A 209,433-nucleotide genomic window follows, 5' to 3' on the forward strand; every position below is an offset into this window, starting at 1 on the left:
GTTCTTACTTTTCATCTCGGTCAGAGTCGAGCTAAGACATTTACAATATTGATGAAGAGATCTACTCACACACCTTATGAGGAATATTTCCTGAAGCAATATTTTTGTTTCGAAATTGCGAGAATAGTATGCTTACTTTATTTGGGAATATTTTTATAACGTTCATCTTCTCTTCAGATTTGATGAGAAGATATAACTTGAAAATAGTTAAAAGGTTCATTATGTGTGAACCTAAGCGATAAACTGTGGAGCAATTTAAATCTTTTTTCAAACAAGAGTCCAGTGCAAAAAAAGATCTCGTATTTTGTACACTATGAGATATAGAAGTACTGCATGATATACAGACCCCAAAAGCTGTTAATGCAATGGGATTATTCACAGATCACATTATACAAAATCTCTTCAAAGTGAGTTGTTTATCCAAAATAAACCGATAGTAAAAGGATTAAAACACAATAGGTGCCTTCACAAAAGTGCAGACTTCACTTCAGGAAAGTACTTGGGTTGACAAAAGCAGCCCTCCCAGGAATATGAACGTGTTGTGGGATAAGTGGAGGGGATCGCTCCTATTGGCTCTTTGATGCTGCTGCTGCTGCGTTCACACATCTCTCACGTTGGAATCGTTTCTCTCGTCAGTGCTTTGCTTCAGTCTGGCTGCGCTCCTCAGCCGGTGAATATTGTTGCGGTATATTGTCGGTAATAAACATGTGCTCACCGAAGGTATTCGCGCGCGATGTTTTTCTGTGCTTAGCCATCTTCAATATTTTGCCACCGCTTTTGAGTAAGTCGATTTTCATCTAATCAATTCTAGGAAACTAACCCTAAACTATTTTATTAGCTACTAAACCTCAAGTACTAACCCTAAACCCTACATATTTCATAATGTATTTGAATACAAAAATGTAAATATTTATTATGTTACAGTATTGAGATGTATATTATTATAGTAGGTACCATAACACGGTATGTGCTCTAACCTCTTACATGTTCTATATAGAATGCTCAGTTGTCTTGGAATATTAAAGAATATAGAATCAGAATAATTTTGTTAATCGTATATTATACTGGACAAAAGTTGTGCTGTGATAATATGACATTGTTATGATTTTGATCATTGTTTCTTATCGACGATCAGTGTTTTGGATCAGGTTTATAAAAAACTAATAACTTTCCACATCGACGATATTATTTGTATTGGATTTTCTATTTATTTATCAACTAGATTCATTTTTTGATTTTATTGGCTTAATTTTTGTTTTTTCACATTCCATTTTAATGAAAATCACTCACTTTGACAAGAATAGCAATCGCTTTTGCAACTTATCTATTCACGTTCCAATATTACGGTATCTATCACGATTCCCTAGAATATAAGTTACAATGTAGAGTTTTAAAAATCACAATCTGAAAAAATTATCCAAAACAGTGTTCATTCAATCCATTGACTTAATTTGTTCATTGGCTAGATGAAATTCATCGCATCTATTATTCTTTATTATATTCTATGGAATGTGTAAGGCAATGGGAAGCTGGTATATTAGAGAGCCAAGAATTTAGCTGAGACGGCAAGAACTAACAATAAGTCTGAGATAACGACTTGTAAAGAATCAACTCTCGTTTTTGCTTAGATCAATGTTTTGTGAAATGAAGGAACAATATTTTGAGTGAGAATATTTGAAATGAGCTTGTGGCTAAGAAAGGGAGTCGTAAGTGGGCACACATGATAAATGTATTAATAAAGGAAGTAGTTTTATATATAATTAAGGTAGTTTTTTACTAGTGTGGTTTTATATTGAACCTCTAAATTTTTGCTAATTAAACAATAAATACTTGCATTAACAAGTAGCAGAAGTCTTCGGGGTGATTTACAGCACTAAATTCTAATTTAATTAGGATTTCCGTTTATTAATAATTAAGAAGGATGCTGGAAAGAGAGATTGTGCGACGAAGAAGTTTCAAAAAGAGAAAACAAAGTGATTGGGGAATATCCAGCAGAGAAAAATTGTGGATAGAATTTGGTATAGAATAGCAGAGGGCCCAGAGGCATGATAAGATTCGACATTGTTGACAGATGACCAAAGATGAACTCACGAGGAGTCAAGGAGTGACAGCAACCAGATTTCATGGCAACTGGAAATGTTTGTTTTGACACCAGTCTATATGGGCACTTTTTCAGTAGGCCTATACCACTGTGCCATACCACTATACTCGTCTCTTTTCTGTTTAGGGCTACTTGTAATATAAATAGAAATACAAATCTCGGTACCCTTTTTTGAATTATTTTATCACTGGAAAATAAAATAATATAATTCAAAAAGGGTACTGAGATTTGTATTTCTATTTACACTAAACACTCGTATTATGAAAGATTATAGACTTCTGGAGTAAAATGTTCTGGAGGTTTATAAAGGAGGTATATAAATTATTAATAAAATATTATTTTATTTCATAAATAAATAAAATGACAATTAACGACCATTTTTGCGAGGCTAACAATTTATGGGGGTGACAGAAACTGAATTTTTCCCAAGTCTGGGATGTGGGTACGTCATTGAGCTTGGACCCTAGAGCTACACCCCTGTTGTAGTTTTCTTGAAATTAGACGTTTTTTCAGATCAATCATGATACCCAAATATCTTTGCTGATTAAACAATCAAAACATAACAATAAATCGCGAAAAATCACGAGAATACATTGAATGGAAATAGCAGTTGTAATAACAGTGTGTAACAGTTTATTGAAGATCAACAATCTACAGATTGAGTCTAGAAATTGAAGTCTCAATCTGTAATAAAATCTGGACTAATATTTTATCGCGGGATTCAAATGAGGAATTTTACGATATAACATACCAATCAAGGCCTCTGTTATAGAGAACATTTTAATTCGAAGACATAATTATTACTGCATGATGGAAGATTGGTTCGTTTATACCGCCATAGTAGCCTATGCTACAAGTACTTGTCAAGCAATGAGGGCTCCAACTCAAGGCACTAAACTTCAAAGAAAAAGGCATTGAGTACCTGAGTATATTAGCTTTACGAGCTATTTACCGCGCCTAGTCTCCAATATTGTATTAATGTTGGAGGAAGATGTAATGATTCCCATCAAGCTATATTTATAGCTTCCAAACGCCCATTAAAACAAGACCTCGTATTTAATTTTCTTGATGGTTGTAATTTGGAAGCGATCATACTGCTATATCCTGTAAACATCTACTACCATATTTTACGAGTACAAACACTTGTGGAATTATCATACAATTTTGAGCGGCTGGTTTGAGACCTGTTTTTCTCTTTGATGAGCGACTGGAGGATTCTGCGTGCGCCCTAAACAGTGATTTTAAACTGCGTGCGCCTTAAAACTGAATCTGGCTTTAATTTGGGTTAGTATAAACTACAAATTAGTTTGAACGAATCTGTTCGAATTTCACAAACTTCAAACAATTGATTGAAAATTAGAATAATACATTTAAATCTAGATTTGAACTCAATATAAACCCCGTTAAAGGCTCAATGTGATAAAAGAAATACTATTTTCACGTAAACTGAACTGCAAAAACTCAAAATTAGATCAACTATAGAGAATCAATTTTCTTCTTCAGAAACATATTTCTTTCACCAGCCTACGCATATAAGTCACAGCTTTCAGTTCTCTTGTCCCAAGTTTACGTCCTTGGACTTGGACCAATCCTTTCCTAAGATTACGTTGAGGAGTTGGAATAGACATAAAGAATTTCCAAAATTATCTAAAATTTCGAATTTACAACCAATTTTCTTGTGAATTTTAGCTTTGTATCGGTAGTTTAGTATAGTTTTCGAATCAATACAAGGCTATCAGGATTGATGGACTAATAAAAGTCCCCAATGTTAAAATATACTATCCCACTTTTAGATAGCCATAAAAATAACTTTTTATTGAGCCTTGTTGAGTTCGTTCTAAGGATTGTAACTTAATCTGACCGAATTAGGCTGTCACATTTGTATTCGTTTTTAATGGATACAATCTGACGACCATAAACCAATGAAGACTTGCTTCGGACAAGTTGTTGTTTAAACGTGATAAAGACATCACAGATCGCACCTCTATCTCTGTCTTCAACAAAACCACGACAAATCAGAACAATATGCGTCAATGCTGATTCCTATTTATGCCCGATTCCCTGACCAAATCTTAAATCTGCGACAAACTTCTAAAATCGATAATGGGATTTCTCGAGTTTATAGATGTTGCAAACTGTCAAGTTTATCTGGTCATTGTTGTCGGAAAATCCCTGTCCAAACCTTTCCCAAATTTTATTTCCATCTTTAGGTGTTTCAAGAGCAATGCTATAAAATATTGTGGTTTCTAAGATGAAAAACACTTTAAAGTTCCTCTTCTTTATTTATATCTTTCGAATTCACACATTTTATCTTGCCAAAGACCATTCCAGAGGGACTATCTGTTCAAGAGGCAGTTCCTCTCAAAATGCATGAACTGAAGCATTATCTTTATCTACCATATGGATCCCAACCACAGATTATTTAAGTCCTCTACTTTTTTTGAGAACCAACTCAGTCCAAAATTCTCGTTCAAGTAAGAATTTAGCCATATTTTGATTAAATTTTGCTGATAAAGGGTGATGGAAGACGTATAATATGTTATTGTAAAATTTATTTTAAAGGGTGTCACGTTATTCTTTATATTTAAATAACGATTAGCCTCCTGCTTGGCATCAGTCGGTAAAGCATGAGATATTTGATATAATCATATATTTAGGTCGTGGTTTTTTAATAGGATTCAGTCTCATAAAAATCTTTCTAGGCCTAGGTATGGGCCTCTCCTATAACTCTTGTAATTAAATAAAAATAATATATATAAATATGATACTTATACTATAGTGTTGAGGAATAAAAATAAATTGCACACCATAAACATTTCATACATATATTAAACAATAATGCAAAAAAAATAGATCGAGGCAAAAAATATATAAAGAGCGATAAAAAATATAATATAAAAATAGAACAATAATTGAAATCAGTAAATATCACAGGCTAAACTTTATATTCTAGATTTATGGCACGAATCATTACCATGTGCCTTTATCTTAAAATCATATGCATTCTTTTGCATGTAGCTGCGATATACGCTTGTTAATACTTGTTGACTTGGACATTCAATTAAAAAATATGTCTTTAAGATCAGCTTGATAAATTAGCCACTAATAATCCAAATATATATATATATTAAAATCTCTAGTACTTAGTAGATTTCTTTGTATCAAATATATATTTTATCTCAGGGTGCAAGATTCGGCACCTGACGGAATAGGTAGAGCCATTCATCTAGTGAATTAGAGCTATAACAAACTATCGCAAATTATATTGCAAAAATTAAATATCATATGCATATTTTTAATAGCCTAGATTTTGTACTTCTTTGATTCATAGAATTTTCTGAAATGTATTGATCTATCTTTTTCTTTCAATAAAATACCTTTAATACTAATTTTACTTGCGCAAGTATTACTCTTATTAATTTCTTAATTTATAATAAAAACCCTTTCGACGAGCTAGCTTTGATTATTAGATTAATTCGAAGCACTAGGGCGCCCATCACTAATTCAATATTTATCACTCACGTGTCGAAATCTTCTTGTAAGCCGCCGATGTCGATCCAACTCCATGTGGTCCGGGAATAAGGTAGCCGGAATCGTCTCTTCCAAGGGGTTATAAATTTATTTAAAAAATGAAAATGACTTCTGCTTTACAATAGCATCACGAAGTCTTTTAAGAAATTTAATAATGTGATTTTTTACTTTAACTTTTACAAATTATTAGCAAGGTACTACGCTCTAAAATATTTGGGGTCCTCTCCTGGTGGCATTTGGTTGGCGAGTGCTGGTTCTCCTTTCTCAAGTTTTACAAATCTCATTTCCGACTTTCAAATTAACATAAAATTTGAATATCTTAGTCCTCCGCCATTTAGGTTCAAATAGATCGTACAAAAAATATCAAATTATTACTTAGGTTGTGCGATTAATAATTTCTTTGCCTTCGAGCCATATCGATAACATAGACTATACAATGTGTTAACACAAATCCAGTACATTTATATAAATATTGTGAGAAATTTGGATTTTGACCTAAGGGTCCCTTTTACTAGTTTTCCATAAGGAACGGACTCACCGGTTTTAGTTTAAGTATCGTCCCCAGACAGCAATCCTCCGGTAGAGCATTAGGTGGTAGTCTTCCGTCCGCCAGCCTTCTTTCACACGCGTACTCACTAAACCACTAAATCACTTCGATTCTCCGCACACCTTTACGTTTGCAAGTCCCGAGGAGTCTAGGAGAAGAGTGACGAAAACACAGGCGGAGTTCCTTCTCAGTTGCCGGGAGAGAGTAAACAATAATTATTAAAAATATAACTTGACAAACATTTATAATATCACAGTATTGGAATGAATTTTTATTATAATTAAAGCTGTATGAACCGAAGAAATAGCAGGCTGGCATCTTATCTTATCGATATTGATGCTCGCTACTATCAATTTCAACTATGCCAGCCTACTTATGAAATGTGATGTCACATAAAAGCCCCAATTTGCAAGAGGAATTCTCTCCACAATAATTACAATAATTAGTGAAGTGGGCAACAAGCCCCACTCACCTAAAAAAAAAAGAAAAGAAAATCCCAAATAATAATCTGGCCCGGAGGACCAAAGAAGATGTAATACTAAGTTTGCTGGCCCGCCATACTCCAATATCTCCAACATGACAACATCTGTGATGCCACATAAGTTTCCAAATAGCAATTCCCACAAACTGAATACAATTAGAGCATTATGTCACATTTCTGACTCACTTAATTTGTCTTTGATTTCTCTAATTTCAATTAAAATTAAATTTGCAAATTGTATATCTGTGTTCATTATTCATTCCATAGACAACCTTGTCTTTTCAATTGATTATTTTCCTCTCTTGGATGTGTTCATTTTGTGTTGGGCTCTATTCTTTCATTTCTATCTCATGTTTAATCTCTCTAATTTGATTATCTCATTGGCCGGCTGTGCGTTCACTCTTTCAACCTGATTCTGTTTATTGGCTGTGTGTATCTTCCAATCGTTTCACTTTCTCATTTTCCTTACAGTGGGGCATGCTGATAATAACAAATAATATACATTTAAATAACATCTAACAAATATAATAATAATCTTAACAATGATACTAATCTTAATGCTAATAACAATAATAATACTGAGTTAGTTTATGATATATCACAGACATTTTCCTTTGGTTAATTTTTATTTTATTTTATTTTTTTTTTTGCTTTGTTCTGTTATTTCATTTTATTACTTGATGCTTTTGTTCATTTAAGTAATTTTCTTCAATATGTTTTTTTTTATTCATTTTGTTTTTGTTTTGTCTGTGTTGATAACATTTTCAGTTTATATAAATATAAGATCAATGAGTATCATTGTTCGTTCATGCAACCATGTGCATTGCATGTTAGTTCAACGTTTTGTGCAGTTATCCAATGCAAAAAACTGTATAGTTTAATTTGAAAATTCAAGTTCCAAATTTGGAATATAGCTTCAAAATATTTCGTCTTGAAGACCAGAAGGGCTACTCCTAACAGTGGAGCGCACTTAAGGTGCTGATAACTGCACTGGCACATAAAGAGACATAATATTCTTACATTTAACACAAAATTTATCACATTGTCCTGCTGCACCATCACATAACATCAAGTGAACACAAAACTCAAGAATAGAGTACATTAAATAGGCTCTGCTTGAATTAAGAAAAATATTCTCGAATAGTGAATATTATGATATTCAAGTTCATGAAAAATATATTGAAAAATAAATCACAATTAATTAACGTGTTATACATTTAAATGGGCAGCAGGAGACACAACACACAACTTGACAATTCTCAAGTTGTGACACATAATATAACATTAATTCGCCTTTGGGATACAAATAATACAATATGATATAGATAAATATTTTAATTATAGGAATGATAATATACGACATTAATTGGGAAATATAACCAAAATATTATTGAATTATTTTTTATCACTTGCATTTCATTTGGGTCGTAAATTGACGATCCCTGAAGTGAAGAGACTCCAACGACAGTGATGACATCAGGTGACGTAAAATTCCAACAAAGAGTGTGACGATGTGAGGCTTTTGTAGTAGGGTGGCATCTTCTTCTAGTTCTCTCCTTGATACAAATCTTTGTAAGCTGATGGATCGGCATAAGCATCTTGAAGCAAGAGTTATCATCCACTGATGGAGAAAGAGCCTCATGAGAAGAGTCCAACCGCTCAGAGACAGCTTGGCTCGGCATACATCACCCTGGCTTGAGATTTGATGAACAGTGTATGGCCCAGTACAGAGATGAAAGAACCCCTTTGTGAATCTTTGAAGAGCAGCAGAGGCATGATGAAATTCCATCCAAATACTCTGTCCAAGCTGAAATCCTCGATGAAATATCAAAGTTCTCCCTCTCAATTGATTCAAGTTCAGCTGACACACATTCCAACCTTGAGTCGTGGGCTCCAACCTTGTAGATGTAGTAGAATCATTGTGTTTGAGCAGCTCAGCTTCCTCAAATTCCTTATCATCTTCTTCAGCAGTGAGGAGCCATGTTGTTTTTATTTCTTCCAGCTTCGAATCAATGACAAGTACATGATCAGCTACAGTGGGAATCAGTTTACTCTCTACAGTATCACTAAGGGCGGAGTAGTTCTTTCCAGCATGTTCTGAAACGTGTAGCTCTATTTTCGCTTGAGTCACTACCACTGAGTCACTAAGTGCCACCTCATCATCGGTATGTTTCTCGATTTCTGCATTTTCCTCCATCACTACCTCCTCTCGTGAATAATCACCTTGGTTTAAAATTTGTGATGAAAAGCTCTCCTGCATTTTATCCATCTCAAATTCATGCTCAGGTGTGCTTCCTCTAATATTCCTATCAGGCTTTTTTCGAGATTCTTTTGATGCGCTCTCCTTTCCTCACGAAGTTGTTTGAGAAAATCCAGCATAGTATCTTCCATGACCGGTGAAGGTGGTGTTTGATTAAACTGTCGACCTCCTATATCGGCGACTTTGGTAAGAGAAGGCGGGTTTCCATCATCTCCACTGCTTGGCTGTGTTGAAATGGCTCCCCGTGTGATGTACCCGTGATGAGCAACGGATTCTGAAGTCGTTGGTCTGGCGGGCGACGCTCCTCCATTAAGTCCTACTGCCGCGTCAAGAGTTGTGGACGAACAGAAATTTTGAATATCTTGGGTAGACGTCAGACTGCTAGACAGTGGATAACCGCCGGGTGAGTCGTCCGCAGCTGAGCTGACGTCAGTGGTCAAGCCGTTTCCCATATTCAACGTCAATGAAGGTCGGGAGAAGTGTAGCTCAAATGAAGCATGATTGAGGAATACAACGATGAAATTTCCAAGTCTAAAGGAGTTTAATATATGACAACGAATAACCACGATACGATAACAACGAGTAGTTGATAAGATAGCGATGAAACCAATTATGATCTATGGATCATGATGGAAAAATCGGAAATCACCTGGTCATTGCTCATTAATTATGAAAGCTTGAATCAAAAAGCAGATATCGCAAAGTCTTCTGCCCGCATGAAATGCAAGTAATATTCCCTACTTATAAAAAAATTAAACATAAACATTCAAGAAAAAATTATCAATTATTCTGATAATGCATGGTATTTCATCTTATGCCAATAATATTATCATTAAGGAACATGACCACAATTATTCACAATCTTTGGCTACTCAAAAAATTTTAAGCTTGGAGTATACTCTTCGAAATAGCAGTGAACAATAAAGCATTCGATGTATTATCGTAAAGCATTCAATTTATTAAGGCATTCAAAATATTATCATTAACCTTGATAATATACGGTATAATGCTTTATAGTATGCTAATGGAATTGGCATTGATAAACATTACCTGAATTATAATATTTATTTATTCAATAAATAATTTTTGAATTGTTAAAGTGTGCATGACAAGTCATTTAATTGCAGGCTATTAAAATAAATCAATAAATAATTTTTTAATGATAGAAGTATGCACAATAATTCATGATTGTTCATTAATGGACGATCATTGATTATCAAGACAAGGTCTATAATCATATTGCAATTAATAAATATTAGCATTAATCTCGATAACATATAGTTAATAATCTATTATATGTCAATAATACTAGCATCAATTGACAATAGAAATAATACCTCAATTTGTAATATTGTTCGTTCAAATAAATAATCTTATTTAATTGTTCGAGTATGCTAAAGTCATTATAGCGATTAGCTACTACGGCAATCAATATAATATTATATTGTATTATAGATTCTATAATACCATGATAAAATTCATTACTAATAACGCAAGTAAAGTCGGCATATAAGTCTCTAATAGCTCTCTAATAAATTATTCGAATAAACTCTGCTTATAATTATTCTATTTGATATGCCTATCATGAATCCTTGTGATGACCTTTAACTATCATAATCATATTGCATGCCTTTGCATGTAAAGCCTGCTATGATCATTCATGTCTTTCCACAGAACTATAAAATTGATGAAAAATTAATAAAATCTTCCTTAAAATTTCAATTCTAATTCAGTATGATTATTAAAATTTATGAACGTTTTTAAAATCTTCATTTATTGCAGGCTTTTGTAGAACTTGGCCTGTGGTAACTTAATAATTTATTAATTGTAAAGTTCTGCTAAATGATATCATAATACAACTATTTCTTAGAATCACAATCATTTCTTGTTCAAATTACATATGACTACTACATAAATAGCCTACCACATTTATCCCAAAGGCGACTTCTCTCTCGGTAAGGTGTGCTCTTTGATTTTTTCTTGGTAACTTTAATGAGTTACGTATGGTAAAATCAATCTCGTGTACATTGATACCGATTGATTCAAAACTAATATTGAGTCAGTAATATTCGAGATACGGTATTTATAATATTTTTCTAAACGAAAAATTCACTAAGAAAAAAGGCTGATAGCTTTTCAACAGGAAATTATTCTTCATTAAAAATTATTCACAGTGAGCCTCCTCCTAAAGTCCATGTTCGCGGGTCGCCATTTTGTGAGAATTTTGTAATTGACCTAAAGGTCCTTTTTACTAGTTTTCCATAAGGAAGATTCAGTTTTGTTACGATATCATTCACTAAATTTAGTACCAATGTATTGAACCTGTGAATTGAGATAGTTTGTTTCAACATAGTGTAAAGATCCCTTTAAATAGGCTATTAATACTTGTATTATTTGTCTCTGGTTTCAGTTAGGATTGAAATAAATTTGTTGTTAATTCTGGAATATTCTCATAATAGCTTAAGTTATAAAGTGTTCAATAAGTTAGTGGCGGTTGACTCACTTTTGCGTGAAATTGAAATTTGGCCATCAATAGAGAGAGAGAGAGAGAGTGCTTTCCACATTTTGAAAAATACTAAAATCTTAATTGCTAAAGAAAATGACATAATAGTTTTTTAGAAGTGTTCCCACGATATCAACGTCCAGTTTTTAAAATAAGAATTTTTTTTGCATTGAGTCGACATCCACTTGATAATTATAATAGTTTTAAATCAAGTGAGCTGTACAACGTTTTCTGGTTGGATTCTCAGGACTGAAAGACTTATTGAATCACATGACACTAATCTACATATTCAAGTAACAATGTGAAGTGGAAAATAAAATTACTGTTAAACCGATTTATCAAGCCTGCAAAAAATGAACCATTGAGTTCTAGTGGAGAAAATTACCTACTTTGTAAAATTTACGATTATGGACCAATGATGATGGTTGTAGCTCAAGTTGGAGTGTTATTGTTTGGAAAGTTTCCAATAAAATACGAGAAGTCTTCATAATATGCTTGTTATTGATTGTAAGCTGCAGACGCCCATATCAGTTGAATAAAGATTTATGAATAGATGTTTGATGGAGTTTTAAGTTAGAGTAGAATGAAAAATGAGTTGAAGAACATAAATATTCAACTGGATTCAAATTTCTTAGACTTTTATCTTAGATTCTGAGATTAATGTAGGCCTCCTTTGGTACTCACTAGTACAATTTAATGGGACAATGTATTTGTTCCTACAATTTATCTATTCATTCATACAATGAAGTATAATAGGGAGAGAACTACAGGCTTAGCCCAAAAGATGTTCTCCCAATGAATTTTATAGATAGTACATACTATAGCTTTTTCGCCACACTGCACAGAAAGCAGCTGTTTTCCAGTCCCTACGTAGATCTGAAAGACATTGTTTGCAGACGACTCTCGTCTGACGTCAGAACAGAAAAGAGTACCCTTTCCGGCCGCTTACATGCAACTAAGAAAGGTGAATAATTGAACATAATCTTTTAGGTTATTTAGACAAATCAGAATAAAAAATAAAAATACTTGGACAATTTCCTGATATTCAGATTACCTTAGATTTGCTAGAGCTATGACCTTCCACTTTTTCTTTCGGAAGTGCTTAATGAACAATTATTCTCATAAATAAATAAATAAATAAATATATTATATATATATATATATATATATATATATATTATATATATATATATATATATATATATATTGTTAATTTTTCTGTGTGGCGAAAAATAGCGTTCGCACCACACGGGCAAAAATGTTTTTCCGGCTCTCAATCTTTTATAGTCCTCGGCCTACGGCCTCGGACTTGAAAACCGATTTCGAGCCGGAAAAGTCTCATTTTCGGCCCTAGCTGCGAAATATACTATAAAGTATTTTATAATCTAGTTCAAAGTTTGGACTTCTGTTGAATCATGAAAATTTAACGAATCTAATTCCAACCAACCCCACCTTTATGCTTGGTAATAATACTAAAAACAAAATTAGTTGTCGATTGAGGATCACGAAACACCAATTATGGAGAGACATCCAAAAAATGACCGAATGAATGGTGTGAGAACTGCGTGAATTCCATTCCAAATATTTAATCATTTCATATGGAAAACAACATACACCGCATTCAATTTATATTTGAAGGTGAACAGGTCTTGAATAGAGTTGTATAAACGATGCAATATTAGTTTTATCAGTAGGCTAAACAAAATTTGAATATATGATGGATAGTATCTTCCTTTCTACTAAGTTATGATTTGAAGCCCCAGCGTGATCACACAATAAAGAATACGACAGTTAGAGACTGTTGAATACGATTGCAGAAAAACTCGAGCTGGACAAATATTCAGGAACCAGACTTTTTTTAAATTTGTGTGCTGGGCTTGATTTATGATCGACACCATGTACTTTTCTCGATTAAGTTGTTGAATATAATTTTCTCATGAACAGGGAATAGAGAATAAGTTATTAAAATATCTGTCATGATAGGTTTCCCTTTTCCTGTAAAGAATAAACCTATTTGAAGATTTTAGAAAACAATCTCGAAATATTTTTGCGTTGAAAATCAGTCATGTACTATGATATGAAACTATTTCATAGAAAGATCATTTTGAGTCCTGTAAAATTGGACTGGTAAGCGCATTTGTGAATAATTTGGGTTACCGAAAGAATTTTTCCTCGAATCAAATTTCTCGCCCAATTTATAAAAATAGAACTGAATCAGAACAGATGGAGTTCATTCTATAATTGAACTATTTTTGTTTTTTCGGGTCAACAATATTACTTACAGTTGAGGAAATTTCTCCAAAAAAGCTTTTGAGGTGATTCAGTTATCGAGGTGATGTGATGTGCCCAGAGATTACCAGATCAAGAAAAGATCCTAATTGGCATCTCTAAAATATAATGGTAGGCTGAATTGGAGAAGAATGTTCTATTTTTGTATTTTCATTTGATATTGTTGTAATGACTATTTATTCTAACAATGATATTGAGTATTAGCGAAATAAATGTGATTAAAATGTAATAGCAAAAAGTGATTAAATATTAATGGTAGGCTGAATTGGAGAAGAATGTTCTATTTTTTAATTTTCAATTGATATTGTTGTAATGAGTATCTATTCTAACAATGATATTGTTGATATTGAGTATTAGCGAAATAAATGTGATTAAATGTAATAGCAAAAAGTGATTAAATAAATGTGGTTATTGCTTGTTGTCTTCAAAATATCAGAGACAGAATAGATTATAACAAGTATTAATTTTTGTGGAATATAATCGCTTTTAGCGAGGGTCTCTGTCCTCCTACTCTAGTGGCTCAAAAACATCAGTAGCTTGTAACTCCAAGCAGGGTGACCCTCCCCTAAAAATATTGATGGCCTTTTTAGACCCCCCCCCTCAGAAAATTGGTTTTTCAACACCCCCTCTCCCCTCTCGAGAATAACCGCCCTCCCCACAATACTCCCCTGCTGGAATAATGTTAAATAGTCACTTAAGAGCACGGAACATGGACAGACATGGAACACTCGAAGATTGATTTCATTGAACACAAGGGCCAAGCCACATGAGTCGTTTTCCAGAAGAGTCGGCAGGGCAGGAATCTCTCCGATTGGCGTTCGGGAATCAGCTGATAATGATAATCAGCCAAACGGAGAATAGCTTCCTGCCCTGCCGACTCTTCTGTAAAACGCCTAATGTGGCTTGGCCCTAACACTGCTTCCCATTCTTCGGTAAACTTGCTGACGAGCTTAACGATGATGGAGTTCCACCTTCTAACTGGTAAACTTGTCACTAAATCTGTAGCAATACAGATGACAGATCTATAAAAACAAAACAAGATTAGGCCTAAATTCGAAAAAAATGCCTTCATAATCAGATGTAGGCCTACTGTCAAACAACATACTTTCCCAATAGTCCAGAAGTCCAGTATTTTGTTGAGTCGAAGAAGCTGGATTTTTCGTGTTCTACAACATGCTACAGTGAAGTTTATGAGCTTGATCAGTGACAGGTGGTAGTGCGTGGTGCGTGTAAAGAGACAGTTCGAGTTGCTTTTTTTTTGTGCGGCGAACACCATCTTGTGATTTAAGCTACTGTAAAACAATATAAATTATTGCCCAAGTCGGCGTATAGTTCCAAGTTTAGTGGCACCAATAATTTTCAAGAAACTTTAACGGTATATTGTTAGTTTGAAGCTCGAAACAAGTATTTTGGCGTGTTATGTTTAGCTCACGTATTGGACATGCTGTCACATTTTCACATTTTAAAGAAGAAGTTGCTGTATCCAAATTGATGAAATAATGTATAGGTATTCTACTTTTTGTAGTTTTGACAGCGAAACAGTATGTTTTCGACAGTGATAATTTGTAAATTAATTCTAAGGCTAGCAACACACACACATTCAGTTCGTACGATTTTTTGCTGTCCTTATAAATTCTATTAGATTGAACGAAACTTGACAATCATCATCTGTTTAATCTAGTAGAATTCATAAAGACGGTAAAAAATCGTACGTCCAAAAATCGATGTGTGTGCAACTGGAAACGTATTCTACGTTTGTTGATATTCGTACTATGTTTATTCCGTCCATTGATGAACTGTGCTCATTATAATGCCGTGTCCACACTGAACAAATGTTCGACATACATGTTTGCTGAGGAGCTCAGGGACAAACTTTTTGGACAATCATTGTTTGTCAAACATAATAAAATTTGACCGAATATTTGTTCAGGGTGGACACGGCTTTACTAACATGATGGATTCCTTGATGGGCTCTAAAATTAATTTAATTCAACGGGAAAATTTGTTTCCAGGATTGATATCGGTCACTTAATCATGTGTTTGACGCTTATCAGATCAATAATGCATATTTTTATGCAACATGCAATAAGACTAACTCAGTTATCTTGTCTTGTCATACTAATTGGATTGAATACTAGACTTCAGCTCTCAGTGAGCCCAACGTGCGTTGAATAGATAATAAATTAATTAATTTTTTTGAACTGCCGATGTACAGGTAGTTAGAATGAGTTATTTATTGCAACTCGTGATTCACCGAATCAAAATGACCATGGATGTGGTAAAATGAATGAAAGCATTGGAGAGTATAAAAGAAGAAGGCCTGTGAAAGAAGAAGCTTTCTTCCAGTTTTTTTTAAATACAGTACAGGAGTTTGTTCGGAACATCTGAACCTCTGAACATCGTGATTGTCCACATTCAAAAGCACTAAATATACATTACAATACGAGAATATTACTACTGTATTTCCAAAGAAACAATTCAATGCATTTGAAAAAAACTGGAAGATTGCAGAGAATGGTAGACTGGCGATTGTGTCTGGAGAGCAAAATCGAATTTCATTTGTAACAGCAAATTTTCGTGAGTTAGATCGTGACGAGTGGCTCATTCTTTTATTCTATTGTCCCTTCTTCTACATAACAAGCAGTACAGAATTTCCATAACAATAAATAATTCTCATATTCCTGTTAGTCTTTTTCTGTTTTGTGCTTGACTCTAATCTTTTACCTGATTATATAACATGCGATAGTCCATTCAACAACATATAAGCGCCATCTATTTCGTTGGCGCTTCAATGATTTAATATATAGTAATTATAAAACTAGTAATGGATCAACTTTACCCAGCTATGGGATTATGATCAGAGAGTATACAATGTAATATAGATATAGAATGCAATGATTAGAGAGTATAGACATAGAGTATAGAATTACATTCTATATGCTGTACCGGTATACTCTCTGATTAAGATCAATTTCATACTGTATGGAATAGAAGAAGAAATTGAAAAAGTTATACTCCGTGCAAATTTTCTTCAGATTTGTAGGAATTTGCAGCGCAGAGAAATGGAGGGAGTAGATCAGTTTTGAAGTAGATCAGCCAATTGCAGTGATGGATTGAGTCATAGGTGGAAGCGTAGTTGTCGATTTGTCAAATAGAGTCAGTCGAGTCTGTGATAGCAGAGAGGAAACTTCCTAAGTTAAACATGAGCGCTTGAATACTAGTGGAAATTAGAGAACGCTGGCCGGTACACAACGGAAACATAGCCGCCGTTGTATCCCTGCCGCTGTCTGCCTTCTCTGCTGCGCATATCCATTCCAAGTCCGAAGTTAATTTGAACGGAGTATAGTATAAATATATATAAAAGTAGTATAGTATAAAAATCATAACTATCGCTGAAGTAATTTTCTAATATCATCATAGAGAAACGATAGCATAAGTAGATATCCCATGGTATAGGGAATTTATGTTGAAACTTTTACTGTTATCCCAAGCCGATAGTTCACGTAGTTCTTTCCTATGCAGCTGTGTGACGCTGGTAGTCTCTCAAATTGTGCCGTTCATACACTATCACCCCAACAAAGCAGTAAAAATTGACAATAATCGACAGTTATCGGCTTGTGATAACAGTAAAAGTTGCGACATAAATTCCCTATACCATGGGATATCTACTTACGCTATTGTTTCTCTATGATATCATCTAGTGGTACTGAGAGAGTCAAACCTTCATCATTCATGAATAACTTCTATCACAGAATACAATATGTATTATACAATATGTTTACAGAATACAATGCTGTATTCCGTTTTTCTACAGAATGAGTGGCCACTGATATTTCATTGATTCCCATCATTAGTTCTTCGTATTGATTCTATTACTATTGTACATTATTCAGTTTGTAGAGTACATATAGCTGTGTAGAGAAGTATTATTTAAGAGTGTAGAGTAGTGTCAAAAATGAATGACCGATAGGAATACTAAAGCTCGAAGTTATCAGCTCAATAGTAATGAACTCCTAAAAAGATGAATACCGCATATTTATTGCAATCCATGTTTTGGCAAGAGTATGATGGATTGCCGAAAAAATTATTATTGCAGACACGTTGAGAATTCTCAATCATGCGCTCACGTAGTCTTTCTCTCTCAAGTTCACTGCTTCTCCTTGACAGTAACACCAACTCTAGAAAGTATGTTTTATTAATAAAGATGAGTTAAGAAGCATTATCGACTTGAGTAACGATTTCTATCGCATCAGTAGGAGGGATGAGCAAACATTTTCAAGGATGTTCTAGAATATTAAATAGCAATCCTCCACGAGGTTTTATGAGCATAATCGTCTATGATAATGTGGGTTCACCTATTCAATGTATGACACAATACGAATTGCATATTCCAAATAATAATATTATTATTGTTCTAGTCGATTCTTCCTACTAAATTTGAGAGCATGAGTTAAAAGTTATTTTTGTGCTGAAGAAGGGTATTCTAAGATTTTTTGGAAAATGGTTGTGAACCAACCATAATTATGGAAAGAATCAAGGAGGTCGAAGAGAGTTTGGATTTTCCACTGAATAACATTTATTTGCCATCATTAAAGATGCAATGTACTATAGACGCATTCTGTGATTCTGTATGCTTAGTCAAAAGAATCCATGGAGAACAGTAAAAAGGTTGTTTATTCTGGAATGATATTTGATCTTGTCAGAAAACAAAGTATTGTTTGAAAATCATTGAGTGTTGCCCTTGAAAATTATACTATTGATAAGAACGTACAGCGTCAAAAATGTATTTCTGTTCTGTACTCTATTATAGCCTAATAATAAATAAATTCCTATAAATTTAGATATGTATAATTTTTATATTTGAAAGGTAAGACCTGAAGGACATAACCTTATTTCGGACTTTGTTATCTTATTCAAATTTGAGAGAGAAATGGTGCTTTTAGTATCCTTATTTGCTCTCTTCCGATCATTCTAGTGATGTGCTGCTTCTTTGTAGAATGAAGAATGAAATAAAAACAATATTAAATAATATCAAATAGCTGTCCTATTGGAGTTATTAAGCTGAGTTAAATTATTACAAAATGAAAAGCCTACTCTACAAGGATCATTTGAACCCTTCTCATATTGTTTATCAGGCTCCATGATCAAAACAGCCTGGCAGATTACATTCTATTTTCGTAAAATGTTTAAAAATAACTCCAGTAGGAAAACTCCAGCATAATTTACACATATCGATTGCGAACATTCACTCAAAATGTAGTCATCTGTCAGGGTCATCAACAAGATCATAACTTTTTGTACAATTGACTTCTCTGGTCTTCACACTTCTCAGCAGCTCTTAACCGGTCATCATACATCAGCACCCGTATGCTCACTTGTGTAAGATTAACCGACTTGTCAATCCTGGTGATAATCTCGGCTCTGACAGTGTTATCGATTCGGCCGAACTGGTTGGTCTTTCCGAACAAGCTGAACGAGAAATTTACTGTCCTTATCAACTGGGAGCGTTGACAGAGTGGTTACGTGGACTTACTTACAGTGGACTTTAAATACGAGCGTCTACTCTCATAAAAAGTGAAATTCAACCGTGGACTTTTTACTACGATGATCTGACACCTGAATCTGCAACTTTTATCAGCTGATACTGTATAAGTCTATTTTCACACACATCGATTTTGAACATCCGATTTTTTGCGGTCCTTATTATAAATTCCATTAGACTATTTATTGATTCATACAAGTACATCATCAAAAATGATAGGGAGAGAAAAAAATAAGGTAAGCTTGTGCTATTCCTCTCCCAAATTTAGATAAGGTTACACATAGTCCGAAATAGGTTAAGTCTTGTAGTTGTCCACTTCACAAAATGTTCAGTTCTTAATTATTTTCACGAAGTAGATTTTTAAATTTAGATGCTTCAAAACCAAACTTAGAAGAAAAAATCACATTATTATCACTAAAATATGAAATATTAACATATTAAAGAAATAATTTTGAAGGACCAAACAAAACTTAATTCTAAAAGCATAACATAACTTAAGCACAGATTGAACATAACTTGAGCACAGATTGAACATAACTTGGCATACACATAATGTGTTATCTATACACATGCTTAATGGGTTCGTATTAAAGTCCACGCTAAGGATAATGTCGAGTCTCTACTGATTTACACCCTTACCATTCTGGAGATATTGGGTTAACACAGTCATTTGTAGTCAAAAGGTTTCCGCCAGTCTCTAGTCAGAATCAAGCTGAGATTGGTTTCTTATTTATCCTCTATAATTTGACAGCTAATTGATTTCAACTTTCGAGATCATTTTGAATTTCTAAGACCTCGATAGTGTTGAGTCTCAGCCTAATCCTCATTTTTCTGGTCAATTTAGAAGCGGTTGTAGAATTATTTTGTGCGAAATCTTGGAATTATTACATTCTCGAAGTTCTTCGATTTATATAAGTTCATTCATCAACTTATCGAAAAAATCAATCATCCAATATGAAATGTAAGCTGCTCTATCCAACTCTCCCAGGAAGTAAACAGAAACAATCCTATTGTTTGATAACTATTTCTTATTCATGTCTCCTGAATAGAAAACTACTAACTAATAGAAAACTGATGATTTGATTCATTTTGGATTTGACACTTCCTGAGAGAGAATACTGTTTTCTCAGTACGTCATATAAAGTGAAATAGATGAGGAAATATCGTCAATTAAGTGAGATGTGGAACTGAAAATAGATTATGAGACTCACAAGTGTTTGTCACAACCATTATATCTTCAATCTGAATAAGATATATCAAGGTATTTCAAGATCTTGAAACATCATACAAATGTAAATGAAACAAAAATATAGACCAGCTTAATAGTAGGTCTATAAATTTCCTAACAGTGTGACACAAAATCATGAGATATTTAGGGATTTTCAACGTTGTCCGTACTTTCGGACCAAAGTCCGAAATCTTTGTTGGTGGCCTGTTTTCCTGATATATAGCTTCTGCTTAGCCGAACAATATACAGAGTTGTATATTGGTTAATAAAACACAGCTCATTATACTAGTTTTTGTCAAAAGGAGAAGTTTTGATATTTTTCTAGAATGGAGAAACTCATCTCACCCAGAAAAAATCGATGAGAATGAATAGGAAGGAGGATTAGGGAAATACGACTGTGATGCTCTTGAATCCAAATAAAACAGATGAATTCTAACAAATGGTTAAAGAAAAAACTCTGGAACTTGACTTTCAAGTTAGTTGGAACGACACTTTTATGCATGATTACAAGCAATCATGACTTTGATACAATTCAGAAACTGTTAAATATAATTTATTTTAATCCAAAGTCTTGAAATGTTTCCTTTCAAGATGTAAGATTCGAGTAAGAAGTAGTGCTTTTTGATAGCTGGCTTAAGATTGGCGCTTAGGAATTCAGCATGGTCCAATGTGACAGCACAAGGTTGATTGAACTCAGATGGCTGGCAAGCATCTTTGATTTTGTTGTGTTGAGAATCGTCTGTGACACTCGATACTATTGTTGGAGTAGTGGTTGTGTTGAAGAGCGAGGACAATGCGACAACTGAGAAGAGCTTGTCGGATGTTGTGTTGCGTGGGCCCAATCATATGCTGGACAATTCCCAAAATCGTGTTGAGGGAAGGAATCGAATCGCTAGGCCGGAAGCAGCCCCGACTGCCTGATTAACAAAGGTGGTAATGAGGAACAAAGATGCTCAACAAAAGTCTCTTAACACGTTCCAGTTAGTAGAGAAATGAGTATACAGAAATAGAGATAGTCTGACGCTATTTACATATTCGTAGCTCACTAATCCTGGTGGTCGTCGCTTTTACCAGGACGTTGAGAATGAACTGGAAAAACATTTCAGTTCAAGATCAAAGGTGACAAAAGATTCTATCAACTTTGTTTGTTTTGAGTTATGGATAGTGGAAACATTACGAAGGTGAGAAGAAACATAATTGAATAATGAGTGAGCAGTCTTAGTTTTTAAAACATACGTTCAGGTCCAAGTTCAAGTTTCCTAATTTTTCAAGTGGTTTTACAGATGAGGGTTGTATAATACTTGTTTCTCCAAAACATCCTAGAGCTGTCTGGTTATTTTAAAACAGTAAAATATCTAATACTCCTAGGTACATCAATAGAGGAAGATTTAGCAATGAGTGTTTCTAGCAAAGCCTTCTAATGCTGTTTTCATCTTCAATTCAACCAAAATCCGTCTCGTATATCACAAACTTATATACTAACTTTTATCATGAACAAACCTAGACGAAAAATCTATATTAGCCTCATTTAGAAAGATGAAAACTGAAATGACGCTCGTGTTTCAATTGGGCATATTTTAAGAGGAAGGGTGATTGTATAATCCTTTCCTTTTAAACTCACAATCATCTATCAGAAGATTAGTAGAGTCATGTACTCTAGTCCATGGGTTTTCCATAGTTGAGTAGGTTAATTTCCAATAGAATAGTTTATAGCTAAAATAGAAGTTCAAGAGCTTCCAGTGGACAGTATTTCAAATAGAGCAAGTGTGGAACTGAAACTTCAAACTTTGGAAAAAGATATCAGCTTAGTTTGAATGATAAATGAGTTATCTGGAGATAAAGAGAGGATTCCATCTGACGTTTCTGTCCCGAGTAAACACCGTAATTCCTGACTTACCGTATTGAACTTCTAAAATGTAAACTTTCTACGTTTGACGTCATTGTAAATAATATTTTCTCATTCTATTCCGATCTATAGAAGCCAGTTACAGTTCTTCATCCTTAACTTGAAAATATAATCTACGCCGTAATAATAATAAAATTTTCTTATTCTATTCCGTTCTATTAAAGCCCATAGTAAGCAGTTACAGTTCTCTATCATCGACTCAAAACTATAACCCATTTATCATTCAATTTGTGTGACTTCAACAGAATATGGCATTAGATAAGCAAAATTTATATTAATCTTTTCTGACAAATCAGCCCAGATGCTCAGTTGGCCTTGGAAGATGGAAACGGGAGTGACTGAGAGAAGAATCAATCACACCATTCTTTTCTCTGCCCTTGTCGCCTCAGAAACTAATTTATCACTATATCAACAATGGGGTGCTGGAAGATGTTTGACATTTCCTTCTCAAAGTTCGGCTTAATGAATTATTGTCGCCTCCTCCCAATATTTTTCCCCACATGGTAGGTCATGTAGCTACTATGACAAGGCAGAAGCATATTCTGCGGGCTACACCCAAGTGATGTGAGGAGTTGACTGGCAGAACCAAGAAAATTTTGTGACAAAATATTCACTGACAAGGATTTTTATATTATAGTTTTATATATATAGTGTTATATATATATATATATATATAATATATATATATATATATTATATATATATATATATATATATACATATAATGTAAATTAAAACAGGAGACACAAGACATAAATAGATTGAAAACACTTAGAAACTTACATTAGAAACGGAAATTTTCGGAAACTGAGTTTCCTTCCTTCATTATCTATATATAGGCTAGATAATGATACTTAGTTTTTGTTTGTATATCATGTGATGTTACTTAATCACATGATAACTGTTTGATAAAATAATAAGTTGTTTACTGAGTTTAGTTTGTTATCTACGTGAATAAAGATGGTTGCTTCAAATGGCTAAGAATTTATTAAGATATTTAAACATGGCGCAGTCAAGGAATTGAACAGAAAAGGAGAATAATTGAGTGAGTGAACAACGACAGGATTGAGTGAGTAATAAGATTGGGTAATTATCGTATTATTATATTTTTTCTTAAAAGACGAACATGGAATTCAACAAGCCAGAACCGTTACTATGCAACGGGGAAAATATTTCACAAAATTTCGAATTATTCAAGAAAAATATCGTAAATTATTTTATAGCGACTGAAACAAATAAAAAATCCAACCAAATTCAAGTTGCAAGATTTAAAAACTTGTTAGGCAATGAAGCTTTGATTTTATATGAATCGTTACAAGATGTGGATGAGCCTGAAACGGTAGAATCATATTAAAAATATTAGAGAGCTATTGTTTACCAAAAAAGAATGAGATCATGAATGTATACAATTTTATAGCTTGCAAACAAGAGGAAGGTCAATCATTTAATTCATTCTATGCAACTTTGAAGGGGCTAGTGACAAGATGCGACTTGTACCCCGTACATTTGAACAAGTACATTGTAAGAGAAAGAGTTACAATCCCAACAATACAGGATATTCATCCTCGTCTAGCAAATAAAGAGTACTACAGCGTTCTTGACATAAAAGATGGATTTTATCACATACTCCTTGATGAACAATCTGCTAAATATTGCAATTTTAGCACTATATTTGGAACTTATAGATTTTTACGTTCTCTTTTGGCTTATGTAATTTACCAGAATTGTTTCACAAATGTGTTTCAAAGTATTTGAAGATATTCCAGGTGTAGTGGTTTATTTCGATGATATTTGCATTGCTTCAAACAGCAAAGAAAAACATGACGAGACAGTGAAACAGGTCTTGGAACGAGCGAGGAAATTAAACATCAAATTTAATTTCAAGAAATTTCAATATTGCGTACCTGAAGTGAAGTATTTAGGAATGCTGTTTAATAAATCAGGAATGCTTCCTGATCCAGGAAAAATAAAGGTTATTAATGATCTCCCCGACCCAACAAATAAAGCTGAACTACAACGTCTGTTGGGGATGGTCAACTATTTGAGAATGTTCATCCCAATATGTCACAAATAGTGTCACCATTGAGAGATTATTGAAGAAAGACGTCTCTTGGTGTTGGACAGAGATTCATGTAAATGCAATCAATAACATTAAAAGGTTCTTACAAGTGACAAGGTAATTGCTCCCTTTGATTATAAGATTCCAGTTTTAATCCATGTGATGCATCACAAGACGCTTTAGGATGCTGTTTACTACAGAACAACAAGCCAATTTATTTCTCATCACGATCTATGAACTCTTCTGAATGTGAATATGCCCAAATTGAGAAGGAACTCCTTGCTATTGTATTTGCTTGTGATAAATTTCACACCTATATCTACGGTCATGATGACTTGACTATATATACTGATCATATGCCATTAGTTTCAATAATGAAGAAACCATTAAACAACATACAGAATAACAGAATTCGTCGATTGAGACTAAAACTAATGCCTTATTGCTTTAGCCTCCAGTACTTACCTGGGAAAAACATGTATATTGCTGATTATTTGTCAAGGTGCGGTGTAAGAACTAAAGAAAAAGTTGATTTGAGCATGGCGGATATGGTTCATTGTGTTACTGAGAATGGCGAAGTTGAATTTTCAGAGAAACGCTTGAATGAATTTGTAACAGAAACACAGAATGATGATGTTCTTCGGAAAGTTATAGATTATTGTGAAATGGCTGGCTTAATAACATTGTTGATGGAGGAGAACTAAGGCATTTTTTCAAAATAAGAAATGAAATACAATTAGCAAGGGTCTATTGTATTATAATTCAAGAATTATTATACCCAAGAATTTGAGAGATTTTATCTTGAATAGGCTCCATGAAACGCACTTAGGAGAAACAAAAATGAACAGCATTGCCTCAAAATTTTATTATTGGCCAGGAATAAGAGCAAACATAAAAAATCTGGCTGAATCCTGCACGCTTTGCCAAAAATATAGAAGGTCCAATGTAAGAAGTCCGATGCTTTCTCATGAAATACCCGATTTTCCATTTTTAAAATTGGAGTGGATATAGCTGAAGTAAAAGGAATAGCTTATCTCATAGTTGTGGATTATTATTCAAGGTGGCTTGAAATAACAAAAATGAACAGTAAGACAAGTTCGGCTGTTAAATCTATTTTATCCCAGTTATTTGGCAGGTTTGGAATTCCGCAGATTATAATAGCTGATAATAATCCGTTTGGCTCCCAAGAAATGATACAGTTCGCAAAGGAGTGGGATTTTAAAATTATTACAATAAGTCCTCGTTATTCTCAGTCTAACGGCTTAGCTGAAAAGGGGGTGAACATAGCAAAGACTATGATAAGAAAGTGTGCTGAAAGCAAAACCGATTTAACTTGAGTTTGCTTAACTATCGGAATAGTTGTGTTGCGGGTCTCAATTATTCTCCTGCTCAGTTAATGTTTGGTCGAATGATAAGAACAAAGTTCCCTTATCCTCAAGATAGTTTGAAACTTCATCAACTTCCTCGGGAAGAAATAGCAGTGCAAATGAAGAACCATAAATTTCAACAGAAAGAAACATACGATAAGCAGTCACGGAAACATGTATCTTATTTCAAAGAAAATCAGCCCATTTATATCCAAGATTGGAGAACAAATTATGGGAGCCTGGAGTAGTTATTAATGAAGCTGATGCCCCACGGTCCTATGTGGGAAGTCAATAGTGGAAGAATATTAAGAAGAAATGAGAGGTTTTTAAAAGACGATGAAATCAAAGGAAAGGTTGAAAAAGGAAATGTTTGAGAAAGTAAAAGGGGAAGATGTTTGTATATCATGTGATGTTACTTAATCACATGATAACTGTTTGATAAAATAATAAGTTGTTTACTGAGTTTAGTTTGTTATCTACGTGAATAAAGATGGTTGCTTCAAATGGCTAAGAATTTATTAAGATATTTAAACAGTTTTCATGTAACATTATTTCGCATGATACAAGAACTGACTTGTTCGAGAATACAGAGTTCAATCGAATCTTCTTAAGAAAACTGGATTCAACTATCACATACGAATTGAGATATGTACCGCGGTAATAAAATAAGTTCATTAATAACGATACATCAAATAAGAACTGGTCTTACAACTTATATACTAGGATTTAGAGTGTTGAACCAAGTAGGCCCTATATAGATAGGTACACTGTAAACACGTATTTCATATACTAAAGTAAACATAATCATGAACAAATTATGATAAGATCTGATCCGGGTCAAACTCTGAGCCTATAATTTCTGAGGTAGAGGGTACTTGAGTTAAAAATAACCTACTATTCCAAGTTTTATGAAAATAACTATTAATGAGTAACAGAGAAATATTATTCATGATTATTGTTGACTTTACAATATTTATACAAAAGTGTTACACGACGTGTGCTCAATTGCTGGAAATTAAGATAGTGGATCGCATCAAAAGATAGTGGATTTAAGTTAAAAGATAGTTTTTTTTCATTTATCACATAGAGAGTCCCTTGAACGACATTCAGTCATGTTGCTCTAAAACTCCGGCTCACTGTTACGATTTTCATTTTTTCCATAGTGCAGATACAACTATTTTCAGATACATTCCTATTGTTCAATTTTTTCGAGTTTTAAAAAATTATCCACTTACATGCAAAACGGATTCAGAACGTTGGTATATGCAACTCAAAATTTTGTAGCAACGGAAAATCCTTTGAAGTTTGAAATTTACGGTAATGGCCTGTCAGACGAGTCTATAAAAAACAGGAAATTTTCTGCTCCATTCACGTTAAACACGAATTTACAGACTCTTCATTCTCATTAGGCCTCAAAATTATACGGAAAATTATGAAGCTGTCCAAGATATGAACAATCTTGGTGGCGGATTTTCAATGCGGTAGGTGGATGAAATCATAATATTATATTGAATTTCAATGTGAAGACAGTTCAAACTGGTATTGCAACTGCAGTTGGTGGATGAGAGTTATATACTGTATCATGAAAGAAAATTGACTCTTAAATTCCACTTCGGGTTTCAATTTCTCCTCAACTTCACAAAAGCGCTCAATGCCCAAATCGGAAGCATCAAGATTTACAGTAGAAGTAATCAAATCATGACTTGAAGGTAGGCGCACACAGATCATCATCGGACGGACCGCATGCATCGGCCGGATCTGACGATTAGATTTGATGCATTGTTTTCAATTGGAGTGCACATACTTATCCGCATCATATAGCACTCCAATTGAAAGCAATGCATCAAATCTAATGCACATACTTATCCGCATCATATAGCACTCCAATTGAAAGCAATGCATCAAATCTAATCGTCCGATCCGTCCGATGCGTGCCGTCCGTCCGATGACGATCTGTGTGCGCTTACCTTTATTATAAGATAACTTTTATCATAGCAACATTCATAATACAGATACGGTAATGCAAACTTTAATTGGACCATTTGACAGCTCATGGAAGTAGTGTAATTTCTCAATTTTATTCTAAGTAATTTTTTTATCGCGGATGATGCCCTTGAGCGAATTGCAATTTCAATTTCGATTTAAGGGCATCTACATCAATGATTATTACAACCCTTATTTGTGAGATATTTCTAAACATACAATCTTTATTGAAGCCTCCTTTCATGGGGTGCCTCTTTAGATTGTATATTGAAGTTTTGATTAAATCATATTTAGATTATCATTATATTGTTATGGTTATGAACTCCGTCCATTAAATCATAGAGAAAAGATACCGTCATTCGTCTATTAAATTCTGCTATCTGTTGATGAACTGAATTGAATGAATAAACTTTTCACACACAAGTAGAATTCAAAGAAAGCAGAAATATCGTTATGATTGAGAGATCAATATTATAGGGTGTAGCATCTCCTTCTTCTGGATTTGATTATTTAATAAGAAGGTATAATTAGGCAGGATCTGATTGTAAGAGCAGAAGCTGAAAAATATTTTTTCCTACAGTTACGTTGAAAAGTGGCCATTGCTGCACTGATTACAGAACGCAAAGAATCACTTTTCCGCTCTAGTGCGGGAAAAATTTTTCTGCACTCCAGATTTGCAACATGGCAACGCAAAATACTTAGTAGGTTATATGGAGCAACAGTGCAGCAAAATCAAATTGAAGTTGGTAACAGTGACTGCTGTGGCTGCTATAGTGAGCAGAGGTGCAACCAAGCACAACGCGCTAATTATTATTCATTATATATATAACCAAGGACAACGAGGACTTTGGGATTTTAGGATTAAGGCTTTTATCAATAATAAAATTACACAGAAAAACATTTGATGCATTTCAGGCAATTTTACCCATATTACCCACTTTTCATATTCAATGGTAACTGTAGGAAAAACTTAATGTGAAATACGTGCGCAAAGTTTCTCTGCTGCACTCAAGAAACCATTCCGCCCTCGCCTACGGCTCGGGCGTAAACGTTTCTTTCGGTGCAGCAAACTGTCACTTTGCGCACTAGTTGCACAAATATATATCAAGTAAGTTTATTCTTAATTATAATGTTTAACATAATGGAAAATCTCCAGATATTCTCTATTAATAACTGGTACTCATGCTAAAAGATTGAATACGTATTGATCATAGGAGAGACATCAAGTGAAGCTGTATGATTCAATCATAGATTGTCCTGATCAGGCAAAAATATTAGCATGCTCGTGAAAATCTTTCAAAGTAAACAGCACTTCTCAATATAATTGGTGTAGTAGATTAACTGAACCTGTTGCACTTATCAGCAGTTCAATCATTACCATTCTTCATTGAGCCGATCAGCACAATCAAATAAAGTCCATAACTCGTGTTAAGTAGGGAAATTAGCATAACATTGTAAGAACGACAAGCTGTATTGCAATTTTTACGCTGGAACCTGGTTTTTATCTTGAGCGACCAGAGTTCGCGATAAGCAGAAACGTAAATCCTTCATTAGCATATAAATGTATTAATTGCATTTACGACTTTGTTTTGAGGCAGGCCATTATACGGCGCTCTCGTGCCTTCAACTTAGTCGAGCAGATTGATTGATCCTTGATTATTTACGACAACGGAAACCAATAAACATTAAGTTCGAATCTATAGCAATAATTCAATTCGTTCCATTTGGCGGGGTGCGATTTTTCTACGGGCCTATACTAATTATCATCTTCCATTTGAATAATCCTCTACGAGGACACAATAAAACAACATTGAAGGCGCCACGTTAGTGGACACAGGCTGGCGTCCATTATATCGCATACGTATCTCTTCAAATAAACCTTTTCACCACCACTCCTCTATTTGTCCTGTGAAGAGTGCCCAAAGAGTGGCTACCATTTCTTTGTTATCTTGTGTCCACATATATCAATTACTTCCTATTGTACCTGACAATAGTCATGCTGTTTCATATAGCTTCTTCTTTTGAAATCCAAATCCATAGTGACATTACTCCACACTAATTCAATTCGTTCTGAAACTGATGAGGTGATGTAAATCAATTTTATTTCTATTCAGTTTTGGTTCGATCGTCTTCTGAAATCTGAAGTAGTACCAACTACCTATGAAGTTCTGAAATTCATATTAGGGGACCTACGAAGACCAGGAAATAAAAAAGGTTAATTTTCTGTAGAATCGTAAACCAGGTTTTTGTGTGATGAATATGTTTGCGAGAATTTCACAAGCACTTGAATAGAACTTTTGATAAAAAGAAAAAGGTGAAACCAAGTAATAAGATTATATTTGATAAACAGGCTATGATAGGATTTGTATGAATCGTATCTTGTATGTTATGAAATGAATACACAATCGAATCACAGTAGCTAAATATACCATAGTAATATATTATTACCACATTACACACACAAAATAGCCTACAATTTATTACTGTAAAACTTACACAGTAAATAATAACTGGAACACTCAAGGTTTCTAATAATCTAATAAAGTATCCTCACCTACTGTACTTAAATGCACCTTACTGTAACCGTAAATGTACTGTACCTTACTGTACCTGCATGTGAGTATAAATTTAATAACTATTATTTATAATACCTATCATGAAAAATTATATCATTTCGTTATTATATCTAAAAAATGAATTACCATTTCCTTAATTTGTATGTATGTATGTATATATGTATTTGTATGCATATATGTATGTATCTTAGTTTAAGTGCAGTAGCATATACTTATATATTTATTTTTGTAAAGCTTTTTTGTACTTTGTTTTGGCAAATAAATTCATTCATTCAATGGAAGTTGAGTTTTAATCAGAATAAGTTTAAGGAAAGAAGCGAAAAAAAGATTGGGTGGATTTTGAGAAGTAGATTTTATCTAAAGTGATCTCCACGAGGAAAGAAGGGGAAAAGAGAATTTGAAATAACTGAAAGAAAAAGAGATTGGAGAAGACTGAAGTTTTAGAAGAAAAAAGTTTTGAAAAGTATACAATAGTACTATACTATGAGTATAGCTGTAGGTATAGGTCTAAAATCGAATTCAAATTTGAATTCATGCATGGTAAAAGGATATTTTGGGGTCTACAAACCCCCTCAAGAAACGAATTTATTTTTCAGTCACTTGAAGTTTGGACTTGACGTCAATGTACTACCAGTACTCCGGTATGGTCTAGTGGCTAGGATATCTGGCTCTCACCCAGAAGGCCCGGGTTCGATTCCCGGTACCGGAATAATCTTTTTGTAAGATTGAATTTTGCACTCTCCTCCAGTTCAATCCATGATAACGAATCATATCCATTACAGATTAGTAAACAGGTTATGGATCCTATTCCTCCCTGGGAGATATAATTGTAAATTATGCATGAATTTAATTTAATGGAGTTGAATTTGAATTTTTGTTTTTTAAATATTTGTAATGCTTCTACATACATAGATGGAATCATCACACATAAAATAAAATTTGAAATATTGTAAGTTATTTAATGTTTCAATTACTTAAACTGCATTACAAACTCGTTTCATTAGTTCATTTATTGAACAAATAAAAACATCCATTTAAAGAATTATAATGAAATATTTTTGAATCAGTTGAATCTTAGATGATAATATGTAAATATTGTATATTGTTGAAAATGATTGTATTGTGTGAAGGAGGTAAAATAGGTTTTACCTGTTGTCTCCATGAATAAATAAATAAATGGATGCAAAAAAAATCAAGTTGGATAGAATCCTGATATATACTGATAAAATCACAATGTTAATACGATGTTGTTTATCCTCCTCGCTCCTCAACTAAATTGCTTGCGGTTCTGTCGTAGAAATCAGCCGATAAAATTCAACATGTGATTGTGATTAAAGCAGATTGAATGTAGGTTCACGTAAAATTTTTCTATGGAAGATTGTTTTGAAACTTGTTTATCAGATGTTGTGAAATTTTCAATATTTTGGCTGGTAAGTGGCCATGATTCATTAATTTTCATCTAACGTTAATTTAAAAGTTTCTACATAAATGAAGATTTCCCAGTAACAAAATGAGCGGTTTTCGTAGATTGAAATCAGTTTTCAACGGCCTCGAAACAATTCGCAAACAGCTTGCTGGCCGTAGCTATGCGAAGGCTTGCGACATGATTCCCTACGTGAACCTTTTCGAGAACACTCCCGACAACTGTGTAAACATCCACGATTTCTGTTTCCAGAGAAAAGTGATAATTTTCGGAGTGCCTGGTGCATTCACTCCGACCTGTTCCGCAAGGCACCTGCCAGGATTCATTTCCAAGGCGGACGATTTCAAGAAAATGGGTGTTGACGAAATTTGTTGTGTGTCAGTGAATGATCCGTTTGTGATGAGCGCGTGGGGAAAACACTTCAACGCCCAGGGAAAAGTGCGGATGCTGGCTGACACTCGTGGAGAACTCACTGAAGCTCTTGGCGTCTGTATTGACCTGCCGAATCTGGGCGGAATGCGGTCTATGCGCTACTCAATGGTGGTCCAGAACGGCATCATTCAGTCGATGAACGTGGAGAGTGATGGTGTAGGGTTAACAGTCTCGGATGCATCACAACTTAAGGTATAGCATCATAATAATTGATTGGAGGAAACTTTAAAATGCTATGAAGACTTTGGGACCTTTATGTGTTTATGTTTATTTTATTAAACATTATGGTTTACCCTACTTGTCATCCTTAAATTTTCCACTCTATCAGTCATTGTGATGTTCTAATGAAAACTTGCTTTTGCAAGATTAAATATAAAGATAAATGCATATTCATGTCTTTGAATCTGATAAATTTCATAAATGAGAATTTCATTTGTATGAAGAGACACAGGAGAGGTGTGAATTATCTATTTCATATTTCAAGAGGGAAATTATTATAGAGAAATTTTGTGTATATTAATATAAATAATATATGAATAGAAATGATAGCATCATTTGATTGTTTGTAAAAAAAGTGGAGTAAGGAAATACAGAATAGGCCTACTCAAGTTTAGTTGGGAGCCATAAAGATTATAAACAGTATAATCAGTAAACTAAACAGTAAACTAAAATTTTAAATGTTTGTATAAGGACCGTAGATATTGTGTGTGATGTGAAGATGTAATGACAATGTGATATTATTAATTGAAAAACATTAAATTCTAAATTGTCAACAAATATATTATGTTTTATTTGCCTTGAGTTAGGAATCTATTCAGAGGAAGATAGGAAACATTCCGTACAATACAATTGATTTCAGTATTAATAAAACAAATCGAATAGCAAAGTGACTCTTCCAAAATTTATTATTAAACCTCTTTTACTACGTAAAATTGAGACATTCTATTATAAAGTTGTTAAATGAATTAAGTGGTATATCTGGTATATCGTGAATACTATAATACTATAAGCCTATAAAATAATGATGCGTACTGTTGTAATATTTTGTGTGTTACACAGTTTTTATTATTAGTGCGTGGGTGCAGCCAATTTACTGAGTAGAGGCAGCGGTTAAATGAATTAGACCTATTTGTTATAAATTGAAAAGCTTCAATTAAAAAATTAGGGTTTTACGTACCACCATGAGTGGACTTGATACTTTTAAAAGCACGTAGTGCAACGCTGTAAATAAAATCTTGTTCTTTCGGAGTGTGGCAGCAATAACAACATTTTTTTGAGTAAGTTGATGAATAATGTAATGAATAAATCCACTCTGCTATCGTGAGACTTTCTGATTGGTAATTAATCGATGACTTCAATGAAGATATGATGCTATCGATACAATTAACTGCAGATATTATTATGTCGATGATGATTGATGTTGAGGCAGCCTCATTAGATAGATCAAACGGACTCGTTTAATGTTGCGGTTACCGGTTGAGCGAAACAGGATTAGAAAAAAGCATTCTCTCTCCCTTTTGCTCTCACAGGAACACCACATCATTTTCCTCCTGTGACTGAGAAATTAATTTATATTCCGACGCCACCAATCCTGAAGGTGAAGCCATCTCTTGTTGATCTTCTTATCAACAGCCTATGTTGAAATATGTTTTCGTGTTGGGAATGTGTTTCCATGATTGTTTTATTCTGTTAGAAATAGTTTGAACTTTAGTTTAACTTAATTCGGAGGAATTTTGATGGAATGTAGTTTGGAGAAATGCATTGAATTTCTACAGTGTCAAATTTCAAGGTAGGCCTATTTATTTACCTGAGACGAGCACAGACTTGGGACACTCAATTGAAAAAAGAAAATTATTTGCTTCGCGGTTCCTAATTTTTTTCACAGTCTGATAAAATACAACGAACGAATTAGTAGTAGTTTTGAGGATCTCTGGAATGAAAAATATTCTGGTATCGCTCATAAAGAGACACTGTATACTTTTGAGCTCTCAGCTGTAACACGATGCTCCGGAAAATACTGTGAATGATTAAGTTTTTTTATGCTTTTCTATTGGGGGTTGTCCTTTGAGCCAAAACAGTCCTTATTACCACCTCATTGGACGTTGCGATAACTCCACACAACCACAATAATTATCCTCCTGCTAATTTCAGTGCTGAGGGCATGTCTACTCATGACTACCAGTTTTAGGAATAAATTTACCACGGTTACTTCCCCATGGGTCGTAATCTTCAACAAACCATGCTCTACTCTTACAGCTTATTCAAATCAACAGCTATTATAGCACGTCAAGTGTTGAGATATAAAATTATTAGCAGGTATAAAATTGTTTCAAAGGCGTAGAGCTTGTTGTAAATATGGGCATTATTAAGTTATTATATTTAATTACTGTTTGGAACATTCTTAATAATATTATTGGATCACGATAATAGAGTGTGACGAAATGAAGGTTGGAAATTATTTTATCAAGGAAATTCACCGCGAAAAAAATGCTACGGAAGAAACGAGCACTTGTAATTTGTGTGATGTGGAAATTTGCATGCACTTATGAATTTGCAATGCAGAGGATATTAGACACTTGAAACTCGTGTTTAAAATTTTATACCTGAAAATTATCGTAGTATGATTTAATGAGGCTTAGGCTACATTTTTAACAAATTCATTATACGTTCGGCACATCAAATCTTTCTGAACTACTAATACTACTATATGGGCTACTCTCCACTCAACTAAAAATTGGGAAAGCTTGGTGATGAATGTACTTCCTCTTTTGTTTTATCAACTGTTGATTTACATAGAGGGTGTTCTGAAAAAAGGTGCCCATAATCCAGGGGGTGATTCCTCACATCAAAAGAAGAAAAAAAGTTCTAATTAACATAGGTCCGAAAATGCTTTCTTTCATCCTGTGCATTTTAACTGAGCATTTTCGGACCTATGTTAATTAGAACTTTTTTCTTCTTTTGATGTGAGGAATCACCCCCTGGCTTATGGGCACCTTTTATCAGATCACCCTGTAGGCTATATTGTACAGTAGTGTAGCATATGGTTCAAGTCATGTAAACACACCAGTGCGAGAATATCTTCCTTAAGATTATGTATTACAAGAGAAAAGCTTGTTGGAATAATATACCTTTCAAAGAATACGAAATAATATCAATTCTGAGAATGTAACGAATTTCCAATTTTCAGAAGTAGCCATATTTCTTAATATTTTGTGCCAATTTTATAGAGTTGCACAATGGTTATCTCACATTTCAATCATCAATGTTATGGAGTGTTCTGAGATGTTTCATCACTTTAACATTTTCTTCATAAGCTCATATATTCATTATTTTCTCAAAGAAGGATGAATAGTCATTTTATCGAATTCCAAATTGATTAACTTATTTTGAAGCTCCCCTATCCAATCTCAAGGCTCACTAACCTTTCAAAAATGTTTATCTTTCCAAATCCATTCACACATCAAAAACTGCTTACCAATGACATTCTCTAAAAATGTAGAACTCATTTGAACCCCTCATGGTGTCCTTTGTCACTGTCGAGTAGAGCTTCCATAAATTTACTCGAAAATCAAGAGCGAATAAATAAATAAGAAGCACACCGTGAGTTGAATGATCGTTAACATAGGGCAAAAGGAAATGAGAGCTTGAAGAAAAAACTTTTACAAATTGCTCATTAAGAACAGTGAGATGTGGCTGAGATTTGCATGGGCCACAGCCAAATTGACTGTCAATTAGTGGAATGCCAACCTGTTTGTTTGAGTCAGATTCAATCTGTTTTCAAATAAATAAATTTAATTGAGAGAAAATCATCACATCTTGAATATTATTAATTCAAAAAGAACGCAAATTTATTGAAAATGAAAAATTCTCAAGGAAAAAATAATTTGATAGAGAGCCAGGATGCTTTTATTCAAGCAATACCCGAATAGAACTGTTCTTCATCTTTAAATACAGTAGAGCTTCATCTTTAAAATTATAGCATATTAAAAGAAAGATTCAATATTATAGTATGTTTATAACAGTTTTGACACAATTGTTTCAACCTTTTGGTGAAAAATTGTTCAAGTAATTAAGTTACAATAATACTTTCTACTAGCACTGTTCTTCATCTTTAAACACAGAGATGCTATATAGCATATTCAAAGAAAGATTTTAGTATATTTGTGACAGTTCGACATAATTGTTTTCAACTTCTTGGTATAAAATTGCACAAGTAATTGAGTTTGAGTTACAGTAATACTTTCTGAATTAAAACACAAATTTAAATTGTCAACCACTTTTTAAATTTGTGTTTTCATTATGGAAAAGTACCACAACATCAACTGTAAGGTAATACTTTCTACCTGATAAAGGGGGATATACTGTTCAAACTTGCCAGTGAACTTGGAAACAATAAGATTGAAAGGATGGTGGCAATGCATCTAGATAACATGGAGTACCTGTGCTCTAGGTACATTGGATGGCGATAAAAGTCAAATTGGGAAAAAATTAAGATAATTTTGATTTCGAGGAGGATTTGTTCTATCAATTTTCTGCAACCTTGGTAGGTAGAGTGGGCCCAAGTAACGAAATTTTAGAAACTATTTTTTTTTATATGACATTTCGTTCATTTATCATTAATAATTTTTGATCTTACAAAATTCTGTGCTTACTACAGAATAATGAGAATCGCCTTGTTAAGCTACTCCAAAACTACAGAGCTTAACAAACGAGACACAAAATAAATTTTCTTAATAAAACTACTCTTTCTCAAATGAGAATCTGATGTTGTATAATAGCGTCGTGAAGAATTGAGATATTTCAATAATTGATTTCACCTCTGATGTGTTTATCAACAAGAAAGTGATGAATGCTATTTTAAAGAATGAGAAAATTGTGCACAGGTTAGTCGGTTGAGCTCGTGTGTTTACTTCGGCCCACGTATTTTGAACTGATTCCAACAACTCCAACACAAGCCGTAAATTAAACAAATCAAGTTGAGCTCAGACCGAGAGACCGTGTCCACCAAACATACACACAAATGAGCCAGTGATGGTGAACATTCTATTCGAGGAATTTCACTTAATCCCGGAAACCACTTCCTGGTTGAGAACGCAGATGATAATAATAATTGTTTAATTCTCATGGGGTTGTGAAATTTTGTCCAATTAATATGTTGTAGTAATCGATCCAGAGAGTGTTGTATAGAGAATTCATCGATACATAAGTTGGGGATGGTATTAAGAGAATGAGAGGATGAGAATTGAGAACCATAATCAAGTAAAAGCCCAGCTATCTCTGTATCACTAGCTACAATAGCCGACATTATATTGGTTGTTGTAATAAGAATTAAAATTAATAAATGAAGGAATGAGGAAACCAACAAGAAAATGAGAGAGATAACATGATTCTTGAGAAATCAACAAATCATGAGTTGTAATTGGTATCGACATCGAGTGGGTTTTGTCTTTTGTACTTCCATCACAATAGGAATGAAACTGAATCAATAAGGACTGGTGTAGTGTTTTTATTTTACTCGCATCTATTTGACAAGGAAACGAAGAAATCAAATAGATATTAGGCCTACTTGGTTATTGAATATTGCTCAAAATTATAAAAATAATATCAAGGAAATAGATTATGGGAATAGAAAGGAAATTGAAGGGAAATTGGGAATTCTCTTGCTGAGCGGAACTCACAGTTCCTGCAAAAAAGCGTATTATGATTCTCACAGTGAACTCAAACTTGATAGGAAATGATGTATGAGGTCTGAGGTGAGGAGGGAGTTAACCTATAGCATAGAGAAACAATAGCGTAAGTAGATATCCCATGGTATAGGGGATTTATGTCGCAACTTTTACTGTTATCTCAAGCCGATTACTGTCGATTATTGTCAATTTTTACTGTTTTGTTGGGATGAGAGTGTAGGAACGGCACAATTTGAGAGACTACCAGCGTCACACAGCTGCATGGGAAAGAACTACGTGAACTATCGGCTTGGGATAACAGTAAAAGTTGCGACATAAACGCCCCATATCATGGGATATCTACTTACGCTATCGTTTCTCTATGCCTATAGTCACCTGCCAGTTATAGCAACATTAAACCAGTGTCGCCTTATTTTGATATTATAATAGAGAAGAGGTAGTATAAGTACCATGAATATCTCATGGTATAGGTCGTTTATGTTTCAAATTTCAAGCCGATTTTTGTTAACTCTGTCTTTTGTTAACTTTTGATAACTGTCGACCACTGTCTATTATTACTATTATGTACGATTTGCACAGTATGAGAGACCACCAGTGTCACATAGCTTCACGAAAAAGAAGTATTATGACTATCAGCTTGAGCTACAATTGGAAGTTGGAACATAAACACCCTATACCATAGTATATTTTCTTGTGCTATCTTTTCTCTATGATAGTATACAGTAATTCATGCTTTAACTGTGACAAACTCTTTCAATCTTATAAAATTCGGAGTAGCTGAATCACTTTTGGAACGGATGGAGTTTCTAAATAAGTTTTGTTTTTCATTGTCGAGAAAAAAAGGCAAACATTTTTCTGAAAATTAGATGATTTTTGAGCTTGGCACTTGGACGAAGTTAAAGTTGTAGGTTTCCAAGTATACAATGATTTTTTTTTCTTTTTTGAGTATTCACAGAAACAACACACACGTAACGACCAACTTGAAAGATTTAATTTAACAGCGGAATTCTCAATTTTATGCCAGCTTTTACCGTTCTTCTGAATGAAAAATGTTATGTTGGCATATCTCACAAAGCTGTGACCACTCTCCAAAAGTGATTATTCTCTTCCAATAATACTTTAGTTCCGGACCGCGTTTCGTTTCTAGAATTGTTTCATTTATTCAATAAGAATACGAAACTCGCAGTTCAGAAACAACAATGCTATTAGAGAAAGAGTTATTTCAGTCTCGCATTTTCAAAAGTTTTTCTAAACTCACGCATCAGAGCTTTAAACTCTTGAGAACGTCAAATTTGAAGAGCTTCGATTTAATTAATTTGGCTCGTTCCAGTTCTAGCGAGGAGGTTTGTGTGCATGGTTATTAGTCAAATAGCCCATGATTTCTAAAATTTGATAATAATCACCTTTATTCGGTTGATAATAATCATACAGTGACGGATTTGGAAATCGAAACGATTAAAGATGGATTAAAGAGCACGAAACAATTTGCAATTTTTTCTTGAATCTCAATTTCAGTTAAAAATGGATGGGATGAGTAAAAGTTTAGTCAAAATATACTGATGTGCAATAGATCGATCAATCAATCAATAGATTGACTTGATGCTCTTGTTTCACTTCAATGTCCAAATATAAATCTCTCAATATATATATGCAATGATTATGATAATCGGAAACATTCAACATAGAATGAACTCCATTAATTCAAAAACCCAAAAGTTTCGATTAGTTCTCTCTTCCCATTAGTGTTACATTAATGTATTGAAGTAAGAATACTGATAGGAGTTGAAAGTAATTTGAAAAAGCTAAGGAACCTTTGCAGCAATACTTAATTAAGGTTTCAACAAATACTTCAATCCGTGATCAATATTTAATACGACGGTCTGTTCGGTCTCATATTATAATATCATATTATTAATATCGAGCTAATGTATTATAGTACATATTCAAGTATTTATGGGATAAATTTGAAAAACAAATGAGTAATAAAAATGCTATTTCAAGCGATAGCCTTGACTAAATGAAGATTATATTATTGAAATTTAAATAAATATGAGAACCTTATCTTAATCTTCCACTGCCTTTTTAATGGATACATTGCAAATTTAATTGAAGTGAAAGGTTATTTGGTGGAGTACATAAAACAGTACAATCAAGTATTGACACTGATCTACCATAAATTATTTTGCTTTTAGTCAGATTGAAATGATCAACTATCTCAGTGTTGTTTTGAATTTTAATATCTTTGCACAATAATTTTACACTTTCCTGTATTACAAATATCCTTGAAACTTTTTAAGAGCAATATAATGAATACGTTATTAGGTTTCGTCGAACTATAATGCCATCCAAATCCTTTCCTTGAAGATAAGGCCAGATCGGGAAGCACTTAGAGTAATTATAGCAAATAAATCCTTAATCTGAAAGCAATTTCTGTGATTTATTCAGATGCAAATAAAGAGGCAAGATTTGTGAAGGGTTCAGAAAAATGTTAACGGAGGCTAAGGCTACAAATGAAAAAAATAACTGTTCTGAAAGTCAAGTACTAAAGCTGCGTTTACACCAATGTATTATTAACAAAATGTTAATAACTTAATCCTTATAAAGATTCTATTAGATTGAACATAACTTATCATACACATGATGATCATATGTGCTTGTCTAGTCTCGTTCAATCTAATAGAATCTATAAGGATTAAGTTATTAACATTTTGTTAATAACTTTGGTGTAAGCGCGGCTTAAGAGTAATTTCCTATTGGATGGTGAAGCATAAAATCTCAGCCTATATAAATATTAACAAATGTATAAGAATCTGTATTAGAAGAATATTGGTGTGATAGTATGGATGTAAACTATGAACTGTATAGTTTCCATTTTCAAGTATTTTTAGAATGACATTTGATTTTTCATTTACTTTGATCTTGTGGAATAGATTGCATTACTTAAATTTGTGCAGCCTGAAGTAGCTCTCATCTTCCAAGTCTGACTTTTATGGATAGAGTGCTTGCGTAGCAACCTAGAGATCCCGGTTCAAACCCTCACAGAGCCAAAAGTTTTTGAACAGGTCACTCCCGTGTTATCGGATGGGCACGTTAATTGTCGGTCCCGGCTGAAGTATGACAGTCGTAAGGCCCATTGACGGCTCAAATGATATATTCAGGCGAGGTGGAACTTCCGTCAGGAGTTCCCCACCAATAAAAGCCATACGAATATTATTATTATGGATAGAAACTTAGACTAAGTAAACAGGGTTAGATCTGTGGTAGAAGATACATTATTTAATTTTAGAAATACATGTGTTTTCTGGAGTATCATAAGGTGAATACTAATATTTCTGTTCCTTCCGGTATCGACTAATTCGCAAAGGCTCCATTTGGTTTAAATTATGTATTTCAAAGACTTTCATCTTCCTCCTTTTTGTGAAAGTGCACATTCATGAATGTGTTTCGATAAAAAGCTACATACAAGCTAGATGCAGTTGTGATCATCTCTGCAGAACCTTTTGCCAAAATTTCATTTTCGATTATTCAATTACAAAACACGTATTTCCCTCGAGCATCAAAGGCGAAATTTACGACTGAAATAAATTTAAGATGCATCTATTTAGAAGTAGTCAAGTGTATGCATCTTCCATGAAAAGCGGTGACGTTACCTTCAAGAAATGCAACAATTTTCAATTAATTACAAAATAAATCACGTGAAGTGAAAAGCGCCAGTGTTGCTGGGGATGTTTAATTTCAAAGTACTGGACCGTGTTATACTGGTGCCAATAGGCTTCTCCGCTGCTCTATCCGTTTCTGGTCTGTCATCTGGCCAGATTCCAACTTTGAATACGTAGGTACTAATATTTTAGAGGAATATTGATGTACGGTCGGTCAGTTACCGGTGAGTGAAGCAACGAAAACATTTGCGTTCCCTATCTCTACTCTTCCAACCAAAAGATCATGTTCCTACCCTTTCATAAACATCTGGTCAATTTTGTTTGGTTTGAGATACTCACTGACAAGCGGGCTGCTTCTTGCACTGTTCTTGTTGAAATTGATGCTTCCTGGAATTCTAGTGCATCAAATCTTTTTTGTGCTCCCTAAAATAACAAAAATCTACGAAAATACACAATCTCTTGTAGTGTTATCGTGAAATGCAACTGCAGCACAACGAATGTTTGGGAGCCAAATTCAACGAAAACAGGGTTCTCTCAATTTCCGGACATCAATGAATATGGCTTATGAATTATATTTAAGTACAAGTTCGATTGAGGATATTTTTGTCCACTGAGAATAATAAAGTTTAAAAATTATTTGAGTTCTATTTGATCACAGTAAATTGAGATTAATTCCTAGAGGAATGCAAAAATTTCCCTCACAAAGGCCCAGTTGTAAAAAAGCCGGTTAAATTTTAATCTCGATTAACTTCACGTGAACCAAATCAGAGAAGACATTACAAAAAGATGGATCTACTGGAATTTATCAGGATTGAAAATAATCCGGCTTTTTTGTAACCGGCCCTAAGTACCTGATTCAATGATTACAAAAGTTCAACAGCTGAGTCATAACTTTGACACAGTCCCACACTCATAACTCGCTCACTCACTTCCATCACCAACAGACGACGAAATAATTATTATCAGCTGTTTTCCCAAAGATAATTATCCTTTTAATGTCATTCAGTGAGTTTTCCCAGGGATGAGACCTAGTGCAATTGAATCTTTATTATAAACCTACTTTGTTCTGAATTTCGTGAGAATCGTTAGAGCCGTTTTCGAGATCCGGTGAAATACAAACATATAAACATCCAAACATCTAAACATATGAACAGAAGTTGCTCGTTTAATAGTATAGGATATTGAATTTTAGAAATACATGTGTTTTCTGTGAGTATCAAAAGGTGAATACTGATATTTCTGTTCCTTCCGGTATCGTTTAATTCGCAATGTTGCTCCTTTTGGTTCACATTAAGTAAGTATTTCAAAGACTCTCATCTTCTTCCTTTTTGTGAAAGTGCACATTCATGAATGTGTTTCGATAAAAAGCTACATACAAGTTAGATGCAGTTGTGAATTCTACAGAAACTTTTGCCAAATTTCATTTTCGATTATTCAATTACAAAGCACGTATTTCCCTCGAGCATCAAAGGCGAAATTTACGACTGAAATAAATTTAAGATGCATCTATTTAGAAGTAGTCAAGTGTATACATCTTCCATGAAAAGCGGTGACGTTACCTTCAAGAAATGCAACAATTTTCAATTAATTACAAAATAAATCACGTGAAGTGAAAAGCGCCAGTGTTGCTGGGGATGTTTAATTTCAAAGTACTGGACCGTGTTACTGGTGCCAATAGGCTGCTCTATCCGTTTCTGGTCTGTCATCTGGCCAGATTCCAACTTTGAATACGTAGGTACTAATATTTTAGAGGAATATTGATGTACGGTCGGTCAGTTACCGGTGAGTGAAGCAACGAAAACATTTGCGTTCCCTATCTCTACTCTTCCAACCAAAAGATCATGTTCCTACCCTTTCATAAACATCTGGTCAATTTTGTTTGGTTTGAGATACTCACTGACAAGCGGGCTGCTTCTTGCACTGTTCTTGTTGAAACTGGTGCTTCCTGGAATTCTAGTGCATCAAATCTTTTTTCTGCTTCCTAAAATAACAAAAATCTACGAAAATACACAATCTCTTGTAGTGTTATCGTGAAATGCAACTGCAGCACAAGGAATGTTTGGGAGCCAAATTCAACGAAAACAGGATTCTCTCAATTTCCGGACATCAATGAATATGACTCATCGATGTTATTCAAGTACAAGTTCGATTGAGGATATTTTTGTCCACTGAGAAAAATAAAGCTTAAAAATTATTTGAGTTCTATTTGATGATTTGTATTCATTGAAATCGAAATTTTCACTGAATGATCCTAATACTTCTCTAGCCCTTCTACTACCAACGTTTTTCACATACACGAAATACCAAGTGAGGTAACTGGGTTACCCCAACAAGATTTATGTCTTATATAATTATGTTATATTTTTCCCATTAATTTATCGATCAAATGCATTACAAAAGCTATTAGTATAATTAAAAATGAATTTCTTTTGTTGATAAATATGTTTTCAATCAAAAACTGACAGGACAACATAATTGAGCATTCTATCATATTGTTGTAGGAGAAATGTTGTCAAATAATTAAATTATGGTTATAGAGAAGCAAATTCTCTTAATTTGGATTTTTAATGATCATTATAAATCAGGTTTGGCAAATAAAATAAAAATTAAACATTAAATTGATATCTCATGTATTCCGATGATGAATGAAATATACCAACAAATTGCATGACATTGAATACCAAGTGGGGTATTAGAGTTACCCCCAGGATAAATCTGCTAATAATTTCAAAAAATAAGAGGAATTAAATGATTTTATGAGATGTAATAACTAAAGTGATATGTTTTTTCAAGGACTCAAAGTTTCAATGAAATACATTAAAATTATCTACAAAAATAGCCGTCGGTCCCGGCTGCCTAAAAAGCAGTCGTTAGGTCATGTCTGAGGCCCTGAAATTGATCAGTTGCGACCTGAAAACTCTGACGCCAGACCTGAGCCAGCCAGGTCACTCGATATTATTATCTACAAAAAAATAGAGAAAAAGGTGGGTTGGGGTAGTCCAATTACTCCGCTTGGTAGTAGAAGGGCTAGTGCTGAGTTTGTTTTTTGGTAATTCTTCAAAATTATATCTTCAATATGTGAATATTTCCTATTTTAGTTATAATAATGTGGAATATTTCTCCTTGTTTAGTTTTGAAGCATCTAAATTTGAAAATCTACTTTGTAAAAATACTTGAGGACTGGAAATTTTGTGAATTGAAGAACTACAAGACTTGACCTATTTCGGACTATATGTAGCCTTATCTAAATTTGGGAGAGGAAAAGCATAATGTTACCTTATTTTTCCTCTCGTCCCTATCATTTTGATAATGTACTTATTGTATGAATGAATAAAGAATGAATGGGCCTACTGCTAGCTTTTCAATGAATGAATTACTCCATATCAACCTCATTCACTTTAGAATAAATTAGAGGCTTATGATTACCTCCTCCATTTTTGATTTTGAGTTGATAGCACTGACACAAAAGTGTAGATCCAGCTGAACATAAAAACACAAAATCCATGAAACACTGGATCCATTGAATTTCTGATTGCAGTAGATTAAGAAAAATGTTGATAAAATTCACCTTTCAATTGATCACAAGTGTTTTCTCTCTTTTAATTAATTTTTTTGGCAAAATAATAATTATAATCTTCTCTTAACTACTTCCCGCATAAAGGGGTTTCATATCATCCTCCTTCACATGTTCCTAAAGCTGCTACCTTGACTGGATAATTTTAGCTCATGAAATATACCTGAGAAACATTCACTATATTGGGAGAGTGATTGAAAAAGAGGGAGACAGAAAGTCGGAGAGCGAGAGAACTGAGTGAGAGGAGAGAAATTGGTGAGTGAGCGAGAGAGAAACATGAGAGTTGGAAGGAGAGAATGAGTAGCCGACTGACAGTTAGCTCAGCTAGATTAATATTCATATGGATTATATTCGATAACAAATGATAATCCGTACATAATTGAATAACCTGGAGACGTATAAATTAGAGGCTTCAGCTCAACCGCGATACAAGATCTGCCGTTGTCTGTATGGAAGTGTTAATATATTACATTGATAAACATCTTGGCGCCTTCCTCCTACTATAACAATATGAATGCAGTTTTTGCAACGCTTCTTATCTCCGAATCTTATAGCTGGGTGAATAAAATCAAATACCTCTTCCAGCTTATATTAATGCAAACAAAAAAGTGTGGTGCGCGAAGTTACTTTGAAGATTGGAGTGTGCTTAAGAGTGTCTGTTTTTATTTTAATAAGAGAGATTTAAATCCAATAATTCTAATTGGCAACACGTCCGGCGGTGATTTCATGCTTTAAAATTTGATAATGATAACGACCTTACTTCGGAGGTGGTCTTTGGAAGTTGTTGTAGAAAGACCTGGGTACCTTAACAGGTTATCGGATTCAATGATTGTGAAGTTGTTGGTTGTTATCACTTATCACTAGAACAAATAAGGCACGAAAGAGTTCATTTCCAAGTCGTTATAAATCTTTCTGGATGATATTGGTAGATAAGTTTTCAAATTTAAGTAACACTTGATAGAGATCAGTGCGAATGCGTATAAACTCGATAATCCGAGGTAATTGATGATCGTATGGGAACTCAAATTACCAAAAATTCCAATTTCACAAATGAAATCATAGAAATGATTATCAAATTCAATTGTGTATTATTGTATATTACAAAAAAATGAATACTTCCTCGGAATAATTCAATTTTGTACTACTGTAGTCTATGTTACAAAAAGATGAAGTTCATCGGAACTATCTTGATATGCTTTGTCAGTCAACCGAAGACAGACATCTTACAGCTTATACGCTAGTTATGAACAAAATAGAATGAAGTATCGGTAACAATATCAGAAATCATTCAATTTTTGAGAAACATTTCTCACACTATCCTAGATCTCAATTGGATTCAATTAAAACAATTGATTGCATGGTATAATCATAAAATTATGAATTAAGACCTTTTTCCACAAGTCTATAATAATTCTAAATCCTAAAAAAAGATATATAACCTGTATGCTTCAAGCAGGCTCTAATTTCCCAAATTGAAGATAGATTCGCATGAACAAAAGTTTCGCCATAAACTCTCAAGAAGAACGCCAAATCTATTTCTGTCAAGAATTCAGTTTATATTTAGATTTCAAACAAGTAAGTTCAATTCAATTAGAGCGCCCACTCCTGTTGATACTGTACAGATTTAGATCAACACAAACATGATAGTAATATTTCAATGGGAAAGTATCTGCTGTCTGCTGTACCAAAATTATGAACTGCGTTTCGGCTGTAGCCTGTCTCTAAAGTTGTTAGAAAAGCTGAATGGAGAGGATTTTGGAGTGATTCCTAAACAAACACCAGAAGCAGGCATCTCTCTGACAGTGTTGATAAGGACGAGCACAAAAATATTTTGAAGAATCTCGTGTTGATTAGCATCTTCACCAGTTATTCTATTCAACAACCCCATTCTACATGCTACCTATTATTTTAAAATAGTTAAGACTTCCATTAGTGAATAATAAGTAGAGGGTGTTGTCATGAGTGATACAAAAACTAAAATTCATCAGAATTGATTTTTTCTTCAAATTTCACTCATTTTTGAAAAATCATAACTCAGTACTCATTGAAGATAGACAGTTCCGAATGATCTCATTTTATTGAGAATTTTATAATCTAAAGAAAGTCGAGAGAAAATTTTTCTGTTCGATTACTGGAATTGGCAGAAATAGCTGAAAACCGGAAAATGAACCGAAAATACGAGATTTTTGGGCCACTCTGTATCTAGCACAAGGAAATTTTGCATGAAGAAATTGATTCTGGAGTTCTCTCATGTATCTAAATTTAATAATATTTTGAAAAATCAGAACTACAATATAAATTTCAAGCACCAATGTATATAGTGATTGGACTATTGGGGGAATGTTTTGAGGTAATATTAATATCAACTGTTAATGGATTTACAAACCATTGATAACAAATAACTTTTTTGACTGCTGTTAAACTGATGTAGAATGAAGCCCTTCCTATCAGGAATATGGTAGACAAGAATAATAATTGAATTCAAGCTCTGTTCAAGCTCATAGTGCTCAGTCCAAAACGAAACATCAATATGCTAGGAACTTCGCTAGTTAAATTAGACTCCGAAATATGATATACTGTATATGGAAAGCATCTGCCTCTTATCAATACAGATTAACACATCAACAGACTGAAAACTAATTTTCTATTTATGTGTGGCTTCCTTACTATAATACTTACTTAATATACTTGAATTACTTACTATAATACTTCCTTACTATAAGTTGAACGATAAAAGAAGGTAGGGAGACTACTGAACAAGAATAGTGTATAGATCATCTATAAATATACTATACTATATACCATCCTTGACTACTAAGAAGATAATCTTTTAAGAATAATAAATTATCATAGAAGATAATTTATCATAGAAGATAATCTACTAAGAATCTTGATAATCTTTTTTTATCTTCTTATCCAGTCATTATACTGAATGAATTCACACTTCATCAATGGAAACAGCATACTTATTTGAATGTCGAATTTGATTATAAGATAGCCAGAATAAGAATCATTGTTTTATTATTGGATAGAATTGTGATTGAAAATAGAAATTTTTTATCACTCTTTTTTCTATGTATTTAAACACGACATACAGTCAAATATTTAAGTAAATAATTAAAAACGTTTAGGGACTTCACTAGCGATCGCTAGCCGGTCGAAAGTACTTCAGTAAAAGATTTTAATTATTTACTTGAATATTTGACTGCATGTCGTGTTTAAATAGTGTTAATACATCGCAGCTCGGAATGGATCAAGAAGTCATCACCTTTAATTATGTTATGTATTGTGGATGCATTCCACCAAAGTTTCAATGAGAGATCTCATTGTTACTGTGGTCAACTCAATTACAAATAATTGAGACATTATAATGTGTATAAGCAGCTTCTAGTAGCTTGTCTGTTCCTAATAAATTCTGAATAAATGGGGGAGATAATTCAAAGAAGGCCATAGAGTTTAAAACTCTGTAAGATCGAAAACTGGAATCATTGACGGAAATATCCCATATGGAACATCATGCTAATTACAGCTAAATACTTTACTGTACTTTCCAAGGATGACAAACGAGCCTTTTATCCTATGTAATCTCCTTCTTTTTCTAAGGGCCGTTTGCACAGTGACAGTTTAAACTAAATTTCATTTTAAACTGGAATAAATCCGTATCAAGTCTAAGTTTGTTATAATGTGTTTCATTTTGGGTTTAAGCCACTGGCTGATTGAATTGAGTTTGAGCTCTGATTGTGCAAACGGCCCTAAGATGAATATACAAAACAAGTTCCTAGAGCAAACAAATTATTTAAATACACATTAGTCTTTGTTCCATTTTCCATAACTCAAGAACAAAAAGAATATTTCTCCAGGTGTAGCTGAAATTTAAAAACAAACATTGTACTCTACTGAACAATAGGTTAATAGATGGGTTCTTGGAGATAGTTCAAGCGCATTCTTGAACACCTTCTGTCAGAGTATTCTGATTAGCACCATTTCCTAAATAATTTCTAAAACCAAAGTGAACTCTCCTTCTTTTGAGTTCAAACTGTAGATGAGTTCTTTGATATGGTTGAGAGTTCTAAAGTGAATAACACGTTATAGAGTGGGTAGGTGCAAATTGAGTAGATTAATATTACAAGCTCACTCAAACTTGAGTAGTGGAGAGCTAAGCATTTGACCATTAGCGAATAGCTAACCGCATAGTTCTCACAATACAAATTTATCACAAAGAATGCTTTTCAAAAGTTAGAACATCCGCTCAAGTTAGCGGTTAATTTTCTGCATTTAAACAGTAATCTACTACGGTACTTTAAAATGAAAAACAATAGATTGTTGTAGCTTTTCTAAGCCACCCACATCCAATTAGCTATAGCAAAATGCTTTCTCAAACAAGAATTTGACGATGACTCACTCGCTTTTCAAAAGGATGCTTTTAGAACTGTTCAAGTACTACTCAATTTTTCATTAGATGTCCAACGCGTGATAGCCCAAGTACTGTAGGCTAACCTAGCACTCATGAATAATAAATAATACCGAGTTTTGAGGAGGGGTTTCTTTCCGTGTAAAATAAATAAAAGATGGAATCCTGAAATTTTTATTTTTTCAAAAATCCCTTCCAAACCCTGTTTTTCTAATAAAATTCCACTTGGAGATGAGTGCAATGAATTAATATGTTAATAATTAAGAATAAAATTTATTGAATTATTACGAATGCATATTGCTGTGTGATCAACTTTTATTATTATCAATTTCAGAAAAATTCAATATTTTCAAAACAGCACCTGATATACTTTCTACATTATTGGCCAAATAAACAGTACCGTATTAAATTCATTATATAGGCCTACTGTAGTGTTTTTAACTTTCAATTTAAAACAGATGCTGGCTTTATGATTCAGAGGCCCGGGTTCAAATCCCGGCCCGGGCCAAGATATTTATCTCGGGCCACTCCCGTGTTTCGGATGGACACGTTAAGCCGTCGGTTCCGGCTGCCTAAAAAGCAGTCGTTAGGTCATGTCAGAGGCCCTGAAATTGATCAGTTGCGACCTGAAAACTCTGACACCAGACCTGAGCCAGCCAGGTCACTCGATATTATTAATATTATTATTATTAATTTAAAACAATAATTACTCTCAGAATAGTCCAAGAAAAATATATTCATCAGGAGATGTTTTCAGTTCATCAAATTTATGATATAGGCCTACTGTAGTCTTTTTAACTTTCAATTTAAAACAATATTTACTCTCAGAATAGCCAACGAAAAATATATCCATTAGGAGATGTTTTTAGTTCATGAACATTATACATTTTATTTTTGAAGATGAAATGTTTGTGAGAGGTGTTATTCTATGTGAAAAAATTCAATAGATTGCTTGTTTTCCACTATGATAGGTGAGAGTCGAGTATCCTATGATCATCAGTATTCTATCACGATTATTACAACAATTTGACCAGTCATCCTTCAAAGTTATGGGCTTGCGTAGGGGTTTAATAGATTCTACGAAAAAATAAGGAGTGATTACACAGCCTACGAGTAATGCAATCGATTTCTAGTACAATCTACATAATCTCATCGATCCTGCGCTCGATTTTGGATGAGTAGATACGATAACAATTGATTGTCTGATGTGTGGAACTCGGACTTGTTTGCTACAATGCTTATCTTTTGATCATCAGTTTTTTTAGTTTGAAATACCAACAAGATTATCTCCAGTAGTATTTTTTGCACGAAAATACAATGGGGTAAGATGGAACATTTGTACACAATTATTGTGAACTTACGGCAAAATAGTATAAGAATACGTTATTCACTACCGTATTATAATCTGCTTTGTATCTGCTTTGAGGGCGTACACGATTCAGTAAAAGGAACTATTCTTTCAAAGTTTTCTTTCTCTGTGTGACGTACTTCTATACACATAGCTGAAGCTTTCAGATTTGGAATGTTTCAATTCCTTCTTACCAGCGAAACCCTACTGATAGATTAGATCTACTCAACTTATAAAGTTGTTCAAATATAAATATTACTGGGAATAATATGATGAGATTGGGGCGAGACTGATAAAATACAATATTATTATGAAATTTATCTTCTTTTTGCTGAGGGTGAAGCCCACATGAGCTTTAGGCTTGTGAGTGGGTAATGAGAAGGATGATAATGAGAGATAAGTGGACCTACAGTTTTAGGTGGGTTCCGAACCACCGGGAAGCGATTTTACAACTCGTCATATGGATCATATTCAGAGAAATTGGCTCAAGTGGTCACCCTTCCAATCGCACCTTCCAAAAATGTAATCATACAAATTCAATTTTTATTTGAAGGTATTCAAGATAAACTATAATATAGAATTCTTCCTCTGAGAGTTTTGTGCGCATATATAAAGGTGCGTACAGATATACGCGCCTCCAACACGCTCCGCACTTGCTCCGCAATCGCTCCACGCACGCTCCGAACTCGCTCCCCAATCGTTCCGATCATGAACGTTACGGGAGATGTTAGCTCTTCTCGCGTTCCACTCTTGCTCCCCGGTCGATCTTCAATCGATCTGCTCGAGTGACGTTCGATTGCAGAGCAGAGCGAAAGTCTGTCCGCACCTTAATACGTTCCAGGCTCAGTGTGGGTATTGGCGGTGGTGAGAGATGAGAAGATCTAACTCACACTGTAAAATGGGGGAGCCCACACCGGGGATTGTTTCAAAGCTCTAAAGTTCAGCTAACAGAGTCTGTGTCACTGACTTGAATTTTCCGCCCACCAAACGAGACTAGCAGGCTCACGTTCATTTTATAATCTGGGCGATCAGATATCAGCGCAACCATAGATCCAAAACCCAATCGTTTCTAGAAGAACTCACTTCTATCAATTTACAGTAGACGTATGAACAGTGAGTTTATCAGAGATTGACAATGGTGTAATAACCGAAACTGGTCTTTCTAAGTTTGCAAACAGTCCCAGTATCAATTAAATTTGAATAAAACTATTAATTAAATATCTCAACTCCACAAAAATGAGTTTTCAAAAAAAAGAACGTTCTAGGGAAATTACCTCTCCAGGAATCGATCAACAAACTTCTTATTCACCTTTCATCTTAAACAAACTCATAACTCATCTTCGATTAAACAAAAAAAAGTGAGACTCACCATGACATTTACAACAAAATTGGAGTGGAAATATAACACTCCTCTTAAAGAATTGATACCGTACTCAAGAGTTTGGCATGACAGTGTGTACCTACCTACTTATACGGCGGTATCAGATTTCCCTTAAAGCTCGTATCAGGTTATCAACAAGAGTTTGAAAGTTCATTACAATAAATACAGTACTATCAAGTAGGCATAAACATATTACATTACACTCTGTTTTACTTATACGTGAGTATATAGGAGTATCAATTGGAAATGGAAATGCTATTCACCACATCACCGCAAAGGTCGGCTAAAGATCACTTCCATAAATGAAGTTCATTATTATTGAATCAAATTAGTCAATGATAGCCCGATTACACTTAGAAAAGTAAATGAATATAAAAAATACATTCTCATTCTATAGAATCCAACAATTTTATAATGAATTTTATCATAAATTAATGTAACCTGTGTGAATCCAAGATAAGAACTTGCGCTACGCGCTCGGCAAGGGGCTTCGCGCCCCCTGCACCCCCGATAGCGTGTATTAGCAGCCTCCGTACTTCACGCTCCCCCCCTCTCATCATATATTTCGATACGGTAGATAGGCCTACTTGAATAGATTCATTGTTTTGAGTCAACAATAATCTATAATCGAGAAGATCGAAATTCCAATTTTCTAAGACCAAGTACCGTACCGTACCGTAATGGAGAGTTTACTTCTAGAGTTCTAGTGAGGAATCATCAACAGAGCTTTTAACAGTACGGTAGCTTGATACATAAATTTAAAACGAACAGAAATCTTCATTATTATGAACTCCATAATTTATCAACTATTTGGTATGTACAGTATTTGTGAATTGCATGTACTGTATCTCTTATTTTTATTTCTTTTAGTAACTTACTTTATTCGATTGTAAATGGTAGTGAAGACTGTTTTGGGCTTAATGCCTGTAGTCTGTAATAGTTGTTCTGTAATAAATAATATATAGCGTTAAATCATTCTATTGGACCTTTTGCGTGAAAACGATCAGTATGAATAAATGAATACCAGAGGAGCTAATACCTACTATATAGAATTACGATGCAAGATTTGGTATCAGGTGCATGATATTGTTTCAATAATCAGTTAGTTACCTGCCTACAAGATGCAACACTCATGAAACCGGTGTCCTGGAGGTTGATATGTTAGGGCACGATAATTGGTTGTTTCTCTACTGCGTGCGTTGGCATATCTGCATAAATATGTTCAACAAGTAAAATTAACCGTGGGTAGATTTCATGTAGACTATTCTCATAATGCAATGTTGCTCAAGTTTCGATATAAAGGGTAGTTTAATTGATGAATAATAAATTTTGTAACTTTCTTGAAACTCTCATCACGATAAATTGATACGATATCAACTACCTATGATATTGTCAATAATTGGATGTAAATAGGATAAGTTCGGCCATTCTCTTGGAACTTTTATGACTATTTATATATTATGAATCTTTCAAGGATCTGAACTATCGGGTGATGAATTTGACATAGAAGTAGAGAATCAATTAAAATCTATATATATAAAAGCGAAATGGCACTCACTCACTGACTGACTCACTCACTCACTCACTCACTCACTCACTCACTCACTCGATCGCATAACTAAAAATCTACCGGACCAAAAACGTTCAAATTTGGTAGGTATGTTCAGTTGACCCTTTAGAGGCGCACTAAGAAATCTTTTGGCGATATTTTAACCCTAAGGGTTTTTAAGGGTTTAAAGTTTGTCTTTTAGCATGTATATTCTTCTTCTCCCAATCTCTTAATTATAATTGAAATTTCCATATCATATGTTACTATAGAACTATAATCTAGATAGAGTACCTCTTCGAAACAGTTGTTAACTGGCAACTAAATTAATAATATTTTGTCAGGTTGGCATTAAGTTGAGTTGACTTTGTTAGGTTGGCACCAAGTTGAAGATTTAAAAGCATTTATCGCGGAAAAATTGATTGGGCACTGCTACTTCAATCCTGGGAATATTATATTACTAGCCGTCAGGCTCGCTTCGCTCGCCATATCCGTTTAGCCAGACGTTTAGTCTGGACCCCCGACTGGATTGTCCTAACATGATAAAAATGCAGGCGAGCGAAGCGAGCCTGCTAATCTCATTCTTGGACGATCCAGTCGGGGGTCCAGGGGGCGGAGCCCCCTGGCTAGACGGATATGGCGAGCGAAGCGAGCCTGACGGCTAGTAATCAATATAATAAAATTTTTAACCAACCAAACTAGCAAAATCAGTATGAAAAATAAACCTAAATAATGATCGATGCTGCAGAAAAAGCTTGAATGATAATTAATGCATGAATGCTGCTTTTTCTGGTGTTGATAGAGAGGCCTATATTGAGGTTCACGTTATAATGGCAGTGGAGAAAGATGGGAGAAAAACGTTGCCGATCCTCGTCAATGTCAATGCCTTCTATAGACGATAGCTGATACAGGTTTATTGTTGTAATATTAACTGTTCATTCTCATTTAAAATAATCAATTATATTTTTCAATAATTTCATAATGAATTTTCATAATTAAGATGAAATATATTGTTAATTTATTATTAATTCTACATTGTTGAAAGACGATCTGGCAACAGAGCAAAGCGAGAAAGAGATAGTGCTATCCGCTTTGTTGAATAATAGACAAGGATAGCAATACCATTGCCATACAAAACTGCCATTATAACGTGGAACTCACTATAGATATGAGAAGTCTATCTCAACTAGAAGGCGAGATTGATTTCCAATGTCAATAAATAGGCACTTGAATCATTAACTTATACAGCATTAGTAACTTGATAAACCTGGTGTTGATCATAAAATTTATAATAATCTTAACACATAAAATCTGTGATATCCATGGAGGAAAGCCATCTACTAAGAAAAACTATAAATAATTCCATTATCTCATTTTTCTAAAAAGCTTGAATATATTGAGAGTCGATCATAAATATACAAAATGTCTATCAGAAGAGAACTAGTGTTCAATCTAGTGTTTGATACAAATGGATATTATATAGGCTATTATCACATCATCACTAAAATGGAATCTCAAGTAGATATTATAGTGTAAATCAGTATTGATATTCAACCACAGAGAGTGAAATATGAAGTGGAGAATTACCCATTTTTGCATAACACATTAGCTTAGCGAAAAATATTCATGAATGGAATTTGTTTCGCATCACAGTAAAACCAGCCGCCAAACCACGACCTCTAGTTAGTTACCTGTCAAATAACTTAATAGTTTCTCATAAATCATTCCTATATTTGAAAAATAATGTCTTCTCAGAAACCAATACATTCGTTCAAGATGAGACCTTATGTACTATGAGGACTTTTTGGAATCTAAAAATAGACTGTTCACAGATCGTTAATCTTGCTATATAGTACCGGTACAGAAGTACCTAGCAACACGTGTTATATTATTGCCTATTAGGTTGTAGTAGTGTAGAAGAGATTAGGCCCAGTGTGGTGTAGTGTATCACACATGAATTCATTCGGATTACGGTGTAGTTAGTAATAGGTGTCTATATTATAATAGGCAATGATAGATTTCTACCTATCCTTTGATCATTAATCATTATTCAAGTAGACTTCTAAGAATGCAAGTTGATTTTTATCATGATTGATCAATTATAATGGAGATAGATAGTGATCAAATAGTAGTTAATTTGGTTACTAATATGGTTACTATAATGAATTAGATTTTTCATCAAACATTCTCTAGCCAAATATTATCATAGTAGGCTTCAATAATTATTTATTTATTTATTCATTTTCATAACATACAAAGGCTCACAGAGATCCATAAAGAGCCTTATTTACACAATTAAATGAAACAACAATTTAACTTATATACATTTTGAAATATAGTAAATAAAGAAAAGAAAGCAAAAAGCATTTACACAGTTGAAATAATCAAATTAATTACATTCATATAAAGAAAAATGTGAAAAGAAAGCAAAAAGCATTTACTCAGAATAATCAAATTAATTTCATTATTATAAAGAAAAATGTGAAAAGAAAGAAGGTAAAACAATCCTTTCCAAAGATTCTAGAGGAAAATACAATTAAAAAAAACGATTTAAAGATTACAGGAAAGAAAATAATAGCTAAAAGTCTTAAACTAGGAGAGTTCCAGCCAGAGTTTACAAAACAATTCATCTTAAAAACGAGAGTCTTATGACAGATTCAGTTCACAATGTTTCTTATATTCATTGAATGAATTCGAAAAAGGATCAATGTGTTCATTCAAGCTATTAAACAGTCGTAAGGTTTTATGAAGAAATGAGTTGTAATGATGGTTTGTTCTAGCAAAGGGAATCTCGAACAATATATTCCTTCTAGGAAAATTATGAGCATATCAAATCTGAATCATCTATTTATAATATATTATTAGGCCTACCTATTTGAAAAACCAAAGCAGAAATGACATTTTCAAATCTAACGAGATCTTAAGATAATATAATAAAGATATTTTTCAAATTCAAGAATAATAGAGTTGTAAGAAAAATCTAATACCATATGAATATCCTATATGCTGCAAGCGTTTGACAATTTCATTCAATCATTATAGCTGGATTGAAAATAAAATTGTTTCAATATTTTGTTTTTGACTGAAACAATATCAATTTGAGAGAATATTAATAAATCAATGTGTTGAAAATTTATAATAATATGAAGGATAGATGATCTTGATAATAAGGTATAATATTTTCCATTTTGGTTTCAGGTGCTGCGCAAAATCACTGGAATAATGGAATAAGGTAACTGGCTTCACAAACTTGCTAAGTTGACTGACTTGCTCAGTTATACATGACTCAAGTCAAATACCATTAGATAATGACTATAGTATATACCAATAAATTTCACAAAATCAATATAACTAGCTTCATGAGTACCGTAGCATGTAAGGTATTACATTTTTCCATCTAAAGTATCAAACTTATGTTCAACCAATGACGAGTTTTCAATTAAATAGGAAAAAGTTTATTGATTGAATTGGTAATTCATGCTAATAATATTCAGTTGGGTAATGCGTCACATTTATATTGTACCAGTACCAAAATGAATGGTCATATAATAAATGCATTCAAAACAACCACATGCTGAGAGCAGAATTGCAGAATGATTCAACATTATCAATCTTCTATTAAAAGACTATATTTAAACTATGAATATCACATTACGATAATCAAACATACTTGTGTTTTGCCAGTCATATGTCATTTCAATATCCACCAATTTGAATTATGATACTGTACAATCTTGAGTAAGGGAATAAGTGAAGTGAGATAAAATAATATTATTTGACTTACTACTGTAGATACAGAGCTAATGAATTTAAGATTCAACTACTACTGTAGATACAGAGCTAATGAATTTAAGATTCAACTCAGCATTGAGTTTTAATTATATATCAGTTATAATTAATATATTATAATTAACATACCAGTTATAATTATCTATCCTATATGAAAGTTTCAAATCTCATATTATGAAGCCATGCAATATATTTATTTATTAATTTGTAGATGTATGGCATAATTATGTGTATGCTTAATATACGTGTGGTGAATAACAGGTATGTAAAACCCTGATAATATATGGCATCTTTCAACGCTATTTACATTATACGTTCGTGAATAAAAAGTATAAATGTAAATAGAACGTATGTAAAATATTGCTAATATTACAAAAGTTTTGAAAAAAAACATTATACACCATACGTTCATAAAAACACTTCATTCACATGGGCTACTTTTTAAATTAATAAAACAATAAAAATATTTTTTTTATAACCTGACGATGGTGTGATCACCGAAACTAGTTGTTGAAATATTTCAAAGTTTTTTTCAAAAATAAAGGGTGCTTTAAGATTTTTATATTGTTTTATTACCATACGTTCACCTTGAAAGAAAAATGCAACCGGTAGTAGGGCTATATGGTAGACCAGTGATAATTATTATTGTTAATTTGCAGACACAATCATGCCAAGTATGGATATCAGGCGCAGGATTACTGGAGCACTAAACCTGACCGGATATATGGGACTGTTCCCAGTGTGCCCACAACAGGAGTCAGGCAGGTCTACCACACTCATCAGAGGGGATCTGTTCGTATCCCTTACGGCGGATCAGCTAGAGTTCACAATAGGGGTCGCAAAAAGGTAGATTTACTAGATAAGGGTGAAAGAATCCACTTTGGGGAAATAAATATCAGACATTTTCAATACAATACACATAGGCTACTCAATTTCATCAGTGTATCATTATCTCTAAATCGAATGCATTTTCTTACTCTAAGCTGGAATTCTGAACTGATAGCTTCATTATTATTATCATCATTGTAATCACTACCGTTGGTATTTGTTTCTGCTGAGGGTGATGCCTACATGAGCTCTAGGCTTGTGCGTGAGTAATGAGAAGAATGATGAGGGATGGGTGGGCCTACAGCTTTAGGTAGACTCCGAACCATCAAGATGCGATTTTTCAACTCAATGATAATTAACGGCGACGTCTCTTCAAGTGGTCACCCGTTCAAATAAGGGAAAGTAGCTAGCGCATGAATCTTCACTTATGTGAGCGATAGTTTATTATCGCGACCACGGCAACCAAAGAGCTTATATACCGCCAACCGCTTCCCAAAGAACCGATAATAATTAAGTGCAACAGCATCCATCTACTGAACGAACATTTCACTAATTGCCACAAAATAATTACTGATAAAATACTATTATTCTATGAAGATTACTCTTGAAATTCCTGCACTTTTCGTTACCTTTTTTCTTCACCTTATCAATAACAATAACTTGTGGAATGAAAAAAATATAGCCGATTTTTAGTAGCAGATTAATTTTCTTTTTAATTGTTCACACAATTTCTCTTGTGTATACCGTACTTATAATAATCGTGGGTCAAGTGGGAGAGGGGGCTCTTATTGCCTCAATTTCACCCACATCACTTTTAAAATTTTAAAGTGTATAAATAAAAGGCATTTATATATCTATCTATATACTTATTGAATTAAGAAGAACTCCTTAACGTTCTATCTTCTTATTATCATTTCTTGTACACAAAGATTCGTACGCGACATCGCGTAATTTCCACGTAAACCATACCATCATATCCTCGGGAGAGCCTATCTCATGGTTTCAAAAGATTCATTCTTCTAAATTATTTTGTAATATTGAACCTATGATATATTGTAAAAGAGGAAAATTGTTATGTATTCATACCGTAATTCATATGTGATCTTTGGTAATTCAATACTAGAAAAAACAACTCATCCCTACCAATTATCGATAAATTCAGTGAGGATCGGAAGAGAAGGTAAATGTAACCACTATTATTCTGAAGCATTCTAACAATTTTTAAAGCTATGAGAGGTAGCTTCCAACAAATTCTAAAGCTCTATTATGCTATGAAGTTTCTATTCCGATCCTCTTTGCTAAAATTAAGAAGCCCGCTAAAATATGGCTCTCATTTTTTCATTTGAATTTAACCGTATCCAAATCAATTTTATTTGTTAACAGTGAGAGGAAAGTAACAAATGATAGCATATCCAAGCACCAAAAGTTGATCATGCAGCTACTTTTACATTCCTTTCAACTTTCAGTAGTCTAATAGCTCTATTTTCTTCTGGAGGACAACTTCATAACTATTATTGAGTTATTTGTATTAACTAGCCAACTTCATGCAGATCACTTCTATTGTCTCTATATTTGCCTATTGTACAACTGACTACTGTGGAAAATTCAAATGAGATATGGTGCCAAACAGCCAATTTGGTTCAATGTGGAGAATGTAGACCACAGATCTCTATTATTCACAGAGATAAGACAGTCGTCGGCACTTCGCAAAGTTGAGCCATTTGGTTCATCAATATTCATGAGTTTTTAAGCTGCTAAAAATATGAGACAGTTTGACAACTTCCTTAATGGGGTATTACCTGGCTGGAATTATGAAGATAGCAATCAACTATTATACTAAGAGGTTATTCTTAGAGGAGTCTCTTCTATTTTCCTCGACAAATATTCCGCAATGTATATCGGGATATTTGTCAAGGGAAATAGAAGAGTCTCCTCTAAGAAGATATTATCTTTCCTCTAATGTGAGTACCGTATCTTCATAATAAAAAATAAATATTGTCATTCAATCCACACTGTTATCAAAGCGAATTTTATACAATTGACGGTAGAGAATGCAAAAATAGTTGCGTCTATTATGTTGTCTATACAACTTATCCATTACTATTTTAATGCAAAAGTAGTAGGTTGTAAAAATGTTATCTATCCATCATATTTAGGGCTCTAATCCCTATATGGATTCTATTTTTCCCAATTTCAAGTTGAAGAACAATAATTTTACTTTATTTATTTTTCAATTGGATAGGCTTTATTAATATTCGAAAATAATAATTCAGAATAGAACATGCCAACTTATCAATTTCTGTTGATCTATTTTTCAGATGTACAGAGGATCTGTAACGACAACGATCCTTGATGGACAAAGGCATTTACAAAACTACCATCCTCATTCGCACAAGTACAAATACAGAGGTAAGCTATATTATAATTTCAAAACCCAGGAAAAAGTTATTCATTTGATGTTTGGAATATTCTAAACCAGTTTTATGATAGATTTCATTCTAAAAATTGAAGGCTTTGTAAAATTTTTGAGATGTTAAAGTGCTGGATATTAGGTACAGAATATAGAGAGAATATTAGGTACCTACATGGATAAAGATGATGGATAAAGATTTAGGAGTTTTTTAATACTTTAAATTATCGATAATACTCTAAAATAAATTAACTAGGTAGGCTACCGGTACATGACATTTTCTTGAAAAATATAGTCTACTGACTACCAAACTTATAGACAGTATTATACACTATTGATTGAATTTTAAGGTGAATCCAAGAACCAGATAATAGGAAAATGAATGAAAAAAGACATTTTCTTGAAAATTGTACTGACTACCAAACTCAGACAGTATTATATTGTATTAGTTAGGCTATTGATTGCATTTAAGCGGGAATCCAAGAACCAGAAATAATAGGAATGAATGGGAATGAGTGAATCACTCACTTTAAAATGGCATTATAAGACGTTGAAACATGTTGTGAATAAAGGGTACTCACATTTTTATTTCCTGATAAATAAAAGTAGCCCTCACCAAAAAGTTGGTAGGGAAAATGTCTATATTAGTTTTAAGAATTAATTGCCTACTGCTCTACAGTTACACATGCTGCTACACATGTCTGCACATGCTGCAGTTACTGCTGTTACACATGTTAAGTGAAAAAATACAAGGCTTATGTGAAATGAAATTGATATTCTCGGGTGTTATATCTGAAATTTCATATATTCTGTTATACTTTTTCTTTCTTAGATCAAGATTGGGAACTGAGTAGAGACGAACCAGTGAGGTCGAATGATGCCTGCGCCAAGTGTCCCCCCGACAGAGCAGTCATTGCTAAGCGAGGCTCCACCACTACTCTCATGGAAAAGCTTCCCATCATACCCTGCTTCCCCTGGTAACAATGTAAATCCGACACAAGCAATGTAATCTACACTGCAAATAAAGCATTTCAATTGAACAAGAAAACTAATTCAACATCTATCAAATATTATATTATCTATTTCTTTATTATACATTCCACAATCACAATATTAAATTAATGATTGGGAGAGAATCATCAAATTAATATTCATTCATTAACAGAGCCACAAACCATAAATAAATATCATAGTTGATTCATTCTATTCGCTACCGTATCTCTTTTATTTCGAGCTATTTTCATCATTACCATTTGAGTAATCTAAATTGAATTTATTATAGCCTAGAATACATTACAGAGTAAAAATGTGGGATGCAGATATTAAACTGGTGGAGAACACTATATAGTGAGTCCGTGGAACCCCACCCCCCGCTGTTCGAATCCTTCCACCCCGAAAAAAGTTTATTTTTTGGAAAGTTTCTTATTGGAAACAATTTGAGAGCTATTTTTTAATATTAATTAGATCTTTAGATTGACAATAAGATTAGACAATTAGATCTATAATGACAATAATAAATTGTTTATTTTTGTACTCACCGACACTGTTAATAATGAATTGCATACGCGCACACGGTTTTATCAGCCGACTGCACTGGTTATTCGGAAAATGTAGATTTTACAGCATAACATACGGCAACACACGACACACGGCAACATGACACGAGACACGACGACCCCCGGCACGAGTTACAAGATACAGCCAGACGGCAACTTGACACGACAACACGGCAGCAATCCACTATTCAATATATTTCCAGTAATGAATGTTAGGCAGATTTTCATAAAAACTTTAGTAATTTACATTTTCAATAATAAGGACACTTTTTCGGAGAAATTCAACACAGTCATCTAACCAGAAACCAAACAATGTCACGTTTATTTAATCCTACTATTAGTATCAGTTTGCAAAAGCACAATTCATTTTACATTTCCCAATGACTGTATAGAAACCTTCCTCCAGAAATAGTTGAGGCTGGGGCGGGACGAGTCACTTGTGTTAAAGCGCAGAATGGTTAATGCATGTTGGATGGCAGGATGCAGAGAATTTAATCAAATCACCTTTGTTTGAAATTTAAATTTAAATTTGTTTTTCTTGCCAAATACATGTTGCAAAAAGCGATTCCGGCTGCTCTGGTGTGATGAGAATAATAATTATTAATAAATTATAAAAGTCGGTATTATTACTAGCCGATTACCAAATTTTTTCCAATGGATCTATCTTTTCTTCCTCCTTAAATTTGAATTGATTTTTTATAAAATTAATACTAAAAATATATTATATATAATCTATTTTTAATTCATTTACCGTATGTATCTTATACTTTTATTGCCCAATATTTTCGATTGTAACACAGCTAATCCTAAGACTGCTCCCACACACGGACGTAATAGTCTATGTGAGTTCTAATATTCATTTTATAATTGTAATTGTGTTGTTAAAATTGTATGATACGTGAATAAATAAATTGAAATTGGAACTTCCGGGCCCCCTTGCTCTGGCAGCAGCACTAACCCATTGTAGAACAATTATTAATCTTTGATAAAAATAGCACATCACTCACATTGAGTGGAAAAATTATTATGTGTAATAAATGAACATTAAACAGTTTTCAATGAAGAAAGAATTACAGTATACATTTGAATAAAATCCCATTATCTTATTGATACCTATACTACATATTGATTGATACATAAGTCTGTGCACATTCATTTAGAATTAAATGACAAAACACTTGAGTTACAATGCCAGAATTAGGAATGACTTGAAGTATTAGTATTATAGGGAACCAAATAATATGATTGAATATGAGTCTCCAACAGAGACAAGAATTTATTTGATTTATATATATATAGCATATGACAATAGAAATATGCATTTCTAAAACAATCGAGTGTGTGATAGTTTTTACATAACTTTTTTATTCATGTCTTTGAATATAACAATTAGATGAGTATTCTCAACTATTTCCACATTGAGTAAAACAATTATTATGTTTAATAATTGAACATTGAAAAGGATTCAATGAAGAGAGAATTAGTATACATTTGAATAAGAAATATAATACTACCTATCTACATTACCACATAATTGAAACATTCTTTCAGAATTAATTGACAAAACACTTGAGTTACAATGCCAGAAATACAAATCAATTGAGATATTAGTATTGAGTTATAGGGAACCAAATAATATAAGTGAATAAGAGTCTCCACTAGAGACAAGAGTTCATTTGATGTATGTACTTCATACATAACCAGCGCTTCCACTTGAATTCAGATCTTAAATTTGATTAAACATTAATTTTTATTAAAATTGTTGAAACTCAGATACTCATTAAAACCCTGTACATCTGAGTAACAGAGAAGAAAAAGTCTCCTATTTTGAGGAATGGATTTTACAGAATTTCAATATTCTAATGCTTCAGGGATTGAATGCTAATCATGGCAATTAATATAGGATCCTCAAGTTGATGAAACAGAAGAACCGGGTTTTTGCGTGTGCTGCGGGGATTTGAAGGACTGGTTGAAGGATTTGAAGGATTGGTTGAAGGACGGTATTAGTTTTGTCTGTTGAGGATGAAAGAAAGAACAATGAGCTTTATCCACTAGAATAAGTTCCACCTCGCCCTAATGGGAACCGGACACTATAAGGTTATAGTGAGCACAATACTTTAAATTTACACTTTCCACTTTGAAATGAAGTTTTTTTATGTTAAAAAGTCCAAAACCGGAATAAAACACAAAACCACTAGGCCAAATTTAGAAAACATTAAACTCAGAGCCGAAAATTTGATGCCTTTGATAAAATTATTCAATAGATGTAGGCTTAGTGATGTTTAGAATGATTTAGCCTTCAGTATTAATAAATTTATTCGGTGTTATTTGATTTGAAAAACATATATAAGATGCGTTTTATTGATTTTACAGGTCAAATATTGCCGATGTGAGGCATGAGATAGTGATGGGACCACAACCAGGTCAACCTATTGGTGAGGGAAGTCATGCTCTAGTTACACGCCTTTATAATTTCGAGAGGCCTGTAGCAACCTGTCATGCCAGATACAACGTGATAGGTATAGAATGATTTATTCAATGTATAGAATAGTAAGTAGGTGAATCATCCAGGTAGACCCACTCCCATGAATATCCCAAATTTAGTACCAGCACCCAAACAAAAAAGGTGACCTATCAGTAAAACTATTCATCCAATATGGAATATAAATATTTATTTAATATGAAGATACATGAGTATAATTTTGTGGATTTGAGTGAATTATTAATATTTTTTGTGATTGTGAAGGAAGATTTTTGTTTTGAATTAAGTTATCATTTACATAACCTTTAGACTGTGTATTCCAAATTAAGGTTTAGAACAGTTTTGGGCGAATGCCTGTTGTTTTTACCTTAATCGTATTTGTTTATGAATAAAATAAATAAATAAATACAGAGTCTGTATAATAAGTAACCGGACTGACCTCAGGAAATTTTTTATGGGCAAAATATGTACAATTTTTCATCAGATATCTTCAAAGTAGTCCCTATTGGAGTCGATAACACGCTGATACCGGATTTTCAAATCCCTGAACGCTCCCTGGAAGTCGGCAACCTCTATGCTGTCTAGAGCCCTCGTCGTAGCACGTTGAACGTTTTCCAGAGTCCCGAACCGCGTCCCGATAAGTTGTCTCTTGATCTTGGGGAACAAAAAGAAGTACGGTGGTCCCATATCCGGGCTGTAAGGAGGATGTGGCAACATTACCCTCGACTGTTTGGCCAACTGCTCGGTGACGAGCAGGCAGGTGTGCGACGGAGCATTGTCGTGATGGAGGATCCACGAATCGGCAATCCCCGGACGGACTCGATGAACCCGGGCGGTTAGTCGATGGAGCACCTCTCTTTCGTACTGGTCGTTTACAGTTCGGGTGGCACAAACTCTTTGTGAACGGCCAGTACTACAGAGAGATAGTGTACCACACGCTATCAGATGAGTTTAATTTTCATGAAATAAATGAGTTCATCGAATTACTTAAAATCTTGTACATCATTTGTCAAGATCTTCAAATATTAAAGAAGTACTTCGATGTTTATTACTTGGGAATCTGACACACAATCAAGAGTTCCATCAAATAAATAAGAATATTTGAAATGTAAATTCATTTGTCAAGACCTTCCAATATTAGAGAAAATTTGATGAGCTTCAAATTTTCTTACCGTATTTTGAATTTGATAGACGTTTTATTTTGAACAAATGGCTCAAATTGCTCAAACCGCAAGAAATCTCACGTTCAGAATAGGGAAGTGAACGTTTCTATCGATGTAAGAAGAGAAGTGATGGTTTACAGTTAATATTTTTACATGAATCTCAAATAAATACAATATATTGTGATCTACTAATGAGTCAAATCGTTTGGAATGAACACAAATTTGAAAATGATTTTCTCCATGGTTACTATTGTACTGAATGATAGCCATTACATTGCAGTGAGGAAATGTGAGCCCCTGGAGTTGCAAGGTGGAGTGACAGCCAACTGCCCGCTGGGTGAGGCGTGGGGAGGAGTGTGTCATTTCTCCTGTCCTGACGGCTATGACCTGATTGGTGCGAACTCCACCGAATGCGACAGCCAATTGGAGTGGAGCAACGATGTTCCACAATGTACAGGTATTTATACGTATAATTTCATGCCGATAAGTAGTGTAATAAGTGATAAATAGGATTTTTCCCATATAGAGTAGAGGATGTGTGTTTGCCGGCTCGGGATCGCAATTTTCAAGTTCGAGGAGTTGGGAACTTGAAACGTTCGAGAGCCGGCAAAATATTATTGCCTGAGTTGCGAAAGTTATGTTTCAAAACACCACAAATACAAACTGAAAACTTGACAAACTGAAAACTTGACTTGAAAACTGAAAGTTTGACGTAGGTACTGATAGCTTGAAGAATTGAAAAGTTGACAAACTGAAATTTAACAAATCAGAAGTTGACAAACTGAGAGCTTGATGTAGCCTACTCAACTTGAAAAATGAAAACTTGAAGTTTTAAAAGCAAGTCATACTGAAAACTTAAGGTATTGAATACTAGACGAACTGAGAACTTGACTAATTCAGAACTTGACTGAATGAAAACCTTACTTAAAATTCTGAAAAAGACAAAATGAGAACTTGACAAACTGAAATAATAAGACGAACTGAAAGATTGATGAAATGAGAACTTGATAAACTGAAATCTTGACGTACTGAAAAGCTGAACTAAAAAGTTGACAAACTTGTTACATTGATGTTCTATTGAAGAAAATAATTTTGGGCCTCCAGCTGATCTCGTCGGAGACTGATCTCTTTCGACCTCCATAAATAAGGTCCGAAAAGAGCTCACGATCTAGGTCATTACGTCCTAGTCAATTCGTTTACGTAAAAATTAATTAATTTTTGTTCGCAGTGACAACATCATGCACTCTACCGGTGACACCGGAGAACGGGCACATCACATGTCGCACCCCGCACCACAAGCCGATTCGCTCGAGCCACATTCTGCCCGATGCCACCCTGTGCCACTACTGGTGTGCACTTGGCTTCAAGATCCCCGCATCGCAGCACCACCTCACCACCGTAAGCTGCATGGCCGGACAATGGAACAGCACGCAAGACCCCACTTGTGTTGGTCAGTTCAAATCAATTATTACCTATAGAAATAACTACAGTGGAACTTGGTTATAAGGTCATTAAAGGGACCACTGAATTAATGACGCTATATCAGAGCACAGAATAGATACAGAATGGAAACTTGTAATCAATCGCCTATCTAACCAATGCTTTTTACATGACCCCAATACTAAACACGTCACGTGACCTTGGGAAGTTCCAATCCTGGTTTTCTGATTGGCTCGTAGCAGTGAATGAGATCAATTGATCCGGATCATTGAAGTGATTCGAACCTGCCATCAATACTATTACAATGCGGCGCTTCCTAACAAGATGACGGATTTTAGCGTCAGGGTACTAGCCAAGTTTCCGTACTGTATGTATACTGTGATCAGAGTGATTCTAAACCAAGGAAAAATTGAAAAACTATGGCCCGGTTGCACAAAAGCCGGTTAAATTTACATCGTGATTAATTTTACGAGAAGCAATCAGAGAAGGCTTTTTTGGAAAGAAGGATTCTCTGATAGGTTCTCGTGATATTAATCACGATTAATATTCAACCGGCTTTTGTGCAACCGGGCCATAGTTTTTACATGGAAAACTCAATTTTAATAAAGGTAATTTAGGAAATACATACTTCAACATATTGTATACCGTAACTGAATCCTATCTAAAAACCCAAGTCTGTTTATGAAAATATCCGTCTGGTTACGTTGCCTTCTCAGTTCTGGGCCCAATCTTATTTGGGTTCTGTATTCTGGGTTTTTTTTATTCTGGTTACTGTATTCTGTATTTTGGGTTCTTTATTCAGTTCTGGGCCCAAGTTATTTGAGAGGTTTTATAACAACCGCTGAATAAACAACTTCAACGTTTATGAACATTACAATTACAACCGAATTTATAGAAATATGACAAGAGGCAAATGCTGAGGTCAATTCAAATTACTTTCCAAGCCATTCAATACGCCAGACTAATTTAATATGACTTGCAATAGTACGGAAATCTTTTATTTTTGAAAGAGGATGAGAACATACTCGTGGTCGATCTTATTTTAAATGTCACTGTAGTTTTTGAATAATAGAAATGAATCTCTTAACAATTTACACGAACAGCCATTACTATCATCAGCAAATCCCCTTTGATAACTCTACTTCTACCTTAGAATCTTGTTCAATACAGTTACCATAATGTGTTTTTATGATGATCATATATAATTATTATATATTCGATATTCCTCATTTAAACGTCTAAAGCCATATAAAATTAAAGTTGAACAATAATTGACTATTGGATTGACTCAGAAATAATCGCTGCACCCTTATTTTCCAGAAACGAATTCACTGCAAGAGTCTTCTAGCAAGGAGTTATCAACTGAGAAACGTCACAGGCTTTCTTCTCCCAGGTATTATATTCAACTCATTTATCCATCTATCATCTTGATCTATAATGTTTACTGTATTTTATAATGTTCACTGTACAGTGTCTATACGATAATTCCAAAGTTAGACAAAACCATTAAATTAGACTAAACACTGTACTGGATTACTCCACGTATATGAAACATGAGATTTGGATGAAATTACACAATCGGTAAATTAATATACAGCGAATTTCGATGACTTTCCATATTTAGTTTCAATATCTTAGATTACGTTTTTACGCCTTGATAGAGCTGTTATACTGTTTTGCTGAAATAGTAGGCTATAGGGAGGTCCACGTTATAATGACAGTGTAGGAAGATAGGAGAAAAGGGATGCCAGATCTCAGCCTTGCCACCCAAACAGCTGATACTGGTATATCTGATCAATTTAACTGTTTATTATTGTTGAAAATAGTCAATCATACTTTATTTGTCAAGAAGATATATTTTTTAAATATGTAATAATAAATTTTATGATTGAGATAAAATATTTTGTCAATTTGTTGAATTTATACATTGTTGATAAACGATGTCGCAACATCGCAAAGCGTGAAAGAGATAGCGCCATCTGCTTTGTTGAACGATAGACAAGGATAGCAACACCATTGCAAATCACACACTGCCATTATAACGTGGACCATAGTTATTTCGTGGACTATAGTTATTTCCTTTTTTGCAACAAACTTTTATAAAAGCAGATTGATGAGCATTAGCTGTCAAATTGAGTTTTTTGAAGGTGAATATCAAATATTTGTAATGCCAGGTGAATAAAAGAATATTCAATGAACGTTAATTTTCTACTTACAGGTTGGGCAGGAAACATTGTCCCAGGTCGAAATGTCAGAACGGTGGAAGGTGCTACGTTATTCTCGGAGAGCAGATCTGCATGTGTAGACAAGGATTTACGGGACCGACATGCTCCGAACAGATGACTGACAATGCAGTCAAATGATTAAAAACATTTCCAATTCAGCAGATTAATGTCTAAACCTTGGTTGAAGAACAAAATATGAACTGTGTTGTTTTAATACGAATTTAAGGTGTAAATACTGTATAGAAACTGATAGATGAATAATACATTTATGTTTTTACCACAAAATAAACTAAAATAAATAAGTTGTTTTAATCGTGAGTTACAATCATTCATCAATCTTGAGGAACCCCTTTACAATAAGAAAAGCCAAAGAAATTGACGAGAAACTTGTGATTTACAAAAAATGTGGGTCAAACTGGTAGAAGTTTCAAAAGTAGAATTAAAGAACACATCAAAGATTGGAATAAACAAAATGGGGAATCTAACTTTGCAGAACATTTGATAACAAATAATCACAAGTTCACAGTTAAGGAGAATGTTGAGTTTCTGCATGTTAATAACAAAGGCAGATCTTTGAATATTCTAGAGGCTTTAGAAATAACAAGAGTACGGTACGGTAATTAAGGAATATTCCCAGTATAGTTTAAATGACCAGATTCATTTCAACCAATACAACACTACGAATTTAGTTTTATCATAAAATTGTAAGCATACATCCATTAGTCAATAGTTTTCCATTTACATATTTGTTATATTATATTATTTCACACTTGTTTTCTTGGTTCTTATTTTGTGCTGAAAGTAAATTTTGTTATCATGGCGATTCTGTTGCTTAAGCCGCCATTTTGTCAAACCGTTGAGTGGGAGGAGACTGTCTAGCAGGGCCAATGGCAGGCGTTCATGCCCTTGACCAATAGCAGTACTCTCCTACTAGTATAAATTCTGCTGCTCTTGTATTTAGTTTTAGTTTATCAGAGATTGACAATGGTGTAATAACCGAAACCGGTCTTTCTAATTATCAATAAATCAGTGGTTTTTTGACAATTTCTCAGTCTTTTTCATTCAATATTTACAAAAAATATTTCAATTTAAAAAACTTATCCACAATCAGTAAATGATTTACAGTATAAGGTAACTTCAAGAAACATTGGAATTGATGAAGTTATACGAAGTCGTTCACACCAAAATGACTGAAATTTCAGTAATTATTTTGAGTATCAAAACAGAAAATTTAAAACCTGCAAGTCACCAATAAAAACTTGATGAACTGATCAGTTGATCTTGCTAGAGATAAGAATAAAAATTGGTACGAATGAATACAATTTGGTATTTCGAGTAAGAAATGTATCAAAATCAAGTCTTTAATGCAATAACAATTGAGTTACAAGAACTAAATGGCAAACTGCTAATTTTGGATTGTAAAATTACTGCTGGTTCTAGTCAGTAGGTCTTAACTTCTTGGAAACTAAGACTATCTTTATGGACTCAATATTTCTCAGACATCCTCCAAAAAATACTATAGAGAGAGTCAACTTGTTCCTCAACTAACTGATCAATATAGAGGTTTTAAGAAGAAGTAAATTTAAGGCTGTGCAAAGGCTAAAAATAATCTTTCTACTGGTGATATTTTTCAAAGTTTTTCGATTTGTATATCATCAAGCTATCAAAATGAAAAAGTTTTCTCAGGAAAACATTTTTTTTCCGATCATTACTTTTTGAGATATGAGCGCCTAAAGTTTAAATTTTTGGAACAGAGCATTTCAAATTCGGTAAGAGATAAATCCATGAGTTTTGGAGGATTGATTCTTCATGGTATTGTAGATCTAGTGAAATGAGAATTTTCTGATAATGTAAATTTTTGATAAAGTTATACAATTTACCAAAAATAACTCAACAAAAAGTTATTTTTGGCCATTTTTAGTGAATTGAATAACTTTTTTACTAGATGTTTTTTTACTAATTTTCATTTTACTAGATCAAAAATACTATGGAGAATCAATCCTTCAAATCACATTGATTTATCTCTTACCGAATTTGAAATGTTCTGTCCCAAAAATTTAAACTTTAGGCGCTCATATCTAAAAAACGTAATGATCGGAAAAAAATGTTTTCCTGACAAAACTTTCTCATTTTGATACCTTGATGATATACAAATCGAAAATCTTTGAAAAATATCACCAGAAGAAAGTTTATTTTTAGCCTTTGCACAGCCTTCAAGTTATTGACCTTGATCTTGATAGTAAGATTGTTATTATACATCGGACAACGTCACATGCCTCAAGTCTTGAATAAGATCTCGCTATGCTTGATGAAAAATGGCTTACTGAACACAAAAATCCCTGATCAGTTTGATTTATGCGGAATTGTCAACTCATAATCTAGTTTCATGAAATACCAGAATTATTGCAAAAATTATGTAAATCTACCCACTCTTTTTCTACTAAAATTTTTGGTTTTAGAAGGGAATCCTCCGCCAATTTTCTTCTTGAACATTCTATCTTTTCTCATACTCCTTTTCATTTTACTTTTGACTATGAGCTTCAGCTCCTGCCTTCTATCGCTGAAGTTTTTACTGGCATCCTGACCACGATTTCGCATGAAGAAATCGGCTCCTTCTGAAATGAAAAGAAGTGAACCCTGTAAAACACCGAGCGACAATCTAGGGTAGGCAAAATAGTTATTTGTATAACTAGAGTGAAAAGTACGGTTTTTTCTCCCTGAGGGAAAAGTTTGAAACCCGATGCGAAGCTTAAAGATCTAGGACTACTAACTGTGCCTGCACTGTACATTTTCGAAGTGATCATGTAAAATTTATGAGTAAACTGCCGTCAGCTTTGAGAGAAAATGAGAATAAGGATATTTTCAAAAAGTTATTGAGAAAATATTTAGCAAACGGGGTTGACTACAGTATTCAAGAATTTATGGATGGAGAATGAGGCTTTTGGGAGGATTAAATTGCAATGTACATTGTGGAATGTGATGTATATAATATATGTTTTATTATGTATTCCTTTATTTTTTTGACAAATAGTCCTTGACGATTTCCCATACTCTTTTATAAAGAGTCTCCAGGGAGAAAATTTAATCAAATCAAGTCGAGGGCAACAATTTTCGTGAGGGAGAAAATACATTTTTCACTCATGATATACACAACATTTTTCCTCCACCTACATTTTTATAAAAACTTCAAATAAAATAATCTTTAAAAACGTGCGTGACCAAACAATATGTTACAACATAATCTAAAAAATAAACAGAAACAGCTGGCTTGTAATCACAGTTCTCCGCCGACAGCACTATCTGTCGGTAAAAGTTGTAACAACAATGGCCGCCACAAATACAGCTATGATGAAGTTCCAGTTTCAAATTTGATTAGTTAATGAAGAATATTCGTTGGCTGGTATTTTGAATAACATGGAATAAAAAAAATTATACATTTTTTTAGTATAGTGATATGAAGTTTGTAACAATTTTAGCATACAAACATAAATTTCATATATTGATCAAATGTCTGGTTGAGGTATTGAATTTAGTTGGTTTAATGACTACTCTATATGCTTCCTCATCTGAGCTTGGACCTTCTAACCTATTACAATGTAAGTTTTTAAAATAGAGATGCTTCCCATGGTATTTAAATGGAGTCACTTTTCCTCCCTAGGGAGTTTTTCTGTTTTTTACTACCGAGAGCGAAAAAGTGACACTATAGTATTATGTTTCAGGGATTAAAGTAAGTACTTTAGACAGTAGTACTTATGAGGACAGTAGTACTTTCCTAGTAGTACTTAGGAGGAAAAAATATGATGAAATATGTTGATGTAAGAGATGAAATAGTCGAGAATAGGAGAAATAAAAAATATGGTTTTTAGGGAAATACATTACAGCTTTGATACAAATCATTTCGATGAATCCGATACAGTGATGAGTAAGTTATAATAATTGTTCTACTGTTCTAGGGAATTTCAAAAAAAAGTTTTTTTGCTGATAAAAAGTTCTGTGAGGGAAATGCTATTAAGTAATCCTATTTACTAAGCTTATTAAGAGCACGAGCACAATATAGTCATTTGAAGCAATAACTCATAACAAAGCATAACCCAAAGCAATAACTCTATGTGAGGATGCCAGTTTTATTTAGAAGAAGAAGAAAAAGAAGAAGAAGAAGAAGAAGAAGAAGAAGAAGAAGAAAAAGGGAACACTGATTAGTTTAGTGGGTATGCCATCAAGTGTTCAGATTGGCTATGCCGGGGACACACGACAATGTCAAACGCCCCTACATGGTTGGGTTCTCAACTCAGGAATCACACAGCCTCACACAAGGTGGGATTAGCTTGCTATGCCCATATCTGTGCGTCAATGCATTCTGCCGAACTTATGAAAAAATATTTTTATTACTGTGTGTTATATACAGTCATTAGGCCTACACACAATTTAGTCAAAGTCACAAACACTTGAATAATTTTGAATTTTTAGGTAAGTATTTTTCAGAGCAATAAAACATCAAGATTATTATTCTGGTAACAGAGGTTTAAAGTCGGTATATTTGATATGATGATAATAGAAGTTATAAGAGAAAGGCCCGGTCGCACAACAGCCGGTTAAATTTCAACCATGATTAAATTCCACGAGAATCCATCTTATCAAAAAGGCCTTCTCTGATTGGTTCTCGTGGAATTAATCACGTTTAAAATTTAACCGGCTGTTGTGCAACCGGCACTTAAAAATCAAGGAAATCCAGGTGAAATATAAAAGAGAAACAAAAACTAGAAAGTGCATAGTAGAACTATAACTGATTCAACGTAACAACTTTAATAAAAAGAACGTATGCTTGGTGGTACTAATAATCTATTGTAAGAAAGAATATGGGGGTAATATATAAAAAGCGTTATTTTCCATGCTACACGAGGTTGAGTAAGAATGGGCTGTCTTTTGAATTGTCAATCCCATCAATAAATTTTGATTAAGAGTTTTCTGCTAAAGTTACTAATTTTGAGATTTGGGTGGCTGTAAAAAGGTATATTATAGTTTTATCGTTATTATCGTACATCGGAGAACGTCACATGCCTCAAGTCTTGAATAAGATCTCGCCAGAAATGGTGGAATGGAAAGCAGGAGAAACGGGATTCCAGTTGATAACCAGAACAATGACAGATTATCAACTGCACACTCTCAACATTTTCGCTACAACATCCAACCAATTTCATATGCACCTTCTGATTTACTTCTTCAGAGCATTTCCTTCAATGTAGAATATCCTTAGACCAGTTATAGAATAGACACGGCCCATTGTATATTCATACTGAAAGTCGATGAAGCCAACATCTACTGACATATCGCCCCATCGTGACGTCAGCATTATATAATATTATAAGTTCTTGATTGTATAATTTTAGTTCTTAAATAATTTAATTCCATCTGAAATAGACGCAATCTGCTATGGAAAACAATGTAAACAAGCTCTACAGAAAAGCTTTCTATACAATGCTGACGTCACGATGGAGCGATATGTCAGTAGATGTTGGCTTCATTGACTTTCAGCATGGGGCGTGTCTATTCTATAACTGGTCTAAGAGAATATCATATCAAAGATTACGAGATTGGGTAAATACCTTTGAGTCTATCATCGTTGTCCTTGAAGAAAAATGACTCCTTCCATAGTTTGGACAAACCGCTTGTTTTATTTTGTGAGGTCGTTTTTTCGCTAACTCTATCGTTGTTCTCCTGAGCACCAACTGATTGCTTATTGCTGATGGAAGCTCCCTCCTTAGATTTATCTCTGGATTGAACCCAATCATCATCCTCAATATCGTTTTTACTTTTGGCATCTGAAAGAAAGTGTAAGAAATGGATTATATTAAACGATTCAATCAATCAATCAATTTTATTAGAAAAACATTTTTACATTGTTGGGACCTGCTTCAGCAGGTGCCAGATCAAAAAAAAAATTATTTACAACGTAATATTAAAATTTTAAATTCGATTTGAAAGTAGTTACTCTCTGTATGTTATACATTAATATCTGTAATAAAAACAATATAATACTTGTAGTACACTTTTATTAAAACATTTTAAAAACTTTAAAACATTTTAACGTTAAAACATCGTTTTAAAGTTTTTAAAATGTTCTAATAAAAGTGTACTACAAGTTTTATATTGTTTTTAATAAACAATTCTCAGCTAGCAGTCATAGAACTCTTCGAGGTTTGAAGTGATAAAGGTTTCTCAATAACAGGTAAATTTGACAGCTTGAATGAGATTTTACATTATTCATCGAAAACTTCGTGGTTCAAGTAAGTTCTATTGAGTAAGTAAGTTCTAGTAAGCAAGTAAGTTCTAGTAAGTATTGGAGAAGAAAGACTCCAACCGTTCATTAGTAATTAATTGAAACATTTTACTTGACACAGATAAAACGTGCAGAAATACAGGGTTTTTCATGAGTTTGACTCGGCAAAAGTGAACTGCTCAATAGAGACCATTAAGAACGATGAATATTCGTCCAAGGAGCCAAACAAATCAAAGAGTATATTCATCAGAGTGCCAACAGACAAAATTTGAGTCAAATAGTATAGGTACAGTATAAATAGGTACAGTATACATAGTATAAATTTCAATTTCAGGCAATTTAGATGATACTCAAAATTAAGAAATGCACCTTCAAATTAAGAAAAATTGGATTCGTTTCAATTAAGGAACAATAGAAAATTAAGATTGAATAGATTAAAATTAATTAGTGGTCGAGTAGTACAATAAAGTACTTTAAAAAGCATTTTTACTCAACAAAAACTTATAGAAAGTCAGCATACCAAATAATATGGTAGACAATTATTTCAGTTTACAAGTTTTAAACCTTCCAAGGAATGAAGAAGAAATCTGTTAAATTAACCCAATCATTTTCAGTGAAATTCTCATCTATACATATAATACAATAGGCTATACTTATTTATTTATACATGGAATTATTGTAAATTGAAAAGATCACTTTCAAGAAATACATTGCAATTTTATTCATCAATACAATTACAAATCATAATAAAGATATGACTGGGCAAGAGCAACATGCCTAGCCCAAAACTGCTCTACTCCCATATTTCATAAATAGTAAACTTTACAAAAGATAGGTTATATTTTCACTTCCAAGAATTTAAGTCCAATTTTAAATAAAGTTTTAGGTATTAATATCATGTGCAATTGAAATATTCATCTACATATATAAAAGCGAAATGGCACTCACTCACTGACTGACTGACTGACTCACGTACTCGCAGAACTAAAAATCTACCGGACCAAAAACGTTCAAATTTGATAGGTATGTTCAGTTGGCCCTTTAGAGGCGCACTAAGAACGGATTTGGAAAAATTTCCAAATATACGCCCAAAATCTGCGTTTTCCAAGTGATTTCTCAGCTTTATCGAGAACAAATGAACAGAAAATGTTAAAATTTAGTACAGAACTCAGCTAGGGTGTAATAATGTTGTGTTAGAAAGAATTTGCAATAATGTCAAAGATACGCCTAAAATTTGCTTTTTTCCTGTGTTTTTTGCTTTTTCTCAGATTTATCGAGAACAAATGAACAGAAATTGTTTAAATTTAGTACAGAAGCTCAGCTAGGGTGTAATAATGTTGAGTTAGAAGGAATTTGCAATAACGTCAAAGTTACGCTCAAAATTAGCGGTATTTTTGCGTTTTCTCAGTTCTTTCATCAAGTAATATACAGAAAATGTTCAAATTTGGTACAGAGGTTTAGCTAGGGTCTAAAATTTTGATGAGGTGACTTTAATATTTCATCAAAGATAGGCCTAAAATCTGCGTTTTTCCAACGTTTTTCTCAGCTTTTCTGCGTTTTCTCAGTACTTAGACTTTCTGATGGAATGAAGCATGCTCAAATGAAAAATGCAGGCGAGCGAAGCAAGCCCGCTGATCTCAGTTTTGGACGATCCAGTCGGGGGTCCAGGGGCGGAGCCCCTGGCTAGACGGATATGGCGAGCGAAGCGAGCCTGACGGCTAGTTATGGAATATAATTAAAAATATGAAAAATCACTTTACCTGAGCTAAATAGTTGGCTCAAACTGAAACCAGTTCCACTGGACTTGAGTCTCTCTTTCAAATCACTGGCGACTTCGTAATAGGTTTCTTTGGAGACTTCAACACTATTGACCGCTGTGCTGGATTCGGCCTCCGATTTATCTACTTCAGGCTCCTTTTCATCACTTTCTTCCGCATTCTTATTCTTTTTCTTCTTCTTACTAACTTTAGTTTCTTCTTCTGATCCAGGCGGTGGAGGCTTGACGATGAACTTTTCATGTTCGGCCATTGTTGGATCGAATCTAACACACAGTTGATTCCGCTTCTTATCAGCTCCACTGAAAATGGAGAGTTCGTGTGTATTTAATCAGATTTTTGCTAAGGAAAATATGAATATTATTAAACAAGATATAACAATTTCAATCATACTAATGAAAGTGAATATACAATTCAACACATGCATTATTCAAATCTCAGCTGAACTCGTGAAAGTTAGAAGTTGTAAAATATAAATTGAACACTATTTTCAGAAATGTAGAATCGCTCACTAATGGGTCGATGACACTTAGCTAGTTTACAAGCTACAAGCCAGCTTTTTCACTATAGTGAGGTCCACGTTATAATGGCAGTGGATAAAGATAGAAGAATAGCGATGCCGATTCTCTGCATTAATTAATTATATTTCTACACTGTCAAAAACATAATTGACATCGTTGTGGACCTAGAAAAGGATAGTACAATCGGCTTTGTCGAATGATAGACAAGCATAGCAAAACCAAAGTTGATCAAATACTGTCATTATAACGTGGACCTCACTATAGCAGCTCGTAAACTAGCCAGTGTTATCGACGCACTCGCTCAAAAGCTGCTTTTAAAAAATCTGGTGTGGCGAATTCACACAACTTTCCTTGCCGTTATGAAAATTGATCACCTGACGCTAGTGTTCACGCGCATCTCAAGTCTACTAATCAAAGATCTGAGCCAGCTGGTGACAGGACAATAACGCTGGAGACACACAAGGTCTGCTATCTCTTCATAGTGAATGATTTCATTGAATCAACATTTGCCAACAGTTTGCAATTGAATAATCACATTTTCTCGAATTTCAAGCTTATTTTCAATTTTAGGTGAAAATGTTACTGAACATTAATTGTAGAGATTTCCATGCTCAATCTTTTCCACTTGACACTTTTTGTTTAAATTGTATCTGAAGCCTGATAATTGGGAATCTAAAATCAAACTTTGCATAGATGGGGTGGAGCTTCTGAAATTTTTACAGATTATGGGACTTATGATAGTTGATAAAGCTTATCAATGACTATTTTAGGTATAAATTTGATCGAAATCGTTGGAACTGTTTTCGAGAAAATCGCGAAAAAACCATGTCTTTGATAACATTTTTGCCATTTTAGCCGCCATCTTGAATTGCATTTGATCGAAATTGTTCGTGTTCCTTATAGTGTAAGGACCTTGAGTTCCAAATTTCAAACCATTCCGTTAATTGGTAGATGAGATATCGTGTACACACACACACACACTCATACACACACACACACATACAGACCAATACCCAAAAACCACTTTTTTGGACTCAGGGGACCTTGAAACGTATAGATATTTAGAAATTGGAGTACCTTAATTTTTTTTGGAAAACAATACTTTCCTTACCTATGGTAATAGGGCAAGGAAAGTAAAAAGCTGTCGAAAAAGTTGACTCCGCCGGCGACTTAACGCCAATTCGCCGGTCTTTTTAGCGAGTTGGATTGTAAACTAGCCATAATAAAATGAAAACACAATATTTTTCTCTATTGTGATACGACCGGCTTCGGCCATTCACGCCATTATCCAGTACAGTCAAAATCAAATATAGTGATTCTTACAAATGAAGTGATTATAAGACCATCAAGTAGCCCTGTAGAAATACATGAACGACACATATCGTGATTCATTTCATTTGTCAAAAACATTTTTTCTTGGTCTGTTAAAAATTATAGGTACTAGCTTTCACATCTCGATAATTTTTATAATGACAGTTCCCCACATTTGTCTTGACAAGTATTTTTTCATTTCGTTGTGTGTTTTCAACAACGTCACTATTTTTGAGCTGTAAAGGATCCTATACCGAAACACAAAAGCGGTTTTTAAACGTTTACATTGTAATCGAAAAATTTTATGACAGTTATCTAATACTTCATAATATTTGGACGATTTGTGACAAATCAGGAAATTGAAGAAGTTTTGTGCATAGCCTGTTTTTTCTTTTCCGACTATTGTATTGTTCGCTCTATCTATTAATAAATAAATAAATCTACTATCCAACTAAGGGTCTCTTCACGCTAAAATACGTTTCCGGAACACGTAGCCGACCTGTCTCCCAAAATTGAAAGCTACGCTACGCTGGTGGAACACTAGAATAACACTGGAGCTACGCTGGTTTAACATTGGTGATAGGACCTATTTCAGGGTAGCGTAGCTATAGTGAGGTCCACGTTATAATGGCAGTGTTTGATTAGCAATGGTATTGTTGCGGGTTTCTACACTAATAAAACACTTGAGGGGATTTATACTTATTGGATTTATTACTTACAACACTATAACACACGGAGGTAAACTAGAAACAACTATGAACTGATCACTATCTAATAAATTACACAGAATTATCACAAGCTCAATATAAATATCTGTTTAAAAAATCTGGTGTTGCGCACTCACACAACTTTCCTTGCCGTTATGAGAATTGATCAACTGACGCTAGTGTTCCCGCGCATCTCAAGTCTACTATTCAAAGATTTGAGCCAGCTGGTGACAGGGCAACAACGCTGGAGACACACATGAGGTCTGCTATCTCTTCATAGTGAATGATTTGATAGAATCAACAATAATTTGCAATTGAATAATCACGTTTTCTCGAATTTAAAACTTATTTTCAATTTTAGGTGAAAATGTTACTGGACATTAATTGTAGAGATTTTCAAGCTCAATCTACTCAATTTGATTTTTTTTGTTTAAATTGTATCTGAAGCCTGATAATTGGGAATCTAAAATCGAACTTTGCATTGATGGGGCGGAGCTCCCGAAATTTTTACAGATATGGGACTTGTGGCAGTTGATAGAGCTTATCGATGACTATTTTAGGTATGAATTTGATCAAAATCGTTGGAACCGTTTCCGAGAAAATCACGAAAAACCCTGTTTTTGACAACATTTTCGCCATTTTAGCCGACATCTTGAATTGAATTTGATCGAAATTGTTCGTGTCGGATCCTTATGGTGAGAGGACCTTAAGTTCCAAATTTCAAGTCATTCCGTTAATTGGGAGATGAGATATCGTGTACACAGACGCACACTCATACACACACACACACACACACACACACACACACACACACATACAGACCAATACCCAAAAACCACTTTTTTGGACTCAGGGGGCGTTGAAACGTATAGAAATTTAGAAATTGAGGTACCTTAATTTTTTTCGGAAAGCTATACTTTCCTTACCTATGTTAATAGGGCAAGGAAAGTAAAATAACTGTCACAAAGAATAATAAACCGTATAAGCAACTACAAAAGTCTGTTATCACTTTAGTCTGTCACGATAAGAGAAGAAACGAGCAATACGACTGTTGTCTGTCTAGTGACTCCCCGACTGCAACTTACACCATTTATAAGGCGGGCAGAACCATCTAGAAAGATCTAGAGATGCGGCAAACGTCCGACCAATCGCAGTGCATGAAAGTAACCAGAAATTTCAAGAGTGCCCTTCCATTGGTCGATGGTTCCCCTCACCAAAACCCGAACACACTAGAACGATCTGGAAGCCCCCCCTGCTTTCCCGCATCAACCATCTGACGGCCCTGCTTCCGCTGTGTAGTTTACCAGATACCCCTCGCCTCCTGCCATCCTTCTAAAGACCGCATCCATAACAGTATTGTTATCCTTGTCTATCATTTAGCTAAGCGCATAGTGCAGATCGTCTTTTAACAATGTAGAATTGATAATTAACAAAATATTTCATTTATTATGAAAATTCATCATAAAATCATTGAAAGCTATTTATGTATTAAGAGCGTAATGCGCGACTTTATCACTGGCGCAAAACAGTTATCACGCGACGCGAAGCGGAGCGTGATAATTTTGCAAGAGCGATAAAGAAGCATTACGCGCGAATTACATACAAAATTTTTTCTACAACTGCCCAAACCTGTTAAATTACTTATATCGGCGGAGTTACAAAATTACCGACTTTTTAGGTTAAGATCTGACTTTTTGGCGAGCTGCTTACCATCAGCTGATAAGCGAGCGTAAAGAAACTCTTCTGCGCATGCGCGAATGATTAGCGAGCGTAAAGAAAATCTACTGCGCATGCGCGGATGGTTAGCGAGCGGAAAAGTAGATTCTCCTCAGAAATAAGCTGTTTTACGAGGAGAATTGAGTATGTAAATTCTTTTTTTACGCGCAGTTGTAGAAAAATATAATTTCTAGCTTAATAAAATATAATCTATTGTTTTAAACGAGAATGAACAGTTGATATTACATCAATAAACCTGTATCAGCTACCGTCTTTAGGAGGCATTGACAAGACAGAGGATCAGCAACGTTTTTCTCCACTGCCATTATAACGTGGACCTCACTATAGATGAGAAGAGACCTTGAGAAGGAAAGTTTGGAAAATGCAGAAAACTATCATCTAAAAACATTTCAAGGTATCATATTTGAATCAAAAGATGTTGACAGACTTGTGTAATAGAGTGCATAAATGAATGTTTACTTGAATGATTATAATTTGCTTCATCCAATAAATCAGACTTACGGTTTTTGTTTTTTGGGTTTTGCGTCGTCTGCCGGTGGTGGTCTGATGATTTGGTGACCAACAACGTTCTGCAGAATTTCCAACTGCCTCTTGACTTCGTCATCATCCCTATCATCCACATGCATCTTACCGCTCTCTTCTTCAGCGTCACTTTTCTTCCTTTTCGCCTTGCTCTCACTCTCACCATCCTCCTCCTTCTCTTCTCCTTCATCCTTGTCTCCATCGTCATCGTCATCGTCCTCACTACTACTACTTTCAGCAAATCGTTGATCGAGAGCAAATCTTGAATCATTTCCGAACCTCGACTGCAGCTTCAACAACTGAAAATTCAAAGCAACTTCAATTTGTGCGTGTCGAGATTTAGAGACAATATACACATTTTATTTACGAAAACAGATACGGTACATACAATAAAAATATATGAAAGTCAATCCCTGATAAGTAATTCGATAATTTGAAGAATATTTCAATAATTGGAGACCAGAATAAAAATAGCTAATCCCGATTCAAGTAACTAGTTCATGAAAATAATTCATATATTTAATTAATAAAAACAATAGCCATACAAATCTTGAAGTACCCATTATTTTTTAAAAACTTTAAAATAGTTCAACAACTAGTTTCGACCCTAACTTAGGTCATTTTCAAGTTAAAATAACTTAATTTGAAATGAGTTAATTAAATGACCCTAACTTAGGTCATTTTCAAGTTAGGTCAAGTTAATGATCGTGTCAGTGTTCTATGTGCTCTCCTTTTGAGGCTCGAACGACAAGTACAAAAAGTAGGGACCATGTTTAATGAAAATGCACATTAACTTATTTTAACTTGAAAATGACCTAAGTTAGGGTCGAAACTAGTTGTTGAACTATTTTAAAGTTTTTAAAAAATAAAGGGTACTTCAAGATTTGTATATTGTTTTTATTAATTTGTTAAAAAGTAGCCCATATGAGTGAAGTGTTTTTATATATTAATTATGATAACCCGAAGTGTTCATAATAATATTTTCAAATTTGATTTCTACAGTTTTGCAGATTTGTGTCAGAATTTTCAGGTCATCCTAAAATAGAATTTAACATAAATAGCAAAACGTTTGGTGGTGAAATACAAGATGCACTCACCTTTTGGCCTTTTTTACCATCGAAATGCTCTTTTACTTCGAACCTTGAAATTGATGTTTCTTCATCAGAATCCCCGGAGTCATCAAACAAATTATGGCGTTCCTTGTTCGATGGGTCTGGAATATCTGGTGCTTTTCCAAGGTTGGTTGTGTGCGTTTTATTCTCTGGTTCGTTGAAATCATTTCCCTCATCATCATCATCATCATCCTCCTCGTCATCATCGTCTTTGAAGATGATCTTATTTTTCCTGTTACCAGCATCCTGAGAATTGAAAAGTAATTTTGAAAATCAAAAGTGTTGATAATGGAGCTGAAAATAATGAAGTGAGTTTTATTGATTTATTTTTTAAAGGCTTTAGTAGAAACTTAATCAAGGTTGAATATTATGAAGATGAAAAATTTTTCAGAAAATTTTGGTACACTTTGAACATTTGAAATCTTATTAAAAGAGGATGACATTTCATTTGAACGTGGATGTGAATATGGATTATTGGCTCAACATTTTTTAAGAAGTTTTAGACAAAAAAGTTTGTATCAAACTTGGTTTGTTATTATACCAGTTTAAACGTTTGCTTGTTCATTTTGGTTTTTTGTTCGTTTATTTTTTGCAATGAAAGTCCGCCAATACAACTGATTTTATTCCTTAGTGAATGATAAAATAGGTAGAGTTAGTTTTAACGTGAGACCAATACGAGTTATTTTTTAACTTATTGTGATAGATAAGACAACTAAAAAACTTATAAACTTACGACAGATGATAATGCAGCTTTCACAGCAAGCTTCCTATCAGAAACCATCTTCATTTTCTCTTCCAAAGATTTCAATCTCCTCTGTTCTGGAGTGAGATTCTCTTGAAAACTGGACGATTTCACAGCCACATCATTCACGCCATTTTCCACCGTTTTTGATTCAGAATATTTCTTCATCTTTTCATTAATTTGTGTGTTGTCACTTTCAAGTTTCCTTTTATTTTTTTGTTTATGTTCCTCTTCGAATTTTTCTCCATTATAATTACGAGCGGAGCTTCCAAACCATTTGCTATTACCGTTCAAAAGAGCTGGAGATACAGATACATCTTTGTTCATCTCTTTAGTAGTATTTTTTGTATTATTTGCAGAAGACAACTCTTTTCTCTCCCTTTCTAATCTACTCAATACACTCTCTTTAGCAAAATCTATTTTAATTAGTTGTCCATCCCATTTTTTTCTTGACAGTTTTTTGAGGCCTGGAAAATAATTAAAAAGATGATTTTTATAGATTCATATAGGCCTAAATTGAGGATAAATTCATCTATTTTTTAATGACTAGAAGACCCATGTCAAGAAGAAGATATTGAAGAAACAGATATTCAAGCCAGTATTGGCGTATGGTAGGCCTATACAACTTTGGGGATTGATTGATTGATTGAGTACTTTATTTATGTAGATTACAATATATACTGGCTTATACACTTATATACAATAGCTTACAATACAGCAAAATTATAGATGAATTTACATAATATAGACTAAGAAAATGATTTTTGAACTGTATATGATATGAAAAAAGCAAACTGTAATAACCGAAGATAATTATATTGTTATGCATCTACATAAATTGGCGGAGCTTTGGACATATCAATGTCCATTCTTCGGAAAGAATATTAAAAATATCCTCCCCACTAACTCTCTACCTAATTGGGGATGTAGGCTACTTGAGACAGCAACATCAATGTCATAGAACGATTCCAAAACAAGGTGCTGAGGAACATTTTGGATGCTCCTCGGTACGTCAGAAACAGCGATCTTTATAGAGACCTGCACGTTGACCTGGTGTCCACCGAGATCCAGAGGCATACGGAGAGGCACGAGGGGCGACTCCACCAACACGACAACGTCAAGGCAATCCAGCTGCTAGACAATGGAGGGTTGGTGCGGAGGCTCAAAAGGAGGAAACCGTTTGAACTAGTGTAGTGCATGTAGTGCAAGGCTCAAAAGGAGGAAACCGTTTAAACTAATGTAGTGCATCCAAAGAAAGAGCAGAGCGGTGATTGAGTGGAATCTAGATTTTATAGTGCAGTCAATGAGTGTACATATCAAATCAACAATAGCAGTAATTGTTTCCAATGAAAATTAGCTTTTTAATTTATCAAGTAGTATGTCAAGACAGAAAAAATAGCTCATTAGTCTTTAGACTAAATAGCTATAGTACTGGCAAAAAACTGACTAGTGTTTAGTTCATATTCATGAACTATTGTACTGATTTTGAAATTAGCACCATGTAATTATACACATAGTGATTTAAAATGAATGCCCCAATTTCAAACAATTGATTTTATTTAAAAAAAAAACAATGTGCAAAACCAATTTTACATCAAATTACTCAGAGAAGCATCAAGTTAATGATCGTGTAAGTGTTCTATGTGCTCTCCTTTTGAGGCTCGAACAACAAGTACAAAAAGTAGGGACCATGGTTGATGAAAATCCACAGAAAACTTTCAGTTGGGCAAATCCCGTGTGTACTAGGTATCTAAGAAAATAATAGAACAGCTTGAAGAACTTACAACTGTCCAGCTTTTCCTTTTTTGCTGATATGTCAATAAATGCAAATGTTGAAAGGATTTCATCCTCCTGGGAACCATCATTTGTCTTTCTCTGCTTCAACTCAACACCAAGAACTTTTCCATATTTTGAAAATCTATTCTTGATTAAATTTTCGTCTACACCAGATGGCAAATTTCCTATGTACAATCTTCGTTCTACCTCCATCTTACTTTCTGAAAAAAAAACATAATTACCACACATCAACTTCAAACATTTTTCAACTAATAATAAAATAATATTGTCAATACAATCTGAATATTTGGATTATTCGACACAAAATTAAGAAGTAGGAGTTTTTATCAATAGCCTGTTATTCATTTCTGAATATTGTATTTGTTTGCATTTAAATGAAAAATTCCCAACAGCCCTAACCAGGAAGTAGCTGATAGTCTTTTAAACCAAGATAATCATATAATTTTAATAAATAAATTTATTGTACTGTTCTTGCGCTACACACAGATGAATAGTATTGTAGGGGGTTTGGGTTTCCTAACATATCAATTTTAATGTGTATCATGTAATAAAATTACATTGTGTATTTTTGTAATTATTTTGGTAAATAAAAAGTTTTTGATTTGATAGTTTGAGCCTTACCGTTCCAATATCTTACCTACACCACCAACTTATTATTTTTTCGGATTATGTAGAAGGCCTAAATAGGGAGGCTACATTTCTTGCAGCAGCAATAAGAGTAAATTTCAAGAAAAAAGTGATTTTTTTAATTCATTAAGAACTTACACATAGTATGGTATATATTATGAATGAGCATCTTACAATAATTAATGAAATTCTGGTACCATTCAGGCTTCAAAGAGTATTATGTCTGAAAAAAATACAAGTAAATGTGGATGAAGGTCCAGTGTTTTGTGTGATTCCAAGACAACATAACGTTAGAATGTGTATATTCATGGTACTGGGAAAGATTCTGATTGTTTTAGCTTCAACTTGTGGATGGGTATGTAAATATGTTTTCTAGAGGAAGTCATCACCTTACAGAAATCACTTTTATTGACATGCGATGCATGCTGTTATAAGTATAACCTAAAAATTAATTTATAACAAACGTCAGTCACCTTAGATCAATAATACAATTCAACCATTTTAGAAAAGTTAATAAAATAGAATGCTTATCAATCACCACTTTATTATTAAATGATTAGACAGGAAAACCTTCTGATTTTTAGATAAAATATCAAATTAGCATGGGCATGGTATATAATAAGAACTTAGCCAAAAACAAACCACTCTCGGTCTCAGACAGCTCCGTTTCGCGCTTGCGTTAGTAACGGTTTTTTCCCGTTCCATTCAGTCAGTTCTTTGAATGTAACGTTCTTTGTGATGATGGTTACCGAGCACCGTAACTGAAGCCATCATTCCATTTTGATGATGATATTATTATCCAATGATTAATTATTATTGAATTCGATATAATATTCAACATATTATCATCATTTCATTTGATAAAAGAAAGAGCACTTTTCAATAATATAATTAATTAAATATAACGGTTGTTATTTAACTAATGTTAAAAAACACTACAACTAAGTCAGCATATTGTTATTTCAAAGCAAAAGCCTAACCCCCTAAACACCCCTTTTATATTTAAAACATTAATAAACATAAATCTTGGTAAAAAGCCGTAATCCCTTCCAGCATATTGCAATTTCAAAGCAAAATCCCAACTCCCCAACCTATCTTTTCACCTTTGAAACAACAAAAAACATAACTCTACCTGAACCCTAACCCCTTCTAGAATATTGCATTTCTAAAGCAAAAACCTAACCTAGCCTCATGAAACATTATTAAATATAACTTGAAAAAAACCTAACCCTTTCATATTCAATACTTTGGATTTCAAAGCAAACTCCTAACCCCCTAACCTATTCTTTCACCTTTGAAACAACAAAAACATAACTCTACCTGGACCATAGCCCCTTCTGGCATATTGCAATTTTAAAGCAAAAACCTAACCTATCCATATGAAACATTATTAAATATAACCTAAATAAAACCTTTAACCCTATTTTGTCAATAAGTTGAATTTCTACATTGTTGATAAACGATGTGGCAACCTTGCAATGCGTGAAAGAGATAGCGCCATCTTTTTTGTTGAATGATATACAAGGATTACAACACCATTGCAAATCACACACTGCCATTATAACGTGGTCCTCACTATAGAAACTCAAAGAATACTTTTGAATAATTATGAGATTACTGTGACCGTTGCTGGCCGTTACTCTGTATCTGAGACAAAGAGAAGCTGCTAGCCAAAACACTAACCAAAACACTGAAGTGAAGAGGAAGACAAAGTTAGACTGAATGTGTTTTGAAGACAAACCACTCTCGGTCTCAGACAGCACCGTATCGCGCTTGCGTTATTAACGGTTTTTTCCCGTTCCATTCAGTCGGATCTTTGAATGTAACGTTCTTTGAGATGATGGTTACCGAGCACCGTAGCTGGAGCAGTCATTCCATTTTGATGATGATGTTATTATCCAATGATGATTTATCATTAGATTCGATATAATAATCAATATATTATCATCATTTCATTCAATAAGAGAAAGAGTAATTTTCAATAATATAAATAATAAAAGATAACGGTTGTTAATTAACCAATATTGAAAAAAACTATAACTAAGTCAGCATGTTGTCATTTCAAAGCAAAAACCTAACTCCCTAACCTCCCTTTTTATATTTGAAACATTAATAAACATAAATCCTTATGAAAACCCGTAATCCCTTCCAGCATATTGCAATTTCAAAGCAAAAACCTAACCTAGCCTTATTAAACATTATTAAATATAACTTGAAATAACCTAACCCCTAACCCTTTCACATTCAATACTTTGGATTTCAAAGAAAAATCTAACCTATCCTTTCACCTTTGAAACAACAAGAAACATAACTCTACCTGGACCATAGCCCCTTCTAGCATATTGCAATTTCAAAGCAAAAACCTAACCTAACCTTATGAAAAATTATTAAATATAATGTAAATAAAACCTAACCCTTAACCCTATTTTGTCAATTAGTTGAATTTCTACATTGTTGATAAACGATGTGGCAACCTTGCATTGCGTGAAAGAGATAGTGCCATCTGCTTTGTTGAATGATACACAAGGAAAGCAAAACCATTGCAAATCACACACTGCAATAATTATAACGTGGACCTCACTATAGATACTCAAAGAATACTATTGAATAACTATGTGATAGCTGTGACCGTTGCTGGCCGTTACTCTGTATCTTAGACAAAGAGAAGCTGCTGTTTTGAAGTGGTCAGCTGGTCAGTCAGCTCTCAGCCACAGAATACATACAGATTGGAAACTATCAATCCAACACAATGCATTTCATATGGCACCAAATTATAGAGTATACCAAGACCGCGCCATGTTTGTAGAAATTAAATTTACCGCTAATTTCAAAACACTCAAATTGAAGCATTGCTACTTTTGTTCTCGTATTTTAAAAAAATACCATGAAATCACTCAAAATGAATCAATTCAAATCAAAACCTCATAAAATCTAATAATATTTGATATTTCATAAAGTGGAAAGAACATAACTATTCTCTGGACTATTTTAATGAAACAAAATTTGAAAGTGATGAATTTAAATTAATCAAAATTTAAAAGCAATGAATTTAAATGAATAATTGAGAGAAAATATTCAAATTTGATGTACAAGTCCAGCTAGGATCTAAAAATGTTGTCTTGAGAGGACTTTAGGATAACGCCAAAGATGATGGTTTTCCTATAATATAGCGTTCCCCAGCGGTGGTAATTTGGTACACAGGCTCAGCTGAGGTAATATTTTGGGGTATGAGTAATGAGAGGGTTTTAAAATAACGCCCAAGATTGGAGGTGTTTGAACGTTTTTAGGCCTTCTCAAGTTGGTACAAATAAAGTTCAATATAATAAAGCCGTGTTAAACAAGTGGGTGCAGACAGTTTATCACAGAGGCAAGAACTCACTACTTGATTCCACATCATAGTCTTCTTCATGCACCATACAAAACAGCGAACAGTCTCAGGTACATCGATCTTGGAGCAGAAACACACAGAAGAGCAACACTTGGATTGAGTTCATCTTGGAGCGGATCAGCACACAACCAACTTGTAGCAGGGATGACAATGAGATAAGTTATTACTCGAGAACGACCATCTTCGAAACAGCTCTGCCAGATCTAGCAGCAGTAGGCCTACATACATCTAGCCCAAGTGAACGTGCACTAGGTCGGTTGAGAGGCGTGGCGCGCAGGAGAGCGGAAAATGGAAGGTCCATGCACTGCAAGCGCTGTTTTGGACTAGTTAGTCGTGATGTAGACTTGTCAATTGCGATTTGAATTAAGACATTGTTGAAGTTAGAGTTCTAATTGAAGTCAGTTCTAATCTGAGATTATTGTGATAAAGTGGCAGATGTGAGTGATGGATGACTCAGATGGAGAAATATTATTTTTGACAGTTGTGGATGAAGCATAGAGAGAGGAACTATCAAGAAAAAAGAGAAAATGTTGTTACATCCCATTAACTTACCGTAATCGTGAGGTAATTGATTAGAATGTGAACTGGAAGACGACAGAACAGCAGGCTGTTTAGGCCCGCCGCAAAGTAGACCCACGCCGTGGGATGTTTTGTAAACCATTGCTAGGCTTCTCCAGACATCTGTGTAATGCATGCAATGAATAATCCACTTGTGAAGTGATTGATTTTGAATAATTCTATAGCAATGGTTTACAAAACATCCCACGATGTGAGTCTACTTTGCGGCGGGTCTTACTAAAAAGCAGGGTCAGAAACAGCCGAGCCCTCAGGAAGTTAACCAAGCGCGGAAAATTTCTGACCTGACCCTCGTGCACTAGGAGCGCGGCGCAACTCGGTTCCGACCCCGAAAAGTCCAGAGACTTTTCGATATCTGCATCGCTCCGCGCTCCCGACCTAGTGCACGGAGGTGCACTTGATCACATGTATTTAATTTCAGGTCGGAAATTCTCCGCCCCGCTCCACCAACCTAGTGCACGCTCTACTTTATGTACCAACTGCGCCGACACAGTATTCAAATTAAATTCCACTTACTGCAAGCAATACTGTAGTCAGGTTTGGCCAAGTATCGATATGGTGATATGTCATCAAAGGAATCATACCCATAGGAAATGACACTCTTTACTGCAACTGGTTGGTGTTAACACTAATTCAAAATCTTTAGCTGCAAATGACAAAAAAAAATCACAGCCAATACAGATTGTTCCCTCGGAATATATTGTGTATTTTTGTGGCCAACATGTGGATGCTACAAAACAATATTTGATTTTGCCCACTTTTCAGTCGTGCCAAGTGGCCATTGATGGATCAATTCAAAGTGGCAAAGTAACTTAGGTAGATGTGACCACTTGTTATAGCCCAATGCCCACAAATGACGACCAGCATCAGAGGTGTGCCGTGGTTTGCCAGCGCTTGTAACAGAGATATTGAGACCATATTCAAGTCTTTATCATAAAGTAGTACAGAAAAATTGAGTTTATACAGGCTGGCCCATGAGCCAGTTGGAGCTAGCAATTTTTAAGGTCAGCTGTTGTTACAAAAGCTTTGTTTACCAAAGAGTTTGAGATTATGTTTGATGGTTGTTTGTGATAGTTTGTTCATTGTTATTCAATAAACAATGAATACCTATAAAGTTAAGAACAGAACAGCGTGTCAACTGACTTATGGGCCAATCTGTAGTTCAGTATTAATGTTAATTACCTAGTTCAGCAATTAGAATGATATCACATAAAAATGTATAACTTCATAACAGAATTAAATGAGATTAAAGGCACTTGGACAGAAGACTAGCTTTTACTGTTCATGAAATACAATGATACTAAAAATTATTTTGATAAACAGAAACACAATAACAACTATTGAAATCATCTACACAATGCAGCTTCAAGCATCAGTTAGACTACTACAACAATGTAAATATTATAATAATTTTTAAAATGGCTTCAGTATTTGAAATTTTGTGAAATTCATCATTGCATATGATTAAAATATGACATAACTTCCACTTGCCATAGACACAGACATACTGTCTATACAATTAGGCAATGAGATGATTGACAGACTTAGGTTAAAAGATTGAGATGGTCAAAGCAGTAGATTTGAGTACAAAAAACGATTTGACTAAAATAAACCAATAATATTATTCATTATCATTCTACATAAACATTGTTCAATATTTTTTTGTAAATACAACCAAGAAATATATTTAATATACATATAAATGAATATATCTAAAAAACTAAGGTCAAAGAAATGTTTCAGGTCATTTTTTGTTGCAAATGTCATGAAGAATCTATGGTCTTCAGCTGTTACACCTTTCGTGGGAGACCTGTATACTGTGAGACCCTGGAAAAATATGCATAGGTGTGCTGACAAAGGCAGTCTGCCTGCCAGACCAACATGGCCTTCACCACAAAGCAATTGCTCTGTATGGAAGCATCCTGCACATTACCCCTCACCTACCACCTTCAAATCACTTCTCATGGCTTCTCAAGTCAAATCACTTCAAATCACTTCTCAAGCTGCACATGGAAAGAAACGTTTTTCAAGATCCATGGGGGTGGGGCAGCCGTTGTATTGTTGGCTAAAGGATTAAAGAGATTTTTTTTTATGATTTGAATGAAATACTCTCTTATATAAAAAATTAGACCTCTAAACAGTCTTATTGGGTAGGGAAGGAATCAGACTAATGAGAGTACAAGTTCTCTACAAGATTTCAAGTTTTCTAGTGTATGACAAATGGAGATTCAAATTACAAGACACAGTGAAGCTCTTTGTACAGACTGTACACTTGTAAGGCTTCTCTTTGCTGTGAGTAAGCAAGTGGACATTTTAATGATACATTAAATGAGAGAAGCTCTTTGTGTAACAGTACAACACTAAGGCTTTTCTTTGGTGTGAGCACGCATGTGGACTTTCAAATAATTACTACGAGAGAAGTGTTTTGTACAGACTGTACACTTGTAAGGCTTCTCTTTGGTGTGAGTACGCATGTGGCTTTTCAAATAACTAGAATGAGAAAAGCTCTTTGTACATACTGAACACTTGTGAGGCTTCTCTTTGGTGTGAGTACGAATGTGGATATTCAATTCATGGGATAGAGAGAAACGACTTTTTGTACAGACGGAACACTGATAAGGCTTTTCTTTGGTGTGAGTTGTTGCAATATTTATTGTTACAATTGTGAGCGATGAGAATTATGCAAATTAGCCTGAGAAGTTAGCCTGTTGTGTTGTGTTGACTCTGTAAGTGTGTGCGTAGAAGCTAGGATCCTAGGAATAACATCAATTTTCCTGGAGCAACAGTCTAGTTCATGAACCTTGCTTTTTGCGTTGTGTAGTGTCGTCTCTATTGGTGTGTGTGTAGAAGTTGTGGGAAGATCAACGATTTTCCTAGAATATAAGTCTGGTTCACAACCTTATAAGGCAAGGAATTTATAGCTGCCTAGGAAAAATAGCTGTCACTTGGTGGGAGAATGTATCTTAAATTGTAGTTGTAACGTCCCTTTCTATTGGTGGAAATTTTTCTAGAGTATAGTAACTGCCAATCACAGTTGGTGTTGGTTAGGTCTATTTAGTATGGACGATCTCACAGCTGTCCACCTCAAGACGAGAAAAGCGAAGTGGCTTCACTCAGCGTCTGTCCTCCGACATAAGCAGTACTAAAATGTAGTCTGATCAGAACTTGGTGTTAATCATGGCTGCCATGCCAGCTTTAGGCTTTTTTTAGTATTTGGCTCTGGAACCTTTTGTTCCAGCAGCATTTTTAGTCTTTTTGCCTCTGTAGTTGCTTTAATTAAGAAGAGAGAGAGAGAGAGTATCAAATTGTAACCTCACAATGGAGATTTTTCTCCTATAACCGCTACTAAAGGTACGTCATAGATTTATAATATTATTAAGGAAAATATCTTCAAAGAAAGCTTCCATCAAAGTATTTATTGTAATGTAAGAAAATTAACGATATATGTTTTGTAGAAATTTAGAATACCTATTAGTAGGAATTAAGATATTTGTTTGATTTAAACTATTTTTGAAGAGGAAGCTATTAACCTAAATTTCAATTACTGTTGTTTACACAGATGTACACAGACTGTGTTGACTGATGTTTACAGTATATTATTCTATCAGTATTTTTTGGTTATAGATTTTATTTGTCTTTTGATGCTTAGGAAAAGCTTTCATGATTATTTAGGAAACATCTATCATGTAATTTATTCTTTTAAATTACACCATAAAGGTGATTTATGTAAGAGAACTGACTAAACTAACAACAATACTCGAAATACCTTATTATGTAGTAATTCAATCAACTTGTGAATTATGTAGGCCTATTATGGAATACTATGTACTCATCGCTTTGTGTATAGGGCGTAACCCTTATTACAAATAAATTCTATTCTTTTAAATCAAGAGATTGAAGTAGGTAATGCCTACTTATGTTTTAAAGTAATTGATGTGAGCTATATAACCTAAAGTAGGTTGTTTTTATTATGTAACTGAAGTTAAGTTAATTGGTTTTATCCTAGTTTATTTTTATTCTAACAGCGGTGTAAGTACGGGGATCAACGTACGAATCCATCATTTCATGGGTTCATGAACGTGTGTCTTTAAGCCGCTGAGACGCCTCTGAATCGATGGCCGTCCTAGCTTGGGGTATGCTGTCTCCTGTCCATCTGGACGTGTAGAGCTCGATCACCGAGCCTAGATTCTATTTGAAGAAACAGCTATGAGGTAACAACTTTTTCCAAATTAAACGAACGTCCCAGGAACTCCGGATGTGACAAAATGGGTTTAGTGACGACAGACTTTCAATCAATTAAAACGTGCGGAATTAGACTTTTGTTAAATCATAATTTTGAGATATTATTGGGGATAGATAGATTATTAATTTTTAATTTGGTTTGAGTAATAGATTTTTGGTTGTATCTTTACATTGAAAAGTGAGGCCATATTTTCTCTGTAAGGATCCAGCTGGGAATTTCAGTTTTCTTTAAATTTATAAATAATTATAATCTTCTAAACTACTAAAAGTTGAATGAGTACATGAATTTTAAATGTCCCTTATTGATTAATTTAATGTTTTAAAATAATTCTCATCTTAAAGTTGTAAAGGATCAAATGAAGTTTCAAGCATCAGTTAGACTACTACAACAATGTAAATATTATAATAATTTTTAAAATGGCTTCAGTATTTGAAATTTTGTGAAATTCATCATTGCATATGATTAAAATATGACATATGACTTCCACTTGCCATAGACACAGACATACTGTCTATACAATTAGGCAATGAGATGATTGACAGACTTAGGTTAAAAGATTGAGATGGTCAAAGCAGTAGATTTGAGTACAAAAAACGATTTGACTAAAATAAACCAATAATATTATTCATTATCATTCTACATTAACATTGTTCAATATTTTTTTTTTGTAAATACAACCAAGAAATATATTTAATATACATATAAATGAATATACCTAAAAAACTAAGGTCAAAGAAATGTTTCAGGTCATTTTTTGTTGCAAATGTCATGAAGAATCTATGGTCTTCAGCTGTTACACCTTTCGTGGGAGACCTGTATACTGTGAGACCCTGGAAAAATATGCATAGGTGTGCTGACAAAGGCAGTCTGCCTGCCAGACCAACATGGCCTTACCACAAAGCAATTGCTCTGTATGGAAGCATCCTGCACATTACCCCTCACCTACCACCTTCATGAAGCTGCACATGGAAAGAAACGTTTTTCAAGATACAAGGGGGTGGGGCAGCCGTTGTATTGTTGGCTAAAGGATTAAAGAGAGATTTTTGTTTTTTTATGATTTGAATGAGATACTCTCTTATATCAACAATTCGACCTCTAAACAGTCTTATTAGGTAGGGAAAGAATCAGACTAATGAGAGTACAAGTTCTCTACAAGATTTCAAGTTTTCTAGTGTATGACAAATGGAGATTCAAATTACAAGACACAGTGAAGCTCTTTGTACAGACTGTACACTTGTAAGGCTTCTCTTTGCTGTGAGTAAGCAAGTGGACATTTAAATGATACATTAAATGAGAGAAGCTCTTTGTGTAACAGTACAACGCTAAGGCTTTTCTTTGGTGTGAGCACGCATGTGGACTTTCAAATAATTACTACGAGAGAAGTGTTTTGTACAGACTGTACACTTGTAAGGCTTCTCTTTGGTGTGAGTACACATGTGGCTTTTCAAATAACTAGAATGAGAAAAGCTCTTTGTACATACTGAACACTTGTGAGGCTTCTCTTTGGTGTGAGTACGAATGTGGATATTCAATTCATGGGATAGAGAGAAACTTTTTGTACAGACGGAACACTGATAAGGCTTTTCTTTGGTGTGAGTACGCATGTGGACTTTCAAATGACTAGACTGTGAGAAGCTCTTTGTACATACTGAACATTGGATCAGATATAAAGAAACTTTTTGTACACAATGAACACTGGTAAGTCTTCTCATTGGTGTGAATAAGCATGTGGACTTTCAAATGACTGGACTGTGAAAAGTGTTTTGTACATACTGAACATTGGTACGGTTTCTCTTTGGTGTGAGTACGCATGTGGACTTTCAAATGACTAGACTGTGAGAAGCTCTTTGTACATACTGAACATTGGTAAGGCTTTTCTTTGGTGTGAGTACGCATGTGGCCATTCAATTTATTTGAAACAGAGAAACATTTCTTACAGACTGTACACTTGTAAGGCTTCTCTTTGGTGTGAGTACGCATGTGGACATTCAAACTACATAAAACAGAGAAACATTTATCACATACTGTACACTTGTAAGGCTTCTCTTTGGTGTGAGTACGCATGTGTACTTTCAAATGGCAACTCAGAGAGAATCTTTTTGTACAGACTGAACATTGATGAGGCTTTGTAATTGTCATTTCGAGTGTTTCATTTCTATTTCCCTGATCTATGACGCCTCGAGTTTGATTAAGTTGTGTTTCTACTATTTCATTGTTTCCATCTTGTGATTCACAGTATTCTTCCCTTTCTTCTTCTCCAGAGGAATCACTACAACTACCAACTGATGGAGACACCTGAAAAAGTCCAATAAATCAATTTGAAATATGATATTCCAGTGCAGGAGAATTTCAAAGACACATTGTTTTCTAGAAAACAAACACTGCATTTGTACTGTAGCTGAATCTGATTCATGAACTAACAAGTGGCAAATCACACAAATTATGTTTGAAAAATATCAATACACCCTCATCAGTCTCTATGTATTCAAATACTTTTGCAAATAGTCGAATAGCCAATAAAATCCTCAATATTTATTGAATCCTTAATTAGGCCAAGTATGTTGTAGTTGAATAAGATCAAACTAAACATAACGTTAGCACAAATGCTATATTTATTTTCTACAAACATTTTATGATAGGATAAAAAGTGACAAATAATATCGAAATACAGGAGGCACACTCTAACAAAGTTCTAGGTTGAGTAGTTGAATACTGCCTGCTAGAATATATTCACTCAAACAAGACCGTTGAGAAATTTTATGATAAATGTCTTTATTGAATGCTGTTCTTATCATTTGAAACTTTCAAAAATTCATGAGGTTCTGGTAAAAACCACTTTACCTATTTTACAAATGAATTTACAAAATAAGTGATGTTGTGCACTGCAGATATCAATCTACTTTCAACTGCTACATTTGTTTGCAGACATTCAATATCATCATCATCTTCATATTTACATATCAAAAATGATATCGTTATAATATTAGAATAATTTTTTCAATTGCTTTTTTTATTTATACAACTAGTATCTTGTTTTGTGATATCAACATAATTATTATGTTTTTTTCAAAACATATAATATTTGTATAATTTACACATTTATTGGAACCTGTAACAGGGTGTCCACTGAATCAGGCTCAAAAAATTCCCGTACAATTCCCGTATATTTCACCTTTTTCCCCGCCGGTTAAAACACATGATTAATATTGTTGTTAATGTGCTTTTGTAATTAACACTTTATTCATTAAAAGTTTACATCGAACAAGATAAAAATAAAATAAAACATCATCTTTGAACGTATCTCATAAAACTCCAACTTAAAACTGAACTAGTTATTTTCTCATAAACAGTTCGTTGCCAACCGTGACAACCGTGCTTGCATGATAGTATCCATGCAGGGCTAGCCTACATCACTATGTAAAAATATATGGGTGGGGGGGGGTTGTTTGGGGCAAGTCAGAAGAGGGGTTCATTAGGAAAAATGTAATATTCTTAAATAACAATTTTAAAAGTGAAGAAGTATGTTTTTCATCAAAATGTAGCAGCATTATACGATGATAACAGAATACTGTATTTTAAATAATATAAAAAATGCCATTTAAAAGAAAAACAGCCCTCCCTAACCAAGCCTTTGACCTTTAAAGCATTATAGTCCAGTCACTACATACATTGGTGTTTGCAATATATAATGTGATTCTGATTTTTCAATATATTGTTTGGATACATGAGAGAAGACTACAATCAATTTTTGTATGCAAAATTTCCTTTGCTAGATACAGAGTGGCTGAAAAACCTTGTGCTTTCGGTTCATATTCCAATTTTCAGCAATTTCTGCCAAATCCAGTCATCGGGCAGAAATATTTGCTGTTATTTTTTTTTTAGATAATAAAACAATTGATAAATTAGAATCACATGGAGCTTCAATCTTCAACGAGTATTGAGTTAAAATTTTTCAAAAATGAGTAAAATTTCAAGAAAAATATGAATTTTAGTTCTGTATCCACAATACCTCTTGATTGTATAACCTGCAAAGTATTGGAGGGGCAAAAAGAAAAACTCAAGAGACCAGAGATGGGTGAAACTCCAGGCACAAATGTGGATAAAGAGGCTGAGTCAAGAGTGACCAGGTGCCCTACAGGCAATTTGGCGACCCCTACCTCAGCAGAAGGACCTACAAAAAGGCTAGGAGTGGTACTCACTTAGGTCACGAGTCTTCAGATGGAGAGACCAAACCTCACCACTGCTCAGGAAAGGGTGGCCATTCAGTCAAAACTTCTTGGGAGAGGTGAGGGTTTTGACCCTGCAAAGTTTCAGATGGGCAAATAGAAAAAACCAAAGAGACCAGAGATGGATGAAACAACAGGCACAAATTTGGGTCAAAAGCTGATTCGAGGGTGGCTGGGCACCAGGCGCTCTAGGGGCAGTTTGGTGACCCCTCCCTCAGCGGAAGGACCTACAAAAGGGCCAGGAGTGGAACACACATAGGTCACGAGTTTGCGGGTGGAGAGACCAAACCTCACCACTGTTCAAGGAAGGGCGGCCATTCAGGCAAAACTCATTGAGACAGGTGAGGCTATCGACCCTGCAGAGTTTCGAGGAGGGGGAGGCAAAATGAAAAAACCCAACAGACCAGAGATGGGTGAAACTCCAGGCACAAATGTGAATCAAGAGGCTGAGTCGAGAGTGACCAGGTGACCTAGAGGCAATTTGGCGACCGCTCCCTTAGCGGAAGGACCTACAAAGAAGGCCATGAAATTCAAACATATTTGCTGGAATAATATCAAGGGTTGATTGTTAAAACTGAATGAAGACTTTTGGGCAACATGCCAGGTCTTTGAATATTAATCACATTACCATTTTTACCGAACACTACCTATTGTTATATTGATTTTAGAATCATTTCGTGCATCAATCAATTTAGTTTATTGCAGTGACATACATAAGAAAGTACAATAATAAATGCCTACTGGAATCATTAAAATGTTAAATGCTACAAACTGTTACTACATTTACATTATAATGAGCAATGTACTCCAACATCTTCCAAGTATGACAATTATTCCTTATAGAATATTAGTAAGTCTAACTCCAATCTCTAGAATATTATCAAATTATATAAATTAATTGATTTGTATACAAAGTATTCATCCATGAAAGTGTAGGTTCATTCCTTAACACAAGGTGGGTCTTTTGTATAAATCTTTACAACTCGTGTTGGTCCATTCAATGAACTGAACTTCAATGGTAAGAATAATACTCAAGTACGGTACGGTATGTTATGTAATCCTATTATATTAAGCGAGCAATTTCTGTACGTATTTATATATCTGGTTATTTTTATATCTGGCTATTATTATATCTGGTTATTCATGTTTAACAGATCTCGAAAATGGCTCTAACGATTTTCACGAAATTTGGAACATAGTGGGTTTATGATATAAAAGATTCGATTGCACTAGGTCTCATCCTTGAAAAAACTTGTTGAATGACATTAAGGGCCGTTTGCACAGTATAGATTTCTAAACTCAATTAAGTTTATCGAGTTTCAGTTAATCCGAAAGTTTAAACTTGAATCAGTTTTCTCAGTGCATTTACTAATCCAGTTTAAGTTAAACTAGTTTAGCATTAAGTTGGTAATAGAGTGTAATTGTTTATAATATCTGGAAGGCTGATTTTTACAGTAAATTTGTTATTTGTTTACAAACCATCAGTAATTTGAGGTTATGTAGCTACTATTTTAGTATTTTCTTGTTCTTGTTCAAAATCCACAGAGCTGTAAGCTGTACAGTTATAAAAGTGAAAAGCGATCAAGAAATTCTTTAAAAACTTATGTTTAGTTGGCACCAGAAAATATATTTTAGAATGTAAGATAAAAAAGTTATTTTGTTTCGCTTGAATCTACTATGGTCTTCCTTGTTTATTAGAAATCTCTCAAAAGCAATATATCTCATTTATGTGTTATTAAAAAAATGTTTTCCAATTGAAGACCACTGTTAAAAACTGTCTTTATTTCTATCAAGTGGTTTATTCAATCAAAATACTAAATTGCCAGTTGCTGAACTCAAGCAGAACTGTTAAAAAAAATTATCTATCCCAGAAATTCAAATTATTTGTTTTTTGCCCAATTTTTTCTCAGTTTCAAAATTTCTTTGCAGTCATCTTTATCAATCGCATTAAAAACTCCTATCAATTCCTCCATTACAATTATTTTTACATTCAAGTAATGATTCACTATAACCTAAATTATAATAATATTATCGTTTACAGAAGCATTAAAAACAACCGTAAAAAAATAATTTACTATAAGCTGTTTCCCCATCAAATCTTTACAGATGTAATAAAGTTAATCTAAATTATTTGGTTTAAACTTTCCCAGAGTTTAAACTCAATACAGAGTTACTGTGCAAACGGAATTTTAGTTTAAACAAAAAAATCCAGATTTGGTTTAAGCTTTAGCTTAAACTTACACTGTGCAAACGGCCCTAAAAGGATAATAATTCATCCTTTGCTGAAACAGCTGTGGATAGTAAAAAAGTGAGTATGTGAAAAATCAAAATATTGCATCCCCGAAATTCATAAGATGACGTATAGCCAGCTGTGAAATATAAACATGATCATTTTAGAGAATTGTGTTCTGTTTATCAATAAAATTTATTGATATATTTAAAATTTATTTAATAAGAATAACGACCGAAGCTCGGTGCCCCGATATTAGAAATGTTAATTACTGTATCATACCTGATTGGATATATCTGTGAAGAAACATGTGAAAAATATGATTCCAAGCTAAGAAATGCATGAAATAATGATCATTTTTTCATAGAATGAAATGAGAACTCAAAGTTCAGCTGAATGTCAGGTAGGGAATACGGATATTACTCTATTTTTATTCTAAACTAGCATCGCATTTGAAAAATGCTTATAACTTTGTTAAATTTGGACACATTGATTTGAAAATTTAGAAGAATCTCAAATATACGAAAAAAACGTGCACGATTTTTTGTAGAATTGTCCCATGACTTCACCTTCCTAAGCCGAAAACACATAATTATTATGGGAGTGTTGTGATGCTGGGCAGAAATTTTCAAAAGTTGCGCTTCGTTCAGCTGTCGCCCGCCAAGGAACTGGATTGGATAACTTTGCCCGCGTAGCAACGCTATTTTGTAGTTGAACTTGAACCAACAAGTTCAAACGATATGCTTTTATTTTATCTCTCTATTAAAGTGGAAGCCGTCGATAACACCCAAGAATAGTGCATAGATCATACCATCATAAAATATCATACCAGGTATATACCATCCTTGGATAACACCATAGATGAAGGATAAGTAAGGACTTATAAGACTATATTATTCTTGTCTCTGATAACACCTACTTTTTTCCAACTCTTCTTCTTCTTTGTCATCTTGTTCTTCTTTTCCTCATCTTCTTTTTATTCTACTCCTTTTTTCTTCTTCCTCCTCCTCTTCTTCTACTTCTTGAACTGCTTCTTCTTTTTCTTTGTCTTCTTCTGCCTTTCATTTTTCTTCTACTCTTCTTTTATTCTTCTCCCACTATTTTTCTTTTTCTGCTTCTCCTTCTTCGTCTGCTTCTTCTTTTATTTTACTTCTGCGTCTTCGTCTTCTTTTTCTTTTCTTTTGGGGAGTATAGAGTGCGAAGGTTAGAGTAATAAAAAAAATAGAATTAGCGCTTTCAGACTGATAAAGCGGCCTTGGCTGCTTCCTCCCCCAGCTATTGTTACTCCTCTATTCCTTGCACTTTATTCTTCTTTCTCTCTCACATCGGGAAGGATAACAGATCATAGCACCCTAGGCTCATGTTTGGTGGTGGGGGTGCGGCAAGCGCCCATGAAAATAGTCAGCAGGATTAGACTTGCACAAAAAGACTTTTGCGAAAAAATTTGTCCAGAAGGGCACTGTGGGGAGGGGGGTTCCCCGAATTCAAGAATTCTTAATATTTGTCCTCTCATATTGAGTGATAGCTCATTTTACTCAGCTCTTCAAGGCGGTTTCAATGCATATTTCGGTTGCCCGACAAAACCTCACTAGTACCTCTAACCTCACCAGATAGGCTATGTGTATTTTAATGAATTGCACTGTTGGCTTGGCTTTATTTTTTATTCTCTATTTTCATGTGAAAGTATTTTTGGAGCAATCCCATTCCAAAAAGTTGAGTTTATAATCATTTCATTAAAATACACATGTCTGGTGAGGTTGGTCGTGGCGAAGGCATGCGTTAGGGTTAGGTAAGTTTCAATCAGGTAACTGATTATATTCATTGAACCCGCCTTGAAGAGCTGAGTAAAATGAGCTATCACTCGAAATGATAAAATAAATATTATTGAGAATTTTTCTCAAATTTGGTACCCCGATTTTTTTTGGACAAAAAAATTAAAAAGCTCAATGGCTACCATACATAACTTGAAGGTTCCGAATAAAAGAGAAAATTCCGATCTACCTGTATAGACAATAGGGTTGTCATAATTATTCAAAGTTCCAAAACAAACGGCAAGTTGCACAAAAGAAAATTTAATTTAATTAACTTAAGATGATGTCATCATACAGAGCTGAACAGGGAAGTGGCTGCACTGGCTCCGTTAAAAGACGGCATCTTATGGTGATTAAATTTAATTTTCTTATATGCAACTAGCTGATAGAATTTAAATTTTTGGTGCTCCGTTCCTCGCGATGTGTGTAAGGATTCTTCCAATAGGCATCATTACAGTATTTTCTTTAGATTAAATTTATTGATGATTCATAATTTTCCAAGCTGATAAATGTAATTGATTTGTTAATACACTTCATAAATTCAATTTATGATTTTTGAAGTGACATTGGATTTTTTTTTCATTGATTTTTATTGTTAGCTCCATTTGAAGCTATTCTTCCAATAAGCTATTTCTTGTTTGAGGATTTGTTTCAATATATTCATAGTTTTTCAAGTTTGATTAATTCACTGTTTCCATCTATTTTAATAAACTATTCTGTCTCGAAGCAAGAGATCATTACACTGTATGACACATTATTTTAATGTAGTCTTTGGAAGAAACTACAGCTGAAATACTTTTTTTGATACGTATCATCGTTTTTCAATTACAGTATTATAAGAATTATTCAAAGTTGCAATTTCAAAAAAAGTTGTTCACAATAAGAAGGTTAGAACCAAAGAAGAGGTAGAGTTTGTAATCTAAAAATATTGTACGTGGTAGAACCCACTACAACGTCCATTTTCCTCAATTGTTTCACATTGTATTTTCATGTGGTATTCTAGAAAGTGAATATGAGATAGCTATTCTCTTTCTATCGAAATTGTTTTTATTGAATATAACAGGAATTATTATAAAATAAGTGAAATAATAAACAGGAATAAATTGTAGAAATAAAAAATATATTGAAATTCAAAAACCCTTTTTAATTTCAAATTATTATGGGGGTTATTCATTCACTCATTCATGTGTAATAAGTAAATTTATTATAAGTAATAAATGTAGAAAGTATTTGTTCAATTCTCTAATTACTTACAAAGATGAAAGAAACTAGAATACAAACAAAAAAGAAATATGAGATCTACTTACAAAAATGAGCAAGCCTTTCTTTTTGTTCACATTCTTGAAACATATATATTTACAGTATAGCCTATATTCTAATAGAATAAGATTCTTGTGCAGATTTATTTTAGTTTGTAAGTTGTAATAGCAATAAAGGAAATTTACGATTTCTAATATTCTTGTTACATTTCATTTATTTATTTCCAATCACTCAATTACACACACTCTGTGTGTAAAAATTTATGCATCCTGTATAGGATCATTTAATGCAAAATTCAGTTGTTCTTTCATCACTCATTCTAATCCTGGGATAATCTTATAGAGTGTCACAAAACCAAGGTCGTTAATACAAACATTGATGAACCAGTCACCCTTTGAGATACTATTCATAATAATAATTGATTAATTTATTTGAGATAATTTTCGAATACCAATTGATTGACAGACATTACTTCAAGTAAATTATTTTCAAGCGAAAAAGAGTGATCTAGTAGTTATTTATAATTTTTGAAGTGACATTGGATTTTTTTTTCATTGATTTTTATTGTTAGCTCCATTTGAAGCTATTCTTCCAATAAGCTATTTCTTGTTTGAGGATTTGTTTCAATATATTCATAGTTTTTCAGGTTTGATTAATTCACTGTTTCCATCTATTTTAATAAACTATTCTGTCTCGAAGCAAGAGATCATTACACTATATGACACATTATTTTAATGTAGTCTTTGGAAGAAACTACAGCTGAAATACTTTTTTTGATACGTATAATCGTTTTTCAATTACAGTATTATAAGAATTGAGTTGTATAAGAAAAAAGTTGTTCACAATAAGAAGGTTAGAACCAAAGAAGAGGTAGAGTTTGTAATCTAAAAATATTGTACGTGGTAGAACCCACTACAACGTCCATTTTCCTCAATTGTTTGAGGAAACAAAGAAAACATACCACATTGTATTTTCATGTGGTATTCTAGAAAGTGAATATAAGATAGCTATTCTCTTTCTATCGAAATTGTTTTTATTGAATATAACAGGAATTATTATAAAATAGGTGAAATAATAAACAGGAATAAATTTTAGAAATAAAAAATAATTATATTGAAATTCAAAAACCCTTTTTAATTTTAAATTATTATGGGGGTTATTCATTCACTCTTTCATGTGTAATAAGTAATTTATTATAAGTAATAAATGTAGAAAGTATTTGGTCAATTCTCTAATTACTTACAAAGATGAAAGAATCTAGAATACAAACAAAAAAGAAATATAAGATCTACTTACAAAAATGAGCAACCCTTCTTTTTGTTCACATTCTTGAAACATATATATTTACAGTATAGCCTATATTCTAACAGAATAAGATTCTTGTGCAGATTTATTTAAGTTTGTAAGTTGTAATAGCAATAAAGGAAATTTACGATTTCTAATATTCTTGTTACATCTCATTTATTTATTTCAAATCACTCAATTACACACACTCTGTGTGAAAATTTATGTATCCTGTATAGGATCATTTAATGCAAAATTCAGTTGTTCTTTCATCACTCATTCTAATCCTGGGATAATCTTATAGAGTGTCACAAAACCAAGGTTGTTAATACAAATATTGATGAACCAGTCACCCTTTGAGATACTATTCATAATAATAATTGATTAATTGATTTGAGATAATTTTCGAATACCAATTGATTGACAGACATTACTTCAAGTAAATTATTTTCAAGCGAAAAAGAGTGATCTAGTAGTTATTTATAATTTTGAAAAACATTTACGAGAGGAAGAAGTATATAAAAGGGGAAAAGACAGAAATTTCAAAAAATCAGTTCAAAAAAATGGAAATCTGTTATGAATATCTTGACAAAGCTCGGTTTGAACTCAACAACATAAAAACGTGGACTTATCATAGTCCAAACAATAAATCTAGTAAAATAACATGGGCTGGGGAAGAACCAAGAATCAGTGTCCAATTTAACTTTGAAATGGACAATTGAGTAAATCCGGTAGTTTGAATTACTTCTCACAAATTTCACCTTATTCAATTGATCTATGTTATTTTATTAATGCAATAATACTGACCAGTTATTAACTATTAGACTTAACATAAAATCTCCTAAAAATAGATATTTTGTGACTGTTTTACCCCTGTGCCCTTCTAATTAATATTTTATAAATCATTTAAAAATTTTTAATAAAACTTCAAATCTTTGAAAGGAGGAAAAAACTCTAAAAGCTGAAGTTTCCAGGCAGTAAGCTCCTAAATTTACTATGCAATTTTACTTTCTTGGTAAAAATATTGTGAATCAATGCATTGACTTGCTGCCATGATCTATCTTTTAAAACTCCATTTTTTCTAATAATTTGTTCGCATAATAGCTTTCCTGGAGTCTTCTTTTGTTCAATAAAGTTGGCAAACTGTTTTATTACCACTTCTTTCCCACAATCCAACCAACGCACTCTCGCTTTCAGTTGCCGACTTTGAAATTTTCCTTTAATTTAAGATTCACTGTAGCTGTCACTGTCAGAAGAATAATTTTTATTATATTCATAAGAAGGATCATTAGAATGTTCCGGTTCTGGTGTTTTGTCCCCGTTATCAGCTTTAGGTTCAGTGATACCATTTTTCTTCTCTATTATTTCACCCCAGGTACCATCCATTTCCGGTTCTGGTGTTTTGTCCCTGTTATCAGCTTCAGTATTACAATTTTTCTTCATTATTTCATCCCAGGTACCATCCAGCTTCAATAGTTTCTGACCAACTTGCCCCCTCTGCATGGCCTGAATAGGAAATCTATAATTTTTCTTATGAATCTCTGATGTATGACCGAGATGCTGACATATTTTTTCTGTGAATTCTGGATTACCAAATACTTGGGATTTTGTAGCAATAAGCCAGTTGCTGTCAAGAAATTGGGTTTCAATAGTTTACATGTAGTCCTAAGTTCTCTTAATATTTTAGAACCATCAAAAGGGTTCAAGGTGTAAACCCTAGCAAACAAAAGTGGGTTTTCAGGAGGTATTTGTAATGTTGAACAACTAATATGAAGATTGATTGAGTTTTCCATTGATTTGGTTAATAATATTGGAACACTGCGCAAAAGTTTCCCGGGTACCATAAAACTGAGACTTCAGGCAATGCCATTCTTTCATCTTCAGTTAGAGAATCCAATACATCAGGTGTTGGACATTCATTCTGAGGTCGATTTAAGAAGTGACTTAATTCTGAACGTGCTACTTCCCCAGGCCTTCGTCTGTTAAGTAGAATGATGTGAGCTATAGTACACTTGCATAACTTTTCATAATTATTAGCATCAACATCTTGAGAGAGTTCATTATAATAATCTACTTCCATTGCTTTTACTGAATCTGTCATATGTTTTATGTCGCAATCATCTGGCATTTTTATTGGGGTTAGTGAGGTTTGTTTCTTCCTTGTTTTTTCTGCATATGTAATATTTCCATTTGTTTTTGAAAAGCTGAAGAAACTCACTGGTTTCAGTTTTTATGGCCTCTTTAGTGGCTCTGGATAATTTATCTGAGAGAATGGCAGTATCTGATTTTAACTTAGCCCCCTCTTGAATAACATATGCCAATCTAGCTGGCATGCCTATTACTTTAACAGCACCAGTTGATTCATCAAACCCACTGAGTTTCTGTGCAGCTTCCATTACTAAGCAAAAGTGTTTTGGTTTAAAGCAATCAATCAAATTCTTTATTGCAGGATCCTTTCGGCAATACAAGAGTAATGCTGATGCATCACGCATTTTCCTACTTGCATTATATTCATCTCTTTTGTCCATATGATTTTTTAAAAACTGGGATCCAATTGATTTGATGAGAGTATCATTCATTGCCACTAAAGAGATCTCGTCTTTTTTCATCATAGAGAATATCTTCTTTACCAACTCTTCATCTTCCACAGAGGATGGGAAAATTGTAGTACTAAATGCCTTCAAAACATGATTCCTACAATCTTTCACATTATTACTAGCCTTTGAAGAGTCAAACAGAGGCAATGAGTTAGTATTTACTTCTGCATCTGCTAAGATCTTCTTAGGACACTTTGACTCATGCCGATAGAAAGTCTTTCTTGAAAATGCTCCCAGGCAATGAACACAATGGACATATTTGTGGTAGGCTACTTCTTTTTTAGTCGTATCAGGTCTTCTTATGGGAAGAATTTCAGATTTTGATTCAATATTTGAGTTGTAGAGATAATTACCACGATTTCTCAATTCATCAAATATTGCTTGACGTTTTCGTTTCCTTTCTTTAAGGTCAGGGTCACATTCAGATAAAAAGTCAATTACTTCTTTTTCCAAAGGATGGTGCCGCAACTGATGTCTCCTAAAATTAGACACAAGTGTTCGGCAGAATATGCAGAAATTTCTCCTGTTCCAGTTTCTTAATGTTCGCTTGGTTTTTACATTCTGAAACACAAAAACAAAGTAACATTTCATTATAGGAGTGATGTATGTTGCATGGTACTTGAGTTCAAAGCTATTTTAGGTTAGTAGTATTAATGACAATACACTATTGTATGGTATGCTGTGTACATGCAAAGCATTTTTTATTTTGTGTACATGAAACATGTCTTGTGTGGGATGCTTAATTCTGCCATTATTTATTAAAATTCAACAGATAGTGGTTTATTTGTTGTTTAAAAAAAAATAACTGGGAGAAAAACTTTAGGCCAAGTAAATCTCTGTTTAACACTGAGTTTGAACTCCAAGTTAACACTAAGGTTAGGCTTAATAATGAGAATCTACTGTGATATTGTAACTTGAAAACATAAAAATGTGTCAAAAAATTTTCAATAGAAATATGATGAATATATAGCTGAGTAAGTATTCATGAATAAACGTATCTTATACATTCGATTGGGAAGCGGTGTCCCAGTGATAGCAGGTGGTCTAATCGTTGAGATTGTATTGGATATGAGACAACGCCTATCACTCCCGTTGTAACGGTGACCACTTGAAGGGCCAGCTTTTCTGAAACAATTTATGAGCTTGAAAAAAATCGCTTCCCGGTGGTTCCTAACTCACCTAAAAATGTAGGTCCTTCCATCTCTCATCATAATAATCCTTCCCATTACCCAAGCACAAGCCTAGAGCTTATGTGGGCATCATACCAAGCAAAAAAAAACAAAAAAAAAAAATGAAGTAGCCCGAGTGCCAACTGAGTAACCTTATTGAGCAGATGTGGTTAGAAAACAAGCGTGTGACACTTACTTTGTGTAAGTATACTGCAACTGTACAAAAAATTATGTCATAGAATAGAAACAGTAGATAAAATGTTGATATAAATACCTAGACTCTATTGAGTGAATTTTCTCCAGCAAAATTCAAACTCTTTCTTGCTCAAGACATGTCGACAACTCTCATGTCGACAAGGAAATTCTCAACTTCTTCAAAGTTTTTATCAACTTCTTCATCTCGGGGATTGTACTAAATCCATTTCCTGCTTTATTCACAATGAATAAAGGGGACCTCTACTCATCACTACATCATCTCGGGGATTGTACTAAATCCATTTCCTGCTTTATTCACGTTGGATAAAGGGGATCTCTACTCATCAAATTCATCATCTTGTGGAGTCTACTTCCAATCCTGTCCTAACGCGGTTAAGGAAGGGTCCTTCTGCTTACCATATTCATGGGAATATTCTACTCTTCGAGGTCTTCTGTCCAAGTCACACGCCGAACGTCTGCCGTAGCCAACTTCACTTCTGAGAAGCATTGAGCTGTATCCACTGTACCAGATACTGGGAAATACCATTCAGGTCAAGTTTTTAATTCTTTTTATTCATGTATTTAAGTCTTTAATAAGGATTCATTCATTCCCTTTTTCAATCACTTGTTCAACCTTTACTATTTATGTTATGTTATGTCCTCCAGTTTGAGATCTTAATCATAACTTGTCAAGTACAGTCTACATACAAGTATTTTTGACTATTGAATGATTTTTTCTATTCCCGGCTTTGTCAACTTTTTCTATTCCTGGCTTTGTCAACTCAATATCATTGATTATCTTGTCTAGTCCATGATAAATGACTAAACATGAACAAATGTATTCTTTAACTCTTGATTGACCTATGTCAAGTTGTTAGGTTGCTTAATATTTTTGTAACCTCACTTTCATTTTATTGTTTTTATTATCTTCAAGTATTCAACTTGAGTTACTTCTTAATAATCAATTCTTAGTTATTTTTCTATATTTTTGGATCTGCACTTGAAGTTTAGGTGTAATTTCAGTTTTGAAATTTCATATCTTTATCCCATTGTTTTACATTTTTAGGCTAGCTATTAACCTAGCTTTTTCTCTTTTTTACTTTCCTTCAAAATCACATTTCTTTAATTACCATTTGGAATATCTGTGTTTCAATAATGAAACTTCAAATTTGTACACTTCATAATTATTATTAATTCACTCCAGATTGTTTTAGGTTCACAGACAAACATTTGTTTAATCCTGGTTATTGATACGGTATACTATTTTCAATAATTTTTCTATTAAATTAATTTATTTTTCTTAGCTTCAACCTTTAAATTTTCCAAATTCCTGTAATAATTTTTTATTTTTCCATTATTTCAATATTTTAAACTTCATTGTTTTCTTGGTCTGACATCAGATATAATAATTGTCAACATTTTAGAAATTGTGGATTCATGTTTCAATTTAATAGCACTCTTAAAATATTTTGCACTTTACCTTTGTTCTCTAGGAAATTCTTATAAAATTTCTATTATTTGTTGTTGGTTATTGTTTTAATTGCAATATCATTCATAGCCTATATATGTTTTTGATCATCTATTGTAATTAATTCCACCTGACTTATATTTTTACCTTTTTCAATAATTATCTTTTGAGCATTAAAATTGCTTATTCAACTACTTTGGTGTTGACAATCTTTTTTCCTTTTATCTACAATCCCCTGAGCTGCCAAAGGTGCCATCTAACCTTTTGCATGGACAAGCCATTGGCCAAGGCAAGTTCATGCACAAGGGTGCACCAGTATTTATTATATTGATTTTTCCTGTCCATCTATTCTAATAATTAGCCTTTCAATCATTTTCTCTATCTTCATTCATTTATACAGTCCACTAGTTTTGGGCAGAAAATTCAATAATGCATTTTTAATGAGAAGTTCATGAATTTCGTTCAAGTACGAAATTGGAATGATGAATATGCAGTATATAACTTTTTATATGATCACCACTTATGAAATTCTAACATGGAATGTGTTATTATTTATATGAATGGGCATAATTAATTGTTATTTTGATGTTATACTTGGGGAAAAGCCCTACCAACAGGAGCCATAAACTGCAATATTGCTTCAGCAATACAGGCCGAATCAGTGAGGGTCTCATACAGAGTGATGCATTGTATGGGAACCATTCAATAAGTTGGAAACTTTTGTAGATTTAATACTGTGACTTTCAAGATATAATAATATAACAAGACTACAGTATGTATGATACAAGACTTTCAAGAGTGAGGCGGCATTGTATGGGAACCCTTTAATAAGTTGGAAACTTTTGTAGATATAATACTGTGACTTTCAAATTATTGATCCAATGTCCAATGCTTCACATTATGACATAAATATGAGTTTTAACCCCTTCGAAGGGGGTGGCTTAGAGGTTGTACTTAGCTTAAATATTTTAGATGTAAACACACCCATTGTGTTTAAGATACATGATACTTGTAACCAAAATGGCGGCTGATTGAAGTTTTATATTTTAAAGAAATGATTGGCAGAGTAGTGGAAATTGGAACAAAATTTTTTGAACTGATAAGGGGATATATTTGAAAAACGTTCTATTTATTTAGTAATAATATATATTTAGTAATGTAATTTAGTAATATATATAACAGAAGACACTTTAAAGTTTGTAATATAAATTAAAACAGGAGACACGATATAAATAGATTGAAAACACTTAAAAACTTACATTAGAAATGGGGGAAATTTTCGGAGACTGTGTCTCCTTTCTCAACCGAGAAGACTGCCTTATATATATATATATATATATACTGCATAGTGATTCATAAGTGAATCTATTATTGAAAGCTATTGTTTCACTTACAAATTTGTGATCTGAGCTCTGGTTCTGGTATTGTCTTCTTGCATTACTGCCCAGTACTTCCAAACGGACCAGTCTGACATAAGCAGTGGGCAAAGTTGTCTCTGAAACATAAGCCAATATCAACATGGCTCTTGAGGTAAGGAAGAGGGCATAAAGCACATAAAATAGTCAGTACAAAGTGAGATAATATTTATCATAAATAGTCCAGTCAATATAGACTTGAAAAAAGGGGGCGTGCTAGCAATTTATATTGTAGTTCTGATTTTTTAATATATTGTTTGGATACATAAGAGAAGTCCAGAACTAATTTTTTCATGCAAAATTTCCTTGTGCTAGATACAGAGTGCCACTCAAAAACCACATATTTTCGGTTTATTTTACAGTTTTCAGCTATTTCTGTCAAATCCTGATATCCGACAGAAGAATTCGCTTTTGCCTTTCTTTAGAGCATGAAATTCTTGATAAATGAGATCATGCGGAACCCTCTATCTTCAATGAGTACTGAGTTAAAATTTTTCAAAAATGAGTGAAATTTTGAGAAATAAAACAATTTTGATGAATCTGAGTTTTTGATCAACCTTACATGATATGTACCACATCACTTTTACAACACAGAAAGTTATATTATTCTAATTAGATGATGCGTTATGTTGATGTACTATGAAGAAAGATGTTGATTCGCCATCGAATTGTCGTTTTTCTTTAGGGATACTTTTGAATATAATTTAAATTAAAAATAGAAATCTGAGTACCCTTTTTAAAATGCTTTAGTTACGACATTATTCGGCTATATAATGCCATTATAAAATATCATACTAAAATAATGATAATTATCCGTGACTAAATAATTTTAAAAAGGGTACTCAGATTTCTATTTTTAATATCATTTATATAAAGAAAGATTATTTATTTGTTTGGAGATAATATTTTATTCGGAGGAGGCAAAGTAGGAGGCAAGATCATAAAATAAGAGTACTGAGTATCTCACAGCTCAAGCAATTTCATTAATTTTTGCTAATTTCAATTTTCACCAATCAGCCTGAATCCTAAATCACCAATTAGAGGTTAATAGGTTGAGTACTGACGATGCAACAGCTTATTTTACAAGAGATGTCGGAAATCTTACACAAACCATACTTTTCCAACTCGAAATACTTCTTCTTCAACTCGAAAAACGTTTTTCTAGACTCAGAAAGGTGGAAAATAGTTATCTAGAGGTGGAAGGTAGTACACCATATAAGGAGAGATAATTACTGACATCAAATAATATGATAATTTTGTTGCACTTTTCACTTGTAAATAAATCAGCTATAATGTATCATTTTTATTATTTGTTCCTCTACCTATAAAGTAAATGTCAAAACTAATTGAATATAATACTTCTATTATCATCAATTATCATCATAAGGAGATTCTTAATGTCAGCACCTAAACTTCTATTCTGGCATATTATTTCTCGGGTTGAGCAACAATCCTTCTCTGACGGTGTTACCAATCCATCAATGGGAGCTGTGATTTCGACTCGTGGCTCTTCCACATTGGGTAATGGGACCCTCTTGAATGAAACTCCTGTCTGCAATGAGGGGGAAAAGGACTTTAACATGACAGGTGACACTGATACAGCTAATACAGCTGCTGAAGAAGCAATGGGACCCTCTTGAATGAAACTCCTGTCTGCAATGAGGGGGAAAAGGACTTTAACATGACAGGTGACACTGATACAGCTAATACAGCTGCAAGAGATACCTTTTTAGTGAGGTGGTTGAAGGGCGGTGTGAAAGCATGATATCGGTTAGGGTTAGTGATTTTCGAAGGTCTCGGAGAAATAAGGATTGTCTAAGACGTGGGGTTGATTTAAACAATATTATTGACATTCCTTATCAGAGGATGAATAGTACTTCTAGGAGGGAAAAACATATTCTCCTACACTTGAATTCTCAGGGATTTGAGAACAAGCTTATGGATTTTGACTTAACTTTAAAAACACTAAATTTGGCTCCCGAGGTAATTAGCATAAGTGAGCACTGGTTGAAGGATATAAATTTTGATTGTGTTGGGGCATTATCTTCTTATACAGTGGCATCGATTTATTGCAGGACAACCAAGATAAGAGGTGGGGTCTGTCTTTTGGTGAGGAGAGGATTGAGGGCAACTGTAAGAGACGATATTAATTTGATGGCCATAGAAAGCTCTTTTGAATGCACTGCCATAGAAGTGAGTTTTTCTGGAGGTGATAGGGAAAATGTATTTTTATTTATAGGTATATATAGATCGCCAAATAGTGACTTTGATGAGTTTATTGGAAAATTTGAGCAGCTCTTGAGTAAGATATCAAAAGAAAAGATGAAGTGGATATTGATAAGTGGGGATTTTAATAAAGACCTATTGAGAAACAACACAAGAACTAGAACATTTCTAGATTCTTTGGTGATAAAAGTATTTGCTCCGATTTTGCAAGAACCTACTCGTTTTTGCGCAACAACAGCCACGGCCATAGACAATATAATTACAAACATGGACGTTGGTCTCTTTAAAGGCAGGGTTATGGAATTAGGTATATCTGATCATACTGCACACATCATTTCCTTGGATAAAGCTCTGGCTTTTGGTAGCAACAAGTCTCATACAGTTGGTAGGAATTTCTGTGAAAGTAATGTTAACGTTTTTGTCAATTCCCTGTCAAAATTATCATGGAATAATTTTTTTCCACCTCATCTTGTAATGATAGTTATAAAGAATTCATCTCCATTGTGAGATCTGCTTTTTTGGAGTCCTTTCCTTTATCAAGTAGGGTGAGTAATTTAAAAAGTAAGAAATCTTGGATGAGCGCTGGTCTTCGTGTTTCCTGTGCTAGAAAGCGAGAACTGATCATAATGGCCAAGGAAATAGATTCTCCCCAGTTTCGTGCGTATGTCAAAAAGTACCTATCAGTTTACAGGAAAACATTAAGAGCAGCAAGGCGTATGTTCACATGCAAACTGGTTGGAGATTCAGATAACCAGATAAAAACAACTTGGAACATTATAAAGAGGGAAAAAATTAAGGAAAACCCAAAGAATTCACCATCCGAAATTATTTTGCAGGGTAATTGCATTACTGATCCGAAACTGATAGGTTCAAGTTTCAACAATTTCTTCAAGTCTGTCCCACTTAATTTGTCCACTGGTGTCTCAGTGAGCTCTGCTATTGTCTCTATGAATAATAATTGTTGTAACTCAATTCATAAACGTTTCAGATTCTCTTCAGTTTCAGAAAACTTTGTTTTCAAGACCATTATGTCACTTAAATCCGGTTCGTCTGCAGGGTGGGATGAGTTGAGTGGTACAGTATTAAAAAGGCTTGCATCTATAATTACTCCGGTACTAACTTATATAATAAATTTATCTCTATCATCTGGTGTTTTTCCTGATTGGCTCAAATTTACAAATGTCACACCGGCACTAAAGAGTGGAGATAATAGAAATATGGCTAATTTCAGACCTATTAATATACCTCCTATTGTGTCAAAAGTTTCCGAGAAAGCAGTGTTTGAACAAGTTAATGCATATTTTGAAAATAATAAGTTATTCTGCAATGAGCAATATGGTTTTAGAAGAGGTAGGTCGACAAAGAATGCCATATTTGAGTGTATTGAGGAGGTTCTAAGGGCCTTGATGGCTCTCAATCTGCATTCAGAATGTTCTGTGATTTGTCAAGAGCCTTCGACTGCATGAATCATTAATTGCTACTGCAGAAGCTTCGTTTTTATGGGTTTGGGGTCACTGAAATAAGTTGATTTGAATCCTACTTGATGTGTAGATATCACCAAGTGCGTATGAATATGGAAACTGGTGTGCATTTTTCGAACTGGGAGAAAGCCCCTCATTGCGGAGTGCCACAGGGATCTGTTCTTGGGCCACTTCTGTTCAATATATTTATTAATGACCTACCGAAAATCATACAGGAGAAATCTATCCTCTATGCAGATGATTTCACAATTATTGTCAGAGAGAAGAATTGTTCCACTGCTCATCTCACATTACAAGGAATTAGGGAGAAATTAAATATTTGGTTTAGAAATAATGTTTTGGTTTTGAACCCTGTGAAAACAAAAATTGTTCACTTTAGGATAAGAAGGAATGATAGCGATGGTGTGCACGCTGGTGGGGGTGATGGGGTGAAAATGTAGACTCAGCTAAGTTTTTTGGCTTGCTTGTGCAACATAATTTGGAATGGGAAGGCTACCTACAGAAATTACAGCAAAGACTCTGTCGTGCTATTTACGCCATTCGCACAGTTTTAACAATTACAAATTTATAGACAGGGCTTTTACTATACCATGGATACTTCCTTTCAATTATAAGGTATGGCATAAATTTTTGGGGCTCCTCCACTGGCGCATTAAACATTTTTAAAATCCAAAAAAGAGTGATTAGGAATTTAACTGGGAGGAGAGACTCCTGCAGGCACATATTTCGCAGACTCAACCTATTAACCCTTCCGGCTTTAGGCTATATATGGTTGACATTTTAATGTACATGAAAAGAAATAGTGAGATAATTGCTGACAACCATCCCATTCACAGGTTTCCTCAGCGTAACAACAATCTTTATTTGCCCAAGCACAGACTTACCGCCTATGAGAAGGGAGCCTTATATTCAGGCATAAAAATATATAACTTTTTGAAAAACGATTTGAAAATGGAGACTAATTTGAAAGTATTCAAAAATAAAATAAGTGATATACTATTAAAGAGTTGTCCCTATAGTGTTGAAGAGGGAATGAGGTCCTTGTCTGGTAGTTTAGACGTATAGGTTTTAAGAAAATTAATTTATTGGAAAATGTATTAAATAAAACCAATCGTGTATGTGAAAAATATATGTAATTGACAGGTGGCATGTTGTGTGAGTTTTAGTGAAGCTCACATATACACAACTAAGCGCCATGAATAACAATAATAATAATAATAATTAACATTGGTTTGCTATGCTTGTCAGTGATCAGGCAAAACTGATAGCTCTATCCTTTTTGAGCAACACACGTTTACCATCACCTCTTCTTCAGAGTAGTTCTCTGCAATTTTTCTAGGATCTCACAGTATATTTCAGAGCTGATCAATTTCGTGAACTGTCCTTTCAATTATCACAATTCACTTTTTTATCAAAATGCAGTAAAAAAACATTGCCTGGAAATCAACTAACCTTTGCTTACTGTCCTTTCGTTTTCTTTATAATTTCCTTCTCTCATACCTTCTTCTTCATTAGAGTGTGCTTCCTCCTTTTTAACAGTTAGTGAACTGCCAGGGTTGGATGAGACCTGCAAATATACAATAGGATAAAATCAGATCATGCACACTTGAAACATACAAACAAACATACATGCACACTGCTACTTACATTAATTAGTTTTTTTGGGTACATGAAAAAGAGTAATCAGTGGTCTTGGACCCAATGGGCCATATGAATAAAGTTGAGCATTTGCTCATACTTCTAAAATATGGAGCATTTGCTTCATTTTCTATGAATAAACTTGAGCAAAACCTTTTGCTCATACTCATCAAAAAATAAGTTTGAGCGTTTGCTCAAAAGTAAAAGCTTTTGCTCAAAATTGTATCAATAAACTAGAGCATTTTCTCAACTTTCGAAGCAAATGTTCCAAAAAAGGTGAGTCTAGTCTAGAGCAGCTTATCACCTTTTGCTCATAGTAAAATGGCTCAACTAATTCGTATGAGGAAGAGGAAACCATACCAGATACTATCACAACCAATAGTGTAGAATTATAAAACTCTTTTTAGATTCAACCATGATATATATCACCATTATTCCTACAAAAGAATAAATACAAAAGCTACCTGTTATAAAGATAGCCATCACAAAATAGGAAATAGGCATTTAAGAATATGAGAGTTTAGACGATTATAAGAAGGCTATTGATATTATAAGAATATGCTGAAGATTATTACAGAGATGACATTTTTTCACGCTATTATTTCAAAATTCTAAACTCAACTAACCTAAAACTGTATTCATAAATAGAAAACAGAGCAGACGACGCAAACACAAGCGGTGCCCCTGCATATTTAGCGCTTCCGTGAGCTATAAATACAAATTAAGGCTACAAAAGCGAATCAGCTGATGAAAAATCTTTAAAATACGTGAGCATTTGCTCCAGAGTTCAGGAGCATAAAGTAAGAGTATAAGGTAGAGCTTATTCATATAAAAATGAGCAAATGCTTTTACTTCTACCTTTTGCTCATGAGCAAAACCTTATGCTCCATGCTCTTGCTCATGAGCATTTGCTTTTGTTTTATTCATATGGGCCATTGTGTCTCAAAGAGATGCATTAATAATTTTTGCTCCAAGCAGAGAAAAAGTCTACTTACAGAAAATTGGTGCTTTGAATTCCTGAATAATAAGCTGCAATACATTTAAATAGCAATGCATACTTCATGGGCTAGCTACTAAGCTCAACATTTTTAGAGACTAGAAAGCAACTTTCTATTTAACAACACTGTCTCCAAATCCATTGACAGTTGTCATGTAGGCTATAAAATCGGAAAAAATATTTGGATAATATAATAGACAACAGACCAATAAAAATTTTGATTATCGTTTCATACCTGAAAAACTTTTTGATTATCGTTTCATACCTGAAAAACTATCACAAAGTTACACGATTATCGAATTGAACAGCTTAATTTTTTCAATTGATCAAAAAATTCTATAGCCTATAATAATGGAATGCAAATTTAATATGCAGTGAGGACACAAAAAGTAATAGTGTGTACAGATTACATCATAAATGAGTACAGTACCTATAAGTTTTGCTTTTGCATAGTTTTAGACAAAGGTTTGGTTTTTCTTAAATATGAAAGCCAAAACAAATGCTTCTGTCATTATGGAAAAATGCTCAATTCAATTCAAAATTCTTTATTCTTTAAAATGCACTATATAATAAAATTTAATAGTATTATTATTACAAGAATACCCCTACAAGACTATACTTATGTATGTAGGGGTGAGTTCCAGGTTACCTACTGGATCTAGATCTATTGTGTTTTATCAATTATGGCCTGAAATGGCCTGCATGATTTTCTAGTACAGAAATAACTACATTTCACTAACTTGATAGCTAAATAAAACACTTCAATAACATATCATAATACCAAAACATATGGTACTGTAAATTATAGTTTTGAATCCATAACAAAGATAAATGAAATTTATCAGACTCTGGGCGTGGAAGGTATGGCATTAAAGTGGATTACAACTTATCTATCTAACAGAAAACAAGCGGTCTCTGTGAGGCATACTAGTATGGGTGGCTTGACTAAACAATATATTTCTAAAACCTTGGATGTTTCAAGTGCAGGAGTCCCTCAAGGTTCGAATTTGGGGCCAGTGCTATTTCTTCTCTATGTAAATGACCTATCATAATCAATTACGGAAGGAAGGATATGGGTGTTTGCTGATGATGTAAGCCACCTGATCCAGGATCAAACTGACGAACAGCTTAGAAATAGAACACAAAGAGGAGTGCAACAAATGCAGGAATGGTGCGCAAGTAATCAATTATTACTAAATAGAGGCAAACAAATATAGTTCAGTTCTACAATCGAAATAAACCTGACCACTCACCACTGCTTAAACTGGACGGCGGTAGTATTCTAGTATATGAATCCACAAAATACCTAGGAATCACAATAAATGGCAACCTTCGATGTCATTAGCATATTGAAAATGTATCAGTTAAATTGACTTCAATTTGCTATATGATTCGTAGAGTTTTACCTATTGTGGACAATGACATCTTGATGAAGGTTTACTACGGATGCTTCAGCAGTATTATGGCATAGCAGTGTGGGGTGGAAGCTCACTGGCCAAAAGAATTTTTCTATTACAAAAGTGTATCGTACGAACAATTTGTAGAGCACCATACCTAGCACATTGTAAACCGCTGTTCCAACAATTAATTAAATATATTGACTTTGCCAGCAACGTTCATTCTGGAATCGGCCATGATGGTGAAAAGGAAACCTGAATTGTTTATGAGGAATGGGGATCAGCATAACACTCGCCAAACACGGATGATCCACATGGAGCAGGTAACATCAACCCTAGCCAGGAACGGACCTAAATACTTACTTACTCCTCGGCTCTACAACCCATTGAGGGTCTTGGCCTCCCGCAGTATGCCTCTCCATTCGTCCCGATTTTGAGCTTTCCTTCTCCATCCTCTGATACCCATCTGCCTCAAGTCATTCTCCACGTCGTCAATCCAACGCATTCTTGGTCTTCCCCTCAGTCTTCTTCCTCCAGGATTCATTCTGTGGACTTTCTTTGCGCTCCTTGAGTCATCCATGCGCTCCACATGTCCTAACCAACCTAGACGTCTCATTTTTATTTCAACTACAATGTCTGGGTTGTTGTAGAGCTCTCGCAACTCTTGGTTAGTGCGGATCTTCCACTCTCCATCACTATAGGTGGGTCCGTAGATTTTTCGGAGGATCTTTCTTTCCCAGACATTGAGTATGGTCTCGTCCCTCTGAGTAAGTACCCAGGTTTCTGCACCATATAGTACGGCTGGTCTTATGACAGTGTTGTAAACTTGCACTTTTAGCCTTCTTGAGATAAGTCGGGAATTGATAAAAGTTTTTAAAGCTTAATAACATCTATTCCCAGCTGATACTTTAGCTTTGATATCTATTGGGACTTCGTTTTTTGTGTTATTACAGCTCCCAGATATTTGAATTCCTCAACCTTCTCAAAACTACTGTCTCCAAACACAAAACGTCTTTCATTCCCTTGGTATTTTTTCTACTATTGTGCATATATTTTGTCTTATTATTATTAATTTTGAGACCTGTTTGCTCAGATCCAGTCTTAAGTTGGTCAAATCCTTCCAGTAGGGCTCTTTTATTTCTTGCTAGTAGGACCACATCATCTGCGTATGCCATGTATTGTAGAGTCCTATCCATGATGGTTCCATTTGGGTTAACTGTCAAACTCCATATAACCTTTTCCAAACTAATATTGAATAGCATGGCCGATAATACATCTCCTTGTCTAAGTCCATTACTTGCCAAGAAACTGTTAGACAGGCTTCCCTGGATCTTTACTCTGTACTTTGTACCTTTCAAAGTCATTCTCACTAATCTTGTAAGTTTGCCAGGTATACCGAATTCAATCATACTTGCTAACAGACTATTCCTTTTCACACTATCAAATGCTTGCTTATAATCTATGTATAATTGGTGCAAATCAATATTATACTCATAGCATTTTTCCAAAATTGTACGGATAGTGAATATATGGTCTGTGCATGATCGGTTTGGTTTGGTTTGCCAACACTCGCCAAACACGGATGATCCACATGGAGCAGGTAACATCAACCCTAGCCAGGAACGGACCTAAATTCCTCATCACAAAAATGTACAACAAAGTTCCGGCTAGCATTAGAAGCATAGAGAGAGAGGACAGATTCAAGAAAGCATTCAAGAGCTATCTGTTAGCCAATCCATACTACTCGGTAGAAGAATATCTACAGAGTGACAACCACGACGCAGCAGCGTTTCCAGTGGGATAACTACAAGTATCAAGTAAGTAAGTATCAAGTGAGTGATTCTAGAGTTCAAAAAAATATTACTCACTGCCTTATTTCATTGCACTGGACGAATTCCAAATACTATTGAATTCCAATAAATAAGTGCTACTGGAATAGATAAACTTCTAAATTTCAAATAATACTTGGAAATATTTAAAAATAGGGAAAAAATTTGGCTTTGTTGTCGCTCTGATAAGCTATCTATAAGTTAAATTACGCCCCACGCGCCTGCTATTTCCTTTGAAAGGGTGACCACTTTAAAAGCTGAACTCCTCTAAATAGCCTACTATTTATGAGTTTGAAAATCGCTTCCCGGTGGTTTGAAACCCACCTAAAGCTGTACGTCCACATATCTCTCATTATTATCACACAAGCATAGAATAATTCATGTGAGCATCAACCTCAGCCAAAAAGTTACCTGTTCATCAACCAAATCTCCCGGCTTTCCAAGCCAGGACATGGTGTAGTCGGTATCAATCTCTTTCTTGATGGCTGACATGTCTACATCCTTGTCTCTTGGCTCACACTTCACCTGCAAAGAATGAGGATACTGGTTTAATGAAGCATAGTAGGCTAACCATCTTCAGGATAGACAATCACCAGGGTGCAGGGTGTGAGTTATGAGCAAGTAAAGAATGCATAGTAGGTACCGGTACAGAAACAACTAAATAAAGCAGTATGATGGCTGCACTTTAGTATATTGGCCGCGGAATCTAGCATTGAGATCTACATAGATCGATAGAGGAGATCAAGACGAGATCAACCATGTATAACATTGTTGTCGATTTCCAAGGATTAGCTGAAAAAACATGGCAGAAAGTTCAAAATTCTTATATCAATTTTTATTTTTAATAATTTTATAATAGCTACAATATGTTTAAAACTAGTGCAATCTTATGTAAAATTTGACGAGGAATCCAATGAAACAAATTTCAGGTTTGTAACTTCAGTAGTTTTTGAGATATTGCAAAAAATGTGGGAAAAAGTGCAATTTTTTTGTTAAAAGAGGTGAACCTGTTTGCATGGTGATTGATAGGTATTTTAAACTATTGGATCTAGTAGAATGATAAATACTAAAGAAAAAATGTCCAGTCACTTGATTGCTTAAACTCAAAATTGTTCGAGATATTTGGGCAAATAAAAATATTGCAACTCCATTTTTTGCTACCTAGGGAGAACTTAGGTTAGAAAAAACTTAGATTGGGTAGAGCTTAGGTTAGAAAAAAGCTTAGGTTAGGAAAAGCTTAGATTAGGAAAAGCTTAGGTTAGGAAAAACTTAGGTTAGGGAAAGCAACGTTTGAGAAAAGCTTGGGTTAGGGGAAGCTTAGGTTGGGAAAGGCTTAGATTAGGGAAAGCTTAGGTTAGGAGAAGCTAGGGTCAGGAAAAGCTTAGGTTAGGGAAATCTTAGTTTAGGAAAAGCTTATATCAGGAAAAAAGCTTAGGTTGGGAAAAGCTTAGATTAGGAAAAGCTGAGGTTAGGAAAAAGCTCAGATTGGGAAAAAGCTAAGGTTGGGAAAAGCTTAGGTTAGGGGGAGCTGGGTCTAAGAAAAGCTTAAGTCAGGGAAAGATGGGTTAGGAAAACTTGCATTAGAAAGAGCTCAACTTAGGAAAAGCTTAGGTTAGGAATAAGCGTAGGTTGGGAAAAGCTTTGATTAGGAAAAGCTAAGGTTAGGAAAAGCATAGGTTAGGTAAGAGCTAAGGTTGGGAAAAGCTTAGGTTAGAGGAAGATGGGTCTGGGGAAAGCTTGGGTTGGGAAAAGTTTGGATTAGAAAAAGCTCAAGTTGGGGGAATCTGGGTCTAAGAAAAGCTTAGGTTGGGGAAAGCTTGGGTTAGGAAAACGTAGATAAGGAAAAGCTTGAGTTAGGTAAAGCTTAGGTTAGGGGAAGCTGGGTTTGGGAAAAGCTTAGGTTGGTGAATGCTTGGGTTAGGAAAAGCTCAGATTAGAAAAAGTTTAGGTTAGGAAAAAATTAGGTTAGAGATAACTGGGTCTGGGATAAACTTAGGTTAGGAAAAGCTTAGGTAAGGTAAAGCTTTGATTAGTAATAGCTTAGGTTCGGGGAAGCTCGGTCTGAGAAAAGCTTAGGTTGGGGGAGCTTGGGTAAGTAAAACTTAGATTAGGAAAAATCGAAGGTTAGGAAAAGCTAAGATTGGGAAAAGCTTAGGTTAGGGGAAGCTACGTTTGAGAAAAGCTTAGGCTAGGGGGAGCTTAGGTTAGCAAAAGCTTAGATTGGGGAAAATCTAAGGTTAGGAAATGCTTAGGTTAGGAAAAAAGGTAAGATTGGGAAAACCTTAGGTTACGAAAAGCTTACATTGGGAAAAGCTTGATTTAATTCAATTATTTTTACAATCTTTTAAAGCTTCTGAATTGCATTGAAAGCTGAAAAAATGTGATCCTAAATATCGGTCTGCACTATGCCTATGCAAACATTGAACTCTTCTAAAGCTAAAATACTACGTTTTCTTGTATTTTTTCCAAATATCTTAATAATCTATAAAATTTTCTAACCTCAAATCTATTTTAATGAATTCCCTGCAAAAATCCCAATGAGATTTAGCCAATTTAGTAGTCACTAAAAGTAGTAAAAAATTAAATATGAGAATTGAAGAGTATTGAGTGTGCAATTTTTTATTTATTTTCCCAAATATCTCGAACAATTTTGAGATTTGGCTATCAAGTTACTAAACATTTTTCCTTTAAAATTTATGATTCTACTAAATCTAATAGTTTAAAATACCTATTGATCGTCAAGAAAACAAGTTAACCTTTTTAAAGCAAAAAATTTGCATTTTTTGCAATATCTCACTACTGAAGTTACGAACCTGAAATTAGTTTCATTGGATTCCTCGTCAAATTTTACATAAGATTGTACTAGTTTAAAACATATTGAAGCCATAAAAAAAATTATTAAAAATAAAAATTGATATAAACATTTTGAACTTTCCGCCATGTTTTTTCAGCTAATCCTTGGAAATTGACAACAATGTTATACATGATTGATCTCGTCTTGACCTCCTCTATCGATCTATGTAGGTCTCAATGCTAGATTCCGCGGCTTATAAACTAAAGTGCCCCACAACTGAAGTGTCATTATTATCACACAAGCATAGAATAATTCATGGGAGCATCAACCTCAGCCAAAAAGTTACCTGCTTATCAACCAAATCTTCCTGCTTTCCAAGCCAGGGCATGATGTAGTCGGTATCAATCTCTTTCTTGATGGCTGACTTGTCTACATCCTTGTCTCTTGGCTCACACTTCACCTGCAAAGAATGAGGATACTGGTTAAATGAATCATAGTAGGCTAATCATCTTCAGTATAGAGAATCACCAGGGTGCAGGGTGTGAGTTATGAGCAAGTAAAGAATGCATAGTAGGTACCGGTACAGAAACAACTAAATAAAGCAGTATGATATGGAGAAGAATACTTTGAGATTGATTTGAATTTTCACTTCATAATCATATATTTTATGAAAACTAAAATTCTCAGGAAACTAGTCTTCGTTTTTAAAATCAACTCAAAAGTTGATAAACTAAAAATTAGGGAAAATTGACCAATGCAAACGTAGTTTAACCTCCAAAGTTCTTCAAAGCTAATTAGAATCAGAAGTTGCTAAAAAAATTGTTTCCTCAAAGATTAAACAGCATAACCTACAACAAGCTGTGTAACGTGAATGTACCTGTTTTTGAATTAGGCCATACTGATTTTTAGGTTATGTAATTTTATTGTAATTCAATGGTTATACCATTCAAGTAGGCTACTTACTGACTTCATTTTAGCGCATATCCTATGCGTACTAAGATTGGAAATTTTATATTCAAATCGGTATAAGACTAAAATAAACCAACAAATTATGATAAATAAACTAAGCAAAGACCTTAAAGAGATGCATCTTCAAGGCCTTTGAAACTAAGTATAAAACAGTTAATTTGTGTTTTCGTAACGGGCAGACGACAGAATTCACTTTAAATTAACATTTGTTCTATGGTAGTGTTCACCCATCGGCAGAAAGTTGAGCAGAAAAAAAGAACTGTTCAAATCAGAGACGAACTGTCGTTCATTTCGCCGTTCATTTTAAGGTCTATCATCACAATGCTATTTTTCTTCGACCGATCACTGCTCGTGAACCGTTTTGTCGAAAAAGAACTAATATCGGGATTCTGTCGACGGGAACAGACAGCTTCGAAATATTTTTCTGCTCTGATCACGTGACACCGGCAGAAGAATCTTTCTCTGGATCAGACGCCATGTTCTTTTTAACCTCAATCTTTAATTTTTGGATGGTTTGTTTTGATATATTATTTTGCTGTTGGTTGTCAGATTTCGGATTGCTACTATTATACTGTGAAATTAATTTGTAGTAGAAAATTGAGGTATAAAATATTTCCATTGGTTTCTTTATTCTTATAATTTCTACAAGAGAAATTGAAAATGGATTTACAACCGAAAGGCGTAAAATTCGTTATAAATTTGATGCGACAGTTCAAAGTTTTGTACTTTCCAGACCTGCACAACGAATTACCTATTTGAAAAATAGAAAATGGTTAAAAATTGCTGATGTGATAGAGGATTCAAGTAAGTAGACTTAAATTTCTCATAATAAAGTAGGCTAGATCTACCGTACACAATTTAATATAATTTTTATAAGTAGCCTACCAGCATGTTTACAATTTTTATTCAGGTAGTCTACTTTAGTAGGCCTTTAATAACCTAGTCTCTAGGTCTAAATTGCTATCTTTTTCGTTTTCAAGAAGTTAGAAGTTGACGAATTTTTATTTATTTATTTGAAGTATAACTTCTAGTATTTAATAATAATGTAAAGCCTAGACTAGCCAGTTTGTGTATGGTAGAGAATTATCACAAGAAAGAGAGAAATCTAATCAACTATTTAGATTTAAACTCATTCAAGCTTGCTTGATTAAATTAACATGAAATGATCAGATTCAAAACATTATTCAACCAAGATAACATTTTGAATTTTACATGATAAGATAAGATAGCATTTCATGCTAACAATCTTTTACACTTTCATTGAGTTGGCCTAATCACAAAATACATTTTTATAATGCAGCTAGTAGTTTTCACAAACCGATTTATTGAAAATAACATCTCATTTTTTAAACTTTATATAGGCGATGTCATTTTATACAGTTTCACATTTTTTTAAAAAGTTTATCCACTTCGATGTTTTATTATCGATCTGATGTTAGTTATTCAATTAGTAAGACATAAAGCTATGGTATGTGACTAAAATAATTAAAAAACTGACTGAATTTTGAAATCATTAATAGCTTACAGTATACAATATTTCAAAACAACGTGAAACCACATGAGATCAAGATGGACAGTTGAGAAGAGTGTTTAAAAAACAATGTATTCACTTATCATTCAGGGAATAGAGCTGTTCATAATATTTGGGATTCCTTCCATAAAGAAATAATTTATGTAACAGAATCTAATAATGTGATAACATTAAATACATAATTTGATGTTAAAATGTTATCACATTATTAGATTTTGTTACATAAATTATTTCTTTATGGAAGGAATCCCAAATATTATGAACAGCTCTATTCCCTGAATGATAAGTGAATACATTGTTTTTAAAACAATCTTCTCAACTGTCCATCTTGATCTTGAGTGAATTTTGAACTTTATGAATGACCATACATTAGAACTATGAATAGATGACTTCAAAAATTCACTCAGCAAGTGCTGGTAGAAAACACTGAATAATAGCTTTAATGACAGTGATTCCACCTTTTAAAATTTATGATTGAATTCATGAAATACCTGCATTATTTTGAGAGATTTATGTATTTACAGTTTGGTATTTATTTTCAAATCACTTAGTTCTACTTATAATGTTGTAGATAATCATCATTTCAGATTAAGCAATTAATTTATTGATTATTCCCATTTGTTTCATTAAACTTGTTTCTCTGAATGTAGAACTAATAATTACTTCATGCAGTACATTTTGGAAGAGTTTAGTAAACCAAACGGTTGAGAAGTAGGCCTACTGACCACAGAAATAAATGAATTGTTCATGGTATCCAAAAATATGTTGTTCACCAACAAGTTCTTTTGACCTTGGGGCACACTGATTAATCCCAATTCCTGCATGGAGATTTATTTATTTATTCAATCAATCATTCAGAATTACACAACTTACAATTGTTCAACCCACCAACATCGTTTGTTAAGTTTTATTTTCGATTTATTATATAAGTCATTAAAATAAAATTATACAGGGGGAGCTGGGTCTAAGAAAAGCTCAAGTCAGGGAAAGATGGGTTAGGAAAACTTGCATTAGAAAAAGCTCAACTTAGGAAAAGCTTAGGTTAGGAATAAGCTTAGGTTGGGAAAAGCTTTGATTAGGAAAAGCTAAGGTTAGGAAAAGCATAGGTTAGGTAAGAGCTAAGGTTAGGAAAAGCTTAGGTTAGGGGAAGATGGGTCTGGGGAAAGCTTGGGTTACGAAAAGTTTGGATAAGAAAAAGCTCAAGTTAGAAGAAGCTTAGGTTAGGGGAAGCTGGGTCTAAGAAAAGCTTAGGTTGGGGAAAGCTTGGGTTAGGAAAACGTAGATAAGGAAAAGCTTAGGTTAAGAAAAAGTTGAGGTTGGGAAAAGCTTGGGTTAGGTAAAGCTTAGGGTAGGGGAAGCTGGGTTTGGGAAAAGCTTAGGTTGGTGAAAGCTTGGGTTAGGAAAAGCTCAGATTAGAAAAAGTTTAGGTTAGGAAAAAATTAGGTTAGAGAAGGTTGGGTCTGGGATAAACTTAGGTTAGGAAAAGCTTAGGTTAGGTAAAGCTTAGATTAGTAATAGCTTAGGTTCGGGGAAGCTGGGTCTGAGAAAAGCTTAGGTTGGGGGAGCTTGGGTTAGTAGAACTTAGATTAGAAAAAGCTTAGATTAGGAAAAATCAAAGGTTAGGAAAAAGCTAAGATTGGGAAAGGCTTAGGTTAGAAAAAACTTAGGTTAGGGGAAGCTATGTTTGAGAAAAGCTTAGGCTAGGGGAAGCTTAGGTTAGGAAAAGCTTAGATTAGGTAAAATCAGAGGTTAGGAAAAGCTTAGGTTAGGAAAAAAGGTAAGATTGGGAGAACCTTAGGTTAGGAAAAGCTTGGGTTACAAAAAGCTTACATTGGGAAAAAGCTTAGGTTAGGAAAAGCTTGATTTGATTCAATTATTTTTACAATCTGTTAAAGCTTCTGAATTGCATTGAAAGCTGAATAAAATGTGATCCTAAATATCGGTCTGCACTATGCCTATGCAAACATATTGAACTCTTCTAAAACTAAAATACTACGTTTTCTTGTATTTTTTCCAAATATCTTAATAATCTATAAAATTTTCTAACCTCAAATTTATTTTAATGAATTCCCTGCAAGAATCCCAATGAGATTTAGCCAATTTAGTAGTCACTAAAAGTAGTAAAAAAATTAAATATGAGAATTGAAGAGTATTGAGAGTGCAATTTTTTTATTTTCCCAAATATCTCGAACAATTTTGAGTTTTGGCTATCAAGTGACTAAACATTTTTCCTTTAAAATTTATGATTCTACTAAACCCAATAGTTTAAAATACCTATTGATCATCATGAAAACAAGTTAACCTTTTTTAAAGCAAAACATTTGCATTTTTCTGCACATTTTTTGCAATATCTCAAAAACTACTGAAGTTACGAACCTGAAATTAGTTTCATTGGATTCCTCGTCAAATTTTACAAAAGATTGCACTAGTTTAAAACATATTGAAGCCATAGAAAAATTATTAAAATAAAAATTTATATAAAAATGTTGAGCTTTCCGCCATGTTTTTTCAGCTAATCCTTGGAAATCGACAACAATGTTATACATGATTGATCTCGTCTTGACCTCCTCTATCGATCTATGTAGGTATCATAGCAAGATTTTGCGGCCCATAAACTAAAGTGCCCTACAACTAAAGTGTCATTATTATCACACAAACATAGAATAATTCATGTGAGCATCAACCTCAGCCAAAAATTAAGGTACCTGTTTATGAACCAAATCTTCCTGCTTTCCAAGCCAGGACATGGTGTAGTCGTTATCAATCTCTTTCTTGATGGCTGACATGTCTACATCCTTGTCTCTTGGCTCACACTTCACCTGCAAAGAATGAGGATACTGCAGTTTAATGAAGCATAGTAGGCTAACCATCTTCAGGATAGACAATCACCAGGGTGCAGGGTGTGAGTTATGAGCAAGTAAAGAATGCATAGTAGGTACCGGTACAGAAACAACTAAATAAAGCAGTATGATGGCTGCACTTTAGTATATGGGCCGCGGAATCTAGCATTGAGATCTACATAGATCGATAGAGGAGATCAAGACGAGATCAAGCATGTATAACATTGCTGTTGATTTCCAAGGATTAGCTGAAAAAATATGGCGGAAAGTTCAAAATTCTTATATCAATTTTTATTTTTAATAATTTTATAATAGCTATAATATGTTTAAAACTAGTGAAATCTTATGCAAAATTTGACGAGGAATCCAATGAAACAAATTTCAGGTTTGTAACTTCAGTAGTTTTTGAGATATTGCAAAAAATGTGGGAGAAAGTGCAATTTTTTTGTTAAAAGAGGTGAACCTGTTTGCATGGTGATTGATAGGTATTTTAAACTATTGGATTTAGTAGAATGGTAAATACTAAAGAAAAAATGTCCAGTCACTTGATTGCTTAAACTCAAAATTGTTCGAGATATTTGGGCAAATAAAAATATTGCAACTCCCATTTTTTGCTACCTAGGGAGAACTTAGGTTAGAAAAAACTTAGATTGGGTAAAGCATAGGTTAGAAAAAAGCTTAGGTTAGGAAAAGCTTAGATTAGGAAAAATCAAAGGTTAGGAAAAAGCTAAGATTGGGAAAAGCTTAGGTTAGGAAAAAGTTAGGTTAGGGAAAGCAACGTCCCCTTGGGTTAGGGGAAGCTTAGGTTGGGAAAGGCTTAGATTAGGGAAAGCTTAGGTTAGGAGAAGCTAGGGTCAGGAAAAGCTTAGGTTAGGGGAATCTTAGTTTAGGAAAAGCTTATATCAGGAAAAAAGCTTAGGTTGGGAAAAGCTTAGATTAGGAAAAGCTGAGGTTAGGAAAAAGCTCAGATTGGGAAAAAGCTAAGGTTGGGAAAAGCTTAGGTTAGGGGGAGCTGGGTCTAAGAAAAGCTTAAGTCAGGGAAAGATGGGTTAGGAAAAATTTCATTAGAAAGAGCTCAACTTAGGAAAAGCTTAGGTTAGGAATAAGCTTAGGTTGGGAAAAGCTTTGATTAGGAAAAGCTAAGGTTAGGAAAAGCATAGGTTAGGTAAGAGCTAAGGTTAGCTCTATCGATATATGTAGGTCTCATAGCTAGATTTTGCGGCCCATAAACTAAAGTGCCCCACAACTGAAGTGTCATTATTATCACACAAGCATAGAATAATTCATGGGAGCATCAACCTCAGCCAAAAAGTTACCTGTTTATCAACCAAATCTTCCTGCTTTCCAAGCCAGGAAATGGTGTAGTCGATATCAATCTTTTTCTTGATGGCTGACATGTCTACATCCTTGTCTCTTGGCTCACACTTCACCTGCAAAGAATGAGGATACTGGTTAAATGAATCATAGTAGGCTAATCATCTTCAGGATAGAGAATCACCAGGGTGCAGGGTGTGAGTTATGAGCAAGTAAAGAATGCATAGTACCGGTACAGAAACAACTAAATAAAGCAGTATGATATGGAGAAGAATACTTTTAGATTGATTTGAATTTTCACTTCATAATCATATATTTTATGAAAACTAAAATTCTCAGGAAACTAGTCTTCGTTTTTAAAATCAACTCAAAGTTGATAAACTAAAAATTAGGGAAAATTGACCAATGCAAACGTAGTTTAACCTCCAAAGTTCTTCAAAGCTAATTAGAATCAGAAGTTGCTAAAAAAAATTGTTGCCTCATAGATTAAACAGCATAACCTACAACAAGCTGTGTAACGTGAATGTACCTGTTTTTGAATTAGGCCATACTGATTTTTAGGATATGTAATTCTATTGTAATTCAATGGTTATACCATTCAAGTAGGCTACTTACTGACTTCATTTTAGCGCATATCCTATGCGTACTAAGATTGGAAATTTTATATTCAAATCGGTATTAGACTAAAATAAACCAACAAATTTTGATAAATAAACTAAGCAAAGACCTTAAAGAGATGCATCTTTAAGGTCTTTGAAACTAAGTATAAAACAAAAATATCAGCCAACGACCAACTAGCCACTGAGACACTGTGACTGAAACGTGACTAACTGACTAAGACACCACGTGGAGACACACTGTACACTGAGACTCTGAGGCCGAGACCACAGAATAGGTACAGAATGATGACGTGATCACGTGACGTGTTTCAGTCACAGAGTCTCAGTCACAGAATAGGTACAGAATGGAAGCTTGTAATCAAACGCCTATCCAACTAATGCTTTTTACATGACGCAAATACTAAACACGTTACTTGACCTTGGGAAGTTCCAATCCTTGTCTTCTGATTGGCTCGTATTAGCAGTGTTAAGTGCTTTTATTAGGTCATCAAAACTTCTGGAGTTATTGTAGAAATTATCGACCATGCCTTCGTGTCGTCTGCAAATCAGATAGCTTTTTGAATGCCGAGGCATACGTGGAACGCGTCCACAAGGACGTACAGTGATTGCCGAGGCATGTGTACATACGATTGTTCGCGCGAATCTGTACGGACGTGTGTACAAGGCTTTATACAAACCTGAATGGCGGCTAATTTGAAAAGCTGTGATACAACAATCTGAATTTCAAAACAACAGAAATTGAGTTATTTGGTTGGTATTCTATTCCAATTTCCTTTAAAAATAATGGAAAAATAGAGAACCTATTTAAAAATAAGTAATTTCAATGGATTAATTCTGAAATAACTTTTCAATATTATTTACACTGGTACGAGTAGGTCTAACCTATACGGGTAGGCTAACTAAACCATGGATGAAGTCTAGGATGGTTAGTTATCAACTTTTAAAATGTCATTTCATGTATTTTGATTTGTGTTTCTCATACGGTAATGTTTAAAAATAATTTCATTGTTTCAAAAAACATTTTAAATCAATTATAAGACTGTGTACTAAAGTATTTTGATAGAATGAATAAAAAAATGGCGGCTGAAAATATGGTTTGTTCAGTTTTGTACAGTCACTGCCAAAAGTAAATATAAGAAATTCTGGCAAATAGACAACATTGCAAAGCGAGAGAGAGATAGTGCTATCTGTTTTGTTGTATGATAGAAAAGGACAGCAACAGTATTGTCAATCGTTCACTGCCATTATAATGTGGACCTCACTATACCATCAATACTATTACAATGCGGCGCTTCCTAACAAGATGGCGGATTTTAGCGTCAGGGTACTAGCCAAGTTTCTGTACTGTATGTATACTATGCCGAGACTCTGAGACCCTTCCATACTAAGAACATACTAAAACGGTGTACACACGTACGTTTGCCTCGGGTGAGCATACGTGTATGGGCTTGCATTCGCACGTCTGGACACTGTTCGCTGAGGCATGTGGGCGAACCGGAACCCTGTCGGTATTTTGGCGTGCTCAAAGGCGCCTCGGGCGAGCATTGAATGTACGTGATGGCAAAACGTAAACATTGAAGGCGTCATACATAACCTAATTCCAATGAATTAGGTTAATGAATGACAAATCAAATTGTGATCTAACAACTAATTGTAAATTGTAGGATTTTTGTGATTTTGTAGGATATGTGGATTATCAAATATTTAAATAGAAACATGCATGGAGTATATAATTTTAATCATGATTAACAAATTTAGAACTGCATAATTCAAGTGAAAATAGCTTCTCTACAGGGTTCCTACAAAAAAGTATAGCTCACATTTTATTATCTTACTGTGGCTATCAAATCATGTTGTGTTTGTTTTATGTTTTATCAGAGTTGGTAATTGAAATTGTAATCTTCAATATGATATTATATGTTTTAGATAGCTGGGCTATCCATAGAGAGATTTATTCAAACTTTGAACTAGTATTCCTTAAAGGTAAATCTTGAAGCTGATTTCTTGGAGAATCTTGTTTTGTCATGTGTATGAGCAGAGTTAGTTTAAATGCAGCAATTCAGTATTTGATTCAATTTGTGGCTAATTTCGTTAAAGGAGACTGTCAATATTTTAGGACAGTGTTAAGTACTTTGATTAGGTCATCAAAACTTCTGGAATTATTGTAGAAATATCCTTTTTTGAGATTCAGAATAGATATTGGAAACCAACAAATGAATCGCCTAATGCAAAGAATCTCAAAGTTAGGGCCAATCGTTCTTGTGAAGTTATTGCTTCCCTCATGATGGTATCATTTGTTTGGATAACTAGTTGAATTAGTTTCAGTATATAAACAAAATAATGTTTTGGCATCCCAATAAATTTTGAATTGACAATCTCATATATTATGTCATGTAGCAATTTATTTCCTTACTTGAACCTACAATCGTTCAACCCACCAACATCGTTTGTTGAGTTTTATTTTCGATTTTATTATACATTGATTACATTTATTACATCATTGAAATAAATGATACAGCTGCATTTTGTAATAATTATCTTCAATGATGGAATGACACCATTGTTGTCATGATGTGGAAAATTTACATCCATCATGTCTTCGTGTCGTCTGCAAATCAGATAGCTTTTTGAATGCCGAGGCATACGTGGAACGCGTCCACAAAGACGTACAGTGAATGCCGAGGCAGGTGTGCATACGGTTGTTCGCGCGAATCTGTACGGACGTGTGTACAAGGCTTAATGCCGAGACTCTGCCACAGTATACATACAGTACAGAAACTTGGCTAGTACCCTGACGCTAAAATCCGCCATCTTGTTAGGAAGCGCCGCATTGTAATAGTAATGATTGTAGGTTCGGATCACTTCAATGATCCGGATCAATTGATCTCGTTCGCTGCTACGAGCCAATCAGAAGACCAGGATTGGAACTTCCCAAGGTCACGTGACGTGTTTAGTATTGGCGTCATGTAAAAAGCATTGGTTAGATAGGCGATTGATTACAAGTTTCCATTCTGTATATTCTGTAACTCTGCATTCCATACTAAGGCCACAGAATAGGTACAGAATGGAAACTTGTAATCAAACGCCTATCTAACCAATGCTTTCTACATTGACGCAAATACTAGAACATCACGTGACCTTAGAAAGTTCCAATCCTGGTCTTCTGATTGGCTCCACAGAGAGCCTACTACTTCTTCTTCTACTTCTTCCTTCTACTTTGTGTAGTCACCCACTTTACCCCCCTCCACACCCACTCCACACTGCTGGTCACCCACATTAGATGCGTTCTCTGTCCTCTTCTCTGTGGTGGTGTATTTTAACAGATTCTCTTTGTCTCAGATACAGAGTAACGTCCAGCAAGAGTGGGACCGAGAGTGGTTTGTGATTTGATGCATTGTTTTCAATTGGAGTCCACATACCTATGCGATATCGGTAAACATATATATACGATATGCTACAGAGTAGAAGATATTTCTTCTCTGTGGATATTATGACGATGTGCTTCGCTACCATAAAATAATTTTGAAGAAACCAACTAATCTCTAACAGAATTGTGAAATTGAAAGAACAGATAGCCTAGTCAAGGTATCACTCTAATAAAATCGAATCTTGTTTATGATAAGGAGTAGTCATATTATCTATAAAGCCAAAGACCTTAAAGAGATATAGACCCACAATGCCTATGCCTTCCCAATGATAGCTCTTACTTGAAATTGAAGGCCGCTATTGGGGTATTTTAGCACGAGATATTATATATTATTTTTTTGTAATACTATAGATCACAAAGGCATTGGTGGCATTGGTATGTAATAATCTTATGGGTTGCCCCCTCAATGGCGGATTTCAATTCCAAGTACGACACTAGCGCTGCATGTGAGTCTATGCATCTCTAAGGTCTTTGTATAAAGCGATAAGAAAACCATGCAAAATTATAATTATGCAGTAATGAGAATTCTTTGGCAGAAGTAAAATTATAAAGCGGCTTAGTTTATTTATTGGCAGATTATAGAAAAAAGATTGCTTGTACAATTGAGGTTAGAATCCTTTGTTTTGATTTAATATGCCACTCGATCTTAGATCAGTCGACAATTTATTGAGTTATTATCAAACAAATCAGCTGATTGATCACTTGACTATTATGAATTAAATTATATTTTACTCAGATAATTGTAAATATTATATGTTAAAGAATGTTTATGTAATGAAAAAGAACAATAAATTATTATGTTATTCAAATATTTATTGAAATCTAAAAAAGTATGAAAAATCAAGAGTATACAAAGCTCACATAAAAAAATAAATTTATGCAACACTACAGTATCATATATTGAGATTTATTTATTGGAATGCTCACAGGCTATTATATAAGTTATTTATGTATAATTTTTATTTATTTTTTGTATAACAAAAGTTGGAGAAACCCTGAATCTTAAGTAACCAATTACATCATGTTTTACTAAGACTAGAAAGCCAATCAGAAGAAGGCTTACAAATTGTTAAAGGAAGAGATGAGAATTTTTCTGAGAACTTTTTCTCTCTGGCTTGTGATCTCGACCAATACGGCAGCATATGGAGATAGGGTCTCTTTTCAATTAATTTTAAAGCCTCAAGCCAGTCCCTTTTTAAATGTTGAATAAGTGTAATTAATGTTTGATTATTTGTGAACTCAGTGTTGTTTAAGAGTTCTTAACTGTAATCTATTCCCATAAATAAATCATTAATACTGATAGAGACTTATACGTAATCTGGACTATACACTAGCCCAGCAGAGTCAAAAGGATTCGACTAATTAAGTCTTGGAGATAATTAATTATTCTACAAGAACTTCAGAACATCATTAAAGTGAGTGCAAGTTGTCCTAATGAGCTCATTAACAAGGCCTTTATCAGTGAATTGGGGAATTATTTAAAGCGCTATATAAATTTTTATTCAAGTTTAAGAAATTTGCAACGTGTTGACTACTATTAGGTATATTGAACAAGAACTATCTATAGAAATTTATTTGATATTATAGGAAGCTTATTTCCGTGCATGGCATGAATCCACATACGGTACCCTGAGATTATAAAATTATTATTTTATTGATTATTATTCATTGGTTGAAAGTATGTTCTATCGAATCTATGGACTGAACAGGTTCCAATTTGTTAAATTCTGATTCGACTTGAAGTTCACATATCAGTGTTAATAAATAAATATATATTTTTACAGCTCACAATATTGTGAATGCTAACAAATCCTGTGATGATTATTGAGATATTGAATAATTTATTTATTCAAAAATTATATTTATAAGGAAACTTTTATATCTGTATTATTTTATGGGAATATATTTGTGTTTTATGTCAGCATACAAGATCCTAGAATTTTTTATTATTTTCCTAATTCATCTTGTGATATACAGTTTGAGCTGTCTTGGTACCAAGCATTCTTATTCTGCAGCATATATAATTAGTGAATTAATTAATATTGATCTTATTCAGAGCACTTATTACTTATCATCCTTTGATGATAGTAATATTATTCAGCCAGCAAAATCTTACTGATATTTATATTAACAAGTCTACAATATATCATATAAGGATTCAGAGAACTTCAAGAACTGGCGTTGTAAGTCTCAAGGAATTTCGAAAGGATAAATAAGTGCATACCTGTATTCATGATGAGCGTTTTAAGGATCAACTAGAAAAATAATAGTTGATTTTCATTGTACTCGATTGAATATATGGTTACTGATAATCAGTCACTAACTATCTTTTTGATTTCCTTATTGATAATCTCCAAACTGAAAAATACAAACATTGTCATTCATCGAGACTAACATTGTCATTCATCGGTCTGGAGAGGGTGGTCTCTCACAACGTTTTCAAACTAAATCAGGATTGAGACAGGGCTGCTTAATGAGTCCCTTGCTATTTTCTTTGTTTTTAAATGATTTAAATGATGAACTGGGTGGAGGACTATTGATAAATGGTAAGAGGATTCGGGTCTTATTATACGCTGATGACATAGCTTTGATTTCTGACTCTCCAGTAGGGCTTCAGTACATGATAAATAATTTAGAAAGGTACTGTGAAATGTGGAATTTGAAAGTAAATCTAGATAAGTCAAAAATAATGGTCTTTAGGAATGGAGGAAAACTAGCTGGGTGTGAGAAATGGACATTTAAAAATGAGCAGATTGAATGTGTAAATAGATACAAATATTTGGGGGTAGTTCTTACACCAACATTGAATTTTACCTGTAAAATTAAAATTAAAATTTTAATTACCATTAAAATTACCTGTATTCATGATGAGCGTTTTAAGGATCAACTAGAAAAATAATAGTTGATTTTCATTGTACTCGATTGAATATATGGTTACTGATAATCAGTCACTAACTATCTTTTCGATTTCCTTATTGATAATCTCCAAACTGAAAAATACAAACATTGTCATTCATCGAGACTATGCTCGTGAGGTGAGATTCAAACGGGGGAAACTTCTGGCTTTGAAAAAAGAACTGTCAAAAATGGTGCCGGACATTGATGTACACCTCGGTTTCGACTTCTCAAAGATCGAGGGGACTCACTTCCACTGGTCGACGGATAACAAGTTGATGGCGGGGGCGGAGGATGGCGTCGAAAAACTCAAATCAATGCTACATGTGGATATGAGTCGCTTTCTAGCGGGTCTAGCGGAGCAGCCAGCCAACTAGGAAACTCCCACTGCGCGTCTGCTGTTCGAGGAGCCGAATGTGCAGTCTGTAGTTGTGAGAGAAAGAGATGAACACCTTAAGTTGTTATATTACAATGTGTGTGGTTTGAAAGACAAGGTTCATTTCTATTTCTGAAACACACATAGTGCAAGAAGATGTAGAGTGGATAGGTGATTATTTCATTGATTTTGAACTGGTCTGGTGTTATGCAAAGAAAAACTCTCACTTTGGTCGTGCTAGTGGGGGTTTGCTATTAGGTATTAATAAAAATTCAGCATTTAAAGAAAAACTTTGTTTTAGAAATATTGATAATGTGAGTGTAATTGTTGTAAAATTGTATAATTCCGTTTGCTTGAATGTATTGCCAGTGTACATTAACTGTAATAATTGGGAGAGAGAATTTTATGAAATGAATAATTTACTGTTGCAAAACGCAGAGGAGGGATTCTTGGTTTTAGGGGATAAGAACGTGAGAATAGGTACAGAGCAGAGATTATCGAGTAAGATGAGCCAATATGTGTCGGATAGATTGTTAAATAATAGAAATTCCAAAGATAAAACAGTCAATAATAAAGGCCGGCGTTACTTGGAAATGTGTTCAGAATTAGGATTTATTATACTAAATGGTAGAATGAATAGCGATCTAGAAGGGGAGATGACTTTTGTGGGAGCAATGGGTGACTCTGTGAACGATATAGCAGCAATTAGTATGGAGTATTTCAATTACGCATTGGATTTCAAAGTCGTCTCCCAGTCATTTTCTGATCACTTTCCAATCGAAGTTATATTAGACGTAGGTAAGAAGCCAGGTGATAATTATCAGTGTTTACCTCTATTGCCAAAACTGTCTTGGAATAAGTCTATTTCTGAAAAATATAAAGATAAGATAACAGTACGAGTAAATAATGATTTATTGTTGAATGAAAATGTCGAGAAGGCATGTCAAGATTTGTCAGAGTGTATTCGAAGTGTAGCTAAATCTCTTGGATCCGTTCGAAGCTTAGATAGGTACAGACAAAAACAAGCATGGTTCGATAATGAGTGTTGGAAAGCCCGAAATAAGGTCTTATCTTTTCTAAATCTGTACCGCCGTATCAGTAATGATCACACCCGGCTATTATACTTAGTTGAAAGAAATGATTACAAAAAAATGTGTAACGAGAAGAGGAAGAGTTATCAAAAGGCTCTCCTGAATAATATTTCCTCGGCCCAAAACCCAAAAGATTTTTTGGCATGCTCTAAATAAATTTAAAATTAGATCAAAAATTGTAAATAATTCAATAAATCCACTTGAATGGGTAGAGTATTTCCGTCGACTATTAAATCCTGAAATGTTAGCATTGTCTTGTTTATATGCGGAACCCTATATTTATAATGATAAATTAGATAGTGACTTCAGTCTGGATGAGTTGAATATAGTTTTAAAATCAGTAAAAAATAACAAAGCGCCAGGAGAAGATCAAATTCCCTTTGAGTTCTATAAGAATGCGCCGCCCAATATGCTAGATAGATTACTGAATATTTACAATACAATATTTACAATAGGTAGGGTCCCAAGTAGTTTCAAGTCTTCCATTATTTTTCCGATTTTTAAAAAAGGTGAGAGCAACGTAGTAGGTAATTACAGAGGTATCAGTTTTTTAACAGCATTCTTCAAAATTTTTGCAGGGTTAATACTAAATAGACTTAATCACTGGGTGGAGGAAAATAACGTACTAAACGAGTTTCAGGCGGGATTTCGTAGGGGATACTCTACTATTGATAATATATTTTCCTTAACATCTATCGCTAGTCTTCAGTTAGCTAAAAAAAGAGGTAAATTATACTGTTTTTTCGTGGATTATTCAGCCGCATTTGACTCAATAGACAGAAAATCTCTATTATATAAGCTTAGTAATATGGGCCTCTCAACAAAAATGTTGGCTATTTTGAGAGCGTTAAATGAGGATACTTCTGCTAGAGTATGGTGCACTCAACGGTCTGGAGAGGGTGGTCTCTCACAACGTTTTCAAACTAAATCAGGATTGAGACAGGGCTGCTTAATGAGTCCCTTGCTATTTTCTTTGTTTTTAAATGATTTAAATGATGAACTGGGTGGAGGACTATTGATAAATGGTAAGAGGATTCGGGTCTTATTGTACGCTGATGACATAGCTTTGATTTCTGACTCTCCAGTAGGGCTTCAGTACATGATAAATAATTTAGAAAGGTACTGTGAAATGTGGAATTTAAAAGTAAATCTAGATAAGTCAAAAATAATGGTCTTTAGGAATGGAGGAAAACTAGCTGGGTGTGAGAAATGGACATTTAAAAATGAGCAGATTGAATGTGTAAATAGATACAAATATTTGGGGGTAGTTCTTACACCAACATTGAATTTTGAAGCTCATTTGAAAGAAAAATCAGATAAGGCTAAACTTGCGGTGAATTTGGCTTGGAGAGGTCTTTTAAATAGTGATAATATAGATTTCACAGCTAAATGTAAATGGTTCAAAGCTTGCGCAAGGGCAGTTCTGTGTTACGGAGCTCAAGTATGGGGCTATAGACAGTATGATACTGTAGAAAAATTTCAGAGATTTTTCATTAAGAAAGTGTTCTCGCTTCCTATAAACACCCCAAACTACATGTTGTTTATTGAGACAGAACTGTCACCTCTTTTTGAGTACTGTCTCAGGTTGCATTACAACTATATTACAAAAGTTATGGAAATGAAAGAAGGTCGACTTCCAAGATTTCTAGTGGAAGAAGTAATAAAAAAGAGAGTCTTCTGGTTTAAAGATTGGAGAAAATTGTGTAATGATATAGGGATAAGTTATAATGACAATATTAATTGGAGTAATAAATTTAAGAAAATTCTCTCAGGCTTGGGCATAATTCACAGGGATAAATTCTTACAGGACGCACAAGCAGGCCATTTCCATTCATTGTATAGATCATTGAACCTACAACTGGGTGAGAACAATTACATAAAGAGGAATAATTGTGATTTGTGGGTGATGAGATGGGTTTTTAAAGCGAGAGGCGAGCTGATCGATTTGAACTATAAGCCATGGGTGTCAGATAGGAACTATACTTGTTCAATGTGTAATTTAAAAGAAATTGAGAACGTTTTCCACTTTGTTGGGCGATGCCCATGTTTGAAGGAATGGAGAATTAAATGGTTAGGGGCGGCGGTACTCTCTAGAGAAGTATTTATGTCTTATATGAATGGCCTAGATTGGAAGAGATTAGCTTCTTATTGTAGGGACGCTTGGAGATATAGGCGAGAACTAGTCCAGGATTTCAACTGGTAGGGTATTTTTGTCATGCTCTGGGGAAAAATATTTATCTACAATAGGTCAAGTTCATGAGTCCTCTACCTTCCAGAGGTTTTATTTGAGAGCAAACAAACTGTTGAATTTAGTTTAACAAAATAAAGAAAAAGTTAGATTTTATTTGTTAGAATAAGTTCAGTGCTAGCATTATTTGAAATTTATTATTTTTCTTATTGTTTTATTTCTCGAGGTATTTTATGCTTTTTTTCTCTTGATATTGATTTATTTTCATTGTTATTGTCACTAGTTTCAACATTTTACCGACTTTCCGGCTGACGATCAAAAAGTATCAAGCCGTAAATGTGTGTTACAAATTTCATTGCATTGTATGAAAATACTGTTCAATAAAGCATTTTTTCTTCTTCTTCTTCTTCTTCTTCTATTGATAATCTCCAATATCTTCAAGAGAGCAGCGGTAAGAATTGTTAATCTTCAGTCATTGAAACCCATGGTGGTTCATTACATTGAGAGTATTCATGCATCTACTACTGAGCTAGAGCTGTGGTCAGACCCCAATATATTTGCGAGCCGGACGGCCTTAACTTTTTGCAAATTTATTTGCAGGCTAGGGACATTAACAGCTACACTGGTATATATAAAAGATACCATACATCACAATATGCATACCGCATCGTATAGGTATGCGCACTCCAATTGAAAACAATGCATCAAATCTAATCGTCTGATGCGTGCCGTCCGTTCGATGACGATCTGTGTGCGCCTACCTTTAAAAACCACCCTTAGAGTTAAAATCTCGCGAAAAGATCTCTTGGTGAGCACCTAGGACTTAAGCTATATTTGAAGTTTTGTTGCAATCCGTTCAGTAGTTTTCCAGAAATCGTGATCAGTGAGATAAGAATTTTATAAGTATAGATAGATAAAAGATAGATGAATGAGTATTTCATCTGCAACGAAGCCATTCATTTATATTATAATGTAAAATTGCAAGTTAATCAGTTCAGTAGTTCAGACGTGATAATGCGTCATTCGTCAATTTCCTATGTGGTACATGATGACGTGTAAGAAAGACGATTCTTTCCTCTATTCTTCAGATTTTGCCAGATTGTAACAAAGCTCAGACAATCTGAACGTCAATTTCTGTTTTATTGGAGTGAGTTGATTCACTTCCCATGAAATTTGCAGTAACACTCTTCTCAACAAATGAAGTTGGTTTTCATTTTCTCCTTTGATTGAAGAAATAATCACACTCAAGATGAGACATGAATCAAAAAAGTAATAATTGAAAATTTTCATTGTTCTTCCACTTGTGTGTGATTGAAATTGTACGGTAATCAAAATCGAGTAAACGGCTTTTCAGATATTGATCGAGCCTGATAGAAGTCGTGTATATGAAGCGATTCACAATAATTGTAAGAGTTCAAACAGAAATTAATTATTCTTTTCTGTTTTACAACTAAGATCAATAAATACAGATTTTTGAAAGAAATAAATTCCAATAATTGTTTTTATTTACTCTGATTTTGATTCTACTGGTAACACACAAGTTACACTTCAACTAAACCTTATTATTCTACTAACTCTTATAAATTGATAAGATTGGTTCCACCATAATGGTAAGTCCAGTTTATGTATGTTTTATTTTGCTTTGGATTACATTATTTATTTCAAAACTAACAGGTAGTCCGTGCCCCGCGAGGGACTAAGAACTTGACAAACTGAAAACTTGATCCACTGAAATCTCAAAAAAATTACAATAAGCCTGTAACCATCCTCGGTAAATTAAGAATCTATATGCAAAATTTTAAGTTAATCAGTTGAGTACCTAGTTCAGACATGATGATGTGTCATTCATTAGTTTCCTATCCCATCTATACTTATAAAATTCTTATCTCACTGATCACGATTTCTGGAAAACTACAGAATGGATTAAAACAAAACTTGGAATATAGCTTCCTCATACGTCCTAGATGCTCACTAAGGAATCTTTTGGCGATATTTCAACTCTAAGGGTGTAAAGTTCGTATTTTAGCATGTATCATGAAATTCAATCCTGATTGAAATTGAACAGGCTACTGGGCCTGATATTTTCATGTTTCAATATCAGCTAAAAACTAAATAAAAAAAACATAATATTCCATCAGCTGATCCTATTTCCTTTCATGATTTCATTACATGACACAAGACAAACCCATTGATATTGATAGATATAAAAATACTAAAGTTTTCAATCCTTTTATATTAAGAGAGCAATTTCTGTATATGGTTATATGGTTATGTATGTCCAACGGATCTTGAAAACAGCTCTAACGATTTTCACGAAATTTGGAACATAGTAGGTTTATGATATAAAAAATCGATTGCACTAGGTCTCATCCCTGGGAAACTCGCTGAAGGACATGAAAAGGATCATAATTATTCATTCTTGGAAAAACAGATGATAATTTCGTTGTCTGTCGATAACAGAAGATGTGAGTGCCTGTGTAGGAGAGAGGTAGAATTATGTCCAGCTGTTGAATCTTGAAATTTTAATCGACTTGATTAAAATAATCTGATTTATTGACATGACAATATGGTATATCATCCTAAATTAGAGTATATCATAATTTTCAAAGTTAATCATTATTTTACAGTTTCAAGTGATTAGTTAGTGTTTTTTGTTATTCAATTTGGTCTGTAAACAATCTAAATCAGAACTTTACTGTTTTCAAATGTTTGGATTAAAATTGGATCTGAATTCAAGTGTATGGAAAATAACCTACTTTTTGGACTATTTATAGTGTATAAATCGAAATTCGGGGAAGAAACAGTTTTGGGCTGTGCCTGTTAGTCCTTCCCCAATCATTTTATATAATTGTGTTCTGTTTATCAATAAATAAACAACAAGCGAAGCTCGGTGCCCCTATATTTTAGATAGAAATTAAATTGAATCATAATGTCAGTTTACATCCAAATTTTCATCCCAAAGCTTTTGGTTTCAAGCTAAGATTTAAGAAAGGAATCATATAATAGAAGTCAATAATCAAAGTGATTGAATAAACTCTATTCAGATTTATGCAAATTCATCCCACTTTAATATTTATGATAGTAAAGTTTAGGATATGAGGAATCATCCACAATAAATGTTATACTAGCTATTATGAATAGACTCTTTTGTATGAATGGACTTCCATGAAAGAAAGAATCAGTGGATTGGCTGCTTTCACACTTTTGAATAAGTGAAACAAAAATTAAGCATCATGCTATGCCAAAAATTTCAGAATAAGCAAGAGATCCATGGATACGAGAGTCATAAAATTCCGAATCAACTTAATTTGGAATTTAATCTTCAATAGCATCAAGCAAAAGCAAAAATAACATGATCACTGCTAATTTGATAACTGTCAACGGGAAATATCAATTGGCAATGAATAAATTCGAGGTCGACTCTTAAGCCCCGCCCATAATATTCTACAAAATTCTCTGCAATCGGACTACTATTCTACAGAGCAGTTCCAACACATCAATGATTATTCAAATGATTTGACGCAATAATTCTCATGTCAAGTTTTGGCCTAACCTCAAAAACGATTATAACAATTTTGGTAGAAATTAGATTATAAATGTTTCACAAAAATAATCCTATCTTCCAATTCCCGTAGCGAAGCACGGGTGCCCTGCTAGTACGTGTATAAAGACGTGGAGGCAGACCTTCAATCCTTGGGTGTAAGAAGATGGAGACATCGAGCACAGGACAGAGATTCATGGAAAAGGCTTGTGGAGGAAGCCAATGCTCTTCAAGGGTCATAGAGTCAATGAGTAGTAGTAGTATGTTTATAAGCCAGTAATCTTTCCTTCATTAAACAAGTATATAGATAGATTAGACAATACAACTGTATTCAATAAATCATAAATGATGAAAGATAGATGCTCCGGCAACAGAGAGGTACCGGGTTTGATTCCCGGTCTGGGCGCAATTTTTGGACAGTTTCATTCTTCAAATTTCCTTTTTCTATTCAGTTCTTCGGTCAATATTTGCAGTAGCAGAAGCCTCAGTCTATACAAACTCACTTCCAATTAGGAGGAATATGAGGAGCTGAGAAATGGAGGAGGATCAGCCAATTACAGTGATGAGGAATCATAGGAAGAAACGTAGTTGCCAATTTGTTAATTATACTCAGTCGACTCAGTGCTTTCAGAGAGGAAACTACGTATATGTATCATGAGAGCAGTTGAACACTCACTAGAGACTACAGAATGCTGGCTGATTTAGCACGGTAACATGGCCGCTGCTGTATCCCTACATTCCTCTGCTCCACATATCCATCCATGTCAGAAATAATTTGGTATGGACTATAGTTTTATTTATATAGACTTCATTTGATATCAATCTATACTTTAATAAAGGAAAGAACTAGTTGGCTTACACCACTACCTCCATAAACAAAACCATGGTGCATTCTGGTGACGTCAGCACAGGTAGGGCTTCAACACCAATAAACATTTGTTGATTTCACCTGATCTATAAATAAGCTAGTGCTTTTATTGTTGTGGGAGCCCTACGTGTACTGACGTTACCATCAACCACCTGTCATGCACAATGACTTTGTTTAGTAGTGCTTATACATGTACGAGAAAGGAAAATAAATTAAGTTTGACAAATCATCACGTCTGAGCTACTGGACTGATTAACTTGAAATTTTGCATGAAGATTCTTAATTAACCGAGGATGGTTGTAGGCCTATTTTCAATTTTCCAATCACGTCAAGTTTTCAGTTTGTGAAGTTTTAAGATGGACCCTTGTGGAGCACGGGTTACCTGCTGGTTTGAAATAATTATTATACAGTGGAAACATAATATTATCATTCAATGAACTGAATATTTAATGGTTTTATGATTTTGAGGAAGATTGCAATATTGGGTGTATGCAGCTGTGTTTACACCAACGTTATAAACAAAATGTTAATAAATTAGGGCCGGTTTCCGAGCTCGGGATTTAGCTAAGTTCTAGACTTTAAATGGCTATAAACTCTGGAGTCAGGAAATTGGCTTTCCGAGCCAAGGCGTTAACGTAGTTGAGGACTTGAATAGACTCTGGAGTTTAGAGATCACGTTAGACCCTGGAGTTTATAATTTCGCTTTCTGAGTGAAGGACTTATAAGTCCAGGACTTGAACTTGAATTAGATTCTCGCCTCTTTCCGAGTCGAGAATTTATCAAAAATCGTTAAGTCCAGAACTTAAAACAGCGTAATTTTAAACCCTCGACTATAGTGAGGTCCACGTTATAATGGCAGTATTTGATCAACTTTGGTTTTGCTATTCTTGTCTATCATTCGACAAAGACGGTGTTACTATCCTTTTCTAGGTCCTCAACTATGCCAATTATGTTTTTGACAGTGTAGAAATATAATTAATTAATGCAGAGAATCGGCATCGCTATTCTTCTATCTTCATCCACTGCCATTATAACGTGGATCTCACTATAGGGTAAAGTTTGAATTTGAGTTCTAGACTTAACTGAGAAAAACACAATTCAGTTATTGTTTTGGAGTAGATAAAAAGCCAAATAATAGATATATCATGGAATACCTAAATTATTTGGATTAGTCCATCTAAATTCATAAATTATAATTTGAAAGTTTATTTTGCAATAAAATTGTATCAGAATATTATGCATAAAAAACTAACCTTATTTTATGAATGTGACATAACCTAAAAATGTTCAAGAGAAATAATACAAGGATTGCCTTGGAATATTCATATTCCAATATGAATGTTATTAATCAATGTCATATTCAACATATTAATATTATAACAATAATAAATTATTATTCCAGTTTTTTCAAAACAAATTCGTTTTCAAACTCAATAGCCTAATTAGATTTTTATTCCAAAATCACTTGTTAGGATCAATGATCAATAATAGCATAACGTAACATGAAATGTTTATTCATTCATCTTTTAAAAGGTTAGTTTACAAAGGTAGTACGCCTACAAAGAAATCAAAACGTACTTTGACAAAATAATTTGACAAAATAGTTTGGAGAGCATGCTCATTTGAATTATCCCCCTGCAATAAGTTGTTTTCGTTTTCCTATAATGCCAACAATACAACAGCAATATTGTGAGTTTCCTTCATGTTTACTACATTAAAGTCCTGGACTCAAATAAGTCAAGAACTCAATAGACCCCGGAGTTTAGAAGATAAAACTCTGACTCAGAAAGTCGATTTAGACCCGAGAGCTTATTTCAGTCCTGGACTCTGTAAGTCCAGAACTTATAGATCCCAAGCTCGGGAACCAGCCCTTAATCCTTATAGATTCTATTAGATAGAATGGAGCTTGACAAACACTTATGATCATCATGTGTATGATATGTTTAATCTAATAGAATCTATAATGATAGAGTTATTAATATTTTGTTAATAACTTTGGTGTAGATGCAGCTTTATTCTGCTCGAAATAAGTTGTATTGGGTAGAAGCTTAGTTTGTGTAGTTATCTGTTGAGACATTTTCTCTATGTGGTTTCTAAACAATTTTCTTTCAATTTTTCTAAACTGTTGTCTTTGTTCTATGTTTTGTGTTGCGTTTGTCTAACAGTTTGTGTTGTATAATGTTCTGATATTGTTTGTGACGATAGAAGAATGATAATATAATTGTTGATTGATTGCAATCATTAAACAACAAGAATAATAGAATTGTTGCAATTCCGAACATCTATTTAAATTGCAGATTGGAATGAGGTTATCAATGTTGATCATGACAGTCTCAATGCAATTACATGGATATGTAAGCATGCCCTCGCATGCTAACATCACAAAACGACAGACTGGTAAGTTGAATAGACCTATTGGCTATGATCAAGGTTTATAAACAGGTACAGGTCGAAGGGATAGGTTGTCGTGACCGTAGACGACTACTACTTGTACCCTCGTAAAAATATACCATTGCAGTCAAGTTGTCACCCCGACTACTTGACACCTACTGGACCGGAGGTGTCAACTAGTCATGACCGTAAACGACAACTTGACACCTCGCACCCTCGCGACAGGGTGTCCCACCGACTAGTTGTCACCTCCTCAGAAAGGAGACAAGTAGTCGGGGTGGCACCTAGTCGCGTACCCCCTTGGCTATATGGAGCATCTAAGTCGGTTAATCATAGGAATTAATCTATAATATGATGGAGGGAAGAATTATTGATAGATAAATAAATTATTGGCTTCTACAGGTGCGGGATAGAAAATTCACGAATGATGCATCATCACGTCTGAACTACTGAAATGATGCAATGAACTTGAAATTTTGCATATTGATCCATAAAGTTACAATCTATTTTCTTCATCAAAGCAATTAATTTTTGGAAATTGATTTGTTAAATGAAAGGCCCTTCTTCTACCGTCTTTTTCTTTTAAGTTATTTAATCATTCAGAATTACACAACTTACAGAAAAGTACCACAGGCTTATAAGCCCAAAACGGTTCCAATTCTAATTTATACAACAGTCCAAATATAGCTAGGTAATGACGTGTTTTAACATTCTTCAACTACACATTCAATTTACAATCATACAAAACACACAAAAATCATTTTTAAATTGAAAAAATACTTCTAAATTAAATTACATCAATCAAAATTAATTAGAAAATTCCAAACTTTGAAAAAACTATAAAATTTTGAGACCGAAAAGACAAACACACTATTTAGAACTTTTCTTCTTCTTTTTTCTTCTTCTTCTTCTTCTTATTCTTCTTCTTCTTCGCCTCAGTCCATTTCCTCCATGATTCACTATCCATCGCCATTCTCTTCATCTCTGGAACAGTCTTTCCTCTTCTCTGTCCTATCTCCTCATATGAATACCTTGGAAGTCCCACTGTTCTCCTTCCTTGCACTCTCACACATACTGTTTTGTTTTGCAATTATCCCCCATTCACTGTACATGTCCTTACCAGCCCAACTGCCTCACTTCTACCCTTTCACTGACATCTCTCATGACTTGACACTTATTCAAGCCCACACATGCCCACTTCTTCCCTTATTCTAGTATTCCTAACTCTATTTCTTCTTGTCTCTCGAACAGTTTTTCTATGGCACTTCATTTCCACTGTCCTCGCCTTGTTTTCATGAGATGATTTCATTGGCCAGCTTTCACTTCCATACAGCAAGATAGTTTAAATAACTTCCACGCCTTGTTTTCATGAGATGATTTCATTGGCCAGCTTTCACTTCCATACAGCAAGATAGTTTAAATAACTGTACGATATAATCATTCTTCATTCATTCATACAATAAGTACATTATCAAAATGATAGTGAGAGGAAAAATAAGGTAACCTTGTGCTATTCCTCTCCCAAATTTATATAGAATAGAATAGAATAGATAGAATAGAATAGAATGAATAGAATAGAATAGAATAGAATAGAATAGAATAGAATAGAGATAGAATAGAATAGAGAATAGAATAGATAGAATAGAATAGAATAGATAGAATAGAATAGAATAGAATAGAATAGAATAGAATAGAAATAGAATAGAATAAATAGAATAGAATAGAATCGAATAGAATAGAATAGAATAGAATAGAAGAATAGAATAGAATAGAATAGAATAGAATAGAATAGAATAGAATAGATAGAATAGAATAGAATAGAATAGAATGAATAGAATAGAATAGAATAGAATAGAATAGAATAGAATAGAATAGAATAGAATAGAATAGAATAGAGATAGAATAGAATAGAATAGAATAGAATAGAAGAATAGAATAGAATAGAATAGAATAGAATAGAATAGAATAGAATAGAATATAATAGAATAGAATAGAATAGAATAGAATAGAATAGAATAGAATAGAATAGAATAGAATAGAATAGAATAGAATAGAATAGAATAGAATAGAATAGAATAGAATAGAATAGAATAGAATAGAATAGAATAGAATAGAATAGAATAGAATAGAATAGAAAGAATAGAATAAATAGAATAGAATAGAATAGAATGAATAGAATAGAATAGAATAGAATAGAATAGAGAATAGAATAGAATAGAATAGAATAGAATAGAATAGAATAGAATAGAATAGAATAGAATAGAATAGAATAGAATAGAATAGAATAGAATAGAATAGAATAGAATAGAATAGAATAGAATAGAATAGAATAGAATAGAATAGAATAGAATAGAATAGAATAGAATAGAATAGAATAGAATAGAATAGAATAGAATAGAATAGAATAGAATAGAATAGAATAGAATAGAATAGAATAGAATAATAGAATAGAATAGAAGAATAGAATAGATATAATAGAATAGAATAGATAGAATAGAATAGAATAAATAGAATAGAATAGACTAGAATAGAATAGAATAGAATAGAATAGACTAGAATAGAATATAATAGAATAGAATAAGAATAGAATAGAATAGAACTTTACAGAATAGAATGCATCAGAACTTTTTATAGAAATTTACTTTAGTGTTAAAAAATTGACGAAGTCCATGTATTCATGTGAATATTTTATGACCAATAAAATTCTATTCTATTCTATTCTATTCTATAAGGTTACACATAGTCCAAAAAAGGTCAAGTCTTGTAGTTTTTCTATTCACAAAATTTTCAGTCCTCAAGTATTTTCACGAAGTAGATTTTCAAATTTAGATGCTTCAAAACTAAACATAGAAGAAATATTTCACATTATTATAACTACAAAAGGAAATATTCACATATTGAGAATAAATTTGATTATTATTATAATTATAATTATATATATATTATATCTAATTTGATTTTATATCTGATTCTTAATCTTACTATCAAGTTCTCTTTTTCCAAATATATACAATCTTTTGCTGCATAATAGGCGGCATCTCCCTTTCTCAATCTGTTGAGCACCTCCCTATCTATTTTCCTATCCTCTGAAAACACTGAAGGTATTCATATTTCGCTACCTGTTCCATCTCGTCCCTATCCATCATAGCCTGCAAATTACGTCTCATTCCGCTACTTCTTCTTGTGTTTGTGTGTGTTCTAATATTGACCAGGAGAGCAAAGCTATACTCTGTGCAAATCTTCTTCAGACTTGGAGGAATTTGCGGCGCAGAGAAATGGAGGGAGATCAGCCAATTGCAGTGATGGATTGAGTCATAGGTGGAAGCGTAGTTGTCAATTTGTCGATTAGAGTCAGTCGAGTCTGTGATTGCAGAGAGGAAACTTCCTAAGTTTAACATGAGCGCTTGAATACTCACTGGAAATTAGAGAAAGCTGGCCGGTAAACAACGACAACATATTTGCCGTTGTATCCCTGCTGCTGTATGCCTTATCTGCTTCACATGTCCATCCCAAGTCCAAAGGTAATTTGAACGGAGTATAGTCTGGTCGCCAACCGAACTAAGTAGTATGAAAAGGCCGGTTCTGGAACACAAGTGTTCCAGAACCGGCCTTAACCTCAAGGTCACCCAAGTTGACCAAACCCAACCTCAAGGTCACCCAAGTCGACCAAACCTAACCTCAAGGTCACCCAAGTCAAAAAAAAAAAGACTTGAGGTGAAGGCCTTTTCATACTACTGACAGTGTACAACATCTCTGGAAGTACCTTGTTTATTGATGCAATCATTACTAGTCTACTAACCAATACCTTCCCCACCACCAAGCTTTTATAAGGACACAAAAGGGTATACAACAGATCTGTGTCCTACGGCTTATGTTATTTTGCCTGTCCGCTCTGGAGTGTGTTATAGAGGACATACATATAGCTGTTCGAACTACACTATATGTAGTTGATAGCCTAGCATGTTGGAAAATTGATGCCAAAGGAAAAATAAGCCCTTAGACCCCAACATGTAGTTGAGGGACCAGGGCTTGAAAGGCAAGAGCTTGACCAAGGAAGGCCAGACAGGAAGATAAAAGATGAGTAAAGAAAGAATGATACAAAGCCAAGTCAATAGAAAAAAATTCATTCCAAAGAGATAAATATCCAGAGCATATTGAAGATGAAGAGGGGAGTGGGAGTAAGGGCTCTGGAAGAAGAGGATCCCCTTTTAGTCGCCTCTTATGACAAGTAGGGGCTTCTGAGGGTGAATACTCTCGATTACACTCTTGATTACTGAGTCTACATTGTTCGACTCTACTTTTCCTCTTAGCCCACAGGGGGCAAAAGTAGAGAAAAAACCTGAATATTTTTTGAATTTATGTGTGTGTATTCTTCTTCTTCTTCTTCTTCTTCTTCTTCTTCTTCTTCTTCTTCTTCTTCTTCTTCTTCTTCTTCTTCTTCTTCTTCTTCTTCTTCTTCTTCTTCTTCTTCTTCTTTACCATCTTCTTCTTCTTCTTCTTCTTCTTCTTCTTCTTCTTCTTCTCTTCTTCTTCTTCTTCTTCTTCTTCTTCTTCTTCTTCGTTCTTCTTCTTCTTCTTCTTCTTCTTTTCTTCTTCTACGTCTTCTTCTTCTTCTTCTTTTCTTCTTCTCTTCTTATCTCTTCTTCTTCTTCTTCTTCTTCTTATTCTTCTTCTTCTTTTCTTCTTCTTCTTCTATTCTCTTCTTCTTCTTCTTCTTCTTCTTCTTCTTCTTCTTCTTCTTCTTCTTCTTCTTCTTCTTCTTCTTTTCACCATCTTCTTCTCACTCTCCTGCACCATCTTCTTCTTTTTTCTACTTTTCCTCAACTGTGAGTTCCATCTTATTTGTAATCCCATTGCATTATTTTTCCATTGACTTTGGAAATTGGCTCCCATTTTTCCCTGCTTTTTGCCTCCAGACTGCGAGTCCAGCCTGGAATGTGCTTCACAGGAGGAATGGTGTGTGCACGGCAAATGCGAGAACCCATGTGCGAGCCCCATGGACTGTCAGTCGTGGTCACAAGGTGGCGGATACTGTGTGGCACTGTCTGCAACCGGTTTCTGCCGGTTTTTTACTGTTGAATTGGACGAAATCTACTCAGCTGAAGGAACTCCCAAGATGAAAACCGGCTTGAAGGAAGAAGGTTGGTCTTTTACTTCCTTCGAGAACTTCCACAATTATATGGTATTTAGTTGGCTGTTTTATTGAATTCGAGAATAAAATCCAGTTAGCCCTACTCTTCTTCATATTCTATTTTTGACAACGTGCGTGTACAGACGGGGATTTTAATTACGCTGGTTGATGCTTCTCTTCAAAAATGACATCATCACGCTAAATTCCCAAAATAAGAAAACTGAAAGAAAAAACAAATTATTTAAAAGTGTTCATCTTTGGAAAATCTCTTATGATGAACCATGCGAATTTTCAAGTCAATATCTGATTCCATTCTTGAGATTTTAATGAGCAGAGAACAGGATAAATTCTTGTTTTTCAGCTTGCTTAGTGCATGTGAAGTAGAATCTTAAAACCACCACAACCAAAAAAAATTAGACAGATTGAGCTATTTCGTCAAACTGGGACGACGACAAAGTAGGTCTTCGATCCAGCTTGTCGCTTCACGCATAAGCTTGGTTTACTCGCGGTAATCCACCAACCCCGGCCGAAAAATCTTATTGACCAAACGTAGGCAACGTTTCCCAATTCGTCGAAGTGGTATCTTTCTACAAAGCTGTAGATGATTATTTTGTCAATGAGTTCAGATTCATATTGTTGGTTGAATATTATGAAGGACAATATTAAGAATAATTGAATATTCTGATCACACAAAAATGTAATTTATGAATATTGTTTGTTATTTTTCAAAGACATGGCATAATTATTATGTATATAACTTATATTTACTGCACTAGTTGAAATCTATTGTTGAGTTCTATTTATTTATTCAATTTTAGGTTTTTAGTTGAATAGCAGTAGCTTTAAAGCCATTAAACTTTTATAACTGAATGTAGATATTTTTGGTCTCTGATACAGTAATTCCGCCGGTACAAACTGTATTTCAGTTCAACTGCCAAGTTCAATTTCACAAAATCAAAATGTAACTTGCAGGGTCCCAGCAAACTGCATTGAATCTAATTGCATTCGATTTTCTTGACATCAAGGATACCTCCAACTTCCAATAAAATTCACAATAAATTGAAAAAAAATTTCTTAGTGATGAATTTCACTAATTTATCATCACTATTCATGGAAAAGGTACTACAGCTTCTGCCTATGCTATAGAAGGATAGAAATCACTCGAAAAGTTGAATAATTTAAAATGCTACATCATTTTAATCATGCATTCATACATAAGGTGTCCCTATACCTTAAGGGTACCTAGTTTCTTATTTATTTAGCATACTGGTATGGCAGATACAGAACACATCAGTCTCATACATGCTCATAAGTCTCAAATGCCTACATATATACACAGTATATGTCCAATTTCTTTGAGATGTTGCGTAAAGTGTGGTCAACAGAACATGAGTTTGTCTGGCCGCCAGTAGGTATTTGTTAATCCATTTTAGTGTTGACCAATGTGTACCCCAACTCTCAGAATGTGCACCCTAAGACCCATTCTTATATTCTCCAATATATGAATATCACTAAAACTAATAATAACTCCTATAATGAACACTTTCAATAGGCCTATTTACTTTTCAGCCTTTTTAATGTTACTAAAAACTAAGAGGAATACAAGTTCAGTGCTGCCAAAAAATGATAGATGTAAAATAGGAATAGACCCAGTTTGTCCTTTACTATTCCACTTTGGCAGCGACCGTAAAAACTGACCATTTTTTTGGTGAGTGGTGGTTTCAGGGCAGGCGGAACTCCGGCGACCCGTCCAGACTTATGCGCCACAAACATCACATTATGCATCACATTCCATCAGCTGATGGTATGCTTATCACAGCTCACTGTTGTATCTCATTCTATTATAACAATTCATCTTATTATCTTACTGTTTCTGTACTAATCTATATATAAAAGCGAAATGGCACTCACTGACTGACTGACTGACTGACTGACTGACTGACTGACGACTGACTGTGACTGACTGACTGACTGACTGACTGACTCACTCACTCACTCACTCGCATAACTAAAAATCTACAGGACCAAAAACGTTCAAATTTGGAAGGTATGTTCAGTTGGCCCTTTAGAGGCGCACTAAGAAATCTTTTGGCAATATTTAACTCTAAGGGCTGTTTTTAAGGGTTTAAAGTTCGTCTTTTAGCATGTATATTTCTTCTCCCAATCTCTTAATTATAATGAATTTCCATATCATAGTTACTATAGAACTATAATCTAGATAGAGTACCTCTTCGAAACAGTGTTAACTGGCAACTAAATTAATAATTTTGTCAGGTTGGATTAAGTTGAGTTGACTTGTTAGGTTGGTACCAAGTTGAAGATTTAAATGCATTTATCGCGGAAAAATTGATTGGGCACTGCTACTTCATCCTGGGAATATTATTACTAGCAGGTCAGGCTCGCTTCGCTCGCTGCTATCCGTTTAGCCAGCCGTTTAGTCTGGACCCGACTGGATTGTCCTAACATATGATAAAAATGCCCAAATGAAAAATGCAGGCGAGCGAAGCGAGCCTGCTGATCTCATCCTTGGACGATCCAGTCGGGGGTCCAGGGGGAGAAACCCCCTTGCTAGACGGATATGGCGAGCGAAGCGAGCCTGACTGCTAGTACAGATATAATAAACAACTACAAAACTTAACCTATTTCGGACTTCGTGTAACCTTATCTAAATTTCAGAGAGATTAGCACAAGGTTTATTGTTTTCTCTCCCTATCATTTTGATGATGTATTGATTATATGAATCAATCAATCAATCAATAAGCTTAGCACCAGCTGATGAAAAGTAGAATTTGCGTGTTCGTGGCGAATAAGTCTGTATGCATGTTTTGATTTTATTAGTGTTTATTATTATAATATCAGTGATGGTAGTGATATCAAATGCCGGCCGGAAAGCTGAGTTGACCCTTTAGTCTACCAGTTTTACCTGGTCGCGGGTTCGAAACCGCCGAATCCTATCGATTAGGCATGGACGTTTGATCTTCTCTTAATTCACGCTCGCACTCCCCATACTTTACGCACAAGCAAATAGCTCATGTGGGCATCATCTGTACTATAATAAAGGAAAGAACTGGCTTATGAAGAATGTACGGGATAGGAAAATTATGTTTGGCGCATCATCACTCTTGAACTACTGAACTGATTAACTTGAAATTTTGTATAAAGATTCTCAATTAACCGAGGATGGTTATAGGCCTATTTAAAATTCTCAAAGATTTCATTATAACAAGTTTTCACTTGTAACGTTTTAAAATAGACCCTTGCGGAGCACGGGTTACCTGCTAGTCCGCAATAATGTATAATGATTTTTTTTTCAATTTGTGATTATTATGATGACTGCGCAACGAAAAATCAAATTTCACTTTCGTCAACTGATGCTATTCTCATTATATTAGTATTTGTACAGAAACAGTAGGAAACTGATATAATGATCATATAGCAACAGCTGATGAAATGTGGAATGCTTGTGTTTCTGGCGCATAAAGGTAGGCGCACACAGATCGTTATCGGACGGACGGCACGCATCGGACGGATCGGACGATTAGATTTCATGCATTGTTTTCAATTGGAGTGCGCATACCTATCCGCATCGTATTGGTATAAGCACATGCATTTTATGCATCCAATGTGATCACACCCTAAGTCTAGTTACACACACATCAATTTTTGGACGCACAATTTTTGCCGTCCTTATAAACTCTATTTAGTCCAGTCACTATATACATTTGTGCATGCAATTTATATTGTAGTTCTGATTTTTTAATATATTAATTGGGTACATAGGAGAAGTCCAGAACCAACTCCTTCATGCAAAATTTCCTTGTGCTAGATACAGAGTGGCCCAAAAATCTCGTATTTCGGCTCATTTTCCAGTTCTCAGCTATTTCTGCCAAATCTCGTGATCGGACAGAAAAATTTTCTCTCTCCTTTTTTCTAGAATATGAAACTCTGATTCAAATAAGATCATTCGGAACTCTCTATCTCCAATGAGAACTGAGTTATGATTTTTCAAAAATGAGTGAAATTTGAAGAGAAAATAAATTTTTGATGAATTTTAGATTTTGATCAACAATATCTTTCGATTGTTATCATTTAGATGTATAATTCAAAATCCCTCTAGGCTTATTTTTGTGCTCTACAATCTGAGATCAGGTGGAGCGCTCTATCTCATATAGATTTCCAGGTACACCTGACAACAATGCTCCTTGTATTGTGAAAAACACCTAATTTTCAGCTTCAACCATCATCACAAACTACATAGTTTTCACATTGATATTCCGCACAATGACATAAGTTCATAAGATTATTTTCTATGAGAATCACCTGTTAGATGCACTTCATTTCAGTATTTCCTAATGGAGAGGCGCGCTTAAGGACACCTCAAGGATCAAAATTTCAAACACTTATAACTACTTTTGACACAGTGCTCAGATTTCATCGTACTACACCTCATTCTTCTCGGCTCGTCGTGGCGGTCAAAAATCGTCATCATAAGTCAAATTCGGTCGAAAAATGAAAAATTAATTGTTGAGTGTACTTAAGCCCATATTCCAATACACAAAAAATGGCCAATTTCTATATTCAAAGCTGCATGTCTTTGAATACTTCTATAAATTTCCAAATCTAGTGAGGATGTGAAAATTGTCCCCCCTACCCACTCCAATAAATAATACTTTCTATTCCAATACCATTCGAAAGTTTCAGAAGATTTCAAAAATGGAGTTTTCAGTTTTTACATTTTCTCCGTGATTTTACTGTTGATCAAGAATTTCTAAAACGAGTCTGATACATCATAGAAACTCTCGATTGATTCCAAATTGTAGACAAATTCATCCTCTACGAGCTGAGTTGTCTATAATCCATCTTGAATAACGTTTCCCTATCATAAAACTGCCAAAACCGTTAATATGATAAAAATATCTACAACTTCCGGATTTTTCCAACAATCAAATCTCACTCTACGAAAATATTTTTTCATAAATCGTTTATAGCAGGTGAAAGAGGAAATTATATTGTATACTTCAAGATCAAGTAATGATTTTTATAATAAGGGGTTACCAAGATACATAGCTTTGAATATTGAAATTGACCATTTTTGGTGTATTGGAATATGGGCTTTAGTACACTCAACAATAAATTTTCCACTTTTCGACCGAATTTGACTTATGATGCATGATTTTGGACCGCCTTGACGAGACGAGAAAAATGAAGTATAGTACGATGAAATCTGGATTGCTTGTGTTTCTGACGCATAAAGGTAGGCGCACACAGATCGTCATCGGACGGACGGCACGCATCGGACGGATCGGACGATTAGATTTCATGCATTGTTTTCAATTGGAGTGCGCATACCTATCCGCATCGTATTGGTATAAGCACTACTGTTGTATAATCACTACTGGACTACTGTTATTGTCTGACCAATCTTAATAAATGAGGTATCCTTGAAATCTTGATATGATTTTCCAACTTTTTTGTCACTTGTAAATTTTCTGATTACTTATTTATTCTGTGGTTTCAGTGAATAACTCACTCTGTATTGTAGCGGAACGTCTCATGCCTATTGTAGCACGACACTTGTTAGGTCAACCTCTATCCATAGCCCGAATACCAACCAAATCTGACAGATCCATTTTCATGGAATTTCTCATTCAATTATTCATTCATCCACTCACCTTTTATTATTGTTCTCATGTATTCATGTGTTCATGTATTCGTATACTCATGCATTCATGATTTCATGTATTTTGTATCTGCACAGGTTCCTATTGCTCATGGACAGATGATTGTGCACCTCACCTGTATTGCCATACTAATCACAAGTGCATTGATCCCTGTGAACATCTTGTTATGTGCACTTCTGATGGATCAGACGATAACCCAGGGTTTGTGGTTCCCAAACTCAATAGCGAGTATCAACCCAGTGAGAAGTATCGCTGTGTAGTCGAGAATTATGATGTAGGTTGTCACTAATAATAATTAGTGGTTTAATGAAAATGTACCTGCTACAAACTCTTGTGAATGTTGTCTATCAATTCATGAGTCAATCATCAAGCAAATAGCTTCCATGAATATGAACAGTGAATAGTTAATAGAATGAAAAATATACTTGTTTTTCCACAACATTTTTGCAATTATTCTTGACAAAAGGTCGCAATAAGAATAATGCTTTATTGTTTTGATGGCCTTTTACGGCTTCTCTGATTGGTTCTCGTGAAATTAATCGCGGTTGAAGTTTAACTGGCTTATGTGCAACCGGGCCTTTGTCTTCACAATACAAGGAAAGTTAGGTAAGATCAATCAAGGCTATCAAAACAATATAGCATTATTTTTATTGACTTTTGTGCAACCCGCATTAAGATTCAGAAATAAGAGAATTTCAATCACCTACTCTTGACTGTGGAATCTATATCAAAGCGAAATGACACTCACTCACTGACTCTCTCACTCACTCACTCGCAGAACTAAAAATCTACCGGACCAAAAACGTTCAAATTTGGTAGGTATGTTCAGTTGGCCCTTTAGAGGTGCACTAAGAACGGATTTGGAAAAATTTCCATAAATCTGCATTTTTAGCGTTTTCTCAGCTTTATCGAGAACAAATAAACAGAAAATGTTCAAATTTAGTACGGTACAGAAACTCAGCTAGGGTATAATAATGTTGTGTTAGAAGGAATTTGAAAAAACGCCAAAGATACGCCCAAAATCTGCGTTTTTCCAGCGTTTTTTTTCGCTTTTTCAGCTTTATCAATAACAAATGAACAGAAAATGCTTAAATTTACTACAGAAGTTCAGCTTGGGTGTAATAACATTGTGTTAGAAGGAATTCGAAATGATGCCAAAGATACGCCCAAAATTAGCTTTTTTTTGCGTTTTCTCAGTTTTTTTAATCAAGTGTTCAAATTTGAAACAAAATGTTCAAACAGAAAATGTTCAAATTTGGTACAGAGGTTTAGCTAGGGTCTAAAAATTCTGTGATGAGGTGACTTTAATATTTCATCAAAGATACGCCCAAAATCAGTGTTTTTCTCAGCTTTTCTGTGTTTTCTCAGTACTTTGACTTTCTGATGGAATGAAGCATGCACAAATGAAAAATGCTGGCGAGCGAAGCGAGCCCGCTGATCTCTTTTTTGGACGTTCCAGTCGGGAGTCCAAGGGGCAGAGCCCCCTGGCTAGACAGATATGGCGAGCGAAGCGAGCCCGACTGAATCATCAGCCTGACGGCTCTTGACTGTGGAATCATCTATAATATCATAAAAGGGGTGAATTGGCTTATATACAAGTATAAGATAGGAAATTCACGAATGACGCATCATAAGGTCCGAACTACTGGAATGATCAACTTGAAACTTTGCATATTGATTCTTAAAATCTACCGAGGACGATTGTACGCCTATTTTGAATTCTTCAAGATTTTTAAGTGGGTCATGTTCTCAATTGACCCTTGCGGAGCGTGGGTTACCTGCTATTTCAGAAATAAAATGTCCAGAAAACAATGATTGAAAGTCAATTTATTCGAAATGAATAATTTCAAGATTCAATGTTCAAGAATGATCTATGGTATTTTTGTTGCAATAATATGAGCAAATACCATTTGTACAGCGATTATTTCCTATTGTATCTCCACAATAAACTATTATTAGTTTTTCAACCATTGATCTCTTTTGAAGGAAATCTATGTTTGTTTGAGATCAATTAGAAATATTTTTCAGAAGATTGAAGTAGGAGTAGGCTCCTTGGACAATCTGAAACAATGAAGTGGAATTTATCATCCAATAAAGACCGGAATACTAAAGACAATAATTCTGAGAGCTCTTTGAATTCTCTATTCTCTTTGAATTTCTAACACTAATTCTCTTTGTCAAATGCTAACACTAATTAACCCTAAACCATGTTTACTTGTGGATATGGTTGCATTTATCATGATGTGTGTTTCATACGGGGTTTGAATGAGCAGCTGACATTTCTCCGTTTAAACCGAGTATCTGCATACGGGCCTTAGTGCCGGTTGCACAGTGCCAGTTTAAACTAAATTTAATCTTAAACTGGATTAAATCTATATCAAGTTTCATTTGTTATAATGTGATTCATTTCGAGTTTAAGCCAACAGCTGATTGAATTCAGTTTAAGCTTTCACTGTGCAAACGGCCGTAAGAGAAATTAGAGTAGGTCTCAGAATTATTGTCTTTAGTATTCCGGTTTATTATTCATTGTTATTGGTTGTTTATTTTATGTTAGAAGCTGCTGTCAATCAGCTGTTTCTCGTGCGAAGTCTTTCTCGTTTCAAAACATGTCAGTTCATACATGATCTACACTCTTGTCCTATTGTTGGTGGCCACTAATATCGACAATCAGATAATGAATAATGAATCTCAGTACAGGTTCAATAGAAAATAGTTTTCTTATAAATGTTATCACACTTACCACTCTCAAATTATTCCTGTTGAGTGTAAAACACATTGAATAATCCAAGTTTTGGCAATTTATTGTTCTGGACCATCATGAAGAGGAGAACCTTATTCATCCAGTTGGGCTTATTCAACCAATTGCAGCCATAAATTAGGTCGTTTCTGATTTGTTCACCCTGTAGCATACACAATATTGTGATTAATATGAATAAATTTTACAGGGTGATCACGAGAAACATTCACATTTTAGAAGTAAAAAAAAAAAAAAAATGATTTTTCAAGGTAGCTACCTACCTTAGTAGATCTTCCACACTCGTTCCTCAGTAAACAGCACAGTAGTACGTATCGCCGCTTTCAAGTCATGTAAGGTACGGGGTTGATGTCGATAAACTTGCTCTTTCAAATGTACCCAAAGATAAAAGTAATTTCTTAGGTGTCTTGAAAGCGGCGATTCTTACTGAGGTGGCGTAGATCACTCGTGGAGGATACACTGGAACGAGTGTGGAAGTACAGAATAGAAAATTGACTCAAGGAAGAAGGACGTCACCTCCCTGGCATGAATTTCTCAAAGAAAAGTAAATGGCATATACTCTCAACTATTCCCATCAAGTTGAATAAATAATTTATTCTATTTAATAATAAAATGAATATTGTTTTTCTTTTACTAAAATTTAATTGTTTCTCTTTATTATCAATTTATGGAAATGTTTATTATGCATCAGTCGAGTGGTTTAGACGCTGGTTTTGTAATGTAGAGGCCCCGGGTTCGAATCTAGGTAACACCAGATTCTCGGGCCACTTCCGAGTTAGGATGGAGACGTTGAGTGTGAGGCACGGCTGCCTAAACGCAGTCGTGAAGTCATGTCAGAGCTCTGAAATTGATCAGTTTCGACCCTCTGACACCAAACCTGAGCCAGCCAGGTCACTTGACATTTGCATTCATTTATCAATAAAGATGGGAATGAACAAGAGATTTCAACTGAGAGAAATCAAATGAAGGATCAAGAATTTCAAAATAAAAAATAAAATGTATGTATTATTGTTGAAATTATTTATTATTTAAGAAATTGTATTATGCGTCAGGTCTTATTGTAACTAAATAGGTCATAGCATGAAATTCTATTATTGATAAAATGGCAGAAATTAATTATAATAATCTCAAACCTAATAAAAATTGTACAAGAATATTAATTTATTAATAATTTAATTCAACTGAACCACATGGTAATTAAATCTCTTTGGTAGGTCTAAACCAATCACAGTGCATAGAAATAGCACCAAGACGGTGATCGTTTGAAAGCAACACATGTTAATTTATTATCAGACACCAACCCTGCCTTATCAGTTACACTAGCACATGTACATTGTATGAGAGGAACTATGTCCAGAAGATTAAGCAGTTTTAAGAATTACCTAAATCAAATTATTATTGTAATTAAAGGAATTGTATTCTACTACTTGCCACTGACGTCATGTTTACGTCACAAGCGTTCTACCAATGGCAAATTTTTATGCAAATTATTACATTGAGATTCCGAGAAGCAAGGTCTAGCCTAAAAGCTTAGAGAAAAGAGCAGCACTTCCCTTTTGAAATCCTTACCGTGTAGATCTCTTTCATAGTTACCAAAGACCTATTTGTGAAAACTTCTTGTTCGATTTTTAAATGTTCTATTTGTGAGCCGATATTTTAGGCCAATCTATTTGTTATTTATAAATTTCTGTTTTCATCAATCGATAAATTTAAAAGCTTAAAGTAAACTATCCCTTAATTAATTCGGTGAAGGAGATATTTAAATTAAAATTCCCCACGTGCTGAAATTGAAGCCTGGATTGCCGCCGATCAAACGATTTTTGATCTAAAGAAGAAAACCACGACCGCCAAGGAAATTCACGTGAGTTATAAGTTTTAAAAAGGGGCCCCAATCTACGCTTCGAAAATATTTCAGTGCAGAAAAACATAAATTTTTCTTCGTTAAATTATTGGCCACGCCGACAAGCGCTTTAGCATTTAAGAGCCTAGAATTTATTCATATTTAATTTCTAAGAATTTGTAGTTGATTAACTATCCTCCGCTGCCTGAACCACGACCCCGAACATTTTAAAAAATACTTCTATAATTCATTTTTTCACTATTTTTTCAAACTGTTAAATTTTATCAATTGTAAAATTCTGTTGAATCACGCATGGTATCATGCAAGCACAAGAAAATTTTTAACTATTCTATTAATGCTAAATTATTATCAACCTGTGAATCAAATTCTGAATCTGCACTGTATGATTACATATTTTATTATAATATATTTCAGTTTTGTTAATTCGCTTTCTGAGTTCGATTATTTCTTAAGCCTGTCAATTATTGTGTCTGATACGTTCTATATCATCAAGAACCGATCGAATACGATCATTGGAATATTGAATCAAGCTGGATATTGGAACAGGTCTAAGTGGATGTAGCGAGTGGGGTCAGATCGAGATATTTATTCTTTGTCCTTACCTGCTCATATATCAGCTTTTATCTGTTACCTACCTCGAATTTGGAGCGAACTCATCAATTGTACAGCAGTGGCAGCCATAGATCATATAAATTCCTACAATAGAACTTAAAACCCGACAAGACTCTGTTCTCGAAGTATATTCTGAACGATATTTGGTCCAAATACCGTATTTTAATCCTTCAGAACTTATTAGAGACGCAGTCCCGTAAATTATCTACATCGGGATTTTTGCTCGACCTGTATGATTTTGTATGCTCATTCTTCACAGGTAATAATTTTAAGGTATCCGTATTCAGTGTTTAGCGTCCGCTACACTATTTATAAAAATTTCATCACAATACAATTTGTCATTAGAAGAATCAAGGGTGAGCGAGCGTTTAGGCCTCCCGCGATTCCGACAATTGTATTGAGTCTTGTAGTGAGTCAATCAGTCTGGTGTTCACTCAGCGTCCTCACACGCCATTGCAAAATTTATAGCCACTACACCACTGACTCAGTGCAAGATTCACCCTACATGTGTGAAGCCGTTAAAAACGCACCACATGATTTGCCGGCCCAACGTGAGGCATTTAAATACAGCATTACATCACCCTACGTGTGTTGTCCTATCCTTGGAGGTGAGAGTGACTCCCCCAGGAAGAGCACCACATGATTTGCCGGCCCAACGTGAGGCATTTAAATACAGCATTACATCACCCTACGTGTGTTGTCCTATCCTTGGAGGTGAGAGTGACTAGGCTGAGTCTGTAAAAAAAATACTCATTATGGCCGAAATCAAAGTTGGTGTCATGGCCTCTTTTCACAGGCCTTGCCGACGGCTTCAGGCTCAACTCACACTTACGCGACTCAGGTAGAGAAGAGACTCGACTCTTGTCGAGAGCATGTTTTCAAATGGTGACGTCGCGGTGACTAGAATCGACTGGTCTGTGTGTCACCATTTGGAAACACATGCTCTCGACTAGAGTCCAGTCTCTTCTCGACCTGAGTCGCGTAAGTGGAGTTGAGCCTTACAGAGACTATAGAATCACTACTTATAATCACTGAATTTCTTATAGATACACAAAATATGTAAGAGAAGGACACAAAATATTTATTAGGTTAGCAAAAACAATACAACGATCGGAAAAAACAGGCTATTGCCCAAAACTTCTTCAATTTCCTAATTTAGTTTAAAATTGTCCAAATATTATATAGGTTATGTTCATTTCAATGATTATGTTGATGGGATAGCCCTACTGGAATATGAGGCCAAGAGCCTCCCAGCCAAGATTGGCACAAGAGCTCTCCTGTATGCTGATGATATTGTCCTCATTTGCGACACAGGAGAAAAATTACAGCAGTCTGTAACTGAATGGGTAGAGTAGTTGAAATTGAGGCAAATAATGCTGAATGTAAAAAAAGTAAGAGCTATAGACACCTATCAACCTAGCTCATGACACCTATCAACGGTTCCAGCTACTACAAGGAAGAATTGCACGATTCTTCCGGTAGATAGCAGGCAAGTACAGTTACTATAGACAGTCCTTTCCAATGGACACTGTCGTCTGAAATAATACACTACATAATATACCTACTTGATAAATTATCTGCTATAGTAAACGCAAATTGGAGAGGCGGGTGATGGTGGCACCATCTCTGAGAGAAATTGGTAAATTTCAAGCAGAAAAAAAGATAGTTGGCTTTGAGTATTTTCACATCTGAAATTTCATCATAACCTGACTTCTCATAAAATATATGTATATTCAAGATTTTTCAAATTCATTCATACATTTATGTAAGTTTTACATTTTCAAATTTGATATGTGAAAAGATAAGAACCGATTAGCACCAACTGAAGCCTTCATTGAACCGGTGTAATTGGACAAGTGACAAGTATTTGTTTGTTTTTCTCTAAAACATTATTAAAACCTGATTTTAAAATTGTCATACGATTGAAACATCTCCAATATTCACAATAGCACATGCAATTTAAATCTTGAAATTTACCAATTTCACTCAGAGATGGTGCCACCATCACCCACCTCTCCAATTTGCGTTTACTATAAATAATAATGGGGGTACTGAGCTTCGCTCGTTATTTATTTATTGATAAACGAAACACAATTCTTTAAAATGATTGGGGAAGGACTAATATGCAAAGCCAAAAACTGTTTCTTCCCCGAATTTTGATTTATACAGCATAAATTAGTCCAAAAAAGTAGGTTTTGTTCCATACACTTGAATTCAGGTCCAATTTTCCAATCCAAACAGGAAAGTCCCAATTCAGATTGTTTACAAACCAAATTGAATAGAAAAATAACACTCATCACTTAAAACTGTAAAATAATGATTAACTTTGAAAAATAATTTTCAAAGTTAATCATTATTTTATACTCTAATTTAGAATGATATAACATGTCATGTCAACAAATAATCAGATTATTTTGATCAAGTCGTTTAAAATTTCTAGATTAATATTTCTCGTGAGGTAAGCTGATTGACTACACAGCTGGAAATAATTCTGTTTCTCTCCCACACACGCATCTTCTGTTATCTACAGACAACGAGATTATCATCTATTTTTTGAAGGATGAACAATTATTATCCTTTTTATGTCCTTCAGCGAGTTTTCCCAGGAATGAGACCTAGTGCAATCGAATTTTTACATCATAAACCTACTATGCTCCGAATTTCGTTTTGGAGATCCGTTGAACATAGATAACCAGATATAAATATACAGAAATTGCTCGCTTAATATAATAGGATGAATAAGTGAATTGAATAGTACATTCAAATAATAAAATAATCAGTACTGTATAAAAAATGAAGAGTAGATTTCATCCAGGAATATTCAAATTACTTACCATAAAGCTGAAAATTGATAAACAGATTTGTAGACACGAGAATGTGTTGAAGTAGAACAGACGAAATTTCAGGCCTGAGTTCAAAATACCGACCTTCCTGTAAATAAAATTATTGTGAATTCCATTGAAAAGGTCAACATTTCGATTGAAGAATGACATGATTTTCAAACCTTCGAGTACGGTCAGCTTATCAAACTGTAATAATAATAATAATATTGAGGTTGATGCTCTCTTAGACTTGTGCTTGGGTAATGAGTGAGAAGAATGATGATGAGAGATGACAACTGATTTTTAACTATTATCATTTCATAGAATAGTTTTGAACGAAATAAACAGAATGCGTTGTCTTATTTAGATTGTGGTAGGACACTGCAATAAAAGTTAAACTTCACAATAAAATTTTTGAATAAAATCACTTTATCATTTTGAATATCAAATTAAAGCTATATAAATAGAACTCAGGACTTCTGCTACTGCAAATATTGAACAAAGAAGTGAATAGCATAAGGTTTATTTGGGATAACCATTATACAGCGATAATATTCCAGCAGTTTGCTGACTGTAATTTCTAATAAAATCATCCATTTTTCAATGAAAGTTATTGAAATACAAACTGAATATTAATGTTTTATTTGAATAATTGACTGTAGTGTCGTCAAACATAGTTCAAAAACGAATTATTAACTGGTATTTCGTCATGGAAAATGAAATAGATGGATGATATAATTATTTGTTTCTCATAAACAATAATTATAAACATTTTTCGATAAGAAAACAATGAAAATGTTTTGAAATAACATGTTCCCATGCGTTAATATTATGTCAGAAAATGAGGTATGTACAACATGAAAAAATGTTCTATCAAAAGATTATTTCTTCTACCAATATATTGGAAAATACATTTATCAAAATTAGGGATAAAAACAGTTCCGGGTTTATCCTGTTGATTCCCTGATTGTTCCTGATTCCATCATTATTCTGATGTTGTGATTTCAATTTAAACTGTGGTAGATGAAAGCTCTGAAACACTTGATGCTGAAACTATAAATGTGATCCATACTAAATAATCCTATAATGATATGACCCTGCATCCTGGATTGGTATTTATAGAGCCCTGGTTCACACCACTCTCTCCCTCCAGCAAAACAATGTGCTGGCAGCATCTTGAGGCTTGAGGCCTGCATGTCATCGTTTTGCTAATAATACATAGACTGGACATGCTCCATTCTTATTCTAATCACTTGCTACTCTCAACTCTCCAGATCGCATGAGCTCTGGGTCTCCAATGACAAAGTGGATTAATTTTTATTTGTAATCAACAAGAACAAGAAAACAATAAGAAGTGAATCAGTGGTTAGATGAAGTATTGTCCTTTATAAAAATGTAGCATAATCCAAACTTTATTACATTATATACTTCAATTTAATAATTGAAAAAAATTAAGTCTAATTTGATCCACAATTGTGATTTTGAACTTGAAAATTGAGGAAGAGCATGGAATAATTTTAATTATGACATGTTCTTGAGGTGCTGTGTAATGCAGTATTATATTCTTCTATTATTGTTCCTAAATGATTATAAAAATTATGTCAGCTGCTCATTAACAATAATATTGTTTCAGTTACTTCTCTCTCAGTTATTTTCTCTCTCTACTTCTTCTCTCAGTTACTCTTCTCAGTTATTTCTTCTCTGTGATCTGAGACAAAGAGAAGCTGCTGAGACCCTGAGACCAAGAGTGAGACCGAGACACAGAATAGGTACAGAATGGAAACTTGTAATCAAACGCCTATCTAACCAATGCTTTTTACATGCCGCAAATACTAGACACGTCACGTGATCTTGGGAAGTTCCAATCCTGGTCTTCTGATTGGCTCGTGGCAGTGAACGAGATCAATTGATCCAGATCATTAAAGTGATCCGAACCTACCATCAATACTATTACAATGCGGTGCTTCCTAACAAGATGCGGATTTTTGCATCAGGGTACTATATAGCCAAGTTTCCATACTGTATGTATACTGTGACAGTACCCTGGCACAAAAATCCGCCATCTTGTTAGAAAGTTCCGCATTGTAATAGTATTGATGTGCCCTTTACTGGTCCGGATCAAAATTGATCTCGTTCACTGCCGTGAGTCAATCTAAAGACCAGGATTGGAGCTTTCTAAATAGATGGCACAGTCACGTGATGTGTCTATAGTGGGGTCCACGTCATAATGGCTGTGAAGTAAGACAGGAGAAACACGTTGCCAAGTCTCTTCATTCTGCCACTGAGTGTACACAGCTGTTACTCAATTCATCCCATTAAATTTTATCTAATAATAATTACAAATTCCTTGATTAAATAATCAATTAAATGTCAAATTAATCAAGAAAAAATTGTTTCTCATAATTTGATTCAAAAATTTGCTTTCATAACTGAGATTGTATTTTTATTTTTTTACAAACTTGAAATGGCGCTAATTTAATAAGCTGTGATACAACAACCTGAATTTTACAACAACAGAAATTGAGTTATTTGGTTGGTATTCTATTCCAATTCCTTTTAGAAATAATATAAGAATAGAAATCCTATTAAAAATAAGTAATTTCAATGGAAATAGTTTGTGGAAATAGTTCAAATGGAATACGTGTAGCGTGAAGGCTAACTGAAGCATGAATGAAGTCTAGGATGGTTAGTTATCAACTTTTAAAATGTCATTCCAGGTATTTTAATTTGTGTTTCTCATACGGTAATGTCAAAAAATTATTGCATTGGTTCAAAAATACATTTTAAATCAATTATACAACTTGTCTACTCAAGTATTTTGATAGAATGAAGAAAAAATGCAACTGATAATGAATTGTTTACTTTTGTACAGTCACTGTCAAAAGTAAAAATAAAATTTTCTGGCAAACTGACAACATTGCAAAGCTAGAGAGAGATAGCGCTATCTGTTTTGTTGTATGATAGAAAAGGACAGCAACCATTTGTGCCATGTATGTTTTTAAAGGGACGGACTCAAAGATTCAAAGAACCTCACACATCAACCAAAGCTTAGGCTATTATGTGTCCCAAAGTATGTTGGTTAGGCAAACCAACTCCTGTGTCTTTTACAAGGTCCGGGAGTTTTTCCCTATACCAACCAACATCCCATTCCTCACCTGGTTGCTTGCAGCCAAACAGAGCCCTTCTTCCAGCTCCAAGACTTTCGCAATCCAGTATGATATGCTCAGCAGTCTCTCCGGACTGATTACAAAGCCTACACATCTGGCTTTCATTTCTGAGTCAACTTGTGTGGAGATGTCTCCTGAAGTAGCCATGTCCAGTTATCAGGGCAATCACCTGCTTGACCTGTCCTCTACTCAGACTCACCAGCCAGCTGGTGAAGCGAGGGCTTGTGTCTGCCAGCAGCCTTTTGCCAAGTGCTTGACCAGGGTGACCCTGCCATTGCTGGTGGTGTAAGTCTCTGGACCATTTACTTATTGTGTGGAAGGCAGTTGTTTTACTTGTGCCACACCCTGGCTCTGGGCCTAGGAATGGCATATTGGATCCCCGCTTGGCAAGCTCATCTGCATGCTCATTACCTCCTATGCCTACATGGCTAGGTACCCAACCAAGATGCACAGAGTTGCGTGCTGCAAGCCTGCTGAGTGTTTTGTGGCACTCCCACACCAATTTGGACTTGATTCCATTGGAGTCAAGAGCCTTGAGTGCTGCCTGACAATCTGACAGGATTACTATATGCTTATTGCAATAGCGCCTGGCAATGCCTATGTTGGCACAAGCCATGATGCCCCAAATCTCTACCAGAAAGATGGTACAGTGTTGTCCCAGACTTGCATAAACTTGTGTTCTAGGTGAATCACTGTACACCCCGTAGCCAGATTTTCCTTCAATGAGAGAACCGTCTGTGTACCAGACAAGGCTGCCTCTTTTGGGATAGGGCCCTTCCTCAGACTTCCACTCCTCTGTAGAGCAGAATTTAACAGAGAAAGGTTTAGTGAAAACCAACTCCGTGCTCATGACATCTGATATCATCTCAAGCACAGGGCTGTGAGAATTGTCTCCAAGAGTTTTCTTCAGCTTTCTTGATTGCAAGGCTATATTCTGTGAGTGCCCTGTGGTATGGCTCCCAAATACGGCTCAGTTTGCAATGGTTATGAAGCCTCCTGACAGCCGCCCTTTTGTGGTCAAGGTCAGCAGTCCACCACTTAGTACTGGGGTGACTCTTTCCCCGCCGCAATGGCCAACTGTCCTGAAAGCAGCTTATGATTGCATTCTGAAGATCAGAAGCAATCTGATCAATGTTTGCAAAGCAGGTAACCCTACTGCCCAATGACCCAAGCTGAGACAGAAGGTCAGACTTATAGAGTGACCAATCTGTTTTCCTTGGATTCCAGTAGCAGGAAGAGCCGCCCTTACTTTGCATGTCAAAACAGACGTACCTGTGATCAGACAGAGAGGCCTCATGACTTACATGCCAGTTGTCAATGACCCTTAGGAGTCCTTTTGAGCAGAATGTAATGTCAATAACCCCACTCCGGTTTCGTGTAACAAACGTCGGACGGTTTCAAACACTACAGACATAAAGATTCTTGGATATGAGAAACTGAAGAAGAGCCTCACCTCATGGTTCGTGTCCGAGCTTCCCCATCCAGTTGTGTGGTGAGCATTGGCTTCACAACCTACAAGGAGTTGTTGACCGCCAGCACAAGATGACTCCACCAGGAGTTCAAGTTCTCTTGATGAAGGAGGATCTCAAGAGTTGTAGGGCAAGTAGGCTGAGCATGCAGTTGTGCTCCATTTCCTGCCCTCATAGCTCCAGATTAATGAGATCACAGTAAGACCTCTGGAACAGAATTCATTAAGAGTCAGGCAGTCCATACCCTTTCTCACGAGTATGCAGGTTCTAAAATTCTTGAGAAAGGTACAGTATATCAACCTACCCTTGGTATTGCCCAGGCCTGCAACTCTTCCTCAGTGAAGCCATGGTTCTTGGATCAGTGCCAGGTCAAATCCCTCTATGAGGAAGAACTGGCAAAAAGCAGCAGATGCTGCTTTACTGTGGTGGAGATTGATTTGAAGGACCCTGGGCATTATCCTTGGTGTTGAGATAACTGAAACCTTCCAGAGTTCCAGGTGGGCTCTAGAGTTGACTGACCTGACAGCACTGAAGCAGGCCTCATCCAGGAAACAGACAAATCTGTAACCTTTTGGGTCTGGCTTGGCTGGCAGGATATTCCACTCCTTCACCTTCAAGGTGGGGTTCTGCTTTTCGAGCATCTCAATGATCTTTTCTAGAGTTTTCTTCAGAAGCAATAAATGAGCTCTAAAGAATACCCTCTCTGACCTCAAGATTTCTTTTCTCAGACCGACAATGAGTTTCATCTCCCCAATCAGTTTGAGTCTGGGGATGAGTGCCTCCAGCCAATTCTTAGTAGCATCATTAATGCAGGATATGATCAAGGCACCTTTCTCCATGTAGGTGCCTGCAAACGATGGAATGAATTCTCTTCTTGAATGACTTCTCCTTGTTCTGCTGAAAGCTTAGCCTCAGGATAGCCTTCAAAGACAATAGCCATTTTGGTGGCAGAAGTGTCCCTGTAAGAGGCTCCTCTAGTGGAAATCTCTGGATTCAGGGTTTGGTCCTCGTGACCTTCATGAGTTCCACTCCTAACCTTTCTTGTAGGTCCTTCCGCTGCGGGAGGGGTCGCCAATTGACCTCTAGGGCACTTGGCCGCCCTCGACCCAGCCTCATGACTCACGTTTGTGCCTGGAGTTTCTCCCTGCTCTGGTCTCTTAGGTTTTTTCTTTTTAGCCCTCCGAAACTTTGCAGGGTCAAAACCCTCACCCCTCTCAAGAAGTTTTGCCTGAATGGCCGCCCTTCTTTGAGCATTGGTGAGGTTTGATCTCTTCACCCGCAAACTGCTCCGTTGCTGCATTGCATCCTCAAGCATTTGTGAGGGTTCTTGTTTTTCTGGACTTCTGAGGAGCTCATCCTCCTCCTCCAATTGGGATGGTGTGAAAGAGCTTATGTCATCCATATCATGATCAGTAGAAGCCTTCTCAGTGTTAGCCTCTACATAAGAGTGCAACTCTGCAACTCCTGTGTACTTGAAGCACCCATTTTGGATTGAGGAATCTACCCTGATTGGGCGAGGCAACTTACAGAGTTGCCTCGGGGATTGGTTTTGGTTTTGATTTAATTTTTTCTTTATCCATGTGGTTCCCACGGCACGACATGTGCCATGTAAAAAGCATTGGTTGGGTAAGCGTTTGATTGATAGTTTTCATTCTGTATCTATTCTGTGATGTAACTTCCCATCTAAAGATCAACTTGAGTGGAAAGATCAACTTGGCACCAAGATCAACTTGAGTGCACTCAGACCGCGCCATCTTGGTAAAGATTTTACAGCTATAGTGAGGTCCACGTTATAACGGCGATAGAGAAAGATAGCAAAACAACGTTGCCGAACCTCTGTCTTGTCAATGCCTTCTATAGACGGTAACTGATACAGGTTTATTGATGTGATATAATCTGTTCATTCTCGCTTAAAATAATAAATTATATTTTATTAAGCAAGAAATAATATTTTCCAAGAATAATTTCATAGTAAATTTTCATAAATAAGATGAAATATTTTTCCTAAATTATTATTAATTCTACATTGTTAAAAGACGATCTGACAACAGAGCAAAGCGAGAAAAAGATAGCGCTATCCGCTTTCTTGAATGATAGACAGGGATAGCAATAGCACTGCTAATCAAACACTGCCATTATAACGTGAACCTGACTATAATTTCAAAAAACACTCAAATAGAAGCATTGTTACTTTTGTTCTCATATTAAAAAAAATACTATGAAATCACTTGAAATGAATCAATACATCATAATCTAATGATATTTGCAATATTATCCTGTATAATGATTCAGATATAATTAATTCAGTGATTGGAAAAACTTCCATAACTCTTATACAAGCTACTTGGAAAGAATTGGAATTCAGAAATTTCACACAAGCAGAGAAGGTACTTACAATAGAATTTTTCATAGAACGGTGTACATACTTTAATCGGCTCTACAGTCCTAGGTGGACTTTGGCCTCCTCAACATAGCGCCTCTATTCATATGACCAATGCTACAATATTCATGGATTTCATGAAAAATGCAAATCTGCCAGATCTGGTTGATATTCGAGCCATGGATAGCGATTAACCTAACAGGTGTTGTGCTATAGGCTAATATGAGACGTTTCTCTACAATACAGGGCGAGCTATTCACTAAACCATAAAACCCTCCACTCTGTGATCAGAAGAATCACTCATCTTCAAATGCTTATAGCTCAAGAATAGGAGTGAATTTCGCAAAAATGATGACATATTAGTTCCTCTCGTCAAGTACTATCATCATTCATGAGAGATTTAGCGATTTCAATTGTTGACTATTTAAAAAAATCCATGATGTAAATAAAATTCATGCATTTTCATGAAAAATACAAAACTCCCAGATTTGGGTGATATTCGGGCTATGAATAGAGGTTGACCTATCAAGTGTCATGCTATAATATGAGACGTTTTGCTACAATACGGCGAGCTCTTCACTAGAACATAAAATCTTTCTCCACTTTGAGATCAGAAAAAATCACTCATCTTCAAATACTTATAACTCAATAGAAGTGAACCTCGCCAATGTGATAATATAGTATTGTTCGTCTCGTCAAGTACTATCATTCCTTAGAGTTCAAGCGATTTCAATTTTCGACCATTTTTACAAAAATCCATTCTGAAAAATTCATGCATTTCATGAAAAATGCAAATCTCCCACATTTGGTTGACATTCGTGCTATGGATAGAGGTTTACCTAACAAATGACGTGCAATAATATGAGACGTTTTACTACAATGCAAAGCGAGATATCCACTGAAACATAAAATCTTTCTTCCAGAAATTTCATTCATCTTCAAATGCCTATAACTCAAGAATAGGAATGAATCTCGCCAATGTGATGATATATTATTGTTCCTCTCAACAAGTACTATCATTCCTATCAGTTTGAGCGATTTTTTGACCATTTTTGCAATAATCCATAATGAAAGACTCATGCAATCTCCCAGATTTCGGTGACATTCGGGCTATGGATGGAGATTGAGCTAACAGATGTCCTGCAATAATATCAGACGTTTAGATACAATACATCAGGGGGAGTTATTCACTGAAACAGAAAATTTTTCCTCTTCTTAATAAAGCTTATAATTCAAGAATGGGAGTGGATTTCTCCAATGTGATGACATATTATTTTTCCTCTTGTCAAGTACTATCATTCCTGAGAGTACAAGCGATTTTAATTCTTGCTAAAATACATGATTACAAATTCATGCATTTCATGAATAATGCAAATCTCCCAGATTTGGGTGATATTCAGGCTATGGTTAGAGGATGACCTAACAAGTGTCGTGCTATATATAATAAGAGACGTTTAGCTATACAGAGTGAGTTATTCACTGAAACATAAAATCTTCCCTCCTCTCTCAGATCAGAATAATCCCTCATCATTAAAAGCTTATCACCCAATAGGAGTGAATTTCGCCAATGTGATGACATATTAGTTTCTCTCGCTAAGTACTTATCATTCCTGAGAGATTGAGCTATTTTAATTTTTGACCATTTTGAAAAAATCCATGATGTTAATGAATCATAAATTGTATTTTAATCGCCAAGAAAATATAGGGATAGTCACTATCCCTATAATTACGTTGCCGCAAATACGCATGCGGCTACGTGACGCTGACGCATGCGTGGCTGAACGACAAACGCTGGAGACGAGATGCTGTTACTTGAGCGCTTCCAGTTTCACGCGATTTCACCCCGCAATCACACCTCAAACAAGTCCGCATTCCCGTACTCTGTCCCTTTCGTGATAGTCCATTCAAAAGACCATAAACTGCAATGGAATAAACTTGAAAAAGTGATAAATCACATTCGATTCTCATAAATGTACCGTTCTTTACAGTTGTGAACGTCTAGAAATGATAAGGAAGGAGTAAGCCGGAAATAAAACAAGGTAGAGATCTGGATATACAAGAGCATGTCACTGTCTCCAGTATCAAACGTTTCTTGATATAGGAATAATATTTCTAAGGAGAAGTTTCTTTGAAGGTAGACGGGTAGCCTAATTGTTCATGCTTTACAGATGAAGTGCATAAATTGTACTTGTTACAATTACTGAAAAATATTAATACTGATTCAGTGACTGTTTCAAATGAGCTCTTATTCATGAGTAAGTTTAAACAGAACAAAAGAACGAAGGTTCTATCGATAACGGCATAGGAAGAGGGCTCTTAGAATTCTGACAGTTTAATTTCAATAGAAACTTTTCCTTTGGTTGATTATCTATTAAGCAATCCAGCGGTTAATAAATATTCTTGAATAGGTATTAGTAGAAAGAAAATATAGTATTATGCTATTTTTTCATGGTATCAGGTAAACAGCATTAAGTAGTCTAATGTATTAGGTATTGATTAGTTAATGGCATTAGGTATTAGGGATAGGTACAACAGTATACAGCTGTCTCTAGAAGGATGCCTCGATTTCCGGAGGAGAATGGCATCATTGCAAAACTATCGTTCCAATTAACTGGTTAGACCAAGTTCAAAGCAGTGAAAAGCGAGTGAAAAGTTCAAATTAGATTGAAATGCATTGTGTTATGCGATCTGATTGCTGAACCTATTATTACAATGTTGTCATCTCATTGGGTGAGTTATTCAACCAGAGATAGCTGTGCTTATACACGAGCAGAATGGCCCGGAAAATTATATTTGCGCTTATAAAATTTCAGCGGCTTATTCCACTTATGCCTGGTTTAAGTTTGCTTTTTTTGGGAATACTAGCTAAGTCCCCTTTTACTGTTGAATTTCCAAAGTGGGAACATTCATTCTTATTTATTATTCGCACATCGGAATCAGCAATGTACCTAGAATACGTCATTATTATTATCTATTCTAGGTACCTTGGAAATTAGGAAAACATTGATACAATAATCTCCTTCTTCTACTTCTTCTTACAAACAAGGATTAGGCTATAGCCTGTTCCGACGCACATTCAGCTGCTGTTTACGATTTGTTATGTGTAATAATATATATTCAATTGATAATTATCCTATTCTATGGTAAATATGAAATGAATATTATTGCCATCTTTTGCGTGGTCTGCCAACCTCTTGCCTACTGGCTGGTAATTTAAAATTGTAAAGGAAACCTCTCAGCAGGCATTCTTTTGACATGCTTCTTCTTCCTTTTATGCCAATACTGCGCCACTCTCTCATTCAGACTGAATATATTTAACTCACTTTTAATATCCTCATTTCTGATATGATATTCTCTTCTATTACACCTCTTGATTCTGCGAAGAAATCTCATCTCGGCTGCCTGCACTCTACTCTCAAGTGGTTTTGTTGTCACCCACGATTCACTGCCGTGGAGAATGATTGGAGCTGCCATTACTCTATAAAATTTAAAATTTTCATACAATAATTCGAAAAGTATTCTCTCGTAACGTGATTTTCATGGCTTCTATTGATTGTATTGTCTTGAAGCATCAATTTGCCATTTTTCCTTCCACCTTTTTATGACTTCTATTAAAGATGAACAGAATCTTTACCTTGTTTATGATGCAAAAGATCTCAAAACGTTTCACTCTGCCCGATGGCAGACAGACACAAATCCAGACCTATGCTTGGTCTCCACTGATGAGAGGGGAATTCCAATTCCACACATGAGGAAAGTTCTGCCTGGTTTCCCTCGTACCCAGCACCGTCCAGTGATTGTAAATATTGGACTACAAATTCCAATTGTACACTCAGTACAGAAACCAAGATGGAATTTTAGGAAAGCACACTGGGATTCATACAGAAGAGAAATGGATACAAACATAAGGTTTATACCACCTAAAGCTGATAGCTATGCTAGGTTTGCAGGGCTCTTGATAGCAACAGCTAAGCGGAATATCCCCAGAGGTTTCAGAAAGCAATATATACCCTGTTGGAGCTCTGAAGCAGAAGATCTTTATCAGGAATACAGGGAAACAGGCAACACCCAGCTAGGAAACCTACTCCTACAATCTATCAATAAACAGCGGAAAGAAAGATGGGCAGAAACCACAAAGAACCTTAACTTCACCCACTCAAGCCAGAAAAGTTGGTCTTTGCTGAGAAGGTTGGGTACTGCAGCACATACTCCAACTCCAAAACCGACAATAACACCAGATCAGATGGCACATCACATAAAGAAAAGAGCTGATTATGTGAAAATGGACAAAAACGTTATAAAATCAGTCCAGAACAAGTTGAAGCAAACAAAGAGGGAACTTGAGGAAAACATCCTCTTTTCAGGACCATTCTCTGACAAGGAAGTTGAGGTTGCCATTAAAGGTCTAAAACTGAGGAAAGCTGCTGGAGCAGATGGTATATTTCCAGAATTCATTAAACATCTAGGACCAAAGGCACGAGCATGGCTCAAAAACTTCCTGAATGACATTCTGAGGTCAGGGGTTGTTCCAAATGAATTTAAGATGTCCCATACTCTGGCCATACTCAAAGCAGGAAAGGCTCCTGAGAGCCCAGAGAACTACCGCCCTATAGCATTGCTGAGCATCTGTTATAAATTGCTGGAAAGGCTGATATTTAACAGAATTCTACCCACAATAAATGAACAACTCCCAGTTGACCAGGCAGGTTTCAGGCCAAATAGAAATTGCTGTGAGCAGGTGTTGGCACTTACCTCCTACATAGAGTCAGGATTTCAAAAAGGACTAAAAACATCAGCAGCCTTTGTTGATTTAAGTGCAGCCTACGACACTGTGTGGATAGATGGGTTACTTCTGAAATTTACAAAAATGATTCCATGCTTAAAGCTGACAAATCTGTTGGAGGAAATGCTGAAAAACCGGTATTTCAAGGTAACTCTGGGAACACAATGCAGCAAGTCAAAAAGGGTGAGAAATGGGCTCCCTCAGGGGTCGGTATTGGCTCCGCTTCTGTTTAATGTCTATATCAGTGACTTGCCAGATACTTTAGCCAAAAAATTCTGTTATGCCGATGACATGGCTCTGGCTGTTCAAAATAAACATCTTGAAAAAGGAGAAGAAATTTTAACAGATGACTTGGAGGTACTGAACCAGTACTACAGGAAGTGGAGACTGTGCCCTAACCCAAACAAAACTGAAACTTGCTCATTCCATTTGAGTAATAGATTGGCCCATAAAGAGTTGAATGTCAGGTTCTGTGGAGAGAGAGTCAAGCACTCCAAACATGTAAAATATTTGGGCATAACGCTTGACAGATCTCTGACATACAACAAGCATCTGGAATTGACTGCTCAGAAATTGAAAACACGTAACAATATCATACGGAAGCTAGCAGGAACTGGATGGGGATCAGATGCAGACACCCTACACACGGCAACAAAATCTCTTGTATACTCAGTGGCAGAATATTGTGCACCAGTTTGGGGACGGAGTAGCCATGTTGGCAAAATTGATGTCAAACTGAATGAAGCCATGAGAATTGTAACAGGCACTCTGAGAGCAACCCCACTGCCATGGCTGCATGTACTGTCAAATATTGCTCCTCCTGATATTCGACGACAACAAGCTACGTACCAAGAATGGGATAAGCTAAATCATCCTCATGCCCCAAGAGTGCTTCCTATTCACAGGATAATTGATGAGCAGCCTGTGAACCGCTTAAAATCAAGGAAGCCAATCTGGAATGATTCAACTGCCCAAGGGAGAGCTTTTGACTACAAAGAAGCCTGGAGATCAAAATGGATAAGTAGCAACACCAATCGCTTCAACATTGATTCTCCTCACCAACAACTCCCTGGTATGAAGCTTCCCCGAAAAACATGGTGCCTGCTGAATCGTGTTAGGACTGGATGTGCAAAAACAAGATCCACAATGCACAGATGGGGCAGTGCTGATAGTCCTGGTTGTGATTGTGGGGCTGCAGAGCAGACCCTAAGGCATATTGTCGAGGAGTGCCCGAAGAGAAAGTTTGCTGGGGGATGGGAAGATTTTGTGCAGGCAAGCCCAAATGCTATTGCTTGGCTGGATGGACTGGACCTTGAGCTGTAGTCGCAGGACAGCACGCTTACCAAGTGTTTTCCTTTTTATTTTTTATTGTATTTATTTCTATTGTTGTGACTTCGTTTTTTGACTTTGTGTGCCATTGCCATACGATAAATAATAAATAAATGACTTCTATTGATGAAGTCTCTAATTATAAATTATTTGCTACTTCATTTGCCTAGTATTTCACACCAGCTCTTGAAGCCAATACCTAAATATTGCAAAATTTATCATTGATAAAATGAAAAGCATTCACGTCATCGCATAGGCCACGAAAAATGTGGGCACAGTTGAATGGGCACCATGAAAGTTTCAACCGGAATGGAAATGATGGGGTGGATTGAATTAATCGCTTCCTTTATTTCAAGACTTCTGGTAGCCATGGTTATGGAGTTATGGCGGATTTAGGAATGCGAAATCTCTCCAGCTTGTTCATAAACGTTCCAAAAGGTTAGATTTTTGATAAATAATATTCATAATAATAGTATTAATGATTAAGCCAGATATTTCTAAGCTCACCGAATGGTATCTATCAGGTGTGATGATGAGGCCACTCGAAACTTTATCTTCATCATAATGTTTCATGTGGAATAGCCAAAATTATCTTGAATTATTGTACACGGAGCAATAATTATTGGAAGGATAAATACAATTACACCGAATAGCTACGGGAAAGTTATTATCACGTTGAAGCACACAAAAAGCTACGAAAAAGCTGTTTACGAGATTTTTGTTGACCGCGGTTTTGAGGGAGAAATCAATGATTGCCTCGATACACATTTTGCAATTTAGAAGCTCCCAACATTTCCACTTCAGAGTTAATCAACAATAAATTGCAAAACAGATGCATTGGTCACTACTACATGTCACACTAACCAACACTCTGCCCAGCTGTAGTGAGGTCCACGTTATAGTGGCAGTGGAGAAAGATAGCAGAACAGCGTTGCCGATTTTCTGCCTTCTATAGAGGGTAGCTGATACCGGCATATCCGATGTAATATTAACTGTTCATTGTAATTTGAAATAATCAATTATAATCCATTTGTCAGAAAATATATTTTCAATGATTTAATGATGTATCATAATCAATCTCATGATGTATCAATCTCATAATTGAGATTGGATTGTTGAAAATCGAACTGGCAACGTTGCAGAGCTAGAAAAGGATAGCGCTATGTGCTTCGTGGAATGATAGACCAGGATAGCAACACCATGTAAATAAAATACTGCCATTATAACGTGGGCAACACTGTAGCCTGATTGTCCGCGATTTTTCTCCGAGAATTAATTAAAAATGAGTTTCACCTCAGCCCTTTAGCTACGCAGTGGTAGCGTGCTTCACCTGATTACAGACAATAATGAATTGCATTGCATCGCTACAAACAATCTGGAAGCAATTCGAATGATTTGCCACGCACTGTCATTCCAATGTGTTCCAATATTATTTTACTGATGCTACGGCAAAAATGACAGTTTTAGGCTGTTAAAGAACAGTGTTAAAAACCACTTACCCTAGTAAACTTTTATGTATTTTTGGGAGAAAATATCACATTTTCATATTATTATTATTATTATTTCATCCACTGACCACCTGTAAAAGGGGTATAAGGATATGTCAATTTGTCATTAATCAAACAGTAGCATGTTATCTATCTTCTCAAACCTCCATCTTGAGGTTTGTAAAAATCTTTGTATTCCTCCACTGAGTAGGCACATATTTTTTTCAATAAAAATCTGAAAGCTTTACCTGACTTTTCTTTTATGTGAGATGGCAATAAGTTGTACATCCGGATACCTGAACTCCTTACCCCTCATACATAATACTATGGCATGCATCATCTCTCAAATTATTTGCTACTTCATTTGCCTAGTATTTCACACCAGCTCTTGAAGCCAATACCTAAATATTGCAAAATTTATCATTGATAAAATCAAATGCATTCACGTCATCGCATAGGCCACGAAAAATGTGAGCACATTTGAATGGGCACCATCAAAGTTTCAACCGGAATCGAAATGATGGGGTGGATTGAATTAATCACATCCTTTATTTAAAGACTTTTGGTACCCATGGTTATGGAGTTATGGTGGATTTAGGAATGCGAAGTCTCTCCAGCTTGTTCATAAACGTTCCAAAAGGTTCGATTTTTGATAAATAATATTCATAATAATAGTATTAATGATTAAGCCTAATATTTCTAAGCTTACCGAATGGTATCTATCAGGTGTGATAATGAGGCCACTCGAAAATTCATCTTCATCATAATGTTTCATGTGGAAAAGCCAAAATTATCTTGAATTATTGTACACGGAGCAATAATTATTGGAAGGATAAATACAATTACACCGAATAGCTACGGGAAAGTTATTATCACGTTGAAGCACACAAGAAGCTACGAAAAAGCTGTTTACGAGATTTTTGTTGACCGCGGTTTTGAGGGAGAAATCAATGATTGCCTCGATACACATTTTGCAATTTAGAAGCTCCCAACATTTCCACTTCAGAGTTAATCAACAATAAATTGCAAAACAGATGCATTGGTCACTACTACATGTCACACTAACCAACACTCTGCCCAGCTGTAGTGAGGTTCACGTTATAGTGGCAGTGGAGAAAGATAGCAGAGCAGCGTTGCCGATTTTCTGCCCTCTATAGAGGGTAGCTGATACCGGCATATCCGATGTAATATTAACTGTTCATTGTAGTTTGAAATAATCGATTATAATCCATTTGTCAGGGAAATATATTTTCAATGATTCAATAATGAATGTTCATAATTGAGATTAGATTGTTGAAAAACGAACTGGCAACGTTGCAGAGCTAGAAAATGATGGCGCTATATGCTTCGTGGAATGATAGACCAGGGTAGCAACACCATGTAAATAAAATACTGCCATTATAAGATGAACAACACTGTAGCCTGATTGTCCGCGATTTTTCTCCGAGAATTAATTAAAAATGAGTTTGACCTACGCCCTTTAGCTACGCATTGGTAGCGTGCTTCACCTGATTACAGACAATAATGAATCGCATTGCATCGCTGCAACCAATCTGGAAACAACTCTAATGATTTGCCACGCACTGTCATTTCAATAAGTTCCAATTTTACTGATGCTACGGCAAAAATGACAGTTTTTGTCTGTTGGAAACAGTGTTAAAAAACCACCTACCTCAGTAAACTTTTATGTATTTTTGGGAGAAAATATCACATTTTAATATGGTTTCCTTTCCCCGTACACTAGTGTTTAGAGTAGATTGTTATCTGTTGTACGATCGAACACTGCCTAAAAATCACTGCCAGCTTTTGGTGCCGTTTCAATGAACAACTGAATCGAACTACAGTAACTATTAACTATAATATAGTTAACTAAATTACTATTAACAATAATAGTTACTGTAAATGGAGCTAGACTTCTCACTGCTGGAATACAAGTTGTTCTTTGCCAGTAGTGCCATATTGAAATTAATAAAATCTATTTTATTCATTTAAAAACTCTCTCATGGCAAATAAGTGAATTTAAATTTGATTTTGAAGCCACTAAATTGATCACCAGAGTGATCGTAAAATTACTCCAATGCTTGAATATAATAGGCTATTTGTAGCATTAATTGTTCGCAGAGTGAATTACCTTTTTCACACTTAACGATTTCTTGCCGACACGACACAACATGACAGTGAAGAAGTTTCTCCAACTGGTTTGGGTTATCGACAATCAGCCAATCAGAGAGCTTTCTGCTCTGTAATGTATTGTCGCGTATCGGCAAGGAATCGGTAAGTGCGAAAACGCTCAAAAGCGTTATCATTTTTGGGTTGAAAGGAAATCATGCTTTATGTTATTAATATCATGTAAATAATTATAATTAACGTATCTTGGTACTAATTAGAGTATCAACACTGGTATACATCAGGGAATGGAGAGAGCTATACCATAGAGAAATTATAGCGTTATGCATAAATAGTAAGGTTATACATAATGGCTCTCAGGCCTAGTATACAATTCCAAGCTTTTAAAACTCGTTCCAAGACAAACAAAATGAAACTATAAAAATTCTTGATCAGACTGGCTGTAACTTACAGATCAGAAGTATGGACACTCACCAGATAGGCCTACGCCAAAGCTCTTAATAAGAAAAAATTTTTTTTCGCAAAAATCTACGAGTCAATGGATTGGGGGAATATATTTGGATGAGTTGATTTTATTGGGGATGGCAAATTAAACTGTAATGACAGGATCCTACAAGCGTTGAAATATTACGCTTCATCAAATCCAGGAAAATAGCCTGTCTTGGACAGATGATACTCATCATGAATGACAGAAAGTTGTAGAAACAGACTGATTTTGAAGCACAGAATAAACGATTATAAACGATTTATGTATAGCTATTCTCTACTTGAAGGTTGCATGCTGGTTACAGAAAAAAAGAGAAAAGAGAGATTACTGACAGCAATAAAAGTGAAAATAAAACAAAAAGCTGGTGTGATAGTTGGATAGAAACATAATTATTCTCGGGAAAACCAAGTTTCATCCAGGATTGTATAGCGTTTTGAGAAGAATAAATAATTATTCATGTTATTGGAGCTTTATCATTGTTCATATGAGTACTGTACTCCCAAAATGTACCTATTTGAATCGTATATTATAGTAAACCAGCGGAAATGCTATCCCCCCTCGAGCCCAATGACACCCAGCTCGGATCTAGTGTGGCGCTTTTCCAAGTGTCGTTTCAATAATATGTTAATGGTGTAGAAATAAGTATTATAACCTTGGCATCTATATAATTATATAAAAGCGAAATGGCACTCACTCACTGACTGACTGACTCACTCACACACTCACTCGCAGAACTAAAAATCTACCGGACCAAAAACGTTCAAATTTGGTAGGTATGTTCAGTTGGCCCTTTAGAGGCGCACTAAGAAATCTTTTGGCGATATTTTAACTCTAAGGGTGGTTTTTAAGGGTTTAAAGTTCTTTTAGCATGTATATTCTTCTTATTCCAATATCTTAAAATCATAATTGAACATAATGTCCATACCATATGTTAATATAGAATTATAATCCTAGAGAGAGTACCTCTTCGAAACAGTTGTTCTGGTAACTAAATTAAAAATTTTGTCAGGTTGGCATTAAGTTGAGTTGACTTTGTTAGGTAGGCACCAAGTTGTAGATTGGAATGCATTTATCCAGGACCTCCTAAATACCAATAATTTATCCAATTAGCCAAAATTAGCGTTTTCTCAGCTTTTCTGCGTTTCCTCACCTTTTTCAATAATTGATGGAAATATATTAAAAAAAAATTCAGTACACAGGTTTAGCTGAGGTGGAAGAATTTTGTTCGCCAAAGATACGCCGATATAGTAACAGGTGTTTTTCGAGATCAAATTATACGTACTGTTGACTGTCAGTAGACCGGGTTGTAAGGCCGATCTGCAAAGTAGTGGACTGTGTGAAAGTGTATAGATGAGATCTATATCTGATCTAGGCACTGACAGCTTTTCATTATTTGCTATGAGCGGAGTTACAAACCTTGAATGTGTAGATCCGAAAAAATACCTCTGGTTTACTGTGCGTCTGAGCACAAGTAAAATGCACAAAAGTAGTGCAATAATGATGACTAATAATTAAAGAATAATAGATAATAAGTTTCTTATTATCCGTATGTAATGCTGATATTTGAATGTAACTATTGGAATGCTTAAAATTAATGTAGTTGAAATGAAAATAAAAAGAATTAGTAATGCACTCAAGTAGTTTATTGTACCTAGACTTTTTGCTAGTACGTTTAAGAATACTGATACAATGTTTCAAAACGATGTTACCTCTGTGAGCGCAAAAGATTGAGTAAAATACAAAGATAAGTTGGGATATCAATGTTAATGTTGAAATACACAAAAGAGTATATTGATGCTGAAACTAATAATAGAACAATAATGACAATGAGTAATGATTGAATTGAACGTACAAAATTTAGCAATGTTTAAAAATGAATAATCTTAACCTGACTAATAAAAACAGTCGAGAGACAAAAATCCTAGATAAAAGTCCTGCAAAATTCTTAGTAATCTTAAAGGTAAGAAAAAACAGAAATTATATGAATATGAACAATTACCTAATTTCACAACAAATGAAAACTAGGAATTCAGTTTAGGTAGAATCCAATCGTACCTGAAGCTTTCAAGCTGTTGACTATGTAACACTGAAAGAGGACAAATATAGCAACTTGGCTATAATGTAAGCAGAAGGAGCAGAAAGTCTGTCCAGAACTGAAGGTTCGATTAATAATTAAAAATAGAAAAGGTTGAAAAATACCAAATACAATATTGAAAGGAGACAAAGCTCAGCATATTGTATTACATAAGCGGGCTGGGAAATGACAGCTTAACGCATGTCAAGTTACATGGGGAATATTACTATATGTAGAACACATAAGTAATAATAATAATAGAAGATAAAAAATTGAATGATTGATCGTATTTAAATAGTTATTATTTAGGAATAAAAGTTAATCAGGAACAAAATTGATGGGATGAAGACTACCAGTAAACACAGTGCCTCTGAGAGGGTAAGTACAAAAATGTGAATAATAGAATAAGACTTCCCTGAATAATTAATGATGTGTTGCCAAAGTGATAGGCCTACGGTGACTCAAAATCCGAGGATGGAACTTGACTCCTGTCAAGTACATTGTAGTTGCAGACAGCTGCTGGGCTAATAGAAGTTGAACGATGAAGATATCTTGATTATATCCTGATAAACGATGACCGATGCGGAAGAGAACTTGATTTGAGTACGTTGAGATATTGAAAGTTGAGATTGTTCCAATATTAAAATTGATAATGAATATAACGACGAATGGGCACTTCACAAATTGAATGAGTTTCACTGGTTGAATGTTAATTGGAAAAAAGGTTCCACCATGAATTACGTAGAATAAATGTTTGAGGTTATGTCCTAAAGTTGATGTAATTGCAGTGAATAAATATTTAAAAAGGAGATAAAATGTTCTTGACGAATGAAATCACTGGCATCAGTAAGAATTGAGATTGACAAAGTTCGACTAAATAACTGATGAGTAGCTAAGACTGAGTAGCTAAAAATGAGTAGCGGTTGACAATGAAAGGCAAACTGCACTTGCGCAAATTTCCTGAGTTGAAATATTGAATAAGGTAAGCTGCACTTGCACAAGACTTCCCAAGTTGAAAAATGTATCTCCTATGAGCATACAAGATGAATGAATGTAACCGCTAAAAAGTGTGTACTGATGCTCAGTAAAATTGAAGTGATAAATAATAAATCAAAAGTTCATATTGAGGATTGTTGAAAGTTCATGTGGAATTCATGTTGAAATTACTTACAGTTCATAATAATAATGTGATGAATAATTGAAAAACGTTGTACGCAGAAAGCATGGCGTGAATTGCAAAAAAGGACGCTTAGTAGAAAAGTCCCGAAAGGTAAGTTAAATTCATAGAAAATATGGTTGAAAAACGTTCACTGATGAAAAATGCGTTGAATGGTTCTTGAATAAGCACACAAACTAGGACATAATGAATGATGAAAATGGATAAAGTTTTCCAAAGATGGACGCGTTAAATTGAGATGTTACATCGTATGACTGTACAAAAGAAGTGACCCTTCTTGCTTGCTGGTTGAAGAAACAGGAACTGCCCAAAAAGCGGAAACATGACGTCCACGGCAGTCATGAGCACAAACTCTACGAATGAAGTGAACATATAAAATCGATATTAAGCGAACTGAAGGTGTTGAGGTTGAAGTGACTGTTGAAGTATACCAAAGGAGGTTCAAAAACAATGAAAATACAATTCAAAATACTTATAGACGAATATTAAACTAGAAAACATTGAAAGAAGCAGACGACAACTAGCGCTACTATCGATCAAGCGATCAATGAAACTGTGACGTCAGAGATCGCATGACACATGAGAAAGTTGTCGGCGGACTGTAGCAGCGGTAGATTCAAATGCTACAAAAACAAGATGGACGACCAAAAGACTGGCTAAAACATGAGACGAAATCTAACATAAAGCTCCCCCCTCGATGCAGGAACAAGTCTTGTCAACCAAGACGTAGCGAGTGCAAAAAAATGATGAGTACGAAAAAATACATATATGTTAGATGAGTCGAATAGAAATACACGAGCAATACGAATAATAGGTGGATAACATGATGAATAAATGCTAATACAAAAAGGACAAGTAGTGAAAGACTACCAAAATTAATCATCTTCAAGTGCTGGAAGCGGAGCGAGACTAGAGATTGCTCTCTTGAACCTACCATGTGCAGTCTGCACTGTAACAACACGAACTTTTCCATCGGCACCTGGATGGGTTTCAATGATGCGAGCTAACTTCCATGTGGAAGGAGCAGAATTGAGATCTTTCAGAAGAACCATGGTGTCAACTGTGAGATTGTCCGATTCAGTAAGCCATTTGTGCTTGCGTTGAAGTGTGACTAAGTACTCCTTAGACCATCTGTCCCAAAGTTCTTGAGTGATTTTTTGAAGAAGTTTCCAACGACACCTGTTATCGACATGGGTGGTGGGCGGGCAATGGAAAGGCAACGCAGTCAATGGGCGACCAACTAAGAAGTGACCTGGCGAGAGATACTGAAGATCTTGAGGGTCCTCTGTAAGAGGTACGAGTGGACGAGAGTTAAGGATAGCTTCAATTTGAGCTGCGAATGTAGTCATATCTTCAAAATTAAGAATATGATTGAATGTGACGACTTTGAAAATTTTCTTGAAGTTCTTGACAGCATTCTCCCATAGACCTCCAAAAGATGGGGCGCGAGGTGGAATGAAGTGCCACTTGATATTGAGAACCGACGTGTAGTTATGAATATCTTGTTGAGTTTTAGATGACTCAAAAAACTGATGTAGATCTTGTAGTTCATTGTTTGCACCTACAAACGTGGTTGCATTGTCCGAAAATATGGAGTGTGGAATACCACGACGTGATGAGAAGCGAATGAGTGCCGCAATAAAGGCTTTCGTTGTCAACTCTGAGACGACTTCTACGTGTACTGCTTTCGTGACCATGCAGACGAAGATAGCTAAATAAGCTTTTGAATATGTGCGTGATTTCTTGGAACCAACAAGTAATGAAAACGGTCCAGCATAATCTATGCCAGAGTTATAGAATGGAAAATCAGACTGTATTCTGACAGGAGGAAGTTGTCCCATGATTTGTTCCGAACGAAATTTGGCGAAGCGAAAACATAAATGGCAGGATTTCAAAACTGATTTGACTGTACGACGAGTAGATAGTATCCAATAACGCTGACGTAATGAAGTCATGGTGCTCTGAACTCCATCATGAGAAAGACGTCGATGATATGACATGATGAGCGCACGAGTGAAACGATGCTTAGAAGGCAAGATGATTTGATGTTTGTAGTCGTACGGCAAGTCCGATTGACTCAATCTGCCGCCAACTCTCAATAATGAGTCATTGTCAATGAATGGCGATAGCGCTTTCAAGGAACTAGACGGAAGCAATTCTCTGCCTTGATGGAGAAGACGAATCTCTTCTGAGAATGCTTCTGCTTGAACCGTGCGGATGATCGCAATTTCTGCTTCTTGAATTTCTTCTACTGTGAGTAGACCACATCTGCGCTGATCAGGATGATGACGTCGAGTGATGTTATGGATGAAACGACGAACGTATGCTGTTGAACGGGTGATGCGATGATAATCAGACAATTTATGAATGATATTGTTCAACACTGAAGTTGTGACTCTAGTGGCATGTGATGATATAGGACGGATGATTGCAACATTACAGGAGATGTCATTCCATGTAGCTTCTTGCTTGGACAACCAAGACGGGCCGTTCCACCAAAGTGAACTGTTGATGAGTGTTGTTGGAGTGCAGCCTCTCGAAATTAGGTCAGCAGGATTATGTTTCGTAGTGACATGTTTCCATGTAAAATCTGCTGTAAGATTCTGAATCGTAGAGACGCGAACCGAAACAAAGATATCTGCTCTGTTTGGCAAGGCCTTGAGCCAATCGCACACAACCTTGGAATCAGTCCACAAGATTACCCTGGAAAATTTGAGCTTGGAAGCACGAATTGTTTTCACAACTAATTTCGATGACAAATATGCTGCTTGGAGTTCCAAACGAGGAATTGTGAGCAATGGTTTTATGGACGCTACCTTGGACTTTGACGTAAGCAATCTAACTTGAACCCCGTCCGATGATGAGCTGCGAACATAAAGACAAGCACCAAATGCTGTTGCGCTGGCATCAGAAAATGCATGCAGTTCCAAATCGACCTCTGAAGAGGGTGGCAAAACACAACGTGGAATAGAAACATTCGCAATGTTTGGTAAATCATGAAGTATGGATAACCATTCTGTGAGAAGCTCAGATGGTAGCTTTTGGTCCCAATCAAGTTTATGGAGCCAAAGCTTTTGAAATAACAATTTGGGACGAATGACAATGGGTGAGATGAGTCCAAGCGGATCAAATATGCTAGAAATGCATGACAATAATTGACGTTTAGTGAAAGATGTTTGATGAACAACTTTTGAAATGTTGGATGAAATAGTGAGTTGATCAGCCGTAGAATTCCAAATGAGACCAAGTGCCTTAACAACACTGTCGTTTGAATCAGATAATGGTCGTGATGTAGCTGTCTCGATGAGATGAGCTGGGATCGTTGAAAGTAATTCTGACGAATTAGACAACCACTTCCTGAGTTCAAAATTTCCTTTATTAAGTGTAGTAAGCAATTGATGAGCCAACTCTATGGCTGATGAGAGTGAAGATGAACCACTGATAAGATCATCCACGTAAAAATCTTCCTTAATGGCTTGATGAACTGCTGATTGCAGTGAACATTCAACATCTGCTAAGTGATTGAGTGTGCGTGTAGCAAGGTATGGAGCTGAGGATGTGCCGTAAGTGACAGTATTCAAGTGATACTCTTGAATAGGTTGATTCTGATCAGATCTCCAAAAGATGCGTTGAAAATTTCTGTCATTTGGATGAACAAGAATCTGGCGGTACATTTTCGCTATATCAGCAATGAATGCGATACGATGCATACGAAATCTGAGCACTGTGTCAAACAACTCAGGCTGCACTGTTGGACCAATGTGAAGAACATCATTGAGTGATAATCCTGAAGTGGACTTCGCTGAAGCATCAAACACAACTCGAAGTTTGGTAGTCGTGGAATCTGGCTTGAAAACTGGATGATGAGGAATGTGATAATATGGATCATATGGAGATGAAGGTGGTGCAAGAGACATGTGACCTAAATCAATATATTCATCCATGAATTGTATATATTGTTTCTTGAGTTCAGGATGAGTATCAAGACGTTTCTCCAGCGAGTGAAAGCGAGTCAATGCTTGTCTGAAGGATTGACCTAACGAATGAAATGAATCCTTTTTCGGCAAGGCTACAGAAAATCTGCCATCATCTTGACGTTGAACATTCTCAATGTAGTGCTGCTCAATTTGTGCGTGTTCTGCTGGCGTGCTGGATTCAGTATCAATTTCTTCAATTCGCCAAAATTTTTCCAATTGCTTAGAGATGTCTGCGTTGGACACATGTTCAATGCTAGAAACGAAATTGGAAATGTGTTGATGGGTGACAGATGATTTATAAGCAGGAATGGAGCCCCAGACTATCCAACCTAACTTGGTATTCTGAAGAATACAGCTTTCGGACAGGCGAATTTGACCAGGTAAATGAAGCATGGCGTAGACATCAACGTTTAAGAGTATATCCACTCCTGAAATTCTGAAGAAGGTAGGATCGGCTAAAACAACATTGGGGGGAATATTGAAATCTGAAAAATTAAGTCCAGATGGTGGAACACTAGGAACAATTTTCTCTGTGACAATGCAATCAATGTGAGTTGACCAAGTTCGGTCAGGTGAGTGAATACTCAAAGATGACAAATTCAATAAGGTAGCATTACTGCCAGACACAGTGTGAACTGTGCTGCCAGTACAAATAGTGGGTAATTGAAGTTGAGTAGCTAATTGACGTGAAATAAAACAGCTGTCAGAGCCACTGTCGAGGAGTGCGCGGCAAATTACAGCTTGACCACTCTTGTCAAAGACAATCAGCTGGGCTGTAGGCATGATGCAAGTGCGTCTGCTATCAATGGATTTGATTTGTGGTGCGCTGTGGGCATAGCTGACTGTCTGATTGTGAGATTCAACCACATTTGTGGCAGGCTGCAAACTGGATTGAGATGAATCAAATTGACGACTTCCCTCAGAATTTGATGACTGAGGTCTAGAGGGAATTGAATTGACAACAACACTAGAAGTCGGCAACTGCTGGACAAGGCTAGTTGATATTTGCGGCGCAGGTGAAACCATGTGTGTCATTGGCACTGCTGAATTGGAGTTCATTGATGTTGGATGCACTGATGACATTTGCGATGGCTGGTTGTATTGATTATCATACCTTAATTGTTGTTGTGACTGATGAGGTATGTTATACTCACAGTACGGCATGCTCTGCGACAGATTTTTCACTGGATTGCGCGCATGGTTCGATGTTGTGACATAGTTGGACCTCTTAGGGACAGGACTTGACCCATGAAGTAGCGTGTGATGTCGTAAATTGCACGTCTTGCAGGAACCTTGACATTGGTGAGCTCGATCCCATGGCCGAATACAGTTGACACACAAGGATTTTTTCAACACAGCAGAGGTTCGCTCTGAAGTTGGAATTTTGAGAAGTTGATTACAATTGAAAATGTTGTGAGAGCCATTGCGACAAAAATAACACTCAGAAGTTGATGCTCTGTTGAAAACATTTGGTGAATTTGAAGTGTTGAAATTCATGATATTGGCTTTGGGCTGTGATGGTTGTCGACTGGTGCTAGGCTGGTTATTAGCCGGCGTATTGCGTTGCACTGATGTGTTGTTGAATGAGCTCGACATTGCTTGTGCGATTTTATGTTGCGACTCTAAAAAGTCCCAAAGGCAATCAATGGTAAGTTGAGATTTGGTAGAACAAAATCTCTCCCAATCTCTAATCGTAGCATTGTCAAATCGTGACACAGTGAGAAAAATAAAAATGAGATCTTTCACACTGATATTGAGCGCAAGGGCTTCAAGAGCAGAGATATTTGTCTTTTGATTGTCAATAAATAATCTCCACGATTGGGATGATCTACAGTCAAGTTTAGGAGGGTTGAGTATGGCTGAAATATGAGTTTCGGCAATCAATAATGAATTATCGTAACGTTGAGTCAAGAGTTCCCAGGCTAACTCAAAATCTCCAGAAGGAGAATTAGAAATTCTATTAAGTGCTTCTCCAGAAAGGACTTGACGCAGGTAATGAAATTTCAATGTATTATCAAGGTTACGGTTATTGATAACAAGACTTGTAAAGGTCGATTTGAAATTGAGCCAAGCGCTGAGACTACCGTCAAATTTTGGCAATGGAATGTCCGGTAGACGAGCGCTCACCATGTGAGGAGAATCAACGTGATTTGAGTGAGATGGGAGCTGACTTCACTTACTCTTTTAGTTTTCAATTCATATTCATATATGGCATTGGAGAGTACAGAATTGACAGTACCAAAATTCTGGCGAATTTGGTGACACAATTCAATGTCAACAGGCAAACCTTTGTTGGAAAAATTTTCAGTAGTACTATGAAAATTTTTCTTAAGCATTAACATCTCTTGTTTGAGATCTTCAGCAAAAAAATAGTCATTACGATTTTGAATTTCTTTGATAACACCATCTTGAATTAATCGAATCAATTGCTGATTGATAGTGTCAAGATTGTTAGGAATGGTGGGAGACGGACATTGTCTGACCTCACCTTGAGAAACTTCACCTTCAAGGTGACGAGCGAGTCGTTTGGATTCTCCATACTGAATTGTACAAAATATATAGACTTGAAAAAATTAATTAATATTTGAGTAATATAAGAATAGATATATGAATATAATGTTGAATGGACGTAATAAAACGATGTAACACAATAACTAGCGCAATAAGTACACAATGGTTGATTATAGAAATTGTCAATGAAACTAATCGGTTGATTGTTTGAAATAAATGAATGTCGTCAATGGTTTGTTGACTAATTGCGTAAAAATTAATGATAATTGCACAATGAAAATTGCTTGTCACGATAGCACCAAATGCGTGGTAAGTATTAATATTTGCATGAATTCAATGCATTTAAAAATATTAAGTAAATTGATGAATAGATAAGTCTCTTGAAATAGCAAGAATTGATTAGTAATCCTAAAAAATTTATGACGCTCACAGAGAAAAGATATTACAAAAGGTATGTCGGTAAAATGAATTTACAGAGTTGATAAATGGTTCGGTCTTACAAATTGAATAGCCAGCGACTGATTCGGTCCCCAGATGAGTTGCCTTTAGACTTGGCAAGATGCGAGGTGCAGCAGTGTTCTGAATGCTTCTGTGCTTGGAATCGGCTCTCGCTCAGGTCTGGGTCCACGAACAGTTTACAGGTTGGCTGGTTCACTGCGCCGATACAACGTAGTGTACCTTTCTGGCCACAGTGCTGGTTCACCCTTCGATAACTGAAATATATACGAGTATTATCAGAATGATGTAAGACTAATGTATGCTAGAATGCAGTTGATAAACATGGACGATGACTGCTCTACCTGTATTGGGTATATTCAACTAACTACAGAGGACTTAAAAAGAATTAAGGTACCCAAAGAGAAACTTGAAAATTAGCAATCCAATAAAATAGTTACGAATCACCACAGGATGCCAGACGATCCGTGCCCGTACGAGGACCAAGAAATAATTCGGCCCGGAGTAACCAAGAAATAATGTTGACTGTCAGTAGACCGGGTTGTAAGGCCGATCTGCAAAGTAGTGGACTGTGTGAAAGTGTATAGATGAGATCTATATCTGATCTAGGCACTGACAGCTTTTCATTATTTGCTATGAGCGGATTTACAAACCTTGAATGTGTAGATCCGAAAAAATACCTCTGGTTTACTGTGCGTCTGAGCACAAGTAAAATGCACAAAAGTAGTGCAATAATGATGACTAATAATTAAAGAATAATAGATAATAAGTTTCTTATTATCCGTATGTAATGCTGATATTTGAATGTAACTATTGGAATGCTTAAAATTAATGTAGTTGTAATGAAAATAAAAAGAATTAGTAATGCACTCAAGTAGTTTATTGTACCTAGACTTTTTGCTAGTACGTTTAAGAATACTGATACAATGTTTCAAAACGATGTTACCTCTGTGAGCGCAAAAGATTGAGTAAAATACAAAGATAAGTTGGGATATCAATGTTAATGTTGAAATACACAAAAGAGTATATTGATGCTGAAACTAATAATAGAACAATAATGACAATGAGTACAAAATTTAGCAATGTTTAAAAATGAATACTCTTAACCTGACTAATAAAAACAGTCGAGAGACAAAAATCCTAGATAAAAGTCCTGCAAAATTCTTAGTAATCTTAAAGGTAAGAAAAAACAGAAATTATATGAATATGAACAATTACCTAATTTCACAACAAATGAAAACTAGGAATTCAGTTTAGGTAGAATCCAATCGTACCTGAAGCTTTCAAGCTGTTGACTATGTAACACTGAAAGAGGACAAATATAGCAACTTGGCTATAATGTAAGCAGAAGGAGCAGAAAGTCTGTCCAGAACTGAAGGTTCGATTAATAATTAAAAATAGAAAAGGTTGAAAAATACCAAATACAATATTGAAAGGAGACAAAGCTCAGCATATTGTATTACATAAGCGGGCTGGGAAATGACAGCTTAACGCATGTCAAGTTACATGGGGAATATTACTATATGTAGAACACATAAGTAATAATAATAATAGAAGATAAAAAATTGAATGATTGATCGTATTTAAATAGTTATTATTTAGGAATAAAAGTTAATCAGGAACAAAATTGATGGGATGAAGACTACCAGTAAACACAGTGCCTCTGAGAGGGTAAGTACAAAAATGTGAATAATAGAATAAGACTTCCCTGAATAATTAATGATGTGTTGCCAAAGTGATAGGCCTACGGTGACTCAAAATCCGAGGATGGAACTTGACTCCTGTCAAGTACATTGTAGTTGCAGACAGCTGCTGGGCTAATAGAAGTTGAACGATGAAGATATCTTGATTATATCCTGATAAACGATGACCGATGCGGAAGAGAACTTGATTTGAGTACGTTGAGATATTGAAAGTTGAGATTGTTCCAATATTAAAATTGATAATGAATATAACGACGAATGAGCACTTCACAAATTGAATGAGTTTCACTGGTTGAATGTTAATTGGAAAAAAGGTTCCACCATGAGTTACGTAGAATAAATGTTTGAGGTTATGTCCTAAAGTTGATGTAATTGCAGTGAATAAATATTTAAAAAGGAGATAAAATGTTCTTGACGAATGAAATCACTGGCATCAGTAAGAATTGAGATTGACAAAGTTCGACTAAATAACTGATGAGTAGCTAAGACTGAGTAGCTAAAAATGAGTAGCGGTTGACAATGAAAGGCAAACTGCACTTGCGCAAATTTCCTGAGTTGAAATATTGAATAAGGTAAGCTGCACTTGCACAAGACTTCCCAAGTTGAAAAATGTATCTCCTATGAGCATACAAGATGAATGAATGTAACCGCTAAAAAGTGTGTACTGATGCTCAGTAAAATTGAAGTGATAAATAATAAATCAAAAGTTCATATTGAGGATTGTTGAAAGTTCATGTGGAATTCATGTTGAAATTACTTACAGTTCATAATAATAATGTGATGAATAATTGAAAAACGTTGTACGCAGAAAGCATGGCGTGAATTGCAAAAAAGGACGCTTAGTAGAAAAGTCCCGAAAGGTAAGTTAAATTCATAGAAAATATGGTTGAAAAACGTTCACTGATGAAAAATGCGTTGAATGGTTCTTGAATAAGCACACAAACTAGGACATAATGAATGATGAAAATGGATAAAGTTTTCCAAAGATGGACGCGTTAAATTGAGATGTTACATCGTATGACTGTACAAAAGAAGTGACCCTTCTTGCTTGCTGGTTGAAGAAACAGGAACTGCCCAAAAAGCGGAAACATGACGTCCACGGCAGTCATGAGCACAAACTCTACGAATGAAGTGAACATATAAAATCGATATTAAGCGAACTGAAGGTGTTGAGGTTGAAGTGACTGTTGAAGTATACCAAAGGAGGTTCAAAAACAATGAAAATACAATTCAAAATACTTATAGACGAATATTAAACTAGAAAACATTGAAAGAAGCAGACGACAACTAGCGCTACTATCGATCAAGCGATCAATGAAACTGTGACGTCAGAGATCGCATGACACATGAGAAAGTTGTCGGCGGACTGTAGCAGCGGTAGATTCAAATGCTACAAAAACAAGATGGACGACCAAAAGACTGGCTAAAACATGAGACGAAATCTAACACGTACATAATACGTTCAAATTCGGTACAGAGGTCCCGCTGAGGTCCACATGCAGGCGAGCGAAGCGACGATCCAGTCGGGGGTCCAGGGGGCGGAGCCCACTGGCTAGACGGATATGGCGAGCGAAGCGAGCCTGACGTCTAGTTTGAATATAAAAAATCTGGTGTGGCGCACTCACACAACTTTCCTTGCCATTATAAGAATTGATGCAGTTGATAGAGCTTATCAATGACTATTTCAGGTATGAATTTGATCAAAATCGTTGGAGCCGTTTTTGAGAAAATCGCGAAAAACCCTGATTTTGACAACATTCTCGCCATTCTAGCCGCCATCTTGGATTGCATTCGATCGAAATTGTTCGTGTCGGATCCTTATAGTGAAGGACCTTACGTTCCAAATTTCAAGTCATTCCGTTAACTGGGAGATGAGATATCGTGTACACATACACTCATACACACACACACACACACAACACACACACACACACCACACACACACACACACACACACACACCACACACACACCACACACACCACACACACACACCACACACACACACACACCACACACACACACACACACACACACACACCACACACACACACACAACACACACACACACACACACACACACCACACACACACACACCACACACACACACCACACACACACACACTTATTATTTCATCCTTCTTCCTACTATACGAATGAATATTCACATTAAAATTATTTTACCACTCAAGTCGTTGTCACGTAAAACTTTTGCCCGTATACCGACTTTACAGGCAACCATGTTTTGTTTAAATTGTATGTGAAGCCTGATAATTGGGAACCTAAAATCAAATTTCTCATAGATGGGGTGGAGCTCCTGAAATTTTTACTGATATGTGGCAGTTGATAGAGCTTATCAATTACTATTTTGAGTATAAATTTGATCAAAATCGTTGGATCCGTTTTCGAGAAAATCGCGAAAAACCCTTTTTTTGACAACATTTTCGCCATTTCAGCCGCCATCTTGAATTGCATTTGATCGAAATTGTTCGTGTGGGATCCTTATAGTATAAGGACCTCGAGTTCCAAATTTCAAGTGATTCCGTTAATTGGGAGATGAGATATCGTGTACACAGAAGCACATACACCCATACACACACACATACACATACACATACATACACACACACATACACATACACATACAGACCAATACCCAAAAACCACTTTTTTGGACTCAGGGGACCTTGAAACGTATAGAAATTGGGGTACCTTAATTTTTTTCGGAAAGCAATACTTTCCTTACCTATGGTAATAGGGCAAGGAAAGTAAAAATACATAAATCTGATTAGTATTGAAAAATAAAGCTTTCAAATGCTGTTTCCGATTAAGAACTTACAACAATTTACAGGGTGGTGGAGTCGAAAGGGAGGGGGAACCCCCGTACAACCACCTTAATTGCTCCCCCTCAGGTCAGAGTTCTGGAGCCGCACCTGATTGACGCCCCTGAATACACTGAATCACCTGAATACCCCCTGTCTATTCTACCTGCCCTCCCAATGAATAAGTTCGTTAACTTTGAAGAAAAAGTTGTTCCTAACATTCCCCCACTCCACCAAGAATTTCAAGGATACACTCTGCGTCTCCCTCCGTGAACACCCCTGATGTAAGCTGTTTCTTCATATTGACGATAAGAATATGGGTTTTAGTAGATTTCGCATCATCATTAGAATTGAATTGGTTACTCTCTGACACCCTATTCCCGCTAGTTAATAATGTCGAGTTTAAACTACTGTACCTATTTGAATCGTAGAACATAATACCTTAATAAATTTCCCTTAAAATTATAAGACACATTGCGGATGAGAATTTGGGGTTGAGCACAATTCATATTATTATCATCATCATTCATTAGACTCCGAAAAACTTTTTCCACCAGTTGAAAATATAATTTTTCAAGTTTTTGAGAATTTCGAATGAATAATGATCTCCACTTGTTTATCATGGCGTAATGAATTTGTAGTAAGCATAAACTTGATGAACTCGTGTTAGGAGTGGTATTTACGGTTAGCTGTCATTGTTGGAGAGAAGGTGTCTAGAGAAGGAAGTTGAGTTTTTTATTCAGTGTCCAGACAGACTCGCCTGTTACAGTAGCAGTGATGGATTGATGTTTCCACAGTTTCCAGGTGGTGACGTGCTGTGCAATCTACTCTGCTCTTGTTCAATGTTCAGCATTCACCTCTCGAGTTTTACAAGATTAACTACTGTTCAAATTTGATTGAACTGAGAGATTTAGCTTTGATTAGAATCAAACTTCGATCAATTTGAGTATGTATACAGTTAGTTGTTGTTGTGTACTATTTTTTGTAGATGATCCACACACAAGTTTTCCACTAGTTTGTGATGAGTGTGTTATTGTTCTGGTAGCTGGTAGATATTTTATTTTTCATTTTTAGAATGAATAAATCAATCAGTTCATTTATTTCAAGAACGAACATAACACAAAACAAAAAAGAAAAAATATAAGAAATGTGAAATAAAAGAGGACAACCCTAGGTATAAGCCCAGGTACAGTGTAATAAAAGCCCAGCTACTCCTAATAAAACAAATACAAATACTCAGGGGATTGTTCTATAAAGCCGTGTCCACATTAAACAAATGTTCGACATACATGTTCAGCAAACATGTTTGTTGAGGAGCTCAGGGACAAACATTTAAAAAGTCTGGACAATCATTGTTTGTCGAACGAAAAATTACTGTTTTTCCAAAGATTTTCAGTGTTGACAGCTGTAAAACAGTTGTAAAACATAAAACCTGTTCTCCTCACTTACAAATATTTTGTTTGTTGACGCGTCCACACTGGCCACGGGCACACATTGTTTGTCAAACTTAATAAAATTTGCCCAAACTGTTTCAACAAATTTGTTCAGTGTGGACACGGCTTAATGATGTTCACATGAACGTTTCACGTGTTAGTTATGAGATTAGAGGCGATGGGTGACGTGAAAATATGCATCCTCTTGACAGGATTTGAACCCACTACTTTTCTATACGATTATTACAAAATTATTCATCCAAGGTTGATAGCGTCTTATGTGATTTTACCATTGTAGTCCGTAATCGAAAGTTGATAACCATGCACTCTAGTGAAATATGTTGAACTGATATTGTTAATTGAATGAAGAGCTCTCTTCGTTTACCATGTGTACCCTATCCATAATCGAAATCTACTGGAATGTTATCAGTTCCTTGGAACTAATAATCTGAATTCCAGAAATATGGAGATACCAGACATATTTGTATGAGCTCCGACTCAGATTGTTCATTGTTAGTTGGTATGGGATTTACAAGGTTCAACAACTCAATATTCATTTCAATCACAGAATCGATCGCTATCTGAAAAAGTTGAGAAAATTCTTCCAAGTTGAAACTGTCACGAGATATTAATCCAGGAGTGAAAAACGCACCCCTTCTGAAAATAGAAAAAAAAAAAAATTCAGCTGCTACCCCCCCTTTTGAATTTGATTGGGACTGTTTCTCCCCAAGATTCGATTTTGAACTCCCCCCTCCCTGCCCACAAGAATTTAAAGAACGTACCCTCCCTTTGTGGGCTTCCCTGATTAATCAAGAATTCAAGAAAACTTTTCTTAGGATTGGAGAGATTTGTTCATAGCTTTTTTCTACTCAAGGACAAATCTTATTATAGCTTGATTTACAATTTCTGAATAATTTTATAATTGACTAATTAATAATTGAAGCTTGAATGAATCATTACTTTCTGCTCTGAAAATGAATGAATAATTTACTGCCATGAAACATACATGTTATGAGCAACGTCAAATTCACATTGTATTAACAAATCTTTTGAAGCAAAACCATATAAAATAAGGTTTAGACAAAGATTTAGCTTGAGCGTTTTGTACATAACCTTAAGGCTGTGCAAAGGCTAAAAATAAACTTTCTACTGGTGATATTTTTCAAAGTTTTTCGATTTGTGGTGAGATTTCAAGATTTCGACAATTTAATGGTGATAGCTTTTTAACTTTTTCGATTAGCATAATAGAAAGCTATCAAAATGGAAAAGTTTTCTCAGGAAAACATTTTTTTCCAATCATTACTTTTTGAGATATGAGCGCCTAAATTTCAAATTTTTGGGACAGAGCATTTCAAATTCGCTAAGAGATAAATCTATGAGATTCAGAGGATGAATTCTTCATGGTATTGTTCATTGAATAAAACAAACATTCTCTGGAAATATCAATTTTTGAGAAAGTTATTCAATTCACTAAAAATGACCAAAAATAACTTTCAGTTGAGTTAAAACCAATAGAAAGTTTATTTTTAGCTTTTGCACAGCCTTAATGAAATACAATAATTGAAGTCTCATTTCCTCAAACGGTTGCCGCTGGGTAAACTGGAATCAAAAAGGAAAGTGTTTGAATTCTCTTTGAGGTAGGTTCTAGTGCTTCGACCAATCATTGAAGTGTAAATGCAATAGGAAAAGATGAGTTCCTTGAGTCACCAAATTGCTTTCTTTCAAAGAAAAAGTAATCAGGAAGCTCTGTCTCAGTCTCTGGTGTTCTTCGGTTTCATTCGAGTTAGATGTGAAAGGGGTGGGAATTTTTAAAGATAAATCGGTGTTACTGTAGGCTATGATCGATTGCTACTCACAATTTATTGGAGTTGCAGGATCAGACCACCTGTCGAGTTTGATCAATGATTTCAAGTCACCTCGGATTGCAGCCATCTTGAAAACACTGCAAACACAGAAGTCAGTGTTAAGGTGCATTTTCGTTTGAGCGTAAACTTCCGCAGTCGACGACGACAAGCATTGTTGACATTCATATTGTCCAAATTTCAAGTGTGAATCAAAACATTTCTAATGGTATCAACATATTGCCATTGAAGAGTATGAACTCAACCTCCCCCATTAAAACACAATTGAACAGAATCTTCTATGTTATTTAGACAAATCGAAATCCACCCAGCCTGAGATCCTCATCCTGGTTAATGACAGCATTTACGCACAAACGAAAATCCAGCTTCAAGTAAATTCATTTCCCATTCTACTGCAATCAAAAAATCGAAACACTGGAATCAAACATACACTTCCGAAGATACAGTATCAAATGCACCTTGCACATTGTTAGTGATCAATATTGATTTCGAACTTATGAGGATTGTTGTTTCGGGAAAAAATATTTCTATATTTTTCTATAGATTCTGAATATCCGATCTATTTTCTTCGAAGTTGAGATCGGTTTCGCCCATTCACACCATTATCAAGGGTCCTAATCATTTTGGCTACTACGTTTCAGCAGATAAAACTTATACGTAAGATTATTCTATTCTAGGGTTTCAGGTTTCGAATGGCCAAAATTCTTAAAGGGTAATGAAACGGGTACTAGTGACTATAAAAAACTACCAAATAGCCCTGTAGAAATAAATGAAAAAGTTTCCGTAATTCATATAATATATACGGCAGAATCTTCATCTATGTACTGTACTGTACTGTCATTTAATAATCTCTAACCTTCGAAGAACTTTGAAGAAGAGCACTCAACATAATATATCTATCTACTCAACTCATGAATCTATCTGGAATGGGGAAGTTATACACAAGGTAGGCTTGGCTTGTTAGACTCATACCTGTGCACACCATGCATTCTGCTATCACTTGAATCCCATCATGACGCGTTTTCGATGCATATGTTAACGTGGCAATGCATTTGATTTTTATCAATCAATGTTTGGTGTGTCGGATTTTGCAAAGGGATCGGGAAGATATGAACTGATACTCTCTGCAGATTTTTTCCTGAATAAGACTTTTTAAATGACGTATCACAAACTAAGGCTTACATTAAATATTTTTGAGTTGCATCCCTTAAATCACTTGAACGTTATTATCAACCAGACTTGGACTAAGGGAGTGGGATTACGTGATAGCTCAAATAATTGAGGAGACATGAAGGGAGACAATGCTTATGTAATGAAATAACATGAATATCATCCAGTATAGCTACTTTTACATTTTATGAATGCACACCATGTTCCGACTCATGACAGCCATTTTTAAATGTAAATAGAATGAACCTATTCTATCCATTTGAAACATGTTTTGCATTGATAAAATATAAAAGGGTATGCCTTACGTACTGAATGATTTTCATTTCAATAATATTGTTGTAGTAGCCTTACAAAAAAGTAAATATCAAAATTCATGTTTGTTCTATGGATATTTTATTTATATCCATTTCTACCTACAGTAGAAATGGATCGAATGGAAATACCTAGTGTAGTCTAGCATTTTGAGGCCATATCATCCTCAGTTTGTAAAGTTTTCAACAATAGTCACCATACTGTAACGAAAACATGTTCATCACTTGATAACTTTATCCAGGGCTTTTTGTTCAGCGAGAACAGAGAATAAAAACTTTTTTACTAAATGATTTATTGTGATACTCGATATGAATTCCGGCAGATCAGTTCATTGAAATTGTTCATCAGCAATATTGGTACAGACCATGGCAGAAAATGGAAAATGGCAGAAAATTGCCTGATCACAGAATTTTTTCACAGCAGCATTTGAGCATTGAAACTCATACCATTATTTCAGACGAGTAGCTTTATTACTTTTTGCAACACGTAGATGATGTAAACAGCAGTCACTGTGAACTGTCCATAAACCACTGACAATAATGTATCAAGTTTGTGTTTGTGACATAAACTATTATGAAAAAAAGCTTACTGCCATTTACCTACTCACAAACTAAACAATCATTATCCACAAAGTTTTGTAATAAACAATACTACCAGCAAACTATTATAATATGCAAGGGTACAGCCTTCTTATTATAACAATCACATGTTTGGGGAACCTCCTCCTACTATCTGCCGAACCATAAATATAGCATTTGTAATCTATCAATATAATATGGGAGACAATCATGATATCAGTATCTTATTTTATTAAGATATTGTTCAATACCTGGCTCTTCAGGTTCCTGAAGCATGGGACAAATGTTCAATTCATTTTAATCAATCGATACTTTCATATACTTACGATACATATAATATTACGATACACTTCGGTAGATGTGGTTGATAGTTCTCGGTAGTAAGTGTATTTCTACTATTTGAATCTCTACTTTCAATCAAATCGAATGTATTTCCTCACACTATCATAATGACAAAAATACTAATTTGTTTATTCAGGAGCTCAATAACACTGAATAGCTTAGCCTACGGCCGTGGAGAATGAAAACTGGAGCACCCTTATAACGATCAATAAATCACTTCAAAATACAATGGAAGACATAAGTCGAATTGTGCCATTGTGTACCCGATATTCTCGCAATGTTATATAATAGAGAAACAATAGCGTAAGTAGATATCCCATGGTATAGGACGTTTATGTCGCAACTTTTACTGTTATCCCAAGCCGATAGTTCACGTAGTTCTTTCCCATGCAGCTGTGTGACGCTGGTAGTCTCTCAAATTGTGCCGTTCATATTCTATCACCCCAACAAAACAGTATAAAATGACAATAATCGACAGTAATAGGCTTGAGATAAAAGTAAAAGTTTCGACATAAATTCCCTATATCATGGGATATCTACTTACGCTATTGTTTCTCTATGGTTATATTCACTGAATCTTAGTTTCGATGCCTCTTTAACGTTGTGATGATCCTTCAAAATATATCCATCTACAATCAGACCAATACAGTCGAATACTGAGAAATACAGATATAACGTAAAATACCAAAGGGAAAGCATACATGATTAAACTTCAAGAAATAGGCTATTCAATTCAACCGCTGGATTTAGGCTATACCAATCGAGCACAAAGCTAGAGCACGGATTCTGGAGCGTAAAATACATACAAACGATGTCTCCAAAACTGTATGAATCCAATGTTAGTTCTCATGGCTTTAAAGCTTTCAAACAGGCTTGATCCAGATTTTTATTAATCCTTGTTCGGGACAAGGATTCGCTCGTTTGCTGTAAACCCAGCCTAAGAAATACCAAAGTTGATTCTTGTCTCATGAAAATTTAAATATATTCATAACTGACTACCTCGATCCTATTATTATTATTATTATTATTTTTATTATTATTATTATTATTATTATTATTATTAATAATACTGCTGAAATACTATTTTGAAAATGCTTATCGACGTACCAATGAAAACAGATACAACACCAGACACACACAATATAGAACACCAGAATACTTCACTGAAATAGGAAAAGCTGTACCAGAATATTTTGTACCATCCATTCTCAATAGTCTACCGAATCATCTACAACATCTAGACACTTACAGACAAGTGAAAATAGAATTAAAAATGACTACTCCACAATTCAATAGATAAAAATAGCACTCTCACATTATTACCACGAAATAAACACATCTACAAATTTGTATTTCCTAAAACATTTTTTTTTTTTTTTTTATTGGAAAATAATTTTTTTTTATTGGAAAATAATTTTTTACAATGTTGGGTCCTGCTAAACCCATGGGTTTTTCAGCAGGTGCCATATCAAAACAAAATTACACAACTTTAAATTAAATAAAGTACAATAAAATAAATTAGGCTGTTTGTCGTGAATACAAGAAATGAAAAAAAGGAATTACAATAATAATGAGAAAATAAAAAGAACATAATAATCAGAAGTACGAGTAATAGAGTTAATAATAACATTATTATAAGCATGATAAATAAGGAGTTAATTAAGAACTAAAAGGAATAAAAGAAGGAATAAGTAGGAAGTATTTTATACAATATTAATATTACTAAATTATTAGTCGTTCAGGCTGGCGGCAGTGACTTTACAACATATATATAATAATTTAAACCAGCGGAATAGCTATTTGAAAGATGAAAAATAAAATTCATCGTACGCAGGCCTATTAGAAATTATTATTCAAATAATGATAATAAATATTTATTGTTTATTTCAGAATTCAGAGTACTATTATCACTGTGTTTTATTCTCATTTCGATTTCACTGGGTTGAAATCAAGTTGGGATTGTTTATTACATAGATCATTACATCCGTTTTTGAGTAGTCTCTTATGTTTGCGGGTAGTTTGTTGAAAAGGAAAGGTATTATGTAGAGCAGAGATCTTTTTCCATAAATATTATTGAACCGGGAATTTGGTATATTATTGGTGACCTGAAATTGTAATGGGCAGGAGGAGCTAGAAGTCTATAGTGGAATTATTTTTGAAAAATACTATTATTTTGAAGGTGTAAAAATTTCTTGGTGTCAGAGTTTGATAAAAAATTTGTAGGGTTTGAAGGTTGTTCAAATTTAAGTTTAGATGGGGTATTCTAGACGAAATAACTTTTAGGATCCTCAACTGTATTTTCTCTACTCTCAATAATAAGTAATTTGCAGCACAGCCCCATGATTGAACTCCATATCGTATAATGGATTCTACTAACGACTTATAAATTAAATACAGGCAATCAACAGTGATGTTTTTATGTAAATAAAATATTTTAGCGCTTAATGCCTGGAGTTTCTTGGATATATTGTCAATTTGAGAATGCCATCTCATGCTACAATCTATCATTATTCCAAGGTAACGTGTATCACTGACCAAAGACAGAGATGGACAACTACAGTTTTCAAAAGAGTTAGTGAAGAGGCACTTACAGTGTTGTGAACAAAGATTTTTGGAGTTCCTTCACATCTAATATGGGGTGATTTGAAATGCATTAACACTGTTTTTTTCTTGTTAATTACCAAGTTTCTATCATGAGACCATCTGAGAATTCGATTGAAATCTGATTGGAGTAATTGCTCCGCCGCCCTTGGATCTCTATGCGCGACTAGTAGAGCCGTGTCATCAGCATACATAAAACTTCTCCATGTCTTATTACACTTGATATGGAATTAACATAGATATTATAGAGAACTGGACCCAGTATACTTCCTTGAGGGACTCCAAGATCATCATTTCTGATCAAATCACTGTGGTTGTCGTCAATTTTAACCTTAAAATATCTATCCTTCAAATAACTCTCAAATAATCTAAGTCTGTTGCCAGTTATTCCTATACTATTGAGGTCTTCTAACAATATTTTATGGTTAAGGTATCAAATGCTTTTGAGTAATCTATAAATATGGCTAACACATGATATCTGTTATTCAGGAAAGTATTGATTTTATGTGAAAAATTTGATAAAAGTATTTCTGTACATTTTCCTTTTTGAAAACCATATTGGGCATTGGACAGAATATCGTTTTCAGATAGATATTTATTTAAATTTGTGAGTAAATATCTTTCAAATATTTTTTCTGGTGTAGACAGTTTCGAAATTGGTCTGTAATTATCTAGATTGTCTCTTTTCCCGGATTTAAAAATTGGATTGATAATTGAGATTTTCAAGGAGTCAGGAAATATACCCTTAGAAATAGACAAATTGATCATACGACACAGTGGAGCACACAATGATCTTTCAAGAGTTGTAGCTCCAGTACTCCAATACCATCAATACCTGGCGATTTATTTTTGTCCATCTTGCCAACTATTTTTTCTATATCATGAACCCGGGCCTTCCTTAAATAGAAGCTGGAGTTAGGTGGAATGTGGACAGTGTCGTTAAGAATGAGTGGACAAAGGTGTGACGTGTTTCTAATATTATTAATGAAAGATTTCGCAAACGCTGAGCAGAGTTCAGATGCACTGTTGAATTTATTGGATAAATCTCTTAGAATTCGGCTACCAGAATCGTCTGAAGCCCTACCCAAAATTCCATTAATACATTTCCATTTCGATTTTATGTCATTTTTTGAGTTGGCAATTTTTTTTATTATGTGTTCACGTTTTGTTAAAGAGATTTCTTTATTAAGTTTG

At 34.7% G+C, this 209,433-nt stretch overlaps 8 protein-coding genes and 1 non-coding gene across 27 annotated transcripts in view; 6 read left to right on the forward strand and 3 right to left on the reverse strand.

Moving 5' to 3' along the window:
• Positions 1-582: 582 nt before the first annotated feature.
• Positions 583-70,045, forward strand: LOC111060234 (P-selectin-like). The gene is made up of 10 exons (XM_039421894.1): positions 583-781; positions 57,033-57,066; positions 58,283-58,469; positions 60,770-60,860; positions 61,694-61,838; positions 64,791-64,936; positions 66,343-66,519; positions 67,291-67,512; positions 68,823-68,895; positions 69,721-70,045. Exons 1-10 carry the CDS (start codon positions 706-708, stop codon positions 69,863-69,865), a joined length of 1,296 nt encoding a protein of 431 aa, XP_039277828.1. The 5' UTR covers positions 583-705; the 3' UTR covers positions 69,866-70,045.
• On the forward strand, positions 31,011-31,082 carry Trnae-cuc. Its single transcript has one exon. It is a non-coding gene; the product is annotated as a tRNA-Glu (tRNA).
• On the forward strand, positions 31,729-32,617 carry LOC111056550 (peroxiredoxin-2C-like). The gene has a single exon (XM_022343926.2). The coding sequence runs from the start codon at positions 31,884-31,886 to the stop codon at positions 32,424-32,426; it is 543 nt and encodes a 180-aa protein (XP_022199618.2). The 5' UTR covers positions 31,729-31,883; the 3' UTR covers positions 32,427-32,617.
• A 754-nt stretch (positions 70,046-70,799) lies between the features above and the next one.
• On the reverse strand, positions 70,800-88,572 carry LOC111056551 (nucleolar protein 8-like). Of its 3 annotated transcripts, none has more exons than XM_039421896.1 (8): positions 88,539-88,572; positions 86,216-86,428; positions 84,423-84,898; positions 83,675-83,935; positions 82,557-82,876; positions 77,765-78,081; positions 75,331-75,546; positions 70,800-72,342 (listed from the first exon to the last, which is right to left on the reverse strand). In XM_039421896.1, the coding sequence occupies exons 2-8, from the start codon at positions 86,418-86,420 to the stop codon at positions 72,140-72,142; spliced, it is 1,998 nt and encodes a 665-aa protein (XP_039277830.1). In that variant the 5' UTR covers positions 86,421-86,428; positions 88,539-88,572; the 3' UTR covers positions 70,800-72,139. The 3 variants fall into 3 exon arrangements, with proteins under 3 accessions (XP_039277830.1, XP_039277829.1, XP_039277831.1); XM_039421895.1 differs by lacking the exon at positions 88,539-88,572 and adding an exon at positions 87,329-87,490; XM_039421897.1 differs by lacking the exon at positions 88,539-88,572 and adding an exon at positions 87,245-87,484.
• A 7,671-nt stretch (positions 88,573-96,243) lies between these two features.
• LOC111064036 (zinc finger protein 664) lies at positions 96,244-132,588 on the reverse strand. Of its 15 annotated transcripts, XM_039421903.1 has the most exons (10): positions 132,349-132,506; positions 131,736-131,849; positions 130,285-130,398; positions 125,426-125,539; positions 122,697-122,810; positions 117,877-117,991; positions 112,697-112,797; positions 97,127-97,357; positions 96,723-97,042; positions 96,244-96,682 (listed from the first exon to the last, which is right to left on the reverse strand). In XM_039421903.1, the coding sequence occupies exons 1-10, from the start codon at positions 132,355-132,357 to the stop codon at positions 96,385-96,387; spliced, it is 1,530 nt and encodes a 509-aa protein (XP_039277837.1). In that variant the 5' UTR covers positions 132,358-132,506; the 3' UTR covers positions 96,244-96,384. The 15 variants fall into 15 exon arrangements, with proteins under 15 accessions (XP_039277837.1, XP_039277845.1, XP_039277833.1 ...); XM_039421911.1 differs by lacking the exon at positions 96,723-97,042 and having other exon boundaries at positions 96,244-96,721; positions 97,098-97,357; XM_039421899.1 differs by having other exon boundaries at positions 96,244-96,680; positions 96,721-97,357.
• Positions 132,589-138,197: 5,609 nt separating this feature from the next.
• Positions 138,198-143,701, forward strand: LOC120349696. The gene is made up of 3 exons (XM_039420214.1): positions 138,198-138,582; positions 141,424-142,136; positions 143,685-143,701. The coding sequence occupies exons 1-3, from the start codon at positions 138,254-138,256 to the stop codon at positions 143,699-143,701; spliced, it is 1,059 nt and encodes a 352-aa protein (XP_039276148.1). The 5' UTR covers positions 138,198-138,253.
• On the forward strand, positions 143,605-160,377 carry LOC111064109. Of its 3 annotated transcripts, none has more exons than XM_039421914.1 (5): positions 143,676-143,940; positions 145,966-146,106; positions 149,037-149,136; positions 154,047-154,271; positions 160,020-160,377. In XM_039421914.1, exons 2-5 carry the CDS (start codon positions 146,038-146,040, stop codon positions 160,229-160,231), a joined length of 606 nt encoding a protein of 201 aa, XP_039277848.1. In that variant the 5' UTR covers positions 143,676-143,940; positions 145,966-146,037; the 3' UTR covers positions 160,232-160,377. The 3 variants fall into 3 exon arrangements, with proteins under 3 accessions (XP_022207477.1, XP_039277848.1, XP_039277849.1); XM_039421915.1 differs by having other exon boundaries at positions 143,678-143,940; positions 145,966-146,131; XM_022351785.2 differs by lacking the exon at positions 145,966-146,106 and having other exon boundaries at positions 143,605-143,940.
• Positions 160,378-176,845: 16,468 nt separating this feature from the next.
• The window catches only part of LOC111064454 (RYamide receptor-like), a 390,152-nt gene continuing 357,564 nt past the window's right edge, over positions 176,846-209,433 (forward strand). Inside the window, exon 1 of the mRNA XM_039420218.1 lies at positions 176,846-177,047. The gene's annotated coding sequence lies outside the window, so the exon portion shown is untranslated. The remainder of the gene's footprint in view (positions 177,048-209,433) is intronic.
• On the reverse strand, positions 189,348-190,169 carry LOC111056221. Its single transcript, XM_039420215.1, has one exon. The coding sequence runs from the start codon at positions 190,167-190,169 to the stop codon at positions 189,348-189,350; it is 822 nt and encodes a 273-aa protein (XP_039276149.1).

Source organism: Nilaparvata lugens, chromosome 2, assembly GCF_014356525.2.
Source record: "Nilaparvata lugens isolate BPH chromosome 2, ASM1435652v1, whole genome shotgun sequence".
In the NCBI taxonomy this organism is placed as follows: domain Eukaryota; kingdom Metazoa; phylum Arthropoda; class Insecta; order Hemiptera; family Delphacidae; genus Nilaparvata; species Nilaparvata lugens.

Coding starts and splice junctions, on each gene's coding strand:
- LOC111060234 (XM_039421894.1), top strand. CDS start 706: ATGTGCTCACCGAAGGTATTCGCGCGCGATGTTTTTCTGTGCTTAGCC. Junction 64,937..66,342: donor TGCCAGATACAACGTGATAG/GTATAGAATGAT, acceptor ATTACATTGCAG/TGAGGAAATGTGAGCCCCTG. Junction 68,896..69,720: donor CACAGGCTTTCTTCTCCCAG/GTATTATATTCA, acceptor TTCTACTTACAG/GTTGGGCAGGAAACATTGTC.
- LOC111056550 (XM_022343926.2), top strand. CDS start 31,884: ATGAGCGGTTTTCGTAGATTGAAATCAGTTTTCAACGGCCTCGAAACA.
- LOC111056551 (XM_039421896.1), bottom strand. CDS start 86,420: ATGGAGGTAGAACGAAGATTGTACATAGGAAATTTGCCATCTGGTGTA. Junction 84,899..86,215: donor AAAGGAAAAGCTGGACAGTT/GTAAGTTCTTCA, acceptor ATTATTTTCCAG/GCCTCAAAAAACTGTCAAGA. Junction 75,547..77,764: donor GAGCCAACTATTTAGCTCAG/GTAAAGTGATTT, acceptor ACTTTCTTTCAG/ATGCCAAAAGTAAAAACGAT.
- LOC111064036 (XM_039421898.1), bottom strand. Junction 130,399..131,735: donor AAGATTTGGTTGATAAACAG/GTAACTTTTTGG, acceptor CATTCTTTGCAG/GTGAAGTGTGAGCCAAGAGA. Junction 117,992..122,696: donor GAGATTTGGTTGATGAACAG/GTAACTTTTTGG, acceptor GTATATTTGCAG/GTCTCATCCAACCCTGGCAG.
- LOC120349696 (XM_039420214.1), top strand. CDS start 138,254: ATGAGTCCCTTGCTATTTTCTTTGTTTTTAAATGATTTAAATGATGAA. Junction 138,583..141,423: donor GGGGTAGTTCTTACACCAAC/ATTGAATTTTAC, acceptor TCTTACACCAAC/ATTGAATTTTGAAGCTCATT.
- LOC111064109 (XM_039421914.1), top strand. CDS start 146,038: ATGGAGACATCGAGCACAGGACAGAGATTCATGGAAAAGGCTTGTGGA. Junction 146,107..149,036: donor GAAGCCAATGCTCTTCAAGG/GTCATAGAGTCA, acceptor TTTAAATTGCAG/ATTGGAATGAGGTTATCAAT. Junction 149,137..154,046: donor CATCACAAAACGACAGACTG/GTAAGTTGAATA, acceptor TTTTGCCTCCAG/ACTGCGAGTCCAGCCTGGAA.
- LOC111056221 (XM_039420215.1), bottom strand. CDS start 190,169: ATGGTCACGAAAGCAGTACACGTAGAAGTCGTCTCAGAGTTGACAACG.